Source organism: Pogona vitticeps, chromosome 5, assembly GCF_051106095.1.
Source record: "Pogona vitticeps strain Pit_001003342236 chromosome 5, PviZW2.1, whole genome shotgun sequence".
NCBI lineage: Eukaryota > Metazoa > Chordata > Lepidosauria > Squamata > Agamidae > Pogona > Pogona vitticeps.
The window spans coordinates 189,544,007-189,795,102 of record NC_135787.1 but is presented as its reverse complement, the minus strand read 5'-3'; the positions used below and the strand labels follow the sequence as shown (position 1 = coordinate 189,795,102).

General features: G+C 42.2%; 4 protein-coding genes and 1 long non-coding RNA gene across 13 annotated transcripts; 3 read left to right on the top strand and 2 right to left on the bottom strand.

Annotated features, from left to right (window-relative positions):
• Positions 1 to 10,872: 10,872 nt before the first annotated feature.
• ITIH2 (inter-alpha-trypsin inhibitor heavy chain 2) lies at positions 10,873 to 53,583 on the top strand. 3 transcript variants are annotated; one of them, XM_073002513.2, is made up of 23 exons: positions 10,873 to 11,129; positions 16,221 to 16,295; positions 17,540 to 17,575; positions 20,216 to 20,388; positions 21,722 to 21,826; positions 22,946 to 23,108; positions 25,748 to 25,855; positions 27,234 to 27,362; positions 27,959 to 28,075; positions 30,547 to 30,715; positions 31,577 to 31,702; positions 32,329 to 32,510; positions 33,021 to 33,206; positions 34,080 to 34,219; positions 35,781 to 35,953; positions 36,364 to 36,480; positions 39,511 to 39,633; positions 41,868 to 41,963; positions 48,285 to 48,398; positions 49,219 to 49,417; positions 50,615 to 50,787; positions 52,050 to 52,161; positions 53,031 to 53,583. In XM_073002513.2, the coding sequence occupies exons 1-23, from the start codon at positions 11,049 to 11,051 to the stop codon at positions 53,179 to 53,181; spliced, it is 3,048 nt and encodes a 1,015-aa protein (XP_072858614.2). In that variant the 5' UTR covers positions 10,873 to 11,048; the 3' UTR covers positions 53,182 to 53,583. The 3 variants fall into 3 exon arrangements, with proteins under 3 accessions (XP_072858614.2, XP_072858615.2, XP_072858616.2); XM_073002514.2 differs by lacking the exon at positions 39,511 to 39,633; XM_073002515.2 differs by lacking the exons at positions 39,511 to 39,633; positions 41,868 to 41,963.
• A 3,819-nt stretch (positions 53,584 to 57,402) lies between these two features.
• Positions 57,403 to 73,738, bottom strand: KIN (Kin17 DNA and RNA binding protein). The gene is made up of 13 exons (XM_073002516.2): positions 73,358 to 73,738; positions 71,410 to 71,504; positions 70,282 to 70,325; positions 70,056 to 70,178; positions 68,159 to 68,340; positions 67,520 to 67,568; positions 65,699 to 65,756; positions 64,341 to 64,467; positions 62,698 to 62,748; positions 60,596 to 60,664; positions 59,390 to 59,489; positions 58,724 to 58,824; positions 57,403 to 57,766 (listed from the first exon to the last, which is right to left on the bottom strand). The coding sequence occupies exons 1-13, from the start codon at positions 73,469 to 73,471 to the stop codon at positions 57,704 to 57,706; spliced, it is 1,176 nt and encodes a 391-aa protein (XP_072858617.2). The 5' UTR covers positions 73,472 to 73,738; the 3' UTR covers positions 57,403 to 57,703.
• A 162-nt stretch (positions 73,739 to 73,900) lies between these two features.
• ATP5F1C (ATP synthase F1 subunit gamma) lies at positions 73,901 to 90,053 on the top strand. 3 transcript variants are annotated; one of them, XM_020809819.3, is made up of 10 exons: positions 73,903 to 74,135; positions 75,701 to 75,735; positions 77,195 to 77,326; positions 78,830 to 79,034; positions 80,629 to 80,772; positions 83,233 to 83,297; positions 85,523 to 85,678; positions 87,876 to 87,972; positions 88,784 to 88,828; positions 89,906 to 90,053. In XM_020809819.3, exons 1-9 carry the CDS (start codon positions 74,077 to 74,079, stop codon positions 88,788 to 88,790), a joined length of 900 nt encoding a protein of 299 aa, XP_020665478.1. In that variant the 5' UTR covers positions 73,903 to 74,076; the 3' UTR covers positions 88,791 to 88,828; positions 89,906 to 90,053. The 3 variants fall into 3 exon arrangements, with proteins under 3 accessions (XP_020665480.1, XP_072858618.1, XP_020665478.1); XM_020809821.3 differs by lacking the exon at positions 88,784 to 88,828 and having other exon boundaries at positions 73,901 to 74,135; XM_073002517.2 differs by lacking the exons at positions 88,784 to 88,828; positions 89,906 to 90,053 and having other exon boundaries at positions 73,901 to 74,135; positions 87,876 to 87,976.
• A 5,727-nt stretch (positions 90,054 to 95,780) lies between these two features.
• Positions 95,781 to 246,624, top strand: TAF3 (TATA-box binding protein associated factor 3). 4 transcript variants are annotated; one of them, XM_073002519.2, is made up of 7 exons: positions 95,781 to 96,154; positions 100,157 to 100,399; positions 196,017 to 197,812; positions 208,270 to 208,352; positions 239,866 to 240,115; positions 244,032 to 244,138; positions 245,936 to 246,624. In XM_073002519.2, exons 1-7 carry the CDS (start codon positions 95,989 to 95,991, stop codon positions 246,048 to 246,050), a joined length of 2,760 nt encoding a protein of 919 aa, XP_072858620.2. In that variant the 5' UTR covers positions 95,781 to 95,988; the 3' UTR covers positions 246,051 to 246,624. The 4 variants fall into 4 exon arrangements, with proteins under 4 accessions (XP_072858620.2, XP_072858619.2, XP_072858622.2 ...); XM_073002518.2 differs by having other exon boundaries at positions 208,267 to 208,352; XM_073002521.2 differs by having other exon boundaries at positions 95,782 to 96,154; positions 196,017 to 197,800.
• LOC140707819 (uncharacterized) lies at positions 234,571 to 243,211 on the bottom strand. 2 transcript variants are annotated; one of them, XR_012088008.2, is made up of 3 exons: positions 243,137 to 243,211; positions 242,504 to 242,639; positions 234,571 to 239,773 (listed from the first exon to the last, which is right to left on the bottom strand). It is a non-coding gene; the product is annotated as an uncharacterized LOC140707819 (long non-coding RNA). The 2 variants fall into 2 exon arrangements; XR_012088009.2 differs by having other exon boundaries at positions 242,504 to 242,676; positions 243,137 to 243,209.
• Positions 246,625 to 251,096: the final 4,472 nt, after the last annotated feature.

The window sequence follows — 251,096 nt, the reverse complement described above, 5'->3', positions numbered from 1 at the left end:
GATGCAATGGCCATTCCAGGTGAGGGATTCTGGAGGTTATACATGATATTTCAGGGTCTGATTGAAATTAGGTTTGCGAAGGGGAGGAACAGCACCAGCGCTCAGTATCTTTGGCCCTGGGGCCCAAATCACCTGGCAGGATGTGCCCAGTACTGGGTTAGCTTAATACTGAGAGGTCCAGCCTTCTGATTTTGGCAAATGGCACCTGCCGGCTGCTGGAAAGGCAGGTTCTATCACTGGCGCCGATTGTTCTGGCCAAATCCTTTGTTTTGTAATTCGTGCTCTCCGGAAGCCCTTATCAATAACGTGGCTCAAGCAACAAAAATCGTATTAACCTCGGAAATCTTATTTAAAAGGAACTGAAATGTAATTCTCACCCAGCAGGGTCAGAGTTATATTGCAGTTCCTTATTCATAAGAATTCTCAGGTTCTTTCATAATCAAGAGCGAAAGAACTGGAAAGCATGCGGAAGAAACCAATTCAGATCGATTTGCTAAATCAGGCCCAAGGCTTTGAATTTCAACGCTGATTGAAAGTCTGGGTTCGAATTGCCTGCTATTCCATCATGCTGGAACTGAATGTACTGTTGGCAGGTCTTGTTTCTGAGAGGTGTTTCGTCCTTAACACCTGTACTGGGTGCAAACAAAATGTGTGGATAGGGAACAGTTTTGTTTCATTAAACGCAACCACCATGGAATTTGCTAAACATTTGCAGATTTCTTTAGCTTGGGTGGGGTGGATGAGAAATTGAAGAGGAAAAAGCTCAAAGGCAGAAAAAATGAAACCCCACTACTAGTTTCTGCTTTTCTAGGTCAATGAAAGCAGCAAAGGCTTGAAATGACTTTTAGGGAAAGGGAAAGTGTCAAAGCAGGACCGCAGTTGAATGCTAAGAAGACAAAAATCATGAGTACAGAAGAACTATACTTTAGCACTGGCAATAAAGAAACTGAAATTGTTAAGAGATTTTGTATTCCTTGGTTCAATCATCAACCCAAATGGAAACTGCAGCTAAGAAATCAGTAGAAGACTGAGATTCAGATCATTAAGTGTAAGGAATAAGGATGCGTCCCTGGAGACCAAGATCAAGGTCATTCACACTACTGAGTTTGCAGTCATCATGTATGGGTGTGAAAGCTGGACCATGAAGAAAGGTGAGAGGAGAAAAAAAATTGATTCGTTTGAAATGTGGTTCTGGAGGAGAGCTTTGCAGAGGCCGTGGACTGCCAGAAAGATGAACAAGGGGGTCCTAGATCAAATCAAGCCTGAACTCTCTTTGGAGGCAAAAATGTTGAAACTGGGGCTGTCCTACTTGGGGCACATCATGAGAAGACAGGACTCTCTGGGAAAGACCATCATGCTATGAAAGGTGGAAGGCAGCAGGAAAAGAGGAAGACCGAATACAAGATGGACTGACTCTCTAAAGCAGTGGTTCTTAACGTGGGCGATAATGCCCCCCAGGGGGCGATTTCATTTTTTAGGGGGGCAGTAGAACGAAAAGGGGCGGTGTGGGGGCGCTGGAGCAGAAGGGGGGCGGTAGGGGGGCACTGGAGCAAACCAAACCTGTGAAGATGGCTGCAGCCTTTTTACAGTGTGCATGAATATATATTTTCCTCCAATCTTAATTTAGTTTCAGAGTTTTTGTCTTGAAATTTTTAGTTCCTGCATTGCGGTTTGTTTTTATGCCCTTTTTATGCTGTATTTCTTTTTGCATCTTAAAATTCGCTTGCAACTAAATTATTAAATGTTACTTTTTGGGGGCATTTCATTTTCTTGGAATTGAATTTTGTTTTCAGGGGTCATTGGATTTAAGTGTCTTAGATAAATAAATAAATAAATAAATAAATAAATAAATAAATAAATAAATATCATCACCATGGGGAGGGGGGCGATGATAACTTCCTCAATGGCTCAAGGGGGTGTTTCTTTCAAAAAGGTTAAGAACCACTGCTCTAAAGGAAGCCACAGGCTTGATTTTAGAAGAGCTGAGCAAGGCAATGGAAGACCAAGGTTTTGGAGATTGTTCACTCATAGGAGCACCATAAGTCAGAGGTGACTTGAAACAACAACAGGTTAATGAAGTAGGGCACGTATTTTTAAGAGGTGTTCGCTAGAGGGTATCTTGCCAGGTCCTGATTGGGGTACAGCCCTAATGTGGATCCCAGGTTCCCATCAGGAAGGAGACCAATAGATTAAATCAAGAGTGGGATGGGGTGTTTTGGATGGGAGCTCCCAGCCGCTCTCAGAGCCGATAGTGAAGGATGCTGGGAGCTGTAGTCCGACAGCCTCCGGGGGCGCTGTACTTGGCCCACCTCAGTTGAAAGGACGTGACTATGACATGTTCTTTCTGTCTCGGCATCCTTTCCTTCCTCCACCCTCTCCTGCTTTGACATCCAAGGAATCCTTTAAAAGATCTGTTTTGCTTGGCACCAGGAAGGCATGATGGGAAAGTGTGGGTAAGGATTTTATTTGTTTGCGTTGGCTGCCAGGGAGCACGGCCGGGCCAGATGTGGCAGGTGTGGGCTCCATGTATGGGAACATGCTCAGCTCCAGGGAACGTTTCCACGGGCAAGCCTGAAGCGTGGGCCAGCAAAGGCATCCAATTCTATCATGGCGTCTTTAGACATTTTCAGAGCTTAAAAGTGTAACATTTTTGGATTGCAATTCCCAGGATCCTCGAGCTGGCAATGATAAACAAAACGCCATACTAAAAAGCAAGTTGTTGCTTATTTAAAACACCACACTGAGTCACAAGGGGGGCGAGTTACATTTCAAATGTGACTTTCCAAGTCTGCCCATCCAAGGAGACCTGCTGTCGAAGTGTGATGGGAGCTGTAGTTCTTCACATGTGAAGGACACCACATTGGGAAAGGATTTCAGTAGAAGATCCTGGGTCCGGTGGCTTGGTAGAAGCAGAGCTCGGGACCGTTGCTTTTTTGAGACTACAGTTCCCAGAACTCTCAGCCAACCATAGGCAACGATGATGGGCTTTGTAGTCCAAAGGAGTAAATGTTGAAAACTCTGCAGGTTTTCATACCAAATCAAAGCTAGGGGCTGTTTTGCTCATCTCTGTCTGAATTTCTACCTGAGCTGTTGGCCACCAACAATTCCTGAAGTAAAATCTGGCCAGGCTGAGCTGAGCTGGCCCTGAGGCCCAGTTAAAAAAAATTATACCCAGCCCTGATGTGCCAATTCATGGTTCCTCCAGCTGCTCTTTCCACCTCAGAGCAAATCCCACAGCAGTGGGAGAGACATTGTTGTGGAAATCCAAGTGGGAGTCCCTTTTTCTCATTCTGGAAAAATGGAATTTGCTACCAGGCGTTATCACCCGAACTGTCATTCATGGGGGCGGATCTTTGAAGGCAACTTGAATGCTCCAAAAGTAAATCTGTGGAGTGCAGAGACCAACACAAGAGCTAATCGCCTGCACGCAACCCATTCAAGGTGCAAGCAGAGCCGCCGTTCAGAAGTTGGTAACCTAAATCACAAAACGCGTTAGATGCAGAAGACAAACTGACTAGACCTCTGTGCCAGAAAACCAAGGGGAAGCAGTAACACTGTTATGTTGCTGAAATCTGTATTTTTTTACTTGGAAATTTGAATTTGTGTGTGAAGACCTTACTAGGGTCGCTGTAAGTCAGTTCCAACTTGACAGCACATAACACACATCTTGTACTGTATTTTTATTCATTTTTTCCTTACCTTCATAGGGTGCCTTTCCCCCAAGCAGCAAAAACCTCACAGCAACCCTGCGAGGGGGATTTGAATTTGGGTTTCCCGAGTCGTAGCTCAACGCTTGAATCATGATGCCACACTGGTAGTGTAGTGAATTCCCTCAAATAGTAGGTGAGCCTTGTGACTTAACATCCAGGTACCCCTTATATCCACATCTCATATGCCATCCATTTCCTTACCTCATCTCTCTTTCTTTTTCTGATAAAGAACATGGCACTTACCTTAGTTGACAACATTGCCCACTAGTGGTACATTTCGTTATTGACTCCTTCAGGAACAATCTCCTTTTTTTGTTGTTCTCTAAGGAGTCTTCTCCAAGCTGGTACTTTCCATGTCACTATCACACCATCCGATTTCTGGCTGGGGAGGATGGGATTTGTAGTCTAACTTATCTGGAAAGTGTCAGGCCGGGAGGGGTTTCCTGAAAACATGGACTCTAACAACCTCCTCAATTCAATGCCACTAATCAGCTGCATGGATTGTGTAAGACTGCATGGGATAACATTTAAAAATACCTGTAAAGACCCATCCCTCATCCAAAACAGTCTTAAAGTTAGCTTCCATAAGTACCTAAAATCTATAAGTCTTACAGAACTGCTGGATAGCTCAGGGGGTTAGGTATCTGGCTGTGGAGCCAGAGGATTAGAGTTCAATTCCCCACTGTGACTCTTTGATGGGGACTGGACTCAATGACCCATTGTTTCCCTTCCAGCTCTGTAATTTTGAAGATGATGATGATGATGATGATGATGACGATGACGACACCAAAAAGTAATGTTGTTTCCCCCTCCTACATTATTTTTGACATGGAATTCTGTTAAACTTTCCTTAGCCTCCCAAACAGAGGGACGTTGTGAGTTTTCCATGCAGGTTAATACCATTATTTTGGCTATTTCCTTCCGATCTTTGCCCAGACATGCCATGATTATATGAATACTGGGAAAATGCATATTTGTCACGTGTTTTTTTTTTTTTTGTCCTTGGAAATCCGATTTAGAAACCAGAACAGAGCCAAGTTGCTGCAGAATGTCTATTCAAGAAATGAGAATAATACTGTGAATGTATGTTTATACGTACTGAGCAAATTTACATCGCAAACATAATTGCAGAGCAAATGAAGAGGAGACACCAAAGTCTGGGTTTTTAAGCAGGAGGGGGGTCCTTGTTCTCATTCAACTATTCATGTGTCTACAGCTGGAAACAGGCCGACTCAAGCCTGAGATGATGAACACAACAGGACACCTGCCATGGGAGCTGAAGCTGAATTTCTTCCACCCCATCAGAAGACACCAGGCTAACTTAGAGGGCACATGGCATATAATTCTCTCTTCCAACAGCTGACGGCCATCCCCCAGCATCTGGTGCTTAAAGCAACTGCCTCACTCTGCCTAATACTAGGGCCGGCCATGGTTGAGATAATCCAAAAATCTCAACCAAATGGACTCCTACCCCCTACTTTTGAAGAAGCAAAGCAGTCCTTTATGCTTTCAGTGCTCTAAATCCCTATATATTATCTTGAATATTTCTTCATTCGTCTGAGGATTATCGCTCTCACGTACAAAGCCATGTGCAGAAATGCCCATGGTTTGCCTATCCTGACAAAAACACACACAAAAAAGCAAAATTGCAACACCTTAAAAACTAATTGTTATAACTCAATGTGAGACTTTGGAAATACATTCACTTCTTTAGACATTGAAGAGTGAAGTAAAGCCACAAGTTATATCCAGGCTAGGCACAGGGAATGCGAAACGACTAATTAAAAAGGCTGTTGATTGCATAGACGTTAGAGATGGGCACAAACTGAAAAATGAATTCAAAAATCTTCACAAATAGCGAATTTGTTGATTTGTATTTGGACGAATCAATGCCTCTGAGTCCTGACGGACAGGAATCAATGAATTTTTAGTGATTTTATTTATATGCTGATTTCTTGGGCTATAAAACAGGGGGCCCCCAGGCACCTAGAGACATCACAATTGCAGAGAGCCTTCCTCTGATTCTCCTCTACAATCCTGCCAAGGTTCGTGATTATCGGGCTTTGGATGTCCATGTTATACACCCATATAAAACACACACACACCAAGTACTTGATGGCGGAGGAGCATTTTATAGGGGTTTAAAGGCAAAAATGAATTGACGAAGCGATTCATTGATTCGTCAGGAAAATTTGTAGATCTGTAGATCTGTAACACATGAATCACGAATCAACACAAATTACCATTTTTGTGATTCATGCCCATCTCTAATTGCACCTCCTGGTTTCCCTGGGTCGCCTCACACCAGGTCGGCTGGTTTGCGAAGGTGTGGGCTGGGCAGCAGGAGATTCATTCTTAGAATTTATGTACAGCATCCGTCAGATTGGTTTGGTGCTTTCTAATGTTTAGTCTGCATCTTCTTCTTCTTTACCTCACCAGCACCGAAGCCTGTGGCATTATTTGCTAGGGCAGGCTGGCTGAAGGGCAAGCTAACAGGAAAATATAGAACAGGCAGGGGGAAAGAACTATCCGTGAAACTACATCACGCTGTTCGATACTTCTCAAACCGTCATGGCTGCTTCCCACGGAAACTTGGAGTCTGTAGCTTCGTAAGGAACTTAGTCCTCTTTGCCAGAGAGCTCGAGTGTTGTAGTTCTGGCAATGACATGGCAGTGACATTTGGACTAACGCTATAATGTAGTAGGTCAGGAGACTGTGAAAGCCTTCTCTAGCAGAGAATTCTGGGAATCGTAGTCCAAACAAACACAAAGGAGCTGCAATGCCCCTAGTTTTTAAGCCTTCGCTTGATAGCAAACTGGAAATTCTGCAAATTTCTGCTCTTAATCTCTCCCCCCAAAATAAATTTCCTAAGGTGTAATCAGAAGCTGGATTCTGGAGCAGACAGACCTTGGGCATGAGCCCTCCTTGTTGCCCTGGTGTTCTTTGTTGGGCCTTGTTCTAGACCCTTAAAATGTACGAAGCTCCCATCTTCCACGTTAATAGAATCTGGAGTGGGTGGGCAGTCGTCCCTATTCTCCTTTATCACAGATAGCAAACCTTTAGACCCTAATAAATATTAAAAGTAACAGTGTGCGTAGCATTTGAAAACCAAGGTTTAGTATTTAGTATGTGTTAGGCAAACTAAGGATAGCTAAGCACATGATGCCACCTGGTGGCGCTCTGAGTACATTACAATCATCATCATGTGCCACTAAATCAGTTCTGGCTTATGGTGGCCCTATTCGGGAGAGAATATACAAAAAACGGTTGACCCTTCCATTCTTCTGGGAGCATCCTGGGATCTTGTGCAGCTGGCCCAAGGCCACCCAGGCTGGCTCTTCTGGAACGCACCGTGGGAACTGAACACCTAACCTCTGGCTCTGCAGGCAGATATTAACTCACTGAACTCTCCAGCCAGCTCTGGGCAAATAGTGCTATCCAGAAAGGCTCCAGGACAGATGTAAGGGTAGAGATTTTGCTCTAAGGCAGAATCCTCTTTGGAAAGTTCTTCTTTAGGCACAGTCGGGCAACATGTCCAGCGCTCAATGCTCTGGTCATTGTGCAGTGAGGCAGATGATGAGCGTGGGTACAACTCCCTGAAAGCTTCCACAGGCATAACGCCAAGCACAATAGGATTTCAGCCATAAAAGTGTAAAGCCTCGCCTAGATATATTAAATGCCTTGCCAGGGCAGAACTGTTCTCATTTTTTACTTAATTTATTTTTATTATTATTAATCAGCTAGATTATTAATCAGTGGTTTAGGTATAGTTGGAAGTTCGATTCCTTGCTGTGCCTCCTGGGAGAAAAGCCAGCCTGGGTGGCCTTGGGCAAGCTGCACACAGTCCCAAGACACACCCAGAAAGAAGGGAATGTTAAACCATTTCTGGGTCTTCTCTACCTAAAAAACCTTGAAAAGAGTTTCCAAAAGTCACAGCTGATGGCACGTATGGACAGCCAGCTGGATCTGGAAAGCTGTGCTAATGAAAGTGATATCTAATTAGTCTTTCTATGTGTAGATAGAAGCGCGCACGCACGCACGCACGCACGCACGCACACACACACACACACACTATTGTCCCCCACATTTAATTCAACATCAGGCTTTTATCCTTCTAAATATGAAGAAATGTGAACATCAGATTTAATTGGGCCGTTTGTTGTTGTTGTTTAGTCGTTAAATCGTGTCCAATTCTTCGTGACCCCATGGACCAGAGAATGCCAGGCCCTCCTTCATCCACTGCCTCCTGAAGTTGGGTCATATTCATGTTGGTCACTTCAATGACACTGTCCAACCATCTCGTCCTCTGTCGTCCCCTTCTCCTCTTGCCTTCACACTTTCCCAACATCAGGGTCTTTTCCAGGGAGTCTTCTCTTCTCACGAGATGGCCAAAGTATTGGAGCCTCAGCTTCAGGATCTGTCCTTCCAGTGAGCACTCAGGGTTGATTTCCTGCAAAATGGATAGGTTTGTTCTCCTTGCAGTCCAGGGTTACATAAGTTTTTCACTTTCACACTTTTGAAATTTCAGTGTGTTCTGTAAAAAAGATGGGACACTTGCCAATTTTGGTAAATTCTTCTAAACAATGATCTGAAACCATATTCCTATTCATTCTCATATTCTCATGATTGAAAGGACCTCTTCTCGATTATCCCAGAATGTAGGGCACATAATAATGGCCCTGAGCTACAGGAAGACAGTTTAAGGCTGAATATCAGGGGGAAAACGTCCTAACTGTTAGAGCAGTACAACAATGGAAGCAATGACATCGGGAGGTGGTGAGTGTTCCCAACGCTGGAGGCATTCAAGAGAAACTTAGACAACCACCTGGCAGGTATTGATCAAGGTGGTTGGACCTGATGGTTTTAAAGATGACCTTCAACTCCATGATTCTATGATTCTATGAAATCTGTGTTTCCCAAAGCTGACATTAGTTCCATAGTGGGGGAAAATCAGTTATAGCTGGGATGTACAGTATCTTTTCATGACCCCAACAGCACCTTAAAGGGTGGAGGATTACATATGGGAAATAGTAGAAAGCAAAATTATTGTACTGTATTTTTCCGTGTATAAGACTATACTTTTGTCTAAAATCTTTAGACTAAAATTTGAGGGTCGTCTTATACACAGAGGTAAGCTGAGGGGAGAACAAAAACAAGTGGAGGGGAAAGCAGGGATCAAAGCAATCCTGCAGCACTTTGATCCTTTTCTGCCTACACTTCCTAAGCCCCACTTAGATTTCTTAATTTTGGATTAGAAAAGTGGGGGGGTGTCTTATACATGGGGGAGTCTTATACAAGGGAAAATATGGTACTTTCCCTGCCATGGCATTAGGGATACATGGGAACCCTTTGGGAAAGCTAAACTGTAGCTCTGAATTCTCTGGGAAAGGAGGAAAATGGTTAAAACAGCAATAAATCAGCCCAAATAAATCTGTATCTTGCTTAGGAGGGTAGATTTGACAGCTTTTTACGGCAAGATTTTTGACTTCTTCATAGGCAGAAGTGGCAGGAATTAAATTAAGCAGGTCATATTTCCTCCAATATGGAATTTGTGTGAGAAGCAGGTGGTGGTTTCCGTTTGCCCAGCTAATATAAAAGGTTTGGCAAGAGCTGTGTAAAAGAAAGGGGGTGGCCAAAATATTTCTGTCCGTGGAGCTGACAACTTTTCTTTTCACCAGGCTCCTGTGCCATAGTAAGAGCGAAATGACATGCATGCCATCTGAGAGACTTACTGTATCTCCAAGCCTAGAATATCCTCATGTTCTGAAATGTGGGAAAGGAAAATGTATGTGCATGTTAATATCCATCCCACTGCATGACACAAAAAGCTGGCAATGCTATTTTACGATGCTGCAGTTACTTCGCTCGCTCCCTCCTGAACATGCCACTTACCTGGAGGGGGGAGGAAAATCAAGCTATACTAACATTTCTGGTGCACATCCTCAGAGTTTGCTTTACCGTGAGTACACAGAAATGCATTCCAGAAGAGGAAAACACAACTAACCAGCCTTTCATAGAGTCAGAGAATTTAAAGGTTAACCTCGAAAGTCAACAAATTTAGTCCTTTGTCCCGGGCAGGCACCTGGCAGATATTGCATCCTGTATAAATGACTGTCAGCTCACTACATAAATACCTCTAGCAAAGGTAGAGCTCTCCATTTTCCAGTGGGAGTCTGTTCCATTGTCAGGAAGCTTTTGCTGTTATTAGCTAGGAAGTTTCTCTCAATATTTAGGTCAGTGGTTCCCAACCTTGGGTAATCCAGGTGTTCTTGGACTGCGATTCCCAGAAGCTTTCATCACTACCTGTTCTATCCCTGGGTTTGTGGGAACTACAATCCAAGATCATCTGGGATACTCAGGGTTGGAAACGAATGGTTTAGGTGAAGACAGGGAGCCCAGGACAAAATTCCCTCTTGTTGAGGGAAGATCAGCATGTCTTCTGTAAGGGTCAGTCAAGGCTCAGAAAAAGCTAAAAACGGTGTACAAATATTAAAAATCACAATAAATTAGCATATTCATGTTAAAGCACTATTAAACCTATTAAAAATGGCTGTCGTTTTGATTTTCTGTCACTAGGATTTCTGGCTTCCAGCCCGTTAACTTTGCAAATATGCTATAAAGTGGAGAGAAACAAAATGATGCACTTGTTGGATAAAACATGATTGCCTTAAGTGTGTTGGAGGAAAAGCGGAATAGAGTTTTATCTAATAGACGGACAATAAACATAAATACTGTATATGTCAACTGTGCTGGAAATGGTGTTTCTCTGCATGCTTCCCTGAAACGGTGCTGCCAGGCTGAATATAGATTGCTCAGTTTTTTTTAAAAATCAGGGCCCTTTGATGTACTTGTATCTGTTGGAAGTTCATTTAATGAATGTATCCAACTCAGTCTTTACAATTGTACCAAGATTTCACCAGGGACCACTTTTCCTCTTCCTCCCCCCACCCCTACCCCGCAGAGCTCCATCAATCCTACACATGGCCCCTTCTGAATTTGCTTCAGTCCAAAAAGCATGGGGTTAAAAACGACAAAGCGAAATTGAGCAGCACCAATCCTGCGCCGAACCGTTATCAGAGGATGCCGGCCTAGCAAAGACCTGTTGACACAACCCGTAACCTGTGCCCCGATGTGCATTATTGGGCAAATATTTGTCTGAGCTCAAACAAAGTTAGCATTGCAAAAGGATCTTCAAAAAATACCACCGAGACATCTGGGGCTGGTGTTCTCCCCCCACCCTCCCTCCTGTCCCACCTACCCACCTTGAACTTGGTGTAACGTGTCCACCGGCCACCCAGCCTTTAGGCTTAGTGTCCTCTTGAAGACGCAGAGAAGAAGATGCACTTTGCTTGCTTCTTGGTGCTGTTTTGGGCTTCCGAAATATGGAGCTTTGACTTCATCGTTGAAGAAAAGGCAGAGGTAAGCCTTCCTTTCTACGGTGGGCCCTCCCGAAGATGGGCAAATTTGGACTGTGGGGAGCTTAAGAATGGGTTGCCGCCTACGACAAAGCAGTAGCCTCAGGGGGCAGATTATGGAGGGCAAGAAAGAGCCAAACATGCTTAGTTGTTCGGAACCTTTTCTCCTATTTGTATTGCCCTGGGAGAAAAGAGTTGTGTGGAAGATTTTCTGCCTCGTATGCCAAAATATTAGGATTGGCTTAGCTAAACTTTGGCACCGATAGAGGGGCATGGGGGAGGTGGCCTGTCCTACACTATGTCAGGTAGCAAGAAGACTCAGGTGTCTTCAGGTTGTCTGTATCTCTCCCTGTTTTCTTATCAGGACTTTTGCTTGACATAATTGCGCTCATTGAGCTTTTCCCTGTCATGTCAGTGGAAGCATCAAACTCACAGAACCATCTGATACGTGTTTCCTGAAAGATAATCGCCATTGAGCTCAATGGGACTTCCTCCTGGGGAAGGGCGTAGAGCATGCAACCTAAACCTTTAGACCAGCATCTTGCAGCTAGTACTACCTAAGGCAGACTCATGAACTCAATGGGATTTACATTAAGTGCGGACATATTATTCAATGATAGACTCAACGGATCGGCACTCTAGCTGAGATCAGAGCTAGAGTACTGACCTTAATTACTGGCAACCAATTATAATATGTTTCAACAAAGTTTTATTGGTTGGTTGGTTGGTTGGTTGGTTGGTTGGTTGGTTGGTTGGTTGGTTGGTTGGTTGGTTGGTTGGTTGGTTGGTTGGTTGGTTGGTTGGTTGGTTGGATTTCTATCCCGCCCATCTAGACCAAAGGTCTACTCTGTTGGTGAGACTGAGGCAAGTCAAGATGGACATTATCAAAATCCATCCGTGTTTTGTTAACCCCTTTACCTTTACTTTTTAAAGCAGAAAATCCACAACCTCCTCACCCAACCCTGGCAGTAAACATCCAATAATGACCATTTAATTACTATCCATGTACGGCCCTCTTAGGACACCCCAAATCTGCTGCCTAAGGTGGCTGCCTGGTGATATGGTCCACCATACTAGTCAACAAACACTTCACAGATTTCATGTCTGGGTCAGGATTTGAACCCAGGCCTCAACGTGCTTCAAATTCAACATCTCACCAATGCATCAGACTGTCTTGTAAAGCTTATTAAGTATTTATTTACCTCAGCCTTCTTTCAGTACCTCAAAACAAGGTACTGTAGTGAGGTCTTGGTAATATTTTTATTTATTTCAATGAAATAATAGTGACCAACAATCACACCTTCATTTAATATAAAGGCATTTGTGAAAATCTGAAGCATTTCAACATTAAACACCAGCTTCAATCATCTGAACCTGAAACCTTTCAGATTTTAATGGAACCTTTATTATGTTCTAGGCACCTAAAAAATAAAGAGTTGGATTTCATTGTTAGAGTGTGGTGGATTATGCATAAATAATGCTCACCTAAAGGTTTATTAAAAGTAATCAATTTTGCAATTATTGCTTAAATTGTCATTGCCCACCACTATGCTTCTGTGATTCTTCAAGTGTCACCTGTATTTCTAAGTCATCCATTACCAAGTTATTATTAAATAATGTCCATCCATTGCAGAGTCATTCTAGCTAATTTCCGGGAACGAAGGCCTCTTTTGTTAACCCTCCCCATCCCTCTCAGTCTTTCCAAAGTCCTGTGTCCCTGAGCCTTCTCTCTAAAAAAACACAAAAACAAACCACTGGACTGGAGTGGACATTATTTCATAATGTGTGACTGAGCAGGTACTTGAGTGGCTCAATATATATTTGGCAGGATAATATCATCTCCTCCTTGATAGTAGAGGCAGGATGAATCCATGCTTGGAAAGTTATTTTTAAAAATGAATTTATTGCCCAAAGCAACCTTGGAGAGAGGTTTCAAAACAGTGAAAGCAACTCATTCTATTATTGAAAAAAAGAGTTACTTTTAGGCCAGTGGTTCCCAACAGGGGACGTGATGGCGCTGTGGGTTAAACCGCAGAAGCCTCTGTGCTGCAAGGTCAGAAGACCAGCTGTCCTAAAATTGAATCCACATGTCGTAAGATCGAATCCACGCAACAGAGGGAGCTCCCATCGCTTGTCCCAGCTCCTGCCAACCTAGTCTTTCGAAAGCATGTAAAAATGCGAGTCGATAAATAGGGATCACCTATCAGCTAATGGGTTTCCATGTCTAGTCGCGCTGGCCACGTGACCACGGAAACGGTCTTTGGACAAATGCTGGCTCTACGGCTTGGAGACGGGGATGAGCACCACGCCCTAGAGACTGTAACTCCCAGAAACCCTGGCCAGCAGAGGTCAAGGATTCTGGGAATTGTAGTCCAAGAACACCCAAATTCCCCAAGGTTGGGAGCCATCGTTTTATGGGATGGCTACATGAGCAATTTAGTCCACAGTTGGCATCAAATTAGGCGCAGAGGAATTGACATTAAAATGGGTGACCATTTCATGAACAGCTTAGTGTGGGGAAGCCTGTTGGAGAATCACCTCTTTTTAGTTGGGTGTTGTCTTAATTTTGTCATTGTTCAGCCGGCAGAGGGGGTTAAATCTAATTGGGTTGACTTCGCTTTTACCCGCTTTCTGCCCAGTGTAATCACCTGATCCAATGCAACAGGGGTGGGGAGGGTGGGTTTGCAGGGGTCCCAGTTCCTCTCACCTGAGCGCCTATGGCCTTGGAACAATTTTTTTAATGCTTCCCAACATTTTGGCCACCGTTTGTTTGATTTTTAGAAACAACTCTCTTGTTTTCTGTGGGTTTTTTCCCCTCTCATAACGTTTCTGGCATTGTGTTATACATTAAAGGGTCTAATCATTGTTATTACAGCAAGGCAAACCGCTTGAGAATTTCTCCTCAAAATGAGCTTCAGCTCTGAGGGAAACATTCAGCGCACCCTGCGGTTGTGTGATTCACTTCCAGGATATGTGAAGTAGCCTCTGAGCATGAGTAGAGTGGACAAGAACAGAAGCAACAGAAGCAATCAAAGTGATGCCTGTCTATCTGGGATTTCTAATTATCTAGGTTAGAAGGTGTGGACTTTGACGAGGTCTGAAGGTGTTTGTTCACCAGTCAGGTGTCTGTATGTGTGTGAATATGAGCACATGTTTATAGGTGTGTTATTTTTAACACACAGTAGGCTGAAGTCTGGGTTGCTTCAATCTTCTAGGAGGTTTGTACTTGTTGCCCCAAACTGCAATTTCTGCATGTTATAGAAATAAAGGTGTTCAAATAAATAGATGAAAAAAATGAAATAAAACTCTATTTTGCTCTGTTACAATTCCCTCTATTGCCCCATATACAGTGATGCCTCACAAGATGAATGGCTCACACAACGGAAAACTCACAAGACAAAAGTGTTTTGCGATTTTTTGGTGACTCGCAAGATGAATTTTCCTAGGGCCGTGCTTTGTAAGACAAAATGTTTGCAATACGACATAACTCGTGGAACAAATTAATTTCGTGGTTGTTGTGGGTTTTTCAGGCTCTTTGGCCATGTTCTGAAGGTTGTTCTTCCTGTTCTTCCTGATGTTTCGCCAGTCTCTGTGGCCGGCATCTTCAGAAGACTAGTCTCTAGTCTCTAGAGGCATCTCTAGTCCTCTGAAGATGCCGCCACAGAGACCGGCGAAACGTGAAGAAGAACAACCTTCAGAACACGGCCAAAGAGCCCGAAAAACCCACAACAACCATTAGATCCCAGCCGTGAAAGCCTTCGCGAATAAATTAATTTTGTCTTGCGAGGCATCACTGCACGCTAACGTACTATTACGTTCAGTTGTGTCTAAAGGGGTACCCTTTAATTATTTGGTAAATGTGTAGAGATCAGACCACACACATTGAGGGGAGCATGCTAGCCCAACCCCCCTCTGCCATTGCTTTCAATGTGCAAAAGCAACTATCAGAACCAGGTGTAGATGCTGCACCCATGTAGTCTCTCCGTTTGATCCAGGACCCCAATCTCTGGGAGCAGATTTTCTAACTCCTTGCAATAAGGTTGTAAGTAATTGTAAATAATCTAACCGAAACCTAAATGACAATTTAACTTTTAAAAATCCGCACCCTCCAACTCAATATGTACTCGGTTGGATTTTTGAGTTTGCTAACAGTGTTCGGTCAGCGTCCTGGATAGAGTGATGGATTAAGATCCAGGAGATCTGGGTTCATACCCCTGCTTGACCATGGTAACTCTCTGAGGCAGTACATAGCAATGGTAAAATGACTCCTTAAACCTCTCACTGACCTTGGAAACCCTATTAGGATTGCCATAGATTAGATGCTTGATAGTACATAACAAAAAAAAAAAAAAAAAAAAAAAAATTAACCCTCTTCTGCTAACTTTTCTGACTCTGTCTTGGCTTGATGATCTTTTACATGCCTGCTGTAGATCAGAAGCTGAATGTGAGCCCACAGTGTGATGTGGCTTCAAAAAAGGGCAAATGTGATTTTAGGATGCATTAACCCAAGCATAGTCTCCAAATCCCGTGAAATAGTAGCCCCTCTGGTTAGGCCTCATCTAGAGTACCATGTCCAGCTCTGGACACTGCACTTCAAGAAAGAGACCAACAAACTGGAGCAAGTTCAGAGGACGGCGACATGGATGATCAGGGGGTTGGAAACCAAGCGCTAGGAAGAAAGATGGAAAGAACTGGGACTGTTGAGCCTTGAGAACACTTTTTAAATGCAGTCATACAGAGGAGGGCCAGCATCTGTTCTCAATCATCCCAGAGTGCAGGACATGTCATAATGGACTCAAGCGACAAGAAGCCAGATTTAGGCTGAATATCAAGAAAAGCTTCTTAACTGTTAGAGGAGTATGACAATGTAACGAATGACCTCGGAAGGCAGTGAGTGCTCCAACGCTGGAGGCATTCAAGAGAAAATGGGACCACCCTCTGTCAGACATGCTGTGATTGGGATTCCTGCCTTGAGCAGGAGTTGGAAGGTCTTATAAGCTCCTTCCAGCTCAATTAGTCTATGATTCTATGATGTAGGAAGTCTACAGACAATCTCCCTCTGCTTCTCTGATCTTTTCGGTGGCTCTTCTTCTAGGATCTGGATGAGTTGTTTGACTGGGAGGTGGATGGACTTGCTTCCAGATCTGCTCTGCGGAATGGCAGGCGTCAGGTACAGTAGCCTGTTTCTTGATTGTGGGGTCCTTAGAATGAGGATGTGGTGAGACTGAAATGGGGGAAAGAATAGCTATATGGTATAGAGACCAATTTGCCTTAACTGCAGGTCGAATGGTGTTAAAAGAGGCTTACAAGTGCAAGCTATGCTTGAATTCCTGCCTGAATTCATTGTGCTCCAGTGCTCTTTCGTGAAATCTATGGAACTCATTGCCTATTTCAGTGCTTCCCAACCTTGAGTCCCCAGATGTTCTTGGACTACAACTCCCAGAAATCCTAGCCAGCAGAGCTAGTGGTGAAGCCTTCTGGGAGTTTTAGGGACACAAGGTTGGGAACCATTGGCTGATTCCTTTTTGAGACAAAGGGCCAAATCCAGAACCACGAAATTTCAAGTTGTCTTTTCCTATCGTAGGGAATGAGGTGCGAATCGTACAGCCCTTCAAAACCGCTTTCATAGTAGATCGTTTTCTGCTTGACCTGTGCAATAAAGATGGGGGGGGGAAATTAGACACAATTGCTCCCTAGCTTTGCTTGTGAACTGGATTTGAAAATTCTGCCATTCTCTGACCTGTCATGAAGCTAATTGCATGCTTAACCTACTGGAGTAAGACATTATTTTTAGCTCCTTCCCTTAGGGGGAAAAAGGACATTTAAAATAAAATAAAATAAAATAAAATTTGTGATTTTTCAGGTGGAATAATTTTCTCTTCATGGGCCTTCTAATATACCAACCACAATAATAATAGTAGTATAGTGCTTGGGTTTTTTTTCCATTTTGCATCTCAGATTTATATTTCTGATTTCTATGAACCAGTTGCTATGTCTGTCATGGTTTTCTCCCAGACTTCCTAGCAAGCTGATTCCAAGTTTTTGGCAGAATGTAAACAAGACAATCTGTCATTTCTTAAAAATGTGAAAAGGAACTGGAAAAGAGGAAGACTGCAGTTATTCAATCTTCATTCCGATCCCAATTGAAAAACCCCTTCCCAGCTGAGGAAAAATAAGTGTTCTAAGGTTAATATCTGCACCGTTGGCGATTCCCTCAAGATAAACCATACAGATATCCAGCGTTCCCTGCTTGGAAGTTTCCTGTTTTTCGAACTCTGGATTCTGGAAGTTGTAGTTTAAAAATCCTTTGTAACCTTGTCCACCCGCCCACATTACTTTTCCAGGCGTTGATCTCACTCACTCTTTCTGTAACTTTTATACGACTGATACGGTCTTTGTTTGTTTTAAATCTAGAGAAGTACAACCAACCACGAGGACTCGGGAGAATTGGTGAGCTTTGGGACTGATTCTGCTTCTTTCTCCATTACAAAGTGATTTTCCACCCCCACCATCAGGTTAACTGTTAACCGAAGGTCAATTCCACCATTTGCTTTAGGATCTCTCTCTCTCTCTCTCTCTCTCTCTGTCTGTCTCTCTGTCTAGGCAGCAGGATATTAACCAGGCCTGTTTTCAAATAACTTGGCTTCTCTTGCACAATGTTGTCACAACAGAGCCCAGATGGAAACTGTCGAGGGGATCGGTGCGAGAGAGATAAATTTTTTTATAAATTTACAGTATTTGGGGGGAGGGGGAGAAAAAGAGGTACGGATACGAATGAAGGGTGTTCACCAGCACCAAAATTCAGATTTGGAATTCAGATTCGGAATTCGGAATTATAGCCCTTCGAATTCAGAATTTTTTTAAAATTGGAATTTCAGAGATCCAGAACTCCAGGAGCACAACAGAGATGGGGAGATTCGTATTTGTCAATGAATATGAATATTCCCATCCCAGCCGAACCTAATTAGGGTCCTGCCGCCCCCCCCCTGAACTGGACCATCCACTCACGTGTCCCACTACTCCCACTCTTCCTGCCAATGATGCCCAGAGATCTGATGTCTTCCTGCTTGCCTAGCCACTCCAGGCAGGGCGCAGCTGCTGACTGGCCAGCCGAGCAGGGAAACAACAGAGTTCCTTAGGTCCAGCTGGGATGGGGATTCATTTAAAAATATGAATATCCCCATCTCTAGAGCACAGTCTTGGAGTGGGATTCAAAACCAGGTCTCCTGAGTCGTAATTTGCCACCCTATGCAGTATACCACACTGGATAGATGTATATTCATAAATTAAGAGGCTGACGACATGGGCCGTTTTTCTGCCGTTTGAAGCCCTGCAGGGACGGGGTGGTGTGGTCTTCAAGATGGCAATCAGACAACATCTTTCCTATAGCGCACCAATCTGACCCCTGAGCATTCCTACCTGCACCTTTCCCAACCCTATTAAAGAGCTTCTACTTTTCTGGTGCAGGTAGGATCGCTGAGGTTTGGATCAGTTCCAGTGTGTGTGATCTCTGGAACCAATCGAAAGCAAGCCTTCCTCTTTCAATTTGCCAATATTGTGAAGTGGCTTAGTAAGCAGGCCACTTTAGAATATTGGCAAATTTAATTGCTTCCCCTGACTGGAAGAGGGCAGGGGAAGTGAAGAAAAAAATTTTTTTTTACTGTTATGTAGACTATCACTGATGCATTAGTTATATAAAATACTATCACTGATGCATTGCATTAGTTATAGCAAATATTTGTTATTATTTTTTAAAAAATCTTGTCTTCACTTCACCTTAAAGGGCTGGCCAAGAAACTGCCCATAGTTAAATCCACAGTAGTGGCTTCAGTTGCACAGAGAAGGCAAAGAGAAGATAAAAAAATAACTGATACAGTGCATCAGCGATAGTCTGTACACAGTCAAGAAAAGATTTTTTTTCACTTCCCCTACTCTCTGCTAGACAGGGGAAGTGATTAATTTGTCGATATCCTGAAGTGGCTCTCTTATTAAAAATAAGAGAAGAAAGAAATTGGCAGGAGTAATTTCCATGTGAGCGGTCAGACTTGATTCGAATCAAGTCCAGCCGTTCCCAAACGGCCCACACTAGCTCGCTCGCTCCCTGCTGCTATAGCTGTATCCTAATAGCAGAAAGTTGCCTTATAAGGAAAGACAGCCTATAAATGTAAATACATACATACATACATACATACATACATACATACATACATACATACATACATACATACATACATACATACATACATACATACATACATACATACATACATACATACATACATACATACATACATACATACATACATACATACATACATACATACAATTGAAGTTGAACACAGGCTTTGCCCTGCAAAATGCTAAAACAGCTTTACTTTTAAGAAGTAGCTCATGAAAGATTAACAGGTTTTTCATAATCTTTCATAATCAAGTTTGGCATAATCTTTTTATGAACAGCAGCCCACCCTTTTCATATGTTGCACACATTTGATGATGCTAACTTGCAGTCAGCAAAAGGTGATACCTAAAAATACCCGTTCATCTTTCAGGAGCCTCAAAAATCTTTACATTTATGTATGTTGAAAATTTCCTGAACTTCTGATTCTGCTGCATTTCTGTCTCCTTTTCGATTCCTTCTTCACTTCCTTGTGTCTTTTGCTTTGTTCCGACCTAAAAACAACTCTTCCTGGTTGGAAGCATGTCCTCCATTCTTTCCGTCAAGATCTTCCTCCGCTTGTTTTAGGACAGTGGTTCCAAAACCTGGGCTTCCCAGAGGTTCCTGGACTACATCTCCCAGAATCCTTCACTAGCACAGCCAATGTTCAGGAATTCTGCGAGAGGTAGTCCAAGAACCTCAGGGTGTTCATTTTGAGAACCTCTGATCTTGGAGGAGCCACCTAAGCTAGGAATGCAAGATGATTCCAACGCATGAAGGACCTTCTACTCATTATCAGAATACAACACCCATCCTCTGTAACCGTCATAGCCCATAGCAAGGGAGCTATATTCTAACAAAAAGGCCACCTTTTTCCCTGTCTTGGGAAGCAAAAAGATATTGTGGATCTCACCACAACAGTTTGACAATTGCAGGTTGCCGGTGATGACAACATAGTCCTCCATAGCTACAAGGTCCAGTCCGTCATCACGTCTCGTCTCGCCAACACGATGGTCCAGACCAAAGTGGAAAACAGAGCCAGGCATCCTCAGAACCTGGTCTTTGATGTCCAGGTACCCAAAGGAGCTTTCATTCACAACTTTACCATGTAAGTAATAACAGAGCTGGTTCAACCACTTTGAATAGGATGGGTAGCTACCTAGAGCAAGCAGGTTGGGCCATTTTGGAAGATCCAGGAACCAAAGTCCTGCTCGAGGAAGCTCCCCCTAAGTCATGTCACTTGTAACATTTAAGGCTTTTGTGCTTTTCAGCTATTGCTAGTTGCAAACCTGAATGGCAGTTTTGTAGGATATGAAGGATCACAACTATCTCAGGAACATGAAACCATTTGCACAGTTTCTTTTGTTTTAACATCACTCTCCATCTGAGTATGGAGTGAAGGTGATGAGACATTGACTGAATTTTATACCTGAGTGGCAAAGTTGAGCCTATCTTTTCCACATCACGTCCCTAGACTTTAGCCACTTTCATCTGGGCTCAGTAGAAATATCTCTTCCGTCTCTTTTCTTCTCCTTCCTCCTCCTGCTTTGGGAAAGGAGAGATTTGGGTCTGGGTTCATTTCTGGATAAGAACTTTCCAAAATCTGTGTTTATTCAGAGCACACTGAAAAAAAGGGGCTGAGCATTTTTAAAATATCAATGTGGGAGGGGAAAAAATGAAACAGTGCTCAGCCCTGAGAATTGTAGTTTATTATTTATTTATTTATTTATTTATTTATTTATTTATTTATTTATTTATTTACTTACTTACTTACTTACTTACTTACTTACTTACTTACTTACTTACTTACTTACTTACTTACTTACTTACTTACTTACTTACTTACTTACTTACTTATTGGATTTATACCCCGCCCATCTAGACCAAAGTCTACTCTGGCTGGCTAACAATAAAAAATGGAATAAAAACAATATAATAAAGTTTAAAAAAACAACAATAGTAATGTGGCACAAAATGGGCAAAAGAAAAAAGAATTCATGTTTTGGTTGTTTTAATCATGTTTGTGATGCTAAATAAGGATAAAAAAACCTTTTTTCCCTGTCAAGTCTCATCAGCTATACAGCCGCCAGGCAAAGAGACACAATTGAGGGAAGGGGGGGCTCACGGGGCACTTTAACCCAAATTTGGGGTGGCAGCAGTCCCCCCCCCCATCACAAGCCATTTATGAGTCACGCAGGGTCCTTTCTAAATCAAAAATAGCTCTGTCACTTCAATTTGGCTGGCGAAAAATCAGTTTCCTGCTTTTGTATGAGAACTTAGCACATTTTCCACTAGTTTCTTTATAGGAAGGGCAGAATTTGATTTAAAACCAAAAGTGGGAAAAAGTAGAAATGGGGTCAATGGCGATGAAAAACTCCCTCTCTCTTTTGGGCCTAAAGGGAGATCCCTTACACTCTCACGTTGGGTTTCTCCCTTCGTAGGAACGTCAATGGCATCACCTTTACAAGTTCGATTAAGGAGAAATCTGCAGCCAGAAGTCAATATGCGCAAGCCCGTGCCAAAGGCAAAGCTGCCGGAATACTGAGGTACGTGAATCAAATCGTATATAATCCCTTCTCCCTTCAGCCCTGCAGAAAGATCTATATATAGCAAGAAAAGAAAATGCATTTGTAACTGCTAATAGCCGTATACTATCAAGTCAAATTCGAATTACAATGATCCCTCCCCCTTCCAGGGCTTTCTGGGTAGAAAATATGCAGAAGTGGTTCACCGTTCCCCTTCGCCTGGGGTAGCCCTGGGACTGTGCATGTTGCCCAAGGCTACACAGGCTGGCTTTTCTCCGAGGGAGGCACAGGGCGGAATCAAACTCCCAACTTCTGGTTCCATAGCCAGACACCTAAACCATGTAGCTTATTTCTAACGAAGGTTATAACAAATACCGTAGGGCCTCTATATCCACGGGGGATCAATTTCAAGACCTGAGAAAAATTCTGAAAAATGTGGATTATAGTGAACACTATACATTGTAAAGGAAATCAACCCTGAGTGCTCACTGGAAGGATAGATCCTGAAGCTGAGGCACCAATACTTTGGCCACCTCATGAGAAGAGAGGACTCCCTGGAAAAGACGCTGATGTTGGGAAAGTGTGGAGGCAAGAGGAGAAGGGGACGACAGAGGATGAGATGGCTGGACAGGGTCATTGAAGCGACCAATGTGAATCTGGCCCAACGCCAGGAGGCAGTGGAAGACAGGAGGGCCTGGCGTGCTCTGGTCCATGGGGTCACAAAGAGTCGGACACGACTAAACAACAACAACATACATAACATGGACGGTGGCTCCCTCTAAATGGCCAGTTCTGGCAACTTCATGTTTAGAAACATATATTTCTAGGATTTTTCTTTTACCATTTTAAGTATTTTTAGACTTTGGATAAGGGAATCAGCAGATACTGATCTTACGGATAAAGGGAGTCCCTCTGTATTTAATCGTGTCTAACAAATACACTGTTTCGACCCATCAGGATATACTTCTGAGAAAGTTGAACTTCTCCACTTATGTTTATTTATTTATTTTTTGCTCCTCCATAAGTGGAAAAAAAAAGACCTCTGCCTTTCCTTGCATGTTAAGGGATCCCCTGGGACCCGCCTTATATTTGGGTGGCAAATCAAGGTGTTGTTGTTTGCTTGTTCCCTAATGAATGCAGGAGCAACGCTCTCGACATGGAGAACTTCAAAGCTGAACTCAATGTCCCGGGAGGCACCAAAGTCCAGTTTGAAATCCATTACCAAGAGCCGATCCGGAGGAAATTGTCAACATACGAGCACATTATCCCCGTGCAGCCTGGCCGGCTGGCCAAGCACTTCGAAGTGAGTGGAAATAAGAAATCGCATGGTGGGCAACGGAACAACGTGCTTTCTTTAAGGGGTGTAATTGGACCAGCTCGGGCAGAGTAATTTGGGGAGCTGCGGGGTGCAACCGTGTCAGAGGAGCAAATGTGGCCTTCCAAGAAGTTGGACTACTGTAGCACACTTCTGGTGAGGGGCTTCCCCTAAAAAAGTGCCACTAAACTACAGCTAGGGCCAAACATGGCAGCCCAGAACTGGGCAGAGAACTTCAGCTGGTGGCCATTTAAAAACGGTATTAAATAATGCAATGTATCATGCATACATTTCTAGATAAATCAGGATTAAACCAGCTTCACTATCTTCCAGTTTGTTTCTGAACTTAAAAGGCCTGGAATGGATGGGAACAAGTTATTTATTTATTTATTTATTTATTTATTTATTTATTTATTTATTTATTTATTTATTTATTTATTTATTTATTTATTTATTTATTTATGTATTTATTTATGTATTTATTTACTTACTTACTTACTTACTTACTTACTTACTTACTTACTTACTTACTTACTTAAATACATACATACATACATACATACATACATACATACATACATACATACATACATACATACATACATACATACATACATACATACATACATACATACATACATACATACATACATACATACATACATACATGCTTGCTTGCTTGCTTGCTTGCTTGCTTGCTTGTTTATGCCCCACCTTTCTCTTCAAAAGGACTCAACACAGCTTACATAATTAAAAAGGCAACATTTAAAAGCTAAAAACAGTAAGTCTACAAATATTTTAAAAGAATTAAAACAATGATTATGTTAACAAGGGTAATTAAAATCACTCCTGAAAACAACAGAGCACCACAACCCATTTAAAAGTCCCACTCAGGCAGCCAGTCACTCATGGAAAGTCTCCCTGAAGAGAAAGGTCTTTGCCTGCTTGCAGAAGGATGGCAAAGGTGGGGCCAAGCTAGCCTCCAGTGGGAGGGAGTTCCAGAGTCTGGGAGCAGCCACAGAAAGGCCCCTCTCCCGTGTCCCCACCAAGCGTGCCTGTGAGAGAAAGGCCTCCCCTGATTCTCTGAATTATCCAAAAAAAAAAACCCCTTTGTTCTATGTCCCCCATAATTTATGGTCGTTGTCGAAGGCCACGTTATGTATCCTCCCCTAACAAAGGTTAAATTACTATTTCCAGAAGAACACCTTTGGGACCTTCCTTTTAAAGGAAACCTGATGGCCAGTGGGTGCCATTTTGCCCCGCTCAGGGGTTAACATCTTCTGCCTCTTTTTACCTTAAAATCTCTAGCCAAAATACAACTGCAGTTTCCCCAGAAATAAGCCCTACCAAAAAATAAGCCCTAGTAGGATTTTTCAGGATGCTCATCATATAAGCCAAACCCCAAAAATAAGCCTCAGTTCAGTGAAACCCCCACCCTCCACCCTTGTGCAACAACCAGAAGATGATGACATGACTGTAAAATAAAACATCCCCTGAAAATAAACCCTAATGCGTTTTTTGGAGCAAAAATTAATCTAAGACCCTGTCTTATTTTCGGGGAAACACGGTAGTTATATCAGTTCCATACCACTTTAACTACCACGGCTGAATCCCACGGAAACCTGAGATTTTTCGTTTAGTGAGGAGCTCTGAATTCCGTAGGATGCGATCAAATTCCATCAAAGTGGTGTCAACTCTGCAGTGTTGATATATTAAAGTCTGGCGTAGAGGCTGGTCTAAGCTACATGGACATTCCCAGACGGATCTTGGGTATGCACTGTATTCGAACTGGACCATCAGGAAGTCACTTAACAGACTTCGAAGCCAAGTAGGAAGATTAAAGAATAATTGATTAAAATGGGGCTAGTTGGATACAGGACAAATTTTCTGTGACTGTGGAGAAATTCAATCCATGCAGCACGTGCGTGTATGCAATTTATACCCCGCCATGTGTGCAAAAGAAGATCTAAGGTAATGTTACTGAAATAGCCAACTTCTGGTCAAAGACAGTCTAATTATTTTAACATTTTAGTTTGCTCTCATTTTACCTCTATTTCATATGTCCCCATTCATTTTAAACTACCCTCGCATGTTCCCTTCTTTCCTCAATGAGCCCAAGGTCCCCTCGAGCACAGAGTCTACAGTTCTCCTGAAGTTTCGGAGTTCATTTCCCACAATTTCCCGGGAATGTTGGCAAGTCTTTGGGTTTGGGTCCCGAGTCTGATTCTGTGTTTTTGGCCCCCAGTCCCATGACCGAGGTCCTATTAAAAACAATTCCACCTCCCTCTGGAAGAAAGGGAGGGGTGGGTGCGTTCCGAATCACGAATTCAGTCTGAGTCATTGAAAGAAAGAAAGAAAGAAACTCGAGTTGAGTCCAGGTTGAGTCACTGGTGTGGCTTAAGTTTGACTTGACCGCATCCCAGAACTTGTTCCTCCAGACTCCCTGCTTACCTGACCAGCATTCAGAGACCGTGAGGGCTGAAGATTCAGACACCTGGAGGACCAGTCTGAGAAGCACAATTCTTTGAGGAAGGAGGTTCCACAATCATCCTTTGCACAGACAGAGATCGCCGTGACTCTCCTGTAGACTGATTGATGGTCTCCCCTCTGCTTGCCATGCCTTACAGGTGGATGTCCACATCATTGAACCCCAGGGGCTTAGTTTCGTTCATGTTCCCAATGCGCTCGGCGAGCACTTTGCGGGGATTCCTACCATTTCCAAAGGAGAGAAAAAGGTAAGGATGGGCCAAAGCTTTCCGCCTTGTGGGAGAGGCTGTTTTGCAACCATATCATTTTGAGCGATCGCTGCCATGGTTTACCGTAGTTTTCCGTGTATAAGACATCCCCATGTGTAAGACGCCCCCCACTTTTCTAACCCAAAATTAAGAAATCTAAGTGGGACTTAGCAAATGTAGGGGGAAAGGGGTCAAAGTGCTGCAGGATCGCTTTGATCCCTGCTTGCCCCTCCACTTGTTTTTGTTCTTTCCTCAGCTTACTTCCGTGTATAAAACAACCCTCAATTTTTAGTCTAAAGATTTTAGACAAAAGTATAGTCTTATACATGGAAAAATACGGGTAATTTGAGTTGGGGGTGAGTCTCGCTCTGGAACCTCTGGTCTTAAAGGGAAAAAGCAAAGTGTGCTGTTTATTTACCACATCCTGGTGTTTACTGTACTCTCTGAGCTGTTTACAACTTAATTATGCAAGCTACATCTTGTCCCCCCTGGGTACTCAGTTTATCGACCTTAGAAGGATGGAAGGCTGAGTCAACCTTGAGCTGGCTACCTGAGCCTGTTGGGATCAAATGCAAGTCATGAGCAGAGTCTTCACTGCAGCACTGCAGTTTAACCACGGCAGTATGAGGCTCCTTTTAGGGAACAAGACACTCTAATTAGAACAGATTTGTGGGAGGAGGCAGAAAGGGCCTGGGCAGGGTTTAGTCCTCTAAGGATGTTCCCTTGTGTATCATGGGATGGAGTGGGGGAGTATTCCATTGGTGTACCTGGGAGGCTTCTCGCCAGTGCAACTATCCAGGGCATATGGCCCAATCCAGAGTGGACCCACAGGCTGTATGTGCGTGGGAGGTGAAGGGTTAAAGGCTTGAACCATTTCTTCCATCCCAAACACTCTTCTATCTATTATTTACTTTTTTAAAGTATCCAGTTTGCTGGGGAAGAACAATTTGTGGTCTGCATAATTAAATTGCCAGCTACCCAGAGAGTGTTTTATGTGCTGTGGGGTAGGTCTATCAGCAGCACACTGTGTTTCACTTTGCTTTAAAAGCACCATTCAAGAAATCATTGATTGCTGGACCCATCCCAGTTGTTGACTGCTTGAAATACACTGTGTTCTACCAGCTTGGAAACAAGAGTTAAAAAGCAGGATGATGACAGACAGACAAACAAACAACATTTAAATCAACACATACATAGATTAAAAAAATAAGCCTGTGAAAATTATGGGTTCACACGACGCAGGGCTGCCTGGCGAACACAACCGTTGTATTTCAGTGATGGCTGGTATATTTGCAATTTTGGGGGGGTGGGGGAGAGAGAGAAACACAGCTTTGGAAGACAGCTCACTTGCGCTTCCTTGTTTCCTTGTCCTTTCGAGGCTCATGTGTCCTTCAAACCAACGGTGGCCCAGCAACGGAAGTGTCCCACCTGCTCCTCTACGGCTGTCGATGGCAACTTTGTGGTGAACTATGATGTCAAGAGAGATAGCAAACCTGGCGAGCTGGAGGTAAGTCTAGCGGGAGGAGGAGGAGTGGGAGATGGAATCTGGGATACAAACGCAAGAAACAAGGCAAAGCTATGCCTGGTATTGAGTCCTGGGGAAGGACCACTATCCTCTTTGGAACACACCTAACCTTGTCTGATGTTGGAAGCGAAGCAGGATTGGGGCTGTAGCAGACTTTTGAATGGTGAGTTAAATTCCTCTAGCTACACAGCAGACGTGCAGGGATTCATGGAGCAGAATAAACTCCCAAGTTCTCCAGTCGGCCACTCTGTTTTGTCATTAACTGGCACTTTCATTCTGAGACATTAGAATAAAAGGTTTTCGTTACTTACAGCTCAACAGATCAAACAGCAAACTGACAAACATGTTTGCTTTCTGCAACAGACTTCAACAGACTCTCTGACTGTTTCCAACAGGCTACTAACTGGCAGCAGACTACAGCAAGGGTCATCATCCTGCTGTGAGCCAGAGTTATCAATACAAGGCTCAATGGACCAAGAAAGGAGTTTCTCATATATAGGCAGGAAACAGGAAGAATATAGGATCCATGAATACTTCTTTGTTGGTACAGTCACCTTGTTTCTGCTCCAATTTTGCAGATCTTTAATGGCTACTTCATCCACTACTTTGCTCCTGAAAATATGGACCCCCTGCCGAAAAACATTCTTTTTGTCATTGACGTCAGTGGCTCAATGTGGGGACTGAAAATGAAGCAGGTAAACAGGCATGAGATCACAGACCCATAAGACTGGGCAGCTGGCTGGGACCCTAAAGGTCATTTAGTCTAACCCCCCAGTGAAGCAGGAAATCCATCTCTAAAGCAGCCCTGGCAGCTGGCCACCCAACTTCTGTGTAAACACCATCTAATGGCGGAGGGCCCCCCACCATCTTTAGAGGCGTGGCCTGGGATTTTTCCCTCATGGTTTCCAGAAATGAAACCAGTCACGGAAGGCAAGCTTTCTTCGGGTGCCAGCCTGCTTGGGGTCGTTGGGGTCAGAAATCCACCCACGTTTTTCCTGATCGCTGGTTTCCTAGGGTCTATGAAAATATGGACAACATTGCTCTTTGGGATGGATAAATGGGCCCATGGGGCACGGGCGGAGATGAGCGTCTCGAGTTTAAAAGCCATTTCCTCCTCCCGCACGGCACACTGTGAGATTTGTTTCCCGTCCTAGAGACTCAGAGCAGCTCAGAAATTCCCAAGAATCTCAGCTGGTGCTGTGAGACCGAGCAGGAGCCTCAGATGCGGTCTCTGCCTAGAGCTCATCTAAAAGAAGGTTTTAAAAACATCTGTAAAGGAGGGGGAGAGAAGCAAAGGACAAAATTTTGTAGTGCTTTAAAGACTTCTAGATAGCTGGATAGCTCAGTGGTTTAGGTCTCTGTCTGTAAAGCCAAAGGTTGGGAGTTCGATCCCCCCTCTATGCCTCCTGGGAGAAAAGCCAGCCTGGGTGGCCTTGGTCCCAATTCCCCTTGATCCCAAGCTGCAGAGTCTCAGGGGCGGCCCCAGAAGAAAATGGTAAACCACTTTACTCACGACCTGGAAAACCCTGAAAAGGCTCACCATAAGTCAGCATGCCGTTATTGTTATTAAAGACTCATGTGGTTTTTTTTTTCATTATGAGCTTTTGGGGATCAAAATCCCCTTCAGGGATTTGAACTCAGCTCTCCTGAATTGGTCTGTGGAAGTGGATCCACAGAACGAATTAATTTACTTTATTACGGTCGAAGACCAGCACTAGTGGATCCGCAGGAGCACACACCGGTCCAATCCTGTTGCTTAGTGTAAATTGCGGTAAAATAGACCCTTTGAATCAATGGGGATTTGCAGAGTCAGCTCCTCTGTATGTCCATTGAGACACATAGGCCTACTCTAGCTGCGACTTACTATGCTGAGGAAATCACAGTTGGAGGAGGCCCATTTAAATCAATGGATCTTGTGGGGGAGTTGATTCAGGGGGTCTGCTCTTCTGCAACGGATTGCCTCAAGCAACAGGATTATGGCCACTGAAAAAAATCTATTAATCTTTTAAGGTGTTGCCTTATTTCATCCACCTCATTCCCTTTTTCCCAATTCCTTTTGTCCACATGCGGAAACACACAAACGTGGCAACCTCTTTGGAAATTGTGTAAGAAATAGTTGTAGAACTTTTCCTTCAAAAGCACGGTCTGTTTATGTTCTGCTTATCCTGCAACAATATGGGGGCTGAATGGAATTTCGACTCTTTCCATGACAGACTTTTACAGACTGGTTTCCATTTTGTTTGACGGGTTTAAATGAATTGTGGGGGGGGTGGCGGAATAAAATCAAGCACCGCATGTCTCAGGAACTGAGGTCCTGCTCTTATTCAAGGGAGCAGCATCTACTCAGTGGGCTGCAGCCTTAAGGCAGAGGAGATTAATAACCATTATGTCTTGTTTATACATCCTTGCCTCTAAAAGGGTTTTAATAGAAGGGAAAGCGGCTGTCTAAGGCATCAGCAGGTCATGAGATTCCATAAGGATCAACATCGGGGTAGCTGATACCGTATTCGCATACCTGTATCCCTGAAATATAAACACATTCCAGCGAGGTGGCTCCATATTGGTGAATTAATATATGTAGGCACCGAAACCCCTTAGGCTACCATGCATGTTTCCAGGCTGCAATTCTGAACACACTGGAGAGAGTATTGAATTAGGACCCAGGAGAGCTGGGTTCAAATCCCCACTCCTTCATGGAAATTCAATGGAAGGCTGCACCAGATAAAACTGATTCCTGAATGTTTTGCACATCTCCAAAACCCTATGAGGGCCGCTGTGCATGGAAAGCAAATGGTGGAGGGGGGTTGGTTGAAGGCTGGCTGGATAGCTCAGTGGTTGAGACATCTGACTGTGGGACCAGAGGTTATTATTTATATTATTATTATAAAGGAGTTGATCACATGTCACTAGTTGTATGTAACTTGTTAGTTCCAAGCTCTGTTGAAAACCAGGGTGAACATCTGGATAAAATTGGTGCCCATCTCCTGCTCTTTCATGTTGATCCTTGTAGTATTTGTTACATGTTCCTGCATGTTCAGATTCAAGCATCGAGACTGGGTTGGACTGGATGACCTTTGAGATCCCTTCCAGCTGAGCTGAATGTACAATATTTATGCAGAATGGAAAAGGATTGCTAGGTACCTGACCACAAAGGCTCACTTTTCAGACTGTTGAAGCCATGAAAACCATCCTGGAGGACCTCCGTTCTGATGACCAGTTCTCAGTCCTGGACTTCAACCATAATGTCCGGTGCTGGAGAGACAGTTTAGTGCAAGCCTCCAAGTTGCAGACAGAAGCCGCCAAGAAATACATTGAAGGGATCCATCCCAATGGAGGTGAGCTTCTTACAAAAAACAGTTCGATGAAATAACTGAATAACTCACTCTGAGACATTTGTAAGACAAAGAATAGAAATGTTCCATTACTTACGATTGTGAACAGATCAACAGCAAACTAACAAACTGACTTCAACAGATGAGAGGGAGGGAAAGGGAACACTTAGCAGAGAGGTGGGGCTCTCTTTAAATTCAGAAGCAGGATGGATGATTGGTCAGTGCTAGATAGATTGGCAGTCATCCAAGCCCGGAAAAGTCCCTCCCAGTCAAATAAACGACAGGAAGCATGCGAGGTTGTTAAAAAAAACACAACACCTCCAACAGCAATGAGTGATAATCTATTACAGTGGTTCCCAACCTTGGGTCCCCAGATGTTCTTGGACTAGAACTCTCAGGAAGGTAGGAAACCACTAATCTAGTAGATATTTGTTAAATCTGGAGTCAGGATTGCACCTACAACTACAGGGCATCTGCAAAACTGCAAAACAGAAGCCACTGGCAATGGTGCGGCTAAAAAATATTGTAAATAAATAAATAAATAAATAAAACTGTGTTGCGTCAGAAGCCATGTATAGGGAATACAGGAACTCTGCACATGCTCAGAAGCAATCTCTTCTTTGTTGTTATTTCACATTGGGGTGGTGAACACGAGACCTGCCAGATGCTCTTGGACGACAATTCCCTTCCCTTTCACTGACTCCTGTGTTGGCTAAGCATGATGGGAATTGGAGTCCAACAGATAATGTCTGCGGAGATTGGTTACATCAACCCATTTCTGAAAGTTAAGCCTTTAGCGCAACAGGATTTGTGCCCCTGATTCAACCACATACCTCACGGGCTTCCCTTTCTGGCTTTGAACAGGGACAAACATTAATGACGCTCTCCTCCGAGCAATCTTCATCTTAAACGAGGCTAACAAGCTGGGAATGCTGGATCCCAACTCCGTATCCATGATTGTGCTGGTGTCCGACGGAGACCCGACGGTCGGTAAGAATTTCGAACTCAGGTTTTCCTGTTGCTTCCTTAAAGCTGAAGAGAAGAGAAATCGCTGAAAATTAACCGTCCTCCCCCAACCGTCTTGATTGCTTATGTTTCTATTCCCCCTCCTTCCCCAAATTGAGTGGAATCATAATCTTGGAAGGATCATGACTAGAGATGGACACGAATCAGAACACCGAGAGTTCGTGAGGGTTCGTGGTTACCCACGAACTTTCAGAAACACACATACACTCACACCGAAAAACAAACCGTTCACAGTTCACTTTTTGGGTTCGTGGGGGGGAACCACCTTGACCCCCCGCCCCCCGTGGCCTTCTTGCACAGACGTCGGGCCTGCTGCCAGAGTGCATGCACCCACCACTCAGCTGATGGGCAGGGGCATGCACAGAAGCAGCTGGCCTGGCTCCTTGAAGCCACAACTGCTGCCTGTGTGCATGGGCAGGCGGGCCTGCTGCTTCTGTAGGGGGAAAAGTTAGTTTTATAAAAAAGGATGCCCAAACCGAACCACGAATCAGCCCAATTTGTGTTGTGTGTAAAACCCCCCCCCCCAGTTTGTGGTTTGGTTCGTGCTCATCCCTAACGATGACTGCCTCCTCCCCTTCCACTCCTATCAGGAGAACTCAAGCTGCCTACGATTCAGAAGAACGTGAAGAAGAATATTAGGGACGACATCTCTTTGTTCTGCCTCGGGATCGGGTTTGACGTGGATTACGATTTCTTGAAAAGGCTGGCTCACGAAAACAACGGGATGGCACAAAGGGTTTTTGGAAATCAGGAAACCTCCTCTCAAATGAAGGTCAGTGTCCAGTGTCTCTCATCGTCTCCCTCTTTTCAACAAATAAAATGACATTAAAATGCTTGAGAAGGAACGGATGATGTCCTTGTAACTTGTATTTTCTAGACCAGAAGTAAATCAATGCCAGTGCTTCAAAACCTGGTTTGGGACCCTCCAAGGGGGTTGCGAAGTCTTTTTTGCGGTGTGTCATGGGCTATCTTATATATGTTGTCATTGTTGTTGTTTAGTCTGACTTTCTCACTTGGGTGCTTTCAAAAAATTGTTTGATTGTTTTATTATTATTATTATTATTATTATTATTATTATTATTATTATTATTATTATTATTATTATTATTATTATTATTATTATTATTATTATTATTATTATTATTATCATCATCATCATCATCATCATCATCATCATCATCATCATTTTATTTATTTATTTATTTACTTATTTATTTATTTATTTACTTATTTACTTATTTATTTATTTATTTATTTATTTATTTATTTTGGAATTCTGTAGAAATTCTTCAACCAGGTCTCCACTCCACTTCTCAAAAATCTGGAGTTCAACTACCCACAAGGACTTGTGTCTGACATCACTCATAACACTTTCCAGAACTATTTTGGAGGCTCCGAGATTGTGGTGGCTGGAAAAGTTGACACAGCGAATGCACAGCATTTGCAGAGTGTCATAACAGCCACAGCCGTGAGTACCATGTTTGTAATGGGGTAATTTTGGTTGTTCCTCTTAATTTGCAGAGTACGAGGTAGAAAACAACATAGAAATGCAGAGAAATCACTTTAGTCCTTGTCCCCTGCCTGTCCCCTTTGGTTTCTTTTCCACACAAACAAGCACTTAGCTATGATAAAAGTACCTTAGAAACATTTAAAGAAGAAAAAAAGAGCTTACTTACAGTTACCATTTTGCAGTTACAGTCAGAAGAATTTTTTAAATATATATAATTTAGAAGAATTTTAAAAGGGGGAAATGGAGTCTTTGCCACTTGGAAGAGACCTTCCATGTTTGTTGCCTAATCGGAGGGCAGAGAAGGAAGAGGGACTAAAAACAGAAAAGGGAGCTTTGCCTCAAATGCCAGAAGCAGGAAAAGAACGTTACCAGTCAAGTTAGTGGCAAAGGACCATCAGATTAGATTGTAAAGCCCCCTCACACTGATTCCCAAGGTTAGTGCATGCCAGATTGTTATCATCCCAACAGGTTGTCTGTGCTGTCCTTTCCTAAGCAGGGACAGGTATGCAGTTCTGCAGAGCTTGGGAGCAACTGGTTGCAAATAACGGCAACTAGTAACTAGTAACTAATTCCCTTGTTCGGAAAAAAAAATGCTGTGAACATTTCTTCTTAACAGCTCTTCCTCCTCCCCTGAAGATCTACTAGAGCAGTCCTTCCAAACCTGGATCCATGCAGGTGCTGTTCACTGCATCTCGCAGCAGCCCCAAACTTGCACAATCAAGACTTATGGATGATGGGAGCTGTAGTCTGCAACACTGAGAAGACCCCCTTTTAATTGGCCGGCTGGTTCATTTTCTCATGCTGCGGTATTTTTTCTCTTCACCCCCTTAGTCCAACGCTGAACTGGTCTTAGAGACCTTGGCCGATGTGGAGGGTCTGGATGAGTTCCTGAAAAAAGACAAGCACGCAGATCCCAAATTCACGGAAAAATTGTGGGCGTACATTACCATCAACCAGCTCATGGCTGAGAGGTAAAGAAGGGTGGCTTCCACGTAATTTCTGGGGGGGGGGGAAGAAAGGACGGGGAAAGAGAGGGAAGGAAATGGGAGAAACCCTTTGAAAAGGTCTTCATGGTGGTAAGGCTGGCTGGTGCACCCCTAAAGCTGATAATTCTCTATATGTGCTACATGCAGGGTGGAGATGTCACTGTGCTGAGTACAGATCCATGTAGAAGGTTTCTCCTAGTACTGAACTGCAATGAATGAATGAATGAATGAATGAATGAATGAATGAATGAATGATTGATTGAATAAATGAATGATTGAATGATTGAATGAATGAATGATTGAATGAATGAATGAATGAATGAATGATTGAATGATTGAATGATTGAATGAATGAATGAATGAATGAATGATTGAATGAATGAATGAATGAATGAATGAATGAATGAATGATTGAATGAATGAATGATTGAATGAATGAATGAATGAATGAATGAATGAATGAATGAATGAATGAATGAATGAATGAATCTTACAGGTTCAAAACCCAGGAATCTCTGTGGGGCTTCAAGTATAACATCGTCCATGGCCTTGCCCAAGTTTCCCTCTTCCCCCTGAGTTTATGCAATGGCCCTCTTTGCTGTCTTCATTTTCCCCTGATCTTTGTGCCGTAGAGGAGGGGGTGAGGAACACGACCGGTACATGTGGGGGGAAATTTTCAGACCAGGGCTCGTACACCCCAAAATGGCAGAAAATCGAATTAAAAGTTGGATCAAGAGTTTAACCGCCTCCAGTTTTAAAATCAACAGGTCTCTGACTCTTTTTTCCAGAACAAGGGGAGCTGGGGAACAAGATGGGGGTCGCAGGTGGCTCCAGGTGACACTTCGAAAACGTTCTTAACTGTTAAAGCAGTATGACAATGGAACCCATGACTTCGGGAGGTGGTCAGTGTTCCAGCGCTGGAGGCCTTCGAGAGAAAATTGGACCACCCTCTGTCCGATCTGCTCTGATTTGGATTCTTGCCTTGAGCAGGGGACTCGATGGCCTTAGAGATCCTTTCCGATTCCATGATTCTATGATTCGCCCCAGCCGTATCGTTTGCTGTCCTGTTCAGAGTTAACTCCACCTTGGAATTTGGACAGGGCGAAAGAGACACTTGACGCTCGAAGCCATGTCAGGTCTCAGAGGCCACCCAGCATTGTCAGGAGGACAAATGTGTATTTTCCTAACAATGGCTTAAAAGGTGAAATTTAGTCAAATTGCCATCATCGTCACCATCATTGTTAAAGGCATCGCACAACTTGAATTCCTTAGCACAGCTTGTCTTTCAGTATGAGGTGCAGAATATTTGAAACCTAAACGTTGGCTGCCTTGGGAATCTTTGTTTTTCTGGGGGCACCTTGAGATCTACCAGCTCCAATCTGAGTGCAGAAAACACGGTCCAGAATCCGATAGTCGCGTTGTATGTGCAGGATGTTCTGTTGTGTGACCCAATGGGATTTCATTCCCCTCTCTTTCCAAGAAATAATGGCCATTTCTGCAAGAACGTGCACATCACTTACATTTCTGACATTTTTTTTCTGGACAGGAACTTGGCCCCAACTGCTGCCCTAAAAAAAAACATCACCAAGAGCATCCTACAGATGTCCCTGGACCACCACATCATCACGCCCTACACGGCCATGCTGATCGAGAGCCCCAACGGAGAAGAGCTAATGTTGGCCGATTCTCCCCAGGACCGCAAGAGGGCCTGCTGCCCAGGTGGGTCCCCCCCCATCAAGGGGGCCCCTTAAATCCGCAGGGGCTCACTTGGGTCCCGTGGCCAAACCAGAAAGCAGGTCTGTCCCTGAAACACGATGACGGTGTAAGACCAGGTCGGCCCCTCTCTGCTTGCGGCTACTTGAGCCTGTTGTCCGGGCGCTCCTCCCCATGGACGGACGACTTTAAGGTCCCCGATTCCTCTCCTTAACAATTCCTGATCTTTAAATCAGACTTTCAACGGACATCTTTGGAAAGAAGAGGGTTCCCAGTCAGCCCTTCAAGTGGAGGATGGTTCTCCCTCATCGCCAGTGGCCACTCCAGCCCCGTTTGTCCTTGAGGTTCTCACCCGCACAGAACACGATGTCCTCCGTGGTTGTGTTCACCGTTCCCTTCCTTGTCTCCCTACGCAGGGGCTTTGACGATCGGCCAGGCAAAACCCGACAGCTCCATCCCTTCGTGGGCCAATCCCACCTCCAAGGTGCCGTTATCTCTTCTCATGGGCCCAACGGCAGCCGCCGTCCACCAGGGTAAGAAAAATATGGAGCTCCTTGAGCTTGCCTTCCAGTTGGACAGAATGGAAACCAACATTCCCAGGGCAGAGAACGTTTTAATCGTTATGGATAGCACTTTGTCCCATCACTGCAGTACCGCTAGAAGTACTAACAACAGCAGCAGTCGCTGGTATTATTATTCTTAGTTGCAACAATAATAGTGGCAGGGAGGTATGGATTTTTTTTTTTAAACTTAAAGCGAGGTTAAGTTGGTTTATGCCTTCTGTTTGCTTTTATTGGAATGTCACGGCTATCTGCCCTGAAAACCATTTATTTATTTATTTATTTACAAAAGTTGCAAAAGTTTTTATTTATTTGCAAAAGTTTATTAGTTAAATATACATCTTTAACTAATAAAGAAGAACACCGGTTGAAGAAGGCGGCGATCCAATGGGGAAGGTGCGTCTACCTGAGAGTGGTTGGGCTTACTTATAAGTAGGAACAGGCTGCCAGGATTGGCCCAGAATACTTGGGTAGCCCATCGAGAAGGGCACGCATCACTGGGAATGGCCCTGCAAGTCGGTCCCGATCCCTGCTTTTTGGGCGGTTGGGATGGAGGGATTCCCCAGCAGAAGAGAGGGTCATTTGGAGGTAGACTGCTCCTGCTGCAGCAACTCTACACCGTTTTCATATATTACTGAAAGACTAATTGCGTGTTCTTCCCATGTTCACATTCATTCCTCCTCCCTTTCTCTGATACCTCTTTTGTGATGTTTTCTTGAATGTAAGCCCTTTGGGGCAGGGAGCTTTGCACTATCAAGGACCTGGATTGGATCTTTGCCTCCCTCCTCTTGCTCTTCCACTAAGCATTGGGGAGTCAAGAAGGTTTGAGGGGTGACTAGTGGTGTAGGGGAGCCTGGGCTCGGAGGACCCACACTTTCTGAAAAGCAGGGAGGATGATATTATTTGCCACCCCCTTAAGCATCCCTGTTTCCCTTGGCCTTCTCTGCTGTCTTCACAGGAGCTGGGCTCCTGGGTTGCAAGCGACTTTCAGGGTGTTTTAGTCTTGAGTGGGCAATCAGGAGCCATTAGCTTCACAAAAGGCCAGCCTCTATCTTGTTGACACCCAGTGATCCAGCTCCTGGCCTTTTTTGGATGCTCCTTAGGCAGGGGTGGCTGGCTACTGCACGTGATGAGTTCCCGAAGGTGAAAATTGACTGCTATATCATGGTGGGCACGGTCAGCAGAAATTAAAACATGAGTTGGCGAAAATGGTCAAAAATGCGACTAGGTGAAAAACTCTAATAAAGCCATGTAAGGAGGACTAGAAGACACAGAGTGTTGACTCAAACACAAAAAGTTGTTTGTGTGTGCATGCATACACACATGGGCCTCTTTGTGTGTGTGTGTGTGTGAAAGAGAGAGAGAGACAGAGAGAGAGAGACAGAGAGAGACGCAATGCAAGGCTATCAAAGAGAACTTTGTTGCTGGGTGAAATCATAAAATGAAGCAGTGTTCTTAGAAGGCAAGGATCCTTATTAACAATACCATGATGATGGGGCCAATGGGACCTCTGTGTTCAGTTATTTCAACTTCCAGTAAGGGGGGGTCTTGCATGTCGAAGATAGGCTTTGCCGTAATGCAGGTATTATGTGGGTTTTAATCCCACTTGTTGAAAAATGTATGCAGCTAAGAATGGACATGGGACGTGGTGGCGCTGCGGGTTAAACTGCAGAAGCCTCTGTGCTGCAAGGTCGGAAGACCCGCCGTGGTAAGATCATGACAGAGTGAGCTCCCGTCGCTCATCCCAGCTCCTGCCAATCTAGCCATTTGAAAGCATGTAAAAATGCGAGTCGATAAATAGGGACCACCTCGGTGGGAAGGTCACAGCGTTCTGTGTCTAGTCGCACTGGCCATGTGACCCTGGAAACTGTCTTCAGACAAATGCTGGCTCTATGGCTTGGAGACGGGGATGAGCACCGCGCCCGAGAGTCGGACACCACTGGACTAAATGTCAAGGGGAACATTTACCTTTACTTAAGAATGGACATAAAACCAGGGAGCCTTGATCAGCCTCCTGGACTCACGGTGGGCTGCACTGGTCCCTGAACTGAAAAAGAAACAACCCAATTAAAACAGCACTCATTATAATCTGCGCTTTTCAGCATCTGCAGGGGGCAGGGGCCTTTGGACCTCTGTATCCATGCATAGCCCTGCAGATACAGAGCTCCTTCTGTCCGTCGGCCTAAGAAGGTTGCATTCAGCCCAGCCCCCTCTCAACTGATGGGCACTGGCTTGTCCAAGTCTCTGGGAGAGATTTATCCAGACTTAGCTGGAGATACCGGGAGACCAACATAGGACCTTCTAAATGTAAAGCATGTGCTGTGCCTGCCGAGGGACAGTCCCTCCCCCAAACGTCCAGAACACTGCAGGAGTTATGACATGACATTTTCTTGAATGGTCGAATTTAAAATACTACTGGTAAAGGAATAAAGTGTACACAGGAAATTGAACTTCCTCTACCTGATGATACCATCTCCATAATCCCCAGCGAATGATGGAAGATGGAGTCCAATTTGTCTGGAGGGTGCCTAGTTATGAAAGGACTATGGAAACAAAGGGCTGGATAAACTTCAAAATGAAAATTACATCATCCAAAGAAAACGAAGCAGAATAGGACCCCTGTGTCCACGGGATCAGTATCTGTGGTCTCATTCACCAGCAGTCTGAAAATATTAAAAGAGTACATATTTTCATGATGTATTTACCAGACCTGTCCACTAGAGGGAGCAAGAGGCCATGCTGTGTCTTCGTGTTGTTGAAGCATACATGGTCTATGCCTCTCTCTAGTGGCCAGTTCTGGTAATACATGGTGAAAATTACTTTTTTCTGTATTTTTTTCGTTTTACCATGCTATGTACGGTGTTCACTGTTACTGTTTTCAGCATCTGTGGGGGAGGGCTTGGAACCAAGCCCCTAGAGATACAGGTCCTAGTGTACCACAAACCCTCTGCAGATAATGCACTCATCACCAAGTACATTTCTGTTCTTCGTTTATCTGAACAGGATCCTTAGTAATTGACCAGGCACTGACTGACAATCCCATCCCATCGTGGGTGAAGCCCACGAAGAAGCCAGGGGGCCCGTTAGCTGTTGTCATGGGTCCAACTATTTCTGCCATACATGCAGGTAATCCATGTTGGACTCATTTCCCTTTTGACTGCATTCCTTGAGCGCAACAACTTTGTAAGGTTTTGAAACAAGAAAAGATTGGGGGGGGGAAGAGCCTCCTTCATCCAGGTCCTTCTTGGGCCCCAATCCCAAAGCCAAAACGTCTTATGTTCTAGGAGGAAAAACTAGGAAAAGCCATCCGTCCCACTTTCTCCTAGGTTTGATTTTTGATTCTTTAAAATTTTATAATAATAATCTAATAATTTTTTTATATTAATGATATAACAAATAGAAAAGACAGAAAAAGAAAAATAATTAAGCACAGAAACATAAACTCAAATTCAAATGAAAACTCATAATACATCCTATAATGTTTGCCACCATCTCTAGGATATTTATCCCCCTTTCAATTTACATGCCTTGGTGGACTCCAAAAATATAATGATTCTTGTTCTGGGGTATGACGTTTCTTTCCCTTTCTAAAATACATGTACTTAAAAAAATTCTATGTATCCTTAAAATAATTTGCTTCCAGTATTCGTTGTCTAAGTTTCAATTCACAAATTAAGTTATTGTTGATCACCATATTCCATATTTCTTTATCCCCCCCAAAAATCGTGTTTTTTCCTCAACCCAAATCCACACTAAAATTATACACGAGGGGGACCCAAAGTTTTAAAAGCCTGGGGCTGGGTGAATGAATGATGAAGTTTTGGATTCTGTCATCATCAACTTTTTAGAACTCTAATTCTTCCTATTTTGGATGAGAAGGAACATACAAATGAAGATAGGAATTAAAATTCTTTCTCATTCTTTGGAGGAAGCTCAAAACACAGCAAACAAATATAGGAAGGGCCAGATTTCTAAGTGAAGGTCTGCGCATTCAGAATCCTGCCCTTCCGGACAACCCCACTCTAAAAATTGGATTCAGAAAAATTGTGAAGGAGAATATACTCATGAACCAAGATGAAAGCAACTGATCTGCGGGCATTATCTGTGGGCAGAGTCAGTATTTCTGGTTTTTGATGCAACGCTCAGAGTGACACAGCAGAAATCCTCTTTCAGTTGTTAAGATGGAGCCAGAATTAGGGTGTGTATCTGATCAAACTGGAAAGGATTGCTTTTCTGGTAGTATTCTCCCTTAAAGCAACCCTTCTGTCCATGGGAGAAACTCTCCAACTTGGCCCCTAAAAGTAGTGGCTTTACTGATGGACCAAGAAAGCAGAAATCAGAGTGGGCTGGAGTGCAATTTCCTATATATCATGGGATTTTTGGGAAATACTATGCATTTAACTACTGTACCCTCATGGCACTGTGGTTAAACTGCAGGACCACAGTGAGGACTCTGCTCATAACCTCCGTTTGATCCCAGGCTAACAGTTGACTCAGCCTCCCATCTTTCTGAGGTCAGTAAATCGAGTCCCCAGCGCAAGAACAAAAAAGGAGCAAATATTAAAAATAAATCTAATAATACAGAAATAGAAACATTAAAACAATGACAGATACTGTTGAGAATTATGTAATATGATAATACAGAGATATGCACTATATTTTACTTCTTATACAGCATGGAACTGCTGGGTAGCTCCATGGGTTAGAGGTCCCAGAGGTTGGGAATTCGAATCCCGCTGGGCTTCTTTGACAGGGGCTGGACTTGATGATTCACAGGCTCCCTTCCAGCTCTGTAGTTCTAAGATTATTATTATTTTTTGCTGTGTCGTTAAAAAAACATGATATTGACAAAAGTTACCATTAATGTCTGGCAGTATTTCACGGCCTGTTGATACAGCCAACATAATCTACATAAAAAAAATACAGACCCAATTCTGATTTAAGACATTGGCAAATGATGCTTTGAATGTGACAAGGTTGCTTCTAGGATAATTGTTATGGCAATGATGTCTTTATTAGTATAAGACACACACACCCCACTTTTCTAATCCAAAATTGAGAAATCTAAGTGGGGCTTAGCAAGTGTAGGGGGAAAGGGATCAAAGCGCTGCAGGATCGCTTTGATCCCTGCTTTCCCCTCCACTTGTTTTTGTTCTATCCTCAGCTTACGTCCGTGTATAAGACGACCCTCAATTTTTAGTCTAAAGATTTTAGACAAAAGTATAGTCTTATACACTGAAAAATACGGTATTTACACGAGGGGAACAAATGTGATTTCCATCCTGTACACAACTCTACTCCCAGAAGATCATGATCAATCAAGGAGATAATTAGATTTCACCCGTCTTCTTTCATAACAGGGCCTTTATTTGTAGGGCAGTCCAAGCCTGACAATTCCAGCTCATCTTCAGGCAAAGCCACACAGGATTCAACTGGCAGCAACAGGATCCATTCAGGTAGAAGACATTGTACTGGCTTTCCATTGTTCCAGCTCATTACTTTCTTTTGTTCAATAGGGGGGGCCCCACAAGGTACGGGTGGGGCGAAAAGGGGGCTAGAGGGAAAGTCCTCTATCATTCATTTGAACCCGTGGCATGTGAAGGGTTGCTTTTACCACCCACCGCCCTCCCCCAAACTACGTGAAGCTTAGGGGCTTGCATCAAAGTAAGGAGATCTCTGCAGGAATAGTAGAAAGGTCAGTCTCGTCTACGAGCAGAAAACTTGATAGTCTTGATAGCAGTCTTCCAAAATCTGAAGGGCTTCCACAGGGAAGAGGGCATCGATTTATTCTTTATTGTGCCTGAGAGTAGGACAAGAACCAATGGGTGGAAACCCATCAGAAGGAGATCCAACCTGGAAATAAGGAGGAATTTCCTGAGGATGAGAACCATGAAGCAGTGGAACAGTTTATCTCCAGATGTGGTGGGTGCCCCATCGCTAGAGGTTTTCAAGAAAAGATTGGACAGCCGTCTGTCTGGGATAGCATGAGGTCTCCTGCCTTGGGCAGGGAGGTTGGACTAGAAGACCTCCAAGGTCCCTTCCAACCCTACGATGATTCTATGATGATTCTATGACTTGCCAGCCTTCAGATCTTGCTGGACTGCAGTCCCCACTGGAATGAGGCAGCATAACTACTGGTGAGGGTGGTGGTCCTCTTCTCTCTAGATGTCGAGCTGGATAAATGCACTGGCAAAGCAGCTACCACGTTCTCTAGACTGACAAAGAAAGTATGGCTTAATAAGAAGCAGACGGCATACACCAAGATCCAGGTCTATAGAGAGGGTGTCCTGAGCATACTCCTGTACTGCAGTGAGTCCTGGACCCTTTGTGCACGGCAGGAGAGGAAGCTGAACACCTTCCATATGCGTTGCCTCCGACGGATTTTTGGTATCACCTGGCAGGACAAAGTTCGAAACAGAGTAGTCCTAGAACAAGCTGGAATTTTTAGCATATATACGTTACTGAAACAGCAATGTCTACGTTGGCTCGGGCATGTCATGAGAATGGCTGATGGTCAGATTTCAAAAGATCTCCTGTATGGAGAATTGGTGCAGGGAAATCGCCCCAGAGGGAGACCACAGCTGCGATACAAGGAGATCTGCAAGCTGGATCTGAAGGCCTTAGGAATGGACCTCAACAGATGCGAAACCTTGACCTCTGATAGTCCATCCTGGAAGCATGGCCTCTCCCATTTTGAAGAGACCCTTGTCCAGCAGGCCGAGGCAAACAGGCAATCCCAAAACCAGCAAAATCAGGGAGCTGGATAGGGGACAGATTGCATTTGTCTTTAGCGTGGAAGGGATGGTCACTCTCGAATTGGCCTTCTCAGCCACACTAGACGCTGTTCCAAGTCCTCTATTCAGAGGACGCTACCATAGTCTCTCAAGACTGAAAGATGCCTCCACGCGGTGGTCCTCTCTGTTCAACCACAATGGGAAAACTACAAGGTGCCCACGCCTGTTAAAAAAGCACCGTTCTGTTCCTTGCAGAGACCCAAACAGATTTGGAGTGTCCCAAAGAGCAGCAAACTGTTCTTTCCTTTGCTGTTATATAATTAGCTTTGATGTTAGTTTATTTATCTTCATATTTATTTCTTCTGCACCGTCTTGAACGATGGGAAGATGGGCACCCAGGCTTTTCTGCCTCATCTGACAATACACTTGTCAGAGTTTTGAAATGATGTGGTTTCACTTTGCTCAGCTCTGCAGCAGAAATGCAGGGATTCATGGAGTAGAAATAGCCACTAGTTCCCAGATAATCCATCCCTCTCTCATTAGCTGGCACACATAGGATTCCCAGTGTGGTAAAGTGGATATTGGGATGGACGAGGACTCTGTTGAACAGGGTTCGAATCCCTGCTCGGCCATGGAAACTCACGGGAAGTGTGGAACGGGTAAAAAGACTCCTTAAACAGCTCACGTACCTTAAAAGCCCTTTTAGGACTGCTTTAAGTCGGTTCCAACTTGACAACGGAGAACATACATAGTTTTAATGATTCACTAGGAGGCATTAATAGTAGAAATAATAAAAACTTTACATCTACTTATCATTGTGAATATACCAACAATAAACTAACAATGTGATTGCTTTTAGCAACTCTGCTTCAATATAGTTCAAGAGACATTTCCTACCAACCACCATCCACAGCCAGGAACAGATTACAGTGGTGCCTCGTTTAACGATTTTAATTGGTGCCAAAAAAAACCATCGCTATGGGAAAACATCGCTAAGCGAAACGCGTTTTCCCATAGAGATGCACTGAAAACCGGATAATCCATTCCAATGGGAACAGATTGCCGTCCTTAACCAAAAATTGCCATAGGAAACATTGCTAAGCGAAACGCGGTTCCCCAATTGAAATGCACTGAAACCTATTCAATGCATTTCAATGGGGGGAAAAATTACAACAAATTCAAAAAGAGTCAGAACAAAGTCAGATTAGTTTAACAAAGGGTTTATTAAGTGCACTTATGATTTCAAGCATTCTAAACCTTTTTAAAACATTTTTAAACATTTAAAAGACAGCCAATACAAGGCTGTCAAAACCATCATTAAGCGAAACAGGGGGACCCAAACTGTCATCGCTATGTGAAGCAAGGTCCCAAACATCGTTATGTGAAAATCGCCCATAGGAAACATCGTTAAACGGAACACAAGATCACTCTGGAAAACTAATCGTTAAGCGATTACATCGTTAAACGAAGCAATGAGCTAAAAGGACTCTCAGCAGAGGTGAGGTTGTCTTCAGATTTAGAACACGGGAGAGAACTATTGGTTAAGGCAGGACAGATGGACAGTTACTGCCAGCCTAGAAAGGTTACTCCCAGTCAAACACTCTAGAAGGCAGCCTGCGAGGTTGCAAGAAACTCCAACAAATATTACTTGGCTAGATTTGAATATTATGCACTTTAGTTTTGTTGTGAATGTTGAGTTGAGTTACCATAGGCAGAAGAATGTCTTGGGCGGATGCTCGTTGCTGAGTTGTGAATTACTGCAGGAAGAGAACGTAGGAACTTTGCTCTATCTTGAGTCAGACCAGTGATTTGTCTAGCCCAGTGTTGTCACCACTGACGGGGCAGAGATTGCTGCCTAGAACTTTCAAGGCTAGGCATGCATAAATTGCCAGTGCAGAACCAACCACACTATGGAGGCAGACAGATGATGATGGCAGGGCCGGAAGAAAGAGCATGTGACTGTTGGCCACTCTTCTCTTTTCTCCATCCTGGTCAGCATTCCACTCAGTGGCGGGGATACAAATACTTGGAGGGCAATACAGTAGAACCCCTTTATTCACGAGGGATTGGCTCCAAGCTGATGCTGAAAAATGTGGATTATAGTGAACATGGTTAAGTGCAAAGTCCTGCACCTCAGATTGCAGGACCAATTTCACAGTTACAAGATGGGGGATACCTGGCTCAGCAAAACAACAAGCGAGAAGGAGCTTGGAATTGTTGTAGATCACAAGCTAAATATGAGCCAACAGTGTGATGTGGCTACAAAAAAGGCCAATACTATTTTAGGCTACATTAATAGAAGTATAGTCTCCAAATCCCGCAAGGTGCTAGTCCCTCTCTATTCAGCAGTGGTCAGGCCTCACCTTGAGTATTGCGTCCAGTTCTGGACACCACACTTCAAGAAGGATGCTAACAAATTGGAACAAGTTCAGAGGAGGGCGACAAGGAGGATCAGGGGGCTGGAAACCAAGCCCTATGAGGAAAGGCTGAAAGAATTGGGCATTGTTTAGCCTTGAGAAAAGAAGGCTGAGGGGTGATATGATAGCACTTTTCAAATATTTGAAAAGCCATCATACAGAGGAAGGGCAAGATCTGTTCTCTGTTATCCCAGAGTGAAGGACAAGCAGCAATGGGCTCAAGTTAAAGGAAGCCATAATTCGTTTGAATATCAGGAAAAACTTCCTGTTAGAGCAGCATGACAGTGGAACCAGTGATCTTGGGGGTTGGTGAGCACTCCAACACTGGAGGCATTCAAGAAAAACTTGGATAATCACCTGGCACATATGCTTTGATTGTATTCCTGTATTGAGCAGGGGGTTGGACTTGATGGCCTTGTGGACCCCTTCCAACTTCACTTTTCTATTATTTCTGTCATTTCAACACTATTTTAGTACTGAAAGCTGTACATAGCATATTCTCTGGCCCCTGTTAGTAGCCTGTTCTTGTAACTTCATCTTTAGAAATATATATTTCTAGGATTTTTCTTTTAATATTTTCAGACTGTGGATAAGTGAATCAGCAGAAACTGATCCGGTGGATAATGGGGGCTGTACTGAATTTCCTGGTTATGTCTTGGGACCTCAGCTAGATTCTGATAGCCATATTTCCCCTTTTCTTTTGCGGGAAACCCAACCACATGTCCTGTGGCACCTTAAAGACTTCAGATGCAGGACCGTAGGCATATAGAAGAACTACGTACATGGGATGCGATTCCTTTCCAGCTGGTTGACAAGGGAAGAGGAATGTATTGGTGTCTTCCAGTTTATGTCACAAGGGAGCCTGGCTCTAGCAGTGGGGTTAGTCATGAGATCCAACCGTTGGGTTTCTCAGTGATGGTCCTAAACGGAGGAGCAGCAGGCTGAAATGACCCTTTTCAGGAAAGACGAGGGACTTTTCAAACATGGGAATAGAGAATGTTGCTTTAGACCAGAGGTGTCCAACCTTTCACCTTCCCTGGGCCACATTAGAAGATGAAAATTTGGTTTGGGCCGCCGGGCGGGGGGGGGCAGCCCCGCTTCAAGCGCGCTTACCAGCAGCTGCGATCTTAGACAGCAGAGGCTGCCAGCTTCAACTCCGGTGGCTTTATGGGGCCGGGAGGGGGTCCACCTATTGACGGGGATGGGGCAATGAAGTCACGCAGTCCCCCTCTCCCCTCCCCTCCCCCTCCTTCCTTCCTTCCCTCCCCCCTCCCCCGTTGTGACATGCCCCGGCCACATTCTGGCCGCAAGCACCGGCAATGTAACTTGAAAGTTTGAAATTTCTTTAAAAATAAAAAATTGCACTGGGCCGCATCACGAGCTGACCTGGGCCGCATGCGGCCCACGGGCCGCAGATTGGACAAGCCTGCTTTAGATGGATCATTGGACTAGGATAGTGGTTCCCAACCTTGGGTCCCCAGACCAGCTTGGACTATAACTCCCAAAACCTTCACCGCTACCTGGGCTGGCCAGGATTTCTGGGAGTTGTAGTCCAAGAACACCTGGAGATCCAAGGTTGGGAACCACTGGGCCATGACTATCTGAGACGGTGGTTGTCTAACATTTAGACTGGATTCTTTCCCAGCCCTCTGTAAGAGAAGCCGGCTTGAACTTGGTTACGTCTTTCTGCAAATGTGCAGAGGGAAAAGTTAGAAAGGTGGAGGTTTGAAGGCCACTTCCTTTCTCGTTGTTGAGTCTGTCTCTCCCTCTCCACCTTTGCTTGCTTTCTCTGCTTCTTCTTGCAATCCTTTTGGAGCAGGCCTGTCCTTTCTTGTGAGTTTATTTATTGTTCATGGCACACTGAAAAGGGCCACACGGCTGGACCGAGAGCACTGTGTGTTAGTTACTTGCACCCCCAGCTTCCTTGCGTCTTCCAGGAAGAACCCAGGTGTCAAGCCTTAGCGGGATGGATCCAGTCCAGAATCCCCGCTAGTGTATGTCCATTGAATCCATTACTGAATGGAAAGTGGACTCTTGTGTAAATCCCACCGATTCAAGGGGTGCACTCTAGTTGACACTAACACTTCGATTCAGGCTTGTATTTCCAGAAATCGAGGTAACATGAGAGGATAAACACTCTGAAATCCTGTCGTTGACATAGTTTAGGAGAAAAACAATGTGTATGTGTGCACATTTTGCTGCTTGGGGGGAAAGACATCTCTCTCTCTCTCTCTCTCTCTCTCTCTCTCTCTCACACACACACACACACACACACACACACACACACACACACACACACACACACACACACACACACACACACACACACACACACACACACACACACACACACACACACACACACACACACACACACACACACACACACACACACACACACACACTCCCTCCCTATCTACCTTGTAGAAGAAGGGAATGGTAAACTATTCCTGAGTTGTTTGCAAACATTGGAAAGGATCACACTAACTCACAACTGACTTGACCACCTTCAAATATTACTACCTATTTCTGCACATGAACACAGTGAAAGGGAGGTATTTATCAAATGGCCTGGGTATTTTTCTTGTGATCAACTGAACACCTTTTTTTTTTTTTTTGCTTCCAGTGGATAATGACCCCCATTTTATCATCAACCTGCCGAGGCAGCAGAAAAACGTCTGCTTCAATATCGATTCCGAACCTGGTGCGATCCTGAACTTGATTTCAGATGCCGAGTCTGGTAAGGGAAAAACAAACAAAAATAAAAGGCAGCAACAAAACTCTTTATTTAAAAGGCCCTCCCAGGTTCAACCTGGACGGCCGTCTGTTTGCCTCCTGAGCAGAAGGGTGTCAGATCTCGGAGAAGAATATGCGAAGCATCAAAAGAGTTGAGAGTTAAGGGGCCTTGTTACCTGTCAGGTCATCTCTCCCAAAGATCATGCCCCTTGGTCCTCCCATGCTTTGCGATGGTCCGTGGAGAGGCGCTGAGAGAGGCAAGGGCGGCTTCAGTGATGGCCCCCTCACTTTGGAAAAGTCTTCTTCCCGCTAGACTCTCAAGAAATTATTGTGGCTTGAAGAAGCCTTTACAGTCATTTCCCCCCTCAGATAGCCGTTTGGGCCCCATGGTTTTCTATTTTTCTCAAGGGGGGTGTCACCTTTTCTTATACAGTTATTTAGGTCCCTGGTTGACTATGTCATTTGTTCCTTCCCCCTTTTATTTGGGGAGGGGGGGGACGGTTTGTGTGGGTTTGGTTTTTCATTTTTGTCTCTATTTTGTGTGCACGATTGAGCAGAGCAGCCGATTTTTTCTAGGTGGGGCAGCATAAAATTAATAAATAAAGAGTGAGTAAGAGAAATACTATAATTTGGATACCTCCGTGGTTGAACGGCCTCTCTCGTGCACCCTGAGAGTTTGCTTGCTTCCTTGTTGTTTCAGGTTGTGTCTAGTGATGGAAACTAAAGGAAGGTGCCTTTACTTACCTGCCCCCCCCCCACTGCAGACCCTGGAACCCTCCCCCAAAGCCTTTGAAAATGTTGCATGTCTTCCTCTTTTTTTGTAGGAATCGCTGTTAACGGGCAGCTTATCGGGGCCAAGAAACCCCTGAATAATAAACTGAGAACTTACTTTGGCAAGATTGGGTTCCTCTTCGAAAAGAAAGGCTTAAAGGTGGAAGTCAGCACTGAAGCCATCACCTTGAAGGATGGGTCTTCCAGGACTTCCTTTGCCTGGTCGGATACCGGGAGGCTCATTCGGAGGAGGTAAACGGGAGACTCCATCAGGATTGGGTTCTCACAAGCTCCGGATGGAGAAATACCATTAAAGCAGTTTTGGCTGGGATTCAGCCAGACCGGTTTCCTCGTGCAACCATCAGGCCTTGCACTTTTTCAAAGAATGTGCAAGGAAGCATCCGATCCCTTCCCGGTGGAAGTGGTTCTCTGCGTCTGTCCCGCTTGGACACAGCTGTGCCTTCCGCATGGATCAGGATTTGAGAGAGCATCGGGAGCATCCAACCCGCTATGTAGGTGGTAGAAGAGCCCACTAGGCAGAGAGAGAGGGAGAGAGGCTTAAGGTAGATCAGGCCGCTTTGGCAAGCAGAGATTCAAACCCAAGCTTGCCCGGTCTACACTTCATGCTGCTCGCCCAGTCCTGCCCAACGTGCGCCCTCAAGAAACCAAGTGCTGTGAGGAAAGATCGAAAGAACTGGGCTTGTATAGTCTTTAGAAAAGAAAATGATAGGACAGCACTCTTTAAATACTTGAAAGGTAGTCCTACAGAGGAGAGGCTGGATCTGTTTTCAACCATCCCACCATGCAGGACACATAATAATGGGCTCAAGTTGCAGGAAGACAGATTTCTGCTGAACCAATAATCTTGGGAGGCGGTGAGCGCTCCAATGGTGGAGGCATTCAAGAGAAAATTGGACAACCATCTGCTTGGAGTTGGATTCCTGCATTGAGCCGGTGGTTGGACTCGATAGCCTTCTAAGCCCATTCCAATTCAGTTGTTCGGCGATTCTATGAGATGTCCCCGAATTACAGTTCTTATAATCCCACTGTCAGCCGGGCACAGATAAAGAGCAATGATTGTCCCCATGTTGGACCCGAGACAGCACTTTGCAGGAATGGGAGTATGCAGCTGGTTCTATTTGATCCCAAACAGGCCAGAGGTTGGAAAAGCGAGGCAGATTCTGGGAACCTGTCTAATGCAAAAATAACTTCTCAGACTTTTGAAACAATCCCTCAAATGACCAGCTAAAGATGTCTCCAAACTGAGAACTCATAGGCAGAGAAAGGAAAAATCTATTTCTTGTGTTTTCTCCCACACTTAGCTTGTATTACAGAGCTTTTCATCTTCAATAGGGGGAAAAAAACAGGAAATGTTGATATGTTTTTATCAAAAGCTGAAGTGGAAGCTGAGCTCCATACTTATGGATGTGTTATTATCATTCCTCTTAGACTGCTTGTGTCTGTGCAGAGAAACAACACTGTCACGATCACAGTTGATGGAGAGATGTCCTTCATGGTTGTCTTGCACCGGGTTTGGAAAAAGCACCCCATCAATGTGGACTTCCTGGGAATCTACATTCCACCTGCAAATAATTTCTCATCCAGCGTGCATGGCCTAATTGGTAAGATTCGCTGGAGGAAAATACAGTAGAACCCCCATATCCACAGGGGGATTGGTTCCAAGCCCCCACTTACGCGGATCCTGAGAAATACGGATTATAGCAAACACTATTGTAACAGAAATCAATATAAATAGTATGTCTTTGGCTCCCTCTCGTGACCAGTTCTGATAATGATGTCATAGAAATATATTTCTCTACGAAACACTATACCTAGCATGGTCTCTGGTTCCCTCTAGTGGCCAGTTCTGATAGCTTCATCATTAGAAATACATATTTCGGAGATTTTTCTTGTAATATTTTTAATATTTTTCAGACCATGGATAAGTGAATCAGTGGATATGGATCCTGAAGATAAGGGTTTTACCATCACTCAAGATATCTCTCAACCAGCATATGTGGCTAGAGATTCACAGAATTTTTTGTTCAGAAAAATAATTTTCCATCCAACCCAAAATAAATAAATAAATTAGATTTTAAAAAAATAATAAAAAAGGGTTGAAAAGTCATTTCCTGTCAGAATGCTGCACTTATTACCAGACGCTTTCTGAAACCCAGGGGGTTGAAGTCTAGAAACTCAAATACAGTAAGACCCCCTTATCTGTGAAATCAGCATCTGCTGAGTCACGTACTTCTCCACAGTCTGAAAATATTAAAAATATTTGAAGAAAATTGTAGAAATACATATTTCTAAAGATGAAATTACCAGAAATGGCCACTAGAGGAAGCCAGAGAGCATACTATGCATAGCATTCGCTAGAGCAGTGGTTCCCAACCTTGGGCCTCCACATGTTCTTGGACTACAACTCCCAGAAGCCTTCACCACCACCTCTGCTGGCCAGGATTTCTGTGACTGGTAGTCCAAGAACATCTGGAGGCCCAAGGTTGGGGACCACTGCGCTAGAGGAATATATTTCCATGTTGTCATTACTAGAACTGGCCACTAGACAGCATGCTATACATAGCATTCACTCTAATCCGTGTTTTCCAACATTTATGGGGGGAGCTTCGAACTGAGCTCGTATATGGGAGTCCTACTGTATGTACACTTCTGGTATATGTTCTGACTTTCGTACAGACTTGCTGGGCTTGTTGTTCTCGGACCAGGGTAATCATCTTGATGCAAGAGTCTCAAATGTTTTACATCACTTTACGTTTCCAAAAATACAGGCAAGGTTTTGGGGGAATGGTATCACCTTCCTCACCTTGACATCATGCTAAAGACGTCAACCCACCCAAACGTCTGCAAACTTCTCTTTCTCTAGGTCAATTCATGCTTGAGCCCAATGTACAGGTCTACAATGAGCGACCTAGCCAAGAACCCGGGAAATCTGCCGCTACGATGGAAGTCAAAGGTCACAAGCTCACCGTCACCAGGTAAGACACCCGGATCAGCTAGTAAGAACGTCTCCTGGCCTTTTCAGCCTCAATGGGTGGAGTCCAAAGGCTGGATTGGGATGCCAATCCACCCTCGCCAGCAAAGCCGGCGGTGAAGAATGCTGGGACATCTGGAAACCCACATTATGGCTGTAGGTGCTTGGGTTAGAGAGGTGTGTATGCATGCTTCCATCTGAATGCAGTCTAATCTTGAGAAAAGCCAAGTTCCTTGTTTTAGACCATATGATGCAACAATGGGATGGTACAGTACAACTGCTAGCATCTCTTGTAAAAGGAGGGGTCCTTTGCTTCTTCCCAGCCGAAAGACTCTTAAGACCTGTACCTTGGTAAGGAGGAGGAGGAGATCATCATGGTTCCCTTTTGTCTTCAGCAGTGGTCCCCAACATTGGGCCTCCAGATGTTCTTGGACTTCAACTCCCAGAAATCCTGGCCAGCAGAGGTGGGGGTGAAGGCTTCTGGGAGTTGTAGTCCAAGAAAATCTGGAGGCCCAAGGTTGGGGAGCACTCGTTTACAGAGTTCCTTGAAGGGTCTAGCTATTAATAAGAGAAACTAAGTTGTACGCTGGCTGGATTGGTCAGTGGTTTAGATCTCTGGCTGCAGAGTCAGACGCTGGGCGTTCAATTCTCCCATGGGGGCTTCTGTGATTAGAGCCAGCCTGGGTGGCCTTGGGCCAGCTGCACAGCATCCCAGAATGCCCTCAGAGGAAGGGAATGATGACCCACTTCTTGGTGTTCCCTACCTAGAAAAGGATGACCTGAAGCCAGAATTGACTTGACCACTCAGGATTATTCTCATTTGGTTTTGTTGAGTGTTGTAACGAGGATTTTTTTTATAAACCTCCCTCACAGAGGTTTGCAGAAGGACTACCGCATGGATCGCGCGTTGGGAACCGACGTGCCTTGCTGGTTTGTGCACAACAGCGGGAAGGGTTTTCTGGATGGTCCCTACACAGATTACCTGGTTCCTACTTTGTACAGCTACAAGAAGCATCCTTTTTGAGCTTCAAGCAAGCGTAGGTACGTAGCGGCCTGGTTCTGAGCTACTAAAGAGTTCATTCATGCAGATCTGGTCTTTTTTCATGAAAACCCTCGTCTGAGAGATCAGCTGTAGCCGACCAGATGTGGATGGCCAGCCTTGAGGCGCCGACCCCAGCAGAATGAAGGCCGTTTTCCCCTTCCCAAAGCAATAAACACCACACATCACAGCCAGCTGCATTCTTGAGGCCATCGATGAAGGCTGTAGTCCTGGAAGAAAGCATGTCCTTCCCCCCATCCGGAGCCACCAGCCAACATCCAGTCTGAAAAGAAGCCCATGTAAGGTTGGCCACCCAAACTGGGAAATCGGTCTCTACCCCAGGCCAAAATACCGTATTTTCACATCAAATAAAAAGCTCTCACTTGAGATTCTGTAGTCGGTTCAGTTTGCTGGGCCTCAATGGGTGTCCACGGCTGACCCAGTGAAGTTAATTTTTGGTCTACTGCTTCCAGCATCCCCAGCTCGCGAGAAACCGTTTCAAGCACCTCAGGGTTCCTGAGAACGTCACAGTTACAAGCAAAATAAACGTTTTTCTCAAACTGCTTCAACCTGAGGGCTCATGATACACAACAGCAGAGATCATCTTCATGGTTGTGAATGTTTTGGGGCCATTCCCAGATACCCTCACTAAAGAGTTGGCCACAGCTTTTCAAGTTGTTATACCTCCAGTCTTCCCACAACTACGGGAAGAATGAAGGTCGTCCGTTGCTTTTCAGAGCAAACTGTAACTTGGAGCCCCAAATCAATTTCCATGCTGTTGTGAGGGAATTTTCATTTTGGCTCTCCAAATGTTTCTGATGACAACTTCCACCTATCTTTTTCTCAAGCCATGCTGGCGATGCTGATGGAAATTCTGTTTTCATAGCATAATTGAGTTGCAAGGGACCTATCAGGCCATCAAGTCTAACCGCCTGCTCTATACAGGAATCCAAATCTAGGAAGATCGGACAGGTGGTTACCCAATTTTCCCTTGAGTGCCTCCAGTGTGGTGGGCCCACCATCTCTGGAGTTTATTGGTTCTGTTGTCGTACTGCTCTAACAGTTAAAAGTTTCCTGATACAATGGTGCCTTGCTAGATGATAATCCATTCCACTGAAATTGCTGTTTAGCGAAAAGCATTTCCCCATTGGAATGCATTGAAACCTGTTTAATGCATTCCAATGGGGAAGAATCGTCGTTGTCTAGCAAAGATCGGCCATAGGAAAGCCACTTTGTGAAGCCCCGATCAGCTGTTTAAATCGCTGTCTTGTGAAGCTCAGGTTCTGAAAACATCTGCTTGTGAGCGCGGAGGGAGCTGTCAAAATAGTCATCTAGCGAAAATCAGTTTGCGAAGCAGGGACCAAACATTGTCCAGTGAAATTCCCCCATAGGAATCACTGTTTTGCGAATCGCTATAGCGATCGCAAAAAGCCAATGTCTAGCAAAAAAAAAATGTCATGCGAGGTAACTGTCTAGCGAGGCACCACTGTATTCTGCTAAAAGCTGGTTTCCTATCGCTTGAGCCCGTTATTCCATGCCCTGCACTCTAGGCTGATTGAGATCAGATCCTGCCCCTCCTATGACTACCTTTCAAGTATTTGAAAAGTGCAATCCTATCTCCCCTGAGTCTTCTCTTCCCAAGGCTAAACATGCCCAATTCTTTCAGTCTTTCCTCATAAGGGTCGGTTTCCAGTCCCCTGATCCTCCTTGTTGTCTTCCTCTGAAGTTGCTCCAGTTTGTTGGCATCCTTCTTCAAGTACGGTGTCCAGAGGTGGACACAGGACTCTAGATGAGTACTGTTTTAAACAACCAACTTCAGTTTCAAAATGTACTCTGATTTCCAGAAGCTGAACTTTATACACTGGAAGTGCAATGAAACTAGGAACCATGTTTGCAGTCCCCCAAATAGGTGACCAGGTTCCTATGATGCATCTGTGATTCCTGTCTCTCTCTCTCTCACACACACACACACTGCCCCCATTCAACCCTAGCCATCTGTGCTCACGTTTCAATAATGGAAGACTGAGAATTTCATTGTTTCAGGTCACCCAAAACTCTAAAATCTCTGTTCATGTTGAGAAAGATTATGCCATTCCAGCTGTTGTAGAAAAAGCCCTGAGAGAGATGGTCAGGGCATCATCAGTGGGGAAGAAAGCCTCTCTCTGTGTGATATCCAACCCAGGCATCTCAGTTCCTGGACAACTTTGAGAATGTTGGAAATAAAACTTCATTCGCACCACTGTCGTAAAACACATTCAAGGGGCCCTCCCGTGGCAGGTTCATTGTTCAAGAAGCCACCACACAGTCAAAAGATTCATGGGTTCATTTCGGAACAGCAATTAAAAAATAACTGTACAGCTCACTGCACATCTGTATAAGTATAAGGAATATAACACTTGTACAGAGGATCAGCTGCAGAGAACAGGATGTTTAAAACCCATAACGCTTTTACAGTTACCCTGGCCTAATGTCGTCACCCACCATCAGTGTCTCCATGACTGTTCTTGCATCAGAACGGGCGCATCCTACTCAATTCTTCACGATCTCCACAACCCATGACTTCAATAATCAAAAAGGTCCAGGATAAATTATTCTACAGTGCAAGAAAATACAGCAGGATCCCCATATCTGCGGGACCACTATCTGCTGATACATGGTATGAAAAATTTTAAAATATTAAAAGAACTGCCCCCCCAAATATATATTTCCAACAATGAAATTACTGAAACTGGCCACTAGGGGGAGACAGAGACCATGCAAGGTCTAGTCTCTAGTGCTTGCTATTATACAGTAATAGCGTTTGCTAACATCTGCTTTTTTCAGCATCTGCAGGGGGCTTAGAACAGATTCCCTGAGGATACAGGAGGGTCCCACTTTACTATAGGAAAAGTCAGATGCTTAAATCCAGCTAGCAGTTCCAACTAAGTTAGACCCACTGAATGGCGGAGGTTTATAAAAGTCTGGACTCTCTCTGTTCAGTAACTGGTTCAAATGGGTCCGCTCTAGAAGGGACCAGCAACTGTTCTTAGGTCACAACACGTTGAAGGGGAAGCCTCAGATTGCTACAGGCATAGGCTGATTTGCATCTTGGGCAGACGCTTTCACAGGGTAGCCCTGGGTAGACTCTGACACAGCCAGAACCCACAACAATCGGTCAGTCCAACACCCAACGGCCTCAGGAAGAGAGTTCTCCAGATGCGTAACCATCACTCACTCCAAAGCGGCGACCCAAGATGATGACCAAACATTCAAACCGGGGGGGGGGGGGAAGTGGCACCCTCTCTCAAATCTGCTTCCCTCCCTCTGCCCCCTTCAGCATCTGTAGCCGCGCACAGGAAATCAGCCTATTCACGGAGATGCTGGCCACAGTTGAGCAGCTTCTAGAGGCCCAAAGACCATACACGCCCGGCCTGGATCGGAGTGGCTGCTTTCGTCTCCCTCGCATTAAATAGATCTCTTTATGTGTATTTACTTAATTTTGTTTTTAAACTGAAAAAGCCTCCCTTGCATACACAGGGAACATAGTTATTTTTTTGGGGGGGGGGGCTGTTCCTGAGTCCCTTTAAATGACCTTCTGGCTTTGGGGTGGGTGGGGCTTAAAACAGCTTTGGGGGGGGGAAATACAGCAAAACTGCCCCCCATGGCCTAGAGAGGAAGCAACTGGACCTTTTAAATTCTTCTTTTTCCTCTCTAATAAAACACGAGGGTGATGTAGGGGCGCCGTGGGGCCACCGCCCTTTCGGCAGCCTCACATGTTCTGCAAGCCCAATTTATTCCTTGCGGGCATCTCCTCATTGAGCAGGACTGGAGGAATGGTTTACCTCTCATCCTCGGAGCACATTTTTTACCTGGTAGGCAGGTAATCGGGCGCCGGCACCACAGGTGAATGGCAAGCACAGCTCTTTGTGACGGCCAGAGAACTGATGGGCAGGAAGGGGTCCACCTGAACCTTGACGCAGACAATCGCCAGATAACCTGGTGCCTTTTGGATGGGTGCGTTTCGGAGCCTTTCCATCATTCCTACAGAATAGGACGTCTCGTAGTTCAAAAGAAGACTGAGATAAATAAAATCAAGCCCATCCTTGGCGCACTTCCTTCCCCCTCCCCGCCAACCCTTAAACTTCCTCGCAGAGAAAACCGATCCCTGTGGCTTAATGGGCGAAGGGTTGCTTCTTTCTTTTAAGGAAACAGAAATTACACCAAAGGTTAGGAAGGATGTAGTAACTTAGCAGCTGGCAATATATTTCAAGGAGGGCCAGAAGCATCGAAAGCTTCTGAGTGTGGAGTTCAGACAATGAAATTAAATACACAGAATCACAGGGTTTCACTATGGAAGAGTCTCTCGGCAGCTAACAAAGGCAGATATTTAAAAGTCCTGCTCGCTTTAAAAAAAACTATACAAATCTCAGACCTCCGACACAGTGGAGTCTAGTGCAGTGGGGGAACATAATCGGGGGACCTCCTTCAATGGTGCTTGTTCCAGAGGCCGTCAGCTCTTCTGAACAGCTCAGGCCATCTTGGCAACGTCTTCGTACGGAATCCCTTCCACTTGACGTCCTTTCAGAGGGCCCTGGAGGAGGAGGAGGAGGAGGAAAAAAAAGGAAACCCTAAGCTTTCTCCAAAGGATAGCGTGTGCCAAAAGACCACGGCCGATTCCAATTTCCAGGTCATCAGAAAAGAGGAACCACCTAGAGCAGAGAGGAAGGCTCTCGGCTCCATTTTTTGCCCCTGTGGAGAGAAGAGGGATGCCCAGGAAAGCCAGGTATGCTTAAACAGCAGTCACAAGCATTGATGGATAGAACAAGGACTGAGGAGGAGAGAAGTCAAATTGGGTTAGTAACCCAGAGCAGTGGATAGAGACGCCTAGTTTACTCTTAGAACTGCAGAGCTGGAAGGGACCCGATCCATCACTGAGTCCATCCCCGAATCAAGGAGGCACAGTGGGGGAATCGAACTCCCAACTTTTGGCTCTGCAGCCAGATACTTAAACCACGGACCTCTCCAGGAACCCTTGATAAGAGCTGGAGGATGGGTGAGCAATCCACCTTCACCCTAATAAAGTCCCCCCTTCCTGCTTGCAGCAGACTTGGTAGCTGGCCTTTTTTTGCCAGAATGAAGACAGCATGTTTCCCTTTAAGCTAAACTAGTCGTTCTCATGTTTTGGATTTTTTTTTTTTTTACTCCCTTGAGCTTTGGCCACGCTGGCTGAAAAGATTAAATTTCCGTACTATCAGGAAGGCAAGAGGTCAACCACCATAGAACTGCAGGATCAGACCCTAGAACCACCTAGAGAGGCTTCTCACATCAGGGACCTACATGCTGTAGGTCCGCATTTTCATCTCTCATCCACTGAGGGTCAGTCTCCATTTCCCATTTATTTATTTCGTTTACTTTCCATCCTTCTCCCATATGGGATTTCAGAAATGGTGCCACTTGCTCCTGAATAAACGGCTATAGGCTCGACTAGTCATGCTGCTCATTTCTAGACAAACTGCTGTACCAATAATGAATGTTCAGAGATACTCACAGACTCAATAACGACAGTTGCCGAAAATGTCTTCTCATTGATGCAGATCAGAGTGGCTTCGTTCCCTCTGTAACCTCCGTTTAAAACCCGCACTCTTTTGCCTGGAATGTGAACATCAGAGAATTTGCCTTATGCTAAGCAAGCCACTGTGCCTGAGATCACAAGCCTGACTATTCCTGCAGAGACTTTGAAAATTATGGATTAGTTACTGCTAAATCAAAATTGTAAGAATGGTGCCCCCTACTGGTCAACCGTGAAAGATTCATTAAGACCGTGGTGGCAAACCTCTGGCCACACCACGTTTTGGACCAATCATCATCATCCCAAAGTCTTTGATCCTTGGCAATGCAGGCAGGAATTCTGGGAGTTGTAGTCCAAAACATCTGGAGTGCCAAAAGTTTTCTGTCCTTTCACTACGATTCATTGCAATAGCTCCATTTTAAAGATTTGCCACCCAATCATGAGGACTAGAGCTTTTAAAATAAACCTGAAAAAAGTTATTTCAAACTCTTTTTCTCAAAACTCTTTGCCATGATTTGCATTTGCCCAAGGGGAGGAAGAGGCATCTTTCCAGTTTAATTTACAGATATCAATTACTATTGTGCGATGACGGTCTGCAGAGCCCCGCTGCGCCCGTGTGCCAGTTGCATCGGGAAGACGGCTTACCTGGCGCTGGGATCACCGTCTCCAGATGCGTCTGGTCAAGCTTCAGTTTATCGCCAGAATCGAGCACTCGGACCACGGCTGTGTACTTGTCAATCACCTCCTGTCACACAAATTAATTTATTTCTTTATTAGACTTCTACCCCGGCCATCTAGACCGAAGGTCTACTCTACACGAAGACACACCAGTTCAAGGGACAGATCAGTGAGTTCACCTTTTGCCGGTGTGTGTGTGTGTGTGTGTGTGTACGCATATGTGTGTGTGTGTGTGTGTGTGTGTGCGTGTGTGTGTGGAAAGGGAACAACTATAACCTAGCCAGGTGTCCCCACTTCTTAGGAACTGCAAAAGAACATGTGGCCCTCCAGATGTTGGCCGGGGCTGCAAGCAGACATCGTAACGAGTGAGCAGGGGTGACCGGAAAGGCAGTCCCCAAACTGATGGACCCGCCGCATGTTCCCCATCTCTGGCTGAGCGTGTAATGTGAAAGTAAGGCTTATGCTGCAGTTAACCCTCCGTCCCTCCCATGGGAACCTGCTGGCCAGCAAGGAGCTCCCCTCCCATCTGCAGGATCAGTATCCACCGAATCACTCGTCAGTTGTCTGAAAATACTGAATAACACTGCTCCCTGCCCAGAAATACATATTTATACAGAATTCCTGGGTGTTTTTACCAGAACTAGCTACTAAAGGGACCCAGAGACTATGCAATCCATAGCAATTGATACTTCCAGCATCTGCAAGAGGCCGAGGAACCTGATCCACCACGGATATTGCAGGTCCTGCTGTACTAAGAGCGGTCTGCCAACAACTTTAAGAAGTTATTTTTTTTCTGGACTACAACTCCCAGAATTCTATGCGACTCAGGGAAATTCTGCAAGAGGTAGCCACAAGCCAAACCAGACCAGTGGTAGATCCAAACCACGCTGCCGAGCTCTGCTACCGGGGAGGCTCACTGGTAGAATTCTCCCAAGGCCATCCACGCTCCCCAGAACACATGTGAGCTAGGAATTTATTTATTTATTTATTTATTTATTTAATTTGTACCCCACCTATCTGGTCATTGCGACCACTCTAGGAATGGGAACCCATCCTTTGCTCATCCAGCGCTTGTTCTCACATGCCTCCCACATCCTGTTGTGCAAAAGAAAAAAACAAAACAGACCCACCCTGACACCAGCCATTTGTTTGGTGCAAGATAAAAACATTCACCTTCACGACTGCCTTCTTTTTATGGTACCTCTCACCAAGTTTCTTCGTTATGATTTTGACCACAATTTCCTGCAAGACAAGGATTAGAAAGACCAATTAGAATGAAGCAGAGCGAGCTGAAGGACGGGACTTTTCCGAGGTCAGGGCTGCAACAATTCAGAAGGGTTGCTACAAGGTTGATGCAATTTGATGGCTCTAAAGAACAGGCCAGGCTTCTCGTTTCTAACTATAAGGCAACAGGGAGAAGTGCGAAGTTCTACATGTAGGAAAAAGGAACTCAATGCACACAGTTACAAAATGGGAGATACTTGGCTCAGTAATATTACGAGCGAGAAGGAACTTGGAATTGTTGTAGATCACAAGCTCAATATGAGCCAACCGTGCAATGTGACTGCAATAAAGGCCAATGCTATTTTAGGCTCCATGAACAGAACTATAGCCCCCAAATCTCATGAAGTGCTAGTCGCCCTCTGTTCAGCACTGGTGAGGCCTCATTTGGAATCCAGTTCTGGACACCTAACTTGAAGATGGGTGCCAATAAACTGAAACAAGGTCAGAGGAAGGTGACAAGGATGATCGGGGGACTGGAAACCAGGTCCTATGAGGAAAGGCTGAAAGAACTGAGAAAAGAAGACTGAGGAGAGATCTGTTCTTGATTATCTCAGAGTGCAGGACATATAAAAATCAGCCACATGAAACCAGATATCAGATGAATATCAGGAAAAACCTGATATCAAACAATTATCGTACTATGTATTCTCAAAGTACTATGTATTTACAGCCGGGATCTGGTGGTTGTTGTAGATTTTTCAGGCTGTTTGGTTGTGTTCTGGAGGTTTTTCTTCCTAACTTTTCACCCGTCTCTTTGGCCGGCATCTTCAGAGGACAGGAACACAAACAGAGTTCTGACTACTGTCCTCTGAAGATGCTGGCCACGGAGACGGGTGAAACGTTAGGAAGAAAAACCTTTGGAACACGGCCAAACAGCCCGGAAAATCTACAACAACCGATTGTCGTACTATTTAGAGCAGTACAACAACAGAACCCATGACCTCGGGAGGTGGTGAGCGCTCCAATGCTGGAGGCCTTCAAGAGAAAATTGGACAAAGATCTGCCAGATCTGCTTTGATGTGGATTCTTGCCTTGAGCAGGGGGTTGGATTGGTTGGCCTTAGAGGCCCTTGCCAACTCCCATGATTCTATAATCTCACCACATGCAACCTGCCATAATCCGTCCAGCTAAGGGTCCCTTTCTCGTTTGCTTCCTGTAGGAGGAAACTGAAAATGCCAGTTCATTTTAGGAATTAGGAAAAAGGGAATACAATTATGTTGTATAGGGAGTTAGAACTTCCAGACAAACGCTGTTTTACTTTCATTACGGCAGAAATCACAAAAAAAGATTCGTGGCACTTTTAATTGCTCACCAGCTCTATCTGGCCTCAAGTTCTGCAGCCTGAATCTCACCAGGGTATAATCATCCAACGAAGGTGATGTAAAATTAGTTCAAATTAAAAATCAGCTACTGGGATAAAATTGTGGTTTCAGCCCCTGGTTTCTTTTAAAATTATGAAACTATTCTGTAGTTTTGAGTTTGCAAGAGCCGAACAGGGCTGCAGAGGGCAGGATATTTTGGAGGTGCCTCATTTATGGGGTGGTTGTTAAGTTGGAGGCAACATGACAACACAAGTCAATGACCACAACTGAGGCAAGGATTAGAACTTCTTGAGATCTGGTGGGATGTGGGCACAAAGAAATTTGGAGTTGAAAGGGATGTTTGCTTTGTTTCGTTTCAGTTTGTGGTATCGTGCATTTTGTTTTTTATTATCTACCATAAATAATTGTTGTATCTTTGTTCAAGTATGTAAATCATCCCGAACAATGTTTCACTAAGCTGGGCTGTCTAAAAGCTCAATCAATCAATCATAGAGACCACCTGATCTAATTCCTGGCTTAACACAGGATCTACGGCTGAACGATTCCCATTTTGGTTCAGAAACAGTACAGAGGCAAACCAGTCTGTCATTCCAGGATGCAATACCACAGTAAAAGAATTGACATAAAAGGGAGAAATGACATCATGCGGATCACCGTTAGGAAACGTACAGGCTGTAACCAGTAGTCTGTTCGCGTGGATTTCTTCTTTTCTTCTTCAAACTAAGGGAATAAAGAACATTTCAATGGCTCAGTTTGGCCTGGAAGGCTAGTTCAGTGGAATAACAACATCACTCTGACGAGAGCACCCAAACATCCCAGAATTCAAGACAGCCGTCCAATGGTTTCAATTTCACGACTTCCAGAAAGGCAGGAATGCCAAAGGAAAGATAAATTCCCAATTGAAAAAAAAGCAATCCACTAGACTCTTGACTTCCTTAACATGGACCAGTAGGTACTGAACTGCTGCTCCGAACACCCGGGTATAACTCCTAGAAAGGTCCCCAAAAGTTTTCATCCACATTGATTGGTGTTTTTTTTTTGGGGGGGGCTCAATTTTCCATTTGAGAAAGACAGACAGCAATCCGAGCTGGTAAAACCAATTTATGGAACTATAGCTCCCAGGACCTCCACCCAGTATGGATCCCAGCCATGCTGATGAGGGAATTCTGAGCGGTGTCATTCCTCCAAATGACTTTGCTGAGTTTTGAATGTGGCTCAGTGTTTACTGGAACTCAGGAGGCTGCTTCCTACCATAGCATATACTGTTGAGACTAACTGGCAGACGCATTCTGGGGGTGGGGTCTTGACAGGTGTAGTCCACAGCCCAGTCTGGAGATGCTGGTGATTGGATGTAGGACCCTGAGTGCGGGAGCCAGATGCTCTAACACTGACCATTCTTTAGTGCCCAGCAGAGTCTGGGAGAGCCTGAACCAGCCATGCTCTCTCTTGGCCTGCTTTGGAGAAGTGTTGTGGGGTGAGTGGGAGGGAACCGACTCGTTGCCCTAAGAGCCTAGCAGGAAGAGCAACTTGAAAACAAAATACAGTACACAACATTTCAAAAAAAGGCACTGCCCATTATGGGATGAGACGGTCAACCAGAAAGCTACCCACACCTTGTTAATTAGTGGCAATTTGCTGCTCCCACTTAACAGGATTCCACTTAAGCGCCTGCAAACTGACATAGCATTCTGGCCAGTGAATCATTAACATCATTAACCTTTCTCACTCTCTGCCGATTCCGCACATAAACCCCAGCCGTCAACTGCTACCGCACAGCCCCTGAATCCACCGGATCAGCATTTGCTGATTCACTTATCCCTTATTTGAAAAATATTAAAAACTTTTAACAGAAAAATCTGAGAAATATAGGTTTCTAACGATGACATTACCGCTGGAGAGAACCAGAGACCGTGCTGTGTTTAATGTTTGCTCTGATCCATGTTTTTCTGCATCCGTGGCTGGGCTTGGGACTGGTCCCCTCTAGACAGGAGGGTCCCACCAGGAAGCTTTCTGAGATAACCTGACAACCTGGAGTTTGGGGTCGCTTTGATTCCCAGCTCCTGGCCCCTCTTTCGAGATCAGAGGGGCTTCCAAGGGTATGTGGCCATTAGCCAGCTCTGCCCTAGAACTGGACAGGACATGCTGGGTGAAACAGTGCCCTTCCCACTCTCTCCGCTCTCTGCCTTCACTGGGCGAAGCTGCTGCTTTCCATGGGAGCAAAAGGAGGTTGGATTTAGGAGCAGAGGCAGCAGCCACGCGCTTTGAGGAACACAGCGCTCCAGTTTCTGAGAAAAAACAGATCTTAAAAGTACCTCCATGATCTCATCAAGGGCAGATTTCTTCTTTTTCTCTTTAGACTGCCCTGGATTGGCAGGGCCCTCTTTGCGCTTCACTGCCGGGGCTGGCGTTGCTGCCTTCAGGGCACTGGGCCCAAGCAAGCTGCGGAAAGAGACCACAAAGCAAGATGTTCACGGTGGGCTTTTTGCTACGGCCGCGAGCTCTCCGTCAGAGGAGAGTTCCATATACGAATCTAACACCCATGGCCAAAAGCCTGTGCTCCTTGAGCCATGGCTGAGGTGGACGCCCTCCTGCTGGGCTTGGCCAGCCCAGGGACTGATGGGGGTTGGAGTCCAATAAATATGCATCCCAAATTCTCTGCTACCACCCTCCAGAATACATATGTCTGGGTTTAAAAAAAATGAAACAAAACCCTCCCTTCCCAAAATGTTACGATCTGCAGAAAGGCAGGGCTATAAAGGGGTGTGAAAGATTCAGATTCAGACGAGGCGGATTTCCATGGGTAGAGGGCATGGGAGCCTTTTCATTCTAGAGTTCTATGTCTAGTTCTGGACACCGCACTACAAGAAGGACGCCAACAAACGGGATCAAGTTCGGAAGAGGGTGACAAGGAGGATCAGGGGGGCTGGAAACCAAGCCCTAGGAGGAAAGACAGAAAGAACTGGGCAGGTTTAGCCTTGCGAAAAGGACACTGGGTGGAGATATGGCACCACTCTTCAAAGACATGAAAGGTAGTCCTAGAGAGGAGGGACAGGATCTGTTCTCGATCATCCCAGAGTGCAGGACATGGGATAAGAGGCTCAGACTACAGGAAGCCAGATTTCAGCTGAATATTAGGGAAAATGTCTTAACTGTTAGAGCGGTACAGCAATGGAATCCATGAGCTTGGGAGGTGGTGAGCCCTCCAACACTGGAGGCATTCAAGATGAAGTCAGATCTGCTTTGATCTGGATTCCTGCCTTGAGCAGGGGGCTGGACTTAATGGCCTTAAGGGGCCCCTTCCAACTCAATTATTAGACAATTCTATCAGAGGGTGGCTATGCCTCTCTGACCTTTCCAGACAATGATAAGGCCTAAAACCTGTTTTTACTGTTTTGCATTTTGGGTTGCTTTCAAAACAAAAACAAAAACTTGCAAAGAATCCTGGACCATACTTATTACTGTTATCTGATGTTTCCTGTTTCACCATCGTCTGCATTTTCTTGCACTTCTGTTGTGCTACAAAGCTGCTTCCGGAGCAGGGCCACAGTCCCAAAAACCCACTTTCATGGGCAAGCCGAGCCGAGCTGGGGAACTGGAGAAGATAAACCGATGCAAGGGGGCAGATGCTTCTCCCTTGCGTGGCCAGTATGTAAGAGGAAAAGGCACTCACCCGGCTTTCGGAGGGGGAGCTGCCGAAGTACTGGCTCCTTTGTTCAAATTAAATACCACTAGAAAAGAAAGGAGAAAGGTTGCAACACAGACTCGGAAAAGAACCCACACATTCAATTGCACAGCTGCTGGTGGGGGCCATTAAATGGGGTTTCCCTGAGTAGTGGCCCTCACCCCTCCTTTCTTCCCCCTCCAGTGCTTTGTGGTATAAAGAACAATGCCTTGCAGCTCCTCCAAAGGGAACTTGTTGGGTAGAAAGGGTGACGTTCTTTAGCATTTAGAGAAAATGACTTCCTTTTTTTGGGGAACAACAAATATTTCTGGCGGTTGGATATACAGTAGGACCCCTTTATGCGCTGGATCAGTATCTGATGATTCACTTACCCAAGGTCTGAAAATATTAAAAGAGAAATCCTAGAAATGCAGTGGTACCTCAACTTGAGAACGTCCCTACCTAAGAACAATTTGCGTTAAGAATGGCTCCATTTGCAAAAAGTTGCTTCGACTTGAGAACAGAGCCTCGACTTAAGAACCAAAAGGAGAAGAAAAAAAACCACCACCACCACCTTTCCTGCCCTTTTTTTGACCTAAGTTCACCTTAGGCCAAAAGAAGAAAAAAAATTTAAAAATCAACCCCTAGTGGTAGATACGGATTAACCAGCTTTGCATTAGTTCCTATGGGAACTAATGCTTCGACTTAAGAACAGCACCTCAACTTAAGAATGAAAAACAGCAGATACCACACACACACACACACACACACACACAGAACAGTCAGTCAGCAGTTCAGCTACTTAACCAGTTAAACTCACATTTTTTACACAATGTGAAGTTCGTTTTTATCTATGAAGAACTATAAGTAAACAGAAACACTTTTTTTCATTACCAGTGTCTCTGAGCAAATGATTGAGACAATAAGTGCCAGTTGAGATAAACTGACAAATAAGGGGTGGTCTACTAAGGGAGAATGTAGATCAATTTGTTTTATAAGTCCCTCCCTGAAGCATTTTATCCACTGCATATTAAAGTCACACTCACTTTCTCACAAACTCTGCCACAAGACTGGCTATGATGGTTAGGGAATTCTGGGAAATGTAGTGTAAAAAAAGAAATTTTCTTCTACTCAAAACTGAACCAAACGAAAAGAACCAGTGTGTGAGCTTAATATCCAGCGTCTCCTTCAGAAAGAACTGGGGAAATTATCCTATATAGTTAATTTGCTAGGGTAGCGAGAAAAAGAAGATCATATTTGTTATAAAACTTCTGACCTCAATGGAGGGCTAGGGAGACAGAGTTTCCTCTTCCTTTTCCAGAAAACTGGATCATAGAAAAAAAAAAATAGCAGAAGATATTCTTGCTACCATTTGCCTGCTCCGTTTTAAAATCTCAGCGAGAAGTTTTTTACACTTCCTCCCCTTGAAGTCTTCTGCAAGGCTCAAGGGCTTGTGGGGGCAGAGCAGGGAGAAGAAGCCAGAGAAACAATGACACACAAGACACTTGCCCATAAAGAGAGCTGAGTATTGGTGAACTCGAGAAGGAAGATATTCATTTTACTCCTGAAAACTCCTAGGCAGGTCTGATTCTCAGCTTCATTGTCACCTAGCGCTTTCTGGTTTTGGTCTTCAGGGGTCACTTACATATTACTAAGCTGACTACAGTCCTGAGGCTTAGAAAATTAAATTTTAAAAAGGACACACAGCTTAGCAGTAAAGCAGACAAAATGCTAGATGTGAGGATACGAAAGGATGCAATAAGTGACTGCAACGCTTGTCCACGTTACCATCCTAAGTATCACAATACACAGGTGTATGCCATCATTCACCTTTTTCCTCTTCGTTTTCCCTGTTTAGTTCAGTGTAGACTGGCTCCTCCTGAAAAAAAATATATCCGAGATATTTCAGGATCTGAATACCCAACAAACCGTTTTTATCGCAAACCGGATGCTCCCAGATGCTTGGTTGCAACTGAGAATGAAGACAGAACATTAAACAATGGTTTGCAGAGAGGACAGCTGTCCGATAGAAAAACAAAATAAAAATAAAAACTAAAGACAATAAAAATGTTTGGGCACGCTAAAGACCAAGTACTATAGGAGGAGCCCCATATCAGCAGGGGATCAGTTCCAAGCCCTCCCACCATGGAGGCTGCAAATGGAAGATAATAGTGAATGTTATACACAGCATGATAAAAGAAAAGAAAAATCCAGGGAAAAAAAAGCAATTTTACCTCGTATTACCAGAAATAGCCAATAGAGGGTGGCAGAGATCATGTTATATTTTCCAACATAACATGGTTTCTGTCTCCCTCTAGTGGCCGGGTCTGGTATATAACAGCATGAAAATATTTATTTCTAGTTTTCTTCTTTTAGTATTTTCAAACTGAGTATAAGTGAAAATGCAGATACAAGGGATCTTACTGTATGTTTTAACGTGAGCTTTGACATGCAGGATCCTTTGCTCACCTGTTCTTTCCCCATCAAGCCTCTCCTGACTTGCTCTTCAATGAACCGGGCCGTTTTCTCTTCGTCATCAAGGTCCTGCTTCTTCTTCTTCTCTTGCTCTTGCTGCCGACGGATCGTCTCGGGGTCTCTGTCGATATACTGGATGTACCAGCCTTTGGGTGTCTCGTCCACTTTACAATACCCTGAAGAGTCATAGTGCAATAGTAAGGGGTACAACATGTGGATGGGGGAATTGCTGCACAGCAACATCTGGAACACCACACCATCTTCCCTCTTTCTGATTGAGGAATTCACAGTGCAATCCAGACTCAGAAATATGCTGGTTGTAGGCTATTGGGGATAAGCAGAAGCTTCTGCTGCTTGCAGAAATCCCATGTCAGCAACCTTGATGGATCTGCCAACAGAACTGCTCTGTTGGCAAGGGGTGGAGAAGGAAGAGAGGGCAGGAACAACTAAACTTTCTCTAGCCCAGGGACCGGAGCCCACTATGTCAGCACTAACTTAGGCCAATGTAGGGGTCAGACAGACACTCAGGCAGACAGCCATTAGGAGAAAGCTGGCCTGAAGAGAAAGGTCCTGGCCTGCTTGCGGAAAGGCAGTGAAGATGAGGCCAGTCTGGCCTCCTGTGGGAGGGAGTTCCACAGTCTAGGAGCAGCATCAAAGAAGGCCTTCCCCACTGTCCCTGCCAAAGGCACCTGAGAGGGTGGTAGGACTGAGAGAAAGGCCTCTCCTTGGGATCTTAACACTTGGGCAGACTCATGAAGGGAGATGCAGCCCCCACTTCCAAATGATTGGAATACCTCGTCAATGGCTTAGTCACTGGCAGCAAGACCTTTATGTTAAAACTGATCAGTATTTTTGTCACCACCCTTTCACTTTCAGCCTTAATGGGATATGCCTCCCAAGGGTGCCTCTGAAAATGGACACTGCCCTAGAACTTGAAGATGGACTCCGGTTGAGTCCATAATGACCAGCAGTTGCTCATCAATGTTTTAGGTACAGTGGGGTCTCTACTTAAGAACGTCTCTACTTAAGAACAATCCAACTTAAGAACAGCTCCATTTGCTAAATTTTGCTTCTACTTGAGAACAGAAATCCAAGATAAGAACAGGAAAAAAAAACCTTCCCTGCTCTTTTTTTAACCTTAGGTCATCTTAGGTTAAAAAAAATTCTCCCCCTAGTGATAGAGTACGTATTAACCAGCTTTGCATTAGTTCCTATGGGAACTAATGCTTCAATGTACGAACACACCTCTACATAACAAAAAAACAGCCAGAACGGATTAATTGGTTTTCAGTCCATTCCTATGGGAAATTTTGCTTCAACTTAAGAATGTTTCAACTTAAGAACACCATTCCAAAACAGATTAAGTTCTTAAGTAGAGGTTCCACTGTATGACTATTTCCCAGTTATGCCTTGAGATAGATACCAAAGTGCATCCGCTATGCTCCCTGCTTCCTCTTAGAGGAAGGTTCTGCAGAAATATGGTGACGGATCCAACATTATCCACCGAGCTTCACGGCAGAGCCACGATTTGATACCATCTCTTCCTAAACTCGGTTCAGGGCTTGCTGATAAAAAGAAACTTCCTATGGAGAGTAGGGTGCAAAGGCATAGCTTCCAGACGCATAGGGAAAGTTATTCGACCACCTTTCTGGCCTCTCAGATCTCAACACATATTGCTTACAGAGTTTCAAGAATTTTGGATCCAATCTTTCATTTGTTTTTAAAGAAAATTGAGATTTTGAGGAGGACAAATGTTCTGCTTGATGTATATAAGTCAGATGAGTGTGAAAGCCACTGAATAAAAGATGAGAATAATGTGCATTTGCAAGACACTGTTTATGTCTTTTTCATTGCAAGCATCCTTAAAAGCATATCTACTGAAAACAATTACCTTCTCGTCCAAGCCACTTGGTAAAATCTGTCAATGTCTCCCACTGGGTGGCATTCATATGGATGTGTTCCCGGTGACTAATATATTCATTATACACTATATTATTGTGGACCCTCTTTGTTCCTAGAATAAGAGACATTTCTATTAATTACAGCTTTGACGCTGGACAGAAAATGCTTTAACAGAAATGCAATAAACAAGCTTTGATCATATCCAAGTTATTTACCAAATCGCCTTCTGAGAAGTTCTAAAAAATCGTTTCGGAACTCCCTAGGGGAATACAAAAGAAAGAATGGGTAACTTTTCATTAGAAAAACACTTGGTCTCCCATCTCTCAAAGGCATTGTGAGGCTTCTTTTTTCTGGACCGCAGTGATATTGTGGCACTCATTAACTATTCTTTTTTTTTTTTTGCAAACTTTGCTGCATACCTAAAAAGCAAGCATTTTACAGCTTTGTCCCCTGAAGAACTGTAAGGAATGTACCCAAGTTATACTTGTTTCCCCAATACGAGTACTTCCCCTAGGTTAAAAAAAATGGATAGAGCAAAAACTGTCCCAATAAATTGACTGCATTTTTCACTGGGGTTCTTTTTTTGTCCCAATCAATGTAATCCACTGCCTTTTTATTAGGGGTTTTTTTTTTTGGAACCATGATGCTGAGAAGCAGAAGGAACATATTCTCGTGGTGAATAGGTTGGTCCCATGCAATCATGACACTGGAATCCTCAGCAGGTTCAGTATATGCAGTCTTTCTACAAATTGTGGAACACCCACGTATTTTTAAAATAGCTAAACCAGTTTGTTGAAATTATCATTGAACTCCAAAGGTATTGCCTAAACCTACTGAACACAACATATATATTTTTTTTTGTTTTATTCATCTGGATGAGGGCTAATAACTTACTTCAATGAGTAAGATATTCCATTCCTTGATTGAAATGGTCCCGTTCAACTACATGGAAATGCTGCTTGTCTGCGGTAGATATTCTGTGCACATGCAGACTGAGGCGGTATTTTGTGCGGGCACAAAAATTTGCACAACTGAATGTGTTTTGGGGTGGCTTATGTTTCTCGGCATTATATTCATTGATCCTTTCAGTACTGGATACTCCCTGTTGCTAACTTAAATTCCATTTTGTAACTGTCAGAAGCCGCCTTGGGCCTTTTCAAGGAGAAAGGCAGGTTAAGAATATTTTAAATAAAGAAATAAAATAAAGGCTATACTCCAATTTTCTGAAGTCACAAAAAGCAAGTCTCAAGCTAAGAGATACCGAGGATTAACTTTTTTTCTCCAGATTGTGATCAAAGCTTACAAAAGCAACAAGAGGAAGAGGAAAATCAATGGCAACTCACTCTGAAAAGTAATCCATGAATTGCTGGGGATTTTCGGAAGCAAGCAGCAGCTGTCGCTGGTGAGACTCTGACATGCAATGACATTTGAAGCCATTCTAGAAAAATAAAACGAGAACGCTCCCTTCACAGGGCTGGCAAAACATGTTGATGCTGCATTTTATGACAACCCCCTCACAAAAAACAAGCAATTGGGAAGAAGTGAAATGTTCGATTGGTATGGAAATGCAAGAATGAAGATATTGTGAAGGCACTGGACTGCAAATCCTCAGCCCCATCATCAGGTCTCTCCATGTCCAAGTACAGCACCGTGTAAGAATCCTGGACAGAGATCTCCAAACTTGGGCCTCCAGATGTTCTTGGACTACAACTCCCAGAAGCTTTCGCCACTAGCTGAGCTGGTCAGGATTTCTGAGAGTTGAAGTCCAATAACATCTGGAGGCCCAAGGTTGGGGACCACTGCTTTAGTGCAGTGATTCCCAAACTTGTGTCCCCTGATGTTCTTGGACTACAACTCCAAGAAACCTTTGCCACTACCTGAGCTGGCTGGGAGCTCTGGAAGTTGTAGTCTAAGAACATCTGTGGATCGAAGGTTGGGAACCACTGCTCTAGTGTAGCAAAAGGAAATGTGATCTCTCCCCCCCCCCCCATGTTGTTGGACTGCACCTGCTATTAGCAACACAACTGATGCTGAGAGATCACAGGATTTGCTGTCCAGCACCATCTGGCAGGGATGGTGACCCAAGTGCCAGGCCTCGCTGTCAAGACTCGACTCTCAGAATCCACCCATCCCTTTTTCTCGGGGGGGGGGGAAGCTTGTTTTTAATAGGGACTCCGGTTTGGGACTTGGTACCAAAGACTGATGGACTCAAGATGCTGGACTCAACACGTGGTGCTGGAGGAGACTCTTGATAGTCCCCTGGACTGCAAAGAGATCAAATCTATCCGTTCTGAAGGAAATCAACCCTGAGTGCTCACTGGAAGGACAGATCCTGAGGATGAGGCGCCAATACTTGGGCCATCTCATGAGAAGAAAAGAGTCCTTTGAAAAAACCTTGATGTTAGGAAGGTGTGACGGCAAGAGGAGAAGGGGACGACCGAGGATGAGATGGCTGGACAGGGTCTGCGAAGCGACCAACATGACTTTGACCCAACTCCGGGAGGCAGTGGAAGCCGGGAGGGCCTGGCGTGCTCTGGTCCATGGGGTCACGAAGAGTCAGAGACAACTTAACAACAACAACTAAAGACTCGGACTTGGGACGTGGAGCCAAAGACTGGCTGACATCCCCGCTATGGGGGTGAGGGAAAGCACAGGATCCTTCTTCTGACATAGTCTAGCATCTTGAGTCCATCAGCGGGTGAGAAGATGCCCCTTTTATTTTAAGTATAAAAACCAGATGGCCAAGTAAGACAACCACCCCGCAACATGAGGTCCAGCCCCCTCCCTTGAAACATGTCTAACCCAAAGGCTGTGGATGGGATGTGCTCAGGCGCCTGTTGCCTGGGCATCCAAAGGGAGTCTGGGTGCCTGTCTCTCTGTTTACTTACTTCATTGATACCCTGCCTTACTTCTACCAAGCGCAAGGCTGCACACATGATGTGACCCGAACTACTTCCTCCTCCTCCTCCTCCTCCTCCTCACAACAACCCTGTGAGACTGGACAAGATGGGAGTCAAGTGACAGAGCTAAGGGGGCTCCCAGAAGACGTGGTGCTCTCTTGGGGCCCAGAAGCTGGAACTCCCAGCCCCTCACCTTAACGATCACACCAATTCCCCCCCCCAAAGGACTGAAAGTCCACCAATTCCCCACGACTCCTCATCTAGGAGGAGGAAACAGGGCTTCCGAATAGGGCAGACACTCAAGACCTCTCCCTTTCCCGCCCCAACGCCTTGTTTGCGCCCACACAGATAGACTTCTTCTGCCCCTGGAGGTTCCACGCCTCGCTCTCACCTCGTCCCGGCACTGCTTCTGGCACATCTGGCAGTACCAGCGCAGTTTCTGCAGCCCCTTCGACTTGATGCGGTTGGCGATGGCCTTCGGGCTGAGGAAATCCGTCTTCCCCATGATGCAGACCCAAGAGACAACCTTCTACACCACCCTCAAACTCAACAGCACCTTTTATTTCCCCGTTCTCTTCCGGGAAGAGGGGATGACCCGGAAGCAGAAGCCATGCCCCCGACACCATAGAGTCCTAAAGGGACTGACAAATGACGCTTGGCCACCCCTTTCAGACTCAAAGAGGACCCGGGCTTCTCCCTCGAATAAACAGCCCCTAAAGAGGTGGGTTGTCGGGGGTTGGGTGGGTGCCGCTCTAGCCTCTCATCTCCACGGCACAGGAAGACTCTGAGGAAATGACCGCCGGAAACCGGAAAAGACGTCATCAGGATCCCGGAAATGGCCCGTGAGATGGACAGCTTCCATAGAGTCGGCTCAAAAGAGGCGCCGTCTGAACCGGAAGTTGTCGGCATTCTCCTCCCGCCCCCTCCCCGCTTCCGGCTTTCCGTCCAGGGAGCGAGCGGAACCGGAGCGGGAGCCTTGCGGCGCATGCGCCTTGTGCTGTCTCTGACCTTCAGCAGCCGGGGCCGGGCGGGCAAGCGGGTGAAGGAGGCCGAAGGCAGGCAGGCGAGAGAGGCGCCCCGGTGCCCTTGAGAGGAGGAGGAGGAGGAGTCATGATGTTCTCCCGAGGAGCCGTCCTGGTGGGCGGCGCGGTCTTCTCCCAGCCGCAATGGTACTCCTCGCGAGGAAGGGAGGGCGGGAAAGGGCCTGGGGCTCCGCATCCCCCGAGAAACCCCCCCACCCCTGGGAGGCTCGGGTTTGGCCGGTGCCACTTGGGAGAGGGAGGCGCTTTGCACATGCCCAGGGGCACCTCCAACCTCCCCCTCCCCCAAAGCTGTGCTTGCAATACCCAGAGTTTTAAATCCGGCTTCAGTTTTTTTTTTTAGAAAAACTACTTCTTTGGGTATATTTCTGAGGGCCTTGAGTTGCAACGGGGGAAGAAGACGTGGAGGGGGACGGTGGGCCTGGGTGTGTGGAACTCCAACTCCCATCATCTCAGGGTCGTTGGCCACGCGGCAGGGGGCTAATGGGCTCTGTGGTCCTGCACTGTGGGACCCCGGGTTGAGATGGGTTAGGGTCTACACACCATATTTTATTAGATTTATACCTTGCCCATCTAGACCAAATGTCTACTCTTCACTAACTCAGGGGTAGTGATTCTCAAACTGGGCTGCCCAGATGTTCTTGGACTGCAACTCCCAGAATTCCTGGCCATTACAGCATGTGGTGAAGGCTTCTGGGAACTGTAGTCCAAGAACCTCTGGGGAGCCCAATTTGAGAACCATTGGATCTCTGGCTGTGGGAATTTGATTCTCCCCCTTGCCTCCCTGACCAACTCGATGATCCATAGGGTTCCTTCCAGCTCTGCAGTTCTCAGATGATGATGGTCAGTGGGTAGTTTAAGAGGTGTTGGGAAACTATCCTATGCAATGTATCTCTGTCGGCATAAAATGTTCCAGGGCCTTGCAAAAATATTACTTTTGCTCACGGCATATTTAGCAAGTGTGAAAGGCATTGTACAGGGTTTAGGAAAATGCCACCTGTCGTGAAGGGCATGTCTGTGTGCCGCTTGTGATTCTTGAAGGGTGCACACAGGAGAAAAACCCCCACACAGTCAGTGAGGTTTTCAGTGCAGCTGGTCATGGATGTGAAAATGGAGGCAACATCTCACCTTCACTAGAATAACAGTTCCAGCTCCATTCTTTCACCCCGGAGGAATGGTTAGCTATGGGAGAAAGGAAAAAGCTGTCAGTTGGCATGCTGGTTCTGTTTCTGATGACTTTGGCTGCTGGGGATAAACCCTTTTCCTGTTTTCATAACCTTCAACAATGTACTGTTTCTTGGTCAGGCTGGAGTTTAGCAGAATCTCTGAAGATGGTATACCCGTACTGTATAAAAAAGATCCTTTGTATAACAGCCATGATAAAGAAACAGTAATGCCTTGAAATAATCTAGATTTCTGCTGAATTCTTAAAGATAGGGTTGATAGACCAGCTGCCTGATCTTCTCCATGTTTGCTTAGTAACAAGTCTGTTTTAAATCAGATATAGTTGTGTGCATGCAAACGCAGAAACATGTATTCCTATATGCACATATTCCTATATACAATTTTCAGATAAATTTAGAAGTTCCAACTATATCAGGCTGTGCAGCAGCTATATTATATTTGTATTGATTGAGGAGTAAGAAGCAATGCTTTCGATTGCTAAAATGTGCAATGTGTGTTTCATTTTTCAGGGTCCAAGTTAGGAATATGGCAACCTTGAAAGACAGTGAGTATTTTTTTAATGTGTTTTGTCTGGGGGCAATAGATTAGGAGGTATAGACTTCACTTTGTTCACAAACCTTGACTGCCAAATTCATGTTTAGTGAAATAGCTTGTTTTGTAAGTTGACCAAATTGTCTTCTCTGTTCTCCATACAATTAGTAATTTAGTATAGCTTATCTGTGCTTTGAAGAGAATTCAGACTTCAACAGGCTCTGTTAGCATAAGGAGACTGCAGTCCTCTGGGAAGTTGTTTTAAGAGTTGTAGGGTGGAGCAGTTCCATCCTGACATGCAGCTCTTTGCACCTGATGGAACCTCTTCGTACTTTGCCCTTGATGCTCCTACGGCAAAAAGTGGGTATTTAAGGAGGCTGCATTGGGAGAGGCTTTGGAATAGCTGGATCCAATGCCATCATATTCCATCAGAACACATGAGGAATGTAGGGGGTAGTGGAGTTGACACCCTCCTCCATGTTCTAATTGGTCAATATGAGACTAGCAGGGCTCCAGATTTGGTGATTTCTCCATTGTGGATTTTCCTTCCTAGAGCCCTGCTGGATTACTGTGTTAGTAATATTCGCCCAGAGTGGTAGAATATGCCAGATGGGCGGGATATAAATCAAATAAATAAATAAAAAGATAGCCATGTTGGAGACATGAATGGATGTATTTAGGGAACAGATTACAGTGGTGCCCTGCATAGTGACGTTAATCCGTTCCAGATTAATCGTCGCTGTGCAAAAACATTGCTAAACGGAACAGAAAAAGCCATAGGAACGCATTAAACTTGGTTTAATGCGTTCCTATGGCTCCCAAACTCACTGTTCAGCGAAGTTCCTCCATAGCGCCACCATTTTCGCGCCCTCGGTAAGTGAGGGCAGGGCGTGAAAACACTTGCGGCCTCCATTTTGGGCACCTGGCGGCCATTTTGGAATCGCAGATCAGCTGTTTAAAAAAACATCGCAATGCGGGGATCAGTAAGCAAAACGCTTACCGATCATCGCAATGTGATGTTTTACGTATTCAGAACATCACAGTGCGATTGCATTAGCGATCTAAAAAAATAGATTGCTATGCGGATTCGTCGTTAAATGGTGCGCTCGTTAAGTGAGACACCACTGTACTTCTTCTTACTCTGAATGAGATCTGACTGATTTATATTGAAGTAACATACCTTTTGGATCAGTACTGTTCACTAAGCCAGCTGCATAACAAACACACACCATTCTTCTACTGATAAGCAGTGATTCCCAACCATGGGTCACCCAGGTGTTCTTGGACTGCGATTCCCAGAAGCCTTCACTGCCAGCTGTGCTGGCCAGAGTTTCTGGGAGCTGCAGTGCAAGAACACCTGGGTTACCCAAAGCGAGGCACCATTGATCTATTTGAAAGACCATTGTTCTCAGCTACTTCTAAAAATGTCTGCCTAAAACCCTACCCCAGCTCATCCTCTCTCATTTGCTCAGTTACCCGGCGCCTGAAGTCAATCAAGAACATCCAGAAAATCACCAAATCCATGAAAATGGTTTCTGCGGCAAAATATGCAAGGGCCGAGAGAGAATTAAAGCCTGCAAGAGTGTATGGAGTTGGAGCGTTGGGTAAGTGGAGGAGTGGCCTTTTTGTGAGTCAGCTTGCAACAAGTTTTTAGTTCTTTTGGAAATGACCTTGCTTAGGCATTGAACTGTGTGTTTTCTGACTTTCTGATGAAGTACTTGCAGAAGGTTTGTATTACCCATCTTGAAAACCACTTTTTAAATCTGGCTTCCCTCTGAACCATCCGAGGTGGTGATGACAGAAGTATTAACAGTTCTTTTCAGTCTCATAATCTCTCCTCCTTATCTTTAGAAATACAGAATCTGCTCTGGCTTTGGATAGGTCACTAGATGTTAGCAAACTTACCTTTGCAGTCATTAGCATGAGAAATTTGTGGAAGGTCTATCTTTGTTCGTTCTTTATTCGTATCAGAGTGTTGCACAAGTCAGCAAATTTACAGTTCGGCACTTCTGGAAGCGAAGGATTGTCCGGCTCCATGCTGCCGCACATGGGATGCCCAAATGTACCTTTAATGCTTTCCCACTCTTTGAGGAGGCTTCTTCTCAAGATCAAACTTTCAGAATGCTGTATTTTGCAGCAGGCAGGCAGGCATCCTTCAGTCTCGAGAGACTAGGGTAACGTGCTCTGTATGGAGGACTTGGAACAGCGTCTAGTGTGGCTGAGCAGGTCAGTTCGAGAGTGACCATCCCTTCCACACTGAAGACAAATACAATCTGTCCCCTGTCCAGCTCCTTGATTTTGGCTGGGTTCGGGACTGCCTCTTCGCCTCAGCCTGCTGGACTCTTCAAATTGGCACTGCTTAGGAAAATCTGTGTAAAATGCATACTATATTATTAATATCTCCTTTGCTCGTCTGTAGTATTTTGGTTGCATTGCAAGTGTAATTATTGTGAGCAAAAGAACTGGTGCCAAATTATTTTCCCGTAAAAACAAAAGGAAGGGCATCTTCAGGGCTAGCAATATATTTTGGTATTTTTTTTAAATTTGTAGACAGTAGTTCACAAAACCAATGGTATGATCAATCTACAGTGGTGCCCCGCATAGCGAGATTAATCCATTCTGGATTAATCGTTGCTATCCGGAAACATCATAAAACGGAATGGAAAACTCCATTTAATGCGTTCCTATCGGGGGAAAACTCACCGTTGAGCGAAGATTCCCCATCCGGCCGCCATTTTTGCGCCCTTGGTAAGCGAGGGCAGGGCGCGAAAACGCTGCAGGCGGCCATTTTAGGCACCGGCGATCAGCTGTTTAAAAAAGCATCGCAATGCGAAGATCGGTAAGCGAAATGCTTACCGATCATTGCAATGTGATGTTTTGCCACTTAAAACATCGCAATGCGATCGCATTAGTGATCCCAAAAACGGATCGCTATGCGGATTCGTTGTTAAACGGTGCGCTCGTTATGCGAGACACCACTGTATTAGCCTTTTAAGAGTCACTGGGCTTTTAGTTATCTAATGTGACTTCTTTTGGGGACCTATAGAAATGGCCCTTGTTGTCTGTTATCTTAGTGTCATTATTGTCGCCCTTCACCCCTTTTCCAGCTCTCTATGAGAAAGTGGAAATCAAGGCACCTGAAGACAAGAAGAAGCATCTTATCGTTGGCGTGTCCTCCGACCGAGGCCTGTGCGGTGCCATCCACACCTCAGTTGCTAAAGCAATCAAGAGTCAATTTGCCACCCTGACAGAGGGGGGTAAAGAAGTCATGGTCGTTGGAGTGGGTGACAAGCTCAGAGCCATTCTTCAAAGGTAAAAGGAAGAAGACTCCCTCCTTTGAGCATTGAGGCTTACTCTTCAGTGCTAAATACCTCTGTGTTTTCGGAGATTTTAACATAAGGCAATAATATTCAGTTGAAAGCTGTTGAGGGCAAACCTCACTGTAGGATACGTTTGACAGGACCACGCTCAGCCACTTAGAAGATGAGATATTAAGGAAGGGTTGTATCCAGAGTACATCATACCTACGGGGGCCCTCTTTCATGCTAGGAACCAAATTCTATTGCACAGAAGCTCTCATGAGCTGTGTTCCAGGGATGCGCAGGGCCAAAGGCAAAAGAGTGAGGTCAAAAATATCAGCATTTTAAAAGTTTGGGGCTCTTGCTGCCAGTAACTAATGGCCTCAACCTTCTAGAATAGAGAATGGGCATATGGAAAAGCAGGGAAGAAACCGGACAATGATGTAGTGAGGAACAGGGTGTGGAAGTGTCGTATTTGATCTATAGGGTTTCACATCCTTGGCATAATAGATGGGGGAAAAATTGGGATGTGCTCATGTTAGCTGGAACATAGATGGAAGAGGAAGGATGATGGGTTGGAATACATAAGAAGATGGGGAAGGGAAAGAGAGGTTGCTCAGTTGACTGATGCTGGTCGTGGGAGTGAAACTAAGGAAGTGGAAGTGTCTGATTCTTAGGAGAGAGAGGCAGATGTTTCCACACGAAGCACCTGGCACATACTGTTTCAGAAGCATTTACAATAAACCACCAGCGCTATTTTTCTTCTTCTGTGGGTTAGCTTCGGAATAACCCCACTGAGGTTATTGGGGAACTTGAGTGGTGTTTTAAAACCTACCACAGATTTCTTGTATGCATTCTTAGACAGGATCGCTCACGTTCTTCTTTATGTCCTACCCTCCTTTTCGTCAGAGATTCCAAAAATAGTGAATACCAACAAGCATCTATAAGATGACAGCTGCTGGCAGTGTATTGAAAAGTAGGAACAGCAACAATAAAAAAGAGCAAAACAGTCCAGGGCACTCAACAACATCAGAAATCAGAACAAGAGACTAAGTCTCAAGATGTTAAAAAAAGTAAATAGTCTTTATTCTGATTTTAAAATGTTCAGTGCATTTCAGCACACTGCCTTCTTTGAGAGCTATGGATAGAAACCGAAATAAATTAATTGCAAACCCAAGACAACCATAACTGTCTATAACGGATGCTTATTTTTGTATTCATACATAACTTTCCCTAATCCAAGCATAAGGTTATCAAGACTTATTAAAAGGTATTTCTGTTTTTAATGATAATAAGCAGGAGGATTCCTACCAGAGAAGACACCCCACTACATACCCATGACTAAGCCCTAAAGGGCTGTAAAGACCATTGCCAGCACTTTGAAGGAGATACAGAAACAGCCTGGAAGCCCAAGTAATTACTTTAAGAGAGCTTTCACATTTCCAGTTGGCCCTGTTAGCAGTTTTGCTTTCATATGATGGGCCAGTTGAAGCTTCTGGACACCTCAAAAGCAGCCCTATGTCAAACATGTTGCGATAGTGGAGAAGTGATGTGAACAGAGAACGTGTAGCCATGGGCTGGATCTTCTTTCTCTGCTTTTATTTCAGGACACATGGTAAAAGCTTCCTGTTTAACTGCAAAGAAATAGGGAGGAAGCCTCCAACCTTTGGAGATGCATCGATCATTGCCTTGGAGCTGCTTAATTCTGGATACGAGTTCGATGAGGGAACAGTCATCTACAACCGATTCAGGCAAGAGAAATGATTATGTTCTTTCCTAACACGGGGTGGGGTTGCTTTTAAAGGGAACAAGTGTGTGTGTGTCTGTGTATAGATGGGCAGGCCAGCTCAAACGAGATCACGTTGATCAAGTCTTTTTGGTGTCTGGTTCACCAAATCAATAGGCAGGTTGCAGAGGGTCCAGGCGTGGGAACCCTGTTTCCCTCTCCCAATGTGGAATTCATTTAATGGGCCCAAAGAGGTGAAGTTCTGAAGTCCTGTCCATTTGAGCATTTCAACCCTATGAAGTCGTAGCAAAGCTTTGAAATGCCATCGTCTCCAAAGTCAATGTCTCCCGGAATAACTACAGTCATGCTGAGGGAATGAGGGGCTGGGTCATATTGTCACCCTCTTCTGTCTGATGGTCCAGTTTGCTTGAAAGAGCTAGACAAGCCCACCATGGGTACTTCTGCAGGATCTGAATGCTAACTGCATTAGATGAAGCTTTGCTTGATTTTCAGGAGGAGATAATGGAAAAAAAACTAGCCAGAGCAACATTGTGGAATCTGCTCTGGCCTTACCCAAGGCATGGTCCCTTGCTGACCGACTTGTCCTCCTCTCTGTTGCATAGATTGGATTACTCCTATCATTTCAAGGCTGTCCTTCCACAAGCAGGCGAAGACCTTTCTCTTCAGGCAGTCGTTTCCTTAATGTCTGACTTGCCTAGGAGAGGTTTTAAAATGGGATAGTTTGCATTTTGTTGCTTCTAAATCTGTTTTGATTCCAAGTGTGGTGTAGTGGATAGAGGGACATACTAAGACGCTGGAGAACAGAGTTCAGATCCCTGCTTGGCCATGGAAACCCACTGGGGGAGTGGAACCGGTAAAACCACACCTTAAATATCTCACTTAAATTGAAAGCCCCATTAGGGTTGTTATAAGTTGGTCCCAAATTGACGGCACAGTGTATACACACACACACACAAGTCTAGTCATGTGTTTACCTAATTTTATCGTAGTGTTATTAATTCTTTTTAAATATTTGAATAATTTGCTATTTGTAGCTTTTAATGTTTTGTTTTTAATCATGGAAGCTACCTTGGGTCTTTTTTTAGGAGAAAGGTTGTGCTATGTATAAATGTATGTACAGTCATGGCCAGAAATATTGGCACCCTTGCAATTCTGCCAGAAAACGCAACCCTTCTCTCCTAAAATTGTTGCATTTTTAGGTTTCTGTGTGGGATTGTATCAGATTTGACTTTTCTTCTTTTTTGTGTGTTCCGAAGCAAACCAAAGAAATGAACATGCGAGTACCAAAACATTTGCAACTGCAACAATTTTCTGAGAAAAGGGTTGCATTTTCCGACAGAATTGCAAGGGTGCCAATATATTTGGCCATAACTATGTATGTATGTATGTATGTATGTATGTATGTATGTATGTATGTATGTATGTATGTATGTATGTATGTATGTATGTATGTATGTATGTATGTATGTATGTATGTATGTAAGTAAGTAAGTAAGTAAGTAAGTAAGTAAGTAAGTAAGTAAGTAAGTAAGTAAGTAAGTATGTATGTATGTATGTATGTATGTATGTATGTATTAGACATGGGGACGGTTAAAAAGATAGATCACGATATTCGTTAGAAATCGCTGATTTGTTAAATATTCATCCCTTCATATATGTGGGTTCCAGAGACCCCAACAAATACAAAGGGATGAATATTGCCCCCCCCAGCGGTGGCATGGGGGGTGGTGGGAGTCAGTTTTTTTTTAAGCAACCCCCCCCGGCGAATTTACAAATAAATTCGTTCTTCGTCGGTTCATGGGGGCAGCTTTGTGAGTCGTCAACTTTTGACGACTCATGAAGCACAACAACTTGCCAAAATGGTGAGTCATCCCCATCTCTAGTATGTATATATTTACTGTATGTATGAGTAAATAAATGAATGAATGAACTACAGACAGGAAGCAGAAGTATATTGAGCACAATTAGATGTTAAGCTTCCAGACAATTTAAGCAAGTAAAGCAAAAAAGCAAAGTGTGCTGTTTATATACCACCACATAGTGCTCAAACCACTCTTTGGATGGATTACCATTCAGTTATTCAGGGTACATATGTGTTGTCCTGAGTACTCAATTGTTCAATCTCATAAGGATGGAAGGTTGTGTCAACCTCGAGCCAGCTACCTGGGATTGAATCTGAGTGGTGAGCAGAGTTTGGGCTGCAATACTGCACTTTAATCACTGTGCCACCAGGCTCTCTGCAAGTGAGCGGAGTTCCAAACTACAAGGTGCAGGCTGGAATGAGAGCAATTCAGTGTGTGAGTAAATTTAGATTTCACCTTGGAATAACCACCTCCAATCAGACAGAGTGAAGTTGTGCAAAATGCTTTTGACATATCTGAGCAAAGAAAGAGTGCAAAATTAGGAAGACGGGTTCTTTCAAGCCAATAGAGTGTTCAAAATAACTTTTATTTTTTTCCTTTAGATCTGTAATTTCTTACAGAACAGATGAGAAACCAATCTATTCACTTGAAACGGTCTCGGGTGCTGGTAAGTCCAGAAGTAACATTTGGTAAATTACCGAGTAGATATTTGCAGTTTTATTTCATTGGATGAACAGAGCTGGCAAAGTGGTGCATGCGAAGAGTAGAGAACTGATGCGCACAAAGTGCAGAACCAAGGAAACTATAGACAGGATATGTAACTTTAAGGTAACTACAGTTGAGTATATTGTGAGAAAATGGTCTAAAATCACCTGATTCTGTTAAGGAAACAGGGTATTAAAATAACATTTCAAGGCTTTCTTGAATGCCAGTGTTGAAGAGGCCGTGATAATATTTGATAGGAAGACTTTCTCTGTTGTGGGAGATCGCCAAGAAGGCCATCTCTCCTACGTTTTCAACCTACCTAGTCACTGCTGGACAGACAGGTGAGACTCCCAACGTTGTTGGATAGCTCAGTGGTTTAGGCCAGTGGTCCCCAACCTTGGGCCTCCAGATGTTCTTAGACTACAACTCCCAGAAGCCTTCACCAACACCTCTGCTGGCCAGGATTTCTGGGAGTTGAAGTCCAAGAACATCTGGAGGCCCAACGTTGGGGACCACTGGTTTAGGCATCAGGCTGCAGACCCAGAGGCTGAGAGTTTGATTCCCCACTGGGCCTCCTGGACAGAGGCTGGACTGTGTTCCATAGGATCCCTTCCAGCTCTGCAGTTCTGAGCTGCTGCTAACCATGTGCTTGTAAATTAGACGTTCCCCACCTTTTTCTGATCTATAACAGCTGTGTTTCATACCAGTGAGGGTTTCTGCTTATGCGAGCCCTCTTCAGAAGCACCACCACGTCTCCCAGACCGCACTGCGCCAGTGGCGGGTTCACTTGTTGGCCCTTTGTGTAAGTTACTCCACGAAAGGATGCAGCTGGTGTACAAGCCTGAGTTGCCTCAAGGCCCTCCTGACTGCTGCTACCTGTGCTTCTACAGATAGCAGTGAGCATGTTGCCAGATTCCTAGAGTGGTTCTTCAGGGAAGGGTTTTTCCTCCCAGTACTGGCGTTATGCTCCCAGCTCATAAGACCACCACCTTCTCCATGGTCAGTCTGAGCATGCTCTTCATCTCGAAACTGCCTCTAAGCACCGTATCGGTCAGTCTCGCCGCCTCCCTGGAATTTGAAGGCAGAAAAAAGAGGTGTCATTACTGTATTGTTGGTAGTAAAACCCAGCTCTCCAGATAGCTTCTTCCAGTGGCTCCATAGAGATGTTGAAGAACATGAGGGAGTGAGATGGGAACCTGAGTTAGCCTTGGGAGGGAGCAAAATTTACTTGAGTGCCGCATTCTGATTACGATCATCCAAAAATGACTGGAGCCATTGTGGTGCCTTGCCTCTCAGGTGCAGAATAGGGCCCATGGAAGGTGGGATGGGGAGGCATAGTGTTACAGTGCCGGACAAAGACACTGTGGTGTCAGAGGTGTCGAAATCTGCTGAAAGTTGCAGCAACACTTAAACCGCTTACAATTCTGCCATCAGATCTTCAGCATAAGTCATTTACCAGGACGGCCAACTATCTGTTCCCGAATCAGACGGGAAATGTTCTAACTGAACATTTGTTCTCAGAGGCGAGAGGCCACCGTTCTGTCTAGCACTTTTACCCTCAAAGGATTGATTAGAGAATGGGCAGTACGGCAGGACCCGCATGTTCACGGGGGATCAGTTTCAAGCCCCCGCCAAGATGCTGAAAAACAATCAGTGGTGTCAAACTGTGGCCCTCCAGATGTTCTTGGACTTCAACTCCCAGAAATCCTGGCCAGCAGAGGGTGCTGAAGGCTTCTGGGAGCTGTAGGCTAAGAACATCTGGAGGGCCAGTTTGACACCACTGATAGATTATAGGGGCTATTTTAATAGGAAACACTATACATGGTCTCTGGCTCCCTCTATTGGCCAGTTCTGGTAACTTCATATTCAGAAATACATATATTTCAAGGATTTTTCTTTTAATATTTTCGAACCGTGGATAAGTAAATCTGTGGATATTGCTCTCATGGATAAGGAGATCCTACTGTAGTCGCTAGAAGTCTTTAGTAGAGACTGCGCTACCATTTCGTTAAAAACAGCCACGGCCCCGTGCTTTAACAAGGAAAGTAAGAACTGCAGATTTAGAAGTCATGGATTTTCTACTAGTCTTTGAAACTGCAGACGCTGCTCATAGTTGGAAGGGTAGGACACTGATAATTTTTGTAAGCTTATAAAACTTGGCCTTGTTCTTTATTCTTGCTTTTGCAGAAAGCATTAGTATTTATGACGATATTGATGCTGACGTCCTGCGAAACTACCAGGAGTTCACCTTGGCCAACATTATCTTCTATTCGCTCAAGGAGTCTACCACCAGCGAACAGAGCGCTAGGATGACTGCCATGGACAACGCTAGCAAAAACGCTTGTAAGCACAAGCTGCTGCAGTTTTTCAGGGCGAAAACGTGGCAGTCGTAGCAGACGCTGCCAAGAAAGTTTGATTAGAGATGAAGCGGGTTACAGTCCACGTCTCTGGGTGGGCAGCCTCAGAGAATCCGGAGGCCACTTATGCCCCCACCCACACCATGATGGGCTGATTTCTGGGTGGGAAAAAAAGCTCCCCAGATAATAAAGTGTGTCTCCAGAAACCTTGGGGAAGGGGAGGGTTCAACACTGGGGTCTAATTTCTGCCCACCTTGTTCTAGGCTGGAAATGGTGTTTTTGAAAGACACAGACCTCTTGAAAAGATCTTTTTTATTCTAAAATAGGCCTGAAAACAGTTTTTGACATTACGATTCAGTGGCAAATCCCTAACCTACCACCTTCTGAGGTTGCAGTTTACTGTTGGAGGAGCAGTAGGTGTGGGGCAGGGTGATCAGGAAGGGGACCACCCTGAGGGCTCGGGAGCTGCCCTTATACTTAAAAGGTAGCTCATTGAGCCCTGATCTCCATATAGGTTGAAAGAACGATCTTTCAAATATTGCTTTAGAAAAGACCCTTGACTTTTGTTCTGCTTGGGAGTTAGTCCCACTGGATGTAGGAGGACCTGCTTTTAAGTAGCAGGGATAGGATACTGCACATGCTCTGAAAAACCCATATGTGTTTCAGATGGTTAATCCTGACTCCTTATTGGACTCCTGTTTCTCCTTCCACTGTCACTGTCACCCCTAACTGTATGAGCTCCAAATGTAGATGGATCAGAAACTTTCTCTTAGAATGGAGACGAGTGATCTTCATAGGGTCGAGGGCTATTTTTCATATTCGTTGGCAACCTGGGGCCCCCTTTCCAAGGAGGTGGGGCTCAAGGTGCTAGTTTGTATATCTGCCTTTTGAAAATAGATTATAAAGATTGCTACTGTGAAGTTTGGTTAAACAAAAATGGATTTAATGGGGAAAGGAGGCTTGATTGAGCATCCGCCTTGCAGTCTCCAGTGCCCGATTTTTAAAAATTAAATTGGGGGACAGGGGCATCCCAGAAGTCCTGCAGGTTCCCTAGCGGAATTGCCCATCCAGTTCTCACAGAGGACACAAAGGAACTTCATCGGCATTTTAAAATGGGGGTAGGTGTGGGGATGTTGCAAAATGGCTCTTCGGAGCCATACATGGTCCATCTCGCCTTAGAAGATGTTGCCCTCCATTAAATGAAAATGTCCTTGTCTTAAATCTGGTGGAGACATGGTGTTGGAACCTAACTCTCATCATCCCTAACTATGTCAACATAGAATCCATACCCTCAGCTTTACTGAGTCGGGCTTGTGATCAATTACCCCCTACAGTCTGACTCAGGGCCTGCCTTGCTCCCGGGTCCTGTAAGCAAGGATCAACAGAAAAGGTGGGCAGGCAGCGAGAAAGTTCATAACTGACTTATACTTCATGATGTACTGTTGATGTGAGCAGATGCAAAATTGATGCGTTGCCTTGGTGCAGTCTGTTAAGATGAGTTATTGCACCAACTTCAGTAACTCTGAGCTAGCCAAAATTCCTTTGGGGAAATAGAAGGCTGAGTAATTTTCTCCTGTTATACATTCTCTTTTCTCAGCTGAAGGTGTATCTATATATTGAAGCACTGGAATTAATCACAGGAAGTTGTCTGTGGAGGAAAGACTGAAGGAACTGGGCATGTTTAGCCTTGAGAAAAGGGGAATGGGGAGAGATAGGATAGCATTTTTCAAACACTTGAAAAGTTGTGCTACAGAGGAAGGCCAGGAGCTGTTTGCAGGACACGTAATAATGAGTTCAAACTACAGAAAATCAGATTTAGGCTGAATATAAGGAAAAACATCTTAACAGAGCGGTATGACAAGCAGGGGGTTGGACTCGATGGCCTTATAGGCCCCTTCCAACTTCATTATCCTATGAATCTGTGAAAAATGTGGGTATCAGCTATGGGCTGAAATCATGGCTAGTAGGTGCTTGATGCTGTGCTCTTGTTTACATTCAGTAGATCAATAGCATTTCACCACCTTGGGGGGGGCATAAAGGTAGATGCACCTCCGTTACAGTTCTTAATAAAGTAAGATGTAGATAACAGAACAAAGTAATGGAAATAAGGCACAAAGAGAATCTCTGGGCAACTGATTAGGTTCTTGTCCTTTTGCCTCCTGACATGCCCTCTCTCTTTGTAGCCGAGATGATTGACAAGCTGACGCTGACATTCAATCGTACTCGCCAAGCTGTCATCACCAAGGAACTTATTGAGATCATCTCCGGTGCTGCGGCTCTGTAAGTAGTATCTGTAATGTGTATGCTGCATACATATCTGTAATGTGTATGCAGACCTTCCTTTGTCTGTGCTGTTGGAGGCAGGGAGAGAGGAGGGGGAAAAGAAAGGCAACAGTGAAGTTACAAATTCTTCTTTCTGATTGGCTTTAAAAATACCAGGGACTAACAACAGATGGCATTCTTTGGGGACTCCCCGTAATTTGAAACTTGCTACAGTGGCTCATACGGAAGCTGTTCTAACGACATTATTTTCTCTGAGTTTTACTTCTAAGCAATACATGCACTCCCCCTTTTTTAAAAAATGTATTTTTTTCTAGCCTACACTTAATCTAACTGCATCAGATCCTCATTGCTGAGACATGGTCTTTGGGAAAGTGCTGCAGATGATTCTGCTGGATCTGGCCATTTAGTCTCATGTTGTGATAACCATAGCAGCCAAACAAGGTGAACCCCATGAGCAGAGCAGGAAAGCAGCAGCTGGAACTGCTGCTATTCCCTACCAATGTGAATATTAGGAAAAACTTATTAACTGTTAGAGCAGTATGAGCCTTCAGCCTGTACCTGAAACAGCATCCTTTAAGCTGCAACAAAAAATATATATAATATTGTGTAACATGGAAAATATTTGTGCCTTTAATCCATTTCAGCAGCTGATTCGGCAACTTAATTTTAACGTGAATGGGACTCATGTTTGTGTTGCTGCTTTGCAAAGCATGTTTTGTTCAATCACATTACCTGTCCTGCCCTAACCAACGTTGCTTAATGCTCCACGGCATGTTTTGTTCTTCTCTTTTATCAACCCTGCAACTAGGAACTAAGGGGCTAATCAGAAATGAGTTTCATCCAGAGTCAACAGGTAAAGTAATGATATAAATTAGATGTATGGTGGAGGGGGGGAGCAGAGAAAAGAACTAACAAAAATGTAGTCAAAGGAAGGTGCTCTTTGGATGGTTTTTCCTTTGTTGTAAAATAGCTGCTTACGAACTATTGCATGGATACTTGCATTTTGCAACCTGTTTTAACTTAATGACACTTGTGTAGTAGAGGTGCCCATGAGGTGCAGCGTGTTTCGAATAAAGATGGGCATGAACTGCCAATACATTTATCAGTAAAAAGGTGCTTGGCATTTCCCTGGCCTGCCTCCCCTGGCAAATGCCGACCAAGAGGCAACATCCCAGCTTCCCTGCCCCGCCTCCTCTGGGTGCTGCCTCTGAGGCAGGGTTGGGAAGCACCAAACACCCGTTTGGCCGATAAACGAACTGCCGGTTTGTGCCCATCTGTACTCTCAAATCAAACATGGGAAGTCTCGTTCCACCCAAAGGCCTAATTCAATTTTAAATAAGTTATTTGGGGGAGCAGTCTGGTGTTGGATGAAGCTGGGGGTGAAAGGGCAGGATTCAGAGTACTCGTAGACGTCAGCAATGAATTAGGAAAAAGGTTAGAAGTCAGTGTAGGGATCTGATACTGCATGGCAGGCATGTAACTCAGTGGGTGATAGCAAATGCCTAGCTGGCTTCTTAACCTCTTCCAACTTGTCATGGAAATTTACGCTGATGGAGTTACACCGGCATAAATATACAGCAGAATTCTAGCCACTGTATTAACAGAAATATTAAAAGTGTTGTTCTCAGCAGTTCGTGATCCCTTTTTGTTCATTTACCATCCTTTATTAAAGATTTTATTCCTACTTTTCACTGTGGAAGCTATGCAATGAAAGTATAACTTGTTGGAGTACGGCAAAGCATGGTTTTTTTGGCATAATATTTGCTTCTGATTCTGTGGAATAGGGAAAACATTTTAAGAAGATATAGAAGCGAGCCAGGAGGGTGTTTAAAAGAAGTTTGTTTTAAGGAGCCAGAGTGGGCAGTAACATAGTGGAAATTCTGTCAGAACTATGTTCAAACTTACCCTAACGCACAATCTTTGTTTGCAGGTAATGAGGCGATCTCCCGGCAAGCTGTTTGTTTCATGTCCTTTCTAGAGAGTGACTACTGTTGGTGGATCATTCTGTGAAAAAAAAATTCGGGCAAAGAACCTCCAGCTGTTTGTAAACTGTATTTCAATAAATGCCTAACATGAAAGAGCTGGCGTGCTTTTTTGGTGTGTTACTCTTGAGACCGCTGGATGGAAGTACAAGTTAACAGACGTCTCTTGTGTTGTCAAGCTCATATTTCCTTCCTCATAAAAGGATGTTGAAAAGTGTTGTGTGTGTAGATATATTTAAAAAGTAATGGTTCCAGGATATAAACCACCAGGAAGGGTGTTGTAGCCAAGCTTTTAATGGAAGCTAAGAAAAACTGCATTTTTAAAACATTCATTTAATTGTATGAAAAATTTTTGGTAGATACTTTGTTGCTAAATATATTAGCAGAGGCTCATGTTCATATTCCATCCATTTACATGCAAAAATATTAATTTTGCGGTCAAAGTACCTAAAGAGCTGGTAATTGTTGAACAGGGGTTATACTGGCCTTCTCATTTCATTCATGAAATGACTGTTTTTTAAACCATATTTAGCAATTCCAAATCAAATATCTTGACATAAATTTAGTACATCAGGTTTCAAACACACTTGAAACAATGTCTTCTTTAGGCAAAGAAGTAAAACTGGGCTAATGCTGAATCTAATTGGTGGTCCCAGTTAGAGCAAATCCATTGAATATGGCTGAAGTCCTGTTTATGTAGTCAACTGCACTAGAGGTGGCCCACTGAATGGCTGGGAATTTGGTTCTTTAAGTTCCATTGATTCAAATGTATTTTAGAAAAAAAATGCAACTAGAGTAGGTCCATTTGAATCAGTGGAACTTGTGGAGGAGTAGACTGATCAGTATTTATTTATTTTTATTTATTTATTGTATTTATACCCCGCCTATCTAGTCATTTCGACCACTCTAGGCGGTAGGTCTGCTCTACTGTAACATGACACTAAGCCACAGGATTTCAGTCAATAGGTTTTGCAAATGCGTTGACCCGGATTTCAACAGTTGATTTAATTGGCCTCTCATAGAAGGACCACTTGCATTTACGCCAAAGTCAGCACATACTAATATATAAAAATGACACGTATACCCATTAAACAAAACATGCTATGCAAGTTTAATACACTTAAATATAAATAAATATGTTGTTTTCATAAGAAGTATGCAATTTATACAGGGTCAGTATATTAGCTATAAAACAGCTTAGTGCATTTCTAATATTACATAAAAATTATTAAACAGTATGATGGGGGGATGTTCGGGGACAACCTCAACTGCAAGACTCGTGCTAAGAAGGGAGAGGGTATAACCAAATGGCAGCACAGCTGCTGAATCAAACCCAAGTGCCGTTTTGGAGAAACACAGTAATTGTGCAGCTCTTAACTGGGTGCCATTTCTCATACGTTGCTGCCTGCTGAAGACGACATGGATTCTCTGTGGTGGGAAGGACTCTTGTGATACTTAACTGTGCTGCAGTTTGCCGTGGACGTATAAAATATATGCAGTAGTCTGGAATTGTTTGCAGTTGGATAGAAAGAGTTGTTTCTGTGTGGGCTAGGCAAACATGTTCCTTGAGAGCTGGGCATGTCTGCCGCTGGCCCTCTGGCTAGTTAGTCTACTGCTGCTATGGCCATAGCATTCACAGAAGTAGCTAAGCAAGTGGCCCTACATCGCCAAGACAGCCAATCCATTGAACGCGATCCCATACCAGAATACCCTCCAGAAACGAAGCAGGGGGGAAACTAGCAGATCTACTACAAAGCTGGCCCAGAACACTTGCCTCTAGCATGCTAGATTTTTTTTTAAAAGAGAACTTCACGTGAATCCCCATCTGCCACTGATACTGTCCAGACAGAGGTCTACCATGTAGATAAATACTAGGGCTTTAATCCATCTTGTAGACCCATTGAATCAGTGTAATTTAGAGCAGTTGAGTGTATGGGAGAAAGGCGGCCTAAAAAGGCATTTAATTAATTAATCAATCCTCTTGTTGGAACTACCAGTTGGATTTCGTCCAGGTTTTTTTTTTTATCCTATGTAGTGCTCTAACAATGCTGGCCAATATGGGACTAATTCTCTCTTCTCTGTATCCATTGGCCTGTTTCTCTCATTAATTAAAAGCAATTGTGAGAGATTACATTTCTCTTCCCACCATCCCAGGTTTGCTCTAAACTTGGATTTGAAGTGTAATTCTGACGAGAAGGGGAATTATTCCAACCCAGGCATGCTTTAAAATGGGACAAACGCCCAGCTTCTTAGCTAGCTTGAAAGAAAGGAAATTGCCGGTAGTTACTGATAGCTAACACGAGGGGGGAAATTTGGCGAACTTCTGCCCCTTTTAAAATATTAGCTTAAAAAATATAATCCTTCATGGAAAATTAAGGCTGCCTCTTGAAGAGAAGGAATTGGATCCTTTCAATGCCAAAACTATCCAACTGTCATTTTTAATGTGTTCAGTTTTGCATGCATACGGGAGAGTCGGCTCTCCTTTGGAAAAAAAAAAAAAGCCTGTACATGTGTTCTTTCAATTAAAGCTGTCTGGAGCCAGCTTGATGTTCCTTTAAGCTTCAAGCTACACCAGAAAATGTTCTTAATTGAACATGGTACAACCTAGAGGAGCACAGGAAAGGTTGCATATGCTGTTTGAGAAGGATGATGGGAGTTGTCATTTTAACATACTTGGAGAGCAACTGACTGGGGAAAGTTGGACTTTGGCAATTCAGCCAGATCCCTGTTTAGCCCTCAAGCTCAGTAGAGAATCGGGCAAACTGTTGTCTTTGAGCGTTGCAGCAAAAGCAAAACAGCCTTGTGTACTTTAAAACGTTACAGGATTTATTGGGTACAGAATTAGCTCTTATGGATTGTAGCTCTCTTCTTCAGGCATCGGCGTGGGCCATGGGAAAAAAATTGCCAAATCTGTCCTGGGTTACCCAAAGTTGGGAACCACTGAAGTAGAGAATACGAACTGCCGTTTTTGGTAATTTCTAAGAATCAATAATGTTTGAGAGACAGGATTATTTTGGCACAAATGGTTACGGTATAGAGAGGATCGCTAACACATTCTCCCATCTTTGATTTCCAGAAATATTCTTATTGTTTTGACTTGTATACCACCCCATAGTGCTGCAGCATTCTCTGCAAAGTTTACAGCCTAATTATGCAAGCCACACTCCTTTTACTGAACTTGGAAGGAAGGAAGGCTGAGTCAACTTTGAGCCGGCTACCTGTATTTGTTGGGATTGAACTCAGGTTGCGAACAGAGGCTAAGCTCCAGTTTAACCACTGTAGCATGCGGCTCATAAATAGAGTTGGATCATAGTGCTTCCACTATCCTGAGTGGGGCTATGCCATATCATAACACAGTGCTACAAGCCTACCTGATACCTGACAGCTACACATCCCATGAATAAGATTTTAAAAATCTGTGCACCTCTTACAAAGAGGCTTCCCCGTCTTCAGGAGTGGTGCACTAGAAGGTTATGACAAGATAAAATGTGGATCCAAATTGTTTCCAATTGTGGGAAACCATCATTGGCACTGAATGGCAAAAAATGGTGAGTTGTGGAAAATTGGAGTGTGTTTCCTTAAAAAAACAAACAAACCCAACTTAACTAGGAAAAATAACATAAAAGGGAAGTATTTAGATACCAGTGGTTCCCAACCTTGGGTCCCCAGATGTTGTTGGGTCTATAGTTCCCAGAAATCCTGGCCAGCCCTGCTCGTGGCGAAGGATTCTGGGAGTTTTAACAAAAGAACATCTGGGGACCCAAGGTTGGGAACCGTGGATCTAGACCAGTGGTTCTCAAACTGGGCTCCCCAGATGTTCTTGGACTAAAACTCCCAGAAGCCTTCACCCCTAGCTGTGCGGGCCAGGATTTCTGGAAGCTGTAGCCTGAGAACATCTGGGAACCCAACAGTTGGGAGCCACTGCTTGAGAGGCTCACCTAGACATTCCCCATTGCTGCTGGTCCTGCTGTTGAGCGGACTGAGCCCAACTGCCTCCATGCACAGATTTTGCAGGAAAAGCAAATTGATCCCCCCCACTTTTTTAGCATACTGTTACCCATTACTAAGAAACACTGTAAGTAAACAGAACTGTAAGTAAACAGAAATAATATATTTGCGAAGGCTTTCACGGCTGGGATCTAATGGTTGTTGTGGGTTTTTCGGGCTCTTTGGCCGTGTTCTGGAGGTTGTTCTTCCTAACGTTTTGCCAGTCTCTGTGGTCGGCATCTTCAGAGGACAGCACTCTGTGCTCTCCCGTATGCATGCAAAACTGAACACACTAAAACTCTGAGCTACTCAAAATGGGCTAAAACTTCGTCAGTTTTGGAGACATGTTACTTTTTCCATTGTGTGACAACACTGCCGTACTACAATTTAGACATTTCAAGTTAGATAATCTTTTATTACTTTGCAGTTATACAATCTTACCATCACTTTGCTGCCCTTCATCTTTTTTTCTCCAGCCACATTTTCTTCCAGTAATGTTCTCAGGTGAACATGCTGTTAAACTGACAGCATTTCAGTAGCATCTCTCAACTGCATTGAATACAATCCACCTCCACTATTCATTAGTAACTTCTGTGCATAGTCCTTAAGGTGGATGGAAGACATGAGGGTAGAAAAATGTCTATTTTGAAAGCTCAGCTGAAGAATTTATAGTAAACAATGCCTGCTAAAATGGCCACCTCCAAAATGATAATAACTGAGAGTAACAGTTTGTCATGAGCCTAGAAAGAAAAAAGGAATATGGGATTACTTACTGTTGTAAAAAAACATCTGACGATACCATCCATCCAAATCACTAAGATAAATTGGAAGTTTAATATTTCAAAAGTGCAAACTGATAGCATATACCTAGATGACCTGCAAATACTGTATGATTGCTTGCCTATTTTGAAAATAAGATCTTAATTTTAATCTGAAATTTTTAAGAGGGAAACATTTAAGTTTGCACACAATCCTAATTCAGATGTGATGTCTAAATACACAAGAAACCAGATTGATTCAAGTTCCAAACTACAGGTGGCTTATGATTAATTCTATTATTTTTCCCTCATGTCTCCCAAAGTGGGTAGCACTGTCAATCTGTTGCAGCAAGAGTCTTGTAACACCATAAGCTATAACAAAATTATTTGGCAAGGATTGCAGCCCTCTGCATCAGATGCATCTGAGGTGAGCAGCTGCAGTGCACACACAAAAAATGCCAAATAAAGGTATTCATACTATGAGATTCTTAGTTGATTTATTGCCCAAAGAATCTATGGATGGTTCCCTATTGCTGACAAACTGACATCACATGCAGTCTGATTAGTAGCTAGGAACTGCAAGATAACAATGTACCTAAGGACCTGCCAGTTTGGGTGCTTTTGGCAATCAGTTCCTTCCTTTTAGCATTCCATCTACTTCCCTTTTCTTGCAATAATGAAATGTGCTTTGAGAATAGGAGATCACAGCAAAAAGGGGTAAACAACCAGTGATCACTGAAAGCCTTCGAGAATACAACTCCTTTTTTTATTTTATTTTATTTTTTTGCAATCCGCTGAGCCCACATTTGGATAACGCTGCCCGAAAACACCACAACACCTGAACGCCCTCTTAAAAATAAACCAGCCCCTGAACGGCAGGCGGTCCGTGCAAAAGAGACCTTGGGAAAGAGAAGAGAAAGCAAAACCTCCCTCCTTCGCTCGCTCGCTCTCCACCTCCCCCCTCCCTTCCCGCTGGGTGGCCTTGCCTGGAGAGCCGATGCCCGAGCCATCGATCGGAGGCGGAGCCGGAGTGGGAGGGGAGCGAAGAAAGGGGCGGAGGCTTGCGGCCGGCGCGCTTCCGATCGACGGCTCGGGGCTCGGCTGGCGCGTCCTTGCCGGGCTGCCAGGCGACCCCAAGATGGCGGCCGCGGGAGGCTGAGGGGAGGAAGAAGCCCGGGCGGCGTGAGGGAGAGGAGCGGGTTCGCCGGCGGGTTGGGCGGGCTCGGGCCATGGCCGGGCGCTGGGCCTCGCGGGCCGCCGCCGAGCCGCAGTGAGGCAAGGCGAGGATGTGCGAGAGCTACTCGCGGTGGCTGCTGCGCGTGTCGGTGGCGCAGGTGTGCCAGGCGCTGGGCTGGGACTCGGTGCAGCTCTCCGCCTGCGACCTCCTCACCGACGTGCTCCAGCGGTACCTGCACACCTTGGGCCGAGGCTGCCGCCGCTACTGCGAACTCTGTAAGGACGGGACGGGACGGGACGGGGGTGTGGGGGGAGCCCTGGGGTGGCCCTAGGGACGGGCACGAAGCTCTGAGGGGAGAGTGGGGGTGGGGGCGGCGACGACGACGGGGGTTTGCCCAGCTCCTCCTCAGAAAACTTTATTTTATGGGGAGGGGGTTAAGGAAAGGAAGAAGCCCTGGTCGGGGGTGAGGGGGAAGGGGGGCACCCCCCCCGGTGTTGCTATGGGGAGAGCGGGAGGTGGTGGCCATGGGGCTGCCACGTGACTCTGAGGGGAAGTGGGGGGCCCTGGGTGATGGTGGTTGGGATGTCATTGGACTTAAGTGAGGGGGCCCTGTTGGAAGAGGGGAGGTGGGGGGCTGAATGGGGTGCAATGGGATGGTTGGGTGGGGGGGATAGGGTGAGTTATGGGGTTGTCAGGAGGAGGAGAATAATAATCTCCATAATAATAACAATATCTATAATAATAACTCTAACAGCAATAATAATAATGACTACTATGGGGGGATTTCTGTGACATGTCATGTTTTTTCTGCAACCTTTGGTTGCATTTATAAGTGGGTCTGGACTTTTTTAGGAGTAATCAGGTGAGAAAGGCCAGACGGTGATAACACTTTTCAAATACCTAAAAGGCTGTCGTCCATAGGAAGGCCACAATCTGTTCTTGATCATCCCAGCGTGCAGGACATGCAATAATGGGCTCAAGCTATAAGAAGCCAGATTTTGGTTGAATGTCAGGAAAAACGTCCTAACAGAGCAGTACGGCAATGGAACCAATGATCTTTAGAAATGGCCTGGGCTCCAATACTGGAGACGTTCAAGAGAAATTTAGACAATCACCTGGCAGATATCGTTTGATTTGTATTCCTGCATCAAGCAGGGATTTGGACTTGATGGCCTTATAAGCCCCTTCCAACATTATTCTGTTACTCATATACATGTTTAAACTTACCGGTGGGATCAAATATAGGTTCCAGAGAAAGTGTGAAATGTCATAGAAATCTCGCCAGTAGTAGTAGTAGTAGTAGTAGTAGTAGCAGCAGCAGCAGCAGCAGCAGCAGCAGCAGCATTGCATTGCATTGCATTGCATTGCATTGCATTGCATTGCATTGCAAGAATGGACCCTATGGATCATTGATTTCAGCCTCTAACAAGGAGGTCCAGTGTGAAATCAAACTCCCAACTCTACCTAAACCACTGAGCTATGGGAGCAGAGGAGCTGTACATGGAGATCACTATAGGAAAATATGTTGACATAGCAGGATTGGAGGCCATGGTGTGGGGGGAATTGGTTGCATAAGCGTTAGAGCATCTGTGTTTCCTTCCTCCACCACCATGAGAGCAGTGGTACTGAGGGATGGCTGGAGTGGGTCTAGTGGAAATGGCAGCAGGTAAGGGGTGTATGTTTCAGTGAGTGCTTATTCAATCCTGTCAGAGTGTTCAGATTGCTTTTCCACCCATGACTGTGATCAGACTTATAAAGATGCTGTAAAGTAACACTTGCAATGCATGGTTACCATGCAACTGTAGGAGAAGGCAACTGGTCCTCCAGATGTTATGGGACTGGAGCACCCATCGTTCCTCACTGTTGGCTGACAGGAAGTGTAGACCAACACTGTATTGAGGAATATACTTGCTGACTTTTGTGGAATTGAGTATATGGAATTGAGGCTGAGAGATACCTGACTTGCTTAAAGGCCACTTGCAATTGTAAAATCATACATTTTCCCCCCGAAAATAAGACAGGGTCTTATATTAATTATTATATAAATAAAATTTATAAAAAACACATTAGGGCTTTTTTTCTGGGGATTTTTTTTCATGTAAAAACTATCTACATTTATTCAAATACAGTCATGTCATCTTCATCTGGTTGCTGCACAAGGGCGGAGGGCGGGGTTTCACTTAACTGGGGCTTATTTTGGGGGTAAGGCTTATATGATGAGCATCCTGCAAAATCATACTATGGCTTATTTTCAGGTTAGGTCTTATTTTCAGGGAAACAGGGTAGAGATGCTGACCTGGGGAGGTAGAGAACTGCACATCTTGTACCCTTCTATTATTTATTCCGTCAGTCTTTTTGCCCATTGTTCTTCTGTGTCTGCTGTGGCACAGAAGTCAGTGTGGGATAGTGGTGACAATGTCAAACCAAGACTTGAGGTCCTCTGTGGGTGACCTTGGGCCAGTCTGTCTTCTCTCATGGGATTGTTGTTTTAAGACTGCAGTGGGGACAGACATGTGTACAGTATACCACCTTGAACACATTGGAGGCATGATAGAATATAAATGTAAACAACCATAACATGAACAATAATAAGGAGCTTTGTGGTGCAGTGGCTAAACTGTAGTATTGCAGTCAAAACTCTGCTCACTGTCAGTGTTTGATCTCAGCAGATTCTGGCAGCTGGCTTAAAGTTCACTCTGCCTTCCATCCTTCCAGGGTAAAATGAGTACTCAGTTTACTGGGGGTGGGCAGCAATGAGCAGTTTGTATAATTAAGTTGCAAGCCTTCCAGAGAGTGCTTTAAGCACTATGCGGCGGTATATAAGCAGCACACTCTAATAATAATAATGTACAAAAATGATATTTACTTTGCTTGTCATGAGAGCAGGAATGCTAGTTTATACAGTATCTGTTTTATACAGCTCCAGATTTCATTCGCTGCGTAAACAGCCTCCTGCCACTTTCTGTACTACTTGAGAACTGGAGCATGACAAGGTTTGCCCTGGACTTTGGAGATGAGAGATTGCTCCTTGTTAGATGTGAATTCTATGTCCCGCTTGGAGGAAGTTACACTGCTGCTGTCAATAATGGCAAGGGATAGAGTTGCCCTCTTGTGGTTGCCTGGAAATTAACATGTTTGAGACTTGTGGTAGTGGGGCTAATTGACAGGCTGGTCTTCCTCTTTTACTACACAGTGTTGGTCAGATGGTACTGAATAGGGTTCTTGCGAGAGAATACTTCACTTTAACTATTGGGGTAAACAAGTCATAGTATAGGTAACTCTCAAATACTAGATATGAAACATACAGAAACTTGAATGTGTCTGTTCGTGTGCGTGTATAATTCACTCTGCCTACAAGTCCTTAATTTTGATACCACTTTGGAGTTTCTGCAGCAACATCGTTGACTGTTTTAGGAGTGGCTCCTTCTTATAGGAATTTAGGCAAAGATTAGCTTAACAGCCTGCCATAATGCTGAGACACACATTTCAGGTTCCTGCAGCCACACAAAGTTGAAGAGGCAAGGTGTTACTGCTAGTGAACTGGTTGGAAAAATAATAGAAAGTCTTGCCAGGCTGTCTCTATTTACCAGAAATTATCATGGGTCACCACATGGTGGTATCTACACATAGGTCAAACAAGAATATTCCTGTTTTTGGAATTCTAGGCAGTGTACATTTAAGTTGTGAGTATCTCTGGATAGCACATGTATCCAGCCAACTATATCCATGCCTCTGAGAAGAAGAGCCAGCCTGTATAGCCTTGGGCAAGCTGCATAGTCTTAGAGAGCCACCAGAGGAGGGAAGTGGTGAAGCACTTGAGTGTATTGTACCTAGGAAATCCTGACAAGGGTTGCGTAAGCTGAAAATCAGCTTGACAGCACATTAAAAAAAGCAGCAACAACAAAAAAAAGTATTTATTTATTTATTTATTTGATTTATATCCCGCCCATCTGGTCTGATCGACCACTCTGGGTATGTTATTTTGATGATCCTGCTTCTGTCAGTTTGTAAGTATATGCTTTAATGTCTTCATCAGAGTTAAATTATATATTTTTAACTTTACTAGGGCAACATTATATACTTCAGCTACAGTTCTGGGAGTGCTTAAGGACTGCCTTGTACTACAGTTAACATTTGGACATCTAGGCAGTGATATAATATAGTAATTCACTACTGCGCCTTTGAAATATCTACTGAATGAACATAAGTCTGTACCTGTAAAAAAAAGACCCAACAACAAACTGTACTGTAGCTTTTCCCATTAATTTTTTTTCCAGACGGCCGGACAGATCCTATTTTGGAGGATGTAGGTGAAGCCTTTAAGCTCATGGGGGTCAACCTGCATGAACTAGAAGATTACATACTCAATATTGAGCCAGTCACTTTTGCACATCAAATCCCTTCATTTCCCGTCAGCAAGAATAACGTCTTACAGTTTCCCCAGCCTGGAAGCAAAGATGCGGAAGACAGGAAAGAGTATATTCCTGATTATTTGCCACCCATTGTCTCCTCTCAAGAAGGTAAGAAATCAGTCACTTCTCTACTTTGTTTTTTATCTGTTTGGTTTTGAGCAATAACGCTGGCATTCATTCCAAACAAAGCTGCCTGTGCTGCCAGGTTTGTGCATTGTTAAGCTATCACTCAAGAATATATCACTTGCTGTGGGGTTTCTCAGGGGTTTGTAAGAGAGGAACTGAGTATTAAAATGCACTTCTCTCTTCAGCAACGCTAGATTTAGGGGTGGCGGACCCTTGTGTAATTCAAAATCCATGTAAAACTTTTATGCCCCCCCAATACATAACTGCAGAGCATAAACAGTTGACACACACACACAGAGAGAGAGAGATCTTTATTGGGGTTCTCTTCCATAGCATTGACAATCCTTTCCATACAGTATCATGTGTAATGAGCCTTAAAGGTCCTTATGACCAACATTCCCTATAGTTTCCTACCCAGCTGTGTAGGAGCTTTGCCCTGTTTGGATGGGGTGGGGGTTCATTCAGAAGCAGAAGTAAGCAAACTGGCTGCTGGTGAGCAAGCTCTCACCTTCGAGGGAATGTTGCTTATGACTCTTTGATCTAGAAGCTGACATACAGATGTTGTGTTTGGGGGCAAGTAGTCCACGTTCACACCTTCAGTGTTGAACATATAGTATTTTGGGTGGCCCAGGGTCACAGTATTTATTGAATATTTATTGGAATATTTATATTTATTTATTGGAATAAATCTCTGTACCCAAAACCATACTGATAAGTGCTGTGCAATTCAAGGGAGAAGTGTTCTATGTAAATGACACACAGGGTAGTTTTACATTCTAGTTGACCAAGATAGTTCTACGGTTGTTAGTGCTGTTATAATAGTGTATTAATCAAAAGACTGCCAGGTTGGAAATGAACCTGGGTCAAATCCTTGCTTAGCCTTGAGCATACTCCTTGATTTGGGGTAAATAACGTTATTTGTTGCATTTTGTTATCTGCTTCTTACTTACAAAATGAGTTGAGCTTGAGAAGATTTGTGACTAATCTTATGAGGTAAGAATGCCGCGGTGCTAAAGTTGTCTCTGTACCAGAGGTCGTCAACCCCCAGTCCACAGGCTGGTGCTGGTCTGTGGCCTGAGCTGGACTGGGCCGTGGAGACAGACCTCCTGCCCCCCCATGCACTCCCCTCCCCACAGCGGTTTTGTGCACACATGCAGACACCGACATGAGCGCTCCCTCACCCTGTCATGCATGCGCCCGAGCGAAGGTGTGGGCGTGCAGGCGCCCCTTGTCATCCCATTTAGGATGCTGGTCTACTATATCTGGCAGTGTGGAAAACTTTATTACATTTCAGAATTAGAGTGAGGAGGATCTCCTCAGCACTAGGCCAGTAAAAGGTGCTGCAGGCTCGTAACGTCTTAAGATTTACTCAGAATGCACATAAGTCCACTGTGCCTCAGAATGGATTTGTACAGATACCCAGCAAGAGGTCATATTTCTAATGTTTGCAAACAATACATGCAGGAAGGACATTTTATTTGGTGTGGGTTTTTTCCTAGGCTTGTGGCCTCTTTAGACTTGCAAGGGTGTGTTTGCTCAGACCTTTGTTATCCCTGACCACATGGTCTAAAATCCAGGGGCGGGGTTTTAGCTTTAAATAAGTGCTACCAGAAGCGTGCACCTAACGGCACATGAAATTCTCTGATTTTATTTTTTAGACTCTAGCTTGGTAAATAGGAAACATAAATAGGAGTGCATACATCTGGGGTAGCAGGGAGGTTTTAGGGGGAAGATCAGACTTCCTCTCTTTTTAATTCACTTACCAGATGAATTACATCCAAGGATATTAAAAGAACTGGCAGGAATAATATCAGAACCATTGGCAATAATCTTTGAGAGTTCTTGGATAATAGGGGAAGTCCCCACAGATTGGAAGAGGGCAAATGTTGTCCCTATCTTCAAAAGGGGGGGGGCGGAGAGGAAGCCCAAATAACATCAATTCCTGGAAGGATTCTAGAGAGGATCATTAAGCCATTAAGCAGATAGTTTGTAATTACTTATAAAGCAATGCTGTCATTATTAGAAGTCAACACGGCTTTCTCAAAAACAAGTTATGCCAGACTAATTTGATCTCTTTTTTAAATAGAGGTATAGGCCTGGCGGATGAAGGGAACGCTGTGGATGTAGCATATCTTGATTTCAGTAAGGCCTTCAACAAGCTTCCTCACGATATTCTTGCAAAGAAGTTAGTAGAATGTGGGATAGATAGTGCTACTGTTAGGTGGATTTGTAATTGGTTGACTGACCAACCCAAAGGGTGATCACAAACGGCTCCCCTTCGTCCTGGAAAGAGGTGACTAGTGGGGTGCCCCAGGGTTCTCTTCTGGGTCCCATGTTATTCAACATCTTTATCAGTGACTTGGATGAAGGAATAAAGAGTATGTTGATTAAATTTGCAGATGATACCAAATTGGCAGGGGTTGCTAATTCCCTAGAGGACAGGATTAAAATTCAAAATTATCTTGACAGATTAGAGTCCTGGGCCAAAACTAACAAAATGAATTTCAATAGGGAGAAAGGTAAGGTCCTACGGCTAGGCAGAAAAAATGAACTGCACAGATATAGAATGAAAGACACCTGGCTAGACAACAGTACCTGTGAAAGGGATCTAGGAGACTTGGTAGACCACAAGCTGAACATGAGTCAGCAGTGTGATGCGGCTGCCAAGAAAGCCAATGTGATTCTGGTTGTATCGATAGGAGTATAGTGTATAGAATCAAGGGAAGTGATAGTACTACTCTATTTTGCTTTGGTCAGACCTCACCTGGAGTATTGTGTCCAGTTCTGGGCACCTCCGTTCAAAAAGGATGTTGACAACCTGGAACGTGTCCAGAGGAGGGCGACCAAAATGGTCAAAAGTCTGGAAGCAATGTCCTGTGAGGAGTGGCTTAGGGAGTTGGGAATGTTTAGCCTTATAAAAAGAAGGTTGAGAGGGGACATGATAGCCATGTTTAAATATTTGAAAGGATGTCATGTTGAAGAGGGGACAGGTTTGTTTTCCAGGGCTCCAGAGAATAGGACACAGAGCAATGGTTTCAAACTACAGGAAAAGAGATTCCATCTGAACATTAGGAGGAACCTCCAGGCGGTCAGAGCTGTCCGGCAGTGGAAGAGGCTGCCTTGAAGGGAGTCTCCTTTTTTGGAGGCTTTTAAGCACAGACTGGATGGCCATCTGTCGGGAGTACTTTGATAGATGTTCCCGCATGGCGGGGGGTGGACTGGATGGCCTCAATGATCTCTTTCAACTCTATGACTCTGGGTTCTGAAAATACCGATTTAATCTCAAAACAATTATTTTATCCTTCAGTACAGCGTGTGGAATTGTCAGTTTTTTTAAAAAATCTGAGATTGAAGGAGAAACAAGTTTTTAGGGTTCATGTTTACTTATTTGTCAAAAGTGAAAGTGTAGAATTGTGGTTTGTGAAACAGATCTAACTTGTAACTTCAACTGAGCAGTCAGATCTGGGGTGGTCAATCTTTCTGGGCCTTACTCATTTTACAGTTTTTGTGAGAGAGGAGAGTGGGTAAAGGACAGCCATGTACTGTGCCTTGGTAACATTAGAAGAAAACTGGCATCTTCATGCAACTAATAAAAATGTTCTGAGTTTAGAGAATTTTCTGATTTTATATATAGGCTGTCATCCTCCCCTCCAGCATCTGAAATCATAAGGAGAAAGCTTTCAGCTCTTGTGTTCTCCTGAGCTATGCAGTCAGCTATTGAGCATTGGAACTGGTAAATCTAGTGCTGTTAAGGTGCCATGGAATGAAAAATAGTTAGCTAGTTACTGTAGAGGTGAACAAAAGTGAACATCTGTACCTTTCTAGAGACACAGATCATTTTAAACGTTCAAGAACTGGCTGCAGTAGTCTTGGTGACTAGGGTGTGCTTTTACATCTGTTTCTTAAGGTGCTACAACATTTCTTAAGGTGCCATAACTTTCTTAAGATGCTATAAAATATTTATCCTATAGATACACGGAGTGCGTCCGAATAAGGCATAGCTGAAGCAAACAGTTTAGTATCAATAATGGCCCAATTTAGACATCATATCACATTGTAGCTGAGAAGCCATAAGTACTGTATTTTTCCGTGTATAAGACTATACTTTTGTCTAAAATCTTTAGACTAAAAATTGAGGGTCGTCTTATACACGGAAGTAAGCTGAGGATAGAACAAAAACAAGTGGAGGGGAAAGCAGAGATCAAAGCGATCCTGCAGCGCTTTGATCCCTTTTCCCCTACACTTGCTAAGCCCCAGTTAGATTTCTTAATTTTGGATTAGAAAAGTGGGAGGCGTCTTATGCATGGGGGCGTCTTATAAACAGAAAAATATGGTAGTTTGGGGTTGTGTTTCACTTGTAACATGCTTTGCAATTAAACCTCTGATCAGCATTGGAGTCTGTAGGTTGAAATAGATTTTTATGAGTTTTTATACCATGGTATATAAAAAGTGTGCTGCTTATATAAATCAACAAACTATAGTTACAGTTACTGTTCTGTCTCTGAATGCCTGTGCACCATATGAAAATAAATGTTGTACACTTTTCTGCCTAAATTCAACCTTTTTCTTCTGAACCATCAAAAACGATCTGATTGAAGCCAGGATGAATTTAATTTAAATTAAATTGATGTAAACCAAATCCACCCTGGTTTCAATCAGATCAAAATGATTTAAATAAAAAAAATGATTTTTGATGATTTAAATAAAAATATTTTAACATTGAAATTGTGATTAAAATCACAGTTAAAATCAAAATTTAACTGGCATGCTCTGGTCCACGGGGTCACAAAGAGTTGGACACGACTAAACAACAACAAAATCAAATTGATTTTAAAAAATCATTGATTTTTATCCACCCTGATTGAAACCTAGGATACAGTATTAATTGAGTATAATTACAATAGAGTTAGATGATTGTTCCTAATACTTGCAGATAACATGGGGAGGTTAAAAATGAACAGAATTAAACTGTAAGCATTTTGGATGAGGAAACATGGCTACTCTGAGTAGAAATGTTCAAGTTAGATGTTCATCTTCACCATTTTGAAGTCACAGAAACACAGAATTGTAGAGCTGGAAGAGACCCCCAGAGTCATCAGATCCAGCTCCCTGCCAGTGCAGGAAATCCACAACTAAAACATCTTTGGTAGGTGGCTATCCAAACTCTCACTGGTGAGAGATAACACAGATGCTCATCCCATGGAAATGGCATCTCACCAGATTGTAAATCCACACTAGCAGAACAACAAGGCCTCAAACCCAAGATGGAATTGGTTAGCCTACAACTTCCTTCACAGAAGAAAAGAAAATCTGTGATTATTAGGATGAGTTATAGACTCATCCTAATGGTTAGGGACCTCAAGGATAATCAAATCAAACGTATGTCAAAGCTGGAAATGTATAGCAAAATCATATTTGGTACATGGACAATCAATGTCTGTTTAAAAATGCCATCAGCTGGAACTTTATTGTAAAATGCCCCTAGTGTACTTTTCAGCAGCAAATAGTCACAAATTAGGAAGTCATTATAGGCATTTCTCATCACACACTGAGTCACGCGGTTGGTGTGTGATAGGAAATATCTGCACCAACATCCTAACTTCTGGCAATTGAATGTTATGCTGCTGGTGTTATGCTGACAGCTATAACTAATAGGATTGTGGCCAGTGAAGGAGAGTCCACAACAGTGTGTTCTCCTCCAGCATACTGTGAGAACTGGGGACGTTTAGGTGTCTGTGAAGATCGGGATACAGCTTTGTCAGTTCAGGCTGGTAAAATCCCTGAGGGGAATGGGCATTGCCCTGCCTGTTCATGCGTTAGTGACATGAGGATGCTTTTAAGGCCTTTTCGAAACTTGGAAGTGGGGCAGAATGCCATCTCTTGAGTTTGACAGCCAAATTGTCATTTGGCAGATCAGATTGTCATTCTGCAAATGGGTTAATTAACAAAAACAAAAAAAATCCAGAGTAACACCAGATGTGTAACCTGTGTTGTGCCAATAGTACTGGTGAAAGGTATGCCTCGGAGCCTAATTTGGAGTGCTGAGTTTAACCAGTTTAAAGTCATATAGTTGTTTGTGCCCATGTACATGGGCCAAGGACATGGAGTTGGTGTTGAGGACCTTGGCACTCCTGGTACAAGGCTGCCACAACATTGGCCCCTTCCTCTGCCTAACTGGCAGGGTTCAGAGTCCTCCGCTTGGGGTTCCTCCTCCCACCTGATTTCCACCTCTTCCAAGAACTGAGCTTAAACAAAGTGCCATGTTCAATGTGCATATTATGGGCATATCCAAATATTTCTTTAATACGTTCGTATGGTACTTTTTAATATATACTTCCATAATCGTGTGCAATTAAAATAATAAAAATACAATAATCTATGACAATCAGTTCAATAAAAGCACTGAGAAATGGCAGCATGAATCAATAAAAAGCCAATTGAAGAACCGTAAAACAGCAATTAAAACTGTCTGAGTATCATGATTATAATACCTAGACAAATACAAATGGATTTGCCTGGCACCAGATAGACCACAGGTTTGGTGCCAATTACACTCCTCTGAAGACGGCTTTCCAAATATACAATGGCAAGACCAAAAAGCCTTCTATCTGGTTACCATCTGCCTAACCCCAAATTGGAGTGGGATTCAGAGGAAAATGCAAAACAAAGATTATGTGGGCCTAAGTCCAATGTAATGTTAATGGAAGAAACCAGAGCACTAGTGGAATTCCATTTTTCTCCATTTCCAAAAGCATTTGTAAATTTGTTGTCACTATTTCTGGACTATTTCTGGACTATTGCTGCTACTTGTGGAACTAATTGCACAAATGGCCGTGCAAGATGTTGCATAACTGGACTGCTGCCCATATCCTCCTGTCCCTTGATTTCTGAGGCTGGAGTGATCCTCCAAAAGGTGAAAATGCTTTGCTTGAGTAAAAAGCATTGGAACGAGCAAGCACTTTAGGAATGATGAAAAGGGAAGGCAAAGAAGATAAGAACCACAACATTTCTTTTACAACATGCAGGGAAATTTCTTTAGGTAAAAATTCCTAAAATTCCTAGGGTTGCAAGTTTTTTTAAACCACATTTCTTTGCTTAATCATTAAGTTTCTATTCTTGCTTTCAGACAGAGGTAAAACTAACTCCAGAGACTTTTTCAATGTTTCAGGGGTATTGGGAAAAGTCCTAATGAACATATAACTGATATTTTCCTGGTGAGACATTTCTCTCATAGGAACTTGGGAAAATTGCAGCTTTTAACAAGTGACCTGAGGTGAGGAATACTAGGGTTTTTTGTTGTTGTTTAGTTGTTAAGTCGTGTCTGACTCTTCGTGACCCCATGGACCAGAGTACGCCAGGCCCTCTTGTCTTCCACTGCCTCCCGGAGTTGGGCCAAATTCACATTGGTCGCTTCAATGACACTGTCCAACCATCTCGTCCTCTGTCGTCCCCTTCTCCTCTTGCCCTCACACTTTCCCAATATCAGGGTGTTTTCCAGGGAGTCTTCTCTTCTCATGAGATGGCCAAAGTATTGGAGCCTCAGCTTCAGGATCTGTCCTTCCAGTCAGCACTCAGGGTTGATTTCCTTCAGAACAGATAGGTTTGTTCTCCTTGCAGTCCAGGGGACTCTCAGGGTCTATTATCTGAAGTCAAAGGGAAGATAAACAGAACTTGAGATGGGCAGGAGTTGCCACCAGGTGTTCCAGGGTTCCAATGCGGTTCTGAGTCCCGCCTTCTCCAGCGGCCACCTACTCAGAAATGGTGGCCCGACTTCCTTGCGCCACCTCATATGGGCACTGCCTCCAAGTCGGCACCCATGGGAGGGGGTGGGGCTCGGGACCTCAGGAAACCTGTTGGGTCAACGGCTAAACTGGCACAAATCACTGAACCAGTGCTTCATGCCCATCTCAAAACAGGACCTATACAGAACTGATGCAAAGGTTATTGTGCACGCAGACTTTGAAAGGGTGTGCTGGTTCTGGACTAGAGGTGTGTAAATCTGCATTTGTAGGCAAATCCTAGAATTCCTGAAAGAGCCCAGGTGCCTGGGAAATTCTGGGAGTCATAGCTCAAAATCACAAATTTGTACACCTCTAGTTTGAACCTTTGGAATTACGGACTTTCCTGTTGCTTTGCTCTGAATCTGAAATGGGGCCCTTTTCATTGCAGTCCTGTTTTGACACAAGCATTGGGGTTTAAGAATTTTGGCAACATACTTGACTGGTCTACTTTACCCTGTAAGCTAAGTTTATATATAAATAAACGTGTTTTGAAAGTCACCTTTGGAAGTTCTAGGGCCTTAGCTCATTTGTTTCTTTATTACCATTATATCATATTAAAGCACTAGATAAGGTTTTGCTAATTTTCCATCTTAAACACACACACACACACACATCATGTCCCAGATGGATTACCTTTTCTTCTTTGTGTCAAGATGATCACTGGCTGCAGTCTTAGAAATCTCATCACTTTTGCTTCAGAGAATATTGACTTCAGTATTTTAACATGAGAGAAGTCTAGGTGTTGACTCATTTGATGAGATGCTATGGAAATGCAAACTGCAGAAAGGTGCAGGCAGGCACATTGTCATCCTACCAGAGCATCAAAGACATTTAATTGTTTGTAAGAGAGGGTATGTAAAGACGGTAAGAGGCACCATTGAGTTTGCTTTTGGGGCTGTGAGTGTGGAGAGGATAGCTCTTGTTCTCCAGACTTGCAAGGCAGGCCTCAAGGACATGCACAAACCATCTTTTGCTACTTCAGATGTAAATCATGGTTTGCCAAAAGCAAGGGAATTACCGTATTTTTCGCTCCATAAGACGCACCAATTTTATAGGAGAAGAAAACAGGAAAATATAATCTGTTTTCTTCGCTCCATAAGACGCACAGACTTTCCACCCCCCTGTTTTGTGGGGAAAAAGTGTGTCTTATGGTGCGAAAAATACGGTACTTATAAGTGTGAGAATGCAGATCAGCGGTTGTTTCTCATTTCTCAGACTGTTGTCTGGAAGATTGGAAGTGTTATATCAGAAGCTAGAGAGTTGTGTGTGAATGTGGGTGCTGATAGTATACGTGTGTGAGTAGTATGATGAATGTGGAGTGGACACAGAAAATGTATTCTGCACTAAAGAGGCATCTCAAAAGTTTTGTAGTCTCCAATTCAAGATGTAGAATTTTGCATGCATTGTACTTTCTTTCAGTTGCAGCAAACTATGTTCTTGAACCAGTTTTGGAAACAGTTGTGTGTGAGAGCAGTATTTGAGAAAGAACTAAGGCTGTAATTTTAACTATTGTTCAGAAATATATTCTTAAACTTATTAGAAGTATGGAGTGTTGATTTTACACTTCTGAGAAAGTTTCTTTTTCTTTTTTCCTGCTGAAACGTGTGCACCATGTCCAGCAGGTGTTGCTGTTCTACTTTAGAAGTCCGGGACTGGAGCTGTTAATCTGCTGTCTGTTCTAGTCTTCAAGAGTGGAAACATTGCATCCAACTTTATATGTTGTCTTTAGGATGTAGAATTGGTTTATCGTTCCCCCCATGTCGTATAAGTAGATAACAGAGGTGATCCTGTCCATATTTAGAAAGAAACGGGATGTTTTAAATGTTGAGACAAGAGACCTTTTTGGTACAACCTTGATGAGCTGAAAGAGGAAGGTGTTACCTTGTGCTGAGGGCCATGGGAGAAATGGAGAACCATAGCAAAATTGTATATTTAGATTCATGTAACTGACAAAAGTTTATTTGATATAAATCATTATTTAAATTGAAAAAAAAATCAGATTTTTTTTGACAATTTATGTAAAAATATTTTTTAAATTTAAATCATGATTTAAAGTGATTTGAATTTCTTTAAAAAAATCATTGATCTTTAGCCACCCTGTAATTCACATACTTTATGCATCATTTATGCAGCATAGTAGATGGTGCAGCTTGTGAACATATTTCATAATCATTAGTCTTTTTTAGGGGAATTATCTTGGTTGTAGATGTGAATAAAGTGTCAAACAAAAGCAAAGAGGGTGTCAGTCTGTCAAAACTTGCCATTTTGCAGAGATTTGTCACTAATTTGAATGGTTAAATCCTGAGGTTTGCATAGGCAGGTACTGTAGTTGCCTGCCTTGTTGCTTTCCAATGCCTGACTTGGTTTCTGTGATGACAGAGAAGCGCAAGTCACAGCCAGAGAGAGCTGATGGCAGGACAGGGGTTGTCAAAGCAGGATTTAGAGCTGAACATTTATAGGCCTGAGAGAGGGGAGGTCTATGAAGCCACCAGCTATTGTAAGGAAACAAAGGAGTGAATGAAGAAGAGTTCAAGGAAGGGATGGGTGTTGGGCTCATGTGTTGAGGGATGTGAATGTGTATGAAAGAAGCAGAATAATTTGGTGGTAGTTTGGCAAAGTAGAGTGGACATTTGTGAGAATGAAGATGCTTGCTCAGACCCTCTCTGATCTCCTGTGCTGTCATGCCATCTTTTGTAGGAAAATCTTGTTGTTGTTGTTTAGTCGTTAAGTCGTGTCCAACTCTTCATGACCCTATGGAGCAGAGCATGTCAGGTCCTCCTGTCTTCCACTGCCTCCCGGAGTTGGGTCAAATTCATGTTGGTCGCTTCGATGACATTGTCCAACCATCTCATCCTCTTTCATCTCCTTCTCCTCTTGCCTTCACACTTTCCCAACATCAGGGTAAAAAGAAAAGGGAAAACTTACCTGGGCTCAAAGTAACAAGGGAGTGGCAGGTACTTTCTGCCCCATGACATGTAGCTGGAAGACCCACAGCTGAGGTCTACAGAGTTGTATCTTAGTCTTCTGAAGCAGCAAGAATCCAGCAATTTCAAATTGCCTTAATTTTAGCTCCCCTAATAGTTGAGGCTTTTGTTTCTCACACATCCCTGAAACCAGAGGTATTCTGCAGAATTAGCGTGTTTTCTAAGAAGCTACCACACCTTTGTCTGTGAGCATTGTGTACACAGAGGGTTGGAAAAGTAGGCTTCTACCCTTTCCTTTCTGGGTAGGAGACCAACCTGAAACAGTTTCTCTTGCCACTGCCCTTGAGTAGCACTGAAGCACTGCGAAAGTCTGTGTCGAGTTCCCTACGGCATTCCACATGTCAACTGCCAGACACTGATTGCTTTTGTACAAATGAACTTCCTTGTATGCATCAACCTAGCAGGAGGAAGCAACAGAAGAAGCAGACAAAATGAGAAAGGCGGCCAAGCTTGAGAAGCAGGCAGAGGATGCAGTTGGAGGCGAGCCAATAAGAAAGAGGCATTTTAGAGGAAAAAAGAAGGTGCATTTTGAGCAAAGATGTTGAGAGAGAGATTTTGCTCTGTATTGGGAATAAATGGAGTTTCACTCCACCCACTGTAGAGAGCAGATAAAGAAGTCCTCTTTGAAAATATCAGTAAATGTTACGACTTTAAGATCCAGTACAGTGTAGTTGCAATGAAGAATACAGATTAGAAAAAAAGGATTTGCATTAAACTCAGTCTGATTTAAGCTATAGAGTCCCTCAAGGTTCTCAAGAAAATTTAGGTTATTAATTATTTGGAATAGGACTATAGCAAACTGTAGGTGAGGGGATTCGTCTTGTTGTGATTGTGGTATCAGAAATGTATTGTAATAATAGTCAAATTGCTGTTTGGGATAGATGTGCAACTAATATTTCTTTCAACCAAATGGAGAAAAAACTCAATGAACATTTCTCGACTTTGTGAGAGAAAACCATTTCAGAGAAAGTACGTAATAATAATTTGTTTTCGGTTCATCTGCATGTTGAACAGAAATACTGTTTTATGGTGCAGAATATTACCAATCAGATTCTGAATTACTGTACTTACATCAAAAGGAGAGACAAGCTGAGATACAAAGTGAAGTTTTCACTTCATTGTCATGACGTCAAGAGGAGTGAAGAACTTAATTGACCAAAAAGCAAAAGGCTGATTATTTTAATTTCTCAGTATGAGTCTTTCAAGAGAATTTTATTTTAAATTTTCCTCAAGTTGTCATGTCACTTTCCTCCTGCTTCTTTTTCCTTCTTGACAATGTTTTGCTTTATTTGGTGGTCAATTTGTTTCCTGTGCTGGGTATAGCTTGAGGATCTTATTACATCTGGAGCATCAGGAGTCTTTCTGCCCCAGAATGCATATGTTTCAAATTAGGCTAATAAGCACAGTCCACCGGGAAACCCTTGTCCCGTCTAGAGTTCTTGTGGTGTTCCAATCTATTTTAGCAAAGTTTGTCCAGAAGCCTCAGGTGACTATGGCTTGTTGAATGGCAGATGTTGGTCCCTCAGAATCCCCACCCCCACTTAAAAATACCTATTGAGATATCTGTTGCTAAATAGAGAATAAATCTGGGTGGGTAAAACAAAGAACAGTAAATGCAGTGTGCATTTCATGCTTTGGAAGGGCAACCATGTAGTTTCCATAGTTTTAACTTCCCCCTTCACCTGTAGTTCTAGATTTACTGCGAGTCCTTGATCTGTGTTCCCTGAAAAGTGTCCCAAATCTTTCTCCTTTTTGTTATAAAAGAATGGGAGTACTCCATTCCATAGGTTCTAATAGTCCTGCTGAGCTGAACAGAAAAAAATCTGCAGACATTTTTGCTTGTAGAATATGGGTGTTTAGAACATTGTTTGGATAATCTTTCAGACATGATTATTGGTCATTAAATGAGGTGTTCGTTTTATTCCTAGGTGTGCATTTGTTTGAGCACAAGGAACACAACCGATATATTGTTAATCTTTGTATCAGAGCTTTGCACAGTTTAAAATTATTGACATATATGAAATATAAGTAAAATTAAAAGCACATTAAAATGTTAATATAATGAGATTAATTTTGACCATAAGCGGGCTACTTCAATAGTAGCTACTTCAGTCTTGGCCATTTGCTAGATCTTCTTTTGTACATGTGGCGGGGCATGCAGTGATTGAATTTCTCTACAGTCACAGAAAATTTGTCCCATGGTCAAGTAGCCCCATTTTATGTGATTGTTCAAATGTTACACCCTGTGAATGAGCATCAGTTTGCCACCACTTATTGTAGTTTCCCCTAATTCAAGCATGAATTGCCAATAGGATTCTGGCAAGTGGCAGAGAGAAAACTATACACAAGTCTCCCCAGTTTGTCTTCTGGTTGGGGAAACTTAGCATGACTTCATCACTAAAAGTGGTGGCACGTTCCGTTTGCCATCCATTTGCTTGCTAGCAAGAGGCAGATTGCATGGTTGCTATAATTTCATTTTGAAACCGTACCTTTCAGATTTTTTAAAAAAAACATGTTAATGTATCAGTGGGTTGTTTCATTATAGAGTTTTCAGGTACAAAATATTTAGAGGTGGTTTACCATTGGCTGCTTTCTGTGTAGTACTAACGAAAGGTAGCTTGATTGTCACTGCTGTTTTCTATGAAGAATACTCTGTCCTCCAGAAGCTGCTCCACCCCCTTCACCATAGGAACGATCCATTCACTTCTGCTGATATGTCCATTAACCTTGAAGGGGGTTGCATCCGTCCTAATCTGCTGGGAATGATGGTGCTGGGAGTCCAGACTTGTAATAAGGTCCGCTCTCCTGATGGCATTTCTGTCATTCCACTGATGTACTCATTCCACTTCACCACATTAAGGTATGCCTCCAAGAGTGGGTTTTCTTTTCTTACTAAGAAGAATTGAAAGGAGCAGGACCAAATATGAGATAGATTTATTGACTCAATAAAAGAAGCTGTGCTCTTACGTCTGCAAGAGTTGAGGAGAGTTGTTAATGACAGGACATTTTGGAAGCCATTCATTCATAAGGTTGCCATAAAATGGAGGTGACTTCCCAGCACATACCAAAAACCATGCATCAGGGAATGGTTGTCCTTCCGCCAGTATGGAGGGAGCAGGGCTGTCGTATACACATTGACGTGGCCTCCTTGGTGGAAAGATAAGATGTAAATGATTTATAATAATCATGATCATAATTATAATGATAACCATAATAATCTTAGAACTGCAGAGCTGGAAGGGACCCTATGGATCATTAAGACCAGGCTGTGTCAAAGAGGAACAGTGGGGAATCGTAATTCCCAACCTATGGCTTCGCAGCCAGATACGTAAACCACAGAGTTATCCAGCAGTTTTTTAAAAGCCTGTCATATTAAGCATTAACACACAAAGTATTTTAGCTATATAAAAGCTGCATTGGATAGCAACCAGCAGATTTGTTCAGCTGAACTAGGCTGAGTCAGAACGTGAATAAGTAACTACATGTAACTGTGAATAGGAAGTATAGAACCAATGAAAGCAACTTGCTATTTCAGTTGTCTCCTTCTAGAATGCACTCTGCCCTTCTCTCCCAGCCTTTATTTTTGGACCTTACTTGTATCAGCAAGGTTATATGGGAGCATCTTCAACAGAGATATGGCATATGAATGGGTGAGCGCATAACTTACCCAGGTTAAGAAGCATTGCCTTTCCTAACCCCAGCTGTGAGTATTTAGTTAATTGTTTCTTTTTAACTACTGTAACTGGGATAAGCTTCCAGTAGTTTTCCTGTTGGAATGTGAATTTAGTTGGATACAATTAGGAGCATTTAGTTATGTGTGTATAATCAAACTTGAGAAGACAAGTGTAGCCACACAGGTTCTTGTTAAATGCAGTTGGTAATTTTAGATTTGTGTGGAAAAGGTGTTTAAGCATCTCGGGCACTCCTAATTTATTTAATTTTTTAGTAGCTGCACTATTTGGATGTGCACATTTAGAAGTGAATCTTCACCCAAATTAATGCAGGTGCTTCCCCAAAAATATCAGGGGTATTTGAGTGTTTTCTTACCCTATTCTGCAGGCTTAAAGTGGGTTATATCATGGTCTTAACTCTAGAGATGGGGGTATTCGTGTTCAAACATGAATAGCCCTGCACAGGTAGTGATAATGAGGATCCAGCTCCCTGGGGCCAGACCATCCACTCACAGTTCCTCTGCTGCCAACAGCTCCGCAATCCTTCGTATCACTCCGGAGCTTGTGATCGGCGAGCTACTCTTCGACCTGGCAGGGAGGCTTGTTGTCCCACCTCCTGCCAGGAGTAGTGAGCTGATCATGAGCTCCGGAGTGATACGAAGGATTGTGGAGCAATTGGCAGCAGCGGAACTGTGGGTGGACGGTCTGGCCCCAGGGGGCCGGACCCTTGTTATCGCCACCTGTGCGGGGTATTTGTATCACCTATTGTGGTTCCTACTTAAACGGGGGTTGGAACCCCATTGTTGCATGGTGAGTGATTTTGGCTGCTTGACTGAAGCTGAATGGATTGGAGTATATTGTAAAGCATCTATTTCTGAAACACAGCAGCCAAATTGCTTACTAAGGGTGGTTATAGTTATCACGTAACTCTCCTGTTACAGCTGCTTCACTGGCTGCCAATCCGTTTCCAGGCAGAATTCAAAGTAATGATTCTGATCTGTTAAGTCCCTAAATGGCTTAAGCCCAAGCTGTTTCAAGGACCCCGTCTCCCTTTATGTGACTGTCCAGCTGTTAAAATCATCAGGAGAGGCCTTTCCGTCCCTCTACCTTCACAGGTGTGTTTGCTGGGTATATAGGAGGAGGCCTTCTCTGTGGCTGCTCCCAGGCTCTGGAACTCCCCCCCCCCCAGGAGGTTAGGCTAGCCTCATCTTTATTGTCCTTCTGCAAGCAAGTGGAGACCTTTTTCTTTGGGTAAGCCTTATCTGAGTGCCTGGCTGCCTAAGTGGAGTTTTTAAATTGTTGTACCTTACTCCTTTGCATGCAATTAGGTGTTGCTTATCTTTTTTTAGTATGGTAGTTATTTAATTTTTTTAGTATTTATATACTCACGGTTATCTTTTAAAGATGTAAGCTGCCTTGGGTCCTTTGAGGGAGAAAGGCAGGGTAAAAATATTTTAAATAAATTAATAAATGTGTCTATGTGCTGCAGTTTGGGATAGATAAGTAAATAATTTTGTTAACATGATGTAATCTTCTGGCTATATTTTTCCCTTTTTCTTTTGGTTTACCCTTCCTGCCAAGCTAGGTTTGCATTTTTAAATAGGGGTCCTTGTAGGGGTTGGGATGGAATCTTGTTTTAGTATAATAATAGTTTTACAAGAGTACTTATTTTGTATAAAATAGTTTCTCCTGTGTTAGCTTTTCCGTGTACTCCTAGTCTTTGCATATTTACACATTAGCAGAGTGTTTGGTGTTCTTTTCTGGGGTTTTCTCCTCCCCATTTGCCTTGTATGTGTGCCACACTAATTCTGTCTGACAGACACAATTGGGAATAGTAAGGAGGAAATAGCTGGTTTGGACCAATCGGCTCTGCTCAGGAAGTCTCAGTGCCATAGGAAGGGAGAGAAACTCACCTTTCATTTCCTCTGGAGTCCGGCACATTCAGATTAACTTTAAAGGAGAGCGTGATGCAGCTTGGAGGATTTGGTCTCCAGTAGAGTCTTGCCTCGGCATGGAGCATCTCAGCAGGCGTCGAGTCCCTGGCCAAAAAAAGTTAAGCTTTTAGTTAAGCTGCTGGGTATCCTATTGCAAATTAAATACGAAACAAAGAATTGCTTGGTTTTGTATGAGAAAGTTGAAAGCCTTCATTAAAGGGGCTTTTATTTCTATGTTATGTACCTTAACTCCAGAGCACCAGTTTAGGGTACTTGGTGGGTTTTTGGAGGCAAAGGAAGGTCTTTGTCAAGTGATAGAATTTGCAGGAGCAGTTGTGCATATTCTTAAAGTGAAAAATCACTGTTTCTCATGTTTAAAGCATGATGGAGAGAGGAAAAAAAGGATTTCAAAAAATAGTGTGGACCTTTGAGAGGCTTGCTGGTTATGTTCAAACCATTCAAAATATTAAAACAGTGTTTGGTGAAGGAGAACATAGTTAAGTTTTAGTACTAATACAATGGCTGGGATCCTATTGATTTTTATACAGTATAAGGTTTGCATAACATAGTTAATTGCAACTAACAGGTGAGGTGCTGAGGTGCAACTCACTTGTGCAGTCAGGCATGTGTCCAAGATGCACCCTGTTTCTTCATGAGTTAGCTGTGACCTATTACAGAGACACCAGTAGGATTCTTGCCTATGTACATCTTTAGAGAAAAGCGGTGTGCACTTCCATTCTAGTTGGAGTAAAAAAGGAAACACCTTGCAAAATTCTTATGAAATGCTGCAGCAAAAACAGACTCAGTCCAGAGCACACATATCAAAGAGTAATTTCCACTGAACACAGTAGGACTTACATATGAATAAATATGCATCAGATTGCTCTGTTAATCAAGACTCAAGCAGCAATTCGTAATAATAGCATACAATATTTACAATGCTTTAGGGTATTCTAATGGCTTCATAGATGTTCCCTGAGTAATTTGTATATGAGTTGTATCCTGTGGAGTAGGGAAGGTAGAAGACACAGGAGCTGAAATCCTGTTGCGCAGCTCTGTGTGCTTGTGATTATCAGCAGCGGGGGCAAATTTCTTCTCTTTAAAGGCTTCCTTTGGAGATTTTATGGTGCATGCAACTTCATTGCATTGTGCAGATGTTGCTCATACTCCAAAATCATCTTTAATGAATAGCAATGAAGATATCATCTTAGCTTTGCACATGGAGCTGTGCAATAGGATTTCAGCAGGAGACTGAATGACAGGAGCTTTTCTTAACTCCATCCATTGAAGCTTCCTGCCTTGCATTCCTCACCACCCTAGCTCCCATAAATTATTGTTCTGGTCCATCTAAAGAACAGGCAGTATGAAAAGTAGTGGGCAGCTCTTCATAACACATAAAATATTTTATTGATTCAGACTGAAGTCCATTTGTTTGAAACAGCAGTCAGTCAGTTTAGATGTAGCTCATTGCTCGGTCTTTCCCTCCTGTTTGTTCTCAGCATGTGGTGTAAATTGAAGTGTTTTTTTTTAAGTGGAAGAGTGTAAGGAGCCATGATGTATTGCTCCATGAGCTCCATGTGCTTGTCTAATGTACTGTGGCGATAAGCAGGGTTGGAATTCCAAAAAATCCAGATTCAAGGTGAGGGAAAGCTATACAGTATATGCAGTTCACCAATATAAGCAACTCAGTTTTAAGATTGCAGGGCATCCTTTTTCATATTTTCAGGGTACTGTCAGGCCTCTTCAAGGTTTTGGCTTAGAGGTTATAAAGTGGAACATTTTGTTTTTTTGGGTATCCCCTTCTAAGATGTGATTATTTGCATTCAATTTCCAGTTTAGTACAGTGTGACTCACTTTGCAACTTGGTAGTCAGTCCAGGTCTCAATCTTACTTCTCACACTTGGTTTGGCATTTCAGAGGAGGAAGGCTATATTTGTACATATAATAATGTTTTTGGCAGTGAAAGTATTAAATACTAAGGTTGTAATTTGCATGTATATATGTGTTGTACATAATTCTTCACCTTCCCTGCTTGCTGTCCTCAGACCTTGGCAAACAGCATCTTTATGAACTAAGGCTTCCCTTAACCATGTCAAGATCCCCTTAAAAGCAGCAAGTTATCACTTAAAGCCATGATTCCCAACCTTGGGTCCCCAGTTGTTCTTGGACTACAACTTCCAGAAATCCTGGCCAATCCAGGTAGTGGTGAAGGCTTCTGGGAGTTTTAGCTCCAAGAACATCTGGGGTCCTAAGTTTGAGAACCATTGCCTTAGCACAGTGTTTCGAGTATGACATCACCTAGTGTTGTCTGTTTGGTAACAGATGTACTTTTAGTTGGAAAAGTGGAGGAATTCACCTGAAAAATTATATTTAACCTCTCTGTAGATGTACTATAATGTACAGAGAAATTAGGCCGGTTTCGTGGTGGCATCTCCCTTACATGGATAGGACCTAGAGAGAGAATTTTAATTTCAGAATTTAAATAAACACGGTATATATTTAAATCTATTCTCAGTATCTGTTGCTAGGCTGTTCCCCCCCCCCCCCGGCCATGTCAACAAATGGCTAATGTAATGTAATTGTAAATATCCCAGGCTACAATTAAACAGAAGTCATTATAGGAAAATTGTGTTGTTCCGTGGTCTGAACCCCATGAGACTAGGTAAAAAAGCAAATCATTAAGATTTTGGTTAGACCAAACCTTGCATACACGGAGTGACTGGGTACACACCCAGGAACACAACTAGCACCTTGTTAATAAACAGCAATTTGCTACAAAGACTTACATGATTTCCTTTACACACATGTAAACCAACAACGGGATGGTGGTCATTGTAAACTGAGAAATCATTCTGGTTTTTTTTTTCTCAAATAGGAACATTTGCACTTCACATACCATGCATGACCAGCCTTTGACCAGTTTTCTATCTCATGAAAACAAACTTCTAATGGTCCTCAAGTGATAGCAGAAGTATCCAGCAATGTGAGCCCGCCAAATCTTTGTGGAGACATTTATGCTAAGAGACTAATTTTCCCTTATAATCTACATTTTGACAATACTGTAGATCCTCAAAGGAAGATTGTAGGGGCCTTAGCAATAGAGTTGTTTGCACTTCTGGAAAGACATGTGACATTCTTGGATCATGTTTATTTCTAAACTCTGAATCTGTGTATGTTTGCTAGGAAACCTCCATCTGATAGTCATGTAGGAGCCTAGCTGTGTTTTATAGACTCCTGACAGGACACTAGTATTTTAGGACAAAGAGGCAGATGCTTACATAAAGCTAAAACAAACTACGTACTGTACATCTTACTCCTTGGAACCAGTATTTCTTGCAAAGTTTTAAGCATCCTGTTAAATGGATGCCTGATATTTTCTGATCTTTTCTGTTTGGTGAAAATCTTCACTTCAGCTTTGATTCCCCTTAATATATGTGGTATCCATACACTCTTGCGTTTACCGCAGTTGCATTAAACTTTGCTAAATCTTCTGAGCAGGATTTGTAAAAGTTTTTGGAAACTTAGAGTTGGACTGTTTTTTAGTGTTCTGAATCAGTTGAAATCTAATTTAACATGTTTTAACACTCCAAGTAAGAAAAAGTAAATTGATATCTCATGTTGATCTCCCATGCTGTATAAGCGCTTTGGCGTAAATTAAGTTGCTTGTCCCAACAAGAATAGATCCATAGAGTCAATTGCTGTATGGTATTTCAAATCCCATTGACTTAGTGGCCTACTCTGTCTGTGGCTAGCAATTGGATTTAGGCTACCAGAAGAGCTCTATACAGCCAGCAGGAGTGAAATACTTGATTTGGAGCAGGGAGGCGGGATATAAATAAATAAATAAATAAATAAATAAATAAATAAATAAATAAATAAATAAATAAATAAATAAATAAATAAATAAATAAATTTTAAATCAAATAAATTTAAGTCGCTGCAAGGTGATAAAATATGTTAAAAATGAAATCAAATTTTTTAAATTTTAAATTGGATTTTTAGACTTTTCTTTAAAAATCATTGATTTTTATCCATCCTGCAGTGACTTAAATTGTGATTTGATTTAATTCAAATCCACCCTGTTCTTCTACTAAAAGAACATTTTACAGCATAGACTTGTGCCTGTCTGGATAGAAATAAGTTCTGCTGTGTTCAACAGAATTGCTCTTTTCAGTATATTTTAATATCAGAACTATTTTTAAAGAAATATTAGTAAAATTGTATAAAAAATCAAATAGAAAAAAATTCTCTTACCCTGTACTCTCCAGAAAAAAATCAGGACATTGGAAAAGCATGCCAATATTAGCATACTCATGCAGTGCGTATTACCGGTATCAGTATTTTCTCTGTATAATTACCTGATAAAACTTAATTACAGATTTGAAACTGCCAAATTGGGGATGTGTCCATTTATTATGTTACTAATTTGTTTTAGGAAAGCATGCATTTTTGAGTTAGAATATTTTCCATGGGAAAATATGTAGCAATGGAATTTAAAGTTGGGAGGGAATTTGCATTACACTACTGCTTCTGAATGACTGTAATATCCTTAAAAAGATGACATTTTCCGGTGCTTACATGTTTATGAGCATTTTAAAAATGTTGATAAAGCCTTTTACTCTATCCTGAAATAACTCATAGCTGACCTTTAGAGTATGTAATAGTATTTTTTTTTCTATTGAAGATTCAAATAATGTTCTGTTTTTCACTAACAATTTGATTTTCAATAAGAATTCAGAAGGGCAGATCTCATTCACATCTCCTGGGTATCCTTCTCCTTTCCAAATCTTTGGACCATTATCTCGTTTCACTTAAGTTTACTTGGAAAAAAAAATATTCTTGGCGCTATTCATGACATTGTTGTTAGAATTTTACCCCCATTCCTCTTTTCATAAAGCTTATGACTGTGTACAAAGCCCAGATCACAAAAGCAACTTCAAGCATTCTAAAAGACTTTGGTGGGCCTAATGGGATTTTGGACCAGCCTGATATTAGCAATATGACCTGCAGTATATTTTTCAACTTTGCTTGCTGAATCCCTAAGAATAGGTACTTTATTTATGTAAATGTGCAATCATACACAAATGTTGCTGCACTAAAAACAGGGACTTTTATTGGTGGCATTTCTCTGGAGGAATGGAAGGTTCAGTGAAACCAGGAGAAGGAATGATTCCACCACTGTTCCCCCAGTCTTATGTGTATCCAAAAACTATCTAGCTACCCTTTTTTTTTTTGGTAGAAAATGTTTGTGTGCAACCTTAAAATTACTTGGATTCCTAGTTAACAACTTCATTTTCTGATATGCACTTTTGAAATGGTATTTGATTGACTTATTTAAACCTGTCTCTTATTTTACCTCTAAATTCTCATTTAACAGTTTTATCTTCAGCTGTCCAGTAATAAGTCGTCTGACTCAGAATATTCTTTGGCATTATATAATATGGCAGGCATAAATAACAATAACTGTATTTTCCTCAACCGAATAAGCCAGATTTAGTGTGCATCATGGAAAGGTTAACACCAAGTCCTTAGCCATTGTAATATTATTTGACAACCCATCAAAGGTACCTTTGACATGATGTATTTCTTGCAATACAGATACTGGCGGTATCAACCAGATTCCTCTTCAATGGTATATGCCTGTTTTCTCAGTGTGTTTGAATATAGCTTCAATAAATCCAGAGTCTTTCGTACAAATGCATAAGTTGCAGATTAAATAAAAATGAAATGTCAGAGCAAATGATTCCAGCACTTTGCTTGCGTCTGGCATTGTGTGGGAGGGCAAGTTTCTTAATGATTTCCTGTCGTCATTTCTAGAAGGTTAAAACCTTGATCCTTTTACATGCACACCTTTCCTTTTTCAGAGTTGACACCAGATCATTCAGGCTACCAGTTTTAGTGTTGTGATGTTACTCTATGGAGGAAAATGCAGCTTGTTTGTCTGTAACCATGGTCAAAATCCTGTTTTGCAGCTGTGCAGTAGCTGTAAATTACTGTAAGTTTAAGAACTCTCTGTGTTATCTGCTGTGTATCAAGTTGCACCACTCCGTGTGCAACAGATAATGCCTATGGAGATTTCTTAACTTTCAGCAGTTTGCCACTAGAAATTATGCCTTCATTATAACTATACAACAGGATTTCAGCTTTTATAGAAGAGTTTGGGGGGAGGTGTTCCTGGAAGTATAGGAATGCTTTGGTCCAGTACATAAGTCTGAGAGCATGTCTCTTGTTTGAAATTCTCATTCATTTCCACAGACCAACATGAATTATTGTTAGGTTAGGTAGAATGGATGAACCATCTTCTCTGGTGTGTTGCAGAGTGAGGTAGAAACAGAATACCAGATTTCAAATTGATGATATTTGATGGACTCTAGCATTAATGAGGAAAATGTTCTAAGTAAGGAAGATCCATTGAATTTGAAGCCTACCTAGTTTTATTGATGGGCTTATCTATTGATAAAGCATACTATGCTAATTGTTATGACAATATTTAATCTGTGTGGTCTTTCTGCTTATCACAATACAGTTGGAACTACAACTAGGTTTACCTTTTGTTGTCTAAAAGGGTCTACTTTGGCCAAGACAAAGCGGCACACCCACACATCTCTTAACTGAACACCACAACTCAGAAGGGCTTATATCCGGACAGAGAAGCATATGGCTGCACTGAATATATTATGGTGCAAAGAAGAGCCAAAGGATAGGAAGGACAAAAGGGGATACAAGTAGCTGAGATGAGACACTAATAGAAGCAGAAGTACCATTTCCTTCTCAGACGTGAAACACTTTCCAGAAGGGTGGGTATGGTGAGTCTACATTCTGCTGCTGCACAAACTGTCTTGTCCAAACCTTAAAGACTAATGAGTTTGTCTGGCAAAAGATTTCATAGACTGCAGCCCGTTGCTTCAAGTAGGCTGCAATCTATGAACGTTTGTGTCATCCATGTTAATTTTTAAAGGGCCACAAAACGCTCCTTCATTTTAGATGAAGCAATTTTTATACACCCGAAGTGCAGAAGGTGATTTGCAGACTACAAGTGAGAACAGCAATTTTAGCCCTTGTGCAAGATGCATTACTCAGATGCTTTCTGAAGATGCTCCTGCTAGCATATTGCTTGTCAACATCAGTATGGGACACACCCACTCCTTGAATTTTGCATTTACTCTTTAAAAAAAGGAAAACAACCCACGGGGATTTTACCCTGAAGGAGAGCTACCAGCCTGTAAAATTACTACTAATATGCAAGCTATTTGGGGCAGACATTCATATGAAGTAATTTGTACAGTCCAACTCTTTCCAATTTTACTTTACAGTTCAGTTGACTTGGCTGACTCTTAAGTAAATGTGCACAAGAATGCAGTATTAAATCTATACAATCAACTTTTCTACTGAAAAAAGAACTCCTGCTAGTAGTGGCTTAAACTCTCACGGATTTGCTAATATGCTCTCCAGAAACAACCATCTGCTAAAAGAAATGGGTTGTACAGGTTCAGTGACAGAGTGAATTGCATCCCAACTCACAATTTAGTCTCTTCATAAATGAGGATTTCAAGAGAAGCATGCTTCCCTTTGCTCAACTGTTGTAAAGTACTGTACATACTTTGGAATGCCCCCTTTCCCCTGGCATTTCAAAATCATCAGGACATTCCTATCTCCTCCTTCAGAGCACACTCTTGTCAGCCCCTTCTATCAGTAACATTGTTTTACTATGGATTGTAGTTAGCAATTCAGTTGAAAGACACACTGTTTTATTTCCAATTAAGCTGTTAAAATCATCATTTTTGGTAAAAGGCTTCATTTCTTCCTGTGAAGTTTGTACCAGTTGCTATTTGTCATTCTAGCCAGAAGGATACCTTAAGTCTTCCCTAGTTCTTTATGGTGTGTTACTTTAATAGAGAATCTTCTCTTGTTCCTTGTTGTCTTATCCGTCATAAGGCTGTTTTCCTACATTAAAAAGTGCCATTAATGACACTTAGATGAGGAGTGGCTTGGCTTTCATCTGCTTTAGTCTGGTCTCAGAAGTTGGGATTGGCTCTCAGTTGTTTTCAGTGTCTGCAGCATATAATTGCAACAGAGTGCCTTCAGATTCTTCATAATTTCCAACATGGACATGCTTAAGATCCAGCACACTACTGGCACTGGAGCATGTGATTCAGGATGTGACTGTGAGAACATAATGCTTTTGACCTTAAGGAGAAACACAGCTCTTCTTTCAAAACCCTTACTTGAACAGAGGGGTATATGGAACAGTTTAGGGTATATTTGAGAGCTGCTAGGAATGTTTTTAGTGACTCAGTGTAGGCTCTCCATTTTAACACATACTTGTGTTAAAGAGTAACCTGCCAGAGTTGGATGGGCTTATTATCAAGATTCTCTTGTTCACCATCATCTGCAGTGGTGCACGCCTGCAGCCTCGGCTGTTGTTGGGTAAAGAATTGAGCATGAGAAAAATGTCGGTTTTGGGAAGAGCCAATGTCATGGCAGTGCTGAGAGCACTGAGCATCTCTGGCATAACCACAAAACTGACTTGGAGCAATTGCTGTCTAGGATTTTGTGGAGATAAAAAGAACTGAGAGGGGAGAAACATCATGTACAGTGCCCTGCGTTACTTGGCAGAACTATGGCTCAGAAATGCAATAATGTGAAAGTAACATATTTCTCAACATGAAGAAAAGTTGTGAAGAAAAGTTCAGAGGTGTAGTGATGTATCAGAAGGGGAAAAGCATTATGGGAGAATTTGGGATTGCATAGCTTCAGGATCCATGTATGAAGCACCTATTTTACCTCTTTTGTCTTTATGGCTGTCAGAATCCAGAATTAATTGCACAAGAAATATTTGGTATGTTTCTCAAAACAGTTATTCCAAGAGCAAATAGCCGTGGTCCAGAAGGCTTTGGCAGGCATTTCGTTGGAGCGGTTCCTACCCTTAACAATGACGGTAAAGCAAACTTTTCCAGGCTGGTTCTCTTGGTGGTTGTGAAGTGATATTAGGGTCAACTCTTTTCTTTAATTGTATCTGTGTGGATGTGTGAATATTCAGTAGTTGTGGAGGGAGGGAAGCAATTTCCATTGTACTTCTTCTGTGGAAAGCTCTCCTCTCTTGGCTAAAAAAGAGTAACGAAAGTATGTAATGAGCTGCTTTCAATAATTGGGCTTAGTTGAGCGTTTGGGAGAGAAAGCAGGACAAGCACCAGCATTTTTAAGCTACCTGCCCGAAGTTGTGAAACAGCTTGTGATCATCCTGAATTTCACAACATGTATGTTGATTGCAACAGATGTCTAACACATAATTACTGTGTACAGCTTGACAGTTACTGTTAAGATTCCAAATGTCCCTGGTTTCTATTGTTTTAGACTGACTTATCCAAATGAATCAAACCTTCATCTTCTCCAACCTCGTGCCTTCCAGATCCATTGCAATATTGGGGCAGTTTTGCCCTGGAATATGATGCAAGCCAGTAGACCAAGATATTTAGAGGACACAAAAGTGGGAAAGGCTTGTTTAGAAAGCTGCAAAATTATTAATTGCTCCCCATTTAATAATGGCTACAGTGGCCATGCTTCATGAAGATTCTGAGATTGGAATTCCAAATAGTCACTTTTCCACAGTTCCTTCTCCAAACTCCACCCGGAGTTCACATCTCCTTTTCTCTGTATTCTTTGTTTAGCACGTAAAATAAATACAGATGTATTTTTTTCTTCATTAAGTTTTATTAAGTTCTTATTTGCTAGTAAAAATATAAAATGTTTACAGATTGCTTCTTTAGCAGAGCTGTCAGAATGGCTTCAACAAGAATTAAAAAATAAAAGTGAAATACTCATGAAACATAAAAATGAAAGTACTATAGCAAAACTGTTCTGATTACACAGAATGAGTGGAAGAGTGATATATAAAAAGTACTGTAACCTTTATTTTGTGGTGCTTTTGGCTTTCAGCACCTACATGCAAAATAAGTGTCTTATACTACATATTTTTAGACCCTTAAACCATTGGCTAGTGAACTTTTCATTGAGTCAGTTTTAAAGTTTTAAAGCCACCTAGCATAACAGTAGAGGGCACTGTTGTTGCGCTAATGTCTTTTGGAATTATCTTCTTCTAAAAAGCTATTTCTCTGCTCTCATGCACCCCCTCCCCGAAGTGTTTAATGTTCTCTCCATAATTAAATTCAGTTCCCTGAATAATTAGCAATGGAGCCTTATTCTTTGTGCCATTGCTGTAGTTAGTGTTGTTTTTTTTAGTCTGTTTATTTTGCACTCAGTGAAAAATACAGTCGCTCTTCTAAATGTGTTTTTTGTTGTGTGCTTTCTATCAGTTAAGCATTATCTGAGGTGGGAATATAGAACTCCATGTTTCATTTAGGTACCTAGGGTAGAAAACAGACACCTAAAATTCTTGCAGGCACTTCTGAAATGATATGGTTAACGTAGTTGTTTATTCTGGCTTTTGGACGTGCAGGATAATTTTGGGGAACATATTATGTATGAAGACACACAAATATGTGTTTGCAGAACATGTATATAAATTTTAATTAAGTAAGGAACCCCAAAGCCCTTTGCTCTTACCTGGCACACCTTCCCTCCTCATGTGCTTCATCTGCATTTTTGCAGAGCAGTTATACAATATTGTTAGTGATGTTCAATATACTGAAATCTAAATTATGCTACACCCAAGTATAATTAACACCTGTTTAATGAATAGCACATACTAAAGTAGTTATTATGGCCATCACTAGTTCACTTCGAGGCATCCTGTAAATAGGCTATAATTATTTACTTTTTTAAAAAATTATTGGTGCTATTCCCCCTTCTCCGCTAGAATAATACGTAGTGCTTTTTATCGAAGAGGAAGCAGTGCACCTAAATCCTGAAACACACCATCACAACACTTTTCTTATTGGTAGTGTGTGTGTGTGTGTGTGTGTGTTTAAAAAAATGTTTTCCTCTTCAAAAGTCTTGTTCTGCGGCAAAGGGACTCTTGAAGTCATAACTGCTGCAGGATTAGTTGTGAGAGAAAAACTTAGAGTCCGTTCCCTACTTTTAAAAATAACTAATCTCTGTTCCAGAGAAGTTTTGACACTGCTGATTGATGTGTGTGACCTGCAAACAACAGCAACTTGTCCTGCGTCTCCCTGATGAGCTTTTAATAAATCAGGCCACGAGGAAACTGTTTAAACAATTTGGCCAATGAGTAGAAGTAGAAACATTTCTCCTAATACACTTCTAGAAATGTTTCATGGGAAAGACAGGACGACCATGGTCATCTCTGCAGGAAATCACAAAATAAAAATGTGTGCTGTCAAACTAGCATGTACCCTCTGCTGCAAGCTTTTCCATGGAAGTAATAACCAGTCCTGAAACATATTGTGAATTAGGACTAATTTCCCAATGCGGAATGCAGGGGAGTGCTAGAAGATTGCTTGGGTTTTCCCAAAGCAAGACATTTCCAGTGTACAAAATGCGAAGAAAATTCAACCGTTTTCCAGTCTAATTAAGTGAGCTAGGTATTATTGTTGTTCAATAGTTGTAAAAAGCTGGCTTGTGTGCACCTTCTTCAAATTTTCTCCTCCTGTTTTGCTAGGAACAGCATTAGGGATGAGTTAATCCTTATATTTCTGGGGGTTCTGGGAGCACTGAACAACTGATTGGATAATCATGTCTTAAAGGAAACGGTTGGTCATAATTGCTGACAATTCAGTCTGTTCCATTGCTTTCATTTTGCAGCTTTCCATGTATGTTCCTTTAGAACTTGAATTCGACAAGCTTCGTGCTGGTGTGGAATTTTTTTGTTCAAAAATTTTGATGCTCCCAGTAAATGGTAGCATATATCAGCTGGGCGGTGGGAGGGAGTGTGAAATAGGTAAATTCCCATTACATCTGAAACATTAATACTCATGTACCTTTCTGTATCATCTCTACGTTATCTCCATTTGTCTCCCCCATCCAACAAGGGGCTATCATGGGTTGGTTGCTATCTTTTTTTAAAGTTCAGTCTGTTTGTATTTGACAAGGTCAAGATAAGTTTTATCTCTCTAGATAAGTCAAGTGCTTTGCGATCAATACTGTTACAGTAAAATACAGTGGCCGTGTTTATTGCCAAGGCTCTAATGAATTTTTGAAGCTTTCAGGAATCTCTTTGGTGCTACCGAGTTGTTGTTTTTAAAATAAGCAGCTGCTGGTACAATAACCTTTGTCTATATTTATATAGCCCGCCCACCCCACCAAATTCGTGTGTGCCTTCCACACTAGATTTGTAATGAACAATTCTGAGCAATTTTCTCCAAATTATCTCCCAGCCAGTGTGCATATGTTTGATTTTGTAAACACCAGCAAAGATAGTCAGCAGAGGAGTGGTGTATTTAAGAGCCATTCTTCTGATTCCCCCCAAAGCATATCCTTAAATTTGTTGTTATTGTTGTTTTTATGTGGCATTAATTTGCATCTGACTGATAGTGACCTTACATTTAGGAAGCTCTGGCAAGAATTGGCTTGATGGCATGTAATAATAATTATTATGAACTATTGATCTCCACAAGATGCTGTCATTAACAGTCTGGTCAGATCTTGCGAACTGAAAGCTGTGGCTTCCTTTATTGAGTCTATCCATTGCAGGTCTTCTCTTCTTACTGCCCTCAAACTCCCCAGTTCTAGACATCTAAAAAACTGTTTAATTTGATTGTTTCATAACTGCATTTATTTATCAGTACTCATGTCATAATTTTAATTGATTTGATTTATAGTGCTGTCTGTAATTTGATAATTTGATTGGCGTGTCTGTAAATATGTATACGTGATTCAGGGCAAATTATATACAGTACCTTGAATCTAAGATCAAGAGTGTGCTTTTACAAGTAGGACTGTCTCTTATGTCGTATTATACTCATATTATGTTCCTACTTGCAGAAGCTGGGAATGGGGGACTATATTAACTCTGGAGAGGGAACTGGGGAAAATAGCTTTCTCTCTGTTTTTCACCTGTAGATGTTCTCTGAATCGTAAGTTCTATCTGTGGGCTCCTTTTGCTCACAGACATCCATTTAAGATCCTTTCCCCCTGAAAGGTCTGTCATATTAAATTGTTTCAGTACGTAGGACAGTCACTGGCAATTATGATTTCTAACTAAAATTTTCAGTTTGCTCTTTCACCCACCATGTCTGTAGCCTTTTGCTAATGTTTCAAGCAATATTTGTGTGAGCTTTTATTTCAGTGTATATTCTGCATTTATACACAGATTGCGCCCATGTAAAGACAGTGATGGGACATGGTTTCATTCCCTATTCAGAGCTTGTTGTCGTTTGGCACTTGGTGACGATTAGGTTGGCTCTTCCTTGTTAGCTACATTGTTTTCCTCCTGTTCCCCCAGCCCACCCCAGTTTATTTTATGGCTTAATGGGCTTGCATCTACATAGCTATTTTATTCCCTGAGTTTAAAAATCGGCGTTGTTTAATATGATCACGTTGGGAGGCAACTGTATAGCTTCAGCTCATTGTTACCACTGAGGTTTGATACCTGACACTTTTAATTTAATTTAATTAGGAAGACAGAACCCCATCTTGGTGGTTCATTAAGGGGATTATTCCTCAAAGTTATTGCTTCCTTGATGGAGAAGAACAATATCACTCGCAATGGCTGATGTTGCTCTCCTAATTATACTACTTTCCCACTATTTTTCTCTCCAGGGCTTTGTACTTAGTCTCTTAGTTAAATGCCTTTAAATAGAGGAAGATGTAAACTTCTGGTGCTGGAGATCCTTGTGCACTCTCTCTCTCTTTCAGCAGTACTATCTGCATATTAGGTATGACCGATGGCTTCTCCATTTGCCGACTCTCAGGATGGCTCTTAACTGGCTAAATGGCTCAGTATGGTTGGCATTTAGCGGTGGAGGTGGAGGTTGGGATTTACGTTTCCCACTGTACCTCTCAGGAGAAGATCCAGCTGGTGTACCCTTGGGCAAGCTGCACAGCCTCAGGGCAGCCCTAGAAGAAGGGAATGGTGAACGATTTCTCAGTATACTTTAAAAAACCCTGGCAAGAGTTAACTGTAAGTGAGAATTGACTTGATGGCATGTGATTTTTTATTATTATTAACTATAGGTTTTTTTTCCTATTTATAGGGATACTTCGATTAGGGTGTCCCACTTGCCTGAATACACCTGAAATCTCTACGGCAATGGTTCTTAACCTTGGGTAGCCCAGATGTTCTTGGACTGCAATTCCCAGAAACCCTGGCCAGCGAAGCTAGTGATGAAGACTTCTAGGAGCTAGCTGCACTCCAAGAACACCTGGCTTCCCTGAGGTTGGGAACCATGACTTTGGGGTGGGTGTGAGGGTGGGCTGACCAGTGGTTTCTAGGTTTTACCATAACTTTGATGGCTTGCTGAAGTGTGGCCAAGTAGACAAAGCGAGAGTGCTTACCAGGAATTTGTTAACAATTAAGACAGAACTGTCTTGGTTGTCACCTGAAGTCTGCTGGACAAGACCGAGATCCCCATCACGCTTGCAGCCGGCAGGTCGTCAGTGGTCCATCAAAAACGGGCTGAGCTGACTTTGAACTTTCTTCTTACTCACCCGTAGTGCCGGCATGTTCACTCACTCCGTCTCTCTTCCCAGAGTAAAGTTTCTGGCGGGTTCAGAAGTTGTCGACGAGGACTTCTGGGACTCAGTTGAAATTTAATAAGTTGGCAGGGGAACTAAACACCACCAGACTGTTTTGCAGGAGTTATCTTTTGTAACACAGTGCCTTAATCCAATATTCAGAAAAATGAGAGCTTTAAAAATAGGAACAATCGTCCTTTTCAAAATGTAATGAGTTTTCTTAATTTACCCCAAAGTATCTGGTGTCTGTGACTCAGGGAGGGGAGGCCTTATCTCTTAAAGTGGGGAGGGGGAGGCCTAGATAGCATTGCAGAAAAGGTGACAAGTTCCCCCACCTCCTCTTTCCTCAGAGAATGTTTTAATTCCACTTTAATCAGCCTGCCAATGAAAGCACACTTGGCTTTCAAGGAGGAAACAAATCAAAACGAGCATTTATCACTCCGAAGGCAGAGCTCAATCGCTCACACCCGATGACCTCTGAAGGAATGAAAGTAGTGAGAGCAGACGGTTTTGCTTATTGGCCTTGTACCATGAAAGACCACTCCCTCTCCATGCTATCTTCCCCCCACCACACCTAAATGTTTTGTCTATCATCGTTAACTATGGCCTTTTAAAAGAAAGATGCTTTATGATTGCTGCTAATGGTTAAAATGAAATAAAAATAGAGACAACTAGTGATCTGGTGTGGTTTGTTAAATTTATATGCTGCTGGTGTCTTAACAACTGAGACCCAACAATACTACTAGCATAGAGAAGGAGCAGAGGAGAGGTTGCTAAGAAACACCATCATTGTTACAGTAGGTGGCCTTCAAAAGGGCACGTCAAGGGGTTCGGTCTTATTAAAATATACTCTATTTTCCACCAGAATAATGGACATTTGGGTTCAATGCTATTTTGCAGAGGTACCCACTCTTGCTTTTCTGATTCATCTGTCCTGCTTTGGTTGAGAAAAGAAAACTCAAGTGAAGAAGAGTTGCACTCCCATGTTTATGTGTCTCTTTGTGCGTGCATGCATGCTCTTTGTGCTTGGCCAAGTTGACCACCTCTCCTCAGTGTGCTGTTTTCTCAGTCCACTCAGTTAGTGCACAGAGGTTATTATTAAAAGCTGCAGCCAGGTGCTTGGAGTGAATTATTTTTTGTTGTGGGAAATCAACTGCTGGATAGTTCAATGGTTTCAGCATTTGTCTGTGGAGCCAGAGGTTGGGAGTATGATTCCCCACTGGGCCTCCTTGAGAGGGACTGGACTCCATGATCCATAGGATCCCTTCCAGCTCTGCAGTCCTAAGATTATTGTCACTTTTTTTTGGCTTGATTTCTTTACTGAGCTGAAGGTCCTGAGTTGCCATTTTCTTGTGTTCTATGATAGGGATGGGGAACTGTGAATTTCTGGTTTTTGTTTTGTTTTGTTTTTTGCCTACACCTTCATCAACGCTAACTAGCAGAGTCAGTGGTGAGGGATTATGGAAGTTACTGGGGTGGGGGGGGGTGAGAAAAAGGTAGAAAAAGACCACAGTTCTTTTACAGCACAGTCTTAAAAAATGAAGAGTCTCCTTCTCTTTTCCTTTCTCTCTCTCGCCCCTCTCCCTCCCACCATCTTTTCCTAAACAAGATATCTGTTGTTGCATATGGCTTCGTAATAAAAGGTTAAATACATTTTAATGAAGGTGTAAATCGATTGAACCTTGTTACTTCCACAATGGAAGTAAACTTTAGCATATCTTTATTTGAAATCCATGGACTTCCCATCTGATCGACAGTGAAAAGCAAAAATAATTATATAGGTATCTAAAACCCACTGCAAGATGACATATTTATTAGAGACAAACAAGTGTTTGCTGTATGAGAGTTAGCTCACGGGAGAGTCAGGGCAGGGTGCCTCTTGGTTCCTCGCAAAGTGCTGAGTTCAGTATTGTTGCTGTGGGTTCTGGCATAATAATTGGCGTATGTACTTGGAACTCTGGCTTGGTGAGGCATGAAAATGCGTTATGTTTCCCAGCTCCTAATTAATTTCCAGGGTTAGTACGTTTGACCCATGCTGACCCACCAGCTTTCAGCTTCTAGCCATTCATGAGCCCCTCTTTCAGTCTGGGCAGAAACCAGTTGAAGCCCTCTCAGATTCTCTAGATTTGTAGGAGTCTACAGAAAGGTAGAATTAATTTTGTTTGTTTATTCTGGTTATTTTTTAATCTTAAAATACAAAGTAAGAATTTGAAGAGATTAAAGGAGATTAAATTTCTTCTATATGTTATTATTTGTTTTGGTATGGGAAAATGTTTTAAACCACGAATGAGAGTTTTGCTCCTGTTGCTGTTTGGCTAGCTAGACCAGTTCAGAATATTTGAAAATCCAACACAATTATAAACAAAAACTTGTGTTGCAGACGCGTAGAGTTTCTTTGCTGTAAATAGGAATGTGCTTTGCTTAATGATTTAGTAAAATATAGCTAATAGAGACTTGGTGTTGCAAAATACTTTGGCAGTAATCCCAATAGTTACTTTGGCTGGAAGGGAAAATGCTAACTCTACTGGAATGGACTGAGATTGTGTCCCCTGCCCCTCCCACCTCGCTCAATCCACGTTTCGCGCAGCATCTGCAAGTTCCATGTCATGGTGCAGGCACTCATAAACTCTCATTTGCAGGCCCAACTCTGGGTTACTATGCCTAATGACTTATGCAAGCATAGGAGGATTTTTGCAAGTCTTGGGAGCCAGCTTCATATGTTTCAAGAGGAAACTATTTTAAATAATTCAGTGTTTGTGTCAAAACTTCAAGAGTCATGCCAACCCGCTTCCTTGCTTGTTTGCAGTTCTGATCGGTAAGACCGCTGGCAACTTACTTTCCTACATGTGGACCCACAATTTAGAAGAGGGAAAAGAAGTAGTAGGCGATGTGGTTTGCTGAATTGATGTGAGGAAGAGTGATGAAGACTGTTTACAGCACAGTATATTCCCTTTGATTCTAAGAAACTGGCCCTTGTTAACACTTTCCAGATACATGCTGACTTAAGTGAGTTGCTGCTGAGCTGCGGCACCCACAGTTGTTGTGAAACCATGTGTGGCATTACAAAAGGAGGGTGTCCTCTGCCAAACTTGTGTATACAAAGACCCTGGGTCTGTAGTCCTACATGTGCTTAACTGGGAGTAAGGCCTGTTTAGCACATGATATGTATTTGTGAGCAGGCAAACACAGGGTTGTAGTTTGTTCCTCGTTGCAGAGTGAACCTCGGATGTCCTTATTTCAGAGAGGCTTAATGAGAGGCATCCTGATCTGGAAAACATCCTGATCAGGCAACAACTTCTCTTGGCGGATCCCCAACCAGTATGCCCTCAACATGCAGGAACAATAAGCGGCAACATTTTGCACTGGTATTCTCTTCGTGTTTGTTCTGCAGACAGAGTGAAATTAATCCAGGCTTCAAGTTCCTAAAGTGAATGAAGCTTGGAGGCTTGCTTTGCCTGTCTTTATCTTGGCTGCATAGGGTTTCAAAAAAGCAGACCACAGCAGTAGCCCGCAGTGTGGCAGTAACCTAAGGGTCAAACGAACTTGAATTTTAGCATTGGGTCTGTCACTGTGTCTGTCAAGCTTTCCTGTGAAATGCCTCTCACAGCGCTGCTGGCTGGGTCTTGCACACTGTCGGCTAGCCGTGAAACATTAACTGGGCCTCTGTGATCTGATGATTGCTTTCCTCTTGCAGTTCATTTCCTTGTAATAAGTGGGCTTGTCTTTTGAGTCAGACTTGCAACGTGTACCTATTCTTGCCACAGAGAGCGGGTCTGGCGGCACTTCTGAGATGGTGTTGCTTATGAATTTTTACCAATATGCGTTTGACACTTCCTTTGTTAGCCTGGCTTTGAAGGTTATGACTTTTGAGAGTTCCCCAATTAGTTCTCCAAAATGTACACGTGCACACACCTGTCCCACCTGACTTCTGGATTAAAGCTTTTCACGCTGCTCTGTTGTAGGGCCAGACATGCTCATGAATGTAGATGCTGTCATCTTTTCACTTGGCTCTTGGTTATGTAGCTCCTCCTTCGAACTAAGACAGTTAAAAATTGGGGGACTTAGAGAAAGACAGAAATGAGTAAAACTCTTCGAAACGTAGTCTCCTGAATATTTTATTAAAATCTGAAAATTTGTTGGATTTGAAGTGCAGTGTTTCCAGACTTTACTTTCTTATCAGATAAAGCTATGTTAGTGAAATACCAGATGGGGCTGTGAATTCTCCATCTTGTTAGTGGTTTCTGTGTCTCAAGAAGTCTTAACTGTGGTTGATTGATTACAGAGGTATGAAATACATTCCTTCTAGAAATGCCAAAAAAAGCACCCTTCGTTTTCCACCAAGTACACACCCCTTTGTGGTGTTGATTGAAAAACAAAACTTTTTCCCCCTTCTTAAGATGTTCGATTATGGCGTAATGCAGCTAATTTAAGCATCTGTTTATCACTGCTTGGCTACTCTGAATGTGAAATTTCAATTGAATTACCTCCCAAGAGAGCTTTTGAGCTCCGAGGGCAAAACAAATCATTTTCCATCCGTTCCCTTGGGATTGGCAGTCAAAAGAATTCATCTAAATAGTTTACATGTGATTCGAAAACGTTGCATCAACTGGCCTGGGTCTTTGTTGTTAATGGAAAATTGCCAGTGTAAATGGCATATCTTGCGCTAAGTTGACCGCAACAGCGTTACACGTTTTTGCAGTGTGTAAGTAGTGTTGGAGCCTTGAAAGCCTTTTGCAATGAAGTAATTCGTGTTTGATTAAAAGGAATAAAAACACACACACCTAATTGCATGTTGTGTTGTAGAACAGAAGGAAGACTGTAAGACTTTGACCTTGGGACTTCAGCTTAGGTGAGGAGGAGCTGCATTTCCTCTTCCATGGTGATAAGCAGCACTGTGAATTATTGCAAAGTGTGGCATATTGTCCCACTTTGAAGGGTATCCTTCTCTTCCTTTTCCTCATCTTTTTTCTTCCCACATTTCAGTCCTTTTGACTTTATGGCATCATTGCTGGTGATATATATGTCTTAAAGCACACTTAAGAGCCCTGCATATAAAGCTAAATGTATACCTACAAGAAGATAAAGTGGCAGAAACATAGCTCTGGGGCTGATGCCACTTCAGACCATATGTGGAAGTTGTTGTTTTAATGATCTGTGTGGTGTAGTGGGTAGAGTGATGGACTACAGCTTTGGAGACCAAGGTTCAAATCCCCGCTTGGTCGTGGAAACTCACTGGGGGTGTGGAACTACTAAAGTCACTCCTTAAATATCTCACTTACCTTGAAAGCCCTATTAGTGTTGCTGTAAGTCAGTTCTAACTTAATGGCACTTAACTGACCATGTAGAAGAAATGCCCTACACATGCAGGTGAAGCACAACAGGGGAGATTTTCTACCCAATCCATTTCTTGCAGTACTGAAAGACAGGCGGGTTGTTGTACAGAACATTTAAGGTATGACAATATTATCCCTTGTTTGGGTGGGTTCCTGGAAAAAAAAACTGGATGGAAACAAAATGTGAAGCTTGGGGAACCCATGGTCAGAACAAGCAGACAGAGAGATAGCTTTGACTGCATCACAGCTCTGTGTTTAACACTCTTGGGAAGCATGGACAACATAGCTGCTCTCTGTTCAGCAGATGGAGGAAGGGAGCAGAATGTATATTTTTGTCTGCTTTGGGTTTTTTTTTTACCCCAGACAGAGAAAAAGCTAGTGGTTTCTCAACTCAAGTACATGGGCTATATGTGTTGTCTTGTATGAAGGCTGCTTTTGGTGCCGAGCAGAGAACTGTGATATAGAAGCTGTAGGGATGGGTTCACTTTCTAAAGGGCTGCTTCATCTCAGAGAGAGCGGCAGAAATGAGCAGTTTGTAGTGTCGTTTGGCAACTGCTGAATGTCAATTCTACTCTAAAGCTGACCAAAAAATATACTGCCCATTGTGAACATCTTGTGAACAGCTTGGTGATGTGAGAAAGAAAACTTTGAAGAGCAGCTTTGTTGAGGGGATCAGAACTCACGGATACAAAGAGTTCCTTATGTGTTTTCAAGTTTCTAGGAGAACCATTGCTTCCAAAAATGACAAGTTTAGGAAACACTTGCCTGGTGGGTCCCAAATGTTACCAAGAGTGTAGTTGTCTACTTTCTTCCTTTAAGAGGTGTTCATTGAAGAAGATAGATTTCTATATACAGTATTTCTGTAGCGCCTAGATTCATGCTTTTTAACTGATACTCCTTTTTGAGCATGCACATTCAGTACTGCTTTTGTTGGAATGCAGAGAGAGTTACGTTTTAATTCGGAGGATTTGAAAGCATATAGGTAATGACCATAGCAAAAGGACATGTACATGTCGAATTTACAAAGTACAAGCAAACCATAATGATGACTTTTAATAGAGCAGTTTGGGACTTGAATAATTAATTATAACCTGAACTTACACTGTTGTTCTTGTAAAGATTCTAACTCTGTCACCTGAATTAAGAGCAGTGCTCTTGAATAAGATTAGATTAGGCGTCCTTCAGTCTCGAGAGACTATGGTAACGTGCTCTGTATGGAGGACTTGGAACAGCATCTAGTGTGGCTGAGAAGGCGAATTTGAGAGTGACAATCCCTTCCACACTGAAGACAAATACAATCTGTCCCCTGTCCAGCTCCCTGATTTTGCTGGTTTCAGGACTGCCTCTTTGCCTCGGCCTGCTGGACAAGGGTCTCTTGAAAAGGGCCATGATGCTCCGCCTGCCTCCAGTCTGAACACTCAGATGTCTAGGTTTCCCATCTGTTTAGGTCCATTCCTAAGACCTTCAGATCCCACTTGCAGATATTCTTGTATTGCAGCTGTGGTCTCCCTCTGGGGTGATTTCTCTGCACTAATTCTCCATACAGGAGATCTTTCGGAATCCGACCGTCAGCCATTCTCACAACATGCCCAAGCCAATGTAGACGTCGCCGTTTCAGTAATGTCTACATGCTAAAAATTCCAGCTTGTTCTAGGACTACTCTATTTGGAACTTTGTCCTGCCAGGTGATACCAAAAAAGAACTTGCCTCTGTATTTTAGTGTTAGTATTATGTGTGAGCATGTAGCAGAGGTAGTATTTGCTTTAATTCTTGAGATCGGAATTGTTAATGTCAGTTAAATGGTTGGATTCCAAAAGATGTCCTGTATGAAGAATTAGTGCTGGGAAAGCGCCCCAGTGGGAGACCGCAGCTGCAATACAAGGAGATCTGCAAGCGGGATCTGAAGGCCTTAGGAATGGACCTCAACAGATGGCAAATCTTGATCTCTGAGAGTTCAGCCTGGAGGCAGGCAGTGCAGCATGGCCTCTCCCAATTTGAAGAGACACTTGTACAGCAGGCCGAGGCAAAGAGGCAGTCCAGAAAGCAGCAAAATCAGGGAGTTGGACAGGGGACAGATTGTATTTGTCTTCAGTGTGGAAGAGATTGTCAGTCTTGAATTGGCGTTCTCAGCCACACTAGACGCTGTTCCAAGACCTCTATTCAGAGCACATTACCATAGACTCTCGAGACTGAAGGATGTCTTCAGTAATCAGATAGATAGCAAGCAAGCAAGGCTTAAGTGTGGAAACCTAGAATTGCAAAATAATCTTTTGTAGTCACTTTGCAAGGTTAAGGCTAGAAATGGTGCCTAGTATAATTCACCCACATGAGAAGAGGAGTAGGCAATACTAATAAATATACAAAAATGATCAAACAGATTGGTTTGGGTGCATATACAAAAGGCAGGAGAGGTCTGTGGCACCAAAAACTAGGGGTTTTCCTTGAATGGAGCTACTTACCCTGAGGGTGCATGTTGGCCACTCTTTTAAATTCTTATAAAAACAAAGAAATTAATTATCTAGTATAAAAATGGGTCGTATGTCTCCTGGCAAACATTCAATTAACTTTTTAGTGCTTGCTACTTAATGTTGTGTTTGACCACCCAGCCATTGAGAATGACTTTCCTTTGATACAAGGCCTGAGTGGAACACCGTATTGCCTTGCAGCTGAGTTTTCATGACCGGTTACCATTGCCCATCAAAACATTTTCCCAGGCTCTTACAACCACTTAGTTATATTTTACTCAGAATTGTGACGGTACTGCTTATTTCTGGAAATGTTTTGTGGAGGAGAGCAGACTTGCATGGTAGTTTTTCTTTAAATTAAGGAATTGGGTTTTCTTTTGGTTTTTTGTGTGCATGTGATAGCTAGATTGGGTTTAATCAACTTTTGAAGCTCATATTTTGCCAGAACATAATACTTTTAATTCCCATACTTTATGGAGTGCAAATATGGCAGACCACTTGAGCTGATTGGAATCTATTCTGATAAGCTTTGTCTTCACCTTTTAATTTGTAATATATGCAGATCATGTTTTCCTTATCTGTCTTCATTGTTGCAGTACTGAAAATACTCCAAGTGGTGCCTTGTAAAAAAAAAGTAAACTTAACCATGAGCCTTTACCAATCTATGCGGAATTAATGTATGGTGTCTAATACAGTACTTAGTGGATCTGAGTCCAAGCCTTACTTGGAGAGAAGACAACCTGGCAGGTGTTTGTACAAAGATATGAGCTCCTCAAAGCGGCAGAGTGAGATAGATGGCAACCTATGTTGAATGAACTTCGTTTAAATTAGAGATGGGGCAGAATTTTGTCTGAGGTTGGGTCTTATGATCATTATTCCAAAATTTGTAGATGTCTTCATAATTGGAAAGAACTGGATAATTTTTAAATAATTAATGTAGGAGAAATAAAAATGGATAGTTTGGAACGTTGAATCCTTGATTTCTGAAAATTTAGGTTTCAATCTTTGGCCTCAGTCTCATTGATAGTGCTAACTAAAGTTGTAATTAGAAGCCATCAAATACCTTCTGGTTTATGAAGACCCAGTGAATTGGTTCCAAAACGCCCTCCTCAAGTCTTGCAAACTCAAGGATGTGGCTTGCTTTACTGAATCAGTACATCTCATGTTCAGTCTTCTTTTCTTTCTTTCTACTTTTCCCAACGTTATTGTCTTTCACAGTGAATCCTACTTTTTCATAATATTTGCAAAATAAGATCACTGAATAGAATAATTAAGTGAAACAGGGCAAATTTCCTGGGTATGTGGAGAAATTCAATCAATGTAGCATTTATGTGTATGCAATTTGTACGCAAAATAAGATCTAGTAAATGGCCATGAAGTAGCCTGCTTCTGGTCAAAAATAGTCCAATCATTTTAATATTTTAATTTTATTTCTGTATTATGTATGCCCATAGTTTAAAACTGTGCAACAGTCTGACATGAATAAAGATATGATTTAGGCATCCTTCAGTCTCGAGAGACTATGGTAACGTGCTCTGAATAGAGGTCTTGGAACAGTGTGGCTGAGAAAGCCAATTCGAGAGTGACAATCCCTTCCACACTGAAGACAAATCCAATCTGTCCCCTGTCCAGCTCCCTGATTTTGCTGGTTTCGGGACTGCCTCTTTGCCTCAGCCTGCTGGACAGGTGTCTCTTCAAATTGGGAGAGGGCATGCAGCCTGGAGGCCATCACCTGTCTCCAGGCTGAACACTCAGAGGCCAAGGTTTCCCATCGGTTGAGGTCCATTCCTAAGGCCTTCAGATCCCGTTTGCTCCTTGTATCGCACTTTCCCTGCACTAATTCTCCATACAGGAGATCTTTTGGAATTCAATCATCAGCCATTCTCACGACATGCCTGAGCCAACCTGAGTCGCTGTTTCAGTAATGTAAAAATTCCAGCACGTTCTAGGACTACTCTATTTGGAACTTTATCCTGCCAGGTGATACCAAAAATGTGTCGGAGACAACGCATATGAAACATGTTCAGCTCCTGCCGTGCACAAAGGATCCAGGACTCACTGCAGTACAGAAGTGTGCACAGGACACAGGTTCTATAGACCTGGGTCTTGGTATATGCCATCAGTTTAGGTTCTTATAGAGAACATGATAGCTGCTTTGCCAATGCGTTTATCCAGCTCGACATCTAGAGAGAGTCAGAGATCTTTGAGCCAAGGTACATGAAATCATGAACAACCTCCAGTTCTTGTGCAGAGATGATAATAAAGGGAGGTGAGTCCACACCCTGGCCCATGACTTCTGTTTTCTTCAGGCTGATTATTAATCCAAAATCTTGGCAGGCCTTACTAAAACGGTTCATAAGTTGTTGAAGCTCTTCAGCAGAATGGGCAACAACAGCTGCATCATCAGCAAAGAGAAAGTCCTGCATGCATTTCAGCTGGACTTTGGTCTTCACTCTCAGTCTAGAGAGGTTAAAGAGCTTTCCATCTGATCTAGTCCGGAGATAGACACCTTCTGTTGCAATTCCAAAGGCATGCTTCAGCATGACAGGAAAAAAGGTCCCAAACAGGGTCGGCGCAAGGACACAGCCCTGTTTCACTCCGCTTCAGATATCAAAGGGATCTGATGTTGAGCCATCAAAAACTACAGTGCCCTTCATTTTCTCATGAAAGGACCTGATAATGTGAAGGAGTCAAGGAGGACATCCAGTCTTGGGAAATACTTTTTTAAAAGGCTATCCCTGCTAACCAAATCAAAGGACTGCTCTTCCCTGATTTGATCTAGAAGAGTCTAGGGAGAAGGTGGAAAGGAAAACTGTTCTGTGCTACCACTGTTGAGAAGGTCTGTCATGAAAAACACGGAGGAGCAAATGTATTACAAAATACTTGCTTCTCTCCTAGAGCTACTAGTTCTAATGGAATTCTGGTTGACTGCTGTCCAACCATGCTCATTTTATGTTGTGACTGTAAAGAGCCCGTGGGGTCTACTCTAGCCATGTAGGCAGCCCACTATATTGGTTATGGGGGACCGGCATTCATGTACCTGCTCAGCGGTTCCCAAGTTGTCTTTGGAGAAATTTCTGGTAGACACTCCTCACCTCATCTATCCATCTCCATGTTCTGGGAAAGGACTATAAAATCCGCAGAACATGTTATAGCATTTATTAATACTTAATATTAATATCTCATACTATCTTCTCTGCCAATTAATACTTGATGTTTTTACATAAAAACAATAAACGTGCTGTAGTATCACTTTCACAAATTCAGTCTGAAATTGTTACAAGCCACTCCTAATATACTTATATGAGCTATGCAGTAACCGTAATTGCTTTACGTGGAGAAGTTCAAAAGATATTATCAATGAATTAATGACTTTTGAAAGCAGTATAAACAGTTTAATAAACCATCTGTCCTTGGTTTATGGAAAACATTCCTTTGAACATTAATTGGTATCAATTTTGGGGGGGAGGTTATGTAAAACAGCTATTGAATCATAATTGCTGCTCTTTTTAAGAACCTGATTTTATCATTTTTGTATTCTGTAACATTTTTACTAGTTTTCTAGATTTTCTCAGCAGAATTTTGGGTAGTGATTTTCAAGGGTATCCCAGGTCAGAAAGTTCCATGCTAACCATTTAGCTGCCCTAGTTGTCCTGGTGTCGGTATAATCCAGGAGTACCAAATATGCTGATGGCTGGGGAAAATTTCTTGCCTGGTACCCTCCCACACCTTAGTCTACTCTGACTAATCAGTGCTTCCAGGGAGCTACCAAAAATCCATAAGCTTAAGCATTTCTACTCTTATGCCAACCCTGCAAAGTAGGAATGCCAACACTAACCACAAAACACACAGGCTCCTGGTAGATGTTTGAGGCAATTCTGATTTTAGTGCCAACAACCCTTTCAGCCCACAAGATTAAAACAAGCTCTGAAATTTTGCATTTTATTAAATGTGGTGAAAAATCAAAAAGAGCAAAACTTCAAAATAGCTTCAACGGTTACAGAATAATAGTTAAAGGGCTTGTAGAGCAAAAGAAGTAATCAAAGGATTTGAGGCAAGAACAATTTCAAAACAAACCCACAAGAAAATAAGTAAGGTAGCTAACCTATGCTAATACTGGCATAGATTCAGTAGAGTTCCCGAGTGTATATGAAGTGCAAGTTATGTAGCTGAGCAGCAGATGAGCATAGCATTCTCCTAAGAAATAATTAGACTAAACTAAGTAACTTCTCTTCCCATTTTTATACCCAACATTCTAGTTTCCAGACCCTTCCAGAAGATCTGCCTAGCAGGTGTTGATTTTCCCTGAATTTTCAGGAAGGAGAGAACAACTTCTTTACTCCCCTTCTTTCATTTCCCTCAGCTGAAACTGTTCTGCTAATTAACTTTGTAGGAAAGAGTGAGCTCAGTCCGGCCTTGAAGTTTCCTCTCACAGAGAAAAGGTGCAACTGTTTGTTTCCTTGCAGTTACCAGTGGGCACTTTCTCCCCCCCCCATCTCATCCTAAGCATGAACTCCAAAGCCTTATTTTCTAGGAGAGCAGCAGAAATCATGATCCCTTGGTTTCCCAGTCTCTTGACAGTGGTGACATTAGAATTTTTTCATATAGGGAATTGAGTCAAAATTATTTTAAAAATTCAAAACAATTCAAAACCTAGTAATAAATAATGTAAAATTCTCTAGACCTATTTTGATGCTTTTAATAGGGTTGATCTGAGGGTGGAGGGATCACTCTAAACACAAAACTATTTTTCAAAATGTCAGTGTTAGTCTTTAAAAAGTAGTTTCTATTCCACAAACATGACTGATTTCTCTAGTGAAGTATTTTCATAGGAAAATTCCTGTAACTGCTAAGATAACATACAGAAGAGTGAGTTGTGTCTGAACACAGCTACTCACCACAGTGAAGTTCTCAGAGTAGCCCTGAGCTTTACTTTAGGATATGACCAGGGCTTGAAAAAATGTTAGAATGTCTCACCAGTCAGTCAAATATGTCACCAGTCAGCATGACTGGACTATAGCCTTGCAATTTATTGGGATTGGGAATCACTGATTTATACCTTCTTACTTGGGTTGCTTTATTACCTGTGTGCCTGTGGGGTCATGAAGCTTATATTTTGAATGCCTTTCTTTTGAATGTCTCCAGCAAAAATAAAACTGAAGGCGAAAGCACCCAGCCTCTTAAGGATCCAGGGTTCCCTCTCACCCCAGGATGTGTTCCCGTTCGGCTGAAATTGGGAGCAGGGAATCTCCATATACTCCAGCATTCTACATTCTCCTGCAGAGCTATATCTCTATGTATCGCTTAAACTCTCTTCTCAGGAGAAGAGGACAGTTTTCCTTTGCAATGGGAGGGGGAGGGGGAGGGGAGGACTGCAGGATTAGAGAGATAGATAGAGAGAGACAGGCAGAGGGGAAGGAGGCAGGCAGGAAGGAAGCTGTGACATCGAGCAGCATTTTTAACCCGTCACAGACAAGTGGATGAGTGCATTTTTCAAGCCCTGGATATGACCATCAGATTGTCAATAGTCCCAGATTCAAAGCACTGTGTTCTGTGATCCCCACGCATTTTTGTATGTGTGTGCCAGATCAACCTTTTCAATGGCAGCCCCCGTGCTGATGACCCAAGTAGGATCTAATGATAATCACTGGAAGGAAAAGTCTGTGATCATTCCTGAACCATATGTGTGTGTCTGGAAACTATACTTAAGTTTCTCTGAATCCTAGCAGTGGGCAGGCAAATATTAAAAATATATTGTGTGAAGGTGATCCTAGTATATAACAGTGATGTGGACAATTATAATAACACACACATTCTTCATTGCCTGAGTTATATTAAGATTCTCTATGTGAGAAGTGATCCCCTTACTGATATTTCAATATGCTTTTAAAAAAACTTCTTGACCAAATTGTCAGTATTTTGTTTTAATTTGTAAGGCAACACAAGGCTGCCTTACACTGCATCCAGTGTGTTGTCTAGAGGGGCATCTTCAATTTTCGGATATGACTATTGCTAGGCAAATACTGCTTCCATAAAGAAAATAACATCTTTGGAGACAGAATGCCGAGCTGCTATGCATGTTCATATAGTAAAGATGATTCCATTGCAAGGCAGCAAGAGTTCTTCTGGAAACAGGGCAAATCATCAGAGTTACAACACTGGGGAATGCAGAGGTTGGTCTGTGGAATACAAATAAAGTATTGAGCATGGGGTTCTGCCTCATGGAGCTGGCGCTTTTGGAAATGTGGTGATAAATGCCCTGATAAATCCAAGGGAATGAATGCATCTTGTGAAAGCCCTGATGAAGACTAGAAGTGCCCAGTCAGTAGGAATTGCACCGCTTGGTCAGACACAATGAAATTAAATAGAATTTGCTTTAGTGAAATTACATCAAGGTTGATTAAGGGGGCTCCTGGGGGAAAACGGTGATCACTTTTCTCTGATGCCACTTAAGTAAGTGAATCCCCAGTTCACTATGCCTGTGGCTTTCCCATCCCTTTCTCTTCTGCTCATTTCCATACCCCCACTCACTCCATTCTGCTTTTCTCTTTATTTCTGTAGGGCTAACTTATTCCCATTAGCCTGGGCAACTTTCTATGGAGTTGGCTCTACTGCCATGTTATTCACTTAGCAGTGAGTGAGTGTCCGTGTATATTTTGAATCCTTGAGGAGTTGACAGTGTTTTACAATTAGCCTTCATCCTATTGCAGACAAAAATAATGATTAATTATCATCATCATCTTAGATGTTAAGAAGGCACCGTGGGGAATAAACCTCCCGATTTCTAACTCCAGAGACAGATACCTAAACCACTGAGCTGTCCAGCAGTTCCAAACACAAGGTGGATAAAAATCCATGATTTTTTTAAAAAAGAAATTGATTTAAACCATGATGGAAATTTTAAAAACATTCTTATTTATATTGTTTTTAAAAATCAAATTAAAAGAAAAATTACGTAAATTTTAATTTAAATAGTGATTTAAATAAATGTAATCTCAATCAAATCTATCTTGATTAAATATGATTTATATAACTTAATGTTGATAGTTGGAAGATCAGAAATAAACTTATACCTCGGTTCAGTCATTTATCTAATTGAAGACTGCAGCCAAAATCTCAGAAGATTGATATGGATTGTTTTGAAGGGCTTCTTCAGTGAAGAAGCTAGTAAAAATCCTGAGGGGTAAGCATGTGTCAATGGAGACTAAGGCCGAGATAGTTCATATTTGGCAATTCAATGTATGAATTTGAAGGCTGGACAGTAAAGAAATCCGACAGGAGAAAAATCACTTGTTTGAAATATGGTGCTGGAGAAGAGGCTTAGGGATACCATGGACTTCTAAATGACAAACAGGGATGTGCTAGATCAAATCAAACCTGAACTCTGTGCTGTATAAGTAAAAATGAGTAAATTGGGGCTAATATACTTTTGACATATCGTGAGAAAACAAAACTCACTAGAAAAAAATATTCATGGTGGGAAAAATGGGAGGTGTTAAGAAAATAAGAAGACCCAAAATGGATGGATTAGCTCAATAAAAGAAGCTGCGGCCCACAGTTTGCAGACCTGAGATTTTTATTTTTAAAAAAGGTAAAATGTTGTAGCACTTCAGGGCCAACAGATTGATTTTAGTATGAACGTTTCTGGATCAAGACCCACAAAAGAAGTGGAATTTGATCCACAAAAGCTCACACTGAAATAAACGTGTTTAGTATCTAAGCTGCTATAATGTTTCGACTTCTTTTATTTTTATTTTTATTCCTTCTTCTTTACTTTGGCAAACATGCTGAGGCAGACTACTATAGCTGCTTCTTTGTGAATTTAATTCTTAGGGTAGCCATACGTTGGAAGTGCTTGATGGCACATAACAACAAAGCTCTATCAGAGTGTGTTCACTGTAATACTTAAAATTGAAATGTCAAACTCAAAGCCAACATATCTCTGACTACAAGACAGTCAATACTGGGAGAAGAGTACTTCCATTTCATGCCCAGGTTTTGAGTTTCCCCAGACCCATTTAGATAGCAAACTGATGGAAGCTGTATGCTGTAGTAAATCGTTCTGGGGTCTGATCTACAGTATCAAAGTACTGTAGTTCTGTGAAACTTTTTTAAAGAGCAAAGTTTTGCTCAGTAATTTAAGTGAGCCAATTGTCAGCACACTTGATCAAAAGGAATAGTTGCTATATTCTCTGTGCTATTCACAGTTGGACACACTTTGTCCTTTCCTGCGATGCATAAGATCCTAGTTTGAGGCATATAAACAGCACCAATTTTTGTCCTGATTTAGCTGGAGCACTATTTTCTACACATCCCTTTGGCCCTTTACCCTTACTGTTCCCAGTTAGCAGTTGTCGAATGAACTAATTATTTTCACAGCTTGAAACGTATTAGAGCACTCCTTGAAAACTGTTTATTTTATGGGTACTCTTTGATGTCATGACCTAAACTTCAGCTCATTCCTCCTTTGCTCCCCTCCAATTAAGGACACAGAGGCGAAGCATAATAAAAAGGGCAAATAGGATATGGAAACTGGTTGAAGGTGGGTGGAGTGGAGCCTATGTTGCAGCTATATTTTTGTACTTCTCTAGGTTTCTCACTCTAGCAGCACCATGCTGTGAATCACCTTGAGTTTCTAAGGGCAATAGAAACAGAACCAGGAAGTAAGTTACTTTCCATAGTAGGCTCCCCTTTTACATTTGTTGAATATGCAGGTGGAAGTTAATTCTCTCCTAACAAGATTATCTTCTGTGCCATGCCTGTGCAGTTTTTCCATTTGCAAAGGTGCAGGTTGAGGGAAATGAAAGGTAGGAATTAGCAGATGTATCAGAAAAACCAGCAAGGATCTGGCAAAATCCAAGAACTGCTTTTCTCTTGAGTATTCCAAATATTGGCTGGTTATACAGTTTTTCACTATACACCTTGTGTATGTTGTTGTTGTCGTCTAGTCGTTTCCGACTCTTCGTGACCCCATGGACCAGAGCACGCCAGGCCCTCCTATCTTCCACTGCCTCCCGGAGTTGTGTCAAATTTGTTCTGGTAGCTTCGATGACACTGTCCATCCATCTTGTCCTCTGTCGTCTCCTTCTCCTCTTGCCTTCATACTTTCCCAACATCGGGATCTTTTCCAGGGAGTCTTCTCTTCTCATGAGATGGCCAAAGTATTGGAGCCTCAGCTTCAGGATCTGTCCTTCCAATGAGCACTCAGGGTTGATTTCCTTCACAACGGATAGGTTTGTTCCAGGGGACTCTCAAGAGTCTCCTCCAGCACCACAATTCAAAAGCACCAATTCTTTGGCGGTCAGCCTTCTTTATGGTCCAGCTCTCACTTCCATTTATTTATTAGTTATGTCTATATCCTGCCATTCCTCCAGTGGTATCAGCATGGCATACATTACTCTCTTCCTCCTCTTATCCTCACAATAGCCCAATGGGGAGTTTAGATAGAGCAAGAGTTTCATGAGTCAGTGAGAATGGAACTTGGATCTCCCGTGTCCCCATCCAGTAGCTACTGTGCCCCACTGGATCTCTTCTGTCCCATAATGACTGTCTTCCTGTCGTGTGCCAGAATCTAATGGGGACATGCGCAGTTGGAATAGCCTTCATTTCACTAGTGAAAAATGTTCACGCTGGTCCTTTAAACCAAAATCATTTTTTCCCTCTTAAAAAGATACAATTTTACACAGTGGGTGGGCAAGTTTCTTTGTTGCTAGGATCCAGAAAGCTTTCAGTCAGAGCGGTATGGGTTTGTTTGCTTTTCTTTGGGTCTGTTGATGGAAGTTGTGTGCTGTTTTTCACTCTACTTGTTTCCTAAAGGTCTCTGAATGATGTGCTTATAAGTTCTTTTTGTGCTAAACAATAATTTCTCATGTAGCAAGGTGTAAAATTGCAGATCTCTGCCTAGAGGCAATCCAGTGAGTATTGCTAGACCTCAGTCTACTGAAATCAGTCCCAGCTGTGTTTGTTTCATTGTGTGATCTTGTATATATGAGAACATTCAGACCCCGATCGGTACCTTCGTTTTACTCTCACGTTGCGTGTTCAAATAAACTCTGAAGCTTTAAGTATGGGTAATCAATCACAGTTTGTTCCCTTTTTCTTAAACCTGAGGAAATCCTAAGGAAAAACTGATACTAATATAACTTTATGATTGAGAATTAAGTGTGCACATGGGACAGGAAATTAAGTTTCATAGCTCCTGTTCCTTTGACTGCAATGGCACATAAAACGCCTTAGAGGGAAATTTTGTTCTGTGATCATACTGTGGCTTCTGACTTTGATAGTTTGTTCCAGGTATACATGAGAGGTTCGCTGATGTCGCTGAAGTGAGCTACTCATGTAAAGAAAGCAACTTGCTATAGATTTAATGAGGAAGTGTTTCTCTTGTAGCAGATGATTTCTTTCAGAGGAGCAGGGTGCTCATAATATTTAGTGCAAATGCTGAAAACTTTAGTCGCTGGTAAGTTGCTTTGCAACTGTGCTGTGTGTACTAGCTTTATACGTTTCTTTTTCTTTTTGCTGCTCCTTCTCCTGATAAAAATAATTATTTTTTAACTTCAACTGTAAATATGAGCTTAATCTTTCTACATCAGGAGAGGAGTTTTTTTAAATCTTTGGGAGGCATGTTTTGTTGTAGAATCTACTCAGAGTTTGATGGTTCACTATAGATAGACATGCTGCAGAATTGCCCCTTGAGCAGTTTTAAGCAATCTCCCCAAGTTCCAGCCATTTCTTCTATACAATCTTTTGGTATTGTTTTTCCAAACCAAAAAACAAAGCAGGTGGGACCAAAAATGCATCCTGAGAAATCTTTATTATGCTTTATAGACTGCAGCAGAGCCTTTGATTACGTGGATTATTAGAAACTATGGATCATTCTAAAAGAAATGGATCTCCCTTGTGAATTCATTGCCCAGATACGTAATCAGTATTGTGGATAAGAGATTGCTCTTAGGACAGGTTATGGAGAAACAAAATAGCTTCCCATAGGCAAAGGTGTTCATTTTGTATGCAAGATGTATGATATGGAAAGGTGGATGAAGGGAGGAGTTAACATTGGTGGAAGAAATATAAATAATTTAGAATATGCAGGTGGCACAAAATTATTTGTAGAAAGCTGCAGTGACTACAGTACTTTTGACAGTGAAAGATGAAAGTACAGGACTGCAGATGAACATTAAGAAGACAGAAATCATGACTATGGAAGAACTATTTAACGTTGGCAATGAAGAAATTGAAATTGTTAAAAGATTTTGTATACCATGGCTCAATCATCAATCCAAAGGGAGATTGCAGCCAAGAAATCAGAAGAAAGATAAACAAGAATATGCTTAATCAAATCTGACCTGAAGTCTTTCTACAAGCAAAAATGAGTTAACTGGGCCAGTTGTACTTTGGGCACATCATCAGAAGACAAGACTCAGTGCAAAAGAAAGTAATGCTTGGGAAAATTGAAGGCATCAGGAAAAGAAGCCCAAATAAGAGATGGATTGACTTATATATGTTTCCAAGAACTAAGCAGGGCTGTTAATGACCAGTCATTTTGAAAATCACTCATTTATAGAGTTACCATGAGTTGGAGGCACTTTGGTGGCAGATAACAGTAAAAAAATATTCTGCCCTTTTTAGTGCCAGCCAATCAAAAATATTTTGACCAAAAACAGTTTTTTTTAAAAATATGGTAAAAGGGAAATGGAAGGGATGTCCTCCATTTGTTCATCGGCTTGCCCTTTTGAAGTGAGCAACTATAGGCATTCTCATTGAGGTTTTGAAATACAAGAAGTTAGCATGAATTCCCTGACTCTAAATTTAACCACAACTAAAACTCTTTAACCCTCAACTAGTTTGGAATTCTTTTTGTGAGAGGAAGAAAAAAGATCTCACAACTCACTGAGCATGAACCTTTAATAGATATAGATATACAGTAGATATATACATACACAAACACACACATACACACATACACACACACACACACACACACACACACACACAGAGAGAGAGAGAGAGAGAGAGAGAGAGAGTTGAGGGTTAGAGTTTTATATATATGTTCATGAGTCACGTAGTCCAAGGGATGCAACTTCGTGCTATCTGAATATTGTTGGGTTGCAGCTCTCAGGAGCCCTAGCCACTTGTAGCAGTTTTTGGGAATTATAGCTGAACATGTGGAAGCTGCAGGCTTTGCAAAACTTAGGTGGCTCACATACCTTAATTCTTCCCAGTCTTTTTTTACTTCAGTTGGAGAGAAGTAATTCTGGAGCTTCTTAGATTTACACAACACATACGTTCAAATATATGGCATTTTGTTTCAGAATTCAAAATAATTTCATGTTATAATTACTTTTATTGTGGGCATTTTGCTACCTAGGAGCATTTAAAGAGCCTTGTGGCACATTGGTTAAGCTGCAGTAAGTATAGCCAAAACTACTCATGACCTGGTTCAGTCCCAGGTAGCTAGCTCAAGGTTCACTCAGCCTTCCATTCTTCCAAGGTCCGTAAATTGAGTTCCCAGCTCTGGGGAGGGGAGTGTGTAACCAATTCACTTATAAATTGCCCAGAGAGTGCTTTTAAGTGCTATGAGGTGGTATATAAGCAGCATGCTTTGCTTTTACCTGAATGAAAAGAAAATGTTGATTTGCCTAGCATGGTTGTATGAGTTACTCTAACTCAGTATCCTGTTTGCCATCTCTAAATATCTGAATGAGAATCCAGTTCTTCTATCCTTTTCCAGTTTGCTTCCTATGCAAAAAAATTCCTGTTGATACTTAGCAGGTATAGTTAAGCAAAAACTGTGGAACGCTTTTCTCCTAGAAATGTATCAAAGTTTGAGCTAAGCTACTTCATGAAAAGCTTTAAAACCTTCCAATCTGGATTCACTTCTAGTATTCAAGGTTAATCAGATATGTCATTATATTACCATAATTGATTATTTTGTGTTTATACTTTTCTGTATCACTTAATTTCTGATTTTCATTACTTACTTACTTTGAGCTCTTGGGAAGAACTGGGATAGAAAGAGAACCAAATAACTAAATATTGCAAAGAAAAATAAAGTTCCCTTTTTTGTATAATGTTTCCTTTAAATGGAGGATCTATGTCTGAAGGGGCCATAATGCAAATTAAATGGTGACAATAGACAGTGATGGTTTGCATTACAGCAATAGCTTTGCAGGTTCATTTCCGTTGTATATCTTAACTTGAGTTATGCAAACGTTCAGGGGGAGTCCTGCAGGTTTTTCTGTATACTTTTTGAAAGGCTTTTGTTTCTAAAGATGTAGAGCTAAAAGAACGGCATTTCCACACAAAGGCAAGACATGTTTATTTTAAGAACACCCAAGTACCCTGTTATGATATAGCTTGTTGGATTCCAGATTGCTACAGCTTCTTCACTCAGAAGATGAATGGCAATTTTAAAAGGATCTGTTTCACAGGAAGATAGCCAGCCAAAAAATCAGCTCCCTGATTTAAAAGTTGTAACTTAACTTCTCTTCAGTACTCCTGGCATTACATTTCCCCACTTTGAGTTTGCTGTCCTTAGGCTTTCTTTAAAAAATTAAGTTTTGAACTTCCCTTTTGCACTTGTGTACTAGATGTGGTAAAACTGTATCTTCAAAACTGCATCAAAAACCTAGCTGAGTACTACCGTATAAGAATACAAGCATCTCTAGAAGACAAAAGAATGAATTTGAGCCTTGCCTGTGTCTTGATATGAAGTTACTTTGCGAAATGTTGATTTGGGATTCGGTGAGAAACACCGTAGGGGGAAGATAAACACTGCCTACATGAAGAGTTTTCAGTAAATTTTCCTATTAACATTTCGAGGCTAGATGTCATCTCATGACTCACACTAATTGTTATTGTTACCGTTTATGCCTAGTAATTGTTTAACTTGAAAAAGGAGCACAAAGGAAGAGATGGGGTGTGTGTTCTGTGTCCTCAAATTGGAACGAACTTATAAGGACCCTAATGGGGCTTTAAAGACAAATGAGATATTGAAAGAGTGGTTTTATCAGTTCTACTCTCCCAGTGAGTTTCCATGGCCAAGTGAGGATTCGAACCCTGTTCTCCAAAGTCCTAGTCCACCCCTCTAGCCAGTACACCACACTGGGTATCCAGAAAAGTGATTAAAGTGCCATACATTCTACTTTGCAGTTGATTTTTAACCATGGATATCTGTGGAATAAACAAGTTGTGATGTTTTACAAATAAATGTATTTACAATATTTTTCACTGACAGAAATATGGGGAACAGTATTGTGGGTGCAGAAGAAGTACAGGCACGAGACATCAGCCAACCGTGATATTGGCAATACATCCCCGGAACATGATTATGCACCTCAATGCTTCTAAAGCTTTTAAGGAGTCCTACAGTTGGTGCACACAACTGTTTATTAAAAATCTTTAGCTTTGTAAGTATTGAATGGTTTAGTTCATCTGTTTTGGACTGCAATTCCCATCAGCCCCAGTTAGCCTAGCATGAGGAATTTCTTCTAGATGCCAACAGAAGTAATAATCAGCTTGTGTTCACTTGAGCCTTATATTTTAGGGGTGATGGAAGAAGATGGGAGTGAGATTATTGGTTATCTTGCATATCACGCCGGTTCTGAAAAATTTGTACTGGCTGCCGGTTGCTGCTCGGGCCCAATTCAAAGTGCTTACTTTGACATATAAAGCTTTAAACGGCTTGGGAACTGGTTACCTAAAGGACTGCCTTCTTCCATATGAGCCTGCCCGTCCTCTAAGATCAGGCCAGGAGGCCCTTCTGAAGGTGCCATCCCTGAAAGAGGTGAGGGGGATGGCATGTCAAAATAGGGCCTTCTCGGCTGTTGCCCCCCAACTTTGGAATGCCCTTCCTATAGAGATCCGCCTGGCTCCAACATTCTTGGCTTTTCGGCACCAGGCAAAGACCTTTCTGTTTAGCCAGCATTTTAATTAAACAGTATTCCCTAGCTGGCCACATGAGCAGCAGGACTTATTAATTTTAATGTTTTAAGAATTATTTTAATACAGTGGTGCCTCGCATAGCGAGGTTAATCCGTTCCGGATTAACCTTCGCTATGCTGAAGCATCGCTGAACGGGGCAGCGATTTCCATTGGAACGCATTAAACATCGTTTAATGCGTTCCAAATAGGCCAAATACTCACCAGTTCAGCGAAGCTTCAGGATGGCCGGCAGCCATTTTCGCGCCCTCGCCTCACTTAACGAGGGCGCGAAAACGCTGCGCGCGGCCATTTTGGGCCATTTCCCGGCTTCCGGCGGCCATTTTGGCCGCCGAACAGCTGATCATCGGGGTTCGTTTTGCGAAGATCGGTAAGCAAAACGCTTACCGGTCTTCGCAAAGCGAATTTTTCCCCATTAAAAAAACGTTCAGCGATCGCATTAGCGATCCGAAAAAATGGATCGCTATGCGATTTCATCGTTATACGGTGCTCTCGTTAAGCGAGGCACCACTGTATATGTTACTTTATATTGTCTTTTAAAATGTTTTTAAGTTTTAATGTTGTATGCCGCCCAGAAGCCACTGGTAATGGTGCGGCTAAAAATATTGTAAATAAATAAAATAAATACATTGTTGGGAAAAAATTGAAATTCAGTGATTAACGATACGTAGGAACGTTTTTTTATTTATTTTTGAGAAATCACATTCTTTTTAAGAGGGCCTTTACAATGTAATTTGGTTCTAAAAGTCTGATTGCGCCTAATATCAATATTAGATAAATGGTTGTATGCTTTTTCATTGGCATAGAATTGTACTTCAAATGTGGGGCATTGTATGCATTAAGACGTGGAAAGTGCTCTTCATTCAGCATTTTCGAATGGGCATCCTGTTAGGCTGATAGTGCTATCTTCTTTGTATCACATAACTATGTGAGGTTCCCTGACCCCACCCCAGTATTCCTGAAACATGCATACTGTCAATAGGGAATCATTAGCAAATAAATTAATCGTTATTTTATTATTTTCACCCATACCTTCAATTAAATCGTCAATAATCAAACAAAACAGAACTGGAGAAAGAGGGCAACCTTGTCTGGTGCCTTGGCCTAGAGCTATCTGCTCTGCCATCCCATCATTAACAATTACTGCAGAAGTGTTCTCCAAATATAATTGGTCTATTGCCACCCTAAATTTCTTTCCAAAACCCCAACCCTTTAAAGGGATCTTTAATGCTGGTCATTCTACACAATTGAATGCCTTAAAAATATCTAATGATAAAATACCTGTCTTTGATTTATCTTTTTCTATATTATATATAATATTTAAAACCTTCCTAGCTAAATTTTCCATTTGTCTTCCCTTTAAAAACCCGTTTTGATCCTCTTTAATATATTTTGTAATAAACTTATTCATCCTGTTTGCCGGGATTGCAGTAAATATCTTTGCATCTTGATTTAATAATGAAATAGGTCTATATGAATTTGGGTCTGTCAAATCTTTATCGGGTTTTGGAACAAGAGTTATTAATAAATATTTCCAAGAATCTGGTACTTTTTCTTCTTCCAATATTCCATTATAAAGTATTTTTAATTTGGGGATCAGTATTGATTTAAAAGCTTTATAATATTCTGATACCATTCCATCAAAGCCTGGAATGTTACCATTTTTAGTTTGTTAATAACCTCTGTAATCTCTTCGTCCTTTATCTCTTTTTCTAATTCTCTTTTATCGTTCTCTAATAGTTTATTCTTTACATTTTCTTTAATATAATTTTCTATATCTTCTTTCAATGTACTATTACCTTTATATAAATTTTGGTAAAATTCATGTAATATCAGTATTTTTTCCTTCATTAGGCTACAATTCTTTCCTGTTTTATCTCTGATCACTCCAGTTGTGTTTTTTGATCTTTTAGTTTCAGCTACCGTAGCTAGAAGCTTTGAGTTTTTGCTACTATACTCGAAAAAATTCCTCTGAGTGTATGAAGTCCCCCCTCTGGACCTTTTATAACTATGCTTTCTAACTCTCCTTTTAGCTTGAATCTCTAATAATTTCTTATTATCTCTCTTTATAAAATATTTACTTTCTAAATTTTTTAATGATTCTTCTTTTTTTATATTTTCTTCTCTCAGTTTTTTTATTCTGCACGATTCTCTTATGGCAATTCCTCTCATAACTGCTTTCATAGTGTCCCATAACTCTCCTGTTTTACTCCCACCTGCTTCATTTATTGAACATATTTCCATCCATTCTTTCTTTGCTCTATCCATTACATCTGTACACTGAACAATATTGGAATCTATTCTCCATCTTCTAGCTTCTCTGTAATCTCTCTTAACTTTCACCTCCATCATCATCATCAATGCATGATATGTTATTTTTATCACATTAATATTTGTATCTACTACTTTAGAAATAAAATTTTGAGATATAAACATAAAAACTATTCTTGAATAACTGTTATGTACAGAGGAATAATACGTACGCCTTCTTTCATCTCCCTTCAATTCTCTCCATATATCTTTTAAATCCGTATATTTCAATATCTTACTCAATGGGGTACTTCTTTTATTCATCTTTTGTATGCAGCAGTGGTTTTAGGCTGGAAACATATTCTAGCATTAAGTTCCTATTTAGCTGATTTTTAAGATAATGATGGCTGTTTTGTGCCAGTATTGTTTTCCCCCCACGCCCAGCATCTTTGCCATGTTTGCATTAAGAGAGAGATGCATGCTATTTATGTGCATGTGGTGATCAAAAATACATGTATCAATACATTTTTGTGCATTACTTCATTCCATTCCAGTGTAGGAAAGTTTACCATTGTTGCTAGATCACCACCTCCCTAAACAGTTGGTGATAAATGTAATTTGTGGAACAGATGCAATGTTTTATGTGTAAGATAATTAATTCTTGCTTTTTAATCTCCCATTTAGCCCTCTATGAATTTTTGAATAATTTAGAAAGGAGGGGTGTGGTTGGATGTATGTTCTTCTCGGAGCAATTTTTGTTTCAATAAAGTGACATCATTTTTAATTAAATTGGGTTACTTGGGGTTGCTTTTACTTGTAAAGGTGCAGAATTGGAAGCCTATAAGGAGGAATGTGTTAATTATGAAGTTCTGCAGTTACTCTTAGTCTGGCACTGGTAGAGATCTTGGGTTTTAGATTACAGTAATTTTGTACGGGGCACTTGGATGTGCTTTTGCTTGGCTTCTGACAGTGAGAAAAACTCTTTTTTTTCCACAGCTATTTTAAAATACAGGTTTTCTTTCTCCTTCTTTTACTTGTTTAGGAAAAAAACCTCGGCCATCTTTTTTTTTTTAATTTGAGGTTCCCTTGGTCACTGCTTGCCAGTTAATTGAAATGGGCTCACAGATCTACGGGCTGTAATGTTACACGTGGCTGTGAAAGAACAGATGGCAGTCATCTGGGGTTGCTGAAACGAATGCCAGTAGCTTACTGTAAATACTGTAAATTTAGGAACGAAGCAGTGGCACTGCAGGATGAGTCGGAGCAGCTTAATGTGTATCCACCCACCCCCCATCAACCCCCCCTCATAAAAAAGGAAGTTACTTATTTCCCATGATAAAGGATTGCTGTACACGCTGGCAGTTTTCATCTCTAAGGAATTGGTTTCTTGACTTCCTCCATCCTGAGTTGAACGGCGTGGCACAGTTTTAAAGATTCCTGTTTTCTTAGTAGTCTAAGAAATGTCTAACAGTGTTTTGTATCTTGTGTGTTAAAATAATGTAGAAGGTTTGGATACAGCTTTAGGCTCTGGCAATCCCTTGTTTTGCGAAATGGAGAAACATGTTATAATTGCTTTTTTTTAAAAATTCATCTCTTTACTTATATCAGAAGTTTATTGTAATCTAGTCAGACAAGAAATCTTTGGCCCCATCTCATAGGATTGCTAAACTTTCATCTAATTTTTTTAGGGGAGACAGATCAGGACTGTGACCCCCTTCCTATATTGCAGCACAGTGTTTTAGTACATCTCCCCCCTCCCCCCTAGAATCTATAAAAATAAGTTTTATTGAGCTCAGTGAAGTATTCTGCCAGTTAAGTATGTTTAGGGCTGCTGCTCATGTTATTTCTGGTAGGAAAAAAATCAGGGACAAATCAGGTAGGAAAAAAATCAGTTTTTATGTTTTGGTGCATTTATATAGTGTACTGGCTTTCTGAATGAAGTATGCAGTTCTTTTACAACACAGCACATGACTTTACAAATAAATATTACTTTGGTTTATATTGTAGTTCCTTTACTTTTTCAAAAGCTTCATGTAGTTCTTTTCTCTTTCAGACTGAGAAGTAGTTTATAGAAGTACTGTAGTTATTTTTCCCAAGCTATTTCAGTTGTTTGAAACTGTTTTGATATTATGATTTTTTCATAATAAACCAGTTTCCTAATTCTGTTCTTCTTCTTTACTGATGGCATTAAAATTCAGTCCGCCGAACATCTTTGAGTTAGGCATGTCTCCTTGCTAGTGTTTAAAAATTATAGTTTTTAAACTATGTAAATTATACCAGACCTTTAAAACATCCCAGATAAATTGTGGTTTTGCTTGATTTTAGGTACTTTCAACAATTAGATCTACTGTGGATTTGCTCTCTTCCCTTAGTCCTTAGTTTTATTGCCATCATTTATCAATTCCAAGATGCAAACTTGCAGTCTGCACTGCCTGACCCAAATAAAACCAGCCAGTATTGATCCTAGCACAAGACATAATGAACTGGAAAATAATCTCCAGCCATCTCCTAGGTGTTCATCAAAGCCATTTTTAAGGAATAAAGTCTGAATATGTGCAATCTAAAAGCCTAATCTTGCTTTCTTGATATACATGTGCAGTTTTAAAACCAGGGCACTGATAAAATCATAGCTAATTGTATGAGATAGTACCTTTTTATTTTCATTATGATTCTAGAATGGCAAGATAGTGTGCCTAGAGCTTAAAAGCCCTCTTGAAGTAATGCACAAAAGTTTCTGGGCATTGAGTTTTAAGATTTGAGTTCTTCGTAACTAATCGGTCCTTTTTAACCCTTTAATAGTGTAAAAAACAAAAAAAAAAATAGTTTTCATTCATATGTCAGATTAATGATTTTCTTTTTATTTCTCCCTGGCTCCCCTTTTAGAGGAGAGAACTGCGATGCCTCTTGCTCCCCCCACCACCGCCCAGACTTAAATGTTAGCTGACCTTCCAGCTGAACCCAAGTTTAATGTAAACAGTTTCTAGAAATGGTTCGAAGCCAGGCCAGCAAATCTGGAGGATATTAGTGCTGCTGTGTTTGAGGGAAGTTTGAATCCCTAGGTAATTCTCAGGAGTTCTTTTCCAGGCATGGGCTGTCATAGACATTGCTTTCTTGTCAATTTTGTGGGTTCGTTGGTAAAGATCTGTGTGTCTTTTGGAAATGTAATTAGTAAAATACATAATTAGTTTTGCTTTGAAGTTTAACACATACATTTCTGGTCCAGCTCTGCTGAACTCCATACAGTGAAGTTTTAGGCTGGGCCTTAATTCTTTCTGGATGTTGCAACAGGCTATGAGATCTCGAAAAATCAATATCATTGATCAATATGTAGTACTTTTAGATGTGCAGATTGGTGTGAAGCTGGTATTTTGTTTGTCCTCGCAATAATTGTGTGACAGGTAACCATTTTTCCTCTTCTACAGATGAAGGACTTTAAGTGAAAGCCAACACTTCTTCTTAGAGTAGACCTATTGCATGAATGGGATTTGCTAGCCACAAGTAACAAAACCCATTGATTTAACTGCCTACTCTGGGCATGACTGACAGTATATAATGCTGTCCTACACATATTTGCTCAGAAATCATTCTTACTGTATTCCATGGGTCTTAGTCCTGCATAAACTCTTCATGACACTTTCTGTAATTATTGGTCATTTGACCAAATTGGATTTTGAAGACAAGGTTTTGCCTCAATTTACCATTTTGTCCACCATGCCTTTCACAGTGGATCTACAATGTTTGTTGGTGGGTGGGTTGGTCTGTTTAGAATAGTGACAGCAGGAGAATTGACCTTGTGGAATGTTTTTGTGCTTCAGAGAAGGACATTGTATGTACCAAAAAGTGATATTGAGTAAGTATCCAGGATTCTTATGTGTGCCAACATAAAATGTATTTTTTTTTTCATTTTTGAGGAGACATGGTGAAAAAAATTACATATTATTTTGAGACTGTTGTAAAATTCATCAAGGATAAATTGCATTTGAAAGAGAAACACCTCAAGCAATTAATATATATGGTTTGATTGTTTTAGATATTCTAGAGCCGCAGGCAAGTTTTTAAAATACTGCTTAGTTCGCACTCTTTTTGCAAGGATAATTTCATAAGCATTTTCTCTCTAGAGCAACTGTCAGTAGTTGCTTTGACATGATTAAGCAGGACATGATATTTAGGACTCATTGAATGCTAGCTGTGCTCGTCAAATATCCCTGTGTGCTCAGGACTTGTTCCTGCCCAGGATAACAGGCTTCTGGCTGATCTGATTTTAGGCAGGTGGTCCTGACAGACGGCCAGCTTCAGTCACTTTGGTGTGTGTCAGCTACCCAGAAACACTCTGGTTTGCATTATAGAGGACTGTGCAGCATTCTTTTTTTATTTTGCACACCAGGAAAAAAAATGCATATAAAGGAGTGAGTGTAGATTGCTCACTGAGCCTTTGTAGGAATAAAACATGTCTGGGAACACTCAGTTGTCTGTTAATAAGACTGAATCTCTACAATTGATGGGTTAACAGAGGCACTTCTTGTTTCTTTGCCTTTGTATGTTTTACCTTTAAAACCATGGGCTCCAAATTTCAATTCAGTGGACTTGTTGAATTGTTAACAGGGGGTCCCTGCTTGGTGTTGAGCACTTCCTAAGCAAATACATTTGAAAAAGGTTTTCCAGATTGGTTTTGCAAACTGAAATCCTTTGAAAAGTAGCTGGGGGTGAGAGAGGGACTTCCTGTTGTTGAGACATTGAGCAAACAAAACAAAACAAGGTGTAGAATATTGCTCCTTTACTTATGAAGAGCTATGTCTCACGTTTCATCCTACTTGGAGTATATTCTTGAAATTAATGGGACTTGTTAGTCACGATTAGCTTTTTACAGTCATTTCAGCAGATCTTCTCTAGCTAAGACTAAAGGTGGATTTAATCCTAAGTACTGTATATGATTTTTCTGCTCTGTTAAATAAATGGCCAAGGCAGCATTACACAGTAAGCGCAACGTGATTCAGGTTTAAAAAAATCCACAGCAATAAATCTAGTCATTGTGGGAATTCTGCTTCTGTGAAAATCTGTCCAAGTGAATTAGCAGCAGCATTTTGTTGAGATCAATGGCATGAATAGTCAGTTTCTGAATTCCTGTTGTGTTGTTTACCTGTGCAATGGAAATGTTGTCATCAACAGTGGCAGATTAGTGCTATTTGTTTGTTTGTTTTATAGGCCACCTTTCTCCCAATAAGGGAACCCAAGGTGGCTCACACCTTAAAAAGAATTGAATTTAAAACAGAATAAGTTGAACATTGACAAGCAATTCTGCTATACGTTAATTAAAATACAATCAAATAATTAAAAGCTAGTAAACATCAAAAGTGATATTCACTTTCAGAAGGCATTCAGGGACTCAATCAGAGTTGTTAAAAGCCTCCTTCATGATTTTGGGGGGTACAGTACACAGCTTGTACACAATGCTAAAAAGTCATGTGCACATAAAATGTTTGATTTGGCTTTGTAACTTTTCCAGACCTAAATCATCCTTTATAACGATGAGCAGAACTGTATATGGTATTCCTAGTCCATGCATAGCCACCCTAGAGATTTGTATAATGTCAATATGACATTGCCATTTTTGTTTTCAATCTCTTTCCTAATGATTCTCAAAATTAAGTCTCAGCCCTTTTCACAGCCATTTGCCAGTAGAAATTTGCCCTTTTCATCAACACTGAGCCAACACTTTCATTGAACTGCCCACTGTAACCTCAGGATCTCTTTTTATGATCAGTCACTACCATTTCTGATTCCAAATTTGCCCTAATGTGCATGATTTTACATTTGTTAAATCAGAGGCATTAAAATTGCCATTTTGTCATTTAAATGCCTTTTCTGCCATTGTGGGAAGAACCCTTTGGAGTTTTGCTGTTGTTTTGATCACCTGTATTAATTTGAGACTGACAAAGGTGTCCACTTCACAGCTCCTGGCACAAAGTTTATGAACAAGTTAAAAAGGACTCTGCACTGTCTCCAGTGCAGCGTCTTAGGAGATCTGGGTTTCTGAATATCTGTGTTGTGATGTCTATTCATTTTTTTCATACCCTCTGCTTCTTGTCTTTTAACCAGTTGCTCTTACATTAGATCAGTATCAGTACTAATCATTAGGTAGAGACACAGGGAAGGGCATTTTCCGCTGTAGCACCTCAACTGTGGAATGTCCTTCCATTGGATGCTGATGTCATCCAATGGAATGACCACCATGTCAAGACATACCTATCTATCAGAACCTTTGAAGGTTGAGGATCATGGCCTGCAACAGGTTTCAGTGCAATGTTTTTAATGTTTTATATGTTGGGGTATTTTGATTTTGTGGTTTTTAATTTTAAATTGTTTAAAGTATTTTGAATAAATGAATAATAAATAAAATAAATGCTTTATGTTTTTCAATAGTTCTGTATAGCTTTGTAACCAACCCTCAGATCCTATGATATAGACTATAAATATTTAAATAAATAAAAATGGATAAATATTCTTCTGGTATGTTTGCTTGAAAATCTTTGGTGGGAAACTTTTTTCGAAAGCCTTTAGAATGTCCATGTAAAATGTTTGTATCAGATCACTGCTATCTGGATGCTTATGGACACTTTTGAAATAATGCATTCTGCTTGATGCAGAATGTATCCTTTCAGAAGTCATGTTGTTTCTTCTTCAGCAAAGTCTATCTTATATACAGTACAGTGGTGCCTCGCTTAATGAGTGCCTCACTCAACGATGAATTCGCATAACGATGGCCTTTGCTGGAAATTTTGCCGCCTCACCTAACAATGTTTCCTATGGGGGATTTTCGCATAACGATATTTGGGACCTTGCTTCACTTAACGATGACAGTTTTAGGTCCCCTGTTTCGCTTAACGTTTTTTTGACAGCCCTGTTTTCGCTATTTTAAAAAATATTCTAAAATGTTTAAAAAATGTTTAAAATGCTTGGAATCGTTAGTGCACCTAATAAAACCTTCGTTAAAGTAATTTGGCTTTGTTCTGAGTCTTTTTGAATTTTTGGTGATTTTTTTTCACCATTGAAATGTATTGAATAGGCTCCTATTGGAACGGATTAATCGGTTTTCAATGCATTCCTATGGGAAATGGTGTTTCGCTTAACGATGTTTTCACATAATGATGTTTTTAATGGAACCAATTAACATTGTTATGCGAGGCACCACTGTATTTAATAATTTTGCCATTAGTATTGCTGTCCACCGGTTTACCTGGAACAGATAGTAAGAACGCGGTGCGTGTAATTTCCTGGCTCCCTTTTGGAAGCTGGCATTAAAAACCTGTTAAATATTTCAGTTATGAGATCAGTAATTTCACATATAAGTTCTCTATGAACTCTTGGCTGGATACCATCTAAACGTAATGATTTGGTTGTGTTTAATTTGTCAATGAGATCTAGAACTTTTTTTCTTGTTACTACTGTGATGAGATCGGTGTCTGTTTATGCATTTGTATTCTATTTTCCGAGTTTTATAACTTGCACTCAATAGAGTGTACAGTATTACTATTCAAATGTGTTTTACAGCTAAAATGATTTGCCCTCTATCATACCTCCAGTTTTGATTTTAATTATCTAGTGTGGTTAACTCAAAGCATTCTAACTTACCTAGTTTCTTTTTTTTTTGGATATTTCCTCTCTCCCTTCCTCCCACAGCAGACTTTACTCATACGATTCATTTCTGTATATTGTGTTCATGAGTATCCAGGGTTTCTTTGCTTGAAAGATTGTGTTAACTTCTCTTTTCTGAAGTTTATTTTAAAATCCACAAATGTAGCTAAAGTGTTTGTTTTCTTACCTTTAAAATATTAACTGTAGAAGTAATATGTTTCCTGTTTATCAGCAAAGTAGGTTTTTTTTTTTTAAACTTCTTTCATGACATGATTTTGAAATGGACCCCCCTCCATATACATTGGCTGAGCAGGCATTCATTTCCTGCTAAACATAATGGGTCTTGAGTGATGATAAAATTGTTGTTTAACCAAAATATCCCTGACACCAGCTCAAATATGCCAAATGAATTGAATGAGTAGAGAAAAGAATAGTTTTCAATCGATATACAAACATTCCTGTAAGTAAGGTAGGCCATTGTATTGTCATAAATGGGAAGAATATATTGAATTTATGCACACATGATTGACTTTTCATAGAGCAGTCTCAGGTTAAACATCTTGAATGTGAAATGTGAATAGAGCTAACATTTTCATAAGAAGCAGTAATGAAAATGAACAGAGTTCCATTTCGACCGATAGCAAAGAACATTTGATACTCCAAAGCATAAAATGTGTTTAGTACTTGGGTTTTGTTAGGTTTGACAGCAGCTAGGAAGTAGGATACTGTGACTACTCTATAAAGGCTTATTCTCTAGCTGATGACAGGGTTGAGGACATAACTTGCTCCTCACAGTCCTGCCGGGCAACCACTCTTCATTCTGTAGAGGAAGCTGCAGACATGTTCCAGAATGGTGTGTTATCAGTGGGCAATTCTCTAAATACGTCAGTTGTTGGAACATGTTTTTTTAAATTATTTATTTACTTTGCTGAGCCTGGCGCCAGGCTGGGTGCACCTGCAGGACAAAACTTTGCTCCATAGCACATGCTCTTGCCTGCAGATGAAAATTAGTGTTGAATCTGAGAAGAGGGTTGGATATAGATGGCTTATCCTGTGTCGATTTGAGAATATAATGAAAGCTGCTCATAATAGTACAGTACTGATAATGAGAAATAGTAATATTAGAAACAGTAGGCAAGTGATGGGACAAGTGTAGGGATTTTTATTGAGCTGGTACAAATATAATTCTTTCTCAGCATTGTTGTAAGCTGCCCAGAGATTTTGGGTAGAGTGGGCGGCATACAAGTTAAATAAATAAATAAATAAAATATGGATAGAATAGTGTTAGGATCAATCTGAATATGACCATAACCTAGGCATGTTTTTTTCAGGGTCATTCTTTTTTCCTTCTAGATATGAACAAGACTCACCTAAGAAAAACTAATGTAGCTGTGTGGCTCCTAGTGTGGCCTTTAGTTCAAAAAGGGTACTGTGTATATTATGGATTTAAATTTATCATTGTGCACTATAAAAGTCAGCTAAAACCAGTAGCAACCCTCCCAGCGCTTTCTAGGTATGAAGAACTATAAAGAGGTTTATAAGTCCCCCCGCCCTTCTGATGGTACTCTGGTGCCATACTGTTCCAGGACGAAGCAAGTGGAAGGGCACATGACTCCATCAGCTGCACACATTTTGGGGTTGGTCTTTCTTGCATGAAGCAAAAGGGGCCTCCGGGCTCCTGGCCCTTGGCTTCACAGCAAAGTGTCTCAATTTACTGAACCATAGTAATTTGCCTATGTGCTGCTTGTTCCGTTTCCATCTTCTAGTGCATGGCACTGGAGCCATCTGATTGGGATAACTGTGTAGGTATTGCACAAAGTTCTACATTGATTCAGATGACCCAGGAGCTGTTGCTTTTAAGCCTGCTTTTAAATTAAATACATACACAAATAAAAAAAATATTACAGTGCATTATGAAGATCACTTTGATGTTTGATGCTGAACTCTCTTCTTTCACCACCACCTCTTTTTATTATGTGTGTGGTTTTGTTAACAAAATAATGGCAGTGATAAATACCTATAAATATTCTGATAAACAGCGTGAAAGACCAGGCCTTTTGTTTGAGACGTTCTTTGTGGAAGAAGGAACTAGAAGGGTGAGAAAGCCAAGAACAAGAAAGACACATGCTCAAGTCATCCAGATTCTGTGCAGGCAGAGAAAAACATTCTCTGTATGAACGCCCACCGGAGGAACTTCTCTGAATGTGGACTGTGAGTCCCTTATAGCTCTGCATTTCATACAAAAAGGCTCTAGTTTAGTCTGAAAATACATTCTCAGTAGTAATGCTGTGCCAGTCCAAATAGGGACTTTACGAATTCACTTCCTGTAAGGCAAAACTTATTCATGAGGGCACAATCAATCATGAAGCACGGGGGCTTTGTTGGTCTTCCGGTACCATTTTCCCATTGGACTTTTTCATCCACTGCCGAGAGAAGTCGAGCTAGTGCTCCCAAACAGATGCTTTAGACAGGATCCCAGGTGGTTTCGGATTTTATGTATTCTCTTTTAATTGAAACCAGGGCGTTGTTAAAATAGCACGATTTCAGTATCAGATTGACATTTTTTTTTAAATGAATTGTTCTGCCATTCTGAATTGACACTGACGTGATTTCTCCTCCCAGATGTCAGGCGTTCTCTGTTTATCGCAATTGGAAACACAGAGGAATATGGTTATGGCATGTTCTGTTCTGCACATACAGAAGCTTGGCCAACCACAGTTAAAGTTCTCCCCCCCCCCCAGTTATTTGGGAAGCTGTATTATCATGTACACAACATAATTATGCCAGACGTCTGGTGCGGATAAGCAGTTGACCATGCAGGAAGCTATCAGGAGCAGTGAGTTGCTCTGATTTAATTTAGGAAGAACTGTGAATTTTTAAACATACTGTAATGGCTATTTTTTTAAAGATATTTTTCTTAAAAAATCTTTGGTGACTAATTAATACATTAGGAAAAAAAAACCAAAAATCTAAATAAATACATCAGAGTAGATTAAAAAGTAAATCAACCCTGAGTGCTCACTGGAAGGACAGATCCTGTAGCTGACAGTTACTTTGGCCATTTCATGGGAAGAGAGGACTCCTTGGAAAAGACCCTGATGTTGGGAAAGAGTGAAGGCAAGAGGAGAAGGGGACGACAGAGGACGAGATGGTCGGACAGGGTCATCGAAGTGACCAACATGACTTTGACCCAACTCCGGGAGGCAGGGAAAGACAGGAGGGCCTGGCGTGCGCTGGTTCCATGGGGTCACGAGGAGTCGGATATGACTTAACGACTAAACAGCAAAAGATTTTTTAAAAGAATTAAGTACAGAACAGATCAGCTGTTCAACCAGCTGTTCAACCAGTGGTAACTTCAAATCTCTGAGCAAACTAAAAGTTCCTTCTTTTAATACCAGAAGGATATTGAATTTGATACCATGTGAACATCCCTGGAAAGGCCATTCCATCACCCTCTTCCTTGGGGCTGCATTCCCCATTTTTCTTACAAAAATAGGTTTTTTTAAATTGAGAAGAAAAACCTGCCACACTATCTAGTGACTAAAAGTATATATATTTAATACATTTAATTTAGCGGAAGTCCCGGTGTGCATAAAACATGTCTAATCTGTCCCACAAATCCTAGAGGGTGGAGAGTCTGTTTGACCAAAATCTTAGAAAATAAGTTAAATAATTTTTGAGGAGGGGTTATGGAGTCCTGGGTAATGTTTGGAGGGGTGTGTGAGAGACTTAAACTCCTTTCTGAATGGAATCTATTTATTATGCTGATTTTCATCTTCGAACCTAGTTTGGAATGAGAGTTCATAAGGGCTTCAAGTATTTCGTGTAGCAGGAAGTACTAGATTATACTTTACTGATTTCTCACTTGAAAATGAGAAGGTTGTGTTTGTGGAAACTTTAGTAATAAAAAAGTACGCCTTCCTTTAGACGAGATCTGATAAATTTCTTTCTCATAGAGGAAAGGTTTAAGCTATTAGAAGAAATAGAGAAAACAATCTCAGCATTGAATTTGAAGTATGATCACTGCAAGTGTTTCAACTGGTGTAATATAAGACTTAAAAATAAAACTAAAATCGGTCTTGGAGCTTAGCACATTTTCACATTTTTGTTCACAAATTGTAAATATTATTTGAAAAGTGTGCCGTTCAAATACTGCTTACCCATAATGTTGCATCTTTTGACAGAGCTTCAAATTGCTCTAAGTTGTTCCAACGAAACAACCCCTCATTTTTGTTCTCTGATGGGAAATCCCAGTTGGCTTATCACCCTTCTGACTTTCAAATGTACTTAATTTTTTAAAATAGATGGGCTTCATGTTTATTTACTGGATGATAGTATCATAAATACTTTCGAGTTGCATTAGTAGGTTGTGTATGTTACGCTTATATTGGACTGTGTGAACCTCATGGAGACATATTCAGCGTGCTTGTTTTAACCTGTAAAGCCCTAACCAGCTTGGGTCCAAGTGATCTCAAGAGCTGTCTTCTGAGCCTGTCTGGGTGTTAAGACCCCCCAGGAGGGGTCTTTCTCTCAGTCCCACCAGCCTCACAGGCACGCTTGTTGGGGACACGGGAGAGGGCCTTTTCTATTGCTGCTTCAGGACTCTATTATTTATTTATTTATTTATTTATTTGATTTATATCCCGCTCATCTGGTATATTTATACCACTCTAGAACTCCCTCCCACAGGAGGCCAAACTGGCCCCATCTTTGCTGTCCTTCCTCTCTTCAGGCATGCTCTCCCCTAGTGACTGGCTGTCTGAGAGAGGGTGTTTTTTTTAATGAATTGCTGTGCTTTTTTGCTTTTAAATTTGTTTTTAGTATGGATCTTATTTGCCTTTGTAATATAATATTGATTTAATTTTTGGGGGAAAATGTATACATACCGTTTTTAGCTTTTAAATACTGCCTTTTAATTATGTAAGCCACCTTGAGTTCTTTTTAAGGAGAAAGACAGGGTAAAATTACTTTAAACATCATCATCAACAACAACAATCTATTTGATATTTTGCACTCCCTCCTTCTCTTGCCTAATTATGGCTGTAATGCTTTACAAGTTTACTTGGGAGCAGGTTGCTTTTTATTTGTTTCCATTTTCCACATTTCTCCTAGTCAAGGCCCTAAGACAGCTCACAACATGAATTTAAAAAACACAAGATATTGTTTGAATCACAGTAAGTTGTCAGATTTGACTCAACCCCGGGAGGCCGTGGAAGACAGGAGGGCCTGGCTTGCTCTGATCCATGTGGTCACGAAGAGTCGGAAACGACTTGACAACAACAACAACAAGTTGGCAGATTAAATAAAATTAATTAAAGTTATCAAATCAAAAACAGGCACAGAATTAAAACGGTGTCAAAAGTTCAGCCTTTCATTTTGCTTTGGCAAAATGAGACCCCCCAAACTGGGTCAGGAAATGAACCAGGAAAAAGCCCAGTTTGTTGGGCTTTTTGGTTTGTGGTTCGTTGCATACTCATCTCTAATTGTCACCAAACATGGGGCAGGGGTGGAATGGAGGAGAGTGTCTTCCTCAAAGATTTTAAGCCCCCAGAGGGCTCATATGAGGAGGTATAGGTTTGAATCCAGTTTGGTTATTACTGAGTGAGCACATTTCCAAAATTTGGTTTGGCAGGTGTAACTGTGGTGCACTTTTATTGCAAAATTTAGAGTGGACAGCCAGGCAAGCAGAAGATTCACAACAACTTTTGGGGTACTTCCACTCACACACTGTCAGTAAGTGGTTTTCTGTTTGCATTCTGTTTGAGGCCATTATTCATTATTCTTAAATTTATTTTTGTATATTTCACTTTTCTTCCCAAAGTGGCTTACTTGAACATCTGGAAAAGAGATCCAATAACAGCTAAAAACTAATGAACAAAACATGATATTAAAATGCAGTTAAACATGTATTAAAACAACCAGTGAGTTGAAAATATTTTAAAGTTACATTAGAATTTTTTTTAAGTACAGTACTATACAGCATTCCTCATTAGAAGTCTTTTCCTTAGGAGCCAGTTGATTACGGAAAGCTTGCCTGAGTAGAGATGACAGGACAACAGGGACCGGACTCAATTGGCTGACAGTTCCATCATCTGGGAGTAGCCACTGAAAATATATTGTCTTTACTCTTCCGAAAACCTGCTTGTAAGTGTGGCAGGAGCAAGAGAAAGATTCCCAGTGAACATTTTAATACTGGGGAGCCTCATATGGAGAGATTTAGTCCTTCATATTGCCTAGACTCAAGTCTTGTGTTCCCCAAGTAGCTAAATGCTCTTCAAAAACTTGCAAACAGGATGTGGTTTTCCGCTATTTGACTCCTGTATCTGGCTTTCAGAGGTAGCATGTTTCGGAATATAGAGAATACATGTGGCTGTCACATGCTAATTATCCTGATTTAAACAAATTCATGGAGAATTAGGTCTGTTTCTTTGTAAAGCCATCCAAGCATTTTCACAACACACTGTGTGAGCTGAATTTCATGAGTGCATTGGGTCAGGAAATACTTCCTGTGTCAGGTAGGCAATGGTTCTTTTGGGACTGGATGTCCTCAGTATGGAACATGTGTCTCTCGGCAACCTTATGATGTGTGGAGTCCAATCTTTGTTATAGCGATTATGTACTGTGAATCATAAGAGCAGTCAGTTGTGGTTTTGAAATGGAAATTACACATATCATATTAGAAAAAGACAGGAACTGGTTCTTTCCATGTGCAAACGGAATATATGGTTCCTTCCAAGGTCATCATCAAATGGGTTGTAATAGTTGCCCATTTCTCCTTACCGTATCATGGGTATAAAAAGAATGGAATGTTTGTAATTGATTTGGAAATCTTGTATATTCACATCTATGCTGTTGTGGGCTTACCTACTACTTACGATTTGACTAGCTGAAACCTTTACTAGTATGACTGTAGTAAATGTATATATGGTTAGAATAGCTTGCAATTTATTTGAGGAAAGAAAGAAGAAGAGATCTTTATTAATAGGGATATGTGGTGTTTTCTCCTCTGCCGGGAATGTTAACAAATTGGTAGGCGGCTGTAATTTGGTTTTTAAGTTTGTCTGTTGAATGAGGACCAATTTGTATAGATAATATATTGTGTGTTAAATTGAGTGCTCTGCTTTTGTACATTCCATTCCATTACGAAGATGAGACTTCGGATAACTGCCTAGTTTCAGATAATGTGGAATCAAATCCTTTAGTGAGTTGTACTGTAGCAAATCAGCACAATGACTATTTTATGTTTTAAGTGGAGATCATGTTTTGAGTGCCTGTAAATGCCTCGTTAGAAAAATCAATTCCAAGCATCCTCTTTCTACCCCGTTTTTGTTCACTTTATTTGAACTCCATTCTGACACCTTAATCCATTCTCTGGTATACATCTTTCAGCGCCACTGACTTTGAAAAACCATTTTAGACTTTGGCCATTGTAACTTGGTCCAGCCAGGTCTGATCTCAGTGATGAGGAGCAGGGTGTGTGTGGTGGGAGGCTCAATCCATACTGAAAGACTGAAGTACAGTACTGTATATTAAAATCTTTATGCTTTAAAAAGGTTTCTTACCCTTGTGTAACACTTAATAGCTTTATGGAAAGTGTCAGTGGTACATTGTGAGCTTCAAATGGGGGGAAACAACAATCTCCTGTCCTTTCCTGGTTGCCTATGGGCAACTTTTACTCAATAGCGGTAATCAAATGGGTGGCTATTTACATGCTCAGAGCATATGTCTTTTTCCAGCGCTTTAGACTTCCTGCACAGCACCCATTTGGGCATCAGGTTTCCTGTAAGGAGTGCTTATGCTAGACTGCCTTTCCGCTTGAACCTTCAAGACAGTCTTTCAAGTGATAAGGACTGTGATTCATGTTCCAGTTTTGGTTATACAGATACTATATGCATGCCAAAACCCAAAATTCCAGTGCACAATTAGTAGGAAAATGGTAATGTATTCCTTTACAGATTGGCTGTCTGGATTTTGTTTTGTTTTGCTGTTTTGAGAGCTCTACTTGTGCAGAATACATGGGTGCTTTTAAATATCCCAACTCGGTATGCATGTGACATTACCTGGAGATGGTCTTTGGCTAATGCTTATTTTTAAACTGCTGGGGGAGAGTGAGGATTGCCCCCGCACAGAAAACAAAAGAAGAGCAAAAAACATCTTTCCACCCATATTTCTTGAGAGGCTATAACACAAGAGATGTCAGGGTGCATGTAGAAAAGCTGAACTGGTGGCTGTATTTGCCAGTGTGATTTGAGGAAATTCTGTATTGGGGATCTTTTTTAAAAAGCTTCTTAAATAAAAACTACTTGGAACAGTATCCCCCCCCCCCTCTGTGCTACATTATACCTAAGCAGACTTAAGGGGATAGGGAGGGGGGTTTGGAAATCTTTAGTGAAGAAACAACAGAACACTATGTTTTTTAAGTTTTCAGAATAATTTACTGACAATAAAAGAAAAGGATTATCTCCCTTTCTTAAAACAGAATTGTACAGGTATAAGAGATTGTGTGGTTCCAGCAAAAGGAAACTACTCTACGTTCAGTAGTTGGAAGTCTGCATAAGCAGCAGGCACATACTGTACAGTATTTACTTAATTATTCTGACACTTTCGTTTAAGACAAGGCCTCACAACATGGCTTATACTAAAACAGTTAAGCACGTTTTTAAAATGTAATAAAAGCAGCATGACAACAAGACCACACAGGGTACCAGCAGTAAGATTTTCGGGCGCTATTTGAATGTCACAGAGGCCAATTTAGAGGAATGATAAGTATCAAATTTTTTGCAAATGCTGGCAATTATTAGAAGGAAGTTCTGACAGTGACTAGCAAATTTCAGTGTCAGTGAGGTACGTATAGGGAACATCTGAATGCCATCTTCTGCAGAAGAGGACCTTAAATCATTTACCAAGTGACTGGTGTGGATACTAAGAATGAAACTGTTGCATGGCATTCACAGTTTTTTTAATTTAAAATATTTTTTACCCTGCTTTTCTCCTAAAGCGGACTCAAGGTGACTTGCATCACTAAAAGCACGATTATTGAAAGCTAAAAACAGTAAATTATTCAAATATTTTTTTAAAAAATATAACATATTTAAAACTTTGGGTGAAAGCATGACTGAAAAAAGAGTTAGAGGCAATGAAAAATAAATAATCCAATTTATTGTCTCCTAGAGACAGACATTCTAAGGACTAAGGAAAAGCTTGCCTAAAGAGTTGCTTGCAGAAGTTCTGTAGTCTGGGAGCAGCAACAATAAAGTGGTCCTTTCCTGTGTCTCCACCAAGTACACCTGTGAGGATAGTGGGAGCAGGAGAACTGGGCTCAGCTGACAACTTTCTGGCAGATATCAACACTCACCAGGCTGTTTGAGTTTTACACACATTCACATCAATTATTTGTCCAAATACAGTAGATGTGAAATACTCATTTATTTCTTCCTTTGCCTGTTTATTTTTTTAACTATTTATTGATGGTGCTTTCTGTCATAAGAAAAAAAAGTATAGCTAGTCTTCATGCAGAAAGATCTTACAGTTTAAACTTGGCAGTGGAAGAGGAAGGGACAAAAGGAGATTCGGTAAGGGCAAGAAGTAAAAGTGACAAGGCAGTTACGGAGGGAGTGAAATTAACCATCATTTTGAGGGTGAGGCAGAGAGGGCGGATAGTTTTAAGCATTTGCAAGTGTATTGAGTTGAAATAATGAGTAGGAAAAAGATGGCCCTGATTAACACACACATTCAGAATCCACATGAGGGCAATATCTTCATTAGAATCAAGTATAAATTCACAAAAATATGTAAGCTGCAGAGTTCTCCAGAGAACTTAATATCTGACTAGGTTGTGAAAAAAGTGGGGAGGGAAAGAAGACAGGAATTCCATAAATGTGGCTGTGTGTTTTAAACCATGGAGAACTCAGTGCAAAGATAGTGAATGTACAGTAAACATGCTAATACCTAACTCTTGTTTTAAAAGGCTTTCAAAAATGGTGCTTGCAGATGGGGACAGACCAGGAGAGAAGGACTTTGGAGGTGAGGAAGGCTGAGTTTGGAAACCTAATCGTAGCTTGATGAAAATTATACTGGTCAGAAGGACCAACTTCCTGGATGTACCTCAGCTTCGTAAGGGAAGGCTTTCTGGAGTGGCTCCTGCCCTCATTTGATTTGATTTCCCGTGGAGGAAGGTGCCTTGCTTGATTCTGCCCTGGAGATCTAGGCTGGATCCTCACATCACTTTCAGCAGAGTAGCCTTATTAACTCCCCTGGCCCTGTTCCAGAGTAAGCAGTTTGAGGCTTGCAGTCCCCAAATCTGTGTTGGACCATATCCAGTAAATGTTTGCATTTCTTAGAAAGGACATATTAGCAATATCAGGGGAAAAAAATAACTGTGCTGTATTTAAGCTGGCCAGAATAGAGTGAAAATCTCTGCAGTGGGAAGAAGTATCCATTTTCAAGCTGGCCAGAAAATCATATTTCTTTTTTAAATGCAGCACAAGAGCTCATTGAACACCAAAATGGACCATCTAAGCTGTGAGTCAGTCCACCAGGGGAATGGAGTCTCAGTTTAAGAATTCCATCAGATAGCAGAAATCCTGGAAGTCTAAGGACAGAAGTATTTTTGCCTCGGCAGATGAACAAAAAAGTTCCTTTTCTCCATGCTCTGGAGAGTCTGCTGGGCAGCCGCTGTGGGTTCGTTATTAAGGATGTATGAGGCGCTTCTCTTCTTTCTGCCTCCTGCCCCCCACCCACCCACCCATATTCCCTGTGCTAGTTGCCAAGGTAATTCAGAAAAGAAAAAGGAAGCTGTTATTCATATGCATAACCCTAGCCTGGGAAGAAGACAATGGCCTTGAGATGCCGATGCACATTTCAATGGATATGCTGTACAAGCAAGACCTTTCAAACCAGGGCCTTGCATTCCACTCAAGTTTAAACGGTTTGACATTGGGAATTTAGTTGTATAAAAATGCTTCCTGGAATATGATTTCAGTGCAGCAATTGCATTCTCTTTCAGACAAATTATTCCGCACGCTAGAGGATTTCTTTCTCTTTTTTTAAGTTCCATTTTTATCATGCTCATGCACCTCTCTCCTCCTCAGAATTCATGTCACTGTGACCCAGGACTACTGAATTTCTCCTTAATCCTCTCAACAACCCTGTGAAGTAGTTTAGATCAAGAGAAGGGAGTGAACGGGCTCAAGGTCACCCTCTGAGCTTTATGATTGATGGGATCTGACCCCATGACATCTCACCAGTCCAACCTGTCCCATTGCTTGTTGAAGCTTAGAAAAGTTTTTTTTTCTTTTTGAGCAACAGCTCTCTAAACTACACGCCTAACATGCCTATGAGTTGGGCTACTAAGCAGTGAGTTGGGCCACCGACGGACCATCCCTGGTTGCAGTCCTAAAAAGGTACCCATTTTCCAAGCTTTTGTCTGAGGGTGCACCCCAAAGGGACGTGGTGGTGCTGGGGGTTAAACCGCAGAAGCCTCTGTGCTGCAGGGTCAGAAGACCAGCAGTTGTAAGATCGAATCCACGCGACGGAGGGAGCTCCCATCGCTTGTCCCAGCTCCTGCCAACCTAGCAGTTCAAAAGCATGCAAATGCGAGTAGATAAATAGGGACCACCTCGGTGGGAAGGTAACAGTGTTCCATGTCTAGTTGTGCTGGCCACGTGACCACAGAAACTGTCTTCAGACAAACGCTGGCTCTATGGGTTGGAAACAGGGATGAGCACTGCACCCTAGAGTCAGACACGACTTACTAAATGTCAAGGGAAAGATTTACCTTTACCTTACACCCTCCCTCCCCCTTCTTCTTGTTGTAGTTTAGTCGTTAAGTCGTGTCCGACTCTTCGTGACCCCATGGACCAGAGCATGCCAGGCCCTCCTGTCTTCCACTGCCTCCCAGAGTTGGGTCAAAGTTATGTTGGTCGCTTCGATGACACCATGCATCTCATCCTCTGTCATCCCCTTCTCCTCTTGCCTTCACACTTTCCTAACATCAGGGTCTTTTCCAGGGAGTCTTCTCCCTCCCCCTTATAGCAATTTGTTAAGTTCCATTGAGCAACATGGGGGAAAGTTTACAACCAAAGCTTCATGATGCTTTTTCCACAGCAAGAAAACTGTTGAATCGGCTGAACTCCAAGGGAACCTTCCTGACATGAAACCTGAAGTTGGCATTACAAGTTCGGACAAAGCCGTATTTGAGCCAATGAGGAACTTAATGTTATTTCCCATCCTCAAAAGCTACTTCTCTGATAGATAACATTGGGAAGGATAGTTGGGAAGATAGGGGCTTAGTCAGTGGAGGAGTAAAGATAAGGTAGTATTAAGAACTTCTACAGACTTCTTACCAAAAATCAATTCTATCTTTTATAGTTCTCTGGAGATAATTCTTCCTTCTCTCCACCCTAATCTTCAGAAAGGGGGGGGAAAGGACAGGAGCAGAATATTATGGCTGTTAAAACTTCCAGCAGAGAAGTGGCAAAGTCTGTAGAACACCGTTCTATGTAAGCACTTTATTTAAGCCTCAGCAATAGGGTGGTGAGTGTTTCTGAACTGGCTATAACTCAGAGGCTAGCAGTTTGCTAACAGAGCAAATAAAATAAACAGAGTTAACCCCGTATTTTTTTTAAAAAAACACCCTCTCTATTCCTAAGAAAAGTATGCTTTGGAAAAGAAGGTGAAAATTGGTTGTTGTGGGTTTTTCAGGCTCTTTTGCCGTGTTCTGAAGGTTGTTCTGAAAAACCCACAACAACCATTAGATCCCAGTCATGAAAGCCTTCGCGAATACAAAGATGAAAATTGTTGATTTAAGTTACATGCCTTATACAGGCTGTGCAGTACCCCCTTCCTCACCCCAACCCTGTTTATGAAGTCTCTTTTTCCTAATGGGCACAAAGGATGCAAGGAGGTTACTATCATAGTCAAACTTCTGGTTTGTTTTTGCCTTTTTCTTAACATTTTTAGCAAAGATTTTTATTTACAGAGAGAGAAAGGGGGTGGTGCAGAAAAACTAAAGTAGCAACAGAAGACAATATACAATACTGGTTTGGTTTTACTGCTGAAGAAAGACAAACATTTTCAAATAAAGAAGGGCGAAGTCCAACATTTCTGTTGCCACTGGATGTCCATGGCTAGAATATGCTGCTAAAGTAGGCCCATTGAATCAATGAAACCTATGGAGGAACTGATTCACCATCTCTCCACTGATTCAGAGGGCCTACTCTAGTTGTGACCTACCACATTAACCAATAGGGTTTCTTCCGTAACATTTTATTCTCTTCTCCTCTTCTTTCTCTGAGGTTCAACAGCTCAACTAATAGTGTAACAATAATTGTGTGCCCTTATAGTCTTCCTTTTTTTAATACTATGAGAATAAAGGGTAGCCCAGAAAATCACTGCCACATTCTCTGACGCTACCACCTTCTAGCACATTTTACTGGACTTTCAGCTGAGATAAGCCTAATAAGTGAGAGATGGCCAGGTTATGTTAGTGTTTTGTGAAAGCTCCATGTTACAATGCACATCACATGCTTTTAGTTGCCTGAGAATAATGTAATCATCTTAAAGGCTACAGAAGGTGGAAAATGAGAGTTTCATTCCTAAACATACCATTGGCTGAGATCCACTCATAACTAGAGTAGGCCCATTGAATCAGTGGGGATTTGGTGAGTGAACTCGCTGAGTTCCCTTGTTTCAGTACACTTACTGTATTTGTGACTTAGTACTGAATTTCAGCCAATTTCTTACTATGTGCTCCTACTTAAAGTCTTATTCCATTCTTAGACTATCTGTAAAATTAGATTAGTGTATTCTACTATTCTCAGAGAAGAAATGTGGATCCAAATTTAAGTATGTGTGGTCACAGTATTAATGGCAGGCTTTCAATATTAGATGTCTACACTTTCCATTCTGCCTTCTTAACAGTAGGTGAAACTCCACAGATAGATGTAGAATTTTTTTAAACATATTTTTCATTAGGCTATATACTGTATGTCACCAGCTAGCTTGACAGCTCAGTGGTTTAGGTCTCTGGCTGCAGAGCCAGAAATTAGGAGTTCAATTCCCCACTGTGCCTCTTTCCCAAGGCCAGCCTGTCTAGCCTTGGGCAAGCTACATAGTCCCAGAGCACCTCCAGAAGAAGGGAATGGGAAATTGCTTCTAAGTATTTTCTAGCTGGAAAACCCTGAAAAGGGTTGCCATAAGTCAGAATTGATTTGGCGGCACATGATTATTATTCCGTACATGTCACCAATGATTGTTGTTTGTTTCATTCCTACACTATGAAAGTATATATTTCTTTTCTGGATGGTGAGAAAGGGGAGCACTTTTTTCCAGTTAACCAAAGCTTTTGTTTCCCCTGGCTGCCCAGAAGTTAACTTTCTGTTGTATGGCCTTACTTGAAGTTATCACTGACCTGAAGCAAAGAGCTCGACCCTGTCTGCTGTCTGACGCAGGATTCAAAAATGTTTTCTCATTGGGACTACAACTCACAGAATCCCATAACTAGCTGCCCCGGGGAATACGGGAGTTGTCATTGCAGACATGCAACATTTCTAATCTGTGGTGCAGGGATGCTAAAGAATAGCCTCTCCTGCGGGACAGGAGTTGTAGGCAAAGAGAGAAGGTCTTGGCCAGCAATTCAACAGAGCTGTCCAGCAAATGCAAAATGTTGTCTATGTTATAAAGTGGTGGTTTGTGTTTGCTCTTTCCATTTGTGTTTCTTTTGCTGAAGCAGCCCTGGCCAATCATGGGTGATTGCAGGAAGAAGGAAGTGGGCAATGGTGTATTGTTGCTAATAGGATTTGATCAAACTGCTGCTTACTGTTTGGCATGTAACTAGATTAATAGGTTGGGTGTTCCTCAACATGGCAAGCTGCAGCAAAGGGATAATCCTTCCCCACCCAGTTTTGAGCCCTGCTCATCAGCAAATTGTAAAGCGGTGGCAGAGGTTGGCTGAGCATCCTCTGCAGCATCCTCTTATCCATTAAAAGGGAAGCTTCCCAAGCAGTGGCGTTAATCCGAACTTGGAAGAAGTTGCCCAGCTACGGCTGAGAAGATTCACTCTTCATTCTGACCAATTCATGAGAATATCCACAGTTCATGCTCTGTGCCATAAATCTCTTCTCCCTCCCTTCCTCCAGCACTCCTTCAGTACCTTCAAGAAGTGTGCAAAACACTCATCCACAACCCATCTCCAAAATTACTAGATTTGTAGAGTCCGTGGATAAAGTCTTCTGTGTCTTTTAAAAATGCTCAAAAGGCAATCTGCTTATGGGAAATGTTTTATATTTATGTGTCTGGTTTGTTAATTCTCTTTGCAGTTTTTCGTTGGTTGTGGCCCAAAAGCTCGTGTGGGATCTGTCACGTGTACCTAGGAGAGGGCTTCAGTGGTCCACCTCCAGAATGGCAACCCAGTCAGAAAGCCGACAGAAATAGTCAGGAAACTCTCCGGAATGTGTTCCTTAAGCTTTCGGGGGCTGCTATCAGAAGTTAAAATTGGCAACACTTCCCTTCATGCATGCACGGAAATACTTTGGATGGATGAACTTTTGTGAATTATTATTCAAAATGTCTGCTTATACCTCTGGATATATCTCAAAGAAATTGGTTTTAGGGATTTTTAGTTCTGTCCCATGACTCTTGGTTTATACCATAGTGATATGCTATGTTGTCTCCCTTTGCTTTTGATACCTCTCTGAAACCACAGTATACAGTCACTTAAAGAACTGGTTTGAGGTGTTATACGCACTCAGACACCCAGTTCTCTCTCATTTTCTTCAGATTTCAGGAGAGAAACCTTGAAGTAGTTCTGTCCCATGGTTCTTGGTTTATACCATAGAGAAATTCTGTTTTGTTCCCCTGTGCTTTTAATATTTCCATGAAACTACCTGTCACCAGTGAGAGACAGTGTGTGAAGAACAAGCTTAATTCAGATAATAAACCCAGGTTGGGCAAGACCACTTGATGTGGGAATAGGCATACAACATGTCTTCACTCCCGTGTGTCGTGTCAGTAGGTCCAAAGTCAGATTAGGTCAAAGCACAATGGGAAGTTATGACTGGGCTGCTTGTTGCAATAGGGTCTGAAGCTCAACTGATGCCTTCTGTTTTTACTTAAACCAGACTACTCCCTCTCAGGGTCCATCCCCTTCTACCAAATGTTTGGCTTAAAATCCTTTGGCTTGCCCTCTGATGGCAGCTGTGTCTCCTTTAGAGTAGGGCTGAAGCGTGCCCGGAGGGGGGGTCTCCAGGGAATAGTGCAGGATCATTATGGATTGTTATGCCTTACTGCTTTGAGTGTGTTTTAGTATCACTTTGTTTACCATTTCTCGGAGTGGTATTTTTAATATTCGTATACTTGTCGTTTTTAGCTTTAAATATTGTCATTCAATGAGGTAAACCGCCTTGGGTCCTTTTTAAGGAGAAGGGCCAGGTGCAATTATTTAAAATAAATAAATAATGTACAAACAGTGAATAATTAACATTGTGAATAAGACAAAAGAAATCACATTCCTTGACACAAACATTAATTTTAAGTAATTAGCTTTGTGCTATAATAAGTCCCTCTATGTAATTTTTAAATAAATGTTTTGTTTTTTTTCAGCCCTGGCGACTGTAACCTGCTTTTGTTCGTCTCTTGGTTAAGGCAATGCATTTAAAATATTTTTTCCCCAATCACTCGATGATTTGTCTCTATTGTTTAGTAAAAGAGGTAGTGTTTTTCATTTAACACTTCACATAGTGCTTCTATTGAGGTTTGGTAATATATATTTCAATTAGTTCATTAATCCAGTCTCAGGCGTCTGCTCACTGGGTGGCTTTATGCAAAGAGGCCCTTATCTCAATCTTCAGTTCCATGTCTGTACAGTGGGGGGAAATTTCAACTTACCTTGCAGGGATGTTTTGAGGATAAATTAAATATGGAGATTGTGCCCACCCAAAGGCTTATGGCAAGAGGTGGGCTATAAATCTACTTCCACCCCCCAAAAAAACTTAATTTAAAAGCAAGACAGCTATGTGATTAAAACAAAAAACGTTAGTTGGCATCCCCGATAAGATCCCAGGCTGATGATCCAGGAATTAGCAAGCAAACAAATAAAGCACAAATAGTTCTGGAGGCATTTGAAGGTACAGACCTGCTCACGGTATGTTGGGGGGTGGGGGGTAGAGCCAATGTGATGTATGAGATAAGAAAGGAAGCCAAATAAAACAAGCACTTTTTTGAAAACAGAAGGAGCTTTTGAGAATAATTACATAGGAACAGTGACAACAACCAAAGTCAATCAGTTTTGTCTCACCTTAGGGCTTCACAGACTTTGTGGTATGTCAGGGTCTGTGTGTGACTGGATATCAAGTCTGTGCCTTCATACTCTGCCTGACAGACATGCCTGTTCTTCTACTTCTAAGCCCACCAGTTATACTCACACGAATATACTTTTTTCTATGACAGCTACACGTAATGATTTTTGCATAGAGTAACCCTGATGCCAGCCTCTGGGCAACCAGAGTAGCAGACATACCTGGTGGGCAGAAGAGGCAAATGTGGTCTTGCCCCCACCCATGTCAGATAGACCTTCCACATCATGAAACGTGTACAAACCAACCCTTTGTGAGTATTTGCATAAGTGTGTTTCCTGGCCATTTCACAGAAAATAATTGGATTTCCCAAGAATAGTGGACAGATCTGCATTTGTCCCAACCAGGCTTTCCCGTACAAAGAGAGTAGAGATAATAAACCAATGCCTTGACTCTTTTGCTGTACATGGAATATCTGTCTTGTCTTGCTAGCTGTCTGCCCAGTAGTGGCCACAGGATTCTACCATCCTCTCTTATCTCATTTATTTTATGTCATCTATACTTGTAAAATTGCTCTTGAGAACCAAAAACTTTCTTTGCTTGTATGTTTTCAGTGATCCAGTAAAGACATAAACGGCATTAGCCAACTCAGAATTTTGTTTTATAGCTCAGTATTCCTACTTAGAAGAGTCTGGTTAAACTGCAGTACTACAGTGAAGACTCTGCTCATTACCTGAGTTCAATCTCAGGCTCAAATAGCTGGCTCGAAGTTGACTCAACCTTCCATCCTTCCATGGTCACTAAATTGAGTATTCAGCTCACTGGGACCGGGGGGGGGGGGGGGCAGGGAGGACAACATGTAGCCATAAAAATTGCAAACTGCCCAGAGAGTGCTTTAAGCACTGTGGGGCAATATATAAGTAATAGACTTTGCTTTACATAGTGAAGAGTATGCATGGTACCTCCAGATCAATCTTGTATGTGTGCATAAGCAAGGTCCTGGAGGAAAAGGCATACCAGCTCAGATAACATCTTTCTAATGTTTGATGGAGAAGATTGTGATTTGAATTTGAACCAGCTGTCTGCATTGATCAGCGGTCCTCTGGATTGGCAGGTGAGAAGCCTGGGGATTTGCCTTCCTCACAATAAAGTCATGTCATAGATGCACATACATCAACTGGTTCAAATTGTAACCTGTGTAGCCCCTGGAAAACAGGGCTTGATGATTCGGTGGAAGCTTTTAACCTTTGCTGACATTTCCAAAGAAGTAACCGTGTCAAGTCTGTCGCAACAGGTTGGCAAAAATTAAAGAGGAAAAGAAAAAAGAGAGAGCATGCAAAATGTTGTGGGAATCTTAAATACTAACAGGCTTGTGTTGGTTGAGTATTTATAGATCAAAATCCACTTCTTCAGACAAAGGGAGGACAAACAGATGTCCTCTGTACTTATCCACATGACTATTATCTTTACCCTGTAGTATCCATGGGGATCTATATAAATATAGAGGACATGGCTGGCTCTGTGCAGGTGGTGGCAGAGATGAATGATTCCTTTTCCGCCACTGCAGCTAAAGCTCTAACCCATGTTTGATCAAGGATCTGCTGAGTTTTCCAGTGTCAGTGGACTCATTTCTATTCTACTTGTTTCATTACCGCAAGTTTCCTGGTAAACCAGGGACTAGTTTGGCTCCATTCTACTGGATAACGTGCTAAGTGAAAGTACGTAACTGCTGAGGAAGGCAAAGGCTACTGAGTCACGTCTAGTGTATTTGTTTTTTAATTTTGCATGCTACTATTGCTATTTTATGAGGTGTCATTATGTTTTTAATACTGACTTAGATTTTGAATTAAAGGTATTTGTAGTGATCCTGTACAGTGGTACTTCGCAAGATGACAACCCCACTAAACGAATCTGCATAATGAAAACTTTTTGCAATCGCTATAGCGATTCGCAAAACAGTCATTCCAATGGGCAGTTTTCACTTAACGATGATTTGGTCCGTGCTTTGCGAACCATTTGTTTGCAAGACGACGATTTCTACCGCTGATCGTCGGCTTCACAAAATGGCTGCCCTGTGTTTTCCGGATCCGTGCTTCACATGGGACAGATTATTGTCGTCATGCGGGGCACCACTCTACTTGAGGTTCTTGCCCTCTGCTTGAACATTGTAGTATTTGGGAACCAATTAGTAAATTGTCCTGTGATTTGTTATGGACCTTCACTATGGTGCTGAACAAGGTGCTTAGGGGGATAAATACCCATTTTTCTCCTTAAACTAAGGTCTCCAAATTACATTTTGGGGAAACCACCTCTACATAAGCCCAGCAGCAATTTATTAAGATATTGCCACTCAGAAGTCTTTGATTCTGTGAGGTTCATTGCTTTGCATGTTAGATCTCTTTTTGTCCCTACCCACATCTTCCCTTTGAGACCTCACTTTATAAAATGCATTTACTCAGGTAAGTCTTATTAATATAAATGGAGATTTAGTTCCAAGTAAGCATATTTAGAATCACAGCTTTTCTCGGACATGAAGAAGACATTTTCCTACTTCCTTTCTTGTCTTCAGAACCAGGTCTTGTTTGATAACCCACAGGCTTGGGTTAACGTAATATGGCCATCTCTTGTCTTGTATGTGTATGCTAACCCATTGACAGAAATGTTATAGCTTAATTCTGTTGTGTTCATGTAGAAAAAAAAACTGCCTCTGAAAATTTCCCGTCTGGATTCACCACACCATATTGGGTAATATCAGACATGACCTTTAGTTGGGCTAGTTTCCTTAACACTCTGTTGTATATAGCTGAGTTGTATGTAGCTTAGTCTAAGCAGCATTCTGAAGAGTAAACTGCTTTTAATTTCTCCTTGGCAATCTGGATGTAGTTTTGTGTTGTTGATGGGTGCAACTTAGTTGGATGCAGAGCTTGGAAAACAATTAGGATATCTTTCAAACTGACTCAATTTGATTGCATAATTACTCAAATAATGGTCAGTAATGGAATACGTAGGGTTATCTTTTGGCTAATCCTCAAGTAATGGAATTGTGTATCTCATTTTTTTTCTCCCTCAGCCATTCCATGTGTGTGTGTGTGTGCGTGTTGGGGGGGCAGGGGAGTGTAACGAAACACAAGTGATTATGGGAAGTGGAGGGAGTCACTGGAGGCCAGCAAGGAAAAGGAGACCTTATCTTAAGCAATTAATCAGGAAACTCATATTGTAGGACAATTATTCAAAGCTCATTCTAAAATAGTTTTAGAGCCCCAGGTCCTGAGATACTTTTTCTCCCCTGTATTTCTCAAGGTCGTTTGGAGCACAAGGGGCCAGGCTTGGCTGTAGATAGAAAAAGGCTGTGTTTGAAGTGAATGTTTTTCTCTATGTTGCCCACCTCAACCTTTGCACCTCTTTTTTTTCTCTTTCTTATGTTTATTATCATATTTTCGTTTTAAATAGCTGGCAGTTATGGAGTTAAAGCTATCCGTTTTGGGTTTATTTATTGGAGTGGGTGGGTTCTTGTTTCTACCCCATCTTTTCACTATTTGGTAATGATGAAATAAAATGGAGCAGGAAATTGATATCTCAGTGTTTTAGGTCTATGGATGTTAAGCCAGAGGTTAGGAGTTCAATTCCCCACTGTGCCTCCTTGAGAGGGGATGGACTGGATGATCCAGAGGGTGCCTTCCAGCTCTGCCGTTCTAAGATTATTATGATTATTATAAATTCAAGAATGGGCACATCAGCGGAGTGCAGAGAAAGGGAACTGTTCATTTATATTTCAGTGTAATATCCAAAATTGCTCCAGAGTGTCAGTTCCTAAACATGAAATAGGTCAACAGGTTTTAGAAATAAAACATGGAATTTTTATTGCACTAATAAAAGCTGCATCCTCTGCCTTCTCAATTTCTCTCTGACTCAAGAGGGAAAGCTAAGATGCCTGCTGCATCACAGGTGTGCCATCTGAACAGAGTGTGCTTTTATGTATTAGTACTACTCATGTGCCAATTTAATACACATAATTAGTGAACCGAGGGAACTTTTTAATAATGAAAAAAAAAAGTCAGATGATATTTCTGGAAAATAGCATTTCTAGGTGACGGGCGCCCTTGACCTCCAAGGTTTGGTTTCTTTCCAGACCAGGCTTTTGGCTCCATCCTATTGCTGTGTTTCCTGTTCCCAGACTTGAGAGGAAAGATTTATTAGAAGGCACAGCACTGATGCATGAGGTTCTGCAAGGAGAAGCAGCTGATTTCGGTAGCCCTCTTCTAACAAAAACGTAAGGTCACCCTAAGCACCGAGAGGCCTTCAAGTGGATGTGGTTTTAATTTTTCTCATGCCCTCTAAATTTCACTGCTCGCTTGAGTGAGAAAACTACCCGCAGAACTATTACTCAGCGTGATTGCTGCCCTGGTGTTCTCGTAGCCCTCTTCTAGGGGTGCTGACAGCAGCGTTTTGAAGCAGAGAGAGAGAGAGAGAGAGTAGGGCTCTCCTCTCCAGTTTCAAATGGCCGTTGAGTGCCGCCTGAGAGGTGCTATTGCGGAGCTGCAGAGAAGATCATGCTATCTGATGATGCCTCGCCTACTCTGTTCCTTCTCGGGTCAGCAGATGGGGAGTTCTTGGAAGGAGATGCCAAAGCAGAGGAGAGGGTAGCCAGAGTCAAAATGTGACAGAGAAAAGGGCCTGAGTTCTTGCTGAACGAGGAGAACTTTTTCTTTTCAAAGCTGAAGGTTTTACCCTCTTAAAACTGCATGCTTTAAAAAACAGGGAGGGATGTGGCCCCTGCCTGCCAGTTAACAAATGCAACATGTGTTTTATGCTGGGCTTAATCGGCCAGTCTCCCTTGCATGCTGAGTTACTTACAAGTAGTACCATGAACCCATAAGATGTGTTAAAAAAATGTTTTACATTTTGAACTGCCCAAATTAAATTCTCACTTCTATCCCCAGCCACTCTTAGGATGGCATTCTAGGGCTGTTTACATAAACTGTGCTTTGTAGTTTAATATAAATGCACTTATATTCAACCTGGTGTGAATCTTGGTGAAGTAGAGAGACCAAAAAGGACTCAGCAGCCATAGATTTTGGCATTGTGGTGTGTGAGAGAGATTTATTGATGTGAATGCCCAGATCTAGGTAAGAAATTCTGTTCTTAGTCATTCTCCTTAGAGGAAGAGACAGACAGACATCTGCTAGTTGGGCGGGGGCAGACCCATGTGACGCTTATCTTCTGGAAGTGGCCATCAGTATTGTCGATTTTACCCGGTCACTACTATAAGAAGCTGTGAGTTCATTCCAGATATTAGCAGAATTGGAAACAGTGTGAAACAGATTTGCTGCTTTTGGCATGAAGTAAGAGGGTGGACCTTTCCTTCTTTTCAGCCTCTAGATTTTAGAGATTTTATGATAAATAATAATTACAGTTTGTGCCATCAGGTGAATTCAGACTTCTTGGGTTTTCCTAGATATAAAATATTCAGAAGTGATTTACCAGTTCTGCCTTCTAGGGCCACTGTAGGATGATGTAGGTTGCCCAAGATCTCGTAGGTTGGCTTTTCTTCCAGGAAAAACAGGGAATTCAGTCCCCATCCTCTGCAACCAGGTACCCAACTCACTGAACTATCCAGTCATTTGCAGTCTAAAATATAGGGAAGAGTAAGATTGTTTCACACACTCCCAAGTTCACACTGGGCTTTCTAGACTCTCAGAAACAACATGGGAAGGTTTCAGTTTTTCAGGGTGATTCTGAAGTTTATCACTAATGAAGGACAGATCCTAACCTGCCCAGTTCATTGAACAAGCCAGGATCTCAAGATTCTCTTCTTCTGTGGCTTATAGTGGACCCTCTACTTACGGAATTAATTCGTATTGGAACGGTGGCTGCAGGTTGAAAAGTCTGTAGGTCGAGTCTCCATGGACCTACAATGCATTGAAAACCGATTAATCCCATAACCGGCCATTTTTGTTCCGTTTTTGTTCCGTTTTTGTTTTTTCCTGATCTGCAAGTCAATTCTCCAGCTGCAAATCAAATCTAAATTTTGCGGCCAGAGAAGTCTGTAACTCGAAAAGTCTGTAAGTTGAGGGTCCACTGTATCTAAATAGTCAGACTAATGTGTGTTTCCCTGCCACTTGAAGGATAGTATGTGTGGATAGACAGAGTGCAGGGTACTACTCTGAACACTCTTAATTTTGTCTGACCTCTGAATCTAGACAAAATTGAGCCTGATTATCAGTAGGAGGGGAAACCACCAGGGAATACCAATGATCTCTGAGTAAAGACAGGAAGATTTCCCTCCTGAAACTCTGGAAAGCTGTTATTTCTGCTGGCCTAGATAGAGCACAATCCACGACGAGATCAATGAATTGTTTTACTCGATATAAAGCTGTTTCCTGTATTTCTGTACACGCCTCACCAAATCCTATCTATTCTTTTAGAATTATAGAATCATAGAATAACTGAGTTGGAAGGTCCTGTTAGGCTATCGATTCCAACCCCCCTGCTCAATGCAGGAATTCAAATCAAAGCAGATCTGACAATTGGTTGTCCAATTTTAAGTAATATTTTCTTTGTTTCCTGTTTTGCTTCTTAAAATGGCGACTTCTGTTCCACTTAGCTACAGTACTTTGTACTGTTCTCTGGAGACCAACACTCCACTGATTTCCAGAAAATGACTTGCTGCTCCTGGATTCTTCTGATTTGCCTTAAGAATCTATGTCCTTCTTTCGGGGGCTGTGGGAATGATGCTGCTACCTTCCTATGATGATCAAAATGTTCTAATTTTAGTGATCCATTAAGAGTTGAGGAACAAGAACCTGATCTCTACAGCAGCAGTTCTACTTTTATAGTTGACTCTCTTCTGGTCTCGTTCAGCCTAAATTTTGTCTACTCTGTGCCAAAAGATACTTGGCTAACTGAGCTATGAATACCTCTCTGTGATGCAATGTGCCAGAAGCAAAGCACCTGTATTGATTTTTTTTTTTTTAAGTATCTTCAGTTTGTTTAGTAGGGGCAAAACATGTGGTGTCTGTTCAGAAGCAATTTGTCTTTTTGTGACAATTTGTAGCAACACCTGTCAGGGATGTAGTGTGCAATTTTATTCACGCTGCCTCTTTTACCATGCTCCCTGGCATTGGTTTGGAATGGGAACATCTAATAAGAGTTTGGGTTAAGTGTGGCATCATTAGCAGTTTCCAGTGGAAGCAGCCAGAAAGGAGTGTTTCCTTGTTAGGCACATCTTATGTATAGGAGAAGATGCTTACAAAAATCTTTCAGATAATGTAAGGTATATGCCTTGGAAAATGTAAGATATATAGTGTTTGGTAAGACATGTAGAATCTCTATTCTTGAAATATATGGAGACAACACCCATGATGATATCACACACAATTTATTTATCTTTCTACCTAAAATAGTGCAAGTCCACTCCTAAAAATACAAAGGTATGCATTTGCAGGTGTATTTACAAGCACCCTGAAAACTGCGTTAGAACTGAGTCCTATCCTTACCAAGTGTCATTTTGATGACAGATTCAAGTTTCCTATCATCTGATGAGTTGGGCCTAAGTTGTTGCTGTTTAGTTGTTTAGTCATGTCCGACTCTTTGTGACCCCATGGACCAGAGCACGCCAGGCCCTCCTGTTTTCCACTGCCTCCCGGAGTTGGGTCAAATTCATGTTGATTGCTTCGATGACACTGTCCAGCCATCTCGTCCTCTGTCGTCCCCTTCTCCTCTTGCCCTCATACTTTCCCAAAATCAGGGTCTTTTCCAGGGAGTCTTCTCTTCTCATGAGGTGTCATATAATGAAAAGTAGGGATTCCAAAGTAGTTCCCATCTGTCTTAGATGAGTTTATGTTTCTTTGCAAGGATATTGAAGGTATCACCTTTTGAAAATAGGAAAGAAAGATTGGAAAAATTAGAAATGAGCCACCTTGGGTTTCCAAAGGATCAGATATAGCCTGCAGTTGAGAACAGAGAGAGTATTGTGCTATATTAGCTTGTTTTTATACATGGCATTGAATCAATCAATATGTTAATATCATAACCCATAATGATTCTGGTATGTTTCTCAGCAGTGTGATAACCCTACACAAACCACTTGTTGTCACACACTCAACATACATTCCTGTATGAACCTTTGAGAGCTACACTGTGATTTGTCGTCTTTTCAGAACTTTTTTGATTTGGAAGGAACAAGTCTGTTCAGGATATAAGTATGGCAGATATATCCTAGTGAGGTAAATGCAACTAGGCAACACTTGGAATCCTTTTGTCATACTTATACTTCTTTTATAGCACTTTAGGGAATAGCATCAAGAAAGACATGTCCTTGCCCTGCAAAGGCTACTTTTGTGTGTGTGTGTGTGTGTGTGTGTTTTATATTGACAAAACAAGTCTGCATTGAATCATTGGTTTCAATATTTACATTACATTAGACATCCTTCAGTCTCGAAAGACTGTATGGAGGACTTGGAACAGCATCTAGTGTGGCTGAGAAGGCCAATTCGAGAGTGACCATTCCTTCCACACTGAAGACAAATCCAATCTGCCCCTGTCCATCTCCCTTATTTTGCTGGGTTCGGGACTGCCTCTTTGCCTCAGCCTGCTGGACAAGGGTCTCTTCAAATTGGGAGAGGCTGTCCTGCACCGTCTCCCTCCAGGCTGAACGCTCAGATATCAAGGTTTCCCATATGTCCGGGTCCATTCCTAAGGCCTTCAGACCCCGCTTGCAGATATCCTTGTATCGCAGCTGTGGTCTCCCTCTGGGGCAATTTCCCTGCACTAATTCTCCATACAGGAGATCTTTTGGAATCTGACCATCAGCCATTCTCATGACATGCTCAAGCCAATGTACACGTCGCTGTTTCAGTAATGTATATATGCTAAAAATTCCAGCTCGTTCTAGGACTACAACTCAGTTAATTCATGTTAGTCCTTTAGAAATGGGAATTTGAACCTAATAGACACTTGCTGAGACCATAATTGGAAGATTTGCCCACACAGGAACCCAGCCCCAAAATGTCACTTGGTTAACTAGATCAAATTGGTGTAATTTTGGTTTGTTATGAGGGCCTAAACCCAGCAGCTACTTCTAGCTAGAATAAACTTTACTATTCCGCAGTTGATTCAGCGAATCTACTTTAGCTGTGCTACCAATTGGAGTTAGGCTGAGAATTCTCATCTCTCAGAACCTGCCGTTTCCCCATAGTGTTTGATATTTCTGCTTCCCACAGTTATCCAACAATTGCTGCTGCTTTTTCTTTTCCCATTAAAGGTTGGACATCAGCAGGCTATTCTGCATTTTGACATGGCAGCTGTAAGCCATGAAGTTGCGCCCAGACCAGTGGTGTCGAACTGTGGCCCTCCAGATGTTCTTGGACTTCAACTCCCAGAAGCCTTCACCACCACCTCTGCTGGCCAGGATTTCTGGGAGTTGAAGGCCAAGAACATCTGGAGGGCCACAGTTCGACACCACTGGCCCAGACTATTCTTCAACCAAGATGATGTTTTCCTTCATTTTACCGTGAATTATCAATTGTCAGCATCTCCAGTTTTTGTTTTCCATCATATGACCAAAGTAATCTAGCTTTCTGTATTTTATATACTGTATTTTCTTTAACTTCTTGGTTTTATTGATTTGTTTTAGTACTTCTTTACTGGCCTCCTTCTCATTCCAAGAAACTCTTAGTTCTGCAGCTAATAGAAATAAGAATTCATGTGCCTTTTTTTTTTAAAAAAATGTTAGTTTTAAGTTTCTTGGAACAATAATGAGTTTACCTCTCACTGTTTTTTGGACTGTCGATTAATAGTTCTCAAAAGAGCGATCAGTGATGTGGCATATTTATCCTATTTAGTTCAGTTTATTTTATACACAACAGGTTGGGACCTGTTGTGTATAAAATACTGGAACAGAAGAATATAACTTAAGGATCTCATTATCTTTGAGATGGTAAGTCTGTGTTTTGACTCAGCCACTTCAGACCAGGTTGGGGATGTGTGTCACATACTAGGATGCTCCACTCTACAAAGAAAATGCCCTGCTGAAACTAGAATAAGAAGAGGACTTCCATTGATGGAGTTACTTGTGTTAACAGAGCTGGAAGGGTGATCCTCCCCTTCTGTGCTCCTTAAAACCCACTCCAAAGGTCTGAGAAACCCTGTTATGCCATAGAAGACACCCATTTCAATATGAATATCGGTTTAGTTGCTAGTTATCTAGAGGGGAGAAGGGAGGAAAGTTCTATTGTATTAGCCGTTGGGCACTAGCTCAGTATTCCATATCAGATTAAATTGTCAACAGGAGGAGTTTTTAGTCTAACCTTCTCACTGATGAGCTGGTTTCCTCTGCTGGGAATCCTCCCCTCATTCAGGTGAGGCCTTGTGTCCTGAAGTGGTACAGCCCAGAAGTACCTTTGCCCTCTCTGTTAAGAACTAGGTCCAATATAAACGTTATATAAGCTGCTTGTAAAGGTGAAACGTTGGCTAATACTGCATGGTCATTCACTGCATCCCTTGTTTGTGTTTTCTACCTGTGAATGGGGCTTCACTGTTTTCTGAGTGAGTGGTGTGTCCTAACCTTTCCTTGGTCTCCTTCATTCAGAAGGTTCTTATACCATTCCCTGTGCTCTTCTCTGGTGGCCAGATTATAGTGGAGAAAGGGACAGGACAAGACAGATTGATTTATTGCTTCCTTGTGTTTAGTAAAGTGGATTTACAATATGTCTTAAAACGAGACGTGGGTTGTTTCTAACAAAGATATTGTCATTCTTGAGAATAGTCTGAGATTACCCACAATATTAAATAGGTAAAAAAAAAAGAGTGAAAAAGCTATTTACCAGCCCGCCCGCCCATATACTCCCACAAATGCACTCCCACACTCCAGGGGTATTGCACAAGAAGTGTAAATGCTGCATGGATTTCCGGTGTTCTATGCACAAAGCATAATCTCAAACATACTCTGAGGATCGGGAGAGAATCTTAGATGGCCCAGAAATGTCTAACCCAGAAGCACTCAGAAGAAAGATTATTGAAATACTCCAGATAGTGACATTGTCTTGGGTGATCTCCGAATTCATATTTCTTTTATCAGGAACGAGCGGGTGTGAGAAATCTCACCTTAATGCACACTATTACCATAGCTGTGCCCCTATTATACTATTGTAATCGGGCCTGAACCAAGAGCAGTGATTAACGATGGCAATTTATTGTATCTGACAAGGAGAGAAAATGGGAGATGTTGTCGTTATCATAAATCATATCATAAATAACCAAAGAGAAGCCCTCGCCGAAGCTTGTGTGGTGTCAGCAGCGAGGCACTTTCCAGCCCATTCGCTCAGGGTGGTAGCCATAGAAACCCCAAAGTCACATTGTTATCTTAGTCTTGCTGCAGTTATGTGATACAACCATATTAACATATAGATTAGGCTATTTATAATACTAGGTGTCATTTCAGGTTAGCTTGCTTATATAGCATTTTAGGGCTCTCTCTTTATTGTGCAGAATGTTAGGGAAACGCTGTGTTTTTTTTTTGCAGGTCAGTCTCAAAACCATTTACAACCCATCAGCACCACACAACTGTCAGCCTAGTTAATATACCCCTGTTATTGATCGGCTGCAGCGTGCAAGTTGTCACTGCCTAATTACCTTGTCTTTGCTAATAATTTCATTTTTAACAGGGAAAAAATGAAATATGTTTAAACAAGGAAACTAGTGCATATACTTTTCTGAGTTATTTGGTCCAAGAAGCCTGATTTATTATTGCTGAGGTACAGGTGGGTGGAGGGAGACGGGCTGTTCCAAAGATCTTAGAAAGCCTACTCAGGTTTGCAGTTTCTTGCTGATGTGTTTTTGTTTCCTGGTAGATTGCAAGAAAAAATTTTCCTAGTAGATTGCAAGAAAAAGGGGAATTTTGTAGAGGGAACTGGGAAGCTGCTGGTATGTTTGAGAAGTGTGCCGAGGCTGGTGGCTCTTTCGGTCTTTAAAAAAGTATTTTGTTTTTTAAAAGTTTCATGTTAATAAAATATAATTTTTAAACTCATGCATCACTCCGTGATCCCTTAAAAAAACCATACATCTAATGTCATAAGGAATTTTAGGCAAACTCTCAACCTTAGCACCCCTCCCACCCCTTGCTTCCTACCAGATATTGTGGTGATAATGCTAGCTCTGCCTTAGGTGGTTATTGTAAAGGTTGCTATCAAGGAATATGGGAAACATTTTCAACACTCTCAAATTTAGAGTTTTGAAAAATAGTTTTGGGGAGATAGGAGGCTGTAGGTGGGAACTGCACATTTCCAGTTCCCAGTCTAAATCCTCATACCAGTTGGATTTATTTTATTTTAATGATGATCTGTAGCAGATTTATATTTAGGGTCGAGTTCAGTCTGTCTGTCTCACAGGTCTCACTCACCCAGTAGTCTCTGTAGCGTGGTGCTCATCTCTATCCTGCGGTCCCATCTGTCACAGAACAGTGCAGCTTATCCGTTTCACCATCAATATGACACAGTGCTTAACAATTAGAGGTAGATATTTTGCTCTCAAAAAATGACCAACTCTACAGACTTCCCCACTGCCTCCATAAGCACAGTAAACCAAAGCTTTCATGTGTTGCCATGGGAGTGCTCAAAGTACGTCAGAGATTCTTTCTCCCCTTCTTTTAACAGCCCTGCAATGTGGGTCATAGAGTTATTCCCGTATTACCAATGAAGAATGAAAGGTGAAGAAGTGGGTGGAATCTTGTCCCAGGAGGGCACATTCCCCCTCCCCAGCTTTTTTTTAAAATTATTTTATTTTTTTCGTTGGAGGGGAACCTCCCTACACTCAGTTATGTTTTTTCATGCTGGCCTTGTCTTTTTTAGCTGGCGTGTGTTTGCTTTTTTCCAGTCTATGTAGCTCCAAGAGGCTTCTGGGCCCACCAGAGTTGTCTGCAGTCCCTTCCAGGTTTGATATATGCCTTGGAGAATGTTTAATAATGAGATATTCATAATATTCTTCTTATATGACTGATAGGAAGGCATCACTATGTTATGCTATACACAGTGCTTTGTTTTGTATTTGGAGTTGCTCAGGGATGATATCTTGGACTGGAGATGTCACAGTTGTGTCAGCTCTTGGAATTTGATGCGGGAAGGGAAAGAATATCCATATATTTTTTCCAGCTCTACCTTTGGCCAGTGTCCCTAACATAGTGATAAAGCTTCTGAATTTGGAATATTTGCCAATTCTATGCATTCCTGATTTAATTCATGCCATTATAGGGAAGGAGAACATGTTCAATTCCCATGCCAGATCAGCTAGTGATTAAACCAAATTTGTAAAGCCTAGAGCATTAAGACCTGTGGTCCAGTCTATTTCTAACAGGTGCCGATTCAGTCAAGAGTGATTTACACTCCCTCCATATACTTTTTTTAAGAGACAGAAATGTGCATGTCCATCCAAGCAAAACTGAACTGCCTAACACTTTTCTGTTTTTTCACAGAAGGCTAAGGTTTTATCCTCGGGCAAAGTCTCCACTCTGGACAGGCTGCTGTAAATCCTCTGGGCCTTGGCGAAAGCTTGACTTGTTCGCTCATTTTTACTTAATTTGTGATGCTGGCACAAATTCATGCTTCAGCCTAGGGCTCTCGGCTGAACTCTCCTAAATTGGGGCATTGACACATTTTAGGGGAAAGAAATGTCCCCTCCCAAAGCCTGAAAGCCAACTCTTCCAAATGAGATTCTTTAAGTTGGATTCAGACTAAAGACAGACTTTGAACAGTTTCAAAATTATATTTTGCTTTAAAAAATATTTGGTAAGAAAACAACAGTCCATCCTGCCCTCCAGCTAAGTAATTCTGGATTGTCTCTGTTTTCTCTACCCACAGCATCTCCAGGTCGCTTTTATTTGGTTTTTAAACTTATTTCTATTAGGGAGCTTCAAAAGCAGCCAGGTAAAAGAGGATAAATGAGGGCCCCTATATAAGCAAGGGGAAGAGAATCGTGTACTCGCAGCTCCTGTATTCCTAAGAAAGGATGTTTGTTATAAAGCTAGGGTAAATGGAAGTGCAGACATTATGCAACAGTAGAGGAATTGGAAAATATTTCTCTGGTTGAAACATGTAGCTGTGTTGATTTAAAAACAAAAAAATCCCCTACTAACCTGGAAGTGAGCAAAAGGTAGCTCTTCTCAAGAGGCATTTGATGCCAAATAACCAGCAGCACATGGCAAACTATATTGTCTTTAAACAGATTTGTTGGAGAACATTTCCTTGGTCTTTTTGTACAAATCTATCACATGTTATCTTTTATCCATCCTCTGTTTGTGTTGTTTGCTCCAATGGAACAGGTACAGAGCCATGGAATGGGGGAGCATTCTCTTTGGCTCCAGTTGGCACCGTAGATGAATGCCAATGTCATCATGGCACTGTTGTCAAAGGGAACAGCCTAGCCTGCTGAGTGAAAGGTTGGCAGTGGGCACGTTGTTTATGGACCTGAGACTAATAATTATTCATAAAAGAAAGAAAGAGAGAGAGAAAGAAATGAGTGTTAAGCAAGAACATTAAATGCAATTCATCTATTGTCCATATCTGTTGTATGTATCTATTACCTTTAATGAGTGAAATGCCTTTTTAATTTTTATTCATTTATTAAAATAACTCATCTAGCCTATTTCAATTTGTTTCTGGTGACTTCCATGCAGAATGTTTTGCTTTTTTGGATATGCCAATAATTTTGCCTTTTCTTGTTTGTTTCTAAAACAGAGGAAGAGGAAGAACAGGTACCTACTGAAGGAGGAACCTCAGCAGAAGCCATGCAGGTTCCTTTGGAGGAGGAAGGAGAGATGGAAGAGGATGAGGCTGTTAATGATGAAAATTACTTAAGCAAGAGACCACTGGCAAGCCCAGAACTGGAGGAAATGCCTGCTGTGAAGCGGCCGAAAATTGCTAGTATTAAAGGAGAGGCAATAGAGGGGATGGCAGAGCTACGTGAGCCTCTTAGTTCAATAAATGCCCAGAAAGTGCCACCAATGCTTTCTCCCGTGTGTGTTCAGGACAGTGCTGAACTGGTTCCCCCCTCTCCTGAACCACCCATACTGGCTCCCATTGCAAAATCACAGTTGCCAGTTTCTAAACCATTGGAACCAAGACCATTTACCCCTAAAACAAAAGTGAAAACAAGCTCTCCAGGGCAGAAATCTAAAACACCAAAAACACCCAAAGTCTCCCTTTCTCCGGCAGTTATTGGAAGTCCCATTCACTCACCAAAAACTGGAACCAAAGAGAAAAAATCACCAGGCCGGGCCAAGAGCCCCAGAAGCCCTAAAAGTCCAAAAGTTCCAGCTCATGTTCCTCAAGTACCAATTAAGCAGGAGGCACCCAGTAGAACCCCCTTAGCAGCATTAAGTGAAAAGATGGGCAAAGAGAATATCCAAGTAAAACAAGGGCCACCCCCTGTTGACCCCGGGAAACCCAACGAGAATCCAGCAAAGAAAGTAGCAGTGGCTGATAAGACAATCGATGATTCCATTGACGCTGTAATTGCCCGTGCATGTGCTGAGAGGGACCCTGATCCATTTGAGTTTTCTTCAGGGACAGAATCAGAGGGGGATATTTTTACCAGTCCTAAAAGACTTTCGGTTTCAGAGACTCCAGTACTGAAAACGTCTGTGTCGGCCACTGGTAGCACAAATAAAATGGGAAACACCCCACTTCCTCCTTCTGGTGGAACGTCAAGTTCTGACATTTCATGGACAATGGATGACTCAATAGATGAGGTCATTCGAAAAGCAAACATGGGTACTCCTGCCAACTTACCTGCAAGCTACCCTTATTTCTCTTCTCCTTCTGCTTCTCCACCAACTCCGGAGCCTTTGCTCAAAGTTTACGAGGAGAAAACTAAGCTGGCCTCCTCCGTTGAAGTGAAAAAGAAACTGAAAAAAGAACTGAAGACAAAAATGAAAAAGAAAGAGAAACAAAAGGACAAGGAAAAGAACAGAGAGAAGAACAAAGAGAAAAGCAAAGACAGGGAAGGAGGTAAAGACATGAAATTTCCGTGGAAGGACCTGATCCGAGACGATGACTTGGATCCCTACAGGTTCAAAATGAAAGACTTCGACGAGGATCCCAAAGTGAAGGTAAAAGACGGCAGTACCAAAAAAGACCGCGAGAAGCATAAAGATAAGAAGAAGGATAAAGAGAAAGGGAAGAAAGATAAAGAGAAGAAAGACAAAGAGAAGGTTAAGGAGAAGAAAGAAAAGATGAAGGCTGCTTCTCTTCTCCTGCCTCCCAAAGACCTGCCTTTGCCTTTGTTCAGTACCCCGGCTGCCATGAAATTACCATCCCTGCTGACGCCTCTCTCCTCGGTGCTCCCGGATAAACTCTTTGAAGAGAAAGAGAAGCCCAAAGAGAAGAAGAAAGACAAAAAGGAGAAGAAGAAGAAGAAAGAGAGGGAGAAGGAGAAAGAGAAAGAGAAGAAGGAAAAGGAAAAGGAAAAGAAGGAAAAGGAGAAGAAAGAGAAGGAGAAAGAGAAACACAAACACGAAAAAGTAAGCCCATTGGTAAGGGAGGGATATTGCTCAGCTTTCTTCTCTACAATAGAATTACACTGGATTAATGCTTTAAATGTCTGGGACGTGGTGGTGCTGTGGGTTAAACCGCAGAAGCCTCTGGGCTGCAAGGTCAGAAGACCAGCAGTCATAAGATCCAATCCACGAGACAGAGCAAACTCCCGTCGCTTGTCCCAGCTCCTGCCAACCTAGCACTTTGAAAGCATGTAAAATGTGAGTAGATAAATAGGTACCACCTCGGTGGGAAGGTCATGACATTCCGTGTCTAGTCACACTGGCCACGTGACCACGGAAACTGTCTATGGCTTGGAGATGGGGATGAGCACTGCACCCTAGAGTCAGACACAACTGGACTAAATGTCAAGGGGAATCTTTAACTTTGTTTAAAATTTAAGGCAAAATCTAATTTTTTTTCTGATGGGGAGCTGCACCTGTCCAAAAGAGAGAAAGAGACAAAATGATTCCTGCTTCCCCTTATGTGAGCTCAGAATCTGCATTTCAGACTTGAAGAACCCTTCTCATTAGCTTTGGGAAGGGGCTGCAGGGGAGGGAGAAAGACCTAATGAAACAATGTTGGTTTTCTTCCAGCTCGTTTAGTATTCTAAGACAATAATAAAAAAAAGAGTATCTTCAAAGAATCTCAGAAACACAAAACAAGAATATAAGTTATAAGTGCTTTAAACATCAGCAAATCTCTCATTTAGGTTTCAGATCCAGTTGGAATAGTCTCATTGAATTGAATTAATGGAACTACCTGTGCCGACACTTGAAATTCCATTGATTCAATTAATGTACTCCAGTTTGGAATAACATTTGGTTTTAACCTTACATTTACACAATGTCTACATTTCCAGTTATTGTCTCCACTTCACCCATCTCAAGACTGCTTTTCGAGTCTGAGTGCAGTTTACAATATTGCCTGAAACCCTGTAGCTTTGTTGCACCTGCCGAAGGTGAAAAAGCATTAACATTCAGTAACTGCTAGCTAGCAATTCACAAGTAGCTGCTGGAATTCTTAGTGGGTGTCCACAGTCACACCTACTGGCTTGGTGCACCCCCAGGAATCCCAGAGGGGTCTTGTCAATTGCCCACCAGAAGTGACTGAATACTATGCCAGTTGTCTTCCACATGCATAAGAATGCAACAGGATTTCAACCATTATCTGTGTGTTCCACTATTTTACTGGGGGAACAAAGGTAAGAAATCTATCATTTTTTCACTGGCCTAGCACCATATCTCAAGGAACCACTGAAAGGAGCTTTTCCATTGTTGTACTGCTACTCCTTTTTGTAAATAAAGAGGCTCCATTAATTAGACCTACACTTTCCATAGACAACAAAAAAGAAGAAAATAATCTATGGGTCATTGTATACATTCTGAAGGCAAGGGTGGATGATATGTTTGCTACATCACTTTAAAAATGACCAGCATATGATAGCTTACAACTTCACAGACGTCTTCATTAGGCTGGGCAGCACAGAGTGATGGAAGTTGCAGAGTGGGCATGGAGAATAAGGGTTCCAAAAATCATGGCTAGATATATGTGCCAGGCCCCTCTGTTCCTGATTCACTGGTAATCCTTTGCCTAACAAGATTGGTGGACGCAGAGGTGGATTCTGAAACCTACACCTTTGCCCTGAGTCTGCAGCTCCCATTGTGCAACTTACTTTTAATGGGAGAGACATCCGGCCATGAATTGTGGAGCGTCTACATTTTTTTTTCTGCAACACCCATAGCTCTGTGGCGCCTGAGGCATCACGTCCCTTGGTTCAGGGACCTTGAGACCTGTAGTCCAGCAACAGATGGCAAGCCACAATTTTCCCCCACCCATTAATAACGTATTGTTCAGAAATTAATTTCATTGTGCCAAAATTATAGTGAGGTACGAGAATGAAATAATAATGCAAAAAAACCCCATCAAAGTGTGCTGTTTTGTATACCTCCCCGTAGCACTTAAAGCTCTCTCTCAATGGTTTACAATTTAATTATGCAGGCTGCACATTGTGCCCCCCCCAAGCAAGCTGGGTGCTCAATTTACTGTCCTCAGAAGGATAGAAGGTTGAGTGAATCTCGAGCCATTTTCTTGGGACTGAACCCGGGTCATGAGTTTTTGCTTCAATACTGAAGTGTAACCACTGCATCACGAGGCTTTAATAGGAAATTTTAAAAAAAGGCTTCTAGCCCTTGAAAGGAATATTTGAAATTAAAATCATATGGTTAGTGTTAAGTCCCCCACCCCAAGAAACAGAGAATTTTTTTAAAGGAGTTAATGAGCATTGTTCACATTTATAATTGGAGGCTGTGAGTAATTTTCTTCTGATAGCGTGACCTCTTATACTCTTGAGTTATTCCAGTAAGCTGACAGACTATGCCCTCATATCTGCAGAAAATTATTTCTTACCATATTGCCATCACTAAAATTGCTAGGTGGCCTTGTTGAATTGTCAGAATGGGGTTGGATTGGTGATAGGTGACCCACACTGTTGGGGCTCTCTTCATCTGTTCCTCTTGCCTCTGATTTCAGAGATGCGCATGCTTTCTCTCTGTGGAGTAGATCATGTGAATTCTCAGTGAAAAAAGAGGCCCTGGGGAGAAGAGAGGAAGTTTTGACCTAGCTATAAGGTACCCAAAAGGGATGTGGTGGCGCTGCGGGTTAAACCACAGAAGCCTCTGGGCTGCAAGGTTAGAAGACCAGCCGTCGTAAGATCGAATCCACGCGATGGAGTGAGCTCCCGTAGCTTGTCCCACGTCCTGCCAACCTAGCCGTTCGAAAGGATTTAAAAATGCAAGTAGATAAATAGGTACCACCACAGTGGGAAGGTCACGACGTTCCGTGTCTTAGTCGCGTTGGCCACGTGACCACGGAAACTGTTTTCGGACAAACACTGACTCTACGGCTTGGAGATGGGGATGAGCACCGCACCCTGCAGTCGGACACGACTGGACTATAAATGTCAAGGGGAACCTTTACCTTTACCTATAAGGTACTCAGGTGCTTTGGGAGCAGATAATTTTGTTTGTGAGAAAAACTGGGCATTTGGAATAAAGTGTTTCCCCGAAAATCAGACAGGGTCTTATATTAATTTTGCTCAAAAAAACACATTAGGGCTTATTTTCAGGGGAGGTTTTATTTTATTTTCATGTACAACTATCTACATTTATGCAAATAGAGTCATCGCATCTTCTTGTGGGTGCACATGGGTGGAAGGCGGGGTTTCACTTCACTTGGGCTTATTTTTGGGTTAGGGCTGATATGACGAGCATCCTGAAAAATCAGACTAGAGCTTAATTTTCAGGTTAGGGCTTATTTTCAGTGGGAAAGGGTAGAAAAAGAGGATTTGGATAGTTGCTTTCTCACCACGCCCATTTGCTTCTATACTCCCTCTCTGTTCTCAAAGAGGGATAGATACTTAAAGCACATGAGCAAATTTTGGGGTAGCAAATATCTCTTTATTCCTTACGCTCCACAACCTAGATATAGAATTATGCCTATCTCGTGGGAAGTTACACATAAATCAACACCTGTACATTTGCTGTAGTGTTAGCATAATTCACCAGAAACAGAGTATTCCCTTATTAACCAATAGTAGGAGAGGATGAGGTTGTACCTGAAACTGTGACATGTGAACAAATTCTCAAATAGTTAAATTGCATTTAGGAAAAATAAAAAGGAATGATGGCTCTCTTTCCATTCCATAACTAGTTCTTGTTTCCTGATTTTTATAATTCCATGTAACATTAGAACTATAGTGTGATGATACAGCCTATTAAAAGCCTACTCTTTATAGCCCTGAAATATATTGTATTATAGGGAAAGCTATATAAGCTTGGGCAGATTACATTGACAAAGCTTCCTGTTACCTTGGTGAAAAGTCCCTGTCAAAAGATAAACTTTAAAGCTAGACTGCATGAAAGAGTCCCTAGATAGAATTAAAATTTAAACTGATCTCAGCTGATAAGCCTTTAAAAAAAATAGACAGAAAAAAAATTCACCTCTTTGCTGCAAGTCAGGATTTTGAAAATAAATTTCCCCCCTTTTAAATCTCTTGAGTGATTTTCATTTTTTGCAAGGCCGCTCTGCTGGTGTCCTGGAAAAACGGAGAGCTAGAGCTTTATCAGTTGGTGCCCTGAGGTATGTGGCAAAGAAGCTAAATCCTTGAAGATTAACAAGAAGGGAGGGAAAAATGCAGCACATGGCAATAAGGGGCTTATATGACTACTAGTATTAGTTCAGGTGAAAGAAGTATTGCTTATACATAAAACTGGACAAATCCACTGACAATGTATTTTTAGTTAGCTACAAAGGAGTCTTATATTGCTGGACTTTACCTCTTTGGTGATTTGGGAAGCTTAGTAATCCACTGTAAATGCTCTTCTGCTGGTCCAAGTTCCCAGTATTATTACTCCAGAATGCAGCTCTTTAATTTTTAACCATCACCAGTTCCTTAACATTCTTTAAAAAGAAAAAGGGAAAGATCTCCTTTTTTCCCATCTGGCACACACATACTCTCTTGCACACATTTTTGTGCATGTACACAAAGATCTACTCGTACTCTTATTCTCTCTGTTGCTATTGCCCCCGCCTTCCAGTTCTTCAAGCTCCCCATTCTTTTTCTCTGTCATCGCTCAAGTTATCATTTGGATTCTTGAGCTTCCCAGATTGTGACAATTGTATAGAATTTAGATGATGCAAAAATGCCTTCTAAGTTTCTGGGTGAGCATCTGTTTTTAGAAACTGTTCATTAAAAAGAGATTCCATTAAAATACATCCATCTCACAGTTCTTGAAAACTTTGGCAACACTTTCTCTCTTTTTTTTACATTATTTTGCCCACTTTTTGTATAGCAGTATGTTGTTTGGCTGCAAAATGCTACAAAGCAACTTAAAATAGGTTATATTTGAGGGGCTGGCTAAATGCTACCAACCACTTTTATTCTTCCTACCTCACTTTACGAGAACTTTATCTCATGCAAATAGTTAACTGTGGATTCTAGACACAGAAGCAGAAACATTTAACTCAGTGTGTGACTTGGCATTTACAAAGACTAGATTTGGGACTGCTAGTTTAGACACTTTCTAACAGGCATCTAAGCTAGTACCCTGTTTCGCCGAAAATAAGACCTAACCTGAAAATAAGCCCTAGTATGATTTTTCAGGGTGCTGATAATATAAGCCCTACCCCAAAAGTAAGCCCCAGTTAAGTGAAACCCCGCCCTCCAACATTGTGCAGCAACCAGAAGAAGATGACATGACTGTATTTGAATAAATGGGAAAAAAATCCCCTGAAAATAAGCCCTAATGTGTTTTTGGGAGCAAAAATTACTGTATTTTTTGCACCATAAGACGCACTTTTTCCCCTCCAAAATGTGGGTGGGGAAGTCAGTGCGTCTAATGGTGTGAATGCAGCAATTTCGTCGCTGCTGGCCCCGTGGGGAGGAGTGTCGCAAGGGTCCGGGTGAGCCTTCCAGGACCCTTGCGAGGCTCCCCCACCCCCCCACGGGGCCAGCACCAGCGAAATCGCCAGCTTCCAGGTGGGGGGAACGTCGCAAGGGTCCTGGAAGCTCACTCAGATCCTTGCGACGCTCCTCCCACCCACGCAGGGGCCAGCACTGGCAAAATCGCCAGGTTCCCAAGCCTCAAAACACTCCCAGAAGCTGGCGATTTTACCCCCCCCGACCCCATGGGGGGGGAGCGTGGCAAGGGTCCAAGGGAGCCTCCCATGACCCTTGCCACCCTCCCCCCACCCCCCCACGGGGCCAGCCCTGGCGAAATCGCCAGGTTCTGGGAGTGTTTGGAAGCTTGATAAGCCTCCAAACACTCTCAGAAGCTGGCGATTTTACCCCCCCCGGCTCCGTGGGGGGAGGGTGGCCAGGCTCCCCCCCACCCCCCCATGGGGACAGCGGGGGCAAAATCGGGAGCTTCCAGGACCTTTTCTGAGCCTGGAAAGGCTCAGAAAAGGTACTGGAAGCTGCCTATTTTGCCCCCTCTGTCGCCCGGGGGAGGCAGGGTGAGTCTCCAAAGGGTCCTAGGGTGTGTTCTAGGACCCTTTGGAGACTCACCCTGCCTCCCCTGGGGGCCAGAAGGGGCAAAATCGCCACCTTCTGGGGCTCTTTTGAGGCTTGGGAAGCCTCAGAAGAGCCCCAGAAGGTGGCGATTTTGCCCCCTCTGGCCCCCGAGGGAGGCAGGGTGAGTCTCCAAAGGGTCCTGGAACACACCCTAGGACTCTTTGGAGACTGACCCTGCCTCCCCTGAGGGCCAGAGGCGATGAAATCACCACCTTTGGGGGCTCTTCTGAGGCTTGGGAAACTTCAGAAGAGCCCCAGAAGGTGGCGATTTCACCCCCTCTGGCCCCCGAGGGAGGCAGGGGGAGGCTCCAAAGGGTCCTGGAACACACCCTAGGACCCTAGGGTTTGTTCCATAAGATGGACCTCTCCATAAGGCTCACCAAATTTTAGGAGAAGCAGATAATTTTTTCCTGTTTTCTTCTAAAAATTTGGTGCGTCTTATGGAAAGGTGCGTCTTATGGAGCGAAAAATACGGTAATATAAGACCCTGATTTTCAGGAAAACACGGTAGTCATCACATCTGAGCTAGTAAATGACACAAGTTGCCTGCTGGGTGAAGTGTGTCTTTTTCTAAGGCTGGAATCCTGTGGTACATTCATGCATGTTCAGTCTATTTTGAAAAAAAAGTCCAGAAAAATAATGGTTGTTGTGAGTTTTTCGGGTTCTTTGGCCGTGTTGTGAAGATTGTTCTTCCTAACGTTTTGCCAGTCTCTGTGGTCGGCATCTTCCAGAAAAATAACTTTCCCAAGCCCTAGCTCTTGAGGGGGTTGGGTATGATAATGTATAGTCAGAAAAACAAAATGGAACTTCCATGGACAATGGCAGTGTTCCACTTGGTATCAGTTACTGGAGACAAAGAGGAGAGAAAAGCAACGTCTTTCTGTCCTGCTTGTGAACTCCCAAAGGCAGCTGAATGGTTATCATCCTGTTAAGTCCTTGCTTGTTCATTTCCTGGCTGCTGCTACACCATGTTGATTAAATGTCAACAAATAATGCACAGCTCTAGCCTCCTTTGTGAATGACCACGTTCAATCATAAAACTGCAGACAAGTAGCAAGGTGAGTAATTTTGTTTATTGGGGCTGCTTTCTGATTTATGAACTTACTCTTCCTCAATTAAACTCAAAGTTATATTGCAAGGTGTCAAGTTGCCTTCTTAGAATTCATAAAGAGAGAGATGATTTCCAGGGGAAGGACCTGACAGAAGAACTGAAGCAGCAGAAACTGTAAGGAAAGGCGATCTGGTCGCTCTTTTTTTCTTCAAATTTATAATTAGAGAATAAGGAATGGCCCCACGATGTTGACAAGAAGAAGCCAAATTCAACCCTGATGAGCCCTGGTGAAGCTAGATTACAGAGACTTGGGTGCTAAAGAATTCCAAGCGATGAAATAATTCAAAATAAAGAGAATCAAGGATGCACAAAGGAAGAGAGAAGTGAGAAGGCAAAGGTAGAACTTCTTGACAGCCCAACAAACCCAGCAGCAGCTCCCTGCCCCGGTTTCCATATCATCCAGGCATGTGTTGGGCTAGTTCGGCCCTTCTGCGTCCATCAACATGCTACTGCTGAATCTTAACCGCCTACTTTTTTTCTTTTTCCCTAAATGATGAATCTGATGGAGATGGTCATATTTGAAAACTAAGGATGAACTGTTAGGTCTAGGTTATGAATAATCTGGGGGCACAGATGCTCTCCTCTGGACCTTGAAGGACTGCCCCATCCTCACACCTGTTCATTCCCCCACTTTTTCTGACTTTTTTTTAAAAAAAGCATCTTGCATCCTCTATGAAGCCTGGGGGCAGTTTTGCTCCATCTCCCTTCCATCCATTGTTGTTTTGGGTCTGGCAGGCTGTTTTTCAAAAGCAGAAGTAAACTAGTTGTTACCAGAGATTTTTTTTTTAAAAAAGTCACTCCTTCCCCCAGTTGGTTTCCCCAACCTCCAGAACATGTTTTTACAGTGCACAAAGGGTTACATTGAGGATCTGGGGATTACCCCTACCAACTCGTAGGGTTGTTTTATCAGATCTTTCTCCAGTGGCAATCCTGCCATACTCTGCTGATTTCAGCTGAGTATTGCCAGCTGAAGGCTACTCCTTGGAATTCTTCAGGGATTCTCCTCTGAGGCTCTCACAAATACAAAATTTAAGCACGTAGTGACCAAAGAGTTGGCCTTTCTGTTGCATCACCTTTTCAGCCTTTACTCACACCACGACTCTTCAGGAAGAGTCCACTAACTCCCCTCTTCTCAGTCATTTTGTTCAAATGGAATGCAATAGGTTTGCAGCTCAGCTATTCTTACCTATATGTATAGATTCTGCATGTGAGCGAGAACCCTGGTAAACTGGGGCTCTTGCTGTCTTGTAGAGTCTGCATTTGAACAGGAATGTTTCCCTGCAGATGTGCTGCTTTCTATATGAAGAAAGTCATGTTGACAAGGGTAGGAGCTGTGTGCTTCGCCTGAAAGATTGTGAATCTGTTGCATGAGTAATCACTGAGGGGTCCTTCTATGAAATCAAGGTTCCCCTTGACATTGAGTCCAGTCGTGTCCGACTCTAGGCAGCGGTGCTCATCTCCATTTCCAACCCACAGAGCTAGTGTTTGCCCGCAGACAATCCTCCGTGGTCACGTGGCCAGTGTGACTAGACATGGAACGCCGTTTACCTTCCCACTGAGGTGGTACCTATTTATCTACACTCATGCTTTTGCATGCTTTTGAACCGCTAGGTTGGCGGGAGCTGGGACAAGCGATGGGGGCTCACTCCGTCGCGTGGATTCGATCTTACGACTGCAGGTCTTCTGACCTCGCAGCACAGAGGCTTCAGTTCAAGAGCTTTCTTTTTTTCTTGCCCAGGCCTTCCAGTATGTTATTTAGCTAATTTCAGCAAAATTAATAGTAATTTTACTGATCTGTACCTCCTGTTATGCTCCATTTTTAATCATCCTGTTGCAGAGTTTCTCCCAAAAGGCAAATCATCTAATGGAAAATGGAAGTACAAGTTGTTATCCCCCCACCCTGAATCTGGTATACACATCAGATTCTGAAAGTTTTTTTAAAAAAAAAATTATTGATGAATAAGTGGTTAATGTTTCCCAGAAAAAAGTGAAATGTCAAGCCAAAACATATTAAGAAATCCAGTAGTTAGGGATTTATTATGTAGGTTAAATCTTAAGCTTTCTTTGAGGATAATTTCCCACAGAAATTAAAAGACTTGCTTTTAAGGAAACATACTGGTATTACTCAATGGATTTTCCTTTTTAACTTGTAAGTGAATATATCAATATACAGTATTGCCTTACGTTATCACCATCTAAGTATATTTCCCTTGAGTGAAAAAAACTGGAATTTCAACTGGTGATCCGGCGGGGAGGTTCATTCATATTTTGATTTCCTTGTATAGGTTTCAGTTGCATTATGTCACAAATAGGATCCCTTAGTCAATCGTAAGGTGATATCTGGCTGTGGAGCCAGAGGTTGAAAGCATTTTGTGCTAGATTCAGTTTCTGAATGTATAGGCAATGTCTAGCCAGCATAATTAACTTGTAAACCGCCCAGAGAGTGCTTTAAGCTCTGTGGGGTGGTATATAAGCAGCACGCTTTGCTTTTTGCTTTGAACACTTTTTTCAAGAGCACCTCCAAATAAGGTATGTTGCAGTAGTCTAAATGGAAGTTGATCAAGATTTTGATCACTAAAGCCATATCTGACTTCTCCAGGAAGAGAGGGTCAGCTGGTGTAATGATCATAATTGTGCAAAGATGTAGCATCTGTCTACCTGCCTCAGAGCAGTGTTGAGTGCATAAGAATCCACAAGTTTGGACCTGATAGTTCAGCAGGAGAGCTACTCTATCTAAAATGGGCCATGCATCCCCAAACCTAGACTAGTTTTTCAGCAGATCAACAGAAGGAGTGGGTGGTGTAAGGTTGAGGTTCCAGGCTGGATTTTTCCTTGGGGGAGGTTGATGTGGCTGGTTTCAGGTGACAAAGGCAAGGAAGGGGGTTGATAAAAGAAGGCAGAAGTTGGCAATTGGTGCAGCAGCAAGAGATTTTTCAAGTGCTGATCTTTAGCAGAGGTGGGATTTCACTGTTTAGATGGGAAAGCCAGCATTTGGCTTCCGCATAGATGAACGTAATGTAAATGCATCATGGCAAAAAGAACCCGTAGTAAATACCATGCCAAAGCATACTGTAGAGGGATTAAAAGAGCTACCAGAATTTCACAATCATTCCATTCTTTTTTAAAATTCAGCTGGAATCCATTATTTGGTCAAGCAGCACGCATCCTTTCAAACAGTAGAATGTCCCATATAATTTCAAGCAGTCAAATGTAAATGTTTCTCTTCAATTAATGCAGCACTGTTTAACAACATAACGTGTTCCGTTCAGCAGATCAAAGTGGAGCCTGTTGTTCCTGCGCCGTCTCCTGTAATTCCTAGGTTGACTCTGAAAGTGGGAGCTGGTCAGGATAAAATGTAAGTACAGAACAACCTCTTGTGATGAAAAAACGTAAAGCGAAATTTAAAAGCCCATTGAAATGCATTGAGAACTGTTCAATGCGTTCCAGTGGGCTAAAAACTCACCGTCCAGCAAAGATCCTCCATATGGCGGCCATTTTCGGTGCCTGTATAGCGAGGAATCTGTCCCTAAGCACAGCGGGCAGCCATTTTGAGTACCCGGCGGCCATTTTGAAAACCAGACGATCAGCTGTTTTGATCGTCGTAATGCAAAGAATTGGTTCCCAAAGCAGAGAACCGATCTTCGCAAAGTGGAAAAACCCCATTTAAAACATCGTCATTAAGCGGATTCATCATAATACGGGGTAATCGTAAAGCGGGGCACGACTGTAATACAGTTCACACAAGTCTCTTCCCTTTGGGTTCCCAGGCTTTGTGAGTCATGCAGCAATAACAACAAAATGTTCACTTTTCTATGGCATGCTGGCCATATGGCCTCCCAGACTTCTGTGCAGCTTTCCGCCATTTCTATTATCTCAGGAATTATGAACAAGGTAGGGAATCAGTCATGGTGATAGCGTTCCATTGGCCCATGAGGCTGTGGTTCTTTGAACTGATGGATCTATGTGAGGCCCTCATGGAAAATACTGTATCACCCAGAATGCCTTACCCAGGGCCAGTGTTTCACTCAGAGTTGGCTTCAACAGGTGTCAGGATGCTAAAAAGAACCATCTAATGGGCAGCATTTGCCTCAGCCATAACCAAGGCCATGCTAGCTACTAATCTCCATCTAATAAAATGTATAGATTTATGTAGCCAACGTTCCATAGATTATTCAGAACCCACCAGATTTTTTATAAAAATCTTATGCTTTGTATATGTTTTCTTCTTTCCATTTCTAGTGGAGGGCTACTTAAATTTCTCTGCTGGCTGTACGCTTGTAGTCTTTGTGTTTTACATGTGAACTTTTCCATAGTATTGTGGTTTAATTAATTCACCTGGAAGATGGCCTTCTTCAGTGGCATTGGCATCTGACTTCAGGGAGAGTGGGGAACTGATGACATTGGCTGGTGCAGAAAGACCTCTGGTTTATCTCATCCAATCACGTAGTCCTCAGGCTGCTTCTGGGATTTCCTCTCAAGATCTGTTCTGTTTTTCAACAGACATAGGATGTAGTCTTTCTAACTTCTGCCTCACTGCAGCGTGTTCCAGGAGAAGAAAGTGGCTTTTAGATATATCTGGAAGGCTGTTCAAGTTACTTTAAGCCTCCCTTCAGCAAACCAGCAGAGTTCTTAACTGTGTGCTAAAAGGAGGTGACCAAGGAAGAAAAGGAACATGATCTGAAACTGGCAGATAATTTGCATTGGTTTAGACATTGACATTGTGAAGATCTGCCATCAGGTATTACAGCACATTCGGTGAGAGGTTCAGTGACCTCAGCTGCTCTGTATACTGGTACACAATTGGAGAGTTTTTTCAGGGCAGCCTCCTGGGCAAATCTGTTTAACCCCATTTGGCACTGCAGGATATATTATTTCATCTCGGGGAGGTTGCCTTTGGGGACGGAGTCCTGGACTGAAGTCTGTTAAAATCTTGACTCGGCCCACTGATTCTGAGGTATTGCTTGGCGTACTCTGTTGACTAAGAGCAGAAAGTTGGACTACCTGTGAAGTATTTCTTCTCGTCTAAGAGGAACAGAGCAGGATGTTGCACTCACGGGATAATGTGGGGATTGTGTATCCAGGTACACAGGATCTCCAATTGGGTTATAACCCGGTGCTGTTTCCAGATTCATTTATTTCCAAGAAAATTAGTTGTTGCCCTTGGCTCCTAGCTGAGCATATAGATGCTATGTTCCTAAAGATACTTTTGCAGTTATGGCAAAACACTTAAGGTGCCACCCGTGGGATCCCACAGGATGTGTGTACAGTGGTGCCCCGCTTGACAACAATAATCCATTCCAGCAAAATCGCTGTAGAGCGAAATCCTCGTCAAGCGAAAGTTAAAAAAAAAACCCATTGAAATGCATTAAAAACCCGTTAATGCATTCCAATGAGCAAAATACCTCACCGTCCAGCGAAGATCCTCCATAGAGCAGCCATTTTCTGGTGACTGTCTTGCAAAGAATCCGTCCTGAACACAGCGGGGAGCCATTTTGAAACCCCAAGGATCAGCTGTTTTTGAACGTCATTAAGCGAAAAATCGGTTCCCGAAGCAAGGAACCAATCGTCGTCAAACGAAAAAAGCCCATAAAACATTTATTTATTTATTTATTTATTTATTTATTTATTTATTTATTTATTTATTTATTTATTTATTTATTTATTGGACTTATATACCGCCCCTAGCGCTACAAGCACTCTCCGGGCGGTTTACAATTTTTTAATTATACAGGCTACACATTGCCCCCCCCAGCAAGCTGGGTACTCATTTTACTGACCTTGGAAGGATGGAAGGCTGAGTCAACCTTGAGCCGGCTACCTGGGATTTGAACCCCAGGTTGTGAGCACAGTTTTAGCTGCAGTACAGCGTTTTAACCACTGCACCACGAGGCTCTTGTTTTGTGATTGCAATAGCGAACGGGAAAAACTAATCGTACAGCGGATTCGTCGTCTTACGGGGTCGTCATGAAGCGGAGCACCACTATACATCCTTTGTTTCTGCTCAGTCTACATAGATACAATTGCACAGTTGCATCCAACGAAGAGAGCCACTACCGATCTGTGTCAATGATACTAGGGTTGTGTTGTTGTTTGGTCGTTAAGTCGTGTCCAATTCTTCGTGACTCCATGGACCAGAGCAGGCCAGGTCCTCCTGTCTTCGATACTAGGGTAGCTGGACCTAAGATTTTGTTCGGTGTCAGGCTTCCTGTTTCCAAAAATCTTGCTATCAAATTCTGTGTAATAAAAATTGTAAAAATTGCCTAAATGCTGAGCTGTTTCTTTTTCTTTTCTTTTCTTTAAAAGGTGCTGCTTTTCTTCCTATTTTTAACATCAAATGCACTTAGATGTTAGAATGTTCTTGTAGATACGTAGTACTGCCAGGATGCTCAGAGTCTTATCAGAAGGAGAAAAAAAAAAAAAAAACCCCTGTCTTCATTTGTATTCTAAAGACAAGAGTGTGTGGGTGGAAATCTAGCCAGTGGGGTATAGTTGGAGGGAGAGAATGATCCATAACTAAGGCACCATTACAAGAAAGCATCCTTCTTTTAGTGCAGGCTGGAGAGCGTGTGTGACATTCCAACATACAATTTCCATTGTCTTGCACTCTCGGGCTGGGTTGACTAAGGCTTCTGGAAGTTACAACCCGGCAGTGTCTGAAAGGCCATATTTTACCCATCCCTAGTTTAGTAAATACACCTGCCCAGCAAATGAATTGAGATGTCCAGTTCATAACTTCACCAGAGGACTGGAACTTGTGAGAAGGACTGGTATAGGAAAGCATGCTGTTTTTGATGACCTGTGGTTGATTATTTTTGTGGCTTTTGTATCATACATTGCTGCCACTTAATAACATCCTAAACTTTGGCATTTGATGAGCATTTGGAGAAACAGGGAGGGCAAACAACATCACCTCTTCCTTTAAAAAGCTGAAAAGAAACAAGTCGATTTAAGGGATTTGCACATGCTACCCGAAGGATGGAATTGGAAATCGCTTTTACAAAATACATGCAGGAAGTGTGTGGCTGAGCATCCTTTGGACTGCTTCTATTAAAGTCCTCCAATCCCATTTTAACAGAGCTTTCTGTATGGATAAGAAGGTAGCCCGCTTTCTCAGCATTGTTTTTTTTTTTTCTGTTTAGACTAACAGCGAGCAACAGATGGAGATTTCTAATCCTTTACATTTATTTAAAAGTTCATCTAAATTCTTGGCTTGGCTTTATTGGAGCGGAGAGCTGGCACTGGGTGTTTTGGTGCCCAGTACAGAAACCCTGATTCCCCCCCCCCGCCCCCTCCAGAAGAAGCTGCTAGTTCCTCTTGAAACATCTCTTGTGGAGCTCTTATCGTCTCATGGTGTGCCCAAAGTATGATAGCTTCAGTTTAGTTCAGGCTTGATTTGATCTGAAATCCAGTCATTTGTCTTTCTGGCAACTGTGAAGTTACCCCTGTAATACTGCATTTCAAGTGATTTGATTTGATTTGATTTTTTTTCTCTCTCCCCCCCCCCCCCGCCCAGCTTGCACAACAGTATTTTTTAACTATTTGTTAACTGTTGTCTATTGTACAAATGTTGAAAATTGTCAATGGTATATATTAACTGTTTTTACTCTGTGTTTTGTGAATAGACTATGTCTAAATGGGCGGCATATAAGCTTAATAAATAAATAAATACATGGTAATCAAGAATACCATAGTACAGGTGCAATAAATGTGCATTGCCTTATTTTAAGAAGTAAGTTTCTTTACAATGAATTAGATGAGTGCTTGTAATGCTCCCTCTCTAACTATAGCAAGGTCTAGAGGAAGTGATAAATCTCAAGCTTCTTTTTTTGTTGTTTGTTTGCTAGTGCTTTGACTGCATAGTAAAACCGAAGTGGAAAATAGATTATAATCATAGTATTTCTATCTTTGTAGTAAACAGTTACAGCAATGCTTGCATAAATGCCACATTAGAAGAAATTTACAGGATTCCATTCTAATGCAATTAGTGCTAATTTTGTTCTTTAAATAAATAAAAGGTCAGCCGGCATTTTATCTCAAGCCGAAGCCTGGATAAATTGCTTTATTTAATTTGTTGTGAAAGATCTTATCCTTAATAGATCCAGAACATTAGTTTGTTGGCTTTTTAAGAAATCTTTTTTATACAGTTTGAACGATCTGGTGGTGTGTGTGTTTGAGTGGTGTCTCCTGTTATCAAGTCATAGTATCACTAATTCAGAACTCTATGGTGTTAGACTGGTCATCTAAAAAAAGGTAAGTGAAGTTCTTGGTCTTAAATTGCCAATATATTTTCTTCTGTCAAAAAGTGGGTTGTTACAACTATTCTCCAGTTAACCTCTTTGTCAGATATGTTAATGTTTCACATACAGAGAAAGCCCTTCAGCCATTCAGGATTCTTTGAGATTCCCATTCACTGGGATAAGATGACATTGACTGCAAGGAAAAGTGTTGTCCATGAATTTAACTCTGACCCAGGCTATCAAGTGTTTGCTGGTTGCTTAGACCCTGACCAAATTTGCTGAGTCAGTCTTCTAACTGGATAAACTAATTAACAGATCCTGTGCATTCTAATTAACAGATCCTGTGCATTCCTGTTTTAACCCATTGGTGGACTACACGTGTTCTAGTTTATCTCATGCAAGCAGACCTCTGGCTTGCACAGAACACAATCGCTCATAATAAAGCTTGGCATTTGTATAATATTGCATTGTTAAAAGCATTTTACAGGCAGTGTCTCCTAAGAAATTGTAAAGCTCTAAGTCAGGGGTTGCCAACACACTATATGGATCTTCCCCCTGTGTATTTTTAAGGCCCACATGTCCCTTGTGCTCTCTTTAAAAAACTGTAACAAGAAGAGAAAAATCAGGTTTCCTACTCCTGGAAGCTTCCAAAAACAATATTATTTTTGCCTTTGGGAGGTTGTGGGGTAAGTCCCCAAGCTCTCCAAAAAATCAACATGGCTGCCCAGGCATTTCCTTTAAAAAAAGAGTTTGCCCCTTAATTTTCCTTCCTTCCTTCCTTCCTTCCTTCCTTCCATTTGCCATTTTTTAACCTTAGTGTGGCCTGTGGCAGGTGTTGTCCCTTAGTTCTACCAGAATATGGGCTGAACCTGTATGATGGCTCTCAAGCATAAAGGCCATTGCTGAAGACTAGAGATTGGCACAAACTAGTGGTTTGCTGGCTTGTGCCATTTCATTTAGGAGCCAAACAGATATTTGGCACTTCCCAGCCGGTGCCCACTCAGAGGCAGCGTCTGCTGTCGGACTGCACCCGTACACACACTTTAGTGGGTCCAGACTATCTGAAGGACTGAGAACCTTTCCAGTGTTTAAGATTTCCAAAGGCAGTCCCTTTGCCATCATAGGCACATTTGACAGAAACAGAAGACAGGGCCTTCTCTGTGGCTGCTCCCAGGTTGTAAGATGCTCTCCCTTGGGAGATTAGGTTGCCCTTCCCCTTTTTCCTTCCATCAACCATTCGAACATAACTGAGTCTAAAAAAACTGGTTTTTAATTACTGTTATAGAATTTGTTTTTAATGTATAATTTACTGTGTTTTTAATTGTACTTGTTTTAACACTGTGAGCCTCCTCACTTCTCATCAGGAGAAAGGTGGCCTATAAATGAGATACAGTAAATAAAATATTGACATAATCTTCTGATGAGGCCAATTTGAAAAAAAAGTAGCAGTCCCATAAAATATATAAAGGTACTGAAGGTTTAGTTTGCCCTTTGTTTTAAAGAAGACCATTTCCTTAAGATCATTTATTTTTTGAAAAAGGACTGAGTGGTTAAGGTAGAACAGCAGCCGCCTGATGGACACACAGAACATACAAGGATAGTTGGGACAGGTTAGCTGGTCCAAGACCTGTGTACTGTTCGGATGTTACCTCCTTGCTTTCTCATTCCTTCCTTCCCTAATCCTTTCTGCTCCAAATTCTTCAGTCCCTTGTTTGATGTGCCAGACATTTCAGTCTTAAGTGAAAGCTTCCCAGTTATTCCCATACTGCATGGAGGATGTTGAGTTTGATGTGGAATTGCTTATCTAAATCAGCTTGCTGCACTGATGCACTGAGAGATAGAGTTTCAAGTGAGAGAGTATGCCTTAGCCTAGACCAGTGGTTCCTAACCTTGGGTTCCCAGATGTTCTTAGACTATAACTCCCAGAAATCCTGGCCATCACAGATAGCAGTGAAGGGTTCTGGGAGTTTTAGTTCAAGAACATCTGGGGACCCATGGTTGAGAACCACTGCCCTCGACCATAGTAGTAGCTCTTGATGGTGTCACAGGAACTGCCTTGAGAAAATATAGAATGACTAGTGCCTTTGTCTGGGGCAGCCTGGAGGCAGGCGTTGCATCACAGCCTCTCCCAATTTGAAGAGACCCTTGTCCAGCAGGCCGAGGCAAAGAGGCAGACCCGAAACCAACCAAATCAGGAAGCTGGACAGGGGACAGATTGTATTTGTCTTCAGTGTGGAAGGGATTGTCACTCTCAAATTGGCCTTCTCGGCCACACTAGACACTGTTCCAAGTCCTCCATACAGAGCACGTTACCATAGTCTTTTGAGACTGAAGGATGCCTATGAAGTGCCTTTGTGTGAATGAGATGCAGCTCTGTGAAACCTGCTGTTTACAATAGGCTAGTAGAAGACCTACGTACTTTTTGCATTACCTTGCAAACCAGCATTTTTAATATATTCATTTGAAACAATGCATTGCACTTGCTGTAGCTACAGTAGCTTTGGTTGGCAGCACATGGAGTGTACAAACACACAGTGGGTGTGCCCCTGTGACCCACCATTAATTGCAGTTTCCCCAAAAGTTTGATGGTAGACCGCTCCCTCTCTCACTCACTGTATGGTCTTCTAAAATAGCTGGAACCGGAGTAACATGTGCCCCAGAGGACCGTGGAGAGAATTTGACTCTTAACCACAGTCTTCGAACCTGGGCAGTAAAAAGACAGCCATTTGATAGTCACAGGAGAATCATGAGTGAAATTACTAGAGACATCAATCTTGAATTACTTCATATATTACCTTCTTTGTTCATATAGTGCCTTGCTGACAGAGGCACATATAATCAAAAACATGTTTTTGTGTTTTAAAGGGAGAGGGTCTTACTCTCAGACTCTGCCAGACAAGGTAGTTCAATTTCAGCAGTCTGTATATTTTTAAAATAGTCTCTCTTTTTCTTCTTCTTCTTATGATCTCTTCTTCAGTATTTCTCTTGTGGTCTCTCCTTACTTCGAGGTTTCTGGTGGGACAATAGTTCTTCTCTGTGAAGCAGAATAAATAAGCCATTGTAAGGATTCTTTTGAACTCGCTGTGCCATTTAGTGACCAGTTATTCAGACGCTGGTAATTTAGATTACTGGCCTCATAGTGTTTGCCCACAATAGCCAAATAATGGGGCTCATTAAGCTCCCTGTGTAGACTTATCCAAATTGTGTTTGCCTCTAACCTTGGCTCTCTTATGTGTGGCTCAAGAGAGAAGGGTTGGCTCTTTATTGACTTGTCAGGCAGCAGGATTGTGTTACAGGCCAAGTCGCTCACGACCCATTCCATTTAGTTCCCTGTTTTGTGGTGGGGAAACAGGTAAAGGGATCCCGCAGGAGAGCCCCTTCTCCCGCACGTTTTTATCAATCGGGCCAGTGTTTGCCACAGGTGGGGCACCATGACCAAGTCTCCCCCAAGCTGTAATGCAAGCAGGACGGAGCTATTGTATGGGGCACAGGTGTGGCCGGTGTTGGTTACCTCGGGAGACATTGCCCATTCAGGTGGAGAGCTCTGGAGGAGAACTTGACTGTGGAATGAAATGAGAAGACCAGGGACAAGGGGTACTTGGGAGAGAAAACAGTAGCCGTGGAAGACGCAGCTGGGGCGGAGCAAGGGAGGAAACAATGCTGGCCTTGGCAGGCAATGTTTTCTCTTGCTTACAGACCTAATGGTTTGTCCAAATACTGCACAAAGGAGCACTTAGCGGCAAATGGCTCAGTGTTAACTGATTCGAAACTGTAGGCTGCCCATTTTCAAGATTTCCTCTGAATCCAGCAAAAAAGAAAAGGCTGATTAAGAGCAAATGCTGGTAGAATTTGTGCACAGGCTGGCCTCTTCTGGGGGGAGAAAAGGTATTCAGTCAGTAGCCACAATCCTCTTACTTAGCATAGTAAATTGCACAAGAATAGGCCCCTTGAATGAATGGGAGTTTGGTGAGTCAACTCCTTTGTAAGTTCCTTTAATTCAAATGGCCCTACTTTAACTATAAATCACTTTAGTGCAATAAGTTGTAGTTAAGAGTGGACCCATTAAAACCAATAGAATTTACAGAGGAGTTGACTTACTAAATCCCCACTGACTAAATAGGCCTACTCTTTATTGCAGTAAAAAAAGCTGTTTTTGACCATTGAGTGATTCTGTCATTTAACGTTTTGTGTGGAGTTTTTCTAGTGTTGTCTGCTTTCAGATTGTTTTAATAGTCATCCTGTCCAGATAATCTGCAATCAGATAGGCTTAATGTCTTCTCTCCTGAATGGGCCTTCTCTGTCACTGATCCCAGACTCTGGAACTCCCTCCCACAGGAGGCCAGGCTTTGCTCTCCTTCCACAAGTGGACAACGACCGTTCTTTTCAGGCAGGCTTTCCCTGAGTGACTGGCTGTCCAGAGCATTTTATAAATGGATTGGTATGCCTTGCTTTTAAATGTATCTTTACTATTGATTTTATTTACCATTTTTAATATAATATTTGGTTAATTCTTTTTAATATATGTATACTTACTGTTTTGTGGGACATGGTGGCGCTGTGGGTTAAACTACAGAAGCCTCTGTGCTGCAAGGTCAGAAGAATAGCCGTTGTAAGATTGAATCCACGCGATGGAGTGAGCTCCTGTCTCTTGTCCCAGTTCCTGCCAACCTAGCTATTCAAAAGCGTGTAAATACGAGTAGATAAATACCGTATTTTTCACTCCATAAGACGCACCTCTCCATAAGACGCACCAAATTTTTAGGAGAAGGAAACAGGAAAAAAAACAATCTGTTTTCTTCTCCTAAAAATCGTTGAGCCTTATGGAGAGGTCCGTCTTATGGAACACACCCTAGGACCCTTTGGAGGCTCACCCAGCCCCCCCCCCCGGAGGCCAGAGGGGGAAAAATCGCCACCTTCTGGGACTCTTCTGAAGCTTCCCAAGCCTCAAAAGAGTTTCAGAAGATGGCGATTTCACCTGCGCTGGCCCTGTGGGGGTGGGGGGAGCATCGCAAGAGTCCGAGTGAGCCTTCCAGGACCCTTGCGCCGCTCCCCCCACCCACCATGGGGCCAGTGCAGGTGAAATCTCTACCTTCTGAGACCCTTTTGAGGCTCAGAAGAGTCCCAGAAGGTGGCGATTTCGCCTCCTCTGACCCTGGGGGGGGGGCAGGGTGAGTCTCTAAAGGGTCCTAGGGTGTGTTCCAGGACCCTTTAGAGACTCACCCTGCCACACCTCGGGGGTCAGAGAGGGCGAAATCGGCACCTTGTGGGACTCTTGAGGCTTGGGAAGCTTCAGAAGAGTCCCAGAAGGTGCCAATTTCTCCCCCTCTGGCCTCCGGGGGGGGGGGCTGGGTGAGCCTCCAAAGGATCCTAGGGTGTGTTCCATAAGACGGACCTCTCCATAAGGCTCAACAATTTTTAGGAGAAGAAAACAGATTGTTTTTTTCCTGTTTTCTTCTCCTAAAAATTTGGTGCGTCTTATGGAGAGGTGTGTCTTATGGAGCGAAAAATATTTATCTAGTCGTATTTACATGCTTTTTAATATATGTATACTTACTGTATACAAGGTCAGAAGACCAGCCGTTGTAAGATCGAATCCACGCGATGGAGGGAGCTCCTGTCGCTTGTCCCAGCTCCTGAACCTAGCCGTTCAAAAGCGATGCTCCACCCACCTGGAAGCTGGCGATTTCGCCCGCGCTGGCCCCGTGGGGGGTGGGGGGGACGGCGCAAGGGTCTGGGAAGGCTCACTCGGACCCTTGCGACACCTCCTCCCTCCACGGGGCCAGCGTGGGTGAAATCGCCGCCTTCGCTCCATAAGACGGACAGACTTCCCACACACACACATTCGGGGGGGGGGAGTGCATCTTATGGAGCAAAAAATACGGTAGTTACCACCACAGTGGGAACTGTCTACAGACAAATGCTGGCTCTACGGCTTGGAAACGGGGATGCGCACTGCGCCCTAGAGTCAGACACGACTGGACTAAATGTCAAGGGGAACCTTTATCTACTGTTTTAGCTTTTAAATATTGTCTTTTTAATGATGTCAGCTAACTTGGCTCCTTTTTAAAGAGAAAGCCAAGGTAAAAACATTTTAAGTAAGTAAGTCTTACACATCAGAATAAGAGGGAGGTAAAATGGAAAAGTGTATTGACCAGTTCTGTATAGTTAGTGGAGATCAGTGTCATGTAAGACTTAAAATTCTGATAAACTCCTGTATGGTAATTGACTCGGACATTTTTCCCATTCCTAAAATTACCAAGTAGCGTGAGCTAAAAAGAGCTAAAGTGCTGGAGCCCCTTTGGTATGGCTGACCCTTTTGTCTGGCCTTTTCAGTGCACAAAGGAAGTAAGTCGTCTTCTAAAATAGATACAGAGCTGAGAGTATTTTTTAAAAAATCCACTTGGTCTCTGACATACAGGTGCGTCAAACATATATATCTCTCCCGTTTGGTTAACAAGTTCTCTCTTTGTGACATGTAAAGAAGATAGTTTTGTCTAACTTCTTATTCACAGTGTTAGCCTGAAGGAGCCTTTCCACTTCCTGAGAAGGAAGGTTAAGTCCTGACCACAGGTGCTTATCCTTAAAAAGTGGGCTAAAACCTGCAATAGCTTGTGCCTAATAAATTTTGTTAGCTGCGGGACTCTGTTGCTGTGCAAGAGACTAGCCCAACTTTTCTCCCTCTCTCTGCCATCTAAATTTCTGCAACGGATGCCCATTGTTCAGAACAGGAGAGCTTGGTTCTTGCAGACAGCAAGATCAGTGCCATGTCCTGAAAACTGCAGTTCATACATACATACTGTATTTTTATTGGCTCAACCATCTCTGACACCCTCTCCCTGGATGTCGAGCTGGATACATGCATTGGCAAAGCAGCTACCATGTTCTCTAGACACACAAAGAGAGTATGGCTCAATAAGAAGCTGACGACACATACCAAGATCCAGGTCTATAGAGCCTGTGTCCTGAGCACACTCCTGTCCTGCAGTGAGTCCTGGACCCTTTGTGCACGTCAGGAGAGGAAGCTGAACACTTTCCATATGCGTTGCCTCCGACGGATTTTTGGCATCACCTGGCAGGACAAAGTTCCAAACAGAGTAGTCCTAGAACGAGCTGGAATATTCAGCATGTATACATTACTGAAACAGCGACGTCTACGTTGGCTTGGGCACGTCGTGAGAATGGCTGATGGTCGGATTCCAAAGGATCTCCTGTATGGAGAATTAGTGCAGGGAAATCGCCCCAGAGGGAGACCACAGCTGCGATACAAGGATATCTGCAAGCGGGATCTGAAGGCCTTAGGAATAGACCTCAACAGATGGGAAACCCTGACATCTGACCGTTCAGCCTGGAGGCAGGCAGTGCTTCACGGCCTCTCCCAATTTGAAGAGACCCTTGTCCAGCAGGCTGAGGCAAAGAGGAAGTCACAAAAGCAGCAAAACCAGGGAGCTGGACAGGGGACAGATTGGATTTGTCTTCAGTGTGGAAGAGATTGCCACTCTCGAATTGGCCTCTTCAGCCACACTAGACGCTGTTCCAAGTCCTCCATACAGAGCACGACACCATAGTCTTTCGAGACTGAAGGATGCCTGCCTTAGACCAATTAAACAAAAACAATTACAGTTTCAACCTTTCCAGCATAAAAACATGACAGAATTGCCACTTAGTTTAAAATCTGTTTAAAATCTTACGATTTAAATCCCAATTAAAATCCGCAATTTAAAGCCATTTAAAATCTACAATTCTAAAATTTATCTACCCTTTGATTTCTGGAATCACCATGGAGCATCACCATAGAGAAACTTGCAACGTGATAGGTAATCTTAGGGTCTGAGAGAAGAAACTGGAGTCTACTTTCTCCTGTATGACCTGGGATTTTTTTAGTCACTGGAAAAATAAACTGGTTACGTGCAGTCTCATAGTGGGGACAGGTCAAAAAAATGTGTTGCTTAGTTTCTGCCACCCCTAGCAAACAGCAGCAAAGCCTTTCTGCATGAGGCACACTCCTATATTTCTCTTCGAATACGGCCAATGGAAGGGCAGAGCATCTTGCTAGTGAGAAAGCTCTTCTACATCCTCTCACTTCTAAGAATGACAGATAGTCTGCCAGTTCCATGGGGTTGTTAATGTAGGCCCTTAACAGCAGATTCTGTACACTAGGAAAATCAGCTTGGTGTTTTATATCCTCAGTTCTTTGTTTGACTAATTTCCTTGCCTCATTTGTTTGGTACAACAGCAACACTTGTGGAGATAGACCGATTTTCATCAAATGGCTCTGGACAGCCTTTACTCAGCTGGATTGAAAATGATTGTAGAAAATCAAGAGCAGAAGGCCTTGGGAGTTGTTAGGTCCCTTTAGCCTTGTATATATATAGACAGGATACAAACCCAGGCCTCAACTCTTAGTTGAGCCTTGTGGCGCAGTGGTTAAACCTCTGTACTGCAGCCAAAACTGTGCTCATGACCCGGGGTTCAATCCCAGGTAGCGGCTCAAGGTTGACTCAGCCTTCTATCCTTCCGAGGTTGGTAAAATGAGTACCCAGCTCGCTGGGGGGCAATGAGTAGCCTGCATAATTAACTTGTAAACCGCCCAGAGAGTGCTTGAAGCGCTATGGGGCGGTATATAAGCAGCACGCTTAGGAGACCTGTTTTCAAATCCAGTTCTTTGGAAATGCTGGGGGGGGGGGGTGGCGGAGAGGAAGAAATATCATACAGTGTTTAGTTTAAGCATAAACTAAAATCTGTGTGCAATATCCAGTAAAATCTAATCTGAAAATAATGACTGAACTGGAGCTTGCCCACGACATCTGAATTTAAGGTGCCAGACTAGCATTGCCATCCTAAATATTATCTCTCAACAGGGATAGTAAACTGTTCTCTGATTTTTCATTTGATCTGGCAATGAAATAAAAATTCAAATAAACTTAGATTTAAACAAAAAAAAACCCACCCTCTATAAATGTATCTATTTCATGGTCTAAAAAACTGTTAATTAAAGCATGTGTCATTTGGTTTCTTGTTTCTTTGAATGTTTTGAAGTTTAATGCTACTCTGGATCTCACTCTTTGTGCCTTATAAAAATAAACAACATCACTTTGTTGTTTATGGAGGATGTAGGCATAACTACCCTGTTTCCCTGAAAATAAGACCTAACCTGAAAACAAGCCCTAGTGTGATTTTTCAGGATGCTCGTAATATAAGCCCTACCCAAAAATAAGCCCCAGTTAAGTGAAAGCCCGCCCTCCACCCTTGTGCAGCAACCAGAAGAAGTTGACATGACTGTATTTGAGTAAACGTAGATTGTTGTACATGAAACAAATAAAACCTCCCCTGAAAATAAGCCCTAATGTGTTTTTGGATCAAAAATTAATATAAGACCCTGTCTTATTTTCAGGGAAACATGGTATAATTCTGTGGATTAGGACCTTTGTATTTTATCTTAAATTGATACAGTCTGTTTCAGCAGGCAAAATCATCCCATTCTCTTTCCTTTCTCCCCAAATCTGCATACTTCGTCTTTGGAGCAGCATGAGTAAGCTATCTTTTTTCAAACAGATGTGGCAGTAAATCATGCTTTTGTTGATAAACATGTCATTTCCAGAATAGTTAAGTAATTGCCCTCCTAGCTTTCTCCTGAAGGCACCCTGGAATTCAAAGCATGAGAACATGTCCTAGCGTTGATTTAGGTCCTCTTCACTCCTTTTAATTACAGAAGTCACCACACCAATTATTCATTCTTCTAGATTGAGTTAAGTAGGGAGCTGCAGCAAAATTATTTTTTTGTTTGCTCTTGGGCCACACTCAAGCAGTGACTCCCAGAGTTGAATCCATAAAGAGGCTTGAGTCATTGGGAAGCCCAATTACTAGATTCGAGATTCTTTGATTCTGCTCTTTGTTGCACAAGAGTGTTGGTGGTGTGTGCATCTCAATTTTAAAAAGAGGGAAAGGGAGAGAAATTGAGGCAGGTTCAGACACATGCCTGCCTAAACAGGGCTCCATGCACAAACCAACAGCGGTAAAATAGAAACACATCACACCAAGGCCACAGAGGTGTAGGTGGATGCCTGCGGGATTTCTCATCTTGCACAGCTTGATGGCACAGGAAAAACAGCTCTTCTGATATGCTCCCTTCAATGTAGCTGTGCTACCTGCCTTGATCTGTATTATAATACCAAAGATTAATCAGAGCAGCCAAAAAAAAAAAATTGCTGCATATCCATCACTGTTTTCTGCAACACAAACACAATGTGCCTAGTGGGGCAGACCATGTGCATACATCCTGAAATCCATTCACATGCTTGGAAGACTTAGTCGGGTGGGTCACAGTCCCTATTTGCATCTACCTGGGCTAAATGAGTCGGTATAAGTTATTACAGTCAAAGACCAGCACAATTCACATCAGTGGAGGTGCTCTCTTGGAGTCTGTTATGTAGAGGAACACTAGGGTCTGCAGTAGCTGATTTTGTTATGTGACGTGTAGAGCTGCCCTGGTTAGTTCAGTTTTGTTTTGTTTTATTGATGATGACAGATGAATTTGTCTCTTTTTTTTTGTATGGACATGCTGCTTTCATGCCACCATGCCCCTCCCATCCATGAATATTTGATCCTAGCATACCCACCCCTTTCTTTCTAGCCTTCTGTATCCTTGTCCATGTCTTGGAGTGAGCACCATGCCAAAGAGAAGTAGCCATGGAGTAGCCAGCTGCATCTTCAGATACGTAGTTTGACTTTTTAAAACATATATGTATAACTGGTGGCATTAGATAAAAGGTGTTTTTTTTTCATGGTTTGTACACAAATTATTCCATATGTGGAATAGCCAAGTATTTCTGAGAAGGCATAGTAAGTAGTCTTATGGAAGATTGAAGGATGCACCATTCAGGGAGGTGGGCAAGGATTTGTCTCCCTTAAGTAATAACAGCAGCAGAAAAGTCCAGACTCAACCCATATATAGTAGGGCTTCCCTATTTGCAGGATCAGTATCCACTGATTCACTTACCCACTGCCTGAAAATACAGTGGTGCCATGCTTGATGATGATAATCCGTTCCAGGAAAATCACTGTTAAGTGATATTGTCGTCAAGCGGGGGGGGGAACCATTGGAATGCATTGAAAACCGGTCAGTGCGTTCCAATGGGGGAAATACCTCATCGTCCAGCAAAGATTGCCCATAGAGAACCACTGATCAGCTGTTCAAAATCGCTGTAATGCGAAGCTTCCCTCTGGAAAGCAGCCATTTTGAGAAGAGAGGGAAGTCATTTTGCAGAGGGAAGCCATTTTGCGGAACCGGAAAAATCATCGTATAGCAAACAAACGGTTCACGAAGCAGGCTCCTAATCAAGGTAATGCAGATTTCCCCCATAGAAACCATTGTTTTGCAATTGCAAAAATGTCATTGAGCTATTTCTACGTCATGCGGGGTAAGCGTATAGCGGGGCGTCACTGTGCTAAATTTTAAAAAACATAAATATGTATTTACTGTACAGTATATGTATTTCCAGGGTGCATTTACTAGAACTGGATACTAGAGGGAGCTAAAGATCATGCAGTGTGTGGCACTTGATACTTAGGCATTTTTCAGCATCCATGGGTGGGTGGGGGACACTTGGAACTGGTCCCCCACGGATACCGCGGTCCTATTGTATACAACTTTCTTCTGTGTGTTCTAATGAGTAAATTTGATAATGACACAACCCATTTTTTTGTTTAGAAAAACAGGGCTACTGCTGAAACGTCTGGTGGTTGAGATATTCAGATGCTCATCTCTGACTCGCGAAGGTCTCTGAATAACCAAACCTGAGTGAGCAACAATCTGAATAGTAACATGAGTGTCAGTCATACAAGGTGGTTCCAGTAGAGTCTCATAAAGTGAGCCTGGATTTTTTGACACTTCTCATCCATTTGGCATGTGTACCTTCCTCAGGATGAAAAGATTTCATTGGTTTCTGTGAAGAATTTCACATTTTGCCTTCACACAGTGTGATATGAGTTTTCCCACTTTTCCTTTGTGCATTGGGTGGAGTTGTTGTTGTGTATTTTCTCTATCAATTATGATAGAAATATACAACATTTTTCTCTTGCCTGGCTCTACATAAGATAGTTCCAGCACAGATCTCGCACAGTTACAGAATGTTCACCACCTCTCTTAGCTGCAGGCATTTATTAAAGCCTGTTGGAGAAAAATGTCATTTTCTTTGTCCCAGGAATTTGTGGATTTAAACCTTGATTTCTCACACCATGTCAGGAAAGGCTTATAAAGCAAAATCGAAAAAGCTAGGCAGGATCTTCCTCCAGATATATGGCTTAGGTCCAGAGTAGTTTGGTGACTGGAGTGTACAGAGTTGGTATCCACAAAGGTTGAGACCACATAGCTAATTCTGTATATGAACTAGGCATTGATATTACAGCTGGGTCTCAGTAGTGCTTTTTCTGCCTTAAAGTCTTTTTGCATTATCAAAAAGACATTATTGCGTGAAACTTCCGTGGGTTGTTTTCTTTTTTTGTTCATGATAATACAGCACTTGCATTTTCCTAAGTGATAACTGTTGGCTGGTTAAGTTATGAGAAAGTGTGTGTGGAACAGAAGTGTTGACTGCATGCAGTAAGTGAAAAACAATTGCATACTTACCGTTCAGGGAACTGATTCTATAAAAAAAGAAATTTCAACCATTTTTATTTTTTTAAAAAAAGATTTGAGAAGCAGAGATTTATGGCTGGGTGTTACTAGTTAATAAACAGTATTACTCAGTTAAGTACCCAGGATTCATATTGTGATTAAAAGGGCTGTAAAGATTATGCTCACTGGAAGGACAGATCCTGAAGCTCTGGCTCCAGTACTTTGGCAATCTCATAAGAAAAGAAGACTCCCTGGAAAAGACCCTGATGTTGGGGAAATGTGAAGGCAAAAGGAGAAGGGGTCAGTGGAAGGCAAGAGGGTCTGGCGTCCTCTGGTCCATGGGGTCACAAAGAGTCAGAGATGACAATGACTAAACAACAACAAAACATTATGTCCATCTACAGATTGTGTGCATTGTATATTAAATTGAAGTCAGCATTGGGTAATGGTGGAAAGCAATTTTTGTGGTTGTAGACAACTGGGTGTATCATATGAAGGTACAAAACAGGCAGATTTATAAAAACATTGTGATTTCACAATGTATCCCCACAATCAGATAAGGCCAATCATTAAACCTTTCGGCAGATGCAGATGCTAACTTCAGATCTCTAAAGACTTGTGATTCCCAGCTTTAGCTGCTTGAAACTAGACTTCTGTAGATTAACTCCTTAACTCCTCAGAAGGCCAAAGCACTATCATCCGAGTGGGCTTGGTATAGATGGCCCTGTTCATTGTTGATGGAAAAGAAGGTAAATGGTATTTGGTCATTCAAGCCGACTTTAGTCACAATATATGTGGTGTTGGTTGCCCCATCCAGTGTGCTTTCATTCTGGAAACTGTAGTCGGTAAAAGTAACTTTCCCCATCTTTGCTAATAGAGAATGAAACAGGATAACCTGGATATTCTTGAATTTACACAATTGGCACAATGCCGTGCATAGAACTTAAGATTTCCTAGTTGAAGATCTTGTGTGCTTTTAAATGCAAAAAACAGTATTGCTTATTCCTCTTCATCAGTCACTCTACACTTCCTTCTTAGGCTTCACAACCAAATCTGACCATAAAGAATGGCTTCCTCTTTCGTGTTTGTGGGGTCTCATTCTGCTCATGTGCCCTTATTCCTCCCCCCTCTCTCCAGTATTTTAATCTGTTATGGCATTTTTGCTCATAAGGATGAGATGGAAATCGAAGGAATGGCTTCCAAGGCGAGGAAATTATTTCACATCTCAAGAGTCTGGCTGTGCTTGATGTGCAGCGTGTTGCAGCTTGCATCAGTGCAAGCCAATTACATCCCAGGGGACCAGCCTGCCTATCTACCTACCTTCCTTGTGGCTTTCTGAGGACTGGTAGAACTCGCTCTGCCCTTGAAGCATTGAGGCTTGGCCTCCCCTGGGAACGTATGGCTTTCTGGAGCTCAGTTCAGAAGAACCAAAGGAGGAAAGCTCCCAAGGTCTAACCAAAAGATTAGAAGAAGATGATTCTCATATTGGCTGTGCTGGGTAGGACAGTGTATTGACTTCAGAGCCAGTCTACATCATAGTTCTGGAGTGTTGGGGGGACTGTCAATCTGTGAGCAAATAATCTCCTTTCCCGTTTCTACAATGGAAAAAATAATACGTTGTTTCATGGGCTTGCTCAGCCAGTGAATAAAAAGGTGCCTCAACAAAGAGTTCTAGCCAGTAACTTAGAAAAGATTACAGTGGTGCCTCGCATTACGACATTAATTCATTCCAGCGAAATTGTTGTAGAACAAAAACGTCGTAATGCAAAAATAAAAAACCAATTGAAACGCATTAAAACCCATTTAATGCGTTCCAATGGGCTAAAAACTCACCATCCAGCAAAGATCCTCCATAGGGCGGCCATTTTCGGTGGCTGTCTTGTGAGGAATCCGTCCCAGAAAACAGCCGGGAGTCATTTTATTTACCCGGTGGCCATTTTGAAACCTCCAATCAGCTGTAGGAAAATTGTCATTTTGCGAAGAATTGGTTCCCGAAGCAGGGAACTGATCATCGCAAAGCGAAAAAGCCTATTCAGACCATCGTTTTGCGATTGCAAGAGTGTCATCGTAATGCAGTTTCGTCATAATGCGGGGCAATCGTAAAGCGGGGCACGACTGTACTTTTTTTGGATTATGATTCCCAGGATCCCACAGATAGCACGGCCCTTGGGGATGATAGCTGGGTGATTCTGGCACATCGTCCTAAAATAACTTTTCCATGTTTTTGAGCTTAACCACATACTTCTGAAGAACATGCATTTCCATTTATACTGGTTTATTCTTTGAGCATGAAAACGTTGTCTTGTATGCCTAGGCAGATCTGCAAAGACATAAGCTCTCTACGCAGAGCTTTCAGTAACACCTCATCATTGTAAACCACTTCATTTTCTATTGTTGTATAAATTTGTACAAGGATTTTCAGACAGATTGTCATGTTAGTTTGTTTAGGCATATGTAACCAACTGTAATGTGGTGCTGCTGCGGATTAAACCACAGAAGCCTCTGTGCTGCAAGGTCAGAAGACCAGTCGTCGTAAGATCGAATCCACATGAGGGAGTGAGCTCCCGTCGCTTCTCCCAGCTCTGGCCAACTTAGCAGCTTGAAAGCATGTGAAAATGCAAGTAGCTAAATAGGTACCACCTCAGTGGGAAGGTCGCAGCGTTCCGTGTCTAGTCGTGCTGGCCATGTGACCATGGAAACTGTCTTCGGACAAATGACGCTGTCTCTATGGCTTGGAAATGGGGATGAGCACCGCCCCCTAGAGTCGAACACGACTGGACTATAAATGTCAAGGGGAACCTTTATCTACTGTTTTAGCTTTTAAATATTATAGTTTTAAACGACGTCAGCTAACTTGGCTCCTTTTTAAAGAGAAAGGCAAGGTAAAACATTTTAAGTAAGTCTTATACATCAGAATAAGAGGGAGGTAAAATGCAAAAGTATATTGACCAGTTCTGTATAGTTAGTGGAGATCAGTGTCATGTAAGACTTAAAATTCTGTTAAACCCCTGTATGGTAATTGACCAACTAAATAGACAAACTCCGAAGTCTTCTGGTTCGTTCAGATTGGAACAGCATGAGCTCTTGTGAATTACAGCCCACTTGTTCAGACACATGGAGTACTACATTAAAGCTGCTGGTGTAGATACACATGGATGCCTTGCTGAGTTTTTTTTCCTGGGCCTTCTTTTTGTCTCCTGAGCACATGGCCTGGGGGTGGGGCCTAGGGGTGGGACTTCCTGATTTAAAAGAGCGTGTCTCAGGACCACGCGCCTGATGGCGCGCGAAATTCTCAAATTTTATATCTTGCCTTAACATGGTAAATAGGAAAGCCAATGAGATTTGCATAAGCCGGGTAGTCAGGAAAGTTTTTAGGATCAGATCATACTTTTGCACTATTAAAGAGCAGGCCGGGTAGGTGGGGCTCGTCAGCCATGGAAGGCAGCCCATCTAGGAGAAGGAAAACTCCAATTTCAAACCTCCACTGCCTTGTGGCTATATCCACTCACGAAAAAGGCTTCAGGAGTTAACCTCGAGGCAAAATCCGGAGCTGGAGTCCCGAAGGCAGCATGTGTCATTCTGGCAACTCCTGCGACGTTGCTGGAACCAGTTGTATTGGCTCTTGCCTCTCCATTGGACCATTTCAGCAATGTGGAGAGGGGGGATCTGCTGCTTGGGTAACAGCCGATCCTCCATATTACCTTACCCGGGCTTCATGCTCTGGAGAGGACACTCCTCGATTCAGAGCATGTTACCATAGTCTCTCGAGACTGAAGGATGCCTATGTAGATACACAGTGTACATGGTTGTGGGTAGGGACGGAGGAAATGGAGAAGAGGACCACTGCAGTGCTAATGGTTGAATTTTCAAAGTGTTGTTTACATAAACATAATGGACATGTCTGAATTAGGGTTCAGAATTAGGACTACCTAGGCTTGTCTTCCACAGGCCCCATTTCAACAATTCTCAGAAGAGAAAGATGGAGCAAGAAGGACATTTAAAACAAGGCCAAAATCTCCTGCTTTTCTCACATCTCTAGCAAAAGGAGTGGTTTCTGTGGTACCTTTTTAACTAAAAGTTGATGCAGCTGAAAACTCATTCCAGCAGGGCTGCAAGGCTTTCTCACGCACTCCTTCATTCTGGGGAGGCAGTTTTTGTTGGAGGGGGGAAAGAAAAGGATTCCTTAATTCGTATTTTATCTCTTAATGAAGTGTATTATTGTGGTAACATCACTGCCAAGCAAACGACTGGTAGAGACATAATCTGTGATCTTGGCGCTTTGAGCAGATTCTGTGTGGGCTTAATGACAGTGTGTTTATGTGTATGTTTGTATCTGTGAGAGAGAATATATATTTTGGGAAGTTGTCACTACCTGCATCAGGATGCGTTTGATCCAAACCCTCGATTGTGCAGATCAGAGCGGATAAAATTCCATGACATTTTAAAATCAAATTGACTTAAATCGCGATTTAAATTTTAAAAATTGGATTTTTGCAATATATTGATTTTTTAAAAAAATTGAATTGTGATTTAGATCAGTTTGATTGTGTTTTTATGGATTTTTTTATCCACCCTGTTCTGTATATTGAGGGTTTTCTGTGGGAATCTTGAGATCTCAATACCCTTGGGATTCCTATCAGTTCAGAAATAACGTACAGTAATATGATTTCATATTAGTAAGGCACCTCTGACTGTCTTTTTTTTAAAAGCAGAAAATGTTCTTAACCGTTTTAACTAGTGCCATATGCATGGTAGTCTGTCAAAGGCTTGCAAACGAAGAGGATTTCTGGCCATAAATACTCTAATTCTGCACTGAGATGTGCCATGCATTTATTTACCGTATTTCTTTCTTTCTTCTTACCCCTTTAGATCCCTTGCAACAGAGCTCTCTGTCCACTGCCCTGCTGCCAGTCCTTCCTTTTAGACTTTACTCAGAGTTTCCCAGGCCAGTGCCAATGTTGCTTCTTTGATATTAAGCTATGACTGTGGTTTGGAAAAAGGGTAACCCAAAACAAGTAAAAACAAGAAGGAATCTTGTTGCGCCTTAAATAATAACAGGCTTTTATTTAGCATGAGTTCGCGTGGACAATAGGCGTGACCGTTTTCGCTAACCAAAACTTCCTGACTTTCAAAGTGATAGAAGGGTCTGTTGCTTTTGCTACAAGACAGGGATCTCTTGAAATCAATTAAATAGTGAGTGTTTTATGACATTCGTGCACATTTTTGTAGAGCTGCACACTTTGCAACATGCTGTGTCATTGGTTTGTGTGCCACAGAGAGTGTTGGCATACTTTTTGATTTATTTGAAAGGTCCAGAAAGCAGCAGCAGACCAGGTTGAGGAAGTCTGACCATATTACCCCAACTCCAGTTCTCCTGCAACAGTCTGCTTCTGTGCCATGTCCACGGTTCCGGTTCTAACATATAAAGCCCTAAATAGTTTTGGATCTCGTTACTTGTCTGAACATCTGCCTAGTTTAGCTGCCCATTAGACTCGTTGCCCACGCCTGAGGTTTTGAGATCTCAAGAAGCCCAGAAAACATCAACAAGAATGGCGCCAACGTGTGGAATTCTCTCCTGCAGGAGTTACGCCAGGCACCCTCCCTCCACGTCTTTAAAAAGCTCCTAAAACCAGAAATGTTTTGGGAAGCTTTTGGAGGGGCTCTCCCCAATTAATTTTTATTTGCCTCCATCTTGGTTTTGTGTTTATTTTGGTGTTTTAGAGCAATTTTTGGATTTTATGTTTTTTTCTTCGTTATGCAATTTGATATGCAAATTGCCCCAGAGTAGACTTTGGCTACATGGATGGTAAATAAACTGAGTGATTAATTAATTAATTCAGTTGATTAAGTCAGCTGATTGAGAACAACTGAATTGTTTGAGAACTATCTTTTTTTCCCACTAAACAAATCAAACCAGTAGAATTGAAATGGAAAGGCAACGTTTTCCAGCTCTTTCTCTAACCTGTAATAGAGGATGATGGGACATGCCTGGGTCCAAAGATCATCCCAACTTAGGGATCATAGAGTTGGAAGAGACCCGAGAGTTTTCAAGTCCAACCTATTGCCAGTTCAGAGAGTCCTTCAGATAAAATATCCCTGACAGATGGTCATTCAACCTCTGCCTTTAAAAACCCCTCCAATGATGATTCCAAGGCAGTTTTGCCCACTGACCAACAGGTCTTCCTGTTCAGAACGTCTTGCTGAGACTTACTTGAAGTACTTGGATACCTCTTTGCTGGGAGTTTTCAAGCAGAGGTTGGATGGAGCTGCCTTATACCATTGGCCTGCTGAATGAAATATTGTTGACCTTGATTGGCAGTAGTTTTCTGGGGTTTTAGGTGAGTCCTTGCCTTTGCCACACTTGATGTTGCTAAGTATTAAATCTGGGGCGATCTGCATGCAACCTAATTTTGTAGGTTCTTGCAGGTGATTTAGGCTATCGCTATTGTCTGCCAACAAGTTAGACTGATCGATTGATCATTTCACTACTACTACTTTTCCTTTTTGTGGTGAGATCTTCAAGGAGTTCGAATTATCTGAAGCTGCAATTATGCAGGCGGGATTCCAGATCTCTGGCTTTGGTCCCAGAGTCAGAGATGGGGTGGGTGAAATCCCTCTAAGTTAGATATGAAGCTGCTTTACATCCATGTCCAGTCCTGTTCCATTGAATACCTCCGATTCTGAATGGCGCTTTAAGGTTTACGGCAGACACCTTTCCCAAACCTGCTTGCTGGGAAAGTTTTAGCCACAGGTGCTAGAACTTCAAAAGTATGTGGTGTATGGTCCTTTTTTATGTAGAGAAAAATATTGGTTAAGAGCACCAACATAGCCTGCAATCCTGACAAGTGTAAATCTCTACTGCAACTTCTTCAGCTAACTTAGTCTGTGACATTGCACAAGTTCTTTGTACCTAAATCATGTGTACCTATGTTTATAAATTGATCTTTGAGTTCTTAGCATTCAGGGCAAGGCTGAAGAAACATTATTATCCAGCAGCCCTCAATTGTGTTTTACTTTTTTTTGGCATGTTGCTTGCCACTTAGCCACCGTCTGCTGTCAGACAGGATGATCAGGGTACCCAAACTCTCTGAAATTACCCCATCACAGTCTACTGACATAAAACAAAATAATATCTATGTCCTACTGCTTTGGAGCGCCATTAGCCAAAGGGAGTGGTAGCTGGGCTGGAGTGTGTGTTTGTGTGATGTGGCACAGATCTTTAGGCATGATACCTGAGATATACAGGCCAGGCTTGTTGTTGTACTTACAATGCAAAGTTGTCACTTATCTGATGCATATAATGTGGAATTGATGCATAGTACTGGGGGAAAAAAGGCTTAAGGATGGAGCAGGAGTGGATTTTACAGATGAAGAACCAGGTCTACAGAGAGAGTTCAACAGACATTTTGATACTTCCTTCTGACACCAACGAGTTATATATGGACATGTTGCCATTGAACCCTAGCAACCAAGAGCAGGAAGGTGTAATGTCTCGGTCAGCTGATTTAGTAGTTGGCAGGCCATAAGGAAACAAACACTCTTCCATCTGCTTCCTTTCAACCTTAGGGTATAAGGTGTATGAACACCAAGATTGTGTATGCACAAGTGAGCATCCTCTATTCCAGTGGTTCTTAACGTGGGCGATAATGCCCCCCAGGGGGCGATTTCATTTTTCAGGGGGGCAGTAGAACGAAAAGGGGCGGTGTGGGGGCGCTGGAGCAGAAGGGGGCGGTAGGGGGGCGCTGGAGCAAGCCAAACCTGTGAAGATGGCTGCAGCCTTTCTACAGTATGCATGAATATATATTTTCCTCCAATCTTAATTTAGTTTCAGAGTTTTTGTCTTGAAATTTTTAGTTCCTGCATTGCGGTTTGTTTTTATGCCCTTTTTATACTGTATTTCTTTTTGCGTCTTAAAATTCGCTTGCAACTAAATCATTAAATGTTACTTTTTGGGGGGCATTTCATTTTCTTGGAATTTAATTTTGTTTTCAGGGGTCATTGGATTTAAGTGTCATTCATAAATAAATAAATAAATAAAATATATCATCACCACGGGGAGGGGGGCGATGATAACTTCCTCAATGGCTCAAGGGGGCGTTTCTTTCAAAAAGGTTAAGAACCACTGCTCTATTCTAACCCCAGGCACCCGCCAGAATTCAGTCCTCTCTAAACCAGAAGGGAAGAATATTTCTTGCAACTTTAATTATCAGGCTTGAGATGACATTGGCTTTGATAAGCTGTCCCTTGAACTGGGATTCTAGGAAGCCCATTGCATTCAATGCACAAATTAGAACTGCTTCAAAGTGTGCCAGCTTTCTGCTGTGTATTGCTTTCCGTGGGGGGCACATGCAGTTATGAATCTGAGTATGTATTCCTTTGAAAACAACCCATTGCATCCATACTTGATATGTATAGCTGAATGATAAGCGCAAGTAGTGTGGATTATGTCTATCCCCAGTGCACTTCTTTCTGTGGAGTGTGCCCTTGGGTACATGTTGGAAGAAATGCAGCTAATATGTGTCTTCAGATGTGTGTCACATATAGAACCTTTTTAGTGGGTATGTACTTGTTTGTTAATTATTATTGATTGCTACTCAGTTCTACCAGGTCAGTGAGGTAGAGTGCATTCCTCTAGATGTTGGATTGCATCATGATCAATGACAAGGGATGTTGAGGGTTGCCATCCAATATTGGGAGAGTTCTACTTTTCCCGCGCTGTTCTATCATTTCTGTGCAATCCATTTGAACATGCAGGGGAGAACAAATGTTCTAGAGGCCAGCAGATTTATGTTTTGGGACTCCAACTCCCAGCATTTCCCAGGGAGCATGGCCACGAACTGCTGACCATGCTGCCTAGGGAATACTGGAATTAGCAATCCAAAAATACAAATCTGCCGACATTTAGTCATTAATCATTCTATACTTTTCCTCCTAATCAATTTTATTTCACTTGGTTTGCATTTCTTTTCTCTTTTGCCATATTTGACAGAGAGGAGAAGTGCACAAAGCCTGTGACCGGGCTCATTTGAGAACTTTGAAGCTCCACGGTCTTGTCATAAGAAGGCCACCGCTCATTTTGCCTGGCAGAGTGCAGGTGAATAGGGGCACCAGATTGTTCTGTCAGAAACAGTAGTTTTTCGGAATATCCATCTTTGCCTCTCTACTTCCTTATCTCTTAAATCTTCCCAAGGTGTAAATGACAGCTAATTGGTTTGTCTGCATCATTTACATTGCCCTTTTCCACCTTGTCTGCATATAATAGCCGCTGACACTGAAGCCATATTCCTGCACTTGATGGTCACAATTTTGAATCAGTTTAGTGATTCTGTGGTCCTCTCAGTGTTAATGAGTTACTACAAAAGATAGGGAGAGATGGATGCCATTGGGGCTTTTCAAAAAGAGCATTTCTGAGATGCAAGTGTCAAGAAACATCTTGCCATGCTGTTATTGTCCATTTCTGGAATGGTGATTTCCTGATAGTCTATCCTTCCTCAGCCTAATATTACAAAATAGTTTTGTGTGGTGTGGAAGAAGCAGGTGTTATTGTGCATGAGAAAGAAGGACATCCACTTTCAGTTGCAGTGTAACCTGAATTGTTTGCTGGGGCCACATCTATGACTGACACTTTCAAGCCCACTGTACTTTTTATTAGCACTTGAGACTAACTGCAGCATGTTTCTTGGGGGCAGTGGGAACTATTTGTGGCTTTTGAACAGCTCTTACTCCCTTCTACTCCCTTCACTTCCCTTTCTTCTGCTCAGCACTGAAAAATTGATGTACAGCACAACAGAAACAAACCAAAACAACATCCATTTCTCTTTGACATGTTGAAATGAATTAGCATGACCAACTCTCTTGGATAATTGAGAATCTAGTGTGGGGTAATTTCACTCTGTCCTCCACCTATTTATATGTATTTGCCTTACAAATAGCAGAGAAGAGAAGGGAAACAAAATGCAAGGGAGATAGGGAAAGCTACAGAAAACTGAATGCAGACTTCCAAAGAATAGCAAGGAGAGACAAGAGGGCCTTCTTAAATGAACAGTGCAAGGAAATAGAGGAAAATAATAGACAAGGAAAAACCAGAGATCTGTTCAAGAAAATCAGAGATATTAAAGGAACATTTTGTGCAAAGATGAACATGATAAAGGACAAAAATGATAGGGACTTCACAGAAGCAGAAGACATCAAGAAGAGGTGGCAAGAATACACAGAGGAATTATACCAGAAAGATTTGGATAACCCGGACAATCCAGATAGTGTTACCTTGAGCCAGACATCATGGAGAGTGAAGTCAAGTGGGCCTTAGAAAGATGGTCTAACAACAAGGCCAGTGGAGGTGATGGCATTCCAGTGGAACTATTTAAGATCTTAAAAGATGACACTGTTAAAGTGCTACATTCAATATGCCAGCAAGTTTGGAAAACTCAACAGTGGCCAGAGGACTGGAAAAGATCAGCCTACATCCCAATCCCAAAGAAGGGCAGTGCAAAGAATGCTCCATACAATTGCACTCATTTCACACGCTAGCAAGGTTATGCTCAACATCCTCCAAGGTAGGCTTCAACAGTTCTGAGAACTCCCAGAAGTACAAGCTGGATTTCGAAGGGGCAGAGGAACTCGAGACCAAATTGCTAACATGTGCTGGATTATGGAGAAAGCCAGAGAGTTCCAGAGAAACATCTGCTCCATTGACTATGCAAAAGCCTTTGACTGTGTGGACCACAGCTAACAATGGCAAGTCCTTAAAGAAATGGGAGTGCCTGAACACTTTATCTACCTCTTGAGAAACCTATACGTGGGACAGGAAGCAACAGTTAGAACTAGATATGGAACAACTGGTTGGTTCAAAATCGGGAAAGGAGTACGACAAGGCTGTATATTGTCCCCCTGCTTATTTAACATATGCAGAATACATCATGCAAAAGGCTGGACTGGAAGAAACTGGAATTAAGATTGCCGGAAGAAATGTCAACAACCTCTGATATGCAGATGATACTACGCTGATGGCAGAAAAGTGAGGAGGAATTGAGGAACCTTATAATGAGGGTGAAAGTGGACAGTGCAAAAGACGGTCTGAAGCTCAACATCAAAAAAGCTAAGATCATGGCCAGTGGTCCCATTACCTCCTGGCAAATAGAAGGGGAAGATATGGAGGCAGTGACAGATTTTTACTTTCTTGGGCTCCCTAATCACTGCAGATGGAGACAGCAGCCCCGAAATTTAAAGACGTCTCCTTCTTGGGAGGAAAGCAATGACAAACCTCGACAGCATGTTAAAAAGCAGAGACATCACCTTGCCAACAAAGTCCGAATAGTCAAAGCTATGGTTTTCCTGTAGTGATGTACGGAAGTGAGAGCTGGACCATAAAGAAAGCTGACCGCCGAAGAATTGATGTTTTTGAATTATGGTGCTGGAAGTGGCTCTTGAGAGTCCCCTGGACTGCAAGGAGAACAAACCTATCCATTCTGAAGGAAATCAACCCTGAGTGCTCACTGGAAGGACAGATCCTGAAGCTGAGGCTTCAGTACTTTGGCCATCTCATGAGAAAAGAAGACTCCTTGGAAAAGACCTTGATGTTGGGAAAGTGTGAGGGTAAGAGGAGAAGGGGACGACAGAGGATGAGATGGTTGGACAATGTCATCGAAGCAACCAACATGAATTTGACCCATCTCTGGGAGGCAGTGGAAGACAGGAGGGCCTGGCATGCTCTGGTCCATGGGGTCACGAAGGGTCGGACACGACTAAACGACTAAACAACAGCAATATATGTTTGAATGAATGTCCCATAGGAAAGCTATGCTTGAAGGCAAAAGCTGGTTTGCATCTGAAATGTGCAACTGTGGTGTTCGTTCAGTCTTCCTTAGCTGCAACCTGAGGAATTTTGCAATTTTCAGTACCAGGCCAGTGCTTCAAATTTCAAGTCAACATAAAACACCAAACAAAGATATCCAAATCTGTGAATAAATTCCTCCCTCCCCATGATGCAGCCTCTCAGAATTCCCCATTCTGAGATGCTCAAGGTACATAATGAATGTAATTCTTTAAACACTTGGTTCTCATTATTTTATATTCTTTCTCTTGCTCAGTCACAGGCCTCCCCAAGCTAATGACCATTGAAGGTGTTGAGATTCAGTTTCTGCGGTCACTAGCCTGTGTGGATAGTGGAGTCATGAGAGTAGTCGTTCAGCTTATCTGTTAAGACTCTAAGCCTCCCTGGGTGGTCACAGACATCTTTCTCCATCTCTGCTGGTCTTGCCCTCAGCTGCTCAGATGCATTTCCCCTGCCATTAGAAAACCTGAAAACTTCCCTATGTGTCATCCAGTGGGAAAGTATATTCCCCTGCTAAAATAGTCCATTGATTCTGATATGTACTTAGCATAATGACATCCTGCTTCATATTCCATAGGAGGCAGCAATTAGTACTTGAATGCTGATTATATTGCATGTGGATTATTTGTCCTGATCAGAGATGACTATTTCCGTAGTCATCTATGAGAGCCATAACTCAGATTTTGCAGATTCTCCTTAGATATTGGTGTTCAGTAGTTCTACATGAAATACGTCTCCTATTTCCTAGCATTTATTTACATTTTGCTTTAAAACCTGTTTTACAACCTGTAGCCATCTGTCAGATCTGTTTTGATTTGGATTCCTGCATTGAGCAGGGGGTTGGCCTTGTTCAACTATCCTATGATCCTCTGACTGTCAAAGCAATATAAAGGAAAATAATGAAAATGCAGTAACAGCCCACCAAAAGCCTGTTTTGTAGTTGTTTTGATTTTTGAGGCAGTTGGCTGTTGCTGTTCTGGTGCTCTAAGATTGTTTAATACAGCTGTTTAGTATAAAAGACGAAACCAGTGGAAGAAAGGAGAAGGAGAAACATCAGCCAAAGTCAGTAGACTCTCCCTCTCTCTCCTTGTTCCCCCCCCCCCATACACACAAGCATGTGTGTGTTAGAAGACAGCAAAACAATATTGGACTGGACACCTGGAGATAGGGATCAGAGAAGACTGCTAAAAGAGATCTCAATACTCTAGTTGAGAAGGCTCTGTTCCATTATTTCGACAAACACAATTCCGATGATAGTAGGATGCAGAACAGAGCATTCCAGAAGACTTCCAGAAGCATTTTCCATTATTCAGTTGTTCCACCAGCAGCTCCTGGTCCATGAGCAACAACATTTCATGATACTTCAAGATAAGAATTTGGCAATTCCATCACAGAATGAGTGGTCCATGGAGGGCCTCTTTCTTTGAGGAAATATTGAATAGGTATCTGCCAGTAAGATCTTGGTGTAAGGGGTAATGCTGGGAGGATTCAGAATATGTCTGAATCCGCAAACGTTCTCCTCGCAAGGGGCCACCATGTATTCCCCTCCTTGTCGTCCTGTAAATTTTCTAATCATCAGATTGGCTACAGTTGAAACCCATTTGCTGGACAACGTGGGGGAACTGGTCTGGTCCAACAAGGTGACTAAATGGGCAAGAGCCACTATAGTTAACAAGGATTTATGGCTATTTATGCTTTCTATTTGAAATACCAATAAAACCCAAGTCTCTTCCCATTTCTCCTTTGCTGTGCCCCACTATTACATATTTATCGTAAATTGACCCCCGCTAATTATGTGGATTTTGAAACATTCCAGCAAATGCAACTTTCTGAATGCCAGTACTACTGCTTATTAGGATTTCCCTTTTGATAGGATGGTTTTATCACAGTCTCATTTGGGTGTGCAATTTTGACTGTTGTTTTATTTCAGAGTTTATTGCTCATCAGAAACACATCAAATACAGTTGGGCTGAGATCCTTAACTTACAAGTTGTCCCTGTCATTTGGACGTTTGGTTTTAGCTCTGCGTGGTGTTCTGGATCACAGAAAAGACATCCTAGGACTGCCATGAACTGTCATCAAGTTGTTCTTGTCTGTAATTAAAAAATCTGTGTTTTATATTTGACGAAATCCGATTTTAGTAAGTGAAATATCTACTCTTTCTCTTCCCCCCTTTTTTTAACAGTGTCATCAGCAAGGTGGTGTCAACACCAGAGGCTAAACCATGTGCTCTCCTAGCTCGGCCCAAAACACCACCCCCTCCAGCAGCTCCAGCACCAGCTCCAGTCCATGTAACCCCTCCTCCTCCTCCTCCAGTGCTTCCTCCTTTGCCTGTAATCACGGTTTCTCCGCCGCCATCTCCTGCGATATCAGCTCTGGGAGGCTCCAAAGCTCCAGTCCGAAGTGTGGTAACCGAGACTGTCAGCAATTATGTGGTACGTAGATTACCTTGTTTGGATGGGAATGTGTGTTGCTCCTCATTACTGATCAGCTCTTCTTCAATATTTTGATAAAGCCATAGGGCTGTCCATTTCCGCCTACCAAATCCAGTAACTGATCTACCTTATATAAATATGTGGTCAAATTCATGCTCTAGGAGACATTTATTGTGACACTAAGCTGAAACCATGTCTGCCACAACCCTGTTGCATTTGTGTAATGCAAGTGGACAGTCCTGCAAGGAATTCTGCCACCATGTTCCCCCAAATCCTTTGGTCAAGAAAACTACTGCACAAGAGAGCTGTGCAATGGGTAGAGGTAAGAGGAGCAAACTGCATGTGCTATTGCCGTTAACATACACAAACATTTCTTCAATAGGATTTGGGCTATTATATTTAACTCCAACTATGCTCAGCTTCGAGGGACGTGGTGGCGCTGTGGGCTAAACCACAGAACATTGTGCTGCAGGGTCAAAAGACCAGCAGTCATAAGATTGAATCCACGCGACGGAGTGACCGCCCGTCGCTTGTCCCAGCTCCCGCCAACCTAGCGGTTCGAAAGCATGCAAATGCAAGTAGATAAATAGGTACCACCACGGTGGGAAGGTAAACGGCATTCCGTGTCTAAGTCGCACTGGTCATGTGACCACGGAAGATTGTCTTCGGACAAAACGCTGGCTCTGTGGCTTGGAAATGGGGATGAGCACAGCCCACTAGAGTCGAACACGACTGGACAAAAATAGTGAAGGGGAACCTTTACCTTTACCTATGATCAGCTTCTCTGGCGTGAAACCCAACTGTTCATTGTTTGGATCACTCAGAAAACAGACCAAGGTTATTAATACCATGTTCCTTGGTTTTCTGTATTGTGTAAAATATTCTTTTTGCTTTCAGCAGTTTCATAGATTGAAAGAGTTGTGGGGATTTTTTGGTTTAAAAACTCTCAGAGTTTTTTATATGTGACTCAGTGGCCAGAATCCTATTGGTTTTATATGCAAACTGCATAAATCAGTGTTAAATTGCCACTAAGCTTAGGGTATGTCCTTATTTTTGTCATTACACGCTAGTTTGTATGATAAGAAATACAAGTGGCAACTCCTTCGCAAGCAACAATTTAACCTCGTTATTTTGTTTTACGTATGTGGACATGCATAAGCAATAGAATTGTGCCCAGTAGTTTACATGTCCTTTTTGGCACAAAACAGAAGCCATGCTAGAGCTCTTCTAGAAGACATTTTTGACAGTAGTTATTATAAACTCCCCCCCCCCCCCACTAAATCAAGGTTTCTCTTTTTTTTTTCTTTTGTAATAACATTCCCTCATTATTTCTAATTGGGTTTTTCGTTTTGGAGACCTGAGAATATTTAGTAAACATTAGCTAATACGCACATACCCCTTACAGCCTGGGGTATGTTAAAGAGAGAGTACCATTCTTCATGGCCAACAGAAAATGCATGCAACAAGATTGAATTTTGATAAGACCTATTGATAAATGTGCACCACAACCTCATAGAGCTCAGTTTTAATTTTACTAACTACTGAATCTCAAGGCTGACCAAGCACTTTTGAATGATTGCCAGTTTTCAGTTTCTCTTCCACAGTACATAGGGGAAAGGTCAACATTCAGCATGGCGGATTGGTAAAATGCCCCCTCTTGATTCAAGCAGTTTTCACAACTTGATAATAATAATCTTAGAGCCCCCTGAGCTGGAAGGGTCCCCAGAGGAGATGGGGCAGGTTCTTAGCGGGCGCCTGCTGGAGGGGACAGGGCTAAGAACCGCCGAACCCATTTGTCCAAAGGATGAATCAGTAGTTTGTGTCCATCTCTAGTCTACAGTGATTGTTGTATTGTGGGTATCCAGGTAATATCCCTTTCCCTGACTGGTTTTCTTTGCATACCACCGAAACATGCACAAACTTAACTAGCTTTGTTGGCCAAGATTTCTGGGAGTCGTAGTCCAAGAACATTTGGGGACCCAAGGTTGGGAGTCAGTATCTTAGAGACACAATTTGAAACGCTCTGCAGGAGCAGACCAAGGAGAAACTTCACTTGAAATCCTACGAAGTAGCTGCAGGAGATAGAAAGTGCTAGATGCACCACTGACCTGATTCAGTATGAGGCAGCACCTGTTCACATTATACATGTGGACATCACCTTGCTTCTTGGCTTGCCTACAAGTGTTCATCAGTTTCATTAAGGAAGCAGTAGGGTGCGGTGGTTAGAATATTGGGCTGTAACTTCTGAGATCCAAGTTTCCACTGAATCATGAAATTCTCTGGGTATCTTTGAGGCCCGTCCCTCTCAGCCTTACCTACCTGGCAGGGTTGTTGAAGCTTGTTGGAGAAAAGGCAATATATAAATGTAATAATGTATCTCATACATACATCACGAGAAAATCCAATTGTCTTCAAAAGAAGTTCAAGCAAAGGGGACTTTTGTTCCTTGCCCTTCCGGTGTTCACCCGAACAACAGTCTCTGTACTTTCCTGGCTGTCTTACTTGCATAAGCATTTGCTGTTTCCTAAGTGATAAAATAAGGCAGCGGAAGATGAGGTCAGCTGTGTAGTGAAAGACAGGAGGAAAATGAAAATGTGTGAGTATATTTAATCATGCGAACCTTTCAATCTAGAGTTAACTTTTTTGCCTGGGTTGTAAAATCAGCTAAAAATATATGAGTTTATATGGCTTGCCTTAGATTCGGTATGTTAATATTTCCATGATAAATTATTCTGCAAATCTATCCTAAGAATGTGTTGTTTAATGTAATTTTTCAAATTCACTCACGCCTGCAAGAATAATTGGTGGAGAGAGAGAAAGAGAGAGAGAGAGTTTATATCCTTTTAAAATATGAATGATGTGTACCAGTTTGTGCACTTATATGTGCTTTCGAAATAATTAAGTTTGACTTGTTAACCTCCGGCACGCAACAGATCAGAAATACTATTATAATTAACAGTATTATTTACTGTCTCTGGGATCATGGTAAACACAAGAGTGGACGAGGTAAATGCTACCTACCAGTCTGTTGCTGAAAAACCTTCTTTCCCTTTTTTCCATTTACCCTTCAGTATCGATGTGGTTGAGGCATAAATGTCAAATGAATGGAAAGTTACTCAGTAACAGTTTTTTATACCCTTGATCTTATCAGTTAGTTGAGTTGGAAGAGTTTGGCTAATAAGTAATAACACCACTATGCACGGCACCCCGTGCTATATATATTAAACGCACGTCATTCAAGATTGTCTTTGTTCGGGGAAGGGAGGACCAGTATTTGGGGGGGGGGGGATAAACCTAGCATCTTAGTCCCCTCACCAGCCTCAGTCTCAAATGTGCACAAGTACATGATAGCTGAAGTAAATGAATGAACTTATTTTTTCCCCGTGAGCTAATTTGAATATAGAGATAAAGGGAAGGTGGTCTGGAATCAGTCATGTTGTTTCATTTTGATTTTAGGGCTGTTTTCTCTTTTCCCCCAAAAAAGTGCAATTCTCTGACTTTTTCCTCAAGATCAGAGCTATCGATCATCAGTCCCAAACTTCCGCTTTCTGCGTTATGTGATTGTTCCTCAACCATGTTGGGATGTGGTCTAATCCTTGAATCTTTCTTCTCTAATGCAGGATATTCAGCTTTTCAAGGATTAGGAATGTCTATTATATGCTTCTCTGTGATTTCAGCTTCCTCAGTCAGAAACAAGTACATATTAAATTTTCCTTAGAAACAATTTCTTGGGAAAGAAAGTTATGTTAGTGGGGTTATGCCCCCGTATTATGTCCATGCAGATAGCGTACGGCAGTGATGGTGAACCTTTTTGAGCCCAAACTAGCTTTGGGGAATAATCAGGAGTTAATCAGCTGCATTAGGTAATATTTCAGACCACGAAAGTAATCAGATTCTCTCTGCTTCTTTGCTCCAGATCCGAGATGAATGGGGGAACAAAATCTGGATTTGCCCCGGCTGTGAAAAACCAGATGACGGCAGTCCCATGATTGGTTGTGATGATTGTGATGATTGGTATCACTGGTAAGTGCTTCAAGGTGTCCCTCTTGTCACTTCAGTTCAGTTTTGGGAGAACTGCAGTTTTCCATAGTCACCATATGCAGAAATGTTCTCTTTTTAACACTTTTTCATCTTTGCTGTCCTTCTGCAAGCCTGCAAAGACCTTTATTTTGTTTTCAGTTAGGTTTTCTTTTAAATGACAGGTTGACTAAGGAGATTTTTTTTAAGGGATTGATGCGTTTCCTTTGTTTTTAATACTGTTTTTACTTAAAAGTTGTTAATATATTTCATGAATTATTTTAAAATATTGTAATAACGTATTACCATTGTTGTTGTTTCTAATACTGTATGCCTTCTTGGATTCTTTAAGACAGTGGTTCCCAACCTTGGTTCAAGAACCCCAGATGTTCTTGAACTAAAACTCGCAGAAGCTTCAGTCGCTAGCTTTGCTGGCCAGGATTTCTGAGAGTTATAGTCCAAGAGCCTCTGGAGACCCAAGACTGGGGACCACCGGTTTAGGAGAAAATTGGCAAAGAAATAAATAAAATACATCACCCGTGTAAGTGAACAGTTCTTTAAATTTTAGTGTCTCGGTGAAGCTTAAGAATTCAGCCATTTCTGAAACAATGAAGGCTGATAACATGGTTCCAGCCAATGAGCTTGATTGAGCTTGATGAGCATGGTTTTAAACAGACACATCAAAGGTTGTGATGTGTCGAAGGAATATAGCTTTCTGGACTTCATGTTTCATTGCCTAACAAATCCCAAGGGTGTCTTGGAACCACAAAATGGGCTCGTTCCACAAGCCTGTGACTTCCTCCACTAACTGATACGCTTTGTAGTTACTGTCCTACAAATTTTAACATGCAGTTAACCAAGAGAGTATTTTGAAAAGCATTTAAGGAAGCCATTGTCTATATTCTTCTACAGCAATAGGATCAAATACTCTGTGGTGTCGATGGCTGGATATTTTCAAAGGATTTCTCTGAAAAGGGTAGCTTAGTTCCCATTTAAAATGAGGAATGATGCAACAGTATAGATGCCAGGATTTGGAGGTCTAAATGCCAAGAATAAAAGAGGCAGAATTCAAAAGGTGCTCAAGGAAAGTATATTTTTATACATGTTTAGAGATACTCCAATCTCTTGTTATGCCTGACATGTTTTGAGTATAGTATACTTTTTGCGAGGAGCAGCTAAAAATAAATTACAAAGTATAATTCAGACAAGATGTCACAAAAATGTAACACACCAAGGTTATATGACAGAACATAATATTTGAAAACATTTCTGAGAATGCCTTTGGGAACCTCAGAGTACTATCCACTGTACAAAAATTCCCAGTGTAAAATGTAGTACCTTATTTTATTGATGCCCTTCAGTTGTGAAATGAGAAAACACAACACATTGGTAAAGATATCAAGAGGGCTATAAGACCCTAGAGAAACTGAGACGGGGTCATCGTGGAACCTAGATTATAATCTCTGTAGTTATAGCTTTCACTATCATTAGTTTAACATAATGCCTATTTTTGTCCTGTAAATGTTAATATAAGTGGAATATTTGAGAAACTAAGTTCATTCTTCCTTTCTTTTTTAAAGCCCACAATCTAATTGGAATCTGTTTCACTTCTGCTGCTTAATTCTGTTTATTTGTATCATATCAGTAGAATTTTTTTCCCCATCAAGCCCATAAGGGCTAAATCTGTGTGGATAGCTTTGCTCAATTTTTCACGCAGAGTGAAGATTACAAGGTCTAGACGGTGTTTCACTGGTTGAGAATCCTTACCCATTTTCTGTTGTTTGTGTGTTGTCAAACATGTAGGCCTTGTGTCGGGATTAAGGCTGCTCCCCCAGAAGAAACGCAGTGGTTCTGCTCCAGGTGTGCCAACAAAAAGAAAGACAAAAAACACAAGAAGTGGAAACACAAAGCACACTGAAGTCCTTCTGTGGTGGTGTTGGGGGATGCGGAGAACTGTCGCTTCAGCCCTCCTGCCTGCAGACTTTTTAATGGAGGGGGTTCAGGCAGGCTTCTGCTGCCTCCTCCACGGCCATCAGGTTTCAAAGTTTGACTCTTGGGAGAATCAGGAACATGTGAGTCCGCTCTGGGCTGGCCCATCAGACAGGTGTGGGCCTCCATCAACAATATCCTGCAACAGGCTCTCCGGCTGCAAAGCAGTGTAAAACCACAAAATTCTGTATCTAAAGGAGGTGGTTGCTGCCTCCATCAGAAGCACCAGTGACACTTGTAAATATTCCTGCCTTTTGCCCTGGCTGTTTTCTCCCTTTTGCTCTGAGAAATGGGAGAGACTACTCGAGGGATTTCCACAGCTTTCAGACTCTTCCCTTGCATAGCCAGATAATCATAAGGACACCGGGTGGGGCGAAGAACTGGTAATATTTTTTTGTTTGTTTAATACGAGGATATTGAAACATTTCTTCATGCACTCTTTTTCCCCCTTGATTTTGAAGGCCTAACATAAATAAACACACTTTAGTTTTTTTGTGAAATAACTTCTATTTCTTTTAAAAAAACACGAGAAAAGTTTCTGTTGTGGCCATTTTTCTTCCTTTGTACGTTGTTGTTCTTTGGCTCCTTCAGCCAGTTATAAATGAGACAAACTCATCTTCTTTCCACCACATTTAAATTTAATCTGTAGTCTTCTTTCTTTGTAGCTTGTATAAATTCACTTGGGTATCCCAGCCCTTCACATAAATAACTTAAAAAAAAAAAAACCTCAAGCTGATATCTTACAAGGTAGTTGGCTTATTTTCAAAGTTTGGGTCAGGTTGACTTCTTAATGTACAGCCTGACTTACTAGGATTAATTTGGTTTATTTGGATCGGGGGACAGGTAGGGGCTTACATTTACCGGTTTTGTCTCCAGTGCTGCTTCTCTCAAATTATGTTTTAAATATGTGGATTGATTCTGTCACATTATACCTGCAGATGTAACGATACTTGCAGATGTAACGATGACATTGAGGACTGATTTCACACCATTCCATTTTCAATTTGGGTACGAAATGTACCTGAGTTAAAAGAGCAGAAAGCATGCACAGTAGTGAATGGTGCATGTATACATTTCAGAGACACCATTTCCTCTCAGTGTCTACAGAGGAAACTTAAGAAAGAATCAGTATCTCTTGTGAAGAAACGGGACATTTCGAATGACCCTGCTCCGTTTAAAGTAAAAAGTATTATACCTGAGTTTTGCCAAACAAACAAACAAAACAAAACCTATATAGTACATTGAGAAGGCTGTTCAGAATGAGAAAGAAGCTGATATAACATGGAAACTGGGCTGCGCTTCTTTTCCTTTCCTGGGTCATAGGAAAGCCACCATCTGACAAGCTGGTACCCAGTTCTCAGTAATACAGGATTGATCAGGAGTGACCTGTCCTTTGCAGGCATTCCCTTCACTGTCTCTCCGGGAACCAGCCAGAGTTTCCTTGTGACTTTATTGAACCTCTTTGCTGTCTATCTGTGCCAGTCTTGAAGTGACCTGTGGCGTTGCGGGGCTTGAAGCCAGAAGTGTGTGGCTACTCCCAGCTATGTGCTTGCACATCCCTACCAGGCTAGGAGATGGCCCAAACATCTTTCTCGCTTTCTCTCCAACCTTGAAATGGCATATTGCAAGGTCTGCATGATCCACCTCAGAAGAAAGGGAGAGCTTTAACCAGGCAAGTGCCAAGTGTCCCCCAGGGTTCACATTGCATCCCCTCTCACCCACCCTACACCATTGTTTTACAACATTTTGTTGGCCTGACTGGCTTAGGACACCCTCTGGGGGTATTAATTGGTCTTTACAGGCTCTTTAACCTTAGAACGGCAGAGCTGGAAGGACCCTATGGATCACTGAATCCAGCCCTCTCAAGGAGGCCCAGTGGGGGAATCGAACTCCCAACCTCTGGCTCTGCAGCCGGGTGCCTAAACCACTAAGCTCTCCAGCAGTTCCTATTTGCTCACACTCAGTGGGAACTTTCTGCCCAAAACTGGAAGTGACAACCAGGGACTTGGTAGGTATGAACATGAATCAGGAAGACATAGAACAGTGGGCCCAAAGTGTTGAGCTTTTCAGAATATCATGTATGAGGTATCTTGCCCACTTTTTTAAAAAAATGGTAAGAGTTTGGAAGGTGAGTTTCCAAGAGATAGATGAGTTTTCCTGACCTCTGGAAACACAAGAGTACAGTACCTCTGTGTCTTTATATTTTAAAGGGAATGGGGTCTTCTCAGACTTTTTTCCAGAGTAGGATGCAGATACCATTGGTGAGGGAAATCTAATCTAGCAGTGGGAGATTCTCCTAAATTGACCCTGCCATTTCCAGTAACAATGACGAGTACCGTGCACATAAAACTCGGATGCCAGGATTATGGAATAATAGAAAAGCATAGATTTTCACCAAATTTGATGGCATGGGAAAAACTTTAAGCTGAATCACCTTTCAGTTTGCTGTAGGTCCATTGGTCAATACACTCGTGCTTGTTTTAGTCAGCACAGGAAAAGTCCTGATTTCGGACTGTAACCATTTAGTGAAATCCTCTACATAAATAATGTTATTTTTCAAAACAAATCCAGTATGTTCATGAAATACATATTAGCCATGTCCATGTCAGAGAACAACAGTAACTTGGATTATCATAAGAAAGTACTGGAAATTTTACTGCGTTTGCTGAAGGGTAAATAAACTGTTGCGTAAATGTGAATCCTCTATCCTGAGTTGCAAATAAGGAAGCTCAAAATAGCATCTTAAATTTACTGCTTTGATATTCTTTAAGAAACACGAAGTTCTAACAGGAAAGGAATTGGTACATTCAATTCCAGTTGCCTTTAATATTTCTGCAAATATCACTGTCATCGAAAGAAATTTCCATTTATCTGGAATACTGCATCTCAGCTTCCCTTGTTACACACGGATACTGATGGAGTCATGGCTTGCGTAGCAGCATTAGGAAATGGGCAAACGTTTTCATCTACTGGAAGAAAAGCTTATTGGGATGTAATCCAAAGAGAAATTTCAGCAAACCCAGGCATAGAAGACCTGAGCCCTCCAGATATTAGATTACAAGCAGCTATCAAGTTTCTTATTTGTGCTTTCTAGTACTCCACGAATACTGAAGAACCCTTAAAATTAGTTTTTAAAAAAAGCAGAAGCAAGACAACAGAGAATCAATCTATTTTAAAAGCATGCAACAATATCTAAGAAAAATAATTGGATCTTTGCAGGCATTAGTTTATATTATCACATGTATTATCCTAATCTGGCAACGTATGAAAAAGAAATTGGGCGGTTCAGGCACTAGTTTATATATACAAATTTAACAGAATAAACACTTTTGACATCATAAATATACAGTATATTAACCAAATAACAACTTTAATCGTTCAAACAGGAAAAGCACCCCTATAAATATACAACAGAAAGAGAGAGAAAAATGGAAAAATAAAATATATACACAGCCCCCTCTCCCCAAAACCAAGGAAAGCAAGTAAGTAAAAGCAAAAAATGTAGTCAAAACACCCTCGAAAAATCAGAATTACTAGAACAGAAGGAGACTTGTCTCTTTCTTCCGCTTGATGCCTGTTCTTCAGTCGTGAAGGAAAAAAGAAGCAGGAAAGAATCTTAAGATGGACACACAGGCAGGCAGTACTCAAAGATGGAGGGCAGTAATCCATCAAAACTTACGAAAGCAAAGAACACTGCTCTCTGGTTTCCAGTGCATTTGACGTACAGAGAAAGGTAGCAGCTAAATGTCAAAGACTCAAAACATCTGCATCAAATGCAAATCCACTTTTCAACTACTATCCTACCCTTCCCCAGATTAAAATCAAGGAGAAGGGAGGAATTCAGAAATTAAAATATATATATAAAAATTTGTGTGAAACTCAACAACAGAGAATGCAAAGACTAGAATGAAGTATACACCTCTTAAAATGGATTGAATTCCACGAAACTCCAGCTGTTGGATACATGGAGACCTGGGTTTCTTGGAAGTTACTTCATAGGCTATGGAGTAGAATTGAGAGAAATGGGAATTTTGCACTGACAATCCTTTGTGATGGTGGAGGAGAAGAGGCAACTTCACACCTATATCCATGTTCTCTGTGCCCCTCCATGTGTACTATGGAAGAGTTGGTGTTACTTGCCCAAAGTGCCTTTGATACTGGCTGCCGTTTGGTGAAGATAGTTCGATACACTTCTTAATTGTACAGTGATCTGGAAAAATTGCTCAGCCAGTAGTCTTGGTTCATAAAAGACACCTTCATGCTACACAGTGAATATGTATGTGAACACCCCTTCCATCTTCTCTGAGTTAATCCCAACTTCTTCAACCGTTTTTAGAGCTCAAGTGTAAAAGGAGGGGATCATGTGAAGGCACTATGAAAAACAAATGGAGAAAACCTGTATTGGGTAAAGAAGAACACTCTCAAAAGATGCAGAGGGGTTTGAAGAGCTGAATGTGATGCCTTGAACTGTCAAGTGTGATGCTGTCATTCCCCTGCAAAGGTAATGTGCTTGGAACAGTATGTAGAGTTCAGAATATACGTTCTGCAGGTGAAACGGTGTTCCTTCTCTCCTTCCACCCCCACCCGCAGAAGGTGTCTGCTTCTAAGTACAGTGGGGGTCTTTATCCACCCTCATCTGATTTGTGATTCCAAATGGCCTGGGGAGAAAAGAAAATCAGAGAGTTCTGGAGCCGCCCAAGTTCGCTTTAGCTTTCCAGAGATAAAATATAGTGCATTGCCCTTCTGTATCACCTAAACCTCTTTTGTTCCCTTTTGAATAGGACGATTAAACAAAGGCTGACTCACCAAATTAAAGTATAAAATGAACACAGAGATATGGAGACCTTGCCGGCGAGAATGTTAATGAATGAAGTTCACTCAAGCCACCCTGGCTAAGTTTTCAATACTAATAGTTTTATGCCCAATCTTTCGATCGCGGCGGGGTATTTTTCTCCCTCTCGCTCTCTGTAGAAAG

What these genes read in the sequence shown, in the direction of transcription:
- TAF3 (XM_073002518.2), top strand. Translation starts at nt 95,989, where the DNA reads ATGTGCGAGAGCTACTCGCGGTGGCTGCTGCGCGTGTCGGTGGCGCAG. An exon ending in CCGCCGCTACTGCGAACTCT is followed by an intron (nt 96,155 to 100,156) that starts GTAAGGACGGGA and finishes TTTTTTTTCCAG; the next exon opens with ACGGCCGGACAGATCCTATT. An exon ending in TGTGATGATTGGTATCACTG is followed by an intron (nt 244,139 to 245,935) that starts GTAAGTGCTTCA and finishes TCAAACATGTAG; the next exon opens with GCCTTGTGTCGGGATTAAGG.
- ITIH2 (XM_073002513.2), top strand. Translation starts at nt 11,049, where the DNA reads ATGCACTTTGCTTGCTTCTTGGTGCTGTTTTGGGCTTCCGAAATATGG. An exon ending in TGCGGAATGGCAGGCGTCAG is followed by an intron (nt 16,296 to 17,539) that starts GTACAGTAGCCT and finishes TTTTAAATCTAG; the next exon opens with AGAAGTACAACCAACCACGA. An exon ending in CGACGGAGACCCGACGGTCG is followed by an intron (nt 31,703 to 32,328) that starts GTAAGAATTTCG and finishes CACTCCTATCAG; the next exon opens with GAGAACTCAAGCTGCCTACG.
- ATP5F1C (XM_020809819.3), top strand. Translation starts at nt 74,077, where the DNA reads ATGATGTTCTCCCGAGGAGCCGTCCTGGTGGGCGGCGCGGTCTTCTCC. An exon ending in GTCATCTACAACCGATTCAG is followed by an intron (nt 80,773 to 83,232) that starts GCAAGAGAAATG and finishes TTTTTCCTTTAG; the next exon opens with ATCTGTAATTTCTTACAGAA. An exon ending in CAACGCTAGCAAAAACGCTT is followed by an intron (nt 85,679 to 87,875) that starts GTAAGCACAAGC and finishes CTCTCTTTGTAG; the next exon opens with CCGAGATGATTGACAAGCTG.
- KIN (XM_073002516.2), bottom strand. Translation starts at nt 73,471, where the DNA reads ATGGGGAAGACGGATTTCCTCAGCCCGAAGGCCATCGCCAACCGCATC. An exon ending in GCTTGATGGGGAAAGAACAG is followed by an intron (nt 67,569 to 68,158) that starts GTGAGCAAAGGA and finishes ATTTTTTTTCAG; the next exon opens with GAGGAGCCAGTCTACACTGA. An exon ending in AAAAGAAGGCAGTCGTGAAG is followed by an intron (nt 59,490 to 60,595) that starts GTGAATGTTTTT and finishes TTTGTGTGACAG; the next exon opens with GAGGTGATTGACAAGTACAC.